Raw genomic sequence first — 287,691 nt, 5'->3', positions numbered from 1 at the left:
ACGCGGTTGATGATCCCTCGCGCAGCTCCGTGTGCCGACTCGTTGAGGTTGGGCGGGGCACCCTCGACCTGTCCCATGTGGGCTGGAAACCAGATCAATGTGTGTGGCTTGATCTCCTTGCTTCCTAGTATCCTCAGCTCGGATATGGTTCCTTTGGCAAATGCCCTAACAGCTGATATGGAGTCACTGTAGATTGATGTCCTCTTGTTGTCCAATAAGGCCATCGCTATTGCAGCCTGCTCTGCAATCTCAGAGGACGTCGTCCGAATCGAGATTGCGTTCGTTATCTGCCTTTCATGATCTACGCTAACTACAGCGAAGGCCTGTCCGTCGGCGTAGCGCGCTGCGTCTACGAAACTGTTCTCCGAAGCCCGTTCACGAGCTTTGTCCAGGAGAGCCTTCGCGCGCGCCCGACGTCTTCCCACGTTGTGCTCTGGATGGACGTTTCGTGGGATCGGGGCGACAATGATGCGGTCCCGCTGCTCTCGAGGGATGCTACAGAACTTTGTTTTGATTACTGAAGGGGGAACGCCCAGCTCCTGTAAAATGTGTCTTCCAGCTTGTGTGGTAGATAGCCTGATGAACTGGGCCCTCTCCTGTGCTTCCGCTATTTCCTCTAGCGTGTTATGCATGCCAAGTTGAAGTAAGCGTTCCGTGTGAGTGTATATGGGGAGGCCGAGAGCTCTCTTGATTGCCTTCCTGATTAATGCGTTGAGCTTATCCCGCTCCGATCTTTGCCAGTTGTGCATAGCCGCGACGTAAGTGAAATGACACATTACGAACGCATGTACCAATCTCACGAGGTTATCTTCTCCGAGGCCTTGCTGCCGGTTGGCCACTCTTCTGATTAGTCTGATGGCATTGTCCGTATTCTTAGTGAGTCGCAGCACTGTCTGGTTGTTTGAACCATTCGACTCTACCATCATGCCGAGAATCCGGATAGTATCCACCCTCGGAATATATCCTCCGTCGTTTGTGCGCAGTTTTATGTCGCATTCGGCGAGTGGTTTCCACCCCTTTGGTTTCGGGCCTCTGCGCTTAGGTCGATAAAGTAGCAGTTCCGACTTGTGCGGTGAGCACCGAAGGCCCGTGGACTCAAGGTATCTCTCGGTAACATCAATGGCCTCTTGCAGGGCCGTCTCTACCTGTCCGTCACTACCTCCCGTACACCAGATGGTAACGTCGTCTGCGTATATGGTATGACTGATACCGTCGATAGCAGAGAGTGTCCTGGATAGTCCAATCATGACGAGGTTAAAGAGGGTTGGGGATATGACTGCCCCTTGTGGCGTACCCTTAGACCCCAGCTTGATCATGTCTGAAGTCAGGTCCCCGATCTTAAGGGTGGCTTCTCTGTTTGACAGGAAAGATCTCGTGTAGGAATGAAAGTGTTTCCCCAGGTTGAGAGTCGAGATGGTGTTCAAAACGAACGAGTGAAGAACGTTATCGAAGGCCTTTTCCAGATCTAGACCTAGTATGGCTCTCGTGTCCCGCGTGGCTGACAAAGAAGCTTGAGAACAAGTTAAGGACCGCGCAAAGAGCGATGGGACGAATATTGCTAGGCATAACGTTAAGAGACAGAAAGAGAGCGGTTTGGATTAGAGAGCAAACGGCTATAGCCGATATTCTTATTGACATCAAGAGAAAAACATTGGGCGGGACAGGTCATGTAATGCGCCGGTTAGATAACCGCTGGACCATTGGGGTTACAGAATGGGTACCAAGAGAAGGGAAACGCAGTCGAGGACGGCAGAAGACTAGGTGGAGCGATGAAATTAGGAAATTCGCGGGCGCTAGTTGGAATCGGTTGGCGCAGGACAGAGGCAATAGGAGATCGCAGGGAGAGGCCTTCGTCCTGCAGTGCACATAAAACAGGATGATGATGATGATGGGCAGTGAAACCGTCTGTTTCCTAAGACTGGATGCGCGAAAAATGCAACAACATAGCAAGGTGTGTTTCACAATATGGCACCCTTTCATGTGCACTTCTGGCGAGCTGCCGCATTCACTGATACATAAACATGAACAGGGATAAGAAGCAAAGTTACTCTGCGACCCACGTGACGCTTTTGAGAAAATGTGTCTGTAAACCTTCCTGTTTTCATAGGGGATCAAAATTTGTTTTGTGCAAGTTGGTTAATCATAATCACATTGCGGCAACAACACAAGAAGCGAGGACAGAAAACAGCAAGTAGGCAGATTGAGAAGACGAGGTAGACCAGTGAAAAAGGCTTGAATGAGATGGAAGAGGTGAGCCCTGCAGTTTATAGGAGTTGGTGCTTTCAATGAGATGGGTTAATGAATATGTGTAAAGAGGACTTTCTGAAAGAAAACTTGGAAACACAAATGCTAAAATAAAAGGACAGAAATAAGAGTAAGCGCAAACAAGCATGGAAGCAGGCACATATTCACACACAAACGCGAAAACTAAGAAAATCTCAAATATAAAGAAATGGGGGAAATGAAGAATTAGACAAAAGCAAGAACACACACACACGCGCGCACGCACACACGCACGCACACACTATTTACAAACAGACGCGAGTGCAGGTATTAGGAGCGGGTTTACAAGCTGCTGTGGCTACCTTCTCGTACGTTGTTTTTTTTTAACCGTTCCCTTAGCACTGTCTTAGGAATTTTGAATACCAACATATCATGAGAATCGAAAAGCAGTGCGGCGCTGTGTAGTGGGAAAGCATATCGAGCGCTGGCAGCACATCTTATGTGTGGTTGTGTCACATCACGCATTCTACAGCTTGCGCGTGCAGTGAACACTGGTGGACAGCAATCAATCGACGGTGCTGCGCAACGGTCGAACACCGCCGCTAGACGCTCGGCTATCTCACTGCTGACAACTATCGTTCACGCTAAGTTGACGGCAACAAATATTTGCGTTGGAGGCTACTTTTGCAACTATTTTCTGTTGAGACACTTGTAGGTTTGTTTCATGCGCGCACGCTTTCCTCATTTCTACTGAAAATGGTTTTGCTCCATCACTTCACCCCGTCCGACGAAAAACGTAGCAACACAGTACACGAACACACCCGCCGCTAACAGTAGGTACCAGACTTTGGCAAACTTTCCTCGTCGTAACTTCACTCAGGAGCGAAACAAAACAACACGGAACAAACATGCAGGATGTGTGTTTGTAGCGGTGTGTCGCCGCGGATCCTGTTTTCAGGCAAAGTGTATAGCGCAGCGTCAGCAATGCTCGCTGCAATGTTTCTTCGCCGGATCACGGCTCAGAATAAAGGCACGCGGCACAAATGATGCATCGTAAGCTCGCAGTAATATTTCCGGCATGATAGACTATCACAAACAGTTCGGGAATCCACTCTGACTAGGGGCTGACGCACACTGCTGACGCGACTTGGCTGTTCGAAGTGCGAGCGGTCATCTTCTCCGTCGGCGGGGTCACCGGCTGTCCGGCTTATGACGTCAGTCCAGAGTGCGCGCCCACTGGTGGATGTTCCTGTGCATCCGCCTCGGAGGAGTAAACGCTCCTTTTTTTCTAAAATTGCACCTAGTGACAGAATTTAACTGAGGAGTGCTTTCGTCATCGGACAAGTACTTGAATGTCCCGGAGGAGTCTCTAACCATGTCCTGCATTTACCCCAATTTCTCGATTATTAGGGTTCTGTTCGCGATAATATTGTTACGCGAAGAACGAGTCAGTAAGACGACCTACTATTTACAGGTTATATTTACAACAGCGGTTGCAGCGCTGACCGGTTAGATTCACAGCGCGAGCCCCGTTCGTTATTCCTCCTCTTTTCTCGAGTGATGGCGCCCGCGCGTCTCTTTCAAACAATCAAATATCACACGCGTGTAGCATAATCCCCCTGCGGCAGAAGCTACGTCCCGGATCGTCTAAATGTCATCACTGGGAGGATGATACTGCTTCAGTTGTGTGACGTGCACGAAATCACTGCACTGGGAAGGGGCGATCTCGTAGGTGACTGGAGTCACGGCACGATGCATTCGGTATGGGCCTGTGTATCGAGACAGCATGCAGTTTTTCTGACAGGCCGACATCACGCGACGAAGACCATAGAAGCACCAAAGAACCAGGCGGGAAGTGCACGCGTCTCGGTGTCGCCGGTCGTACAAGCGCCTTTGACTCTCTTGGGATTTCAGAAGGCAGTCACGGGCTATTTCCCTTGCGTGGGCACAGCGGGCGATGACGTCAAGTGCATATTCACTGGTCGGTGCCGCGTGAACAGGGAAGGTTGGGTCGAGGGGCAGTGCTGGTTCTCGGCCGAACAGAAGGAAAAATGGGGAATAACCGGTGGTGTCGTGCCACGCGGAGTTATAAGCAAATGCCACAAACGGTAGAGGAAGGTCCCGGCCAGTCTGAGTCAGTGTGGTCTGAAGAGACATATTTCGCGAGCATGTCTGTGAGAGTGCGATTGAGACGCTCCGTGAGGCCATTTGTTTGCGGATGGTATGACGTGGCTAGCTTGTGCCTCGTGGCACAGGACTACAGGATGTGCGTGATAACTTTTGATAGGAATGTCCGGCCACGGTCCGTGAGAAGTTGTCGCGGAGCTCCATGTAATAAAATCACGTCGCGTAGAAGAAAATCGGCGACATCTGTTGCGCAGCTTGTAGGAAGCGCTCGGGTGATGGTGTAGCGCGTGGCGTAATCCGTGGCCACAGCGATCCACCTGTTCCCAGAGGTAAAAAAAGAGGAAAAGGGCCAAGTAAGTGCAAACCAACCCGAAAGAATGGTTCCGCGGGAATGGCGAGTGGTTGAAGGCACCCAGCAGGGAGCATCGATGGTGTCTTGCGTCGCTGGCATTTCTCACACGCTGCGACGTATATTCGAACGTAGCGAGCAAGCCCTGTCCAAAAGAAGCGTCGGCGGATCCGATGGTAGGTACTGTAAGATTTCTTTGGACGAAGGTTCATCCCTAGCGCTGCCACCAGTTGTTGGATCTGGATGACAATCCCAATTGCTGGTCCCCAGATATTGCGACCTTGGCGCTGGGTGCGGGAGTTGGCCGAGGTTGAGGAGGACTTTGAGATGAAAACTGGAGGTTTATTTACATTATTTACAGTGAGAGTACAAAGAGTACAAATTAACACTCATAAAGTCATTACGGGCCGGCAGCAACTCGGACGCTGCGGCCCGTGGCAAGAAGCTCGAAAGAGATGAATCAAGGAATACTCTCTTGCTGCTCCCGGTCTGTATCCCTTTAAGCCCTTCGGTGTCTCGAAGTCACGTCACGTTCGGCCAATCGGCGAGCCCGCTCAGGTGACGCCATTTTTGGCCAATCGGCGAGCCCGCTCAGGTGTCATTTTCGGCCAATGGTAGGCGCCCGTACCATTGTGTCACACCCGGCGCACAGGGTCGCTCCTTGGGCCCCAGTTGTCCGAGGGCTTACTTCTCTCTGCGGTATTGCCATCCTGATTTCCAAGCGCCGTCACAATAGGCGGAAGGGGGGCGACCAAACCAGCTTTGCTCGGGCCCTGCGTTACCCGTGCCAGGCTCCCGCTACACTTTCGGGAAGAGTCAAACAGTGAATAGCTCCACCTGCGGCGCACGAGGTGGGGGACGCCAACTCGTTTGCACGTACCGCGCCTCGGGAACGGGGTAGATGTGCTTCTGCGCTTCTTAATTAGCTGTGACGCGATTCGATGTGGTCTGGTGAACTCGAAGCAGGCTCAGGAAACGGTCCCGTATCTAACAGTACGTGACACACCCAGGTGACCGGCAGTGGGGAGGTCGTGAAGTTCGTGGAGAACAGTTGAGCGAAGGTGTTTAGGGATTACAAGGCGTAATGCAGGGCCGTCGAGGTGAACGTTGTGGCGGTATAGAGTACGCCATCTTGAAGTGTGTATAAGCGAAGGGAACTGTCAGCAAGTGACGATTCCAGGCGGTCAATGATGATACGCAAGGACGGGTCACGGCGCTGCTCGTCGGTGACATGGAGCAGTGGAAACACAGAAAGAACACAGGCGTCGGTGTCAGTATCAGACGAGAGGTCGCATCTTCGACTGGGTAGCGAGAGAGGCAATCTGCGTCCGGGTGTTGGCGTCCCGACTTGGAAGTCACTGTGTAGGGTGTAATGGTTGGAGTCGGGCATGAAATGGATGGCAGCTGTCCCATGCCGTCGTCCACCTTATCCACGCTGAGGACGTTGTTAAAGGGAGAGACTTGTTCTCAACGAGAACGAGGAATATGGGATTTATTTACAGTATCTACATGGAGAACGTTACAGTTCATTAGTCTAACATGACTGAAAGAGGAATGCACACTGAGGAGCCGCCAACGACTCCTCAAATACACTCTGTCCTCCCTAGATCCCTAGGTGAGGGGAAACGGCAGTTCACCGCCGACCAATTCGGAGCGTCCAAAGTCATCCTAGCCGACCCGCCTTTGAGGGGGAGGGTTTACGCACTCACTTCCGCACAGACTGCACTGACCACGCCGAGGTGAGTGGGTTCTCGCAGACACGGTGCTGCCCCGAGCAGGCGCCTCTTTATCCCAGAGTCAACTCCGCAAACAATGGCCGCCGCGTCTGTCCATTGACTGACGACTTCTAAGCTGTGTGAGATGGCACCACCAAAATATTTTCCAGGAGTTCCCCTGCTCCAAACAGACCTTGACGGTGATGGCGTACACACTCACAATACTTGCTCCGCCGACTGCGTCTAGCCATCTCGGCGCCCTTCCGTTGGGGAAGCGACGCATTGTTCTTACAAAACGATCGAGTTGCCGCCGCAGCCATGGTGGCGCCGATGGGCTGGGGACTGACGTTTTGCCGTCCTTTCAAAGCGAGTCGTCGCAGCAGACATGGTGGCGTCTTTCCGTCGGTCGCTTCCCCGATGATCGCCAGCCCCCGCCGGTCGAACGTAGCAGCTCCTCCATGGCCCGGAAAATCTCGACTGGCCCGTGCTGATAACCGCTGGGCAGGAAGAGAATGGCTGGTGGCAAGAGGGGGATGCCTTGGCTTGCAGCGACCAGCGGTGAAATGATGACACCGTCCCAAAACATCCAACAAGGACAGGCAACTGCAAAACGAACCCCACAACACTGCTCTGCGCCGAGATGACGTATCTTGGATCTCTCACTTTAGACCCGCTAGGCTTCAAAGAAAACATAAGTGCAGAAACAAAAAAACAAGAAATGCTGCATTTCACTACTCCAATCTTTTGAAGAAATTTCGTGCTGACAAATTGAGCAATCATGGATGGAGTCCTGCTGAATGAGAGGGGATCTTCTCGGCGTAACAAAATTAACTATAACAACCCCAAAATTTAGGCGGGATCCCTAAACGCAGAATGCAAATTAGCCTGCTCAAACCATCCGGATTGCTATGCAACTTGACCTTCTTGTATCTAACGGAGAATTTGTACACTTGGAGTGTGAGGCTCCATTGGAGCAAGCGGCCATTTTTTGTGAGGCACTTGATTGAGCCACGTCAGAGGACAGTGGTCGGGCTCGAAGATGAACCTCGCTCCGTACAAGTAACACGATAACTTCCGGGCTGCCCAAACTAAACAAGCACATTCCTTCTCCGAAGCGCTGTAGGCTTCCTCTCTTACAGTTAGTTTACGGCTGGCATTGAGGATAGGATGGTCCTCGTTATCGTCGCCGACCTGACTAAGTAGCACGCCCATACCCATGTCGCTTGCGTCACACTGAACTATGAATTCCGTGGCGTAGTCTGGCGCGCTAAGTACAGGACGAGAAACCATTAGCGTTTTCAAACTTTGGAAAGCGTTCTCTTTGTCCTTATCCCAGTGCACGCTATTCGGTGCTCCCTTTCAGAGGGCATCCGTTAGAGGTCTTGCCATTTGTGAGTAATTCGGAATGTACCGTTGATAGCACCCCACAAGTCCCAAAAATGAACGAATGTCTGTTTTCGTGCGTGTCTGTGAAAATTTTCCAATCGCAGCTGTTTTCAGGTCGGCCGGCCGTCTCGTGCCCTGACCGACAACATGGCCCAGATAAGTAACCTGCGAGCACCCAAACCTACACTTTTCCGCTTTCATCGTTAAGCCGGCTTCCCTCAACCGTGAGAACTCCTGTTTGAGGTGCGATACGTGCTCTTCCCAGCTGTCCGAAAAAAATTGCTACATCATCAATATATGGCAAGGCGAACTCCTGCAAGTCTTTAGGACAATATCCGTTAACTATGAGAAGCTAAACGGCGCGTTCTTCAGCCCGAAGCTGAGGGCGAGAGGGCGAAAAGTGCCTACAGGTGAGATAAATGCGTCATAGCGGCTGACACTTTCTGAAAGGGGCACTTGCCAGTATCCCCGCACGAGATATATATGGTTGAAATGTATTTAGTAACGCTAACTCTTTCGATTCGTTCCTCAATGTTGGGTATCGGGTACAGCTGATCCTTAGTGATGGTATTTAACTTCCTGTAGTCAACACACAGACGAGGGTCCTTGTTAGGGGTTTCTACCAATATCAGCGGTGACGTGTAGTCGCTCTCAGCGAGCTCAATAACTCCGAACTCTAGCGTGCGCTGTATCTCTGCCTCCATAATTTCCCTCTGTCTTGGAGACACCCTTTAAGGCTTTGATCTTCCGGGTTCGGTTGATGTCAGCCCTATTTCATGCGTTATCAATTTGGTTCTACCTGGCCGATCGCTGAATCTGTCGAGATATTCCCCTAACATCCCTTTCAGCTCATCTAGCTGCTCATGTCTAAGAGCGTGCGAGCTTACCGAATGTTTTACTACGTCTTCTAGGCTAATTTCAGAGTTAGAGGTCGCCTAATACTCATTAAACTTGGTACTAGTGTCATCCTGCTCTTTGATGGTATATTTAACGACTCCGCTCCGCTCTACGTACGGCTTCATCAAATTGCAGTGGTACATCCTCACCTCCTTCCTGCGACCGGGCATTTTCAGAGCATAGTTAGTATCTGAAAGTTTCTGCAACACTTTAACGGGCCCGTCCCAGTGAACTTCAAGCTCGTTCTTTCTTGAAGGTTTGAGGATCATTACCTGGTCTCCGGTGTTAAACGTACGAAGCCTCGCATTCTTGTCGTAATAGAACTTGGCGTTCTTTTGAGCTACTCCCATGTTCTTTTCGACTAGTTCTTGGGTAGCACTTAGCCGCTCCAGCAGATTTAGTACGTATTCTACCACTGTTGGACTCTCTTCTCTTTCCTCTCTTAACATTCTCTGTGGAGAACGGAGTGTCCTCCCATACACTAATTTTGCTGGTGAGAACCCTGTCGCTTCATGTGGAACCGTTCGCAAAGCAAACAAAGTTGCCGGCAGACAGTTCTCCCAGTCCTCCTTATGCTCGTAACAGAGCGCACGCAAAACTCGCTTAAGCACCGAATGCCACCTCTCTACACTGTTTGACTGAGGGTGATACATAGAGCTGTGTATTAACTTTACCCCGCACTTTTGTAAGAATGTGGAAGTCAGTGCGCCGGTGAATACTGACCCTTGATCCACCTGAATTTCGGCTGGAAACTCAACTCGTGCGAATACTGTCAAAAGCGCGTCTAATACGTCGTTGGAGGTGAGCTCTTTCAGAGGGATTACTTCTGGAAACTTTGTAGCCGGACACAGCATGGTAAGCAAGTACCTGTAACCCGACTTTGTCTTTGGTAGAGGCCCTACTGTGTCTATCACAAGTCTTCTGAAAGGTTCCATTAAGGGCACTACCTTTAGTGGAGCTTTCCATGTTTCTCCTGGTTTACCCGAGCGCTGGCAGGCGTCGCATGATCTTACAAAATTTTCTACGTCTTTGAAACAGCCAGGCCAGTAGCATTCCATAAGCAATCTTTCCTTTGATTTGTTTATGCCTAGGTGGCCAGACCACCCATTTCCATGATAGAGACTCAAAAGGTCCTCCCTGTAGTTAGTAGGTACCACTAACTGATCTAGAATCCTACCCTTTCGGTCTCTGTAGTCCCGATACAACAATCCTCCTCTCTCTTGTATCGTCACGTTGCCCCTAGCAATGCCTTCTTTAGCTGTGTGATGTAGTTTAGCTAAGCTGTCATGCTTCTTTTGCCCGGCTGCCAGTGACTCTCTGTCCACACGTAAGAGCTGATCAAAGTTTTTTGAGTACGGTGATAATAACGACTCTGTCTCGCTTGCGATTGCGTCAGCTTGCTCTTCCTGCAGGCTTGAACTTTGACACCCTAGTGATACGCTCTCATTGAGCTGGTCAGCTAGCAGTGTTTCCTCAACCGTTTTTTCGTCCCTCGAGCCTAGCTCGGATTCGGTTACTGAAGTTACCTCTTTTGCTACTTCCGCTGGAGCAGCTTTTGCACTTTCAGCCGAAAGCGACGCGATTTTACGAGCTTGGCCTCGCGTCAACGCTTGTACTACGCGCTCTCCCAGTTTAAGCCCCTTGTCCCGCAGTAACTGATCCGACCGATTCGAAAAAAATTAAGGGTACTGCAGCGACAAGAATTTGGAAACTGCAGCCTTGGTCACGAGCTCCCCGAACGGTCCTGTTTAATCCATGTTACTTCTTGAGTGAAGTCATCTACCGTCACGTAAGACGGATGGACAATGTCCATTGTGGCGGCACTGTCTCTCAGCACCCGGCATGGTTTGCCATTAACTTGCAGGTCTAGAAGATATGGGCTTAAATGTTCCATATTCTCGTCTTTTTCACCCACGTAGGAGAAAACTACGCTAGGCTTCCCGCAGTTTACAGCGATATGTCCGAGTTTGTGGCACTTATAGCAGCGTATTGGTCTAAAAGATCCGAATTTTCTTTTCTGCATGCTCTTTTTGTACGGTTTCCCCGTTTGATTTCTCCTCGCTCTTTTCTGAGGGTTTTTTCTCCACGTCTACAGGCTCCAGTCATCTTTTTGAACGGAAGTGGTTTCCGTGGTCTATTTCGGCCGCCCCAATTTCCGTCCTCGGCGTTCATCTTTCTACGCGTTGCGTACTGTTCGGCTAATTCAGCCGCCCTTTCCACAGTGTTTACATTTCCTTGGTCTTGCACCCACAGCTTCAGAGATTGTGGATGCTTCTGTAAAACTGCTCTAGACACATGCAGTCCATAATCGTGTCTCTGCTTTCGTACGCTTCCGCGCTTTTCAACCACTCGACTAGGTTGGCCTTCAAGCTATTTGCAAACTCCGGATATCCCTCGCTATCCTTCTTGCCTGTGCTTCTAAACCTCTGCAGAAAAGCTTCGGCTGAAAGGCGGTACTTTTTCAAAAGACTAGCTTTAACTTTCGCATAATCATAAGCATTCTGCGCACCGAGTCTGGCGATTATACTTCCGCAGCTTCACACGGCAACATAGACAACAACCGCTGTGGCCATATACTCGGGCCGAATTTAATCTTCTCTCAACTCCTTTCAAAATTTCCCAGGAACAAGCCTATGTCGTTCCCGATCTCAAATGGCTTTAACAGCCTGTCCATGCGGTATGATTCTGCCTCACTTGATCGTCCCAGAGCCCCTTCACTTCCTTGAGACAACTCCAAACGTTTGTTTTCAAGTTCAAGTTGCATTTTTCTTTACTCGCGATCTTTATCGCGTTCCTCTGTGTCCGGTTTCTCTCTTTTCCTAAAAAGTTTTAACCCAATTTCAATGTCCTCCTCACTGGCCTGTTCGGAAATCAGCCGCAATAATTCCGATTTTAGGATTTCCTTGCGTACCTCTAGGCCCTCACCAACTATCAACAATTCGTCTCTCAGTAGTGTCCTTAACTCCATGATTGCTGCTTTACTGCATTGGTCCTGCTCGCTAAACCTACCTAGGAAAACACAACCTAGCTAACAATCAACAATCCAGCTTCCCTACTGTTCTAAACAGAATAACCACAAAATGAAGCCTACAGAGTCAAAGCAAGAACCAAGCACTCACCGCAGACACAGCACCACGTCGCAAAGTCCGTCTCACCACTGACAGCCAGTTGTAATGGTTGGGGTCGGGCATGAAATAGATGGTAGCTAGCCCATAACGTCGTCCAACTTATCCACGCTGAGGACGTTGTCGAAGGGAGAGACTTGTTCTCACCGAGAACGAGGAATATCGGATTTATTTACGGTATCTACATGGGGAACGTTACAGTTCATCAGTCTAGCATGACTGAAAGAGGAATGCACACGTACTGAGGAGCCGCCATCAGCTCCTAAGTACACTCTGTCCTCCCTAGATCCTATATGTGAGGAAAAAACGGCCGTTCGACCAAACGGAGCGTCCAAAGTCATCGTAGCCGACCCGCCTTGGGGGGGGGGGGGGGGAGGGCTTATGCACTCACTTCCGCACCACAGGTTGCACTGACCACACCAAGGTGAGAGGGTTCTCGCAGACAGAGCAGGCGCCTCTTTATCCGAGAGTTGACCCTGCAGTCAGTGGCCGCCGCGTCTGTCCATTGACTGACGACTTCTAAGCTGCGCGAGACGGCGCCGCCAAAATATCTTCCAGGAGTTCCCCTGCTCCAAACAGACCTTGACGGTGACGGCGTACACACTAACAATACTTGCTCCGCCGACTGCGTCTAGCCATCTCGGCGCCCTTCCGTTGGGGACGCGGCGCATTGTTCTTACAAAACGATCGCGTTGCCGCCGCAGCCATGGTAGCGCCGATGGGCTGGGGACTGACGTATTGCCGTCCTTTCAAAGCGAGTCGTCGCAGAGACATGGTGGCGTCTTTCCGTCGGTCGGTGTGTGTGTGTGTGTGTGTGTGTGTGTGTGTGTGTGTGTGTGTGTGTGTGTGTGTGTGTGTGTGTGTGTGTGTGTGTGTGTGTGTGTGTGTGTGTGTGTGTGTGTGTGTGTGTGTGTGTGTGAGTGTGTGTGTGTGTGTGTGTGTTTCCAGACTGCATATTCGAGTTTCATATTGCGATCCCGATCGCGGCAGCCGCATTTCGACAGGGGCGAAGTAAAAAACGCTCGCGCACTTTGGTTTAGGAACACGTTAAAGAAACCCAGGGGGTCAAAATTAATGCGTGGTCTGCCACTACGGCGTGCCTCATAATCTGATCTCGGTTTTTGCACGTACAGCCCCATAATTCAATTAATGTTTGACACTTATGCCACGATGCGATGTGCCGTGTGAGGCAGTGACAGTGTTTACCTTGTCAGAGGTTAGGAACAATGGCGTGCAACAACGCTTCCAGAAAATGCCTCTCTCTGTGCGTTCTGTGTGCTACGTAGACAAACAGCTGTGATGCACGTGCAAAGCAACGTTTGATATCAACTGATCACTCGCGTATTGGACTAAACGCTCAACAAATTAAACATTCCCCGTCAACATCACCGCTAATTATCGTCGATCAAAGTAAACAGCGCACAAAGCTTCGCTTAATTACTTCCATTCACAGAGCGCGTGGGATCCGCATAACTGCATAACTTTTCCATTCTCCATTCCTCCGAGTCCGTTTGAGGTCACCACTTTTGTCTGGTCTTGTGTCCAAACACTGGCGCACGCTCACTATGGGGGATTTGCCAGGAAGCAAGCACGATTTCCAGTATTTTTAGAATTAAAACCGAACTAAATTTGAATAGTGTATCGTTGGAGTGAAGAAATGGTATTTAGAAATTGAAAAAATAAAGATTGTTAAGGATTTAGAGATAAAGTAATTTAACGTAAAGAAGTAAAATAATAGAAATAATTGATAATTTTAGAAATTCAACACGATGCCCTTTTTGTCTCTATAATAAAACTGTAAACTACAGCGAGAAAAGCATCCCTGTGGCTGGATACCAGTGAAGTCGCCCCAAAAAAAAGAATGGTTGGCCGGGTTAGCGATAGCCCAAGTTGTCGAAACGAGTTTTCTAAGATTTTTCTTTGTCTAAAATATCGGCGTCACGAAAGAAAGTAATGCTCAATAGATTCGGGTGCATTGCAAAGGGAACATGGCGGGGACGCAGCGAGACCAGACCCGAGTAAGTAAAAATTTACAGACGGTATACGACACCTCAATTTTGTAAAGGAAACTTCCAATTGCCTTCAGGCACACCAATTATTATTCCGTGGGAAACAAAGATGGTGGAATTCAGAAGACGATATTAGCATGGATATTGCAGAATTTTGCGATATAGATAAATGTCTGTCCCTAGCCGCGGTGACATAAGCTAATGTCGAAAAACTGTTCTGATACACATAAACCACGCATTTTTCTTCTTCGCCTCACGTTCATGTGTACGATGCGGGGTAGTATGCGCCTGAGGCTCTGTGGGCCGAACCTTGCACTTTATTTTGATTCGCTCGATTTTTCGGTCGTGGCGTCACACAGGACAGTAACAATCTTTAAGTCTGGGGCTTTAGGTGCCAGAACCACGATACGGTTATTAGGCACGCCGTAGTGAGGTACTTCGGTTTACTTTTGACCACCTGTGGTTCTTTAACGTGCACCCAATGCACGGATGGATGGATGGACGGACGGACGGACGGACGGACGGACGGATGTATGGGTGGATTGATGGATGTATGGGCCCCCGAAGAGGTCGTGAGGCACACTAAGAATCGCAATAATAGCATTAATAGTACCTAACGGGAAAACAGACTAGTGCTACGCAGGTTGCACCTGCGTCATCGCATTAATGAAATTACTCTTAACACTGATAAACTATGTTATCGCTTATCTTCCGTAATTAACTAAATAGTGAACATACTCCGGAATCGCATGTATTTTTTTTTCTGCAGGCAATAATAAAAACACCCTGTAGATGTGTGAAATTTATCCCACGTTGTCATTCTTATTCACAAGCAAGAATTAATAATTCCACGTAATGTGGAGCCGGGACTCTCTCTCGGTTTGGACTGGCAGAGCCAAAGCTCAAGCACAGATTTTGGATGGCATACGCCCAGGTACTTTACGTACTTATTGCTCCTGCCTACGAGACCTTCGCCTGCCCTGCATTCTTTTTACATGCGCTGTCGCATTGCCAGCTCTCCACCGCCCGGCCGGCCGAGACGCCGTCGACGAGGAGCTGCTTCATAAAACTAATGTTGCCCGTCTTAACAGATTAGATTATAACAAATACGTTTAAAACCTTCCCCGCATGCGGTTATTGAAGAACAATAATGCACCTCGAAAGTGAAATTTATTTTCAATCGTTGGCCTAAATGGACACAGGCTCAGGTTTCTTCGTTGCGGGAACGACGCCTATACCGATTTCTCGATCTTCGATGGGCAGCGAAGGCTGTGCGAAGCCCAGGTGCGAATGTTAAGTGATTCTGGGCCACTTTCCTGATCGCCGAGATCGCTTTACTTGCGCTTGCCACCCTTCGTAGCCTTGTCTGCGCTCGTCCGCTTGGCACGCCGAGATCTGGACGAGGATCTGCTCGCAGTCTTCCTCGGTTTGACCCGCCTACGGCTCGACGACGAGCGGCTACTACGGGCGTGACGGCGCCGTTTTCTGCCAGTCAAGGTGCTCTTGCTCGTGGCAGAGGAGCCGCTCGTGGAGCGGCGGCTCTTGGTGCGTCCCCTGTTTCTTCCGCCGCTGCTCTCCGAAGTGGTGGTGGACTTTGTTCGGCGACTGGCGTTGTGCTTGTGGCGACCGTGGCCGCTGAGGGACGAGCGCCTCGATCTCCGGCTGCTCCTTCCCCTCCTGGCCTTGTGACTGCCGCTGCCGGATGAGTGACTCCGAGAGCGGTGCTGGCGCTTCGGTGCTTTGGCAGCGGCAGAGAAAGCATCGCTCGGGGAGGTGCTCCGTGATTGTGCCTTGCGGCTCACCCTCGGCGCCTTCCGTGAAACTCCCTTGCTGGTAGACGGCACGTTCACATCGGCGTCGGGTGCCGATTCATCTGAGGCCTTTCTTGTCTTGGCAGAAGCACTGGTGGTGGTGGCTTTCGGCACTGCCGGCTTCGCTGACCGGGCCCTCGTCGTCGGCGAAGACTGGTCCTTCTTGGCAGGCCTTCCACGCGGCCGTTTGACGAAGGTGGCCTCTGGAGATGGACTGCCGCCACCATCGGCAGCAGCCGGCTTACGCTTCGCCCGGGTCTTCTTGGGCGGAGCGGCTTCCTTCTTGGCTGGGTCTTCCTCCTCCGTCATGGCGGCAGGAGCTCGGCGCTGTCCCTGGGCCTCTGTCCTCCGCCGACACTCGCTCCCGCGGTCTCCCTGCCGTCGTCGTCAGCCTTCGGGCTCACTGGGAATGCGGCGAAGGCCGAGCGTCGGGAGGAGCCGCGGCCGCAGTGGGAGGACGCCCGCCTGCCGTGATCCAAGCCGAGGCCGCCCTGGCTCTGGCCGCTCGAGCGTTCTCGAGGCCCGTCGAATGGCGCGTGGAGTGCTGTGCGCTTCTTTTTTCTCCGTCGTGCGAACGGTCTCGCGGGCAGAGCTACATCTTTTATAGCATCCCAATTCTTGACGTATACATGTTCGCGATGTAAATACAAGTACTATAATCAATACGTCGTATTTATACTGCTTGAAAGTCTGTTTTTACGCACAATATTGTGTATTACGGTATTCTTCGGAACAGAAGAGAAAAGATAATCATACTCGTGGATTGCGTAAGTACATGTGCGTGTTGCTGTGAGAACCTGCGCAATGCGGTTTTGACGGAAGACTGTACATATTTATTTGTTTGAAGCTGAAGATGTGGGCGTGTACTATTACAATTATAAATCGTTTGTGACCAATACGTGTGAAATTATTGGTTCCTTCAACTCTTGCAATGTGAGATAATATGGATATACACACTCCTATTAATGTTGTATGGTAACGGACAGGCATATAGCCCTTACTGCAATCATTGCATCGCCACACGGCTATGCTTCTCATCAAATTATAAAGACATTTGCCGATGTTGATGGCGAGTGAACAGGACGTCTGCCTGTTCCTCGAAACGGGATCACCTTTAATCAATTTTCTACATATACATTACTGAGAGATTCAGATGAGATGGAACAAATGCTGGCTGGTCAACCGTTTTGATTCCCTCAATAAATTTACTTTTCTTTCTTGATGACTGTAATTGCAATATCAGACCGCTAGTATTTCCGCCAAGAAAAAAAAAATTGTTTGAATTCTACAATAAGAACTTAAAGTGAGAAAAGTTGGCGTGTAGCGTTTGCGCATTGCGTCGCTGTAGCTAAGTTTGTCAGCCGATAGATTCAATATTATCGCGCCAATATATTTAGGAATTTGTGCATAATGAATATACGCGTAATGCACTGGAACAAAATAAAGGTACTGTTTGTTCTTTCGGCGTTTTTAGAAAAATGTCAAATTAATCTGACAGACATTTTTCTGCCAACGTTGCGCTCTATCTTCTGACGCAAACAAGCGAGCTCTAGGACATTGAAACTTGTCCCGTATATATTCCAGTTAGGGCATAATTTGCATGCCGCATGTATGGTGCATCAGTAGTTAGTATGGTGCGTACTACATAGCCGTTCCACGGAAATGGGAAAAGTCTCATGAACCCTCTTTTTTGTGCCTTGGAGGTTCATTTACTTTTCTCGTACACCTCCTTCGGCCAGTCAGTGGTCAGTGACGCTTGAATCCTGTAAATGAAATAAAGAATATTTATTTGTGGTGTTCTTACATGCATGTTAAAAGACACACAGGTCAACTGTAACATCATGCGGCTTTGGTAAGTACAAACAACAACAGTGACATGCTTTTTGTTTATGGGCAGCAAAGAAACTTTAAGATCGGCATGCCTCTGGCTAGAAATTCTGGCTCTCCTCAGCCATAATAATAATAATTAATATTATTAATTACCCAGACCTTTTTGTGTGGTTTTAAGTAACAACTTGCAAGCGCCAAAAAACCAACATGTTACAGTTTGGTTGGGCCTTGGGATTTTAATATAACACGACAAAAAAGCTCGACGCTGACGATTCAGCTTCTCACATACAGAGTTCAATATCAGGCCGGCTTTTCTGTCTCTGCTAATTTCAAGCTACTTTGTGGGAGACGCCGCTCCCTTCACTACGGCGATGGACGTGGAGTCACCTGGAGGGGTGCCGGGTCCTTCCACGTCAACAGCGGCCCCTCCGAGAAAGCGGTCTAGTCGCCCGAGTGACACCGACAGCGAGGACACTGTGATCTATTCAACGACCAGTGATGAAACCTCGGATGACAGTGACTTCGTGCCCGTAGCAAAGCGCAAAGCAAAGAGAAGACTCGTCGGGACATCTCCTTCCACAAGTAAGACAACTGTGGTCCCGAGATGAAAGTCATCGGACCACACAATTTTATTCGTGCCTGTGGCTCCTAGCGACAATCTAAACCGGCTCAACCGCCAAGCTACATCTCTATCGCTCGAGGCGCTTGTTCCGGGTCAGATCAAAGATATAAGGATCAACGCCCGAAAGAACATTCTCGCTATAGATGTCGCAAACCGCAGCGCACTAGACGTTCTGAGTAACGTTAAGGTGCTGGATAGGGTCAACGTACGCTGCTACAAACAAGACGATCGTGATTCTACGGCCGGTGTGGTGTATGACGTCGACAATTCCATTAGCGATGCTGACCTGCATATACTCATTAAGCCAGTAACACAGGGAATTGCCATATTGCAAGCCCGTCGCCTGGGGAGTTCGCACTGTGTGAAGCTAACATTTAAAGGTGACAGCCTACCGTCACATGTCAAGGTCGGGCACTTCAGACACGTAGTACAGCCTTTTGTTCCAAGGCCGCTTCAGTGCCGGAAGTGTCAAAAGATAGGGCACGTTAGTGCTGTTTGCACAAATGGTGCCGTGTGCTCACGATGCTCTGGGTCGCACAGCTCTGATGCATGTCGTGCAGGAAACCAAAAGTGCGCCAATTGTCAAGGCTCTCATGATGCATCTTCAAAGATTTGCCCACGTGTGAAAAATGTGCTTAAAGTCTTGAGGCAAATGGTCAGAGATGGTTCGTCACACAGGGAGGCTGCCGCTAAAGTGCGACGTCGGCGTTCACATCGCCAGAGGTCTAGGAAACCCACTGCTATTGCTAAGGATGCACCGCGTCCACTGACAGTCCACAAACTTCCACAGAAAACTAGCAATACTAGCAACGAGGTTCCTAAACAGAAAGTCCCGAATAACATTGCCTCATACGAGGAGTGGCCGCCGTTGCCAAGGCTAGACGAACCAGCGGAGCAGCAAGATGTAGCACGCTCGCCGAATTATCCTTCAGCTTCTGGCAGCAGCGCAGAAGACGACAAACAAGTCGTCACCATGATACAGGTCCTCGTGAACACGCTACGAGTACTACTGACCGGCATACACACTCCGGCGGCTCGAGGTGCACTTGAAATACTGAATGCTCTGAATCCGGTACTGTCCGGTCTTGAGAAGCACCATGGCTGCTCCTCAGCACTACTTCCTTAAAGAAGTCAAGGAAGCGTTCCTCTTCAAGTGGAATGCCAGAGGCCTTAAATCCCGCATTTTGGACTTTCGTCCGTTTGTTTTTAAGCACAAATTTCCAATCATTGTAATTTGTGAGCCAAACATTGAGAGCGCCTTCCGCCTATCAGGATATGAAGCTTTCATGTCTGCCACCTATACCGACCGCAGCAAAGTCATCGTCTACGTCAGATGCGATTTCACTTATCTTTTACACCCAGTGGCACCTGATGACGACAATCAGTACGTATGTTTGACTATAAAATGCAAGAACGTTTCACTCACGCTGGTAGGTGCCTACGTTTCACCTTCGAGTCGATTTGACAACGCAAGACTAAGTACAATTATAGCAGCGACACCTGGACCATGGATTCTTACCGGCGATTTCAATGCGCATCACCCGCTATGGGGAAGCTTGAAGATGGACTGTCGAGGAAGACGTGTACTATCCTTCGCGTCGGACCATGAACTCTGCTGCCTAAATGATGGCAGTCCCACTTTTCTGCGGGGATTGACATACAGTAGCTGCCTGGACTTAACTTTTGTTTCAAGATGCCTCAGTGCCAGTGTGAAATGGTTTCCGGACAACGAAACACATGGTAGTGACCACGTTCCAACGTACGTTAAAATCGATGGCATACGCAAGTCACACTCTACCACAGTTCTTCAACGCATCGACTGGCCTAAATACAAGTTACTCATGGAGAAGAATTGCCAAAATATCCAACAATGTCCGCCTGGCAACATTGAGGAGCTCATTAACGACGCTGCTCGAGAAGCCACAAGAGTTTTTAGGCCTAATCCTAAATTTTCTGAATTCGAAGCAGAATTGGAGCGGCTTCGAGCAATTCGCCGTCGCGCGGAACGGAGGTACAGGCGCACCAAGTCCATCTACGACCTAAGGGAGGCGAGACGCATACAGAAGAAGATTCAACGTCGGATCAACTCCCTGCAGTCTTTAAGATTGAAGACTTTTTGTGATTCCCTTGATCCACATAAACCCCTATCACATATATGGAGAACGGTGCGCGGTCTTCGAACATCACCACAACAACGCCACCCTTTCAAATGCCTGGCTCTCAGTCAAGGTCGCCGAGAGATCGACGTAGCGGAGGATTTCTGTTGAAGGGTAGCGGGTCTACCATCCTCGTTTCCCGTACATGACCCACTTGACGTTCCGATCTCGCGGGATTCTCGTATGGACAATCTGTTTTCCATCGAAGAGTTACAAGCGGCGTTGGCAGCGTGTAGACGTTGCTCATCACCTGGGCCTGACGGGGTGACCTACGCAGCTCTTGGCAACCTCGGTCAAACAGCCCGGCATGCTCTTCTAGAGGTGTACAACAATTCATGGCGGGAAGGAGTGGTTCCAGCTGCATGGAAGTCCAGCCGCCTCGTGCTTCTGCTCAAACCAGGTAAATCACCCCTAGATGTGGCGTCTTACCGTCCCATTGCTCTGGCCAGTTATCTAGGAAAAGTGATGGAGAGGATGGTGCTGACACGTCTAGAGTGGTATCTAGAACACTACAACATATACCCTGACGCTATGGCAGGCTTCCGACGCGGACGCTCTTCAGTAGACAACGTCATAGATCTTGTCTCGTCTGTTCAACACGAAAAAAGCCTAAGGAGACTGTCAGCGGCGATGTTCCTGGACGTTAAAGGCGCTTATGACAACGTAACACATCGAGCCATCCTGGACGCCTTGGGCGATGTCGGCCTAGGGGGACTTGTGTTTCGATGGATATTCAGCTACTTGACAGACAGGTCATTCTTTGTGCAAACAGAGGATGGTGCATCATCACAACACAACACCTACCGCGGAGTACCACAAGGCGGAGTCTTGAGTCCCACTCTATTTAACCTCGTGCTCATCGACCTGGTTCACACCGTTCCACAATCCGTCCATGTGTCGATATATGCAGACGATATATGCATTTGGTCATCAGGAGTGACGCGTCCGCAGGTGCGCGCCAAACTGCAAAAAGCGGCCACACTAACATCCAGCTATCTTCGAGCACGAGGTTTGGAGGTGTCCTCCCAGAAGTGCTCTATGGTCGCTTTCACGCGCAAAGCAATGAGACAATACGTTGTTAGAATTAATGGACAGCCAATTGCCTACGAGAAGACGCACCGTTTTCTAGGAGTAATAATAGATCGAAACCTCTCCTGGAGTCCTCACGTCTCTTACCTAAAAAGGAAACTAGTGATGATAACAGACGTGCTCAGATTTCTTGCAGGAAAGTCATGGGGTGCGTCTGTGAGTGCAATGCTCCAACTCTATAATGCACTGTTCTTGGGTCTCCTACGCTACAGCTTACCTGTACTAGGTGGGACCGGTAAGACCAACCTGCGAGCCCTCCAATCTGTACAAGCTCAAGCTCTGAGAATTTGTCTTGGCCTTCCGAGGTGTGCATCAGCGGCAGCAACAATAGCCATCGCGCATGACCACCCTATCAATACGTATATTCATATCGACTCCTTACGGGGCACATCAGGCACTTTGCCCGACTTCCATCGCATCATCTCGCCTCCCTTCCTGCCGCTCGACCTCGTTCAGCGTTTAGCAGAATTATTGCCGCCGACCACGGAAGTTTACCGTCAAACTTCACACATGCAGCACGGCCATCTCTACCGCTGTGGTGCCTGCACCAGGCCACTCCAGGCCCTTCTTGTTATTCCCGGCATCAAAAAGAAAACGGAAATGTCATCTATCGCCCTCAAACAAGCCGTCCTTTCATTCTTACGTGAAAAACACAACGAACGCACACACGTTTACACGGACGGTTCTGTCTCCTGTAATAGTTCAGCTGGAGCCGTGGTACTTCCCGCTCAATCTGTCACTATCAAATTCAAGACGTCTCACGTTACATCATCGACGGCTGCAGAACTCGCAGCTATCCGTGCTGCTCTGGAGTTTATAGGTCCCAATTCACCACATTCATGGTCCATCTTTTGTGATTCAAAGGCAGCTCTCCAGTGTCTGCTGTCCCCTTTCAACCAAGGACCAAATGTACAATTAGTCGCAGACATCCGACTACTCCACCATTACGCAATCGACAAGGGACACAACATCATCTACCAGTGGATACCGGGTCACTGCGGAATTTCGGGGAATGACAGTGCGGATGACGCTGCCCGGCCGGCCCATGATGGTGCCCAAATTGTACCCATACCGCTGTCAAGAACAGATGCAGCCACAAGTCTTCGCTCCCTCGCACGCGAGCTTACGCTAACTCTGTGGAACACCAGCGAATTCACGAACACACGTCTTCACAGATTGGATCCAAGTTTGCAACTCCGTCTTCCACCAGGGTTGCCACCAGCGGAAGCAACACTTCTGTGCCGCCTATGGCTCGGCGTGGCATTCACGAACTCGTATTCCTTCCGTATTGGAATGGCCGACAGCCCTGCTTGCGACACCTGCGGCTGCGAAGAGACGATCGCGCACCTCCTCTGTGACTGTCCACGTTACAATGTGCAAAGAAAAGTGCTCGTGACCGTGCTCGAAAAACTGGACAATCGCCCCTTCACAGAAGAGAAAGTTCTAGGACACTGGTCCAGACGGGTTTCGGCACTCAAGGCCTTAAGGGCCTTGCTCAAGTTCTTAAGGACATGTGAATTGTGCGAACGACTTTGACTATTGTTGCGCGTAACATCGCGTTACTGTGTGCATTTTTCTTGTTTTTTTTTTTCTTCTCCCTTCTCCTTTTATTCCCTTTACCCCTTTCCCCAGCACAGGGTAGCCAGCCGGTATTTACACTGGCTAACCTCCCTGTCTTTCCTTCTCTTTTGTCTCTCTCTCTCTCTCTCAATATCAGGCCCATGCCTTGTAGCAGGACCTCGGATGGCGCACACGGCCGTGTCACGACATGGAGTACAGCTATGGTGGCCGTTCTAGTCACCATAGTACAGCCCCACCGAAATTCGTGTCTCGTGTTGCGCACGATTGCTTTCTCAGTATTAAAAAAAAAAGCGCAGATGCATACAAAACAAACGCCCAAGCGCAGCTCTGTCTTGAATTCAAAGCAAATATGTAAAGAGCACAGGGGAAGACTTTTTCATTTTTTTGTAGTCATGGTTACCTTGCATGCGCGGTTGTAATCATGACTGAAACCGAAAAATAACAGTTCAGTTATTTTTACATTTATCAGAATTTCTGAAGATCCGGTCATGTCGCGGTAACCAGAACAATACCCCACTCAAACCGAATTAAATTGGGGCTAGGGGAACTCTTAACCGGTAACCAGAACAATATATAACCCGATATTCAATAAAGCGAATCAAGATTAATCAATTGTCTAGTGTTGCGCACTAACCACAACTGAAAGCAAGTCGTTCTGCCAGGTTGAGTCCCTGGTTAGAATTACTACTGCGTTTTACAATGATAAATCAACACGCAGAGCGAAACATTAAGAAGCAGTCGATACATCCTTACATTTAGACGGCTTGTTCAGGTCTCTTGATGTCCGCATAGCATACCTCTCGTTGACGGCAGCCAAGGACCTCTCAAAAAGCTCATCGTCTGACTTCAGGTAGCCATGGGAGAGAGGCTCGCTTATCATTGCATTCCGCGCATTCACAAGCGAAACAAAACGCGCGCCGCGAATATGATACGCGCGCCGACTTTTCGCTCACGTGGAGTGAGCTGATCCGAACTGATGCGCCGCACACCGACCGCGCCGCCAAACAGAGAAAAAAAAGAAAAAAGAAAATGGTGATACGTCATCGAGGCGAGGCTCCACCCCTGCACGGATTTGTTGTGAAAACAGTCGCACCCGCGCCGCGCGCGCAGCGCACGATTTTGCGCGCTGTGCACAAGGAAACATGACTAGCGGTTTAATTCAGTGCTACACGATTACTGAGGCAGAACAAGCGGATCGCAGAGCGTGATCACGCGCTGGAACACGGTAGGAAATGGCATAGTTTCAGTACCTGCGCACGTGACCGCACGACCGTGGGAACAAGCAGACGAAGCGGATGTACATCTCTCTTGCTTCTGTGCGATGTAAAACAAAAAAACCCGCAGACATTCCGTTTTTGTGTTTTATTATTTCTCTAAACTTCAATTCGTCAATTCAAGCAACATATCGCACAGATAACAGATGTCTTGAATAATTCTCGAAATCTCGTGTCACCACGAGCGACGTCACACTGCGGACAAGATTACGTCACCGTCCGGGCAATGATATTACTCTTAACACTGATAAACTATGTTATCGTTTATCTTCAGTAATTAACTAAATAGTGAACATACTCCGGAATTGCATTTATTTTTTATGCAGGCAATAATAAGACACCCTGTAGATGTGTGAAATATATCCCAGGTTGTCATTCTTATTCACAAGCAAGAATAATTCCACATATGTGGTGCCGGGACTCACTCTCGGTTTGGACTGGCAGAGCCAAAGCTCAAGCACAGATTTTGGATGGCATACGCCCAGGTACTTTACGTACTTATTGCTCCTACCTACGAGACCTTGGCCTGCCCTGCATTCTTTTTACATGCGCTGTCGCATTGCCAGCTCTCCACCGCCCGGCCGGCCGAGACGCCGTCGACGAGGAGCTGCTTCATAAAACTAATGTTGCCCGTCTTAACAGATTAGATTATAACAAATACGCTTAAAACCTTCCCCACACGCAGTTATTGAAGAACAATAAAGCACCTCGAAAGCGAAATTTATTTTCAATCGTTGGTCTAAATGGACACAGGCTCAGGTTTCTTCGTTGCGGGAACGGCGCCTATACCGATTTCTCGATCTTCGACGGGCAGCGAAGGCTGTGCGAAGCCCAGGTGCGAATGTTAAGTGATTCTGGGCCACTTTCCTGATCGCCGAGATCGTTTTACTTGCGCTTGCCACCCTTCGTAGCCTTGCCTGCGCTCGTCCGCTTGGCACGCCGAGATCTGGACGAGGATCTGCTCGCAGTCTTCCTCGGTTTGACCCGCCTACGGCTCGACGACGAGCGGCTACTACGGGCGTGACGGCGCCGTTTTCTGCCAGTCAAGGTGCTCTTGCTCGTGGCAGAGGAGCCGCTCGTGGAGCGGCGGCTCTTGGTGCGTCCCCTGTTTCTTCCGTCGCTGCTTTCCGAAGTGGTGGTGGACTTTGTTCGGCGACTGGCGTTGTGCTTGTGGCGACCGTGGCCGCTGAGGGACGAGCGCCTCGATCTCCGGCTGCTCCTTCCCCTCCTGGCCTTGTGACTGCCGCTGCCGGATGAGTGACTCCGAGAGCGGTGCTGGCGCTTCGGTGCTTTGGCAGCGGCAGAGAAAGCATCGCTCGGGGAGGTGTTCCGTGATTGTGCCTTGCGGCTCACCCTCGGCGCCTTCCGTGAAACTCCCTTGCTGGTAGACGGGGCGTTCACATCTGCGTCGGGTGCCGATTCATCTGAAGCCTTTCTTGTCTTGGCAGAAGCCCTGCTGGTGATGGCTTTCGGCACTGCCGGCTTCGCTGACCGGGCCCTCGTCGTTGGTGAAGACTGATCCTTTTGGGCAGGCCTTGCACGCGGCCGCTTAACGGCGGTGGCCTCTGGAGATGGACTGCCGCCACCATCGGCAGCAGCCGGCTTACGCTTCGCCCGGGTCTTCTTGGGCGGAGCGGCTTCCTTCTTGGCTGGGTCTTCCTCCTCCGTCATGGCGGCAGGAGCTCGGCGCTGTCCCTGGGCCTCTGTCCTCCGCCGACACTCGCTCCCGCGGTCTCCCTGCCGTCGTCGTCAGCCTTCGGGCTCACTGGGAATGCGGCGAAGGCCGAGCGTCGGGAGGAGCCGCGGCCGCAGTGGGAGGACGCCCGCCTGCCGTGATCCAAGCCGAGGCCGCCCTGGCTCTGGCCGCTCGAGCGTTCTCGAGGCCCGTCGAATGGCGCGTGGAGTGCTGGGCGCTTCTTTTTTCTCCGTCGTGCGAACGGTCTCGCGAGCAGAGCTACATCTTTTATAGCATCCCAATTCTTGACGTATACATGTTCGCGATGTAAATACAAGTACTATAAACAATACGTCGTATTTGTACTGCTTGAAAGTCTGTTTTTACGCACAATATTGTGTATTACGGTATTCTTCGGAACAGGAGAGAAAAGATAATCATACTCGTGGATTGCGTAAGTACATGTGCGTGTTGCTGTGAGAACCTGCGCAGTGCGGTTTTGACGCAAGATTGTACATATTTATTTGTTTGAAGCTCAAGAAGTGGGCGTGTACTATTACAATTATAAATCGTTTGTGACCAATACGTGTGAAATTATTGGTTCCTTCAACTCTTGCAATGTGAGATAATATGGATATACACACTACTATTAATGTTGTATGGTAACGGACAGGCATATAGCCCTTTGTTCAATCATTGCATCGCCACACGGCTATGCTTCTCATCAAATTATAAAGACATTTGCCGGTGTTGATGGCGAGTGAACAGGACGTCTGCCTGTTCCTCGAAACGAGATCACCTTTAATCAATTTTCTACATATATATTACTGAGAGATTCAGATGAGATGGAACAAATGCTGGCTGGTCAACCGTTTTGATTCCCTCAATAAATTTACTTTTCTTTCTTGATGACTGTAATTGCAATATCAGACCGCTAGTATTTCCGCCAAGAAAAAAAATTGTTTGAATTCTACAACAAGAACTTAAAGTGAGAAAAGTTGGCGTGTAGCGTTTGCGCGTTGCGTCGCTGTAGCCAAGTTTGTCAGCCGATAGATTCAATATTATCGCGCCAATATATTTAGGAACTTGTGCATAATGACTATACGCGTAATGCACTGGAACAAAATAAAGGTGCTGTTTGTTCTTTCGGCCTTTTTAGAAAAATGTCAAATTAATCTGACAGACATTTTTCTGCCAACGTTGCGCTCTATCTTCTGACGCAAACAAGCAAGCTCTAGGACATTGAAACTTGTCCCGCATATATTCCAGTTAGGGCATAATTTACATGGCGCATGTATGGTGCATCAGTCATTAGTATGGTGCGTACTACATAGCCGTTCCACGGAAAGGGGAAAAGTCTCATGAAACCTCTTTTTTGTGCCTTGGAGGTTCATTCACTTTTTCTCGTACACCTCCTTCGGCCAGTCAGTGGTCAGTGGTGCTTGAATACTGTAAATGAAATAAAGAATATTTATTTCTGGTGTTCTTACATGCATGTTAAAAGACAGACAGGTCAACTGTAACATCATGCGGCTTTGGTAAGTACAAACAACAACAGTGGCATGCTTTTTGTTTATGGGCAGCAAAGAAACTTTAAGATCTGCATGCCTCTGGCTAGAAATTCTGGCTCTCCTCAGCCATAATAATAATAATTAATATTATTAATTACCCATACTTTTTTGTGTGGTTTTAAGTAACAACTTGCAAGCAGCGCCAAAAAACCAACATGTTACAGTTTGGTTGGGCCTTGGGATTTTAATATAACACGACAAAAAAGCTCGACGCTGACGATTCAGCTTCTCACATACAGAGTTCAATATCAGGCCCATGCCTTGTAGCAGGACCACGGATGGCGCACACGGCCGTGTCACGACATGGAGTACAGCTATGGTGGCCGTTCTAGTCACCATAGTACAGCCCCACCGAAATTCGGGTCTCGTGTTGCGCACGATTGCTTTCTCAGTATTAAAAAAAAAAAGCGCAGATGCATACAAAACAAACGCCCAAGCGCAGCTCTGTCTTGAATTCAAAGCAAATATGTAAAGAGCACAGGGGAAGACTTTTTCATTTTTTGTAGTCATGGTTACCTTGCATGCGCGGTTGTAATCATGACTGAAACCGAAAAATAACAGTTCAGTTATTTTTACATTTATCAGAAATTGTGAAGATCGGGTCATGCCGCGTTAATCAGAACAATACCCCACTCAAACTGAATTAAATTGGGGCTAGGGGAACTCTTAACCGGTAACCAGAACAATATATAACCCGATATTCAAAAAAGCGAATCAAGATGAATCGATTGTCTAGTGTTGCGCACTAACCGCAACTCAAAACAAGTCGTTCTGCCAGGTTGAGTCCCTGGTTAGAATTACTACTGCGTTTTACAATGATAAATCAACACGCAGAGCGAAACATTAAGAAGCAGTCGATACATCCTTACATTTAGACGGCTTGTTCAGGTCTCTTGATGTCCGCACAGCACACCTATCGTTGACGGCAGCCAAGGACCTCTCAAAAAGCTCATCGTCTGACTTCAGGTAGCCATGGGAGAGAGGCTCGCTTATCGTTGCATTCCGCGCATTCACAAGCGAAACAAAACGCGCGTCGACTTTACGCTCACGTGGAGTGAGCTGATCTAAAGCCCCTAGCTGATCCGAACTGATGCGCCGCACACCGACCGCGCCGCCTAACAGAGGGAAAAAAAAGAAAATGGTGATCCGTCATCGAGGCGAGGCTCCGCCCCTGCACAGATTTGTTGTGAAAACAGTCGCACCCGCGCCGCGCGCGAGCTATTGTCTCGTTCGCGCAGCGCGCGGTTTTGCGCGCTGTGCACAAGGAAACATGACTAGCGGTAGAATTCAGTGCTACACGATTACTGAGGCAGAACAAGCGGATCGCAGAGCGTGATCACGCGCTGGAACACAGTAGAATGTGGCATAGTTTCGGTACCTGCGCACGTGACCGCACGGCCGTGGGAACAAGCAGACGAAGCGGATGTACCTCTTGCTTCTGTGCGATGTAAAACAAAAAACCCGCAGAAATTCCGTTTTTAATTGTGTTTTATTATTTCTCTAAACTTCAATTCGTCAATTCAAGCAACATATCGTACAGATAAGAGATGTCTTGAATAATTCTCGAAATCACGTGTCACCACGAGCGACGTCACACTGCGGACACGATTACGTCACCGTCCGGCTTGGAGCGCGGCGGCCGCGAGTGAAGAGGGAAACGGCGTTCGGATTGAAATTTCAGATCTTTCCGCGGCGCGTAGCGATGTTATACTTTGTAGACACGATTGTTATCGCGAAATGTATGCTGTGCGCTTGTCAGCTCAAAATGGGTAGACCTGGTGAGGGGCCCTTTAAGGTCATCAATCAATGGTTGTAACTAATCTGCAGTATTGCTGAATAGAACAATGTCATCGGCAAACCGAAGGTTGCTGAGATATTCGCCGTAGATCCTTACTCCTAAGCCTTCCCAGTTTAGTAGCTTGTATACTTCTTCCAAGCACGCGGTGAATAGCACTGGGGAGATCGTGTCTCCTTGTCTGACCCCTTTCTTTATAGATATCTTCCTACTTGTGCAGAATTAAGGTAGCTGTGGAATCTCTGTAGATAATTACAAGATGTTTACGTAGGTGGTCTGTACTCCTGTACGTAATACCTCTATGGCTGCTGGCATCTCTACTGAACCAAATGCCTTTTCGTAATCTATGAAAGCCATATAGAGAGGCTGATTGTACTTTGCGGATTTCTCAATTACCTGATTAATGATATGGATGTGATCCGTTGTAGAGTATCCCTTCCTGAAGCCAGCATGTTCACTTTTTTGGCTGAAGTCCAGTGTTGCCCTTATTCTATTGGATATTATCTTTGGGAATATTTTACATATTACTGGGAGTAAGCTAATGGGCCTATACATTTTCGATTCTTTAACGTCTCCCTCTTTGTGGATTAGTATAATGTTTGCATTCTTCCAGTTTACTGGGACCCTTGGAATCAATAGACACTTCATATAGAGAGCCGCCAGTTTTCAAAAGCATTGTCTTCTACATCTTTGATTAAATCGACTGTTAATCCATCTTTCCCTGCCCCTCTTCCCCGTTTCGTGTCTTGCAAGGACCTTCTGACCTCGTCGCCAATTATAGGAGGAGTTTCTCTATCCTGTTCATTACTGCTTCGAATGGAGTCATTCTGACTCCTCTGAGTACTGTACAGGTTAGTATAGAATTCTTCCACTGCTGCTACTATACCTTCTATATTGCTGATGATATTACCCTGCTTATCTTTCAGTGCATACATTTTGGTTTGTCCTATGCCAAGCTTCCTTCTCACTGATTGCAGGCTGCATCAATTTTTTACGGCTTCTTCAGTCTTTCTCACGTTATAATTTCAAGTATCACTTATTTTCGCCTTGTTGATCAGTTTTGACAGTTCCGCAAATTCTATCTTATCTCTTGAGTTGGACACTTTCATTCTTTGTCGCTTCTTTATTAGGTCCTTCGTTAGTTGGGAGAGCTTGCCTATGGGTTGCCTTTGTGCCTTGCCTCCCACTTAAATTGCTGCCTCTGAAGCCAGCCTAGTTACGGTTTCATTCATTACATCTATGTCATCTTCATCTCTCTGTTCTAAGGCTGCATATTTGTTTGCAAGTACCAGCCTGAATTTGTCTCCTTTTGCCCTTAGTGCCTCTAGGTTGACCTGCTTCTTCTTGATCAATTTTACCCTTTCTCTCTTCAAATTGAGGTGAATTGTTGCCCTCATTAATCTATGATAACTGCACTTTACCCTACTTATCACTTCTACATCCTCCACTATGCTGGGATCAGCAGAAAGTATGAAGTCAATTTCATTTCTTGTTTCACCATTAGGGCTTTTCCAGGTCCACTTTCTCTTGCTACGCTTCCTGAAAAAGGTGTTCATTATTCTCAGCTTATTCCTTTCTGCGAATTCTACCAGCATCTCTCCTCGAGCGTTCCTAGAATCGATGCCGTAGTTGCCCATTGCTTGTTTACCAGCCTGTTTGCCCCCACTTTTGCATTGAAGTCGTCCATTAATACAGTATACTGAGTCTGCACTTTTACTCCTCGATAATTCAACATCTTTATAAAACTGATCTACTTCATCATCATCGTGAGTGGATGTTGCAGCATAGGCTTGTACTACATTTAATCTGTACCTCTTATTAATTTTGATTACGACTATTGCTACCCTCTCATTAATGCTGTAGAATTCGTCAATATTGCCCGCTATGTCCTTATGGATTAGAAATCCTACCCCGTATTGCTTCTTATCTGGAACACATCTATAGCAGAGGACATGGCCGTTAGTCAGCACTGTATAATACCCGTGTCACACGGGCGTTTGGAAGGCCTTCCAACCGATAGTCAGTTGACTCAAAGGTCAAGTTCGAGCTGCTACACGGGCGGTTTCGAAGGCCGCCGAGTCAATAGTCTATCGAGTCAACGGAGCACCCTGCAACTCTATCGAAATCTCGATGGCCTTTGAGCAACGGAAGCGGAAACCGCGCGAACATGCCCTCTCGTTCACAGTGTGCTCGTACTCACGGTTAGAAAGAACAAATCAAACCAAATGCTCTAAAAATACTATATATGAGTGTCATTCATTATTCAATAAAGTGTTTTTGCCACTTGACATGTGCGAACACACCCCAAAACGGCAGCCGCATCGAGCGGTGCAAACGTTGCCGCAGTTTCGCTACTCAACAACTTAAAAACTAAACATATATGTATGGCAATGTTTAAACAAACATAAAATAAATTATAGTATATTTAAATTGTTTCAATGTTGTTTACCTTTTCGTGACATGAAAACGAAAATAAAGATCCACAGCGCCACACAATTTTGCGAGAAACGCCTGAACCACTCAACGGTCTTTCAAAAGTGCCGTGTAGCAGCGCGACAACTCCTTTGAGTCGATAGAGTTGTGGCGTTTCAAAGGTCGTTGACTGGAAGGCCTTCCAAATATGCCCGTGTGACACAGGTATAAGCTTCGCCACTTCCAATCTCACTAAGGCCAATGATATCCCAAACAATGTGTGATAGTTCCTCAAAGAGTCCTGCTAAGCTAGCCTCACTCGACAGAGTTCGGGTGTTAAAGGCTGCCAGGGTCAGTTTCCATTGGCGGACTGTCCGGGTCCAGAGATTCTTAGCACCCCCTGCTGCGTAGCAGGTTTGACCGCCGCCTTGGTCAGATGCTCCGCAGCTGCTCGGGACTGAGGGCCATGGGTTAACTGTTGGAATCAGGAGGGAGTGACCGACCGAATACTGCACCAGGGAGGCCAATTCCTGTTCTGGTGAGGGAGTGTCTTTGTTGAAGCTTAGTGGGCCTTCCTAATATGGTTGTGCCTGGATTAGTAGAGCCCCGTCGTTCTCGGCATCTTTTGCCGGTGTCAGGCGTCACTCCAAGCTTGCAGTTGCAGCCAAGACTGCGGCGACTGCTATTTAGGGGGAGCGATCAATTGGGGTGAGTGTTCGTTCCTGCCCGTGGAACCAGGGAAGAATGGGTGCAACGTGCGGTGACAAGTTGCGGACGTCGCTGCTCGTTCTCCTGTACGCTGGACAAAGGGAGCAAGGGTTCAGCGCCCGGCGACAAATTATTGGCATGGTTGGCCCGTGAATAGCGCGAGCCGGATCATTTTCTTGAGGGTGCCTGTCCTTTCTGAGAAACCACAATTGGTCACGGCTGTCAGTCATTCCTAAACGTAGCAAATGAGGCATGCGCGTCCTTACAATTGGCATTCTTTACGGTCTACCGCCGCATTCTTGTTGTAACCACGAATACAGAAGGCACGTTTTTATTTTTTACTCATCTTTTTTTCCTGCTATTTCATTGTCGAACGCTTTAAATACAGATTAGAAAGCAATAGCTGTTTTGTGTATGTTTTAAAGGAAATTGCAAATATTTATATTCAGCAACAATCAACCACACCTCTATTTCTTGTTTTTGCTCGTTTACCTCGTTAAACTGCAGTCTTTGATCCGATCACAACACTCCTCTTCTTTTCTGTATTTTACTTGCACAGGCGGTGCCGCCCACGGCGGATTACTTAGGGACCTCCTTCTATGTGTTCACGTATCTGTATTTGTGATGTGTACATACTCTTTGAATAAATTTGTATTTGAACGGAAAGAAATCGCTGCGTGCTGCCGTGTGTGGACCAGCTACGACTCCTTACTGCATGGCACAACATATACTCACCGTTCTATTTGTCTGCTTTATCAACGGTGTGAACGTCCCCGGCTCTCACGCATGCTTGGGCACGGAACCAGTCGACCAACAACTTGGAAGGCTGTTTGTCCTTGTCGCGGAATCTTGTGTTGCAACGCAATGTCAGCGCCGCGATGCGTTGAATATTAGCGAGCCAGAGCACTGGCTGCTTTCCCTGTCCGTCACTGCGTATTTCTTGAGCAGTGGAGGCGTCTCCGCTTTGGTTTGTCTCGAGGACTTTCTCTTCGAAGCCTCGTCGCGGCTACTCAGCGTCTTTTCAAGGACTCCAGTCGCGTACACGATTCATTGGTGGGCCAGTAGCTGGTCAGTTTGACATATGCAGTCGAACCTGGTGATAACGAATAGGCCTATTTGCTAGAAGTATTTCGATATATTCAGGCAATTCGATAAAAAAAGAGAAAAAAAAACTCGCTTATAACGAACATTAACTTCTGCGGCGCGTTCGTGATACACGGATTTGTTATCTCCGATGGAGAACACAAGCGAATAAGAAATCATTTTCTTGAAAAGAAAACTACGCGTAGAAGGCAGTATTTTTTTTTTTTCCTGCACCTCGAGATGTTTCTAAGCTTCATCAAGAATGGCCTTCTCTGTGAGCGAGATTGCGTAAGCGCCTCGAGAGAAGATCCCTTCGATACGTTTCTGGCGCACTGAGCATTGTCGCACGACCTGCTCAGAAAAAAAGAAAAGGAAACGAAGAAAAAGCGTCGTAAAACGAATAAAAATTACTCCCCCAAACCCAGCGTTCGCGGTAAGCAAGCAGCTTTGTGGAGCTGGCAACGCGCGCCGCGAGTTCGATACCATAAATCCAATGTCCAGTTCGCTATGAGAGAGCTGTTCGATATAAAAAAAATTCGCTTCATCCGAGTTCCTTATAATCGGGTTAGACTTGATGTTTTTGATGGCCGATTTTCAACTGCCGCTTGCCGTTCGGCCAGCAAGGAGCCTACCACGAAGACCCCGGGTGTTTCACCCAAGAGGCGGGATGCTCACCTCGGTTTTCGTCGGGATGTCGTGTTCGGTAAGGTCGGTGGTGCAAATCACTGGAAGCGCGAAGCTGGGGAGCATTACACTGCACGTTCATGTGTCTGTATTTATGTTGCATATTGTTTAAAATAAACTTGAGTTTGGTAAGAAACGGAGGCGCGGTGTACACTGCCGTTTGTAAACAAAACTACGATTCCTTGCTGCATGGCGCAAAGGGTGCTCGCTATTCTATTGACCCGTATTATCAATGGTGAATACGGACAGCTATAGAGCAATTCATAGACTGCCAAGTATACACAATTTCATCGCAGCGTCCCCCGTGCGCTTTCGCCGGGCTGACGTGCGCGCACATTCCGCGCTCGCTTCGAAAACCGGATTGTGCTGAGCACTGGATCTTGGACCGGGACACCGCAGACCCTCGATCAAGCTCCAGTTAAGCGACAGAAACGGATATTTCGAGAGACCCGTGAGTCACGCAGCCGTGTACATGCGCGCTCGTCTATTCTCTCTGGCTTCCCGATACAACGGGGACATACTCGTGTATAGCCCTATTCTGCAGCCTATTCTGCAGTTTCTTTTAATCAGCGCAGAGATTATGTGGAAAGAGCAAGCTTAGCAAGCTTTTCCCGAAATAACGCCAATGGCATTTGCTGCCAAAGCTTTAATTAATTTTTAATAATTCCTAAATAACTGCTATCTTATGCTGATCTGTATTGACACAAACGAAATATGCTTTCATATCACTTTCTTTCCGTCATTTTTTTTAAAGTGGCCTGCATGTCCACGTCTGGCTATTCCATTTAATCATCACCTTTGTTTGTTTGATTTGCGGCGTGTTCTTGCTGCTAATCTGCGTCCATTTGCAAAAAAAAAAAAAGGAAATAAAGGTAGAACAGGGTAGGTATGTCCTTTTATTATTATTATAATTATTATTAGGCGGTTGACTGGCCCGTACACGTTGACTGGCCCATGTCATTTTCACATGTTATTGAACAGTTTGTCATTTCTGTCCAACCATATAGCACCTTTGTCTGCACTACAAGTGTCTTCTATCCTACATGGGCATATGTTGTCATTATGTATACACATGTACTGTATTACGGCGAAGCTATTGAGGGGAGTTCCACAAATGTTTTCTTGCGGTGACAGGATGATGACGTTTTTAAGATGGCGAAGTGTTTGAAAAGGCTCGCGTATGGCGAAGAAATTACGCGTGCACAGTCTCGGATAGGTTTCGGGCCGTGGCAAAACCATACCCCTGTATCACTTCCGAAGCGTGTTGGAACTGCCTTTGACGTAGGAGTTCCCCGGACTTGCGTACATATCCGAAGGTCTTATTATCGTTATTTTTTTCAACGGTTTGCCGAACCACAAGTAAAAATCACTCTTAACGATACCTCAACTCCTATACTTGAGTTCGGGGATCCCATCTGCATGCATGTATATGTGCCTACCATGAAAGAATCAACCATAAGGAAACGTCTTATCGTTGAGAACAGCCCGGTGACATAATAGTAGTCATATTTCTTCAGGCGTCATCGCTGAGTGAACGCCGCTCCTGTGTACGCGCCAGATTATGACTCGTAGAGACACACACACAGACACACAATAACGTTGTATGCTGCAATGTGCGACAAGTAAAACTATTTTATCTCTCAGCTATTTGTCATGTTTCTTTTAAGCATGAAGTAGTCCTTCAAACAGTTACAGATGTTCGGCTTGGTAAACATTACGCAGGGGAGGAAAACCCTTCATCGATGTTCGTAGTAATCTTTATTATCTGAACAATCAATATTTCACATACTTAATTTTTCCACAGTTCCACTCGGAGCAAATGTATTGCAACGCACGCGAAATGTGACTAATATGTGTTAAAGATTAAAAAAAGAAGAAAAGACCCTAGTGTATTGGAAGACATATTGCTTCGAGTTCTTTGCGAGGTCATTAGTAAAAAACTCCTTTTCGCCGTAATTCATGTAGCTTTTCAATGCCACATAAATTAGAACGCGTTGAGCATATGATAACATATATAAGCCTAGACAATAAGTGTACTACAAAACCTTTATTGGCTTAATATGACAGCCGAAAGTCATACAACAGGAGCGCCGAAAAAAAAAATATCGCCGTGTCCAAGCACTCCGTACAGATGGTTAACCAGCGAAGCTGAAACGTGCGGCCCCAATGTTTATCACTGGGTTAATCCCGACAGTTCATTCAAGTCTTCCTCTATTATTGGTTACGTCTTTGTGCTTCTTAATGAGGTTACACACACGTTCTGGTGCGACGGAGAGAGCGAGGTCAGTGACAGAATTCCGGCAGTCCGCCGTTGTCGCTTGCGTTCGATGTCTCGAGTTTGCTCGGTGGCGTGGTTAGCAGCATCCGCCCGGCATTGACGCTCGCGATTCTTCAAAATTAAATTGCTTCAAAACTAAATCTGTTCGTCACGTAAGACAATGAATGCCTCATACCCCCTTAATTAAGCAGTGGTTCATACCTAGAGAGAGAAAGGGAGAGATCACGTTTATTTACATAGCCGGCCTGTAATCGCGCTCTCGCTGCTCTTTGGAGGAATGGGGGCTACAATTACGTTCAGTGTAGCGCCCGTGTAGTAGGTTTTTGTTGTATGCTGAAATACCTTTGACATTCTCGCATTGTTTGTTATTGTGGGATCACTTAATGTTATAAAGAGATCAAATCTTGGGAACTTGAAGGTGACAGACAGCGCTTTAAAATAAAAAAAGACAGAACCAAGATGAGAGTAAATAAGCAGCCGTTTGTTTACTGTGATCTTGGTTCTGTTTTTTAGCGTTATTACCTCCCAGTTCCTAAATCTTTTCAACCAGCCCAATTACCACACGCTTCTGTAAATCTTGGGGTGCAACGTCCCAAGGCAACGCACGGGCTATGTATGACAGACTGCCGTGGTGGGGAGTTCCGGATTAATTTCGACCGCGCGAAGTTCTTTGTGACGTGCATCTAAATCTGAGTACACGAGCGTGTTTGCATTCCGCCCCCGCCGGAATACAGCCGCTGGGAACTCGAACTCGCGACCTCGTGTTCAGCACCAATAGCACACCATAGCCTCTGAACCACCGCGGCGGCTCCCAATGCGACCACAATAAGGATTATAGGTTCACAATGGAAGGCTGTCTCGACGGTCGCAACGTTCATACTTAGGGACGTAAAATTTCATGAAATTTTGAAGGGCGTGAAAAAAAAAACTGGTTTCTTTCATGTTCCTTTTTCTAGTAAAATAGGAAAAAAATTGACAAAAAGACGGTGGTGCACAGAGCTATGAAAAACCCGACACATTTATTTCTCTAAAACTGAAAAGAATGTAATTGTTACATTATTGCATCTCAAAATCCCGAGCAGAGCTTCCGGATTCAAAAGCTGGGCATGATTTCGCGTCAAGGCATTGATTTCACATGAAAGCGTCAAGACCGACATTTGTATCAATCTGTCTGATTAATTTCCGCTTGACGCGTCAACGCTGCCCTGCGCAGCGGACGAAGCCTTCCGGACATTGAGGTTCGAGTGCACGTGCACAACTTTTTGGACGCGGTCCCCTGCAAGCCTGTTGGGTAGCTTGGTGTGCACCTTTCCAAACTCGGACCAGTTTCTTTCACATCCCACAGAAGAATGGTTGGAATCTGCAGTACGCGACAGGCGAGGGGGCTCAAGGCTTGGTTGAAGCAAAGTCCTTGCCCACCACGTGGATGGATTCAGGTACTTCACAAACTGCCAAACTCCTTCTTTTGACCAAACATTTAGAAGCGTCGAAAAGCGTCGCTTCGCAACAGACGAATTCTGCGGGTAAGCTCTATTTCTTTTTCTTTCGATTTTATCCTGGTAGAAACAGACGAAAAAAAAAAAAATCCTGTATTCTGCCCTACACTTTAATTTTTTTTTTTTTCAATCGCTTACGCCTCTACTCATACACCCGTAAACGCGGCCTCCTCATTTCGACGACAGAAGAGAAGTGAAATTGTACGCTGGAATGATGAGCGGCAACGGAGCCAGCTGTGGAAGCAGACGACGACCCTTGAACCATTGCTGATGACGATAGTTTTCTGTACACAGGCGCGGACAGACGGATTTTCGTTTCGCATAGCCATGTAACGCTTCGCTCTAAAAAGAACAGTAAAAGTAGTGTAGGCCCAGCCCGCGCGCGCGCGTGCCTTTCTTTACATTTTCTGTCCAGTTCGCGCTTTTTTATTCTTAAAGGCAGCGCCCGCTGCCCCTTCCCGGAATGGCACATAATCCGCCTTATCGGTGGGGTCACAAGCTTGCCTATTCATAGCCTCAGCATTCATCCTTTCTCCGCGGATTTTGCCGGAAAGGAGGAAACTTGTGGAAAACTGGGTTTCTCTAGTGGGTCACGCAGCACGTGCGTTTACTACTGCATTTCTTGACCATCGTACGCGCGAAAGAGGTAAACAAAAGCACGTACCTGCTCGGCAGGTGTTGGCACCGCCCGGACTAGGCTAGCCATGCACGTGAAAACGGAGCCGTAGCGCGTTGTCGTCTGCTTATCCTCCTCGAGGTGATCCTCTCCCTGATAGCTACAGGGCGTTACCGTCTACGGGCATTACGAATGCGTTTACACCAGACACGTGCCCAGGATTTTTTTTTTCTTGGGGACCCAAGCCGAAGTAACTTTCCTACGAAAATAGGGGGGGGGGGGGGGGGGGGTACTTTTACTAGTATAAAAAACTTATGGGGTTTTACGTGCCAAAACCACTTTCTGATTATGAGGCACACCGTAGTGAGGGACTCCGGAAATTTCGACCACCTGGGGTTCTTTAGCGTGCACCTAAATCTAAGTACACGTGTGTTTTCGCATTTCGCCCCCATCGAAATGCACTAGTATAAACGCGTAAACCCGCAAAAGAGAAATGAAATAAGGTGTAGCTCATAAGTACGCATGTGAGATACACGTCTCGTTTAGTTGACAAACAAGGAACAGCATCAAATGGACTCGCGCAGTAAGAAGTGCGGGAAGAACACTGCCAAGAACAAGTAAACAAGCGAAAGTCCAAAATAAATATTTCTAGTAGCGTTTTTTGAATTAGGTCTGGAAGAGTTATAGAGTAATATATATTTGCGGTACAGTCACAGTTCTTTTGAATCCCTCGTTTACTGCTCTACCAAGTGCCAAAACCGACTCGTGTCGTTAATTGGGAAGTTGCGTAACGATGCGAGGACGCCGGTCCCGTACAACCGCGTAGAGCGCCGAACGCTGAGGTTCTAGGCGTACTGCGCCCACCGCGAAAGGTTAGAAAAACACCCACATAAGCACAGCAGAGAAGTGGCTACGTCGGGCGGCTCGATTGATAACTGTAGAAGCGCCATTCAAAACACACAGAATCATTCTCCACTACCGGCGGCGTTTTTTCAACTTCCTTTTTAAACGAAAAGATGTTGATCCATAAATATTTTCACGAACAACGGTTAAATTTATTAATTTTCGCTTTTCCTTCCCTTTTGGCTGTTGTCTCGGCTCTCTCCCTTGGTAGATCGCGTAATTTCTAAACTCCTTGTGACTCTTGTTTCTAGTTGCCAATTTGCGCGAAAAGTGCCGTACGATTAGGGAAGAACCAGACGAGGTAACGGGTGACATTCATATTGCTTCTGGGTTTAACGGTTATTGCAAGGTTTGATGACGGACGCTGTTTTGCATGATCTTATTTTCCACCTTTCTAATCCATATCGCGGGTGTATGGTTCCGAGGATCTGCCAGCGTCGCGGCAAGCCGTCACTCGAGGAAGTAATGAGGCAAAAGGAAAAGTTGGCGGGGAACACAGCTGGCGTTTTCCCCGGCCGCCACTCGTTCTAAGAGCACACAGACCAGCTCACTACGAACCGAATCTCTTTCCTGATCACTGGATCAGTGTAAACAAAGGAGGTTGAACTAACGAAGCAACAACGACGCGCGTGAACGTTGCAATAGATGGTGACAACTGAACGCATCTCGAGTTAATCGCGCGGGCACCGAATCGATGAGAAAACTAGCCTTCACAACCCAGGAGATGCCGGTAACTACCACCATCCAAAAGGAGTGAAAGAGGCAGCAAAATGTTGACCCCCGAATAGCTGTCAAGTCTCAAGATTGATTTGGCAGTGCTGTAGGAATGTGTGTGACAAGTGGTGGCGTGGGCAGGGGGTGGGGGGCGCCCCCCCCCCCCCTGGGTACGGGCCTGGTTTACACATTTATATTCTGCTATACATCTTGGTGTACATTGAAGGTACAAGCAAAGTTGCCTTATGGGATCCTTGTTTTGCCTTAGCTTAGTTGCTAATTCCTTGCGATGCTTCATGTTTACTTGAATGTCCATTTGTGACGTGCGAAATGCTTTCGTCCTGAAGTCATGAATAAATTAATAAAATGTGCAGTAGATAACAAACAAAGTTAAGACGCCGATCGACAAAAACGCTGGTAATTGTGTTCGATTTCTTTTTACAACATATGTACATTATTTCGTGAATTTTACATTTCTTTGCGCGCAGAATTACCATTTTCATCGATCGGGAAATTAAGCGGCCGCTGCGCTTTGTCTGTCGAACAATAACTTTATTTTTCTATATCGAAATCATTTTATCAAACTTGCTGTTCTGTGTTGGGACATTTTTTTTATTCGGAAGAAGACGCGTGTTCTCTATCTTTTTCTTTTTTGTGGGCGGCCTCCAAGAGCCATATACGACCTCTGCTGCGACGACTACTGGCAAAGCTTCGTTCAGCATTTGAGCAGCGCACGCTCGTGGTTCTGAAACAGGAGTTTCTGTGGTATTGGTCCCCCCCCCCCCCCCCCCCCCAACGCGCTTCTAGAAACAATCGCATTTCATAGCCGCGCACTGTAGTATGTATACATAGTTTTCACGTGACGTCACGTCTACCGTTCCGTCCCTTCGGTCGGCATTGCTGCATGGGTAGCATGCTTGGATCTCTCGTTCGTTCACTGTGGACTACAACGCGTCTGGGACTGGCTTGTACTGCAGTTTAGGCCTGCTTGCGATGGTTTTTTGGGTCCAACGCGGGCAAGTTACGAGCAAGTGTAACCTGCGACGGCGTGTACACTTACAGAAGCAACGAATCGACGCAGATGCTACTGCAGATGCGGAGCTGCTGCCAGCAGCAACGCAAGTGAATATATTTAATTATCTGGCTGAGTGGAGAACATTGTAGCAGGGCGGCTACAGTCGGAGCATGCCATTGCATGTCCTCGGCGAGGTGAGTCAACAGTGAATGAATTCTTGCACACCAGGAAGAGAACGGCTAGATTATCTAGCTGTTTTTTTTTTTTATTTTACTCTACAGCTCCGTTCAGGCGCAGCCGACTTTCCATGCGAGCGGGAGTAGCGTGCTCAGTTGATATTGTGTCACAATGAGCTCGGGCACTGAGCAACAAATCTAAACTCGGTGAAACATTTCTCACGTACCCTATTTTTGGCACTTGATCCACAAGTAAACCCAAATCTGATCCAAAAGACATTAAGTTTATAGGTAGTACCTTCGCACAAATAATTGCACGTTGAGGTGTCAGTATGTCACAACCGTTATACAGCCTCGCACTAAAGTCATCAAAGCAGCGCAACTTTGGAAAACGTGACTCCGAGCAACATCTAATTTTCCTTTTCAGGTACACAGTAGAGTTACAAAAGGAGACGATACTCGGAAAGAGTGAGCATTACTCGAGAACTCGGGCACTGAAATCGACGGCGCTCCTTGCCGATATCGGCTAGTAATGCATGCTTTTCCACGTTGTGGTGATGTGCTTTAACCTCACCTGTGGTGATCTGGCGACCGCAGACGCAAAGTTCTTCAGGCCATTTCTATGGAGACGGGGAAGCCAGAGGCTAGAGAAGAGCTAGAGAATCCACCTTCTTTCAGATTCTCGACTTATTATACTTTAGGTAAACTGTGCAGCGTTTCTTTGCAGCTGGGCCACTTAGCAGTGTTGCTTTTTGTGCGGCGACCAAATATTGCTCATATAGGCATTAATGCGCACCAAACAAGAAATACGAAGCAACACGTACACTGTAGTCCGTAGGGCTTCGTTTCGCTGCCGGATCGCATAGTACCCAGCAATAGCGGTGGACTCTTAATTATTTTGTGTACGATTACGCTTGTTTTCGTAATATTTTTGCACTTGTGTGTTTGCGAACGTTAGGCAGTGTGTTGTCAGCAAATCTTTCGGAGCAGTCTTTTTTTTCTGTTTTCTTTGTTTCACTTCTTCCGGTGCCGCAGAGTAGGGGGTCAATTCTTTTATTTCTTTACCTCTGCGCGTTACCTTAGTGCTTGATGTTCTCTTATATATATATATATATATATATATATATATATATATATATATATATATATATATATATATATATATATATATATATATATATATATATATATATATATTGTCAGGATTGGGGGCTCAATCCCGTCGCTCGTGATCCGTTGTCAAGATTGGAGTCGGGCATGAATTAGAAGGTAGCTGGCCCATGCCGTCGTCCAACTTATCCACGCTGAGGACGTTGATGAAGGGAAGGACTGCTTCTCATCGAGAACGAGGAACATGGGTTTATTTACAATATTTATATCAGTCTAACATGACTGTTTGAGAAAGTACATTAGTCTAACATGACTGCTCAAGAGAAATGTGTCGAGCATCCGCACAACAGCAGTTTTTAAACACTCGGTCCTCCCGCGATACAAGGCGACGCGAACGTTCGTTTAGTCATCACAAACTAGCCGCCTCTCGCAGGACGGTCTACGCACACAAAAGCACACACGTTCGAAGGTCCGGAACCGACGTCAGAGGGCCCCGTAGAACTCGGAGCCGTTCCGAGTAGCGCGTTGGGGAGTTTGGGAACAATAGTTAGCCCGCCGAACTCATTCCTTCACAAAGTCGATTTAGTCACACTGTGGCTAGAAGTTGGCGGCGAAGCTCCCGGTATGTTGGCCGTCATAGTCGTAAGCGGATGGCAATCTTGCACTGCAGCTGGCCATTCTTAACAATATATATGAAGAACGAGAAAAAAAAAACGAGCGTCCGATTTTTGATTAGTCATATAACAAGCCAACAATTCAATGATATCAAGGACAGCAGAGGGGAAATCTGCAGTTCTTAATTGAATTAAAGAACTTACAAATAAATGTAATGAAATTGGATGAAAAAAAAAACAACAAGTGGCTGCCGGTGGGTTACGAACCCACATTGTGTGAAGTAGTTTTTTGTGACTTCAACAAAAAGCAAGAAAAAGAAAGTTTCGATCCAGACTAGTAAAGTTGATAACTGACGAGAAGAGAGAGACGGTATTCAAGTCAAAGAGGAGGAATAAAAAGGAAATGCTTCGTTCCCTAACAATAAAGCATGAACGAGTGCGGGAAGAGGCTTGCCGGACACCCCTTTAGAGCCGCGGAAAATGAGGTCTCCATTACAGCGGAGTGACGCAAGCCTCGATACACATCTACAGAGTGCGCGTGGTCTACTATATTTGTGAATACCGGTTCGCAAGGTGCGTCGTAAAAGAAAGAGCAAAGTACGACGCCTCATAATAGCCTCACAGTAGTTGGCGGCGGGAAGGGCGCAGCCAGAGTCGAGAAGGACACGCGCGGAGACCTTGTCCCGATGCTTGCCGTTAATCCTCCGCAACGACCTTACTAACAAACGTCCGTCGTTACGAAAGGAAGCCTTGGTGGTTATGCGCCGTCTCTTACTGCTCTCCCCGACACGTCGTTTCCCTTGCCAGAACCCGCTTGGCGAATAATTTCCTGTGGATAAAACCGAAAAGATTGACGCGAGCGGAAAAGCGAAACTTTCTTTTCACTCGCTTTCTTTACGTCACAGCGTCGCCATTCGAGGTGGAATCGAGCGCAAAGATAAGCTACCGTGTAGTTTTCACTGCACTGGAGTTTCCTAAATTTTTGCAGGCAACTGTATACGGTGACAAGTATACTGTTTGGCCAAGTCGCACAAAAAACGATATGCCGGGGTGAGCGAGCATCATATAAGTTAGTTTATTCCTTTCAAAGGATAAAAAAAGAAGGCTTGCACTGATAACGAAACAGCTTCCCATCCTTTGAAAAGGACTTGGCAGCTGCGTACTGATTGATTGGTTAATTAATTAATTAGTTGATGAATTGATTCATCGATCGATCGATCGATTGATTGATTGATTGATTGATTGATTAAAAATGAACACGGGGAATATGCCGAATATGCTCGACCTGGCCGCAGTGGCGCTGTCGCTTTCGGGAGCGCTGGCGCCGCGATACGAGGTGCACGAGGCACGTACGCTCTTGTGAAACAGCAGTAACATATCCGGTTAGGCATGAATTAACATCTCAGTTGTTCTGTCGGATACTGCGGAGTCAAAATTATTCTTTCTCCTTCCGATCGATCCGTAGCCTGCGCCTAAATGTAATTTCTGGCTGTCACGATGTATCGGACAACAGTCTATCGGTCAAAGCATTAATGCTAACAAGAACCTTTTTTTTTTTTTTTTCGAAAATATGCAATCTTTACCCATCGGCCTTAACTCGCGAGGAATTGAAAGCTGACGCGCAGTCTGTGAAAAAGTCAAATGGGATTTAGATTATACATTTAATGTACTCTAAAACCGTTTTCTACTGCAATTCGAGTTTAATTTCTCTAGGCTGATTTGTGTGACGAGCTGAACGAGAAGTCAGTTAGCCGCATGGTTATCGGTGCAGGTATATTTGGGCTTCTAGCTCAATTTTACCTCTTGTTTCAGCTAAGGCAGAGACATGGAAATGTTCATTTAAAAGAAAGTCCTTTAGTATTGGCTTTAATTTTATGTTATCATGCGCTATTCCAACCTCGCTCATGAAACTTTGTTCTTCTTCATCTTTAAATGGATGAAGCGCCCCCCTCCCACAACCCTCGTGGGTATGTGCCTTATGTTAAAGACAACAACAAGGCTTACTCCAGCGCTGGTCCAGCAGCGGTCGGAGCCCATGCAGAACGGGCGAAAATTTTCGTCGGCCTTCAATGCGGCTGCCAGGTGAGCGCTAACATCCGCTCCAACCGTGTTCGCACTGGTCGCCCAACATTCAAGATGAAAGATTTTAATAGACTCCAATTGAAAATTTGCAAAGCATTTATTGCCCTATATACTAACCTTTTCGGAGGTTATGAACAATGGCGCACAACAACGCCTCAAACAAACACGTCTCGCTGTGTGTTCTGTGTACTACGCAAACAAAAAGCAGTGGTGCACGCAAGGTAATACCGGTGTCACACGACCACTTTTGATCGCTATTAAGCCCGATCCGGATCGAAATTGTCGACTGTGATTGGGTCCCTCATGCAGCTTGCGCAAAGGTGCCAATCACGACCTAGGAATTCGATCAGGATCAGGCTTGATCGCGATCAAAAGTGCACCGTGTGACACCCGTGTCACATTTACCATCAACTTACCCCTCTCGTATTGCACTAAACGCTAACGAAATAAAAAAATCACTTTCACCATCACCGCTAATTATCGTCAATCAAAGTAAACAGCACCAAAAGTTTCGCTTACGTCGATTCCCACAGTGCGTGGGATCCGCATAATCTTTTATTATAGGTAACTGTTCCAGCATACTCCAAATTATTTCTTCTAGTGTCAAGTGCATTACGTCTTTTTTTTCTTGCAAATTGTGTACTTTATCTTTTTAAAGTTTGTAAGTAATTTGGTTATGCTTTATACCAATTACACTGCTGCTTCTGTAGCGCTATATATTTCCTGCATTAATACGCTTTAACCTATACAATATATACATTACTGTTTCTTTTGTGCTGCATATATTCTGTATTATATACATTTTCTGATAGGAGGTCCCCTTTAAGCTGTATGCCCTCGAGCCTCCTTGTATGTATGTTTATTTATAAATCGAACTAAAAATGAAGTGGCAGGGCTGTTGTTGGGGATTCTGAGCTCTGAGTCACACACTCAGTCTTGCTAAGTAACTTTCTGACGATGACAATAATGCGGTATCTGCGAAGCAACCGCTCAGCGGGTTCGTTTTATTGCTTCGTCTACGATGACAATCGCGTTTCGCCACTTAACACGTTCAAAATAAGCGCTGCGCCGGTCGCGCCATCTCTCCGGCGCAACCAAAAACGGTCTTACTGCTCCCAATGGTGGCGCCCCCACTGGAGCAATGCGGAAAGCCTCCAGATGTCGCAGGCGTAGGGAGGGGCGCTACCATCGGCAACTGCGCCACGTGATGCGAGGTGGCCGTGTTTCTCCCCTGCGATGAAGGAGGAAAAACGCATCCAATGTGTCCCAGGAAACTGTGACGACCGGGTTACATTTAGTGGCGAGCCTGCTCCCTCGCACATCAGAGTCGGGCAGTTCGTAGTATGCTCAAGCAGGCCGGGCTCTTGGGAACATTTAGCGTGCTCTCGCTCGGCTCACTGTGCTCTGTCTGGATGGCTGGATTCATCACTTTCTTCCTCTACGTTATCACAGGGGGATGGAGATTCCTCCGGATAGTCTTCTACACGGCACACCGGGACTTGACGTGAGTACACCTGCCACATTTTCTACTCTTCCCGAAGTTTAGTCTCTTTGCTCATGCTGGGAATTCACGCCGAGCGGTGGCTTACGCTACGGTGGACGGCCGGTTGCCGTCCACCGAGCTGAGAGCACTGTTCGCTTGATTCCAACCAGCAGTTCGCTTATTGTTTTACAAACGTCACCTGCTGTTTTTGTCACCTGCTGCGATGCTTCCTACAGGGAAATCCCGAACAGCAGCCCCAACTCGGCCTTCCGCAGATCACACTGCGGCGGTGTTGTGCGCGGACACGTCTGAATGAACTCTGCAGCTGCAGGCCGCTGTATTTTATTGCACCTGTCACAGCGTTCATCGTATGTTTTTCTGCTGACCCATCGAACTCTCAGCGACTGCTATGATATGTTCTGTGCTGCGACAGTTATGATTACGTGCGTGAAGCACCGCTCGTAAAAATGTACCGGCCAGGATAACATTTATTTGCCGTAATTTAATCTCGAGGACCGATGTGTACAAGTTACTGATGTACGAACCTGATGGATTCCTCAGCTTGCATTCAGGTCGTTGATACGAAATCATTAGCATCATGAAGTTCACCGCGTTTATCCGCTGTCGTTTACACTATCACTGTCAGCGTGTTTTGCCGCACGCCGGTTCTTATATTATTTTGTTATTTTATCTTTTTCTGTCCCTTGGTGTAGCGGCACGCGTCCGAAACAATGTCAAGGATTTCGTTTTGCCGAGAAGTTTGTTTTCAAGCGGTAGGTTTAATGCGAAACGCAACAAAAGCGGCAAACTGTCCTCCGCGTGCAGAGTATGTGCCCCGAAGGTCGCCCGTCTGTGTGTGCTTGCACTCGCCGTGAAAAAAAGCGATGGCGCGAAGTCTAGCTTGAAGGCTACACGTTCCTGCAAGTGACTCGCAAGTGACTCGCGACCGCACTGTATTCAGTGTTTACTATCAAAAGGCAGTAAAATACATTTGGCTGACCTACATCCTCGGCTCACTGTACTTGTGATCCGGGCGATTCTCATAGAAGATATCCAACTGCCCCCGTAAATTCTCTCGCGACAAATCGGCCGAGGAGTCCACAAACACTAGTTCTCGTCGTTGCCTGCTCTCCCCCCCCAATCTGACAACGATGGCCGGCTATCGCTTGTGCCTACGAATATCAGTTTGAAACGAACAACTCGCGATTCGCAGGGCCCGCTTGTGATGACAGGGCCTGGAGAAAATTCTGGTCTTGCGAACAGCGTCTGGAGGATTACGCTCCGCGTTCGTTTGGCTCACTGTGCAGTGTCGTCCGCAGCGTGTTTTGTGCGGGAGCAGATGGGGGTTTACGGTTGCTCCTGCTTCTAGGGCGTCGTTCTTAGTTGTAAGTTGCGACGGTAACGTCAAAACTTTGGTTGAGAAGCCTCTTTTGAGTGAACTGTTCCGATCGCGATCATCAGACGTTTTCTAAGGTTAAATTCCTGCAGGGGGTGCAGGTTCATTGGTGGGCTTAACGTCCCAATGTTGCATGTTGCACCCAGGTTATGAGGGACGGTGCAGTGGACGGCTACATATGTATTTACAGTCTTAACGCGTTCACTGAGGGTTTGTTACGCGTATGATTGCATTCCGTTTCCATAACTTAGTGAGGCCGTCGCGTCCGGAGTTCTTACCCGCTTCGTCGTGTTTAGTTAGCACCAGATTTATGTGCGTGTAAACCGTGCAAGATCTCACTGCACACTCACGAGTGACACTGCAAGATATCCGTGGCTTGGTCATGAAGCCAGAAAATGGCTAAAAAAATGCAGCATTGTGTACTTTTAGATTTTAAAAATTTAATTCTAGGTTTTTTACGTGCCAAAACCACGATCGGATTCCGGAGCACGCCGTAGTGCGGGTCTCCGAATTAATTTTGACCACATGTTCTTTTTTTTTTGTTGCTGTTGTTCTTCTTTCTGTTAACGTGCTTCCAATGCACGGTACACGAGCGTTCTTTTTTTTCTTCTCCATTGCGTCACCATCTAAATGCGGTCGCCGTGACGGGGAGTTGAACCCGCGACCACTTGTACGACAACTCGCATTGTGATGTTAACTAATTAACAATTTTTATTAATTATCTGTGTGATTATTCTCTTTATGTACATGTACGAATTGCGCGATTCGAGCAAATACCGGTCTTAGCACCGGTTTCGATAAACATGACCTGATAATTTCGACGGGGAGGACTGCAAGAATGGAGTTTTAGTTAGATTTATACCCCTGTCACAGGGCAACTCTAATGTCATTGCCATCGAATGTCATTAAGTGAACTTAATGTAATTTTCCCTGCGTGCTGTCACACGGCGACAACAATCATTTGAAAATGATGACCATGACCTTGGGTAAAAAAAAGAAGCCAACAAAACCTTGCATTTAATACGTGTATATCTTTCAAATAACACTTGTTAATAGTATAGGTTTGGCCTTTTTCGACCATTTGTCACAGCTGCACAAGTCAAATCACGCTTAGCCAAGCCGAACGAAAAACATTGCCGACGACATAGGTCTCTTAAATGGCCTTTGCTGTACATTTATCAAAACGTACCTTTCTGATTCGATAGAATTTCCTACAATAATTACCAGAGGGAACTGCGGCGCTGCGATCGTGCAGCCATCATAGGAATAATGGGTAATACATGGATCACATGATCTTTGTGCTTGGGGCTTCAGACGTTCCCCTGGATTCGTTTATTACGCTTCGTCTAGGCCTATATTGTCCTAACTTTCGTAGCAATTTATACTTTTTTATTATAGAGGTTAATAAGATTCTGCAAGCACGCATAATCGCTGCTAATTGCTGCGGTTCCGCTTGTCCGTGCGTCCGCGCCGTAATGGTTTCAATATCGGCCTGGTGTGCTGTAGAGGTCCTGTGTTCGAATATTGCCGTCGGACAATTTTAATAATGCGTACTGAAGTATTTATAACGTAGTTATTTCTTTTAAAAAATGATCGCTTTGCAAAGTCGCGAAGCCATCTTAAAGCCAGAAGGACGAAGTTTAGTCAAATCCACCTACTGCCCATCATTCCCATGCTGGCTGAAGTACCCCGCTTGCAGCTCCCGTAGACACTAGCGCCTTAGTTGCATCTGGAAATTGTATACAAACTCTGTCTGCTTCGGTCCACTGTGCTCAACGTTTTAGCTCTGCGAACCCGGGGAACGACCGAACTGCCGGGACTAAACAAACATGGCTGACACCCGCGTCCAGCCGCTCAAGTAAGAGTAGGTTTTCGTCAAAAAAGAAATTGTGATGAGTACGTTAATAAACTGGCACTTACGCAGTAAAACCAACTAAACAAAAACTTAATTACAAAGATAATTACAAAGAGGGTCATTGGCGATGCTTTTTAGAACGTGTCCTGGCGTCGAGACTACACATTCGGTCCGAAATCGAATGCGATCGTGAACTCGTGCAGTTGAAAGTGTCGTTCTGAACGAATGTCATTACGTTTTCTCGTGGGACAGCAAACAAATGACATTACGAACGAATGTCAGTCGTTGTAAAATCGATCCTGCGCCCGCCACCACAGCGTGCCTCATGATCAGGTCGTGGCTTTGACACGCAAGACCCCATAATTTAATGTAGAAACACGTCCTCTGTATACTGTGGCGAAATTCATTGATGTTCCAGTTGACATGGTGGGCAGCGCATGTTGCCACAATATTTAGAGGACGTACCTCTCGAAACCGATGCTAAGCGCGGGATTCGTGCTATCTGGTTACGACTTCATTATTCCACGGCTTCAAATCGAACTTGTACCTAAAGAGAATAATTACAATTATATTAGTGATACTTTGTTAATTAGCATCACACTGCCGTTTGTCGTACAAGTTGTGCCCGCCTCTTCAAGTACTACAGCTTATGTGGCAGAATTACGTTATCTGCATGCCATGGCATTTTTTTTAACGAGTCTGTTAAAAGAACAAAAAATTCTTGCGGCAACCGCTACAGGGTTTCGTTTTTTTTTTCCCCTTCTTCAGGCTACTCCTCACGAACACTGCTCACCATAAGTGTGTCGTGTCTAGTCTTACGGGCGACATCGATCGCGCCGCAGTGCTAAAGTGACACCAGATCGTTAGTAGTTTCACCTCGGGTGTTCCATGCTTTGGCCGTACGCTGGCTCGCGTTGCAGTGCCCCCGGTAAATGTGGGCGACAGTAGTGAACAGCGGCCGTGCGGTGCGCCGAAAGTGTTTCACGCGATCACCTATCTTGAGGACATGGTTCGCTGTAACCCTGTGACCGCTCTTTTAAAAGTAGTGTTGATGCACACGCGAGCTGGCAACAAGACGCACGCATCATTTCCCTCTCTCTCTCGCAAGTCGCTGACTCAGGTTTACTTGGCTATATTTTACGTCTCACGACGTAAAATATAGCCGAGTAAACCTGAGTCAGTGACTGCATATATATTAATGTCATTGAAGGTTAAAAAGAAAGTTTGAACTGGCGACATGTAACATTTCAAGCTGTTTTTTTTTTCTCCTCATAATAAAGCTTGCGCATATATTATTGCGCGTGACAGAATAAGTTATATCGCGTAGAATTCCTTGTGCTCGTTAAGGTTAGTGCCAAAGGTGGAGCTGTCGTACCCTGGAAGTGTCCTCGGTGTAACATCATTTCATATTTTCTGCGAACTTGCGAATATGTGCAAATTTCTTCAAACATCCAACTTTCCTATCCGAAAGACGCGTGCTCCGTACAACCTCTGCACGTCTAGTCGACGTCCCGTGCACATACATTTCGTGTTGTCCGAGAAAAGGTTAGCGTTCGTCCGTGCAAATAAATAAATAAATAAATAAATAAATAAATAAATAAACCGACATATCAACAAGGCGTGTGCCCATCTGGAGAAAGTGGATAGGATGAAAAGACGCTACACTAATCATTTATTCAAGCCGTCACTTCGCGGCTCTACTGTGCGTGGACGGCACGAAGCTACGGCAGGGTTTCTTCTCAAGTAGTGTTAGCGGACTGCAACTCTGTACCCGCCGTTATTGCTTTCTTTTTTCGCTCGTTTGGCACTCATTGTTCCGCGTAATGTGCTACTTGCGTGCCCAGCAATGGTGGTCGCCCTATCTCGTTTCGTAAGCGTACTCTGCAGCCACTACACCCATCGTATCTCCAACGTTCCTGCAGTCGCTGATAATGGCGGTGTGTCGCGCGCTGGTCCCAATCTGTCGCCCTTACTTTCTGTTCGCTCATTGTCGGTCACTGAGAACAATGCGAATCGCAGACGGGCGCTCTATCGAGATCGCATTGCAGCGCGTGTTTCGGTAGGCTGTTGGCTATCGTGACGATGGCGTTCCCGGCTGGGCCCGTGTGAAATCCGTTGCAACCCGAGCCCGTTTCTCACGCCATTGCGCCTAGTCGGACGTTCTGACGCGCTGGCGGCACCGGCTGTCCTGCTGCTGCTGTCGTCAAGCGGCAGGAGCCGCATCGTTCGTCGGGGATTTCTGTCAAGGAACTGTGCCGGGTTAGGGAGAAACATCCCCCCTTTCCAAGTGTTGAGGTGCCGCAGTGGCCGAGCACCAGACCGGGAGCGCGCTTGTGCCTATTCTACTTGTAGGTACCCGGCGGCAGCTCGTGTACTTGTATTTCGGTGGACGCTAAAAGAACCCCAGCTGGTCAAAATAAACCCGGAGCCCTCCACCACTGCGTCCCTCGTGAGTCGTAACCCACTGGGCAGTTTCAGGATGTTAAACCCTACATATTGAAACACAGGGGTGCCTTGGACGCATGAAAAAGGTGGTATCCGAACACTATGATGTACTTGTTGCACACTCTCACATTGGCGTCACGGCAAGCGCATATGTGGAAGGTGTGCGAAGAGGTCTTCGGAGAGCCGTCGCCTGTGGCGAGGGGGAGGGGGGAGGGTTGCGATGCGTAAGGCGCAGTGGCACAAAATTCGAGCAAATGGAGAAGCAACATGCGTGCGAGCAATTTTTCATTGCGTGGTGCGAGGAAGAGAGTGGGGTAGAGAGAGAAAGAGAACAAACGTATAATAATCTGAATCAATGAGAAAGCTCTTTCTTCACCCAAGGCAGGTGACCTCCTCAGTCCACGTAGTCATTGCCCTTTGCTGCATCCCTGGCCTGGTTCACCGGCTTCTCCAAGTCCGGGGGCGCAAGCGCAGTAAACGAATGTTGCATATCTCGCTGTCATTTCTGCAATCGTGGAGGGGAACACGAACTTTGGTGTGAACGCAATCGCACATGAACGCAATCGCCGAGCACTCTGCCGACCGTCGGCAGATTGTCGGCATCGGTGCAATGTGACAGAGGCGCCGACACGAAGGTAAAAAGCGCTGTCGCCGACTGTCGGCAGACCGAAATCGGTGTCGCGTCGGTCTAGTGTGAGCGAGCCTTAAGTGGTACCTCGACGCGACAGTGTCCGATTCCGACCTGGCGAAGCAATGCCTATGCGTGCTGCAGCGCATCATCTTAGGCTCACGGCGGCACGTTGTTCTTTTTTTTTTCGTTTTCCTTTTTTTTTCGCCGCCGAAAGGGTTAAGACCGAAGCCGTGGTTCACTGGCCGCTGAATGACTGCAAACACGCGTTTTATGGACTCTCCGCGCAATTTTTTTTTTTCGCTTTTCCTTCAAAGCAGCGACTGTATGTGTGTGTGTGTGTGTGTGCAAAGTATTCACACGTCGTAAGGCCTGCCTGCCATGGGGTCGCTCTTGCGGCGCGGTATATTTAGCTCTCGGTCGCTATATCCATCCGCGCTAAGCTGCCCTTATTTGAAGAATGGGGGGGGGGGGGGGGGGGGGTACCATTCTGTTTATTTATCTTTTGACACGCTTCTCTTTCCCCTGGATCAGCGGCAATCGTGGATGCAGCTACGGAGGAGGAAAGGAAAAAAAAATATGTGCATACTTAAGTGCGCCCCGTTTTCTTTTCATTTATTTTCCAGGAAGAATAAACGGAAAAGAATCGCGAAGGGCCCAGCGCGCGCGAGATGCCCCCCAAACGACGGTCGTCTTTTCCTTTCCCTCACCGCTCCTTCTCATCGCCCGTGGGCTGTCAGTCACGCTACCTTGCGCACGCCGTGGTGCGTAGGTAGCACACCGTCGCGTGTTTTTTGGTGCGCTTCTCGCTGCAAAACCGTTGCGCGCGCGCCTGCGTTAACTTCTTCCGGTTGCGCGCGGCCTAATGGTGGCCGGCCGAGCGCAGCCCGGGAACGCGGTCGTGGTGTGCGCGCGCTCGCCGGCGTCGACTTGCGCCGCACCTCTCTCCGAGCTCTGGGAATGCCTCCCAATAACGCAAGGCCTGTATACGCTACCCCGCATCCGGGACGTCACTCTGGTTATGGGACGGCGGCCGTACGATCTGAAGGGGACGAACGATCAGCGATTAATCAATGTGCGCGATTATCGCCACGCCGCGCACGACGCCACGGAAGCGAAGAAGCGTGCACTGCCTTACTTTTGCTTCTCAGAAGCTGCGCTGGCTGTCGCGCTCGGCATATGACCTGCGATGGGTGAGCTGCGGCTTGAACTTGTAGCCGCAGAAAATGATTTCTTACTAAATAATAAGGGAAATGAAGGGACGTAAAGGAAATTTCTGCTAATCGCACTGTAACGGTCTAGCGCTGTCTGTTATCTGAACGGCGGTCAGCAGCCGGATGGTGGAGGTAGGGAAGTTAAAAGACAGGGAGACAAGATATAGGAGATAGGAGGAAGCTATTTTCGTAGATATACAATATAGTGACTGGCTAAAAGTACACGCCGGCGAACGACGATCAACGCATGCGCGACGCCACAGCTCAAGGCTTCCCGACGCTGTTACCGTTCTCGTGGTGGTTACATGGCGGCATATGACGCTGCTGCCGTCGCTTCGGTCACGCTGAGCGCGATAGAGTATGCGGCATGTCTGTGACGTGGGTGGCGCGCGCAACAGCTGGGCGCGTGTGTTCTGCGTTACACGCCTTTATTGTAACGTCGGTGTGGCGCGGAATTTCGCGACAAGTTGAAGATAAGCGCCCGTCTGCGTTCGACTTTGCCAAGGTCAGATAGGGGGTGTATTTACGGACACTCTCATATAGTGTACTCTTCGGTAGGAGGGGCCACAACTGCGCATAACTGGGATTAAAATCCAGTATATTAATTACGCGTGCACAATTTCTTTTTCCCGCAAATTTTCGTCGCTGTCACTCGTAACCAGTATCACTTGCGAGTAACAAGGCGTTGAATTGAACATGTACAGTTGTCTCCTGCTACCCAAATTTATTCTTGTCATTCCCCCCCCCCCCCCCCTTCTCTCTCTCTCTCTCTCTCTTTGCTTTGTAAGTCTCAACGCCCCGAGCACTGTTACATTCATCTGAGTTACGGTTCTCTCTCTCTCTATCGGAAAGTGTGTGGCCCGCTTTCATTTTCCTTCCTGCGCGCGCTGATCAGAAAACAACAGAGAACCTCGTTTGTCGGCTGTGGCGCGGGTGGAGCAAGGCGGCGAAAAAAATAAATAAAAAGAAGAGAAATGAAAAATATATTTAGGGCCTCGGTTTGGTCTCGCACCAGTTCGCGTCCCAGGCCTCGCATTTAAGGCGCCGCTTAGTTCACGCGGCGCAGCCTCGGATGGCCACGTCACTAGAGGCGGGGAAAGAAAACGGCGTCGCGTTTTTTCATTGATAATTAGGTTATGCACGTCTTGGGTGTGCAGATGATTGAACGACCACAGCCTTCAACTCGCGGCGTAAGCGTCGCTCTTTCGAGCGCGCTAAGTTAACTCGTAACCATAACTGGTCTCCCTCGTGCCCGTCGGCGCTTCCGTAAACTTACCGCAACCCCTTTCCGCTACGCCACGCAAATGAGCGAGGCGCGCATTTACTCCAACAGTACGCGAGTATGTCGGACCGGCGCCGTACGATTAGACGCATCTCGCGTTTTTCTCTTGGGTGAATGGCAACTTGCCGTGATCAGGCAATGGCTACAGCGACCGTCGAACTTAAAAATGAATGCAAAGAAGGAAAAAAACAAACAACGCTCGTATGGTTAAGATGCGCGTTCAAGAAACCCAGGTGTGTTCAAAAATTAATCCGTATCCCTTCCCTACTACGTCTCTTATAAGACCACACGTTGATTTGGGACCCGTAAACCCGATCAAGCAACCAAGTGTTCAATTGCTCGGTAATCATTATCAGCGCCATTTCACGTATACTGCGCCCATAACTGCGTTCGCGCACCGTACTGTGGCAGAGGGTTTTTGGCGTGCCACCGATCTTTGAGCGTGTGTCCGCTTGTGTGTGCACGATGTGTTGGCTGGCTGGCGGAGGACGCTCGTTTGGTCGCGGTACTTGTCGGTCCCTAGCGGCATTGCATCACGGGCCCTGCTGCGAAGCATCCTTATTAGCGCCGCCGCGCGTGGGCACGCGGTTTCCTCTTTCAGCCTTTGCCACGTTACGTCGATCGCGAGCGTGTGGTCGTCGAAGGGAGAGCGGGGTGGGGGCCACGCTTGGTGAAGGCCGGTTATTGAATACGCAATGATCATCTTTCTCCGCCAGGTTGCCATCCTTCGCACGATGCCCCGGAGCGGGGCCCCCCTGTTGGGATGGAATGGAAAAAAAAAAAAGGAAACTATCGAGCGTATACATTTTGCGGACCCGTCGCGTGCGTCTACCCTTGACGCTCGCCGCTGTGACCTTTATACGTACTTTCCTGATTATGTTGTTGCTGATCCACGAAAGACATCGTTGGTTTGTTTCGTTTTCTCTCTCCCTCTCTCGCTGCCCTCCTTGGCCTGACTTGTTATATTGGTCCTTCGTGGGCGTCTTGCGGTTGCAGCAAAGGGTGTTGGTGCACGTTTCCTAGCTGAAAAAAAAAAAAGACAGAAAAAGAAATCTGCGAGGCAGGGGAAAAAAGAAATATCGGCACTTTTCCAGTAATAGTCGAGCCTTCATAGCACCCTTTAACGGCACGAAAGAGCGCGGAGGACGAGTGCGTGTTCAACTCAGGGCTGCGATGTAACCTTCATGAAATTACCGTTGCGGCGCCTGCTCCGTTCGAGGCATGCCATCGTAAGTGGCCCGCGCCTACGCTTTACGTTTCATTCGAGTTGTAGTGAACGCGCGGGAAGAAAATAAGGGGAAACCGAGTAACCGCTTCTTTTTTTCTTGTTCTTTCTTTTTTCGTTACGACTACACGAAGGCAACAGACAATGAAAGCCAGGGAAAGCGTAGGGGTGGTTAACTGTTGTTATCGGTTTAAGTGCAGAAATAATAAGAAAAATGCACATGAAAGTCGAGGAAAATGTCAGCTTGTCGGCCGATGAGAGCCGAACCCACACCTTACGCATTACGCCTGCGATGCTCTGCTAATTCATCTGCGGCGGCGTCCGTGCTGGAGAACTGGACCTGGCACCGTCAGCTCGTGCCAATCGCCGGCCGTGGCGACGGTTCGTCCTTTCAGCCGCGGGCGTCACGTATGTAGTATACGCGAGCTTCAGCCGTATCGTACGCTGCTGCCTCGTGGCGCACCAAGGCCGCCGAAGTCCGACGCCCGTGTTGTGCAGTGGGCGCGATTGCTTATGCCGATGCATTCGGTTCGTGCTTCGCTCGTGTTTACTTGTTTCACGGTTGCTTTACTAATGCGCAGGGGGCGAGAGGGAATGGGGGGGGGGGCGCATAGCCGATTCTCTCCAGTCGTCGCCCGATGTATCGTTAGACGCAGGAAGGGTGCATCTTATACCTGTGCCAGACGGGCGAGGTTAATGCCATTAAAAGTTTAAGACCTTAAGTTTCTTAATGCCATTATATTTCGATCGCTGCTACACGCGCATACTTAATGACATTAAGCGTTGCGATAGCTGCAGTGAAACGGATAAGTTTGCTTGCCAATCGTAATACAATAAAAAACAGTTATCTAGGGAGCAGATGTTTAAGAAATGGCATGCGAAACATTAATCGGCGTATTGTACGTAGTTTACTTCAGGAATGTCATTGTTGCACCCAGCCGTAAACTGTTTGAAGCCAAAGCTAGCTCAACAGTCAATCCATAGCGTAGCCAAAGCATTGAAATTGGAAAAATAGTGCTCACAGCTTCCAAGCTCTCAAGCAGCGATCCTGAAGAATTTGACTGTGTGCTCCAGTTTGTTCTGGCGTATGTGCTTCTTCGAGTCAAGCATCGTCGAGAAAGTCGAAGGCTTCACTATGAGGCCAACAAGGCAAGGAGCCGCCGCCGTGCAATCCAACAGCTTCTCCTGGCTAACGCGCTCACGATTAGTGCTCTAGCCGTGAGTAGCGGCAAGATCGCCTGCTGATCTCTATACGAAAATAAAGAGCTCCTTTTAAAGAAGTGAAGAGTATATTAGTTGTTTTTATCTACAAGTTTGTTTAATATCGCGAGAATATGGTCACTGCGGTCACGGCGGGGACATTGTAAACGAGAGTACGCATTCGACGGCCAAGTGAGTTGTAATAATTGTAAGAACGCACTACGCCGCAAGAAAGAGCAATTTTTCAAAGAAAGTGAAGAATATGTTAATTCTTCACTAATAATCCGCTTAGTCTCGTCAGAATGTGGAGACATTGGACCGATAGTACGCATTTGACGGCTAAATGAGTTACGAGAACGCGCTACGTCCCGAATGGCATTAAGCTTTAATGCCATTAAGCGTGTCCGTGTGGCACCCCGCGAATGACATTAAAGCTTAAGGCATTAGCCAGTTAATGTCATTTTCTGTGCCCGTGTGGCAGGGGTATTAGCTTCTAAAATTGTGTCAGCGTGGATGACCGAACGAAAAAAAAAAAAAAAAAAAAGCGGAACACGTACGTATGAACACGTAACGACATGAACCGCCGCATGGTCGGAATGTGATAGAAAGAAAGGGGTTGCGGAAATAGCTGAAGACCTGTACCAAGCATTTCTTAATTTTTTTGAAATGCCGATATAATTGGTGGTTTGTCGCTGACGTCATTTTATGCGCTTTACGGGACAAGGGAGAGGCGGCCGTCGTCTTCGCTGCGTGAGCGCCTTACTTTGACTTCTCGATGTAATGAACTGTTTATTCCATAAAAGACCTTTTTTTTTTTTTTTTTCGTCATACGCGTGTATACTTAATATCCGCCAGTACTGAATTGGAAACTTCGCTCTTCTGTGCGATAGAAGCAAGCTCGCACCGTTGAATTGAATTCTTGGGTTTTTACATGCCAGAACCACGATTTCATTATGGAGGCACGCCGTAGTAGGGGACTTCCGGATTAATTTTGACCACCCGAGGATCTTTAATGTGCCCCCAATGCACGGTAGTATATACAATAGAACTTTGTTCGAATCATTGAAAGGTTGTGGACATAATTTCCAGGCCCGTGATGTGCGGTATAGAAATGAACAAAAACATGCGAGCAACCTTTGGATTTGGGTACGCGCTCGAGGATGAGGACGGTTGCAGGGGGCGGGGCGGGAGGGGGAGGAGGGTCGTACCTGCCTCCATTTTTGATTCGCGGTTTCGTCCAGTGATGGAGGACTTCAGGTCTTTCATTTTTTTCCCTTTTTTTCTGCATTCGCCGGGCGACTAGCGCGCGCCTGTCCCGTGTGGTGGACCCCAGCCGTCGTCCACAGCGTACCTCGCGAACTCTCGCGCACGGGCAACTTCCGGGAAAAAAGGAAAATAATTTCGAGGTGCTTAAACACGTTCGCTGTGTGGGTCAGGGCCGAAGGTGCCGCCGCCGTCGGGTGTCATATATGCTCATGGCATTCACGGGTCTCGAAGGATCTTTCCTTTTTCTTTTTTTTTTCTTTTTCTTTTTTTTTTTTTGCCTCCGCGCTCGGTTCCAACATTGTATGCGAAAACTTGTGGTTGGTTCCTGCACCGTGTCTGCGCCTGTTCTCCTCAGACGCGGCTACTACAATAACGCCTTGTGTTAACGCCTGCACAAAGAGGATAAGATAAAAGAAAGGAGGAAGCGGACTTTCGACAATGAAGTCTCGGGTGATTCCCGCCGCAGTCACGAGCGTGCGATGGCGCGGTCCTCTGAAAGAAAGGAGAGAAAATAAATTAGGCGCGTTTTTTTCCTTCCCCCTTTTTTTTTCTTTCCTACTCTTGAGAGAAAGTACAATAGAGTTGAGAAAAACCAGCCTTGTTGTACTCGCTTGCCTTCGCCCGAATCGTAGCGCAAGGAACCCGTTTCACTGTTTTCTATGGGAAGGAACCTTGCCGCGAAAATTAAGAGCGTGGCTTTAACCAGAATTAGGGTCGTGGTTGCTTATTCTGAATTCGAAGAGGAATGGTGGCGGTACACTTAGCTGTTTCGGCTCATAGTAAGGCTTTGTGTTGTTGAATACGTTGCTTAAAGGGACACTAAAGCGAAACAATAAATTAGTTTAGACGAATGAAGCATTGTTTGAGGACCCTGCAGGCATTTGAAAAAAAAAAATAGTTTGATTATTAGATGAGAAAATGAAGGTCCAAGTATTAGTATTTGAACTTCGCGCCGAAACCCCAGCGCCGGTACGTCATCGTGACGTGAGGTATTCCAAAGTATGTTTTCGCATTTGGGCCGCGCTGGCTGAATAAAAGTTCCCGAAACTAGCCATGTTTAATATTTAGTTCCTTTGTAACACAATGCAGTCAATCTGTACCGCTATATATATTTAGTAGGATTTTGATGGCGTCTTCTAGGGCCAAGACGTCACAGCCCCCAGGTGCGAGAACTTAAGTAGGCGTCGCCACCCGTATTTCATTCTTGCGCTTTTTCTGGTTTGCCAAACGTCTTATCGTTGCAAGAGTGGTGTTTTTGGTGTTGTAGAACGGTAATTTACTGATGCAGAAGAAATCATTTTTCACTTTAGTGTCCCTTTAAGCTTACTTGTTGCCCATGCACGTTGTCTCCGTGGGTTAAAGACACGCACCGCTGGTTGTTCAGCGCAAAACCGTTGAGTGAACTTCGCTGCAGCCTCGCCTTTCGGGCAGTCGAAAGTGGTGCCCCCCATACCTTCCTAACGATCTTTCCTCTCAAACTGGTTGAGGTGGGAGAAAACCCGTCGCCTCCATATCTCGTACGGAATAACGTAAGCAGTGTTAGTAGTCTGATATTTTATAAAATAAAAATGGGAAATGAAGATCTTGCTGACCGCACCGCTACTGTCCAGCGTATCCGCTGACGCCTGAACGGTGGTCAATAGAATAGAGTGGAGAATTGTAACAAATAGATTGTTTGTTCGAATATCAGCGCTCTATTCCTCCATGGCCAAAGATTGTCAGCGTAGCTGCTTTCTCCAAGTCTGTCGCATGAGGGGAGGAAAATTAGGTATAAACTTGCTGTCAACACACTGACACACCTGGCAACTATCCCGGATTTTCCCCAATGTTAACGAATTTGGGCTCGTTTACGATTTAACTAATGTTGCATCAAGTATTACGAAAAAAAAAAAAGGCATTCCGTTGGAAGTCTTCTCGTAGTGATAGGATGCAAGAGGGATACTTGCTTCGAACAAGTTTATGCAGGCGGTTTCCAGAAGCAGGCGAAATGAGCAACTGCAAAGTCGCCGAGAAAGTCGCTGTGATCTGAAAAGCAATGCGTTTCTTCTCAGTGCCTGTTGTGCCACGTTCGTTCCCGGGGGCAACTGGGAAACAACAGCAAAGTGCATTAGCATCTTGGCACCGGGCATTTGCGCCCACTTGAAGCCACGGTTGAACGGGGAGCGCTCGATAACAGGAAGCGCAGCAGAGGAGGTACGACAGATGCGCGAAGCTATGCGCACTTTGCGCGGCGCTGCGTGCACGTTGTGCGCTCCGAACGCCGTTCGGATAAGGCGCCGTGAAGCAGCGAGAACTCTCCGCCAGCGCGTCAAGTTGTATCCGTGCTCGGGCCCGACGCACTTGTCGCGGCTCCTTCCCAAGGAGTTTTTCTATTTGAACAGCTGCGCGCTCTTCGTCCAGGACGCGTCTTCGATTGTACGCTCGGCCCGGCCTCATCGGGCGACATCTTCTTCGGCCGTGGTTCGAGGAAGCTAGCGCGGCCCCTGATGCTCGAGCAGCTTCGCCTTTTCAGTATTTTTCTTTTTCATTCTGGCGACGAGCTGGAGGCGCACGTACGCCCCTGGCGACTCTCGGACAGTGTTTGTTTTCGCCGGCGCCAATGAATAACCTCTGGCGCGGTCGTGTGGTTGCCGGAGAGACACAGCGACCTTGCGATGGGTGACGCGTGTGCTCGCTCTGCAGTCAAGGACGGCGTTGCCGTGTACGTCTGAGAGCCGCGCCGCCAGCTCCCGTGCGCGTGGCCTCGTTCGGGTGGCCCCCCCGTGAGGTCCGAATCCGGAATGCGGCTTATTTGCGGCGGCTGTGGTCTCTCGCAGTGCGAGCCATTCGCATGCGCTGTGTGTTTGGTTGGGGAACGTCATAGGGCTTCCGTCGTTGCCGCCGGAAGTGGGAAGGCCCGTTGCGTCGCATTGTCTGCGCAGGCATTGATTTCTTGTTCGAGAACTCCCATTTAGGGTATGCAAGCCGCTTGGGTCGCAGCGAAACCTGAGGAGACGTAGGGCTCTTGGGTACGCTAACCGCTTGCGTCCCCTAATCAACAGTCCAAACAAACCGCTTGAGATCAGGCAGGAGGACAGCTTGTCCCCTCTTAGGTAAGGGTTCCCCCCCCCCTTTTTTTTTCTTGTGCGCGCGTTATGGTGACGACTGTGAAATAGACTTACTCCGACGGCAGAGATCATTACTACTGCAGTAGATTATCGTGCAATTGTTTGCATTGTGAATGTAGGCTTTGACGTTGTCGCCCAAGTACTCCTTGGTATGTGCTGCTTGAATCACATGATATTGAATTGTGACTCCACCATCGGCTGCAGCCACGCTGATGACTACTAGATTCATAGTACACAGGTGTAGCTCAACATTAGAACGCACAGGTGGGCCGTCGAGAGCGGCTGCGTCAGCAGAGAGATTTAGATTAGGGGACGCAAGCGGCTTGCGTATGCAAGAAGTAAGGGCCACGGTACTGCGCATGCGCAGAGCCCTACGTCTGTATCTGCGCATGCGCTGTACCGTCGCCCTTAGTTATTGCGTACGCAAGCCGCTTGCGTCCCCTAATCTAAAACTCTCCAATGTGCTCCTGCTCCTGGGGGATTACTGATAGCGTGGTTTGCCGGATCCTGAAATAGACATTTCCCGCGACGTGGGGGTGGCTCCACGGGCTCGTACGCGTATAAAAGAAAAAACAAATCAAGAACTAAAAGTGCGCAGAATTCAAACGTTCGGTGACGTCATCGCACGTCGTCGTACGTAGCGCTGAAGAGGGACATTCGTGTACAAAACGTTCGCCGGATGCCGACCGGCCTTTACTTTTTATTATAGACCTGAGAACGAGCTCCTCATTTCTTCGGCGCACTGTCGTTTCCGACGAACGCGCCGATCTGCAGTCGTCGAGGTGTCGCGTTGCGTCAAGCGAGCACGTTTGAAAGGAAAAGCGTCTCTCCCAAGGTTGTCGGCCGCGCCACTGGGAGCTGCGATGGGACGGCCGGATTGCATTGCGTCTCGCCGTGCGAGGTGTCTGGTTCTCGCGGACGCTGAACCGCCGCCGTCCCGCACGGGACGCTGTGCTGCCGCTGTGCCCAGTGCACGAGAATGCGGAACGGTGCGGGCGTAGCGAGCTTTTCAACCAATGCCTGCCGTGAAGAGTACGTAGTCTCGACTGTAACGAGCATTTCTTTTGTTCATCAGACACGTACGCGGCCTTGCTTCCACGAAAGGGAAAGTAAAATGTAGCCCTGCCAAGTTTGCTGCAGAGCCATTCGTTGCCGACTGTGCGGCAATCGGTTAGCTCCCAACACCCGCCCTTCCGTTCCTTGTGAGCGGCGTGGCAGCGCAGAGCCCGTAGTGGGGCTTATTTTCACGGGTTGTTAGTTAGGGCCATCTTCTGCGAGAGAGACAAGAAAAAGGTCGCCGGAAAGCCTTGCGCCGCGGCCGTGTTAATAATGCTTTCGATACGCGTGCCTCGATCCGATACGCTCAACCCTTTTCTTTCCCTGTCGTTTTTTCCGCCCCACGCGAACGTTCAGGACGGTATTTTTGAAGTGCGTCCCGAACAAACGCCCCTGCTTTTGTGACCTTGGTGGGGAGTCGGCAATTTTGTGTAGCTGTCCCGTTCGAGGAAGCTTACGCGCGATGCCGCGGAGGCGCTATGGCGGGATTTCCCCGAACGCGGACGACGTCCCAGCACCAGAATGAGGAGGAAAGATCTGTTCGCGTGCCGCGACTTTACCTGCATGGGCAGCGTTTATTGGTCATTACCTTTTCTTCTTCTTTTCTTGTTGCTCTCTCTCAATCCCCCGGTCAACTAGTCTTTCCTTTACGGGTGATTGCGGATGACAGCTGCACCGCGCTTGAAATTTGTACCTCTCACGTTGAGAAGCAGTTTCAGCAGAACGTGATCTGCTCCGCGCGCGCATACGCCCGCTCTGCCGTAGCGGCTGAACAGAAAAAGAATCGGTTTTCGATGAGCGTTGACGCATTCGGCGGCCGTGCGCATACTGTGCCATCTGGTCGTAGAAGATGAGACTACAGCAAAAAGTGTACCGGGTGTTTCAGCGAACACTCCAAAATAATAATAATAATTGCCTGTGGCAGATAGCACACACAATTCTAGTCCATGGGCTGGTCTACTCGAAGAGGCAGACATACAGAAAAAAATTTAATGCATGATCGACCAATTACCAAATCCACTAATGAAGTTTCTAGCTAATTATATTATGATACATATTGCAATTTACAAATTCTAGCCGCAGTGTTCGCAAGGCACTGTTGCACTTGGAACGAATTCTCAGGATGACGCCAGTTTCGAGATATTCATTCCGAAACTTGTGGCGTTCCATTTACTTTTGTGCTTCAATGCCTAAAACGACGTTTTCTTCAGAAAGTAAGTAGAACGACAGTGCATTCTTACCGCAAGCTTGACTGCGCATATCTCGTAAATTGTGTCATCCACACAAATATTTTCAAGCGGATGTACCATGCAGTCTCACCCGCTAGGATTTGTGAATTGCAATATGTGCCATAGGGTAATTACTTGAAACTTAATTACGGGAATTTTGTTAATTTGTCCATTATGAATTTCAAATTTTTGTGCATGCCCGCCTCTTCGAGTAGACGAGTTCGTGGGCTAAAATGGCAACTTTAAAAAATTGAAAGTGTTGCGATCGTTGCAATTTTTTAACGATTGATGGCGTGTGTTTTCTGCTTGCAAACGCGGGCGGGTGCATTGTCACGTAGCTGTGACCCGCGAGGCTGCGCCGAGTCGAAGGCGCTTGACATGCTGCTTTGTGTGCTCAACAAATCGTCAACAAAAATTTGCTGTTGCTCTTCTTTCGTGGCAAACGACTGTAAACGGCTTTCGCTAAGTCTCAGGCCGCTTCTTGTCGAGTTTCCCGATCGCTTCTCGTTTCGAATGTGTCGAATCCTAACGAGATAAACTCCCTAGAGTTACTGTATAAGCCTATACAGTAACTCTAAATGGATGGATGGATGGATGGATGGATGTTATGAGCGTCCCCTTTGAAACGGGGCGGTGGGTTGCGCCACAAAGCTCTTGCTATTATATTGCCTAATGACCTACCTAGGTTTAAAAAAAAATAAACACGATCAACTCCCACAACCAAATTTCCTGACCCCCTATTGTGTACTTTGCCTTTGTACGTCTCCGTTTTTTGTCGTTTCCCTACTTTTCTTCCATTAATCTTCCACCAATCTTCCAATCGCCTCTTACTAATCTCTATTGCGGACATGTTTATTTTCCCCCCTACTCTCGTTGAACGCAAGGGTTTCAAGGCGTCCAGTTGTGCCTAAATCGACCGTTGGGCAGATATCTTTACATTCTAATAAAACATGCTCCATCGTTTCCCTCGCTTTACCGCAGCAAGCACATGCCTCTTCTCTTTTGTTGTATCTCGCTTTATAAGTGCGCGTTCTAAGACATTTTGATCTCGCTTCGAAAAGTAATGAGCTTCCCTTTGAGTGATCATAAATTGTTTCTTTCCTGATTTCGTTTTTTCCTCCTAAGTAATTACTCATGGCAGGTTTCCTTTCCATTGCCGCCACCCATGAGATTATTTCAGCCTCTCTGACTTTCCGCTCGACGTTCTTTGTTGCTGTGTTGCCCACCTTACAGCCGCATACATGTTGGTAAGCTTCCTAGTTCTTTTCCACCACTGTGAATCAATGTTTTTCCTGTACAGATACCTCAACACTCTCCCAGCCCATTTACTTTCTTCCATATTCCTCTGTCGTTCTTCATACTGCATTTTACTGCGAGCTTCCCTCACTTCAAAACTAGTCCAGCCCATATCACCCTGCACAGCTTCATTTGTAGTCTTCCCGTGAGCGCCCAATGCGAGGCGTTCCACTGACCTTTGGTTCCCATCGAGTCCTGATTGTACCCCTGATTTAAAGCAAACATGGATGGATGGATGGATGGATGGATGGAAGGTAGTAGCGACCCCTTTGAAACGGGGTGATGGCAGTTGCCACCATGCTCAGCTTTTTATTTTTGTTTACCTGTGTTGTGTGTTATTAAAATTCGCCATTTTCTTTAAATACGTCTTCCTACCCTTTTAACCTTATGCCAGCTCTCTTCGTTTGAGCCACCAATCCTCCAATCGCCTTTTCTGAATTTGTCTGAAGTTTGTCCGAATTTTGTCGGTCATTCGGGCGCTGGCCTGCCTACTTTTTACTAACACTGGACGACGTCGCGTGCCTGTCCAGCATTTGCGACGCTGTGACGCGAAATGAGCGCAAATATGTTATATTTGTTACCTCCACGATGTTTGATTTTGTTCTGCATTCTTCCTTCCGACTTTTCTCGTGCTTTGGAACGCGTAATTGACTGCGTGCTCTTTTATGTTCAACTCGTACTTTTTCTTTTCATTCGCCCAATTGAATGGAGAGGGTTGAGTAGGAAGCCGCATTGAACGGCTCCAGTGAGGAATTCTCAACATCATTAACGCCTACTAAACGTCAGGAATGTGCCTATATATATATATATATATATATATATATATATATATATATATATATATATATATATATATATATATATATATATTGTTACGCCCACAAAAGGCGTTACTTTGAAGCCGGGTAGAGTTAGAAGCGATGGCCTTGGTCAACTGAGCGCCTGTCGAGATTCAGCGAGCCAGCCACACGTCGTCGTCCTCGTTCACCACCCTTCGGTGCCCCCGCATAGTGTTTGTTGAGGCGTGAACCCACTATGCACCTAAGCGCGTCACATTTCCCTCCGCGCAGACGAAGCCCGCCGGGCAAGTCAAACAGGCTGTCGAGAAATAAAGGGTTTTAAACGGGCGACATGCGAAAGTTCAGTCTTTGCTGACCGTCGGCCATTTGATGTGAGACGTGCTATGCGGTAGGTTAATTCGCTGATGCGCTCCGTAATAACATAGGGTCCAACATAGTGGGCCAGCAGTTTTTCACATAGTCCACGTTTCCTGGTTGGTTTCCAGAGCAACACTAAATCACCAGGGTCATATATCACGTGTCGGCGTCGGCGGTCGCAGCGTGCCTTCGAGCGGTCTTGTGAAACAAGAGTGCGTAACGAAGCAAGTCGTCGGGCTTCTTCAGCAAGACAGACTGTCTCTGATATACAAAGATTATCGTGGCTGGAAAACGGGAAGATAGTGTCTAGTGTATAACGAGGCGGACGAGCGTAGAGAAGAAAGAAGGGACTGTAGCCCGTAACTTCATGCCTTGAGGTGTTAAATGCGTACGTAATGAAAGGTAGCACGCTGTCCCAGTTCTTATGATCTGACTCGACATACATGGACAGCATGTTAGTAAGAGTTCTGTTCGTGCGTTCCGTAAGGCCATTTGTTTGGGGATGATACGGGGTGGAATGTCGAAACCTTGAAGCACATAGACGAAGCATCTCTTCGACCACGTCTGCAGTGAACTGCCGCCCACGATCGCTGATGATGACTCTGGGAGGTCCATGTCGGAGAATGACAAAACGCAGCAGAAAAATACACACTTCGGTTGCAGTAGCCGATGGTATTGCAGCTGTCTCACAGTGGCGTGTCAAGTGATCGGCACACACGATAATCCAGCGATTCCCATCGGATGAACGCGGGAAAGGACCGAGGAGGTCGATGCCAACTTGCTCAAAGGGAGAGCTGGGGGGTGGCACTGGATGGAGTTGACCAGGAGGAGCACTCGTCGGACGCTTATAACGTTGACACTCGCTGCAGCTGGACACATACTGGGCGGTCGTCTGGCGCATTTTAGGCCAGTAGAACCTTTCTTGGAGGCGGTAGAGAGTTCGCGCAGAACCCAAATGTCCAGATGTTGGATCGTCATGCATAGCGCGCAAGACGGAGACACGGAGACTCTCCGGGACCACCAGAAGATATCGTGGGCCTGTAGTAGAATAGTTCTTTTTGTAAAGAACCCCATCACGAACACAGAAACGAGTGGATGGTGCTGATCGCCTTGCAGTATTGAGCAGTGGTTCTAAAGTTCTGTCTTTTTGTTGCTCGACCTTGAAGGTATTTATATCAGGAAATCCCGGCTCCAGTGATGCGATACAGCAGTCGAAGTTGTCCGCGTCGCAGTCCGTCGTTGGAAGCGGCATGCGCGAGAGGCAGTCAGCGTCGGCGTGTCGGCGGCCGCTTTTATAAGAAACGGTAAAGTTATATTCCTGTAAACGGAGTGTCCAACGCGCAAGCCGGCCCGACGGATCACGGAGATTAACCAGCCAGCAGAGAGAATGATGGTCTGTCACCACAGTGAAGGGGCGCCCGTACAGGTACGACCGGAAGCGCTGTACTGCGAAAATAACTGCAAGACATTCTTGCTCTGTAACGGTGTAGTTACGCTCGGACTTACTTAAAGAACGACTCGCATAGGCGACGACGTGTTCTTTGGTGTCGACGCGTTGAATAAGGACGGCGCCGATGCCAATACCGCTAGCGTCCGTATGAACTTCTGTGGGAGCCGCATGGTCGAAGTGTCGGAGAATGGGATGAGACGTCAGACGAGACTTCAGCTCACGAAAACTAGCTTCACATTCAGGAGTCCATTCAAAGGGAACGCCCTTCTGGAGGAGGCATGTCAGCGGATACGCGATGTTGGCAAATCCACGAATAAAACGGCGGAAGTACGAGCAAAGCCCTAGGAAACTGCGTAGCTCTTTTACATGGCGAGGTTGCTTGAAGGCTTCCACCGTAGCAGTCTTCGCTGGATCAGGCCGTATACCGTCCTTATCCACTAGGTGTCCCAGAACGAGTGTTTGGCGCTCTCCAAAATGACACTTCTTCGAGTTGAGCACCAAACCCGCTTTGTCCAAGCAGTCTAGCACAAGATCGAGACGTGCGTTGTGCTCACTGAACGTGCGCCCGAAAATCACTACATCATCTAGATAGCACATGCATACTTCCCACTTCAAACCACGCAGGATGTTGTCCATGAAGCGCTCGAAAGTTGCAGGCGCATTACAGAGCCCGAACGGCATCACATTAAATTCAAAAAGTCCATCTGGTGTTACAAATGCCGTTTTCTCCTTGTCTGCCTCGTGCATAGGAATCTGCCAGTACCCCGACCTCAAGTCAACAGACGAAAAGTAAGACGCTGATGAGAGGCAGTCGATAGCATCATCAATACGCGGAAGAGGATATACGTCCTTTTTAGTGATGGTGTTGAGGCGGCGGTAGTCAACACAAAATCGCCATGTACCGTCTTTCTTTCTAACCAAGATCACTGGCGCTGCCCACGGACTACAGGATTCTTGGATCACATTCTTATTTAGCATTTCGTGGACTTGGTCATTGATCGCCTTGCGTTCCGACGGTGAGACTCTGTATGGTTTCTGTCGCAGCGGTTGGGCAGATCCCGTATCGATGCGATGGTGTATACGAGAAGGAGGAAACAATGGTGGTCCCTCTTGCTGGAAGAAGTCAAACAGTCGGGCATGTTTTAGCAGAATATTCGCCACTTCGTGACGCTGCTTAGTGCTGAGCGACTTGTTTACCATAGTCAGAAATGAGGAGTGCGCCGCAGGGCAGACATTAGCGAAATGGCGCTCATCCGCAGAATCAAGGGCCTCTGTAAGAATGGCGAGCGATAGCACGTGATCTTCATGGTAGGCGGCAAGTTTCAGACCCTGTGGTAGTATTGCAGGTTCACTCGAACAGTTTACGGCCCATAAGTTGGTGCGTCCCTGAACAACTGACAGCGTGCAATACGGTATCAGTACATTCCTCTTGATGCAACTCAGGTGAACGGGCTCCACGGTAGCGTCAAACGTTCCGTCGGTGGTGGGAAAACAGGCGACTGAAACACACGTTGCGGATAACGGAGGCACAACTGTATCCCGGGATACACAAAGCACACTTTCACGATACGGTGGGGCTTCCATAAACGCCGCAGCAAAGCTCGTATCTACACTGATTTCACCCGTTTTGCAGTCGACGGTGGCACCACACAGTTTCAAAAAATCAAGACCCAGGATTACGTCATGCGTAGAATGAGGTAGAACAGCGAACTCCGCGTTAAATATTTGACCACCCAAGGTAACGTCTACATTACACACGCCCACAGGATACAACAACTCCCCACTCACTCCGCGAAACGTATCGGCACGGTCCCAGCGAAACATCACCTTTCGTCCTAGGAGGCTTTTAAACGCAAGACTCATCACTGAAACGGTTGCTCCCGTGTCCACTAAGGCCATGGATGAAACCCCGTCAATTAGTACAAACACCTTATTCTTAAACATACAAATGGTTGGAGGTATCTCTGTCGATATCGAAGATTGTCCAGCGACCTCACCTCCAACGGCCGCGCTGGCTAGTTTTCCGGAGGTGGCGACGGGTATCGACGCCGCGGAGAGGGCGACCGGCTTACACGAGGAGCGGGTGGTGGTGTCAAGCTGCGATCGGATGCTGGAGAACGGTTCCGTAGCGGCTCCGGGTGCTGGTGAGGCAAGCTTCTTAAATATGTGTGCGAGGGCGAATATGTTTCGCCCAGAGGAGCGCGGTACCGCCTAGACATCGTCGATCGGTCGAACCTCGGTGGTTGGCGGCGATTGCAGTACCTGGCAATGTGACCCAAGTCGCCACAGCTATAGCACACAGGTAAACGACGATCGATGAACTGCCCTTCGAAGCGCTCAGCCGTGGGGGGTCGTGTAGCAGAGCGGAGCGGCTGAGCCTGCTGCACAGGAGGAACGGTCGGTCTGCGTGCAAACCTGCTGGGGCGAGGGTGTTCTGCTGGTCGGTGTTCGGGCGTAAATGTGTCCTCACGTGGCCATGGAGCACCTCTGTGGTTGACGTCTGTGACACATACCGCCGGTTGCCAGGAAGCGCAGGGTGCGGCAGGCGCCATGTGTTGCGGGTAATAAGCGTCAGGTTGTCGTATGACGTCGCGCGCAAGTTCCTGGTGCCGCAGCAGTTCTTCACGCACGATCTGCCGTATAGTAGACGAAAGATCGGCAGACGGGCTCTCATCGACGCTGGCAATGGTTGTCACATTCGCCAGGCGCCCAAACTTTGGCACAATGCGACGTGTTTTCAACGTCTCAAACGTACGGCAATGACGCACGACATCTGAGACGGAATCAACGTGTTCCCGACTTATGAGGAAATTGTACACATCTTCTGCAATTCCTTTGAGGAGATGTCCGACTCGGTCTTCCTCGGACATCTGCGGATTTACGATTTTGCACAGCTTGAGGATTTCCTCTATGTATATAGTGCATGTTTCTCCAGGAGCTTGAGCTCTTTGAGCAAGTGTTCTCTCGGCGCGTTTCTGTTTGGCGTGGGTGTCGCCAAAACACTTCTTAATTTCCTCGACAAAGTGCTCCCACGTTGTTAGGGAGTCTTCGTGGTTTTCATACCACATCAGCGCTGTCTCACTCAGAAAGAGTGCAACATATTCAAGCTGAGTGATAGAATCCCAACGGTTGTAGCGGCTCACCCTTGCGTAGTGCATCAGCCACTCGTCGACGTCTTCGCCCACTTTTCCCGCGAACGAGCGTGGTTCCATGTAGTGCCGCAAAGGTCCGACTGGCGCTGACCTTTGAGAAGGTGAAACTATAGCTGGCATTTGTCCACCTCCGTCCTGAGCCATAGGGAAGGTCGTTGGCAAGAGACCGGCAAGACGACGGCTCCGGCGAAGTTCTAGATGTTGCGACTCCGTGGTACGTTCTGTCGTACCCAGCACCTCCACCACTCTGTTACGCCCACAAAAGGCGTTACTTTGAAGCCGGGTAGAGTTAGAAGCGATGGCCTTGGTCAACTGAGCGCCTGTCGAGATTCAGCGAGCCAGCCACACGTCGTCGTCCTCGTTCACCACCCTTCGGTGCCCCCGCATAGTGTTTGTTGAGGCGTGAACCCACTATGCACCTAAGCGCGTCACAATATATATAATGAATGATGAGAACGTGCAGGTTGTACACTTCGATTCGGTGCGTGTTGTACAGTGTTACCAGGTGCGGCTGCCTCTTCCGTTCGACGACAAGGCAACGACCCCGCCGCGACATATTTTAAAAGGTAGTCTATAAATAGAACGGCCAAATGACTGGTTGACTTTTATTATCGGAACTCTGATTCGCTTACCTTTGGCTGAAAGAAAGGGGGGGGGGGGGGAGTTATTGTGAGCGCAGAAAAAGAAGCAATGTAACTCTTCCTGTTTTAATTTCCGGCCTGAATTTATGGATTCATTTACACCTATGTCACCAATTAACTGTTTGGAGTATCCAGAAAGCAGTTTGAGAGCTGCCGTCATGGGCCGTTGGAACGGTCTGTTTTTTTGTCTTTTTTTCTTTAACTGCAGTGACAAACGGGCGGTATTTCAGTTCAATTGTAAGCGTCAAAGCAAGTCTTGTGGCCGGGCTTGGCGTGTCAACATGCAGCGAGGAAGTGAGACGGGCGTTTCGAGGCTTCTCGGTGTGCGACTTATAGCAGAAAGTCTGTACGATACTGCGTCACGCATTTATGAAATGACCTATCTCTTTTTTTTTTTTTTCCTTGGACGACATACAAGCATATCTTTACTTGCTAATAGTGCCCTCCAAAGGGCAATCTTTTTTTAATATAGGCGTATGGATACATTGAAGTCTCGAACTGACACGGAATGGTGCTAGACCATAAACATGGTCATGGCGCTTCTTGGCCAGCGCTGCCCCTGCGCGATTAAGAGCTGTCGATCATCAATGCGCGACCGGGAGAAACGTTTCGGTTGCGGCTGCGCCGCATGCCAACCGCGGGGAACCCGCCGTGGTAGCTGCCGAGCGCAAGGCGCCCCCCCATTCCGAAGGGGGCGGAATGCAAGAAACGCTCGTCTACCGGGCACTGGGTGTGCGTTAAGAGGAACCCCGGGTGGTTAAAATTAATCCGGAGTCCCACACTATATACTGCGTGCCTCATAATCAGATCATGGTTTTGGCATGCAAAAGCTCCAGATTTTTTTTTTTTTTTTTGGGGGGGGGAGCATACTGGGGGGGCTTTATTAGTTCAGGAATATAGCGCAGGCTTCGCAGTTTTTCTTTTTCTCTCTCTCTCCCTCTTTCCCATCGCTTAATCGTGGCGCAACGAATCAAGGCCGCTTCGCCCCCCCCCCCCCCTACGCACACACCTTATTTAACGTCGTCAGGTAATATGAAATAGCTTGAAACAAGAACTTCTGTGCGTGGGCACGGTTTTGCGTGCGCTTTGCGTCTTGTTTTTTACACTGCAAGAAGCGAACAGGTTCTTTCTTTTTCTCCTGCAGCGCTTGCATGGCGCGTGTGCAGCCGAGTCGTCCTTCACTGGCTGTGTGAATGAGTCCGCGTAAGCGGACTTCAGTCTCGCTCTCTCTTCGCTATCGTACGCACGCGTAATGCGAACACGTGGGATCGTTCCCCACCTGCGTCAAGTTTTTTCATCCACTTTCAGTGCCATTAATTTACCATTTCATTAATTCGTAAGTACAAGTAATTTCGCCTATGTTGTCCTTGGTGTCTTTGTGTTGGCTTTTCATGATACGATTAGTAAAAATCGGGCCCCTCGGTTAACCCCCCTACCCGCCGTGGTTGCTCAGTGTCTATGGTGTTAGGCTGCTGAGCACGAGGTCGCGGGATCGAATCCCGGCCACGGCGGCCGCATTTCGATGGGGGCGAAATGCGAAAACACCCGTGTACTTAGATTTAGGTGCACGTTAAAGAACCCCAGGTGGTCGAAATTTCCGGAGTCCTCCACTACGGCGTGCCTCATAATCAGAAAGTGGTTTTGGCACGTAAAACCCCATAATTTTTTTTTCGGTTAACCCCCTTTCTCCTCGTTCTCTTCGGTAATGTAACGCCTGCCCCCCTCCCATATTATTTCTTTGAATGACTCTGTCGTCCACGTGTGCTGCAAGGGTCGACGCTTCGCGTTGCCGTTCGGAGAAGCGAGTGCGCGCATGAGTGGCGGGACAGTGACGCCCTTCCGCCGCGCACAACCGAGGCGGTCTCTGCTGGTTGATACGAACGACGACAGTCTGGCCAGTCGCAGACCCCCGGTAGGGTGCGAGGTTGCCCTGCGTATCGCCTTCTTTCGCCGGCGCCATGGTGTGTACGGGCTAGGTGGTGTCGTTGGTACGGGCCCTCTGAGAAACGCGCTATTTCCTGCCACGTCCCGCTTTTGCCCCAATGTAGCGATTCTGACCGGCTTCGCCGTCTTTCGTGCGACATCTGCTTGAAAGGAAAGTTGAGAAATGCGTTCTGCGAGGATCGTACGCGGCGAATATGAAAGCTGGAACTGGTTTTAAGGAATACCCGATTTCTCTGTTCGTATGGCCGGTGAACAGGTGTGTTCGGGGCTTTAGGAAACGATCAATAAGTATAGGACGCGAAGCTTCGATGCTCGGTCGCTCGTGTCTGGAGGCCAACTCTACGACAACGCGTCCCTCAGGTATCGCCCGTATCGGTAAACATTAATCAGCTAGGATACGTTGCTTCGTAGACGCCACAGGTGATGTCGTCCTTGTTTCTCGAGGAGACATCGATATTCCTCTTCCCACAGATCGTGAATACAAAGTCTGTTAGAAAAGTTTCCGAGCCTTTTTTTTTTTTCGAAAATCTTATGGATATGAAGCAAGCGCGCTTGCATCAGCCGACCTTGAACCTTCGTGCGAATGCGCCAATTTTTTCCCGCTTGCCGATAGCGTCAGTCGCGGGACGGAGCGTTTGAGTGAGGTAGTGCGCAGTGCTCTCGTCGGTTTTTTTATTGCAAGGAAAATGCCGGAGCGACTACAGCAGCGCTACTGCATCAAATTTTGCCAGAAACTGGGTGACATCCAAGTGGAAACCATTCGGAAGATTCAGACGGCTTTCGGTGACGATGCTATGAGCAGCTCACAGATTAAAGGGTTATACAACCGGTTTAGAGACGGCCGCACGTGCCGAAATGACCAGGCCATTGCCGAAGTGAACGCTGTGGTGATGCGGGACCGTCGTGTGACTATCCGAGAAATTGCGGAAGAGGTGGGCGTCTGCACTTTTTCTGCACATTCCATTATGACCGAAGATTTGGCCATGAAGAGAGTTGCGGCGAAATTCGTGCCGAAGCTGCTCACGTTTGAGCAAAAGCAACTTCGTGTTGAAGTGTCACAGGACGTGCTGGATTCCGCATACAGTGACCCCGACTTCATGAACACCATAATCACTGGTGACGAGTCTTGGGTGTACGGGTACGACCCAGAAACTAAATCCCAGTCGTCACAGTGGAAGCATTCCACGTCAGCAAGACCAAAGAAGGCCCGCCAAGTGCGCATCAACGTCAAAGTGATGCTCACTGCTTTCTTTGACTCCCGCGGTGTGGCACACCACGAGTACGCACCACAGGGTCAAACAATCACCAAAGAGTACTGCAGGGATGTCCTTCGTCGCCTACGTGATGCTGTGCGGCGCAAGAGACCGGAGTTGTGGTCAACCGAAAATTGGCGCATCCATCACGACAATGCTCCTGCACATTCCACGCTCTGATTCAGACCTTTTTTGGCGAAAAACCAGACTCCTGTAGTTCAACAGTCTCCTTACTCTCCTGGTATGGCCCCCTGCAAATTCAGGCTATTTCCCAATGTTGTGTATAGGGGGCGCTGTCAATTATATCAGTTGTATATAAGCGATTGCCATGAGAATAAAGTTCAGTTCCGTGGTTCCCCGTCAATGCATAGTCTTGTCTTGTCATTCGGCGCTTCGCGTCACTACACCCAAAATCAGGAGGCCATTGAAAGGAGCGCGATTTCAGACAAGAGAGGGCATTATGGCTGCAACGACAGCTGAGCTAAACTCCATTCCGAAAGAGGCCTTCTCGGAATGCTTCCGACAATGGCAGCGCCGCTGGGAGAAGTGTGTAGAGTCCCAAGGAGACTGCTTTGAGGGTGATTAGGTTTCCAACGCTCCAGTTGTGCGAGTTTTTTTCCTTCGGCCAAAAGTCGGATATTTTTCTAACAGACCTCGTGTGCACGTGACATTTCGAAGCGACAGCACAAAGGACGAACTGCGACGAGAACGTATCGGTCAGAGAAGAAGCTTACTAGCTAAATCGTACGACCAATCCGCCGCGGTGGCACACGCAATGGCTGCGGCGTTCTGTTGCCAAGCCACAGGCTCGCGGGTTCGGACTTCCAGAGTCGGCTTCGGATGCACGCTTAAGAGCCCCGGGGGTGGCTACTACGGCGTCCCTCATATATGTGCAGCTTCGAGACTCAAAAGAAACAGTCAGTTCAGACTGATCACCTATTATTTGGAAACTGTGTTTTCGTTTATTTCGCGCTAATATGGTGATTATCAGAATAGAAAAATAAAGACCAAATTTTATTTCTATATTTTTCTTTTTCCGGCATTCCACGTCGAAACCCCAGGAACGGTATACGGCACGTCAGTGTGACGTCACAAATTTCAATTTTTTCCCCTATTGGGGCTGCTTTGGCGCTCTAAAAGTTCTCGAAACTTGGCAAGTTCAGTTTGTGGCTCCTTCACCATCACAATGTAGTCAACCTTTACAAAAAAAAAAAAAAGAAAGATAGCTAGATCTCGAGACGTCGTCAACCTCCATGACGTCACGTTGAGCTGGTGTGGTGCGGAAATTTCCAAGGGACGTTGCCATCCGTATTTAGCTATCGCGTTATCTTTTTTTCTTTTTTTTTTACTGCTTACCACGCCTCTCGTCACAGTAAGAGGGACTTTTTTTTCTTTGTTGTAGAAGGTAATTTACTAATACTGCTCAGATAAATTTTTTCTCGTTAGTGGCCGCCATAACCTAATTCGTATGGCCACACATTGAAAGCAGAGGGAAAGACGATTCGTGTTTCGGGCCGTTTTCAAATATAATCTCACGTACAAAAGGAGCCAACTTGCTTAATAGTTTGCCCGTGTACTGAACCCCTAACTCACTCCCGATCGTCGAAAAGCTCGTCACCCACGAGCCCGACGTCTTTGCTAGTACTACGAAACTGCATGCAGGGACGTACCGCGGTCGGGGGTCATGTGACGTTTCGGTGTCGGATCATCGTCAACACCCTCCGCTTCTCATCCCGAAAACCTTATTGGTTGGTCTCTCGGAGGACGCGAAATGAATTGCTCGGCGTCCAGTTATACCCGAAGGAAAGTCGTTACGGCTCGCGTTCGGATTATCTCTCTAGGGTCAGCCGAGCGCCGTGTATACAGTGGCTCGACGCGGCGGAAAGAGCCATAGCGCACAGAGACAAAACATTAAAAAAAATAGGCGTCCAGTAGTCGCTCCTTCTATATATACACCCTCGAGGGTATTTGCGGCTCGCAAGTGGGCAGAGCCTGTATCTGCGACGTGTCTGCAGTCTAGCATATATATCTGTAGGCCCACGACACTGCAGAGCTTCCGTCGCACCACATACCAGATTGCAGAGGCGTCCACGATGTGCTCTCGTGTCAGCGCTTGATAATGAACAGCTCTCTCTCTCTCTTTTTTTTTTTAATGCGTATAGTGGCGGGTTCATCTGATGAAGTGCAGCAGTGTAATCTTCGGTGAAAGACGCGTGTATGTTGTGTGCAGTCTCCTCCGCGTATCGCTTCCATTGCTCGCCCGCCCATCGACCCTGTGTAATCGCGTTTGCGCGACTCTGGTTCGAGTGGCACGTTCCCGGGGGGTTGCGCCATGTCGGACGGTGGTTGGCCAAGAAGTAATGATATGCGTCCAAGACTAGTTGAGTAGGGTGTCGTCCGCGATCTATACCGCTGCACTTCTGCGCTGCTTCGCGCTTCGTATTTCTTCCACCCGGCGAAAAAAAAAAAAAGCAAGTTTCATCAGCAGGTACCCCGTTTTTCTGTAAAGCTTAGCAGATTTAGTTTGGACGTTTGGCTACACACAGCCGCGATGTTTGAAGAGAAAAAAAAATGTCAGCAGAATTTTCTAAAAAGAATGTTCACCTTCCGGTGAAGAATACGAAATTAAAGCTCCGATAGGTCATGCGTGCAAGTACGTTTCTTTCTCCACGGGACTTTGATCAACGCGGGACTTGGCGTCGCCGTGATTTCCGGTCCTTGTGCATCGTGCGTGTCGGAGGCCACCTGTGGTTGAATTTATATCTCGACATTGCTTTATTTCCTTTCTGTCTCTTTGCTCGAGGTTTGATGTGTTTCGATTTCTTCCGCTACACTGCTTCTGGTCGCGAAGTGGGACCTGCATCGGCGCGAGGGGATTGAACTGTGCTGCAGCGGCAGCAGTGCTTCCTGCTCCACCGACCTCGGCGCGTGGCCGTGCCCACGAGGCGCGACTAATGCCAGCTTATCGGTGTTGCGGCCGTTGTTTCTCGGAGCTCTGCTCGTGATGGTACTCCGGGATTTCAGAACCTCTTTTTTCTTTTTTTGCCGGCGGCGGCGAACTGCGACTAGGCCGCATTTTCTCCTTTTTCGTGGGAAGCATAGACGATATTCTTGCCCCTTTGCGTACAATTTCCCTCTATCTGTGTTTTTCTTTGCGTTTCGTTGATCGCCTAGCCGGCTCCTGAGTGAGCGACTTCTTTTATTATTATGTATCTAACGCGTTGCGAGTCTATGCAGGTGCGAAATTCAACGGTGAAGAAGAAAAAGAGTGATAATATATTCTGGCATTTTACGTGCCACAACCGCGATCTGACACGCCGTAGTGGAGGAGTGGGACTCCGCATTAATTTTGGTCACCTGGGCCGATTTAACGGGCTTCGCATTTAACGTGCCGCGATCCGCCACCATCGGAATGCGGCCGGCATCGAACCCGGGACCTCGTGTTGAGCAGCGCGCATTGCCGTAGCCGCCGAGCTATAACATAGCGCGGCGAGTTGGCGGCGCTGAAAGCGCTGCCGTTCATTTAATTATGTCCAGGTGGCGCTCGTGTTCCGTGTGCCTGGGAAACTAATCGGACGGGCCGAGGAATTTCCTTGTAGCAGAAGTTGTTGGGGCGTTGAGTAACTCGCGCGTTGCACCTCTTGCTCACAAGAAGCGGACAACTTGGTCATTCTGAGCGCTAGCATGGACGGCATGCCGCGTTCATTAAAAAAAATATAAATAAAACATATGACGAGTGTTCGTACCCTTCCGCAACATTTCGCAACGTCGACTGTTCGGAAAACGCATGAATGGTGTCCTATAACTGGCGTTGGTTCTGGGCTCTGTTCGTAGTCTTCCTTCCTTTCGTGTGCATATTTTCCGTGAACCCTGGTTAGGGTTGCGCGCGCGCGATCTCTTTCCAAGTGCGCGAACCGCCGGCATAAACGAATGGTTAGCGATCAGTGAAACGGGCGAACGTTTTGTGAGGTCAATATATACGCCGAAATTAATCAATCGGTGTGGGTCGCCGTGTCAATGAGGAAGAACTAGCGCATGGATCTTGCCGGCCGCGGATGCGCGTAACGTTCTCTCGCCCCCACACGTCTAATAGCGCATCTCGTGGTTCATTTGATTTCGGAACCAATTCGCGCCTCGGCACTTCTGCGTGCTCCTTTTTTTTTTTTTTTCTCCCGAAGAGCGATGGCATTGTCCTGTAATAAGGACGTCCGTCATTTCGCTTGGGCCCGCCGTTTTCTTCCACTCCAGCTTCGACCTGGTACACTTTCTGCCCCATTGTTGTAAACGCTCCCCCCTCCCCCTTTCCGTCGTCATTAGCGATCTTTGGAATCTCTTAATCCTAATTGTCTCCGCAACGACATCGCGCATTGCAGGCTCCGGGTGCCCTGTCGCAGCTGCGGCTGCCAGTTCAGTGAGGTTGGCTCTATACTGGAACACGAATGTGAAATAATCGAATCGTTCGTCGGTGCAAGTCTGTGTTGGTGGGCCGCCTTCGAGAGAGGAAAAAAAAAAAAAAAACGCGCAGCCGCAGACACGCTTGCAGACGGCTGTATGGTGGTGCGGCTGAGGTACCTGCTGGTGTGCGCTGGCGCGCGTTACGCAAGCGCGTGGGACGTTTTGTGTGCGTGCAACCTAGATCTTGGCCGCGTCTGCGCGCGCACAGGCCGGCGCTTTGTTGAGCGAGCGCGGCTGCGCGGTTGGGGTTTGTGGAGTAGCGTGCCGCGGGCGGCGGAAGTGTAATGGCCGCGAGATGGGGTGGCCTCCTTGTGCGGGAATCCCTTTCCCTTCCAAGTCGACCGCGGCGGACGCGGCTGCGCGCGCGGAGGCGCCCGGGTCAACGCACTGCGACTCGCCGCCGCGTCCTGGACAAGTCCACGCGCCTCCACTGACCGGCGACGCTGCCACCGGTCGTCGATACGCGACCGTTGTCCAGACGGGGCTCGTCACCCGCGACTGCAGTGGCCGCCGGATCTGAAGAGTCGCTTATATCGTGACAGCCGTGTACGGAAGGCGCTTTCAGTCCGAGTTGAAAGCGAGAGCTCCAGCCTCTGCGGCGTGAAAAAGATACTATACACGCAGTGGCGTAGCAATAGGGGGGGCCGGGGGTCCCGGGTGCAAGGGGCCTGTGGAGGAGGGGGGTGTCATATACGTCTCAAGACACCCCTCTTTCCGCCGGCTACACCCCGGGGGGGGGGGGGGGGGGTGACAGAAGACCTATGGGCCCCGGGTGCCAGACGACCTAGCTACGCCACTGTATACACGAGTAGAAAGTTATGACCTACTGAAGCGACGAGACGTTGCTCGGTTGCGGGAAGCGCGGGCACGAACGTGCTACCTTCCGCTGGTCCTCGAGCAGAGTACGGGCTGTGCCCTTGCGATGACACCACTTGATGCGAATGCTCTGGTGGGTAATGGCGCCCCGTGTGATGGTCCTGGTTCGACTCCGTTGAAGCCAAGGTGCGCCTCTCCGTAACACTCACATGTGTCCTACTGGCTTCGAGCGCTTTGCCTCGCCGCATGTACAGGGTGTTTCAGCTAACTTGGGCGAAGTATTAAGAAAAAAAAATCATAGGGGCGCTACGCGTGTCGAATTAATATTGTTGCAATATTGTTCTGTGCATTATGAAGCGCGTCATGATATTTTTTCCCATCATCCAAACTGGCTAATTAAAAAGAATTGCCGAATTAACTATTTAAATAGTAACTCTAGCGAAAAGTCTTCAATACAAAAGTTGTGGCATCATGGTTTTTATCTCCGTCCTTCATCACACTATCAGCCTCGGCCCCTCCATCGTGTTTCTTCATTGATCCGGAAAGAAAGAAAAATAAACTGCCGGCTCTGCGTCAAATGCTGCTTCCGGTACCATATCGCATTCGCACGTGGCAGCCGCTTTTTCGTTGTAGAATTTTTTTTCTTAAAACTGTACGCCCCTTTCGTCCGTCGCAGTCACCGAGAGCCTGTTCAATCGATCTCTGTACGCGGAGCAGTAGCCTTTGCTGATTCGTTGAACACACAATTGAGGGCATTAAAAGCGCGGCGCGTTAGCCGGCATTTTAAGTTTCGCGCACTTTCAAGAAAGGCTGCGAAAAAAAATTAAAAAATTAAAGGGGGCAGTTAACATCGGTGAAATATTCCGATGTTTCTGAACAAGCGCTACAAACTTCGTATTGCAGATTTTTAGCTAGAGTTACCATTTAAAAAACCAATTAAGCAATGTTTGTTAATTAGCCAGCTTGGCGGATTGGAAAAAGATATCACGACGCGCTCCATATGGCGCAGAACAATACTGCGCCAATTCGACACGCGCAACGCCTATGTTTTTTTTTTTAAATACTTGGCCCAAGTTAGCTGAGACACCCTGTACGTATACGCTCTCGGCGATTCCGCTTCGGCATGCGACAGAATGCGACCTTCGATTGCGCTCTGTGCGCGCCTCCCCTTCTGATCGTCTGGCCGAGGCCAGGGGGCCGCAAGGTGCGACGCGCGGGCTCCTTCTTCTATGGCGTCCTTCCCGCCGCGCTTCTGGGCGGCCGAGTGTGACGTTGAAGCCGTCACTTTTCGAAACCGGGATTTTGTGCCGCCGCCGTGGACTGCTGCTCTCTCCTTCGGCTAGCCTCTTCGGCGCTCCCCTTGCTTCCCTCCCCAGTGCTGCCGTCTCGGCCGAGTCTCCCACCGGGGCGGAAGGTTCGCGACAGGTTAGGCCACGTGCGGCTGCCGCCTCGTACTTGCACAGCGGGGCGCGCCGGCAGCTCCCATTGTCGTCGGAGCGAGAGATATGTGATCGAGGCCCCCGTCTGCTTCCGTCATTCTTTCATGCGATGACGAAGCGGGGCGCCGAAGGCGCGTTCGGCAGCGACGACGGGCGGCCACGGACGAAGGCTTGTCACCTCGGGCCGCTTGCTCGCCTGGCGGTGTGGCGCGCGTCGCTGTGCGGGGGCTGCGCGTGTGCAGCCGCCCGCGCCGAGTCGTGGGCCCTGCGTGGTGTGGTGGGGGGGGGGGGCGGACGCGATGCCTAGTAACGCGCGACGTGCTCCCGCGCGTGGCGCTCGTGGCGCACAACTTGGCCGTGGTCGACGGCTAGCGTACGCATGACTATTGTCCACTTAAAAGCAAGGGCAGACTAGCGCAGAAATATTATTCCAAACGTGACTGTTTGGCTGCGAGTTCCGACATGTTCTCCTGCATAGAGATTTCTCTTTCACACACGAACAAACAGACAACGCGTTAAAACGAACACTGTTCGCAACAGTACGGGAGCCAAAGGAGAGCTTACGTGCTCTCTCTCTCTCACACTCACTCACACTCACTCACACGCACACACGCACACGCACGCACACACACACACACACACACACACACACGCGCACACACACACACACACACACACACACACACACACACACACACACACACACACACACACACACACACACACACACACACACACACACACACACACATATTTCGTGAACTTTTCTGATGCGCAGACTCGAGGCTGTTCTATTTGTTCTTAAACGCACAATTGCCATCGTGTCGGCGTTTTGTGTTGTTCTGGCGACCCCTGTTTTGCCCGCCCGCCTCATCTCCTCACCATTAATGCTCCGTTTTCGGTGCTCGTTTCGGCGAGGATATAAAGTGTACTCGTTTCTATCCTGCGAAGTCATCCGTTTTAAAGAGGAAAGTGAAAGTTTAACCTGGTTTCTATACTTTCGAGCAAGAAGGCCACCAAAGAGAGAGCGGGAGGGGGCAGGGGGGAGCGATTGGAATACAATGCCAGTTTGCGAAAGAGTCACCTTGTATTTTCGTAGTGCGTGCGGGCGCATTGGCTCAACGCGTAGGCCGCCCCTTGATCGAGCTCTGTGATATGTGCCCCGAGGAGCAGCTGCTACGTGTGCTCTGACTGAAGCTCTTTCCGCCGCTTGACTAAGCGCGGCCGCGTCGCTCCCCCCCCCCCCCCCCCCCCCGCGAGCAGCGCAAGGGTCTAAAAGTGAAGCAGACTCGTCCAAAAGAGTGATGCGTCATATGCGACTCGTCAGACTGCGGCGCTTACGTGGTGAAGGGACACTCGCGCAGTGCGTGCTTGTATACTTTGCACTGTTGCGTAAGTTATACTATACATTCTCGAAATGTTTCCGGCCTGACTCGCCTTTATGAAACTTCCCCGTTTCGCTTCTTCCGCGCTGTAATTCCGGTAGCGGCTTTCTTTGGCCGTGCGTTTGATTATTATTATTAGTATTATTGATGGTATTGGCGTAACTCCGTGGTGTGCCTCTATTTAATCATGCACGGAAGCGCCAGTCAGATATAAATGCGGGATGTGGTTTTTCAGATATCTCGAGTTCGCGAGATCACTAAAAAAAACGAAAAAAAAGAAAAGAAAACGGATATTGTGCACGAAGTGAGGCGTTAAGTTAAATAGTTAAGTGACTGGCTTTCAGAACTGTTGGCGATCTGGTTATGTTTGTTGAAATGATTGGTCACGTGTTCCTTGTTCTTTGCACTCTGCGTATTTCGCGGCATGATAGCAAGAAACTGGGCAATAAAATTCGGTGTTATAGCGGCATGTCATATCATTTTTTTTTCTTTCGAGCGTGAAAGAAGCCCGCGAATACGCGCTAGTGCCTCGAGCGGCCACTCGCGCGGCGATTTTGCGTGTATTCGTTGGCTTCTTTCGCGCTCGGAAAAACACTTATGTAGCACGTATTGAGCAACAGAAAGCTGTATCGGGAGCTTTTTCGTGTTGCTCTACAATTTTCTCATTGACACTTTTTCATCTAATTATAATATTTATTAGGCGGAATGCAGAAACCAAACTGAGTATCTCCTAGCGACGACAAACAATGTTACCTTGGTTCTGTCCAGCTACGTGGCGTTTGCATATTTTTAAATCTTGGTGCATGATATTTGGGACACCCTGTGTAGTATCGTTTTACGCGCTAGTCGCATGCCATCGGTGAACAGATCACGCGTGCTACTCTGACGCCATCTCGTAGCCATCGTCGCCGCACTACGCTTTTCTTCTCACGCCTTCGCCATACCACCCTCCTCCTGCACTTTCCGCCTCATTCTTTCTCTCTAGCCTCTTCCTCCGCTTTCCTCCTCGCGATCTCCTCGTTTTTCATCCCCCGCTGCGCTCAGCGTTCGCTATTTCATCCTTCACTCAGTTACGCTGCCGACGCCGATGCACGTTGACGCTCAACGCAGGAACGGGCGCTTAAGAACTGCGCTCTAACAAATAAAAATGATTAAAAAATGCCTACGATCAGCGCAGCCCGTCTGCTTGCAAAGGCTAACCCCGCTAGGCAGAAGGCACTTCGTTTTTTACCCCCTTGCTTCCGGTTCGCGTTTGGTGCGATGTCCCCGCAGATGTCACTCGCGACTTCGCGATACTTGCTTATTGTGAACAGATATCTTCATCGTATACGCTTGGCGGGTTTTGTTGCCATTGGCATGGTCCGCAAACTTGGAGACTGTCAATTTATGCTCGCGGCGCGCCAACTTGGCACCCAGCGATGGCCTCTATTCTTCGAGGTTGTATAGCGTTGCGATAGCGTTTCTGGAGCCTGGCTGATACTGTTTCTCGGCTCTGCGATGCCCGATAACGTCTCTCTCTCTCTCTCTCTCTCTCTCTCTCTCTCTCTCTCTCTCTGTGCCCGTCTCAGGACGCAAAAACTGCGCGTGAACCGTTGCGCTTCGATGGCAGTGTGTTCGTGTCCGTCAGCTCGCGCTGCGCTTGCAAAAGGGGTGCACAACTTCTGTTATTGATCTGACTTAAATTCATTGACCTCTCGGTCTCGTGCCAAAGAACGTGGCCAAAAGAAGTGCGATATGTTCCGACTGCAGCGTCGTAGGAATTGTGCGTTTAATAATAGGTGTGCTGCGTTCATGCACTTCGTTTTGGTGACGCTTCACTGTTTTGTTTGTTTGCTGCGCTGGGGTAGTTGAGACCATGGCCTCAATACATTTCGCGCGGAAGGATGTGATCGTCGTGCCCCCAAGGTTTTTTATTTTTCTACTAAAAGTGAACGGAGATGACGCGTTGTTCTTTGGTTCACTCGTTTACTTTATTTTCTTTTGGGTGTTTATATATATATATATATATATATATATATATATATATATATATATATATATATATATATATATATATATAGTAAGGCGTGCTGTTTGCCATCACTTCAGAGTCTGACGAAAGACTGTAGCGCACATTGTTGGTGCGCACGAAAAATGCATAACGTATTTAACGCGCGATTTAGAATGCGATGCTGCGTCATCTAGCTTAACGTGTATAGGGTGTTCCAAAATTCACGCAAGATTTGAATTTTGTGCCATTTATGCGCTAAAGTGTTGCCAACGTTTCAGTGTTGTTAAAACTGGAGCGCTACACGAAAGAACGCGTTTTTATTGTTGAGGAATATTTTAAAAAATAATCAAGGTTTGGTTTTGGTGATCAAATCTGGCCGCCCAGATCATGTGATTTGACGCCGTTCGACCAGCCACGCCTTGAAGGGGGAAATTGAGCGCTGTATCAATAAAATTCAGCCACACTTATGCTAAACGGTCATGGAACTTTTCAACAACAATACCACTGCACAACCGTTCCGTCACGTAGTTTTTTTTTTTCCTTATTTCGCGAGCTTTCATTGCAACCCAAAAAAAAAAAGGACTACGTGAGACGTGTCGTACAGGTAATAACTCGATCGGTCGTTTCTGAAGTTGCTCTACAAATTTGCGTATCCTACTTGGCGTCCTCAGCCAATAGTCAAGAAAGTTTGGTAATTAAACTTAATTAATTGGTGAGTTACGGGGAAAACAAAATATTACCTGAGTTACTATAGGCTAGTGCGAATAGTGTGCGTTCGGTTCAATTCGCTTCCGACGCGCCTTTCATTTTAAAATCTTGGCTCAAGTTACGTGGGACAACTCTGTATAGCGTTTGGACATACGAGCCTCTTGAGCGAGAGCCACGCGCATTTGGATACAATCGGAGACGTCGATTTTGTACGCGTGTGTGTTCGTGAAGGGTCGTGTTCGCATCTGTTGCAACGATAACGGCAGGGGCGTCGCCCGTATCTGCGCGTCGATGTGGTGTAAGCTCCGACGCATGTGCGGCAGCTGATAACCGGCCGTCATCGTTGGTGGGGAGTATACTCGTTCACCACGGAGAGCTGTTCACGGAAATTGATTGTTTACGCGCACTTTCCAGACCGCATTATTCGAGAAAGCCTCGAATGTCTGAGCAGCTTATGAGCGTAGCCAGCAAAACCGTGCAACACTACGTTGTTCGCATGCACTAGTGGTACGCAATCTGGAAATATCCGAATGCTCGGCTTCGTGCTCGGCCTTCGAAAATATTCATCTTCTTCTCTGACCCCGTGGTCCGTGAACTTGCGACGCTGCCTTTACGTACAGATGCAGTGGCTCATGAGTGTCTGGATGATCGTCGAGTTAATTGAGCGCCTGAATGATAATTCCAATGTTCGCACTCTCGCGCGATGCATTTTGTGTGTGTTTGTGTTCTGCGTTTCTGTGAAATCGTTTATTTTCCATTCTGGGACTACTGTGTATCAAAATGTTTTGTGGCCTGCATCGTTCAGAATTCTCCGTGCAGAATTGTTTTTGACATCGTTGGTACTGCCGGTGATTATTTAACCTACTGCGTTGATAACAGTAACGGGGCCGTTTCTTTTTATTTCTTTATATATCGATTCTGCCATGACAACTTTTGTGAACATGCGCTTTATTTCTATCGTCCGAGCCGACTTGAAAGCTGTAATCACCCCCCCCCCCTTCTGCCTCTCTCCCTAGTTGTAGTGCATAATTAGTGGTTAGGCAGAGGTGGGACTCCAGCGCCAAGCCAAGAAAATTGACCGAAATTGCGCCACGCTGGGGCCAGAACGGCTTCGGCATGCGTGCTCCGGCAGTGGCCGCGAACAGCGAGCTGATTCGTTCTCCGAAAAGGAGTGTAGCCGTTCACATTCCGCGTATACCATGTGACGGCGCCTCCCGCACAGTTTCTCGTAATTTTCGAGCTTATAGCGCTGCACTTTTCGGCGCTTCCGGCAAGTAGCCGGCGCGCGCGCGGCCACTTCCGGCTGTTGTCGCTCCTGTCGGAACGGCCAGGGCGGCTTTATATAAGTTTGCTAGAATACGGTTAAGCGGGCCGAGCTGCGCGGCGCTCCCTAGCTTAGGCGCAAAACAACGAAAAGTAGGCCGAGGGCGCTGCGAGCGAACTGGATATTAGGGAGGCGCGCGCTGCAGCGGGTTCGGAGGGTGGGCGTCTTTGTCCCCAAGGCCGGCATAACGTAAAACTATTCCAATCTGTATTTATGCCCATATATATGGGTGACGTATGAGCCGTTTTGACCCATCACGAAAGGTTATGATGGCGGATTTGGAATGAAAAGTTGCAGTTTCGCCCGAATGGTGAACCATCGATTGCGATAGCGAATTAGTAGACAGCTATACGATGCACGGATAGTAGCTTTATCGACGGTATTAACTTGTAAACATAGGCATACTAAGTAAAATAACAAGCATGGTGTCGCGCACACACGAACAAACGTGAAGAAATCTGACTCGATGACCGTGGAAACTCGCTGTCAAAACGCTGGAGTGAGGAAGCGCGGCAGCGGCAGCGAGCGAAATGACCTTCGTGCTGCCTCTGGCATCAACGTGAACTAAGCGGCGAAAACACAGCACACACGAAGCTATCATCACTCGCACTCTATCCCTATCGCAGATCGCTTTCAAGATAGGGCCCGCAAGGCCGCGCCATACACAGCTCCAGCCGCGGAGAACGCCCCCCCTCCCCCCGCTTTCCTCCCTTGCGCGCGCGAGATTGAACCGCCGCCGTCGTCGGCTCACCCTCGCGCGCTTTCATTCGCGTATACAGCATACAGGGCGCGGCGACGATGTGTTCGCCCCTGGTCTTTATGCGGAATATGAAGGCGACGGCGGAAACGCGCCTAGAGTGCCCAAATAGTTGCTATGGCAATAGAAACAGATTGGACTAGTTCTAAGTTATATCCAACCCAGGGCCAATTGCGTCTCTCTGGGTCTGCGATGACATGGTGACCCAGAAATTATGTTACCGCGTCAATTGGACTGCATAATTTCAGAACATTTCCCGATATCATCATGAACGTCGGCGCGGGAATATATAGTTTGATCGTAGCGCCACCGATGCTTGCGGCTTTACAGGAAAGCCTGCACCGTGCCGCCGCTCGACCCACTCTTCCAGATTCTATAATACACTACATATCTACAAAGGAAGCTTCCACTACACGATTCGTGCTGGTTTATTTTGTTTTGTCGTTGTTTCAAGGTGCGATGCCATATTCTATTATTTCATCAAAATTAAGATTGGCCTGCTCCAAATTGTTCCAAAATGAAATTAGTCTGATCCAAGCTGCTCCAGAATAAAGTTTAATCTGCTGCACGCTACTCCAAAATTCAATTTTGTCTGCTCCAGACTGCTCCAAAAATTGCTCCAAAATGAATTTGGGCCCCTGGTCCCACCCCTAGTTAGGGCTTACTTGACCCATTATCTGTGTTGCACACGCCTAATAGTTAGTCCGTCCATGCCGAATTCTCAGGCCCTTTTCGTTCACTCTATAGTTTGTCACAGGAACGTTTTCTGCGATACGGGTTCGTCCTATCTCTTGGCATAACCATGTCATATGAGATTTCTCGGTGTCAAGAGATATGATTTAGGGGTCGAACACTTGACTGTAACCTTCTCGACCTCCGTGATAATCCCTCTACTTCCTTGTCTTGTTCGTGTTGGCGCTTTTCTGACGCGGTGTCGTCAGTTTTATCTCCACGGGTCGTTGCAGGGAAAAGCGGTTTCGCGTTGAAGGCGCACTGAAGAAACACATTCAGTTGAGCTGTATATAATCTGCCTAATACGAGCTACATGTAATCCTGCCGCCCGGTGTTGGCCAAATAAAGGCCATTTCGCAACCATGATTGGCTTATATTGCTGGCGCTTCTTGACAACGAGGCTCTTGGTTAACGCCAGCCTTGTCTCATTATTTCTTCATCTCTCTCGCTCGGTCGCGTAGTTTCATTTGGAGCAACCCCGCCCGCTGTCCTGCTGCTGCTGCTCGGTGTGCCGTCTTCCCTTCAGAGAGGCGTCGTCCTTGGCAGAGCGTGTGGCACACAGCGCGCTTGTCACGTGACGCGAAAGCGAGAATGGTCGCGAAGGTTACGCGCCCATATGCGCTTAAACCAACCATCACAAAACAGCCGACGCCGCAAACGAGACGCGCTAGGGGACGAAATGCGCGGCTCTGCTTTTTTATTATTATTATTATTATTTTCATTGTTTGCAGCCTCCGAGAGCAGCGGTGAGAATTGTCTGTGGCCTTCGCGCGGGTTTCCCAACGTGTGCTTGTCGCGCAGCGCTCGGTACGCGGCTGGAGACGCGTGCATACGACTACGGTGTATATACTACAACGCAGCAAGGACAGTATTAAAGTTACGCACGCACGCACGCACACGCACACGCACGCACACGCACACACACGCACGCGCACACACGCGCACGCACGCACACACACGCACGCGCACACACGCGCACACACGCACGCACACGCACGCACACGCACGCGCACACACGCGCACACACGCACGCACGCGCACACACACACGCGCACACACGCACACACACGCACACACACGCACACACACGCACACACACGCACACACACACACTAACAATAATAATTTGAGCTATATTGATAAATCATACGGCCCTCTTACCGCGAGAGGAAGCTTGGTAAGCCAGAAAGCACACAACAAGAACGACACCGCCATGGAAGTTCCCGCGCCAACGCCAGGAAAAAAATTGGGTTTGCAGCAGGCACTGTTGTCCCCGCCTATTGTTCCATGTCGAGCCTGCGAGCACTTGCCGGACGACTTTCCTCCACATTGTCGCGCATTCATGCATGCATTCTTCTTTATCCTTTCTTTGGCGCCCACGTTAGGATTGCTTCGGTTTGCGCCGCTTTGTCTTCGCATGCCCCGAGACACCCGTGAGTGGTTCTCCAGCGGTTGTGCAAGATACAGAGAGAGGCGTTTAACGCGGTTCTCATTGTTTGCATGCACTTGCCGCAAAGGCATGCTGCGAAGCCTGGTTGAGGAAAGGTCGCTGCGGGAGGGCAGGCGCGCGGGCACATCTAAGATTCTTCGGAGTGTTGCGACCACTTGAATTTTTTTTTAACCGAGTTCCTCGAAGTTTCCTTCGCGTGTATTACAGGGACGTTTGCTACTGGGGCAAATTGCTCGGACAGCAGTGCAGTAGAGATATGCAGATGTGGTTTTCTCTTTTCCTTTGACAAGACGTTTTCGCCGCGGCGGAACTTTTGCGACAATCGCATAGCACACTAGTCCGCTTAGAATTTCGACAATTCCTCAGTGGCTTCATGGCAAACGGTGTCATTTCGAAATAGCAGCTGCAGCCCACGCTCGGGGCTAAGAGTCCCGGCGTTCCTGTTCGAGAAATATATCCCCAAAAACGTGCGGCGAAATGCCTCGACGTTTGTTGACGTTGTCTCGAAAAGCCTTCCTCACGCGATTCGGGACAATGCTATGGGTATCAACGCTATAGTGTATGTGTCTGATCATGACTCATGGTTATTTATGGATCATGTTTAGACCTGGAGTGTGCTCAAGGAACTTGTCATGTTTCCGCGTTCACTCGGAAACAGTGTCACCGTCACTGTTCTAACATTTGCGAATGGCATTCAAACATTGTTTAAATAAGTTCAGGAATTTCGCAACAATATTACTCCCGTGCAAAGAGCACCATCAGACCTGATCTTGGCACAAAAGTCTTTAAATAAGTGCTAACAGAACACTTTCGTTTCGTTTTTATTGCTTCATTGGATAGCCGCGGACACAGTAATTACGCTGTGAAGCCTCAGTTCCCCGTGACCGCTACGAATAATGAATTACGTTACCTTTTAATGCGACCATTTCAAAACGCGCGCAAAGAGCAGCGCACCTTCGGACCTGATAAGACACACACACACAACACACGCACACACTGTGGTCATATATAGTGCCGAAAGCCATGTCCTCCATTCAGTACTCTTGCCCCGTCGAGCTGACTGACGTTAGCTCACACGCCACCTCCCATTTTGGCGGCGTGCGAGTCTACCCCCCCCCCCCCCCCTTTTTCTTTTTTTTTTACGTCAGAAGCCGCGCTGCGCTCGACGCGCGTTTTTGAATGGGTCGTTTAAAAGGTGCTGTAAGTAAATATATGTGGGGCTCTCGAGGAATTAAGGCTTCGTACCGTTATTATGGAGTCCACAGCTATATCTAAACAAGCTAAGGAAGCGGAACACATTTCCGTGTCGCTACTCCTTTAACTTCGATGTTGTCTAAGCTAGTGTTCCATGCCATGTAATACTAAGTGAGTATGTGCTGCGCTATTACGCGGTGACTGCAGTATATGCGACAGACGCGTAAAAGAAATCGAACAGAAAGCCAATTAATTTGTGGCCTGTTGTGGCTTTCTTTTTCGTTCGAAGTCGCTGTTCTAGTCGGCGGAAGCCCGAGCGACGAATCGAATTGCACGAAGTAGCGCTGTTATACTATACATAGTGACATGATTCCACGCGAATTTCGGGAAACGCGAAGGCTACAAGAAAAGAACGGGGCACGGGGGACGCGACCGTGTGCCTCCGACTTTGAGCTCGAGCGTTTCCGCTCGCTCGAGCTCATGCTACTAAATGTTTAGCGCGGTGTAATTTTGGGACTGTTGTTTGACAAGTTTCCTCGCTTCCATTGTTTCTGCGCCTTCCAATGCTTGTCTTTATCTCGCTCCACCGTTGCGCACTCCCCCTCTCTTACGCGACTTACACGCACACTCGCACACTCGCACACACGCACACTCGCACACTCGCACACTCGCACACACGCACACTCGCACACTCGCACACACGCACACGCACACACGCACACACACACACGCACGCGCACGCACGCACGCACCTTTCTTGAGTCTGATCCGACCGTTCGTGCGACTTACGCCCAAGCGTTGACGAAACAGCGAGAGGTGGCTGCTGCTGTCGTCGTCACTATGACGTCAGCGCTGCGCGTGGTCGACCTTGGCGCGAACCGCCAAACATGCTAGCGAGCACTGCTGTTGACCGCTGTTTGGCTACCATAGGGGAGGGGGGGGGAGCAAACAAGACCCGCGCGCCGCGGCCGTGATGGTCTTGTTTGCTGGCTTGGCTTCTTAGTTCGTCGTGGTGGGATTGAGAGCCGGCAAACTAAAGTTGTCCAAGGGCGATAGTACATGTTTTCGTTGTTCTCACAGTCCCTTTCCTAATTGCGCTCCACTACAACCTGCTTACGCGATGTTCTTTCCCCGCGCTGGTATGACTAGACACTGTTGTGTTAGCGCCAGAAGCGAGATCCTTATCGCTGGGTATTCAGGAGCCGATCGCCTAGGGGGATTGGGAATTCCTCGGGTGATGGAGTTTCTTTTCGAGCAGCCGACTCGATGCACCGCACTTTTGTACGGGCTGTCTCGAACGCTGTCTCTAAAGCACCCATTCATCGTTAGGCAGTCGTCTGTCTCGAAGTTGCAGCCTGTGGCGTTCCCGTGGCTCGAACTACTTGCACTGTCAGATAATGCGCGAGCAACACGCATGTGGCGGTCTTAGGTGTAGACTCGCATTTTCCTAGCAAGTCCGCGCCAGTTAAAAAAAAAAAAGATACATTTTGAGGTTTCATGTGCCATAACCACCATCTGCAGTAACGCACTCAGATTTAGACGCACCTTAAAGAGAACCCTAGGTAGTAGAAATTGCTCCGTAGCCCCATCGCTACGGCATCTCTCATAACCCGTCTATTGCTAGTTTCGGTGTCGTTACCCATGAGGTCTCTGCGTCTTGACGTCACGACGCAGTAGGTGGTCACATGGGATCAGGACATAGCGGCGTTTCGGCATTCGCTCCGGCTTGTTCGATCAAGCGAGCCGCAGCGAAAGCCAAAGCCGTACATTTTTCTCGGCTAAAATAGCAACACAGCTGATCCGACTTCGGCTGTGTTCTGTTTTCTCTTCCTCGATCAGCTGACTCTTGTCGCGGTGGAAGAAAAAAACTGGTTCTGGCTGTGCAATACTCCTCCGCGACTGGCATGGAAGCACGGCGCAACTCTCGTGACCGCTCAGTGGTCTTCTCGAATAGCGACGAGCCTCGTCCGAGAATTCAGCTTGCACCATTCGAACGCAACACAAGCGATCGGCGTAACACGTCGTGCACTGTAAAGAGTTTAGAGAAGGATTGCATGGCATCGCAGCCAAGCGCGCTGGAAGCAGCTGAACTCATCGCTGAAGAGCTTCAGCGATGAGTTCGTGTCGCCTGTGTGCTGAATTCACGAAGGTTCTGTGCCCGATGGAGGTCGTTATGGGGAAACGTCGCGCGCAACTGACGTTTTGCGGAGCGCTACATTGACTCGCGTATGGGATATTGAAAAGTTTCCTCGCACGAGTCATGCTTGCATAATGCGCATAAACGATCGCTCCGTGTGGCATAGGTTCGCCTCATAAGGGAAAGTAAATGGCATCTTTGGGGCCAGAGCGAGGAATGTGGATACGTACTACAGAGGTTCGTTTATGTGCACTTTGCGTCTCTTTATACCTCTCTATAGTCACTGAGCACAGTTAGAGCTTCTTTTCCTGTTTCTTCTTCCCTTTTTTTTTTTTTTTTTGTCATGTTTGAGCAGGCCCGAAGCTTCGCACACTGCTAGTATAGTTGTAATGTGAACTGCTTATTTCGTATCACAGGCATCTGCGCTGCTTACGTTGTTACAGCGACTGTATGATAAGGGAAATGTCTTTTCCCCCTATTTTATTCCCGAGCCTCCAGAAAGGTGCGCCTATACACGAATAACGTGAATACGGGCGCGCAGTAGAGACGTGGCGCATTCTCAGCGATCGGCGGTTGCGCCAATGGTTGCGCTCGGCGGAGCCGTTTTCTCATTTCTTTTCCTTCCCCCGCTGGCCGGCCAAGCAGGAAGGAAGGAAGGAAGCTGGTAGCCGCCGTGGCGCGCGAATTCTGTCCGTTGGCGGCGCGAACCGTTTTCTGCGCTCGGCCGATTCACCACCGGTGCGCGCGGCCCAGGACTTCCCCGTCGCCTGACCCGAATAGCGCGCGAGCAGTTCACGCTCGCTCGTGTGTATGCGAAGTCTCTCTCTCATCCCCTCGCAGTCCCGGAGACGCCGGGGCCAGCCGGGCCGCGGCGAGGAGAGGCGGCCTTCGCAACTCACTGCTGCTGCTGGCCTCCCGCTAAAAAAAAAAAACCTGGAGCGTGCAACCTGCCGAACGTCACTAATGATCTGACGTGTCTGCATGACAGCGTCCACCGCGGGCGCATGGGAAAACGGCAGGGCTAAATTAGAAAGTGACAGCGAATGCGCTCCACTCGCGCTGAAGGGCAGTAGGGAAGGATTGCGGAAAGCGAAAGCGAGGCGCCCTTTCCTTTTTTTGGCACTGACCGGTGCCTGGGAGTGAATGTCTCTCGTGAGGTTCATCTGACCATGTCGCTTGTCCTGACCACGGCAAGATGAGTGCCTCGCCCATCTTCTCTTCCTACCCACCCATACCCATCCTCGCCATGGAGCAGTGGAGCCCTTCGCAGTGGGACTCCTGAGGCACGCCGGGCGATCATTCACCGGGCCAAGGCCATCTCCAAAGACATCACAGGGGCCCTGGACTAAGGGCTCCTCCCCTGTACCCCATTCCCCAAAGTTAGTTTTCATCATCCTGTTTCGCTGAGGGATGCGACGCGCGAACGTGCTGCAACGCAGTAGCATGAATGCCCCGAACTTCTTTTCTGTTTCGTCCGCCTTGTGTGCGGCCAGGAGGAGGCCTGGGGCGATGGTATGGCTCGCAGTTGCGGGATAAAACAATGTTGAAGTCCTCTCTTCAGAGATCAGGAATTGAGGTGGTTTCGTTCGCTTCCGCCGCTTTACGCTGTTGGTCTGATATTTCAGACAACCCATCTAAGAACCAGGTTTCCAGCTGGCTAGGAATAATGCATTAAGTTAAGGCCAGGTTGAAAGTACCCCGAAAATAAATTTCTGGTTGTGGTTACTGGCTGAGAGGTGGGCGGACATGGGAAGCCTCAGCCCGCAGCCAACGTTTGGACTACAAGACTTGTCTTCGTGAGGGAAACATCGGCTTCCCTTGTCCGCCCAGCGCCAATCAACTCTCCATCTTCGTGTGGCCGCATTAACGTGTTCGGTTACGGATCTGTTGCTGAGTACATGAAAGGGACGCTCTTTGCGCGGCTTTCGATACATTCTGTAACGTCGCTTTTCAGCTGTCGGTCACGGCAGAGCGGCTTTGTCCAGGAAAAAAAAACAAAACAATTCGGCGCGCTTATGGTTTGTGGCCCGTATGCAGGTTGTTATATCCACGGGGGCAAAAAAAAAACGAACGTTCAATTCTGGGTTTTCACGTGCGAAAACCACGATCTGAATATGAGGGCCACGCCGTAGTGTGGGACTCCGGTGCACGAGTGTTCTTGCATTCCGCCCCCATCGGAATCTGGCCACCGCGGCCGGGCATCGAACTCGCAACTTCGTGCTCAGCAGCGCCATGCCATACATAGCCACTGACCTACCGCGGCGGGTAAAACAAACACAAGGACTACAGGCTGTTCGCATAAACCTGCCACGGAAAGGACTCGGTGTAGCAAGTTCTGGTCTCTCTTATACGCATGATGCCGCTGACGTGCGCGATGTTGCTCATCAGTCGGCGCTTCAGGGTAACAAGACGTAGATAACACGCGCCTCTGAGTCTTCTGCTGCGCAATACTTTGGCGCCGTCGAGCACGCACGTGGCGAATGAGGGCTGCTGCCACCGAGATTTCGGTGCACAACTTTGCGTCTTTCTTTTTTCCGCCTTTGTTCTTGCACGATTAGACGTGACACGCAAGAAGCTTCAGACAAAAATGGCATGTGAACCATGTGAAACATAAGCGTGTGAAGTATAGATTTGCGTGATCGCACATCTCAGAGGCTCGTGTGACACGCGAGCGACTTCAGAAAAAGGGCCTCACGAACAAGTGCGAGCACTTATGCGGAAATGGCTCTCGCAAGTAAAATCAAATACACCAAAATAGCCTGCATTTGGTTCCGCTGTAGCGATCGTGCCGCCGGTTTCACGCGTTCACTGCGCTGCGTGTTTTCTACGTACCTTTCGAAATTCCACAGTGGTCTCTGGTATATTGGTCATGGCGGGGTAGCCTTGACCGATTTGCAAGCCAGTCCTCAAAGCCGCGCGTGTCTGTGGCGCTTGACGTGCTATGGAGGGACAGTAACATTCGACATTGATTGCTCCCTCTTGACCGGTAATCAGCGACGCGTGTACAAATCTCTGCAACTGGCGTAAACATTGGCCCCAGTGTCAGCTTAGGACGTAATAGTGCAAGGCGTTGTTTATCTCGTGGCGCACAAGATCTTGCCAATTTCGCGATGTGAAACTCGTTATATAGTTCAGGGCACGCGAAAGTTAGGGGCCAAGCAAATAAGAAAGAAAAGAGAAAGGCAGTCGACGAACACAACAGTTGTTCGCGTCGTTCAGCAGATCGTTGGTGTTAAACGATACGTGTGCCAAGCCGTGGCAAAACAGCGAATTGATCAATTGCAGAGTTAAGCGAGTTAGCCTCGCTCGGGGAATATTTTGCAGTCGAGTATCTTGTCGGTACACGCGTGCAGTCTGTGCCGGTTCGAAAGGGAACTACTTAATCTTTCTTCTTCGCACGTTTGAACTAGAACCTAACTGCTGTTCGCTATGTAGTGGTAGTGTTGATGAATAACAATTATGGGACTTCTCTATTTAAGTGCAAGAACAAGCAAAATTGCCGGCTTTGAATGCAAATGTGGTGTTCCTTTTCATGTCGGCGCGCAGTCACTTCTGTTTAGCAGACAACCTGTACATTCTAAACCGACGTTATTCACACTGCACGCGTGAATTTCCAACAGGAATGAATCCGCATGACTGCAACGCGCCACGCACGATGCTCTGTGTGCCTTTTTCCACAGGCCTGGGAGACGGACTCTTAATCGCCACTTATGTACGCGACGATCCGGTTTTACGGAATATTTGGCCCAGAAATTATGAGGTTTAGTTTTATTTCTGCCGTGGGAGCCGAACTGAATGCGTGCTGAAATGTCTTTTTTCGGCGTGGCAACCTCCCCCCCCCCCTTTTTTTTTCTTTCCTGTGGAAAACAATTTCGATTTCGTCTTGAATTGTGCATGCCTGTTGTGTTTTCATTGATTTTATGTTCGCTACATTAAAACGTCTGTCGAGACGCAATTGGATGGCACGCATTAGTTTTTCTCAGGTGGTTCGCCACTTTTTCGAGACCTGCCATTTATGTCTTTTCTACATTCAAGAACGAACTACAGTCTCTAGAGCATCACTCACGAGGAAACCTTCAGTGCGTGTAAGACGCTGGGTTGCGCTGGATGCTTTATGAGATTACGTTCGACCATCTTGTTGAAACAGTACGCGAACCCGTTCGTTCTTTTTTTCCGTACCTCGCTCTAAAAGTTCGTTCTATTTTTTTCGTATACCTCGCTCTAATATGAGCGCAAGCCACATATCCAGCAGGAGCTAATTCATTTGCCTGTTAGCAGGAAGTCGGCGAGAATACCCTACATTTATTTTTATTTTCTCCACGCGGAAACAGCTGCTAGCTAATCGAGCGTTTTAGCCGTATCGCTTTCTGTATAATGAGCACTGGATGTGCCGCGACAGGTGCGCCTGGTTAACCGCATCGCAGCGCCAGTGTTACGGAAGCGCGGGCGTGATTAAACGCGCTAGCTTTCTCGATGTTGTCAAGCCTTTCAATCGTCGACTTCCATCGTTCCTTCAGCTACGGAACCTTCTGTAATCCGGCTGCAATCTGTATGTTCCCGGAGGTTGTGAGAGATAGGGAGGCGGGCTGCCCTAGAAGGTTTACCGCGCACGACAGCGATAATGTCGACGCAAGGATTTTGCAATCGCCAGGGCAATCTCGATGCCCTCGTATTAGCTTGCCCTGTAACAGATCGTCGAGTGCCAGCGGGTTGCGTTTATGCGCTTCCTCTGTTCCTTCTTTTTTTTGTATTTTTTTTATCGTTTCGTATTTGTAAAAGTTGCTTATCGTCCAGTCGCGGGCGCCAGGGCTGTATACGTTTTTGGCACTGCGCACGTCTCCCCACTCGCCTGACCGACCCGCTGACCTCGGCGCGGCGAGCCAAAGTGAGCATTTCTTTTTTGTAGTGCCGAAATATGGCGACCTTTATTTTTTAGATTAGATTAGATTATGTGGTTTTACTTGCCAAAACCACTTTCTGATTACGATGCACGCCGTAGTGGATCGGCGGTCCTGCACGCTACTAACCCTGAGCGCACAGCAGTGCGGCCAAGCGCGATACGTAATATCTCGCGCGAGCTTCTGTCCACGCTAACCTCGCTCGCCATCGGAGATTCTGTCTCCCTGCTTGGTCCTTGGCCGTGCGCCCGCCGCCGCCGGGCATCTCTTCGACGGCGTGCGCCCCCGGTTGGAGTCGATTCTGATCGGCCCCCGCGTTTAGTTCTCATCCACGCGGCCTTCCGTCGACCGCGACGCGCTTTTATTAGTTTTCCGCGAGCGGCGGGTGACGCGACCGAGGGGGATCCGCCATCGATGCCGCAAGGTAAGAAACTGCGTGCGTGCGTGCGCGCGCTGCCTTCAGTCCGGCCGTGGCGCGAGCGCGCCTTTCTCGCGCCCTGCGCACAGGGGCGCGGCGGTCGCGTCAGGTGACGCCATCGTGATTCCATCAGCCACCGACCGTGGCGTCATTGCGAACAGTGCACCGCAATGTTGCTTATCGTCGCAGTGCTATTTTCTCTTCTGCGTTACGCGATGTGTGTGTGTGTGTGTGTGTGTGTGTGTGTGTGTGTGTGTGTGTGTGTGTGTGTGTGTGTGTGTGTGTGTGTGTGTGTGTGTGTGTGTGTGTGTGTGTGTGTGTGTGTGTGTGTGTGTGTGCGTGTGTGTGTGTGTGTGTGTGTGTGTGTGTGTGTGTGTGTGTGTGTGTGTGTGTGCGTGTGTGCGTGTGTGTGCGTGCGCGCGCGCGCTCGCGCCTTAGGCACTCGAACGGATATTGTCGATCTGTATCAGAGTGGACTGGTCGGACTCTTAAGAAAAACCCGATGCGTCGAAGCCGATCAACGCTTCCATTGTGTCCGCGAGTGCGAAATCTGAGCGTTGAGTAAGCGCTTCTTATCGCTTTCCTTTAATCGCGTCTGCCGGTCGATGCCGTGCAGCAGCGTGGTCGAGAGGCGGTCACTATAGTGCGCCCAGGCATTCGGCGTTTTCTTTTAGTTTCTCGCGTTATCTAAAGGCCGCGCAAAAAAAAAAGAGAAATCTGATCGGTGCTCGTCAGGGACAAGGCGTTCTCACACCTTCACAGAGCTCCCTCCCGTGCGTATACGTAACCTGCAGCGTGTTCTATACGCATGTCGCCCTTATCGTTCATCAGCGCAGCGCCAGCCTGCGTTTAATGAGATATCGATCTTTCCCCGGCCATGCATTGTAATTAATCCTCGGCTTTGCAACGCGGCGCTCATTTACCTTCGTTCGCGTCCTCGACAATTGCTCGCGTATGTATGCTCTGCGTGAGCGTTCCGCGACGAGGCCGTCGTGTGTGCGCGCCGGCGCGTGTCTCATCCTGCGCAATTCATTACGTCCGCGCATGCATATATATATATATATATATATATATATATATATATATATATATATATATATATATATATATATATATATATATATATATATATATATATATATATATGCACTCCGGTCGCGGGTATTTCCGTCGTAACGTTTGTCGCTTCCACGTGGCGTATTCGTTATGCTTGACTGTGACGTGCTTGTTTTCTTTCGTCCTCCGGTTTGTCAACATGTATGCACCAGCGCTGTGGCGGCAGTGGTTGCCAGCATAGTTTCCTGCAATCGCTGGAGGGAAGTCTGGCGCTGCAGTCGGTCAGCAACCACGAGAATGATGGGTAGTTCGTGGATCGTCTGACCTTCGTCCTTGAGGTTTCAGACGCTCTTGCGGCTTCGTTTATAACGTTTTATCTGGGCATCAGTTGGCCTAAATTTCAAAGCTATTTATACTTTTTTTTTTAATGAATAGGGTAATAAGACTGCACGCACGCGTAATCACTGCTGATTGCAGTGTTTCCGCTTGTCCATGCGTCCGTGGCGTAACGCTTTCAGTATCTGGCTTCTGTGCTAGAGGTCCTGAGTTCGAATTCTGGCGTCGGACAATTTTAGTGTCTAATTATTTATAACGCAGTACATTCTCAAATTATCAATTTGCAAAGTCACGTAGCTATTTAAAGCCAGGAAGATGAAGTTTAGGCACATCCATGTACGAGGGACATTCCGAAAGTAAACTGCGGCTTTTTTTTTTTTTTTTTTTTTGAAAGAGATGGTACACCAGGTGAAACAAACAATCGCCATAAGGAGCCACGCCCGTTGCTGGTTCAACGACGGAAGGAGCGTCAGCAGAGGAGGAATGACGCATGCGCAGAGCGCCGAAGAAGAGAGTAGCAGCAGACCGGCGTGCGCGAGGTTATTCGAGTATAAATCACAATGGCAGACAGACGTGTGCTGACAACGTGGTCGCCAATGGAAGTGCGTGCTCTTGTCCGGTGTGAATGGGGATGTGGTACTAGTGTGTCCGTCCTCAATGCACGCCTACAGATCGTTCATGGTGAAGAGGTCCTGCCTCAGGTCTTGCATCGCAGGGCACCGAGTTTTACCAGAGGGGCTTCTTCAAACTGATTGCACGCTACAAATATCTCAATGCCGGTGGCGACTATGTGGAAAGAAAGTGCAAGGTGTATAGCTCATGATGCCGTGGTGTATTTTCCTTTTTCAATAAAGTTTCCGTGCGAAAATAAATGACGAAACTTACTTTCGGAACGTCCCTCGTACTACGTATTGTTAGGAATGGCCGTGCGGGGTGGCAACGTGCCAGCTATTTCAGCCCGCTGCACGTGTTCCAATCCAACCAGACGGGGTGCACTTCAGAGAACTGCGGATAACCGGCAGCCACGTGGCGCGGGGTCAGCTCAGGAATGTGGTACCCGGCCGCGCCACCCGGGAGGGAGCAGAGTTCTACGAAGCCCCTCTGACGTCGGCTCCGGACCTTTACACCTGTGTGTATGTGCAACACGAGTATGTGAGCACACCTCCTCCAAAAGGGCGGGTCATCTTCGGTGACGTCGAACGGTGACGTCGAACGATGACTGGACGAACGTTTCCGTTCGCTTGGAATCAAGGGGGGGACAAGTGCTTATAAGCAGCGTTTGCCGGCTGCTAGGGTGTGCTCGTCGTAGTGAGCTGTGTGCTCGTTGTCATGCTCGAAATGTACTAGTGAGCTGTGTGCTCGTAAGCTGTTTGCTGTATGCGTCGTCTTGCGGGCCCCATTTGGGAGTCACGCTAGACTGTCGATGTATGTCTTGTTTTAAATGTAAATCCTGCAAATAAATCCTGCTCTCCTAAGTCCCGACGAAGAGTCAAGCTCCTTCATACAGCTACGACCGCCAAATCTAATAGTATCCATCATTCCCATGCTGGCTGAACTGCCCTGCTTGCAGCTCCCGTAGACACTAGCGCCACAGTTCCCTCTAGTAATTGTATGGAACTCTATGGTTGCCAGTGTCGAGCTTTCTGTACTATATGGACCTTACGATATTGCGTGCTGGCCGCGCTACGTACCGTTCTTCCTATGAAGCGAAACTTTCTTCGCCTACCTTCCCGTGGTTTAGCTTTCCGCGTGTCTCGCCAAGTGGGCCGATCCCGGATACTGCGACATAGACAGTGATGACTTGGTGGGCCTTTCATATACCAGTGCACGATGTGTGCCATCGAAAGAGCTTAAATGTGGTTTGTTTGCCGGTCCTGTCCTGGAGGCAGTGCAATCATAGGCGTAGGTGGACCGAACCTGATAATGCTATCCTATTACAGTGCATTGGCGTTCCAGTTAATTTGTTAACAAAACGTCGTTTCATGCATTGAAGCGCACAAGTAACTAGAACGCCAATGCATTTCTCCGCCAAGTTCGGGAATTTAAATCTCGAAACTGGTGTCGTCCTCAGTATTCGTTTCAAGTGGATCCGCCTTGCGAAGTCCACTGATAGAATTTGTGAATTGCAATATGGGTCATAAGATCATTAGCTAAAAGTTAATTAGTGAATTCTTGTTAATTAGTCGATTTTGCATTTCTTTTTTTTCTGCAAGTAGTGTCCGCCGCTTCGAGTAGACTGGCTCATAAGCTAGAATTGAGCTATCTGCCACAGGAAATTTTTAAAAATTTTGAAAGTGTTCGCTGAAAGATCCGGTATACTTGTTATTGACGTTTTTCCCCCTGTAAGTCTCCTCTTATTTTGCGTGGTATCTTTCAGCGGATAGTATCATTCCAGATTGCGTTGTTTAATGCGGTCATCGGCCGTTTTTATCGTTCCGATAGCATTCGAGCCTTCTGTATGCAGGGCGCCTAGCTGAGAATATGTGGCACATGCTTGTGAGTAAAAGGGCAGCCTACTATCGGGACCAAAGGTGAACAGAGGATCGCGCTTGTCTGCTGCGTTCGCATGCCACCGCGAGTGCCGATGCATGGATGCTGGAGGCGCTAACGGCACTTTGCGCATGTATAGACTTCAAGTCACGATTCTTCAATGTGAATGAATTGAGATCTGTAGCGTGAACCACATCCAAAGTCGCCGAGTAGCTTCCCTGCACAATGATATTCCTTCCTTAGCTGCCGCGGTGGAAGAATCGAGGCAAAATTTCGGCTGCATTTGGTGTGATGCAGACGCATACAACCCTCCTCAAAGCGATAACCACATGGAGTGCATTTGTGACGTTTTTTTTCTACGTGACGTGGCACCGCCTGACGTTGGCGCGTCGGTTCCGCGCCGCTCTGTGGGGCCTAAAAAAACGCGGAAAAAGTTTGTCTGCTTTAAACGGTAACATCGTGGAGCACACTCCGGCTGACGTTTAAAGCACAGCCAATGCTGCACGTGAGATGGACGCGACGACGCCGGGAAACAAGCCGCCAAAATGCGTCATAAATGCGCTCCGTGTGGTTGTTACTTCAGAAGGTATACTGAATGACTAAGCTATATAATGTCAGGTTTGAAGTCACGCGCTGTTACACTCGTTCACGACGCCGCGGTCGGGGCACGAAATTCGAAAAGGGGGAAGTTCTGCCTTCATTTACTCCCCTGATAAGCATGTATTTTACAGCGAGGCTGTATATGGCTAGCCGATTCGTCCGTCCGTCCGTCTAGCTGTCGCCTGCACGCCGAAAACTCCTCCGGCGCAACCTCATGTGCATGCGCGAAAAAAAAAAAAAAAAAAAACGGCGAGGCGCGCGATTGGCTGCGCCAGTGACGTCGTTGTTCTCCGTCGCAGCCGAGCGCGCGCGCAGCAGTTTCTCGGTTTTTCTCCGGTTCCGAAATGGGTATGCCTTGCGTCGTACGTACTCCTGAGGAGCAGGCAGCTTTCGATCAGCAACGCCGCGAGCAGAACCGGGAACGAGCTCGTCTACGCCGTGCCGATGCCGCAGCCTGGGCGCAAGAACAGGCTCGTGCAGCCGAGCGCAAGCAGCAACTGCGTACCGGCAGCCTACCAAGCCGTCGTTTAGTGAACCGTTGGAATTATTATTACTATTTATTATTTACAGCATACTGCAGATCATAAATGGGTCCTGGCAGGAGGGGCAAAATAAAGACAACAACAAAAAGTGCAGCAAATTCCGTTGCAGTAAACAGAATATGTAAAGAATGACACAGTAGGAACAGGAAACCATAAATCTGAAACTGTCAATGAGCAATATCTCTGTGATAAACACGGGGGCCGCACGTATCAGCTTCGCTGGTTAACCATCTGTACGGAGTGCTTGGGCGGCGATTTTTTTCTTCTTTCTTGTTTCCTTTTTTCGCTTGTGTGTTTTTTTTTTTTACTTTGAGAAGATGCAGAGACAGTTACAATATCGAGAAGTCTAGCTTCATTTTCTTTTGAAGCGGCAACCACACGCACGCGATATTCAAACGACGTGACGGTACGTGACAGGCACACCCTGTTGCACAGTCGCGTCGCGGCATGGAGCAAACACATGAACGCCAGATTGCGAAAAAATAGCGTCAGATTTACATTGTTGTCTGAATAAATGCTATCGTGCGCTCGTAATCTCAAATGTACCACGAGGTCAACGTTTTAACATAGATCTAGCTTTAATTAATATGCTATCACCCCAGTGGAAATCTGTCCCACGCCGCCTGCGTGAAATGTCGTGGCGCCATCTGGTGAGCAAAATTTAACACTTCCGCGTCTCCGGCCTAACAGCGTGGAAACAAACAACCGACCTCAATAATAGCAAGAGAGCGCCGATACTTTGTCCTCGGCTTGAGATGAGGCGAAGCGATGGTTGATTTTACTGTTAATTTTTTTTTCCGTCACGGCAGAGAGCAAGTTGCAAGAGTGAATTCAGATCGAAGCGGGCGGTTCCTGTGAGAGCTGGTTGCTGCCATGTTGATCACGCTGTGACCTCAGCGGATGTCGCCGCGCGGTCTTCCGGGCGACAAGCGACAGCGACGGCAAAAGCTGTCGCTCGTCGCCGTCGCTCGAAAATCGCATGCATGCGGTTGCGCATGCAAAGATAGTTCCCACAATCAAGCAGTCTAGCTTCATTTTTTTTTAAAAGTATCTCTTTGAGATCGTCTGTACGAAATGCGAGAAGAGGAGGCCGAAAAGCTTCGTCGAGCTGTATCATCCAGGCAACCGAAGTGTCGAGAAGTGAATGCGTGTTGTGAGCCACGGCTCCCACAAAGGTTTTGCGCTCTGCTTGTGGTCTCAGTGGCGCATTACGTCGTCAGTGCCTAGACTTAAGGTTTTGCTGCACTAATTCAAGGGATACGTAAACAACAATGTACAGCGATCATTTAAAACGCGGCACACGTTTGTCATGGCACGCTGGTCTTTCTGGCTTTGGCATAGGAAAGACAAAGGCACTTGTATTTCATTTTACCTCCCTCTATGTGCGCGCGCGTGCCCCTTTGCGAAATCAGGGGTCCGATCAGCCACTGAGTCTTCCAGGCTTGTGCCGTGCCGGGTGCCAGGCGAAAGGAGAAGTCCGGAGGAACGAGAAATTAGCTTTATATGCAGTAATTTGCATAAGGAGGACCAGAAGAGAAAAGCGGTAGCGTCGAACAACTCTGTTCCCCAGGTCCCCTACTCTTTCCCAAGTGTTCCTGCTCCGCCTTCTTTGTCAGCAGCAGGACCGGAGAAGTCCCGTTGACCAGCTCGCCGTTGTCGAGGCCGGGCGCTTGACCCGTGGGGTTTACGGTGTCCGGAATGTGGGTTAGCAGCCGCTGTGCGCTGAGCTTCTGGGGACGCTCGCCCTTCATCAATCTTGATTTCAGTGCTTGCACCTTTGCCTGTTCTCATGTTTCGGACAAGCCTTGAGGCGAGGACGTAATTCAAAGCAGCACGCTAGCCGGAGAAGCACTTTTTTTAACGCTTTCATCTCTCTCCTCTTTCTAACCCCTATCTCCCATCCCCAGTGTAGGGTAGCAAACCAGAGACTGATATCTGGTTAACCTCCCTGCCTTTCCTGTTCATCTCTCTCTCTCTCTCTCTCTTGTTCATGGGGGAGTGCCGGCCGTGACAACGTGCGTGCGTGTATGTGAACTGTGATTCCTTCGAAGAGGCGCTGCTTCGGTGAAGGTGGATTCTTGTCTAGAATTTCGTGCGAGTGTAATTAATTTCTTGATTGAATGCCGTGATTATCTCGTATTTATTAGCGCGTCTGAAGGGAGTGGCCGTGCTCGCTCAGGGTGAATCGCCCCAGAGGAGAGAAAGCCCGAGCGGTCCTTGCTCAGAAATTAGTCGCGAGTCCTAGACCCGAATTCAGCGACGTTTTCCTTTTTGCTCCTAATGGCGATCCGCTCTCCCGCGCTGTCATTATCGGCTCTATTAAATTGTGTGTGCGAACGTTCTTGTCCCTGTCGCGAAGGTCCTACTCGACATCGCGCTTCAATTAGTGCCCGCTTAATTGAATTCGACTGCCTCCAGTATTGATTGATGTACGATAGTTACCTGTAGCGCGTGCTTTGCGGTTGTTCCGCAGTCGATTCCGTATCGACGGCCTTGAGCTCGGTAAATAATGTTCCGCAGGATAAATCGTCTCGCGCGTGTGTGGTTCGTGCTCATTGACTGCTTTCACGGAATCTGTGAAACAACAACAACACAAAGAAAAAGTAAGTCGGTTGTCGGCTTCAAGGTAAGTTATGGCCATCGCGCTGCGCTGGAATGTTCGACTTAGAGGGGAAAAAAAACTGTCCGGATATTGTGGTGCGTTATTTAACATTCTTGGCTACATCCATTTGTAGCTGAAAGGATGTGTAGCCCCTTCGAACTGAACGATGAGTGCGTACTTCCTCGTGTGGCCGCCTGTCGCTTACCGTAGAGTGGTAATTTATGACCAGGAAAATCAGCGGCGCCCGTTCGCAATAGAGGACAATACTTGACGCGCTTGGCGCAACGTCAATGTCGGTCTACGTCTCTGCAGCTGAGCCGTGAAACGCTTCACGTTGGCGGCTTGGAATCGCGGTCCAAATGTCCCACCAACGCGGTGCCTACGAGTCGCAGTAGTGCGCGGACGCGCGCCTCTCGAGTGTGCCAGCCATGAGAGAGTTCCTTTCTGCGCCAGCAGGTAAAGCGGTGTTCTGACTATGGGGCCTCTCCGAAGCTTCCGCCCTCGGTTTCCTCTTGGTGCGGTAATTGGTGGCCTTTTGGGCGGGAAAACAGCTTCGGGCTTGTTTCGTTGGTCTCTTTCTTTCTTTCTGCGTCAAGTTTCGACGGTGGTGGTGGTGGCAGGGCTCTAGTCTCGCCAGCCCGAAGTCCTTCTGCCCTGCACGTCCGCCGCGCACACTTTAATTCGTCCTTGGTTGCACAACGTCTTTCTTGGAAATCGCGCTGGGAAAAACGAGCGATATAGAGACAAAATGAAAAAAAAAAAAAGAGACCTCTCCTGGCGGACAGAAGAATAGCCGCGCAAAGTTGGCTCTGCCACCCCCTTTGTCCTTTCGTGCTCTTAATTCACCCACCTCTTCTGTTGCGAGGCTTTTGTTTGTTAGCTCGTTTTCCTTTTTTCCTTCTCCAATACCAGGCGGAGGCGTCGTCCGCGAGTCGTTGCAGATGGGCGCCTCTGAGCGCGGCCGCTGTGTGTTTTTTTCCTTCCGCCTTTGGTGGCAGCTAAAGGGGTGCCTCTCTCTCTCTGAACGCTGGAGTAGTTCGGAATGCGAACGGCGGCCGATGCCGCGCACCAAGCTTCCTCGTGCGGCCGCCGCTACACACACGCGCACACCTGCGCACGCGCGCGCGCGGAAGAGAGATGAATCGCGCTATGGCGACGCCACACTTTTTTCCTGGCCCTTTCAGTGTTTGCACTTTCCGAACGTCGCCTTGACTGGTTCCATGTATATACTGCCAAAGCGGCGTGTATGTATGCGTTCGCCGCGCATTCTGAGAGGACCGGCTGCACGAAAGAAGCATTTCTTTCGAGCACGGAACGTATGTACCGTATTTTCCGGACTATATGGTCCGCCCGTGGGGACAAACATCGGTCGCAAATTTGTTTGTTTGTGGGCGGGGGGGGGGGGGTACTGGCCGCAACCACTCTACAGCCGATAAGCAAGAAAATTATCGAGTGGTAAGACCCTAGGTCCTTTATTAGACTACATATTACTCCACTTTCTTAGCTGAATTGACTGGTTTAGCACGGTAACAAGTTTGATGCGCAGCTCGGCCTCTTTCTCTCTCTCTCTCTCTCTCTCTCTCAAGCGTGCCTACGATGTCTAGAAAAATAATCTTTAGTCCGCCTACGATTATAGGCGCGAAAATACAGTAATTCTTGCTGACCGACGGTTCTCAAGATCTGCGCCGAATTAACGTATCACTATACTATTACGCGTGCGCTACTATTCTTGCGAAAGCACTTGCGGACAGGTGAAGTAAATGAACTTGTTTCAGACACCGATATTGCTCTGGTGGCCGAGTGAAGATGGAGTGAAAATGGTACGTAATAGCTGGAGACGCTTTAGCTCGTGAACAAATAAGAGAGCGCAAGCTTTTGCGTCAGTGAGAGGCATACTACAAGGATCATTGCGCGTCAGAGATATTGGCGGCACGTTGTACGTCTCTTCATTTTCGTCGAATAGATGACCCTTCGTTTGTTGCATTCTTCTTTTTGTTCGAAATAGCGCCCACACATTATTTCGAAGTTATAGAAACGATACAACACGCTTCTCGCACGCAAAAGGATGACAGTTAGCAAGTATGAAAGTCAGCAAACACTTATAACTTAATTTTATGCTTAAGTTGCCCTCAAAATTCCGGACCCTGCGTCGTCTAAATTATCGTAGCATCGTAACACCAAGCAATATTTGCTGACGTTAGCAGTCGGGCTAGGCTAGGCTTGACGTTGTTTGACTTTTTTTTTTTTAAATGGAAGAAACTCGTAGAACTCATTTACGATCAGTTCGCATACTCATCCTGGTATGTATGTAACACGTCATGTATCATGCGCCTAGAACGTGAGGTTCATTGCATTCTACTATAAATTAAAAGTGGCTGTTGGTATCGTTTACAAAACTGACTAACCCGCTGTGGTGGCTTTGTGGCTACGGCGTTACGCTTCTAAGCCCGAGGTACTGGGTTCGATTCCCGGCCGCGGCGACCGTGTTTCGGTGCGGGTGAACTGCAAAAAAACGCTCATCTACCGTGCATTGGGTGCGCACGAAAGAACCCCGTGGTATTCGAAATTAATCCGGAGTCTCATAATCAGATCGTGGTTTTGGCACGCAAAATCACCAGAACTGAAAAAGAAAACGGACTAAATATAACTGCAGTGATATAAACGACGTTCAGTGCCGAGCGCGTGGCAAGCGCCAGTATAAAACATCAATGCGTAAGCATTCTTCGGCAAGTACCCCAGCCCCGTCACGTGAAAAGTGTAATGCCTTGTAGCTGCAGAAAAAAATTTCGTAATTTGCAAGGTTAAGGCATTTCATCGTTAAAATAGTGAAATGTAGATGTTTGGTAGCTTTATAAGCGATAAGGAAAAAATGAAACAAAAAATAGTGAGAACATCCATAGAGATATAATGGGGCTCCTTAGAAAATGCATGAGAAAGCTTATGTCTTTCCAACTCCTTTATCCCCCACCCCCTGCAGTACAGGGTAGGAAACCGGAAACTCGCCTTTGCTTAACCTCCCTGCCCTCCCCCCCTCTCTCTCTATAGGAATTTGCGGGTGGGTCAACTTGAAATTTGGGGGTGGGCCAAATTGAATTTTGGCGGTGGACCAACTTGAATTTTGGGGTATGCTTACGCATAACTTCCAATGGAATTTCTGCATTCTTTTTCTGAATTTGTTGGTGCGCGCGAAACCGACCGCGAGCGAAATTACGAGAACAAAAATGGCCCGTTTTACTAAATTCGCTGCACATGTAGGTCGGGGCGCTTTGCATTGCGGGTGTTCTTCAGCCACTAGTATGTGTACGCCACGTGCTGGTTGACGTCATCTAGGATGCACGCGTGTTGGCTGATGACACCATTCGGATAAGGCTATCGGGGTCGAATATACGGAACGTCGCCTACTGAGCGGTTCAGCATCTGTGGAACGCGGATATCCGCTTACGCAGAACACTTATCGATCCGATAAACTGGAGAATAGAAATCTTAGTGGAGACGGCTTTCTACCGCTAGACGTGCGCGCCACTTTTGTAGCGCATCCATCTCGGAATCTCTTTTGCCTCTTTGTGCTCGGCTTCTGACCGCGCCGACAAATCGTCTTGACAGATAAGATAGCACCCCTCGTTCGGTTTCCACTTTTGTCTTCGTTCCCGGGCGCGGGCTTGAGAAGCCTGGGCGCCTCGGATTTTTTTTTTTTCTGCACTGTTCACCTTCGCGTGACTGACTACCTTCGAGCTACGGAATCAGTGTACGCAGAAGAGCAGCGTCTCTGTGGACAAGGCGCCGTGGGAACGCTCGCGGTGTTATCGTTTATGTGACTTGTGAGACGATTCCGGGATCATTGGTGTTTTGCATGCGGCGCTGGTAGCGCAAGAGCGTACAATGGGAACGACGCTGCGGTGGTGGTGGTAACAACTTTATTGAGACTCTGCTCAGTTATGATCTGGCAGGCCCGAGTCCTGGGATGGCCCCTCACGAGGAGCGACCCTTTCGTTCTTGCAGTTTGGCTGGAATGACTATTTCGTTTGACGTAACTCTCAGCATCAATTGGAAAAGCGCTTTAATCATTGTAAAGGACAGGTTGTGGTGATTTTAACGCGAAAGCATTATACCGGGTGTTTCATCGAACACTTCTAAAATTTTTTGAAGTTTGCCTGTGGCAGATAGCACAATTCTAGTTCATGAGCTGGTCTACTCGAAGAAGTGGACACCACTTCCACAAAAAAAAAAAAAAGAAATGCGCAATCGACAAAGTAACAAAATTCACTAATTAAGCATTTGCCTAATTACCCTATGGCCCATATTGCAATTTACAACTTCTAGCCGTCGAGTTCGCAAGGCGAATCCACTTGGTACGAATTCTCAGGATGACACCAGTCTCGAGATATTAATTGCCGAACTTTGCGGAGAAATGCATTGACGTCCCAGTTACTTTCGTAAAGCGTCGTTGTATGCATTCTATCAAGCTATCGAATTTTGGCAGCGTTCGAAACCGCCGAAAACCGCGCAGCCCTTGTTCGGTACCGTCGCGAGTTTCGGTAGTTCCTTGTGCCCGGCGCGCTTCGTAGCACGCAGGCGGCGAGAACGTGTCGGCCGCCTCGGGAAACGAGTTCTTTATCATTATTGACGTTCTCTTCCGTGGCGGTAGGGGGGTTCGGTGTGTACGCTCTCTGGGGCGGCAAATCGCCAATCTTATCAGGAGTGCGGCAGTGTTACGCCGTTTTCGGCGCGATATACCGACAGTTTCGCGATCTTGCGGCAGATCCATCGAAGACCGAGCAGCAGTGCGAAGTGGCACGACCGTTCAAGGTTGCGACAGTTTCGCGCGGCGAACTCGGTCGCCCCGGAAGCGAGCGTGGTTGCGTGTTGCCTCCCTTATTGAAGTTTGTTGCGCGCCGTTTGTCCGTGAACGAGGCGAAATATGGCAGCGATCTCCGATTGCACGTGCTTCGGTTGCGCGCGCATACATTATACGCGCGAGAACGAAGGCGTATCGTCGACTGCCTATCGACGCCTCCATCAATTTGTAACCGTCCAAAAGCAGTTCGTGGCTTCTCAGGGATGCTGGCAAGGTTACGCGAAATAGCAAGAGCGTAATGCGCTGCCTTGACGTGTATACATTCGATTACGCTTGATTTCAGGCGCTGAGCCGTGCTCCCGAAAGGGTTGCAGAAAATAGCGCCTCTTTCTCTTCCCATCACTCTTCCTGCGCGCGCGCGTGCGTGCGCGTGTGTGTGTAGGTTGAAGCGCTAATGCCCATGGATGGCACCAAGGTATGCCAATCGTGTCCCCGAAGAAAGGCGCGCCCCGGTCCTCTCTCTGTGGGGATCGTTATCACCTCGCTTTGGCTTCCACGTAATGATAATTGTCCGAACGCGGCAGTAGAGCTTCGCCGAAGCCCATGCAGGGTCGCCAAAGATGAAGATAGTGCCTGTATCCGGTAATAGATTGCGGAAAGGCTGTGCATAATGGGCCCCCACGTTCGCAATCATTATAGCAATTCACTGCAAAGTCCTTGGACATATCTTTTGTTTTCGTCCGCCGTATATGCTCCAAGGGCCGATACCGTCTTTTGTGGCACGTTTGCAGATTTCTCTGCGATAATGTGCGTACAGCTATCAGAAATAGAACTTTGTTCTTGCAAGGTTTCTGTGACTGTGCGATATATCTTATCTACTTTGGTTTGCGCGTACATGGTCAACACAGTACTTTTCATTGGCGTTAGAATTGTCCTCTCTCGACGCGTATAACGTATGCAGAGACCATAACCGTTCTTGAAGGACCGCGTAGCACGCGACGCCTTTAAATAGACGCCGAGTCGACAGCCTTCGTGGTTCTCAAGTTTTACCGATCTACGATATACCTGCTATTAGATCGATGGGGTGGTTTCAGAACTAAATGAGGAGTGCAATGGCCTCTATGTGGTTATACAGTCTAGGCCATCTATAGGTGACGGTACCTTCAGTTCTCTATCCTTGCGGGATCGAGGTTTTTCTGCTAGGGATAGTCGGCGATACTATGACCCAGGCTGTAACGTTTATATGCAAGCGTGAAAAACGCGTTGAATGTTTCAGCAACTTCACTGCATAGCATTTATACGCCGTAATTGCGTTCGTGCACGTTCACAGTACTTGAGATCTGATTTCCTGCGGGGCTTCAGCAAATGTGAAACTGCTGTGGTGGTGTGTTTGGCTAGCGCGACTGTACGTTATTTTTATGGGCTATAAATATAATCTTGTTGCCATCATCAACGACGGGAAATTGTGAACGCAGCACCGCGCTCGAGATTGCGAGCTTCCTCTGCTTGGAGGCAGGGGTAATCCATATTTCTACTCTCGTTCGCTACTAGCTGCATTTGCATGAACGCAATAAAGCTGGGCCGAGTCCTCGATTTGTCGGGCCGAAAACCATTCGCCGCGTTCATGTCGAGCCGAGCGAGCGTCGAGCCGATTTCAGTCAACCCGACTACAAGGATGCGGGTTGCCTCGCGCAAACCGGTTGGCAAGATGCGCGTGAACGCGGTCGGGTCGGGCGGGGTCAGCTCGACTTCTGATTCGACCCGTTCGCGTCGAGCTCGCGTAAACGGAAGACATTATTGGCTATAGACGACTAAGGAAACGGAAGCACTCGGCTGTCCGCAGCTGAGTCGTTCAGAGTGTCGGTAGCAGCGCTTTCGTTCAAGTTAGTCGACAAACATTTTCCGAGGCATGCTGCAATGTCCACGCAGGTTTATATGGTTTATATGGCAATGTACGCGCAGGTTTATACGGCATATGGCTACAAAACACGCAGCCATATGCCGCGTGTTCTGGCGACGACTGTGTAAAATTAATAAAGAAATACTGGATTTGAAACAGAATTAATAAATTTTGATGACCAAGCTTCGTGGCAGCGTCGGACATAAGAATTTGCGCGATAGTCGCCGATACGGTTATTCGTGAACAGAAATTCACTGATTAGTCGCTTAATTAGTTATTTCAGGGGACACATTGTAACGGAAGTCTGTCAGTACTCACAGCAATGGCCTTTTTACTGTAGAAACTCTTTACCTTGCACCAATTCCGAGACATACGGACTCCATGTGCGCCGTGAAATGCCTTGCTGTTCCAGTTAAACTTTCCGTACTCCACGCGAAATCATGTCACCTAGCAGAGCAACGTAGTTTGCTGCAGATTTTGAGTACTTATTTCTCGAACTGGTACGAGGCGCAGAGTTTTCTAGTAAGAGGTTGTACTTTGAGTACTGACTGACTTCAAAGGGATTCAGCAATTACAACATGCCCCTAAAGTAAGCAAAAATTGAACGCGAAGTAGTTCAAATTGGTTGAGCTGGTGATTAATGCGCATATCCTGATGTTCGCCGAAGCCATAAAGCGTGGTCAGTAAATGTTAGCATTGTGTCTCAAATGCCCTAGATGAACGTGCAGACAGTAGGCGGCAAAAAAATAAAATAATAATAACAATAAAGATAAACATTCCGTCTAGAGCACACCGTACACCTACCGGCGGTTTGAATGCACTGTGTTTTGTGACCACAAGTGCGCAACAGTACAACGCCCTCGCACCAGTATAAACGAGAACACAGCTTGTGGCACTGTCCGCAGTCGGCACGGCTGGGCTAGGCACGGTGTGGGAAAGCTTTGTTCTATAGTATTTGAATAGCGCTCGCTCTGAATTCGAATACGAGTAACCTGCATGTACTTCTAGTACTATACACATCACAGGTGTCGGTTACCACGCAGTTTCGTAATATACGGCTACGGGCAACGTCCGAGGAAGGAAAGCATCTGCATGTTGCTACTGGCGGTCGCATCCTTATTTCTTCTCAACCGCTCTATATCTGACGCCGTCCACATACACTCCCTCAGCTGTAGTCGTTAGTGCGCGAACATCCATCGCGGCTGCCTGCTATGCAGCTGCGGCGTCGTTTGCCAGACAGCTGCGAGCTTGAAAAACTTCAACGCGGGCACCAACGCCATTATGGCCTTTATTCCCCTCTCCTCCACCCCTTTTACACACCCACGCACACTTTTTTTGCAGTTTACGCCGCTGTTAGTGATCATTGCATGGTTCGTTGCACAGTTCCGTATTGCGGATTAAGTCTAGGATGAAGGGGCCACCACGCAATGTGCGACGGGGCTTGGAATTACGAGTATATTGCTCATCCCAAAACTGTGTGTGTGTGTTTTTTTTTTTTTTTTTTTTTTTTTTTTTTTTGCGAACGCAGCACCGACACTAACAGGTGTGGTGTCTGTGGCATACTTGCAACATAACATTAAACTTTTCTTGTTGTTGGACTTCGTATAGAGCAACTTGTTCTGCAGAGACGCGTGAAGCATTCAGTACCCTCGTATACCACGAGTAAATTAATGCATATCAATTCAGTTTTGTTGCTAAATCACATGAGCAAACATATCATAAGAAGCCAACAAACGCTGACACCAAGGTCAGCATAGGGTAAATTACGTGTGCTTAATAAATGAGATAAGCAAACGGTGGAAATAATGGAAATGAAAGTGGATGAAAAAACTTCCCGCAGGTGGGGAACGATCCCACAACCTTCGCATTTCGCGTGCGATGCTCTACCAATTGAGCTACCGCGGCGCCGTTTCCCCATCCACTTTCTTGGGTATTTATGTCTCCTAGTAGAACCCTGGGAGTGTTAGCCAGCGCCACCAGTCACAAACCTTGGCGGCGGACAAACCTCCGCCGCCAAGCGAACTAAGGTCATGTATGCAAGAAGTTTAGTAGACGGGTTGGCAGAGTGCAAGTTACGTTTAATAAATCCTACTGCTTTTGAAACCTTATTGGTTACTACATCAACAAGCGCATTCCATGAGAGGTTACAAGAAAGATGGATGCCTAAGTATTTTAGTGTAGATATATTTTCGACTGCTACATTGTTAATTATGTAAGGGTGCCGCTCGGGGTTACTAGATCTTGTAAATATTATATACTTCGTTTTTGAGACATTTCCATCTGCCATTGTTGGCACCAGTGCGCTGTCTGATGTCAGATTGCAGTGTACTCACATCGCCACTATTAGCGATCTGCTTGTATACTACGCAATCGTCTGCGAAATAGTCTGATTGGTGATGACAAGTGGTTACTAATATCGTTAACATAAATAAGAAATAAGATTGGCCCCAACACGGCACCTTGCGAAACGCCTAATTTTACCTTTATCGATGGGGGATAAAGTATCATTAACAAAGACAGACTGATAACGATTGGACAGAAAACTAGCAATAAAACTAGCAATCAAATTAGAAATCTTAGTCTTAATGTTTAGGGGAGGTAAGTTTCATACTTGGACGGTTATAGGGAACCTTATCGAATGCTTTCGCAAAATCTGTGAATATAGCATCGGTATTTATGTTATTGTGAATTGCTTCAAGAATCTGTAATTAGTTCAAATAACTGAGTTTCGCCAGAACGGCCTCGCTGGAAACCATGCTGATTTGGTAAGAAGTTATTACGTGTTAGATATTTCATAATTGCAGATGAGGTACTAAAGACGTTTACATGGTATGCTTGTTAGTGAGATTGGCCGGTAATGAGAAATAACAGAGGGATCACCTGATTTAAGTTGGTGGGGGGAGAGGGCAGAGGGGGAGAGTCGGAGATTCGGCGAGAAGGGCGCTGCGTTGGAGGGAAGGGAGGATCGGTCGCGGGCAGGCCGTGCTGCCGTCTTGTTTCCGCGCTTGATGATAACCTCGAGACGGAGTCGGCTACCCTTGACGTCATTCGCGGCCGTCACTGACGCCATCGCCGCGGCAACAGGCGGAAAGCGCCGACAACGCAGGTGAATTCAAATGACGTACAAGGCGAGCGGGGTATTAAGGCTTAGCGCAGCTCCCGGGCTGCGAGGTCTGGCATTCGATTCTAAAAGGCTCTTCTACGCGTTGAGGTGCGCGCTTCGTGTGTCGCGTTTATAGAGTGCGCCGAATTCGGGAACGCGCGCGCGGGTTTCACAGCTTCGCTTATAGCTATTCTTGCCGGCTCACGACACGTCGTTACAGTTGCCCGATGCCTGCAGTGTGAATTCATTAATATTATTTATTTATTTCCTAATTTGTCTAAACTTGATTTGCACCTTACGTCTGGGATGCAGGATTACAGTTCAATTATTGAAACTGATAGGAAGTTCGTTTATTCCGCGTACCAACATCGACTTTGCATGGATGCAGCGCGGAAAATGGGAAGTCGCCAAAACAAGCTACGTTTCGCTCTTTGATTCCGCGATCGGCTGTAAACATCCGCGTCCATTGGTAAGCTGTCGCGCTTGCGTGGCTTGGGACAAATTGCCCGCATCGCGTCCTGCCTCCCGTCGACAACGGGAGTCGTTCGTTCGGCTCAATCGACTCGACTCGCGTGTCTGGGTGCGATTCGCTGGCTGGCCGGACGAAGGCCGCGCCGTTTCTCTCCTTCATGGTGCGGACAAAATGAAGGAAAACGCCTGCACGGGCTTGACTGTGGGGGGTGTTCCGCTTTGCTGGGCCGCGAGCCTTCTCCTCCAGCTCCTCGTTGCCTCGGGCACGTTTTCCATTGGCCCCTTCCACAAGCGACGCCACGAGGGGAAAAAAAAAAAATCCGAGGAGGAAATCTGTTTTTACGACGAATTTCGCATTATGGTCCACCGTGCTCCAACCGCTCTTCAAACATGCCTTAAGCACTTGCCGATCTACACCCGGCCACAAAAGTTTATGGACCGCAGGATATCAGAAAACGTTCAATACCCGAGCAGCCTTTGGAAGTAGACAGTAAAACTGTGTGCGACAATGTTGCTAGCATATTCTAGTCGAGGCCCCAAATGCAAATAACAGACTGTCTTGTGAGGTTGCGCAGATATTCAGCTTTTTTCTCAGATTTCATGGTCCGTAATATTTTGTGACCGGGTGTACATCAAGAGTTAGTGGGGCGCGACATCTGTGAAGAACCCGGGCCGCAATCCCCCCAAAAATGTTCTTGCGCTGAAGCTATTCGTAAGAACAGATTACAGCCGATCATGATGTTGGACGTGTTACTAGCGAAGGTGGCCGCCCTGTGGCAAACTGCACTTACGAATGGTAAACTTAGCCAATTCGGCCCCCGAACATTTCCGCAGCATGGTGTTACGACGTTGGGGTGCTCAGGACTGTTGCTTGGGATACAACTTCACGACACGGTAGGTGGTCGACGGAGAGGCTGGCCTTGGGCGTCTGTAGACTGGGAGACCGGGCAGTGATGACACGCAGATTTGCGAAAACTTTATTTATTTGCATCGTGAAAGCCAGAACGAGAGTAATGGCGGGGGGGGGGGGGGGGGGGGGGGGAGTTGTTATGTTATGTATACAATTGAGGCCCTCGAAATGTCCCTAGTTCCCCAGAAGCGAAGAGCAGGGAGAAAGTTCTGGTTGCCGAGTGGCACGTAACATCCGACTGTGGTGGGTAGGGTCCATTCCCTAGTTCCCCTGCGGGTACCTTGAGGCAAGTCGTCAACCAGTATCTCAATTCACACCAATTTCGTTTTTTGACGTAAAACGTCTTTCAGTCCAGTCAGCATAGGGGGCTCTTAGTACTATTATCGCCGATATCTTTCCAACCGTGGCTGTGATGTCACGGCTTCTCCCGTGGATATCTACCCGTCTGAACGCTGAATCGTGGACTAGCCGCGAGGAGAGGTGGGGGGGGGGGGGGGGGGGGGAAGAGGAGTTCAGGGCGCCCGTAGCTCTCGCCGGCTGCTGGTTTGCAAAGGACGCCCCGTGGCGCGCGGCACTGTCCGAGCTTCGGTGCGCGTGTTCGGAACTACGAGCTGTGAGAGCTGGCCTGGTTTCGTGGGAAGAAGGTTAAGCCTTAGCCGTTCGTGGTCCTTTCTTAGGAGCCACGGATGAGTCTGAGAACCCAGGTCCTCGCACATTATTGTGACATGTGTGTAGTGCACGTATATAACCATTGCACGAGATGACACGCTGCATAAAAAAAAAAATCTACACGTCGCATTTATAGCTGTATACATAGCTGTTAATTAACTGCTTCTGCGATGGCTTTGCTTCACGTAGATTCCAACATGCGCGTTAAATCTGAACCCGCAATTTTTGGTTTTACATATAATGTTCTTCAAAACGAACAGAGGAGGTCACTTGCTAAAACCGCATGTACCGAGAACATGTGATAGCATAATCGCTTATATCTTTGCAACCGGACGTGCTACCACGTGTGCGTACATGGCGTCGATATCGCGCCGCGCATGGCACAATCGGAGCTAAACTTAGCCTCTCGCTCGGCGTTCAGAGAGGCATAATTCGGCAGTACGTTTGTGGACCCGAGCGTGAGTGGTCGCGTTTGAGAGAGCTCACTCACCCATAGTAGATCTAATCCATAGAACACAAACATGTACTCATCAGGAGTTATAAGGCCTACAAGTGGGCCATTTGTTGCAGAAATACTACGGTTGATCGGCTATGGCTCCCCCGCGTTCGACGCGTAGCGTCCAGAAATGACGTGAAGAAGCTCGGGCAGCAAGGCAGAGCGATGCCAGATCGCGCACGCCATGGGCATTTGACCATGGCTACTACGAATGGGGAGCGAGCACGATTGCAAGATTAGACCGTAGGACCCCCACTAGGTGATAACTTACGCATGTAGGATTTGTAATGCGTGAATGAATGTAACTTCGAATGTAACGAATGTGTTCGGTTACGTCATTTCTGTACTTTAGTGCCCGCACACCTTCGGCAGCACGCGCAAGACGTTTCACGCATCGCACTGCGGCTGCGTCCCCGGTACAGCCTACCAGATCTTTTTTTTTTTTCTGAACGCCCGTCAAATTTTGAATCATTTCAACGCGCGAGCGTCAGTGGACAGTACACCATGCTGGCTGAATCGCGAATCGCAGAGCGCTTCCTGGAAGCGCAGCTCCGTAGATCGCAGTCGCTCGAATCCAAATGCCCAGCGCACGTTCGGGCCGCGGAGGGTCGTCGACTCGTTGTAGCGCGGCCTCTGCGACCCGTTCGGGCCTCGTTGGCCAGAGTACTGGGCGTGCGGGGTGCTGGTATTTCGCCAGTGGTAATGGATGCGTCTGCTGACCGACGTCTAGGCGGCTCTTTCGGTCACGCAGCGTCGGTGCACTCACAACCGCGGAGCGCGTCGAGAGCCTAGTTGCAGGCTTTACCGCAAGACGATTCCCCACGTACTTTCCCGTATGCTTTCCACTTGTGTGGTTTACCAGTGTCGCCGATTAGCGGCCTTGCCTTGACTTTGGAATAATTTCCCGATGTACACGTCGTGCTGATGATGTATGCCGTCACCTCGCTGTTTCGGTTTTTGCAAAACTTTCAGCGTGCGCCCTGTAGCGCCGGCTATAGCACAACTTCAGTCTTTATGCATATTGCCTAAGTTGTTTGTGTAGTTGCATGGGGGTAAAGTGCGAGGTGCTAAAGTGCAGTAGGCATGCTTTAGGCAGACGGTTTCGCTTCCGTGCGGCTTTCATACAAGTGCTGGGCGCAAATAGGCGCGTTGCTCAGCGTGATGTATTCGCGTCCACCCCCCCCCCCCACCCCCCTTGGAATTATTAACGCGATAACGTTAAGGGCCCCGTGTCGCATAAAATCCGGCGCCGGCGGCGATGTCCGTATGAGGAAAAATCATCCCTAACCACGCATCCTGACCAACGCAAGCCCTCCGCGTGACGCATGGGCGTTACTGAACTAATTGAATTTCTCAGAGTAAAATAAATGCGTCAGAAAATTCGTAAAGTACGACTTACACGCAACCTACAGACATGACGGCGTCGGATTGTAATCTGAATATGCGAGAATCTACGTTCACGAGCGTTGTTGCATTTCACCACCATCGAAATGCGGCCGTCGCGGCCGGGGTTCTAACCCGCGACCTCTAGCTCAGCAGCGCAACGCCATATATCCACTGGGCTACCGCTGCGAGTAGCCGGGGAGTCGTTTCTAGAAGATGACTGTACGTGGGAGTGACACGGAGAAAGGATTTGCTGGATGGCGACATGACAGCAAGGCTGACACGGGCGAAAAAAAGAGGCCACGGCACAGAAATACCGCGACACGAAATGGAAAGAACCTCTCCTTCGTGAGACGAAAAAAGGGAGCAGTCTTTGGTGAACCGGCATGTGTGTCCATTTATCGGTGGCGTTCGTGTGCGTTTCCCTCGCCCATATAACTGAGCACACGAGCGCCTAAAAAGGAGCAGCGCGAAGTGTGTTGGGAGGATTTTTTTTTTTTTTTTTTGTGTGTGGATTTTCGACGGATTCGGTACTCGCTTTCTATCTTTTTCGAGAGCACCTTTCTCTTTAGCTTAATGCCTTGTAAATGTGTAAAACAAACCCGAGTTATCAATTGCTTCCTGGAGCGTCAGTACTCCTTTGGCGCCCAAGAATGACTCCATAGCTGGGAGAGCGTTTGAAGAGTCCGGGTTCCGCCCTTATAGGGAGACGTGCAAGGCGTCCAGGAGGAAAATTCGAATCTCTGAGTCCTGACGCCGTTTAGTGATTTTTTTTTTTAATCGCGTACACGTAGTGCTCGCGAAAGCGATTGAATAGCTGAGCGGGGCCGGTGGCGCTGCTATAGCGCGCGTTTGTAGGCTCGACACCTTGGCGCGATGGATGTTAATACGTGATTGTAAGCGTTGAGATGCTCCGTATTCAAATGGATTGGTGTTAGGCTGCTGAGCACGAGGTCGCGGGATCGAATCCCAGCCACGGCGGCCGCATTTCGATGGGGGCGAAATGCGAAAACGCCCGTGTACTTAGATTTAGGTGCACGTTAAAGAGCCCCAGGTGGTCGAAATTTCCGGAGTCCTCCACTACGGCGTGCCTCATAATCAGAAAGTGGTTTTGGCACGTAAAACTCCATAATTTAATTTTTTTTTTTTCAAATGGAAAAGACTAGGTGCACCAACTTGTCCTCGGGGCGCAACATCCAAATCAACGTCGAATCTTTATAGACTCTTCCGCGGAACACCCGCACGGGCGCAAGACTTCTGCAGCGTGACTTTTGTTAAACCATGTTCTGTTTTAGCAGCGAACGCTCCGTCAGTCGACGAGAACAGCAGGTTCAGCAAGACAGCTTGTCGGATCGTAGTTTCCTCTCGTTGCGGTCGTAACTACGGGCCACATAAATATCAGTATCCTATCTGCAGTTATCCAGCTATCTTTCAGTGGCAGTCAGCTATAGGCGAGCGCCCCTTCCTAAAGCGCGTTGCTTTATCTCGCTCTAGTACAATGTCAAGGGGACGCGTGGCGGCGTTTGGCAAGCTGCGCCTGCAATCTCTCTAAAGGTGAGAGTGACTCGCACGCGCCTGCTATAAAACATGTATCTTGGTCGTTCAGGTGCGAGAGTGTACGCGCGCAGCTAGGGAAGGGTCGGACGCGTCCCCAGAATAATCGAGCCCGTGACCCGAGGAGGTGCATGCTCCGCCGCTCTCCAGAGACGTTTCGTGCTCCGACCTCGGTCTCTTCTGCTCCCCTTGAGCCCGCTGCCGCCGCCGCCACGCGCCGCGTTTTGCGACACACGGATGCCTGCAGGCTGCTGCTGCTGCTGCTTTGTTTGGCAGCATCCGCATCCCCCTCCACTTCCCCGCTCCGATCGCCTCGTTTCGTCGCGTTGCCTCCTCGGGTGGCGGCGGCTCGCGAGGGAGTTGCAAATCGTCGGTTTGCCTCTGACCTACTTCTGTCACTCGACGGTCGCTGAGCCCTCGCTATACCGCGGCGGTCCCCGCAGAAGCGCCCGATATATAGGTATGTGTATGCACACATGACGGAAGCCGAGTTCACCCAGTATAGGTCCGGCAGTCGTCCACTGCTGGCCTCTCCTAACAACGTTTGTCTGCGCGGCATTTACTTTCTCTTTTTCTCTTCCGTCATCCGCATTCCGTGGCTGTTTGACGAAACGGGCTGTTTCCATCTCGAATTTCATTGAATTGTTTCGCCATGCTACTGAATTGCCGGCCATAGTTTTTTCTTCGTACACTGCGTAACGGCATTGTGCAATGGTAATGCGGCTACTCTTTTTTTTTTTTTTCTGAGGAATTGTATACTTCTTCGAGGTGTCGTTTTCGGCATAATTTACCACTACGTTCTGGATTAGTGTACTTAATTGTTTCGCGATGTTGAATAGGTCCTAGATACACCAACCTTCTGCGGGTGTTTTATTTCTCTTTTTTTTTCTTTCTTAGCAGCAGTTGCTAAAGTTTTTCGACCGTGGCTATGCTGTTTGGCGCGTAAGTGGGACGTTCCTGCCGCAGCGTTGTCAGAGCGGTTCACCTCTTTTCTCTCGTTATAGATGCGACATTTGATTCCGTAGGAGAGGGAACAAGACGCGGACGTACTATTTGATCTACTTTCTTTTTTCTCTGTGGTTGACGTCCCGAGGCAACACTGGAGACAATGAAAGGAAATAAAATTACAATGCATACAGGGTGGTAGCGAGCACGAGCAGAAAAAAAAAAACGTATACGTGTAACAGCGACAAAGAACATGTTCACAATCGATCAAGACAGTTGGACTCTAGTGCTTTAGTAAAGATGTATACAGTAATAATGTACAATAAACTCACTGATATAACAAGGAAATGTAAATTAGTACTCGACAAAAGCTTACGGTATACCAACAGCTATAAACACAAATAAATCACGCGAAAGAGCCTAATAAATGCAGTAGGGATCACAGGGAGCAGCACGAATGCTCAATGACTAAAATTCAGAATTATCTGACAAGTGCAAAAGAAAAAAGATTTCATTAGACCGTGTAATTAGAGAGTTAAAGCTCAGCGGGCCAGCGTAAACGCCACTGCGCATGTTGTACCGCGCATGCGGTACAACATGCACGGTACAAAGAAAGAAAGAAGGAACGCTACGTCTCGTGGGTTTATTTTACCTTGTTGCGGGCGTCTGCGCATTGTACGCGCCTCCTCCTCCATAGCGGTTATTGCGCCGCTTTCGTCTTGCGAAAAAGGCACGCTGTACCACGAGTTGAGACCAACGACCGTAGCGTTACATGAGTGCGCACTTAAACTGCTTAAAAAAAAATTATGGGGTTTTACGTGCCAAAACCACTTTCTGATTATGAGGCACGCCGTAGTGGAGGACTCCGGAAATTTCGACCACCTGGGGTTCTTTAACGTGCACCTAAATCTAAGCACACGGGTGTTTTCGCATTTCGCCCCCATCGAAATGCGGCCGCCGTGGCCGGGATTCGATCCCGCGACCTCGTGCTCAGCAGCCCAACACCATAGCCACTGAGCAACCACGGCGGGTCTTAAACTGCTTGCTGCCGCTGTTGCAACTGTACCATGGCCAATTATTGTTAGAGGGGGGAAAACGAAAAGTTGACAGTCGCTTTAGCATATACGCTAAAGAGTATGAAGGCGAAAGCCTGCGTGCTCGCGAGGCAGTAATTAAATTACTCTGACATTCTAATTCGATTGCATTGTTACTTCCCATTACTGGTTTTTCTCTTCACTTGTTCTTTTTTTTTTCTTTCGGTCGCCTAGACATCGTCACTGGTTGGCGGGGTTAATGACACGTTAAAACGATCGCGGCAAGTCTGTGAAGGCCATTAAGACACATACGCAGGTTCACTGAATCATATTTTTAATTATTTTTTTCTTACACTTCAACTGGCGAGGGTAACTACATGAGCTTATATATATGGTGCCTTCTACTTTCTTGTAGCGCAGGTAGAATGAGAGACACACGTAAAGGCAAATTAGACAAACACACAGCGCTAACTTTCAAGAACAGATTTATTTCCAGTTCTCGCACGCGTACTTACACTCCTCACCTGTACAGTGCTCACAGAATGAAGCGCGGCAGGGAGCATTTAGTAGAACCCTGCATATGTGCAAGGAACTCGAGAGTACCATGTCATGTCGCTAGGAATCTGGTCACCAAAGGTGACTCGGACTCCGATCTAAGTGTACGCGCCAAAATTACGTCGATGTGACACGAACTGCAGCCGGTGGAAACGAAAGTATGTGTATTAGTTAGCCCTAAATTGACGCGTTTCATTCCGTGAGAACTGTACATTGCTCGGCAAAGAACGAAACCGGGAAAACCACACGCAGACACTTTTATGGCCACACTGAGTATTTACAAAAGGTGACCATTCAACGTGAACAGAGATAATTGAGCTTTTTGTTATTATTATTGATAAAAAAAAATACCGGCGCATGCGCTTGAATTTGGTATCATAACCCCGGACGGTCCAGACATCTAAGGCTTTCGTCTTAAAGCCAAGAAGTCGGGGAATGCCTTAAAGTCAGGAACACAGTTGCGAGTTCGCGCTTGTCGTGTGGCTGCCTTAATTCCCGTCGAAGATGCGAAATTCTCCCGCACATGCCGCGTGCAACATCTCTCTTCTTTCCATCATCACAGGCAGCCTTTTTTGTGCTGACCCTATCTTTCTCTTGAGGCGACCACACAACGCCGTCCATTACACCCGTCGCCCTGGCTCGGGCGTCCCGTTGCTGAGCACGAGGTCGTGGGTTCGACTCGCCGCATACCGATGCGAGACCGCTCGTGTGCTTACGTTCGAGCGCACGTTATTTAATCGCAGGCGGCGAAAAAAAATATTATCCGGAGCCTTCCACTACGACATCTTGCATAGCCCCCAACTGTAGCTTCGGCACCTTAAACATCGTGAATCAATCCAATTGACGGGCGAAGACGCGTAGAGGAGGAGCTGCTTCGCATTCGAGTTTCGCCGTGGCCTGGCCTGTGTGCACCACCACGCACTGTACTTGGGTGACGTGAACAGGAGGAAGGAAGACGGAACGCAGAAAGCGGCCTTTCGCGGGCCTCCGCTGCCAAGGTGCGTGCGTGCGTGTGTCTGTGCGCGACGTGAACCTTGGAGCGAGTGCGTGGAAAGAACAAAAACAAACAAACAAACAAAAAACAGTGCGCCTGCCCGTCCCGCACCCGAGGGGCAGTCAGCCGGGCGCCTCGGTGTGGCTGGCCCCTCTAGTTTCCTCGAAGCGCCCGAAGACAAAGCAGGAAACGAATTTAAAGAGCGCGTATCGCAACAACGCCGAAGGTCTCGCGTTCTTCTTTTTCCTTTCTTCCTTTCCCCTCAGGCGGCGGCCACTTCTCTCTCTCTCTCCTTTCGAAGACTCCAACGTCACTAGTAGCTTTTAATCTTGTCTGCGCGCACGCACGTTGATGAGCCTGTCGTTTACTTTCCCTTCGAGGTGTATAGCTAGAGTAGGAAACATATATTTTCTTTCTTTCTCTCTACCAAGGTCTCTCTTTCTCTTTGTCCGTCGCACAAGATCGTAGCTCTTATATATCACTGTCCTTGCCCACTGCCTATCTGCACCAACAGCGATCTCGTGCGTGCAATGGAAACGTACCTATAGCGTCTTTTTTTTTTCCATCACCTTACGTAATAAAGTGACTTATCCGAACTATATGTAGCATGTAATATTTTAGTGTCATCATTCGAAAGGCAAAGGCCCCGGGCGTATCTTAACTGTCTCGCCTTTCGGTAAGCGAGAGAACTAACCGAGGGGCTTGATATTCATTAACACGAATAGGGTACCAACACACAATTAATTGTAAAAAAAAAAAAAACATAATTTATTTCATTGAACTGTATAATTCAGTCAAGTTAAAGGTTAAATGTACCATAACCTTCTTATTCGTAATAAAGGAAAGTAAAATTTTACCTGCCGGTGGGAGCCTAACCCTTATGCGACCGTTATTTCAGCGTATCATTCGAAACCGCGACCGTGGGATGAGGCATCTGTGCTCGTTAAATATTCCGGTAAATTCGCGAATGCAAGAAGCCGCTGGTTTCTCTTAAGCGCAATTGTGATACGGCGTTGTTGACTCATTATCGAATAAAAAGGTCTTTGAAGGCCCTACCTCCTTCCCGTAGATGGCTTTATTATGTGACGTCACGAATCGGGCGTGCCGCCCAATTCGCGCGTATTTACATTTGCCCGCCGTCAGCGCGTGCGTATACTCGGCGGCTTAATGAGCCTGATTACAGGCGGTGGCTTCGCCGAGTGGCACTCAGGCATTGCATGAAGATGTGCGCAGTGCAAGCGCCTAGTTTCAAGGACTGGGCCTTGAACGTCGTGCGTAACGAGGCGAATCCCTCCGCGCGCGTTTGTCACCGCATGGATCTTCTTAGCGGCCGCCTCTCGCGCAGTACGTGTTTCACATCTCCCGGTATAATATATATATATATATATATATATATATATATATATATATATATATATAATATGTGGTGCCTCTCACCCTGGTTGACTAATAAAAAAATCGGGCCCCTCGGTTTCCTTTCTTCTCGCCCGTGTTTGTCGCTTACAACGTGTCCGAGGAGGAGGCGCAGCGCGACCTTCTCGGTCCGGCGCCTGTAGTCGCGCTCTCGCTGCTCGTTGGAGGAATGGCGGCTACAATTACGTTCAGTGTAGCGCCTGTGTAGTAGCTTTTTGTTGTATGCTGAAATATCTTTGACATTCTCGCATTGTTTGTTATTGTGGGATCACTTAATGGGATAAAGAGATCAAATCTTGAAAACTTGAAAGTGACAAACAGCGCTTAAAAACAAAGAAACGTGACCAAAATGAGTGTAAACAAGCAGCCGTTTGTTTACTGTCGTCTTGGTTCGGTTTTTCAGCGTTATTACCTCCGAGTTCCTAAATATTTTCAACCAGCCCAATTACCACTCGCTTCTGCAAACCTTGGGGTATAACGTCCCAAGGCAACGCACGGGCTATGTATGACAGACTGCCGTGGTGGGGAGCTCCGGATTAATTTCGACCGCCCGCAGTTCTTTGTGACGTGCATGTAAATCTGAGTACACGAGCGTGTTTGCATTCTGCCCCCGCCGAAATACAGCCGCTGGGAAATCGAACCCGCGACCTCGTGTTCAGCACCAGTAGCACACCATAGCCTCTGAACCACCGCGGCGGCTCCCAATGGGACCACAATAAGGATTATAGGTTCACAATGGAAGGCTGTCTCGACGGTCGCAACGTTTGAGAGATGACGTCAGCGTGCACGCTGACGAATGAAAGCCGAGAGATTGTGGGCCGTTGTGTTCTCTACGCACACACTGGAGTAAAAGAAGAGGTTTGGCAGCAAACGTGGGCAAGAGCCTGTTACGTGGCTGCGAAGGGAAAAAAGAAACCGTGGTTATGATTTACAGTATATATAAATATATATATATATATATATATATATATATATATATATATATAATCAGGAGAGGGAAAGAGTGTGCGACGGTTTACTTGGTCTGGATCCGTGTCGAGATACTTACAGCATCATTTTGCCTCGAAGTTTCCTGCACCTGCTTGCGCGGCGACGTCTAATTTCAGCGCGGAACTTCATAATCTGCCGGAATGTTAGTTAATCTGGAAATTGAAGTCTGTTCCGTGAGTCCCTGTTTCGCCTGCAGCTGACAAACTCTGAAGAATGAAGCGAGTCTCTGCGGTAGCGTGTTTTTTTTAGGTGCGGACCCTCCCGAACTTTCCCCACTGATGCTTTAACCATTAGGCCACAGTCGCACGTATACTTCCGCGTGCCAACTCCGACTAGCTCTCTGCGATGATCGCCGCGTGTGTCGCACTGCGTAGCACGTGTGCTCGAGAGCACATGCGCGCGCACCCGAGCGCATGCGAAGGGGCATGTCCGTTTGGACAGCTTGTGACGTGGACGATGCGATTCGGCCGAGGGCCTTCGGTACGTCCTTGCGCTGGGATTACAATAACGCAGAAACTAACCCAGGTTTGAGCCCTCTTTATGCATTTAAAGCATATAAAGAGGGCTGAAGCATTTATGCATTTCTTTTCTCGTTTTCTTCCTTGTGTTGTTTTTGATCAGGCCAGGCTAAGACGGTGCGCAAGACTGCTGAATGCAGGAGCGCGAAGCGTTTACCTCTCTCTCTCTCGCTCTCTCTCTAAAGTACGCACGTGCGCGACAGGGAGCGCTGTGCAAAGCCGAGAGCCAGCGGAGGACATGGTCGGGTGCACAAAGCACACATCTCTAGGGCTCCGTCTCTTCGCTCATCGCACGGCGACGACATTCGCGATTTGTGACGCTGACCTGGCATACTCGGGGAAAGGTACCGAAGCGGAACCGCGGAGACTTGGCTGAAACCCGATTTTAAGAAACGGGGAAGTTCGACCTGGATTGCACCTTGGAGAGAAACAAAAACAGGGAACGAAACAAACAAGCAAACAAACAAATAAATAAATCCGCTACAAACAATAATATTGTAAACCCGAAACCTGGAAACAAACGTCTAGCCGAAAACAGGCCATAACCTGCAGCGCACGCCTGAGTCTAACCTGGCCTGTCGAGTTGCGGCAGCGTACGCAACTTTAAACAGCTCGCTATCGAGGTTCGTTGCGGTGCGGTCTGTGCTGCGTGACCTTGCCTCTCCACTATGCCCTTGGAAGCAGCAAGCTGGACTGCTTCGACATGACTACACTTATGAGCACCGTAGCACTGTAAACCTCTCTTCGCGCATCTTCCAGCTGCGGGGAAGGCGTGTCGCGTGATTGAAGATACAAGGAGGGGAGGGGACCACCTGAGGCAGAAGAAGCCAGGCAAACTCGCCACGGCGTTTCAATCATCCTTTCTCCGCCGCTTCCACTTGTCCTGTGCCTGTGTTCGCCGGTGTCTTGAGAACGGCGCTTTCTCTCCTCCCGACTCTGTGGCTGTAGCGGCAGTGGGTTGCGAAACCTGTCACTCACGTCGGTGACATCCGGGTGTCGCGGCTGGCGCGTGGCCAACGGTACGCCGCACGCACTACACGCGTTTCCTTCCCACTATTTCCATTCTTTGGTTTTTTTCTTTTCTATTCTCTCGTCACTTCATGACGTTCGAGGTGGAGGGGAGGGTGTGGGCGGGCATAAAAGCGAAGATTGCACATCTTAAGGGGAACTTAGGCGGACATGCTTGTACCTAGTGTCCCTTTTCCGCGTCTTCCAAAACACTCCCAATCTGATCGTCACTGATTCGGTACGTACTTTGAAAGAATATGTTGAAACAGAAACTATGCATCGCGGCGACAAATATTCACCTAGTCTGCTTGAGCTAATCGAGTTTTACTGTGCTCGAATCGTACAATGTAAGTACAATGCGGGAATTGGCGCCCTCTAGTTAAACACATGTGCACTACAGGTGTCAGAAGTGTTCCGCGAGCATCACTATCCCTCTACCCTCTCTGTCCAGTTTTTATTTATTTATTTATTACTGTTCCCGCTCGTTGCGCCCCTTAATGGTCGCAGGCTGTCTGTCGGTCGCGTGACATGTACTGCCTGTCCACCTACGTGCACACGCATGGGGCGTGATCGATCGTTCATTGCGTGTCGCGCTTCCTTGCACTTGCTTCGGTCGGCTGCAGCCGCGACGGTCGGTCTGGAAAGGCGAGCCGCCCTCGCACAGTGTCTTGTCTCCTCTGCCGCCTGATTGCGTGTCTGTGCGCAACTCTCGTGCTCGGCGCGGGCGCCTTCGAGGAGGAGGCCTCTCCTGTCACGGTTCCGTGCGTGTGTGCGTGTGTGCCTGTATATAGGGCTCCATTGCCCTCGAGTGCTGCGCGGCTCTGCATGCGGTTCCACTTGGGGAGAACCAGTGGACGACTGTGAAAAACGCTGTGTTATCGGGAAGAAGGGCAAAACCGACCGCGACGTTTCGCTGTGAGCAACTTGTGTCCACGTAGACGTATAATAATAGGTGCGCACGTGAAATACATACTGTCGAGCGCCTTTCACGCGAGCCTTCGCGCGTACGTTGCTCGCACCTTTGGAGGATGTTGACGGATTTTGTAGACCGCGTGGAAGGAGGGACACGATAGCTTCACGCATGCCGCAACTGTGGCAAGTGGGGGGAGGGGTGTTGTTTGAAAGGCGGCGACATCCGTGTTGTAATGCTCCCTACATTGCGCGTGTGTCCATGGCGTGATTCCCTCTATTTTTTTTTTCTCCGTCTGCTTGTTCTCTATGCTGGGGTTTAGTCCAGCACCCAGAAACAAAGTATTTTCTATGTGGCTGCGCCGGAATACCTGATATCGCGCTCTATGATAGCTTGCGCAATGTTTTGTAAATAAGCCCCGACTAAACTCGCCATGACAGAAGGAATCCGTTATGGGAGGTCGCCGTTCCCTCCGGCAGACAGGTGTACATTATACCGGCTCACCGCTCCACCCACCCACCAAACGAGGTCCCGGAGTGCGCGAAACTTAGCACCGAGAAAACTATCTCGAGCTGAGCGCCATTAGCAACGTAATGATGTGCCTCGTGCCAGTCTAGAGTGTGCCTCTTGTGGGTGGAATCCTTTGGCGAAAACAGCAGAGGCCCACTTACGCGACAATGGAGGACCGCTAAATGAAGAGATCTTAGCTGACTTCGTGTCGCGGAGCTGAGAAAAACAGACCTAGACACACCTTCTTATGTGTCGGAAGCTTAAAGGCCGGATTGCCAACCGTTCCGAATTTAGCGGGACAATCCTCACTTTTGAGTAAATGTCCCGAGTCTCGACTTGACCCAGCCGGTACGGCCAAGTGTCCCTAGTTTACCCCCCCCCCCCCCTTTTTTTTTTCTACCGAATAAACAGTAAACGAGAACACATTTTTATGATGCCTGACAGCTCGGTTGCACATTCTTCTCTTTTGTCTTCAGTTACGTTGTCGTCCACATAAAGGCGGTTTTGTTTTTCTCGCGATTCTAGTTCTGTTGTAGGCTGTTCACCAGCCTCTATCAGCATTGGTAGCCGTGTTAGCCAAGCAACTATCGCACCTTTCTTGTTGTAAATCGCTACCATGGTAGGGATAAATGAAATTTATGGAACATGGTTACACGTACAGAACCAGCGGCTCCTGGGTCGGTCGCCAGATTCCCTCGTTCCCGACTTCGCTTACTTGAACGTTGGCAACTGCGCGTCGTCACACAAATATTAGTATTGGTCTAACACTATGCGCAGCCTCTTCGGTCCGCTTCAGAGTTCCATAGAAACTCGGTACGATAGTTTTTCTTTCTTTTTTTTTTTTTTTTTTGCTTAGCCAGTTGTGGTCAAGCCAGTTGTCTGTTATCGCCCTTGCGGTTGCGTGTTCGAACGTTACAATTCGCTTTCGTATACTTAACGAAATTGTTTTGGTGCTCAACGACGGCTTTCTGTCGCGGACATTTTGCTTCCAACTACATCGTTTTCCTTATCGAGATTACTGTTTGATAACAGTCGCTTTAGTGCAACGGACAGACTAGCATGGCATAAATTTGTCGCACGCATGTAGCGTGCAAAGGCGCGGACGCTGCTTCAGGTATCAGTTATGCAAACACTTGCGTTCGTTAACCATTTATCTTTTCATGCGACAGTAGAAAGCAAAACCCTTTGCACTGCCGTCCGTGTACACGCAAGAGCTGTGTACGACAGATATAACCGGCGGCGTTTTTTACAAGTCCATCTACTTTAGGGAACCTAACGTGACGCTGTCTGTGGCAGCGCTCTGTTGTCTGCGAGAAGTTCTCAAAAAGAATCGGGGTAACCGAGTAGCTGATTACTATAACATGAAAATAAGGAAAACGTAGGAGAATATAGCGCATTTTAGCCGTGCCACATTTCCGTGTCGGCCGTGCATAGGCAAAATGGCAATCCTCTCTCTGCCTCAGACACAAGGCGGACTTTTTTACCGTACGCGCAGGCGCTTACAGGTGATGCGGCATGGCCAGACCTCTCTGTAATGACGCACTTTTCCCTGTTATTAAACTTGCCTTCTTTTTAGCGCCGGGCTGTTTTCGGACGAGGTCTCCCGCCAGCTTTCTGTCCAAATCTAAGTCGTTTGCGCCGCCACATACCGAGAAGTGAGGGGAAGAGACATAATAGCCTGATAAGGTTGGCCGCCACTGCCGTAACTCGATCACCAGATGGTAAATGTGAGAAGCATGGTCCGTGTTGCATGATTTTAGAGAACGACAGTTGAAATAATTGCGACCTCCCAGGCAGGCACAGTTCAGCGTCAAGCAACGTTTCATACCCTCTTCCATTTATGGACTATCATTATTCAACTCTGTACTATGCAAGTGTCAATATCGTGCCCCGGCCGGGCTCGTGTTAGGTAATATATACAGCATAGTTATCGTTCATTCATTCGTTGTTGTTCATTCACGTTCATTTCAGTTATGCAACTCGGTTATAGTGTACTACTACATGGTTGCTTGTTTATAGTGTAAATTTCGGTGTTACAGAAGCGCTTGCATTCTTCATGTTGTGGTACGTGATGGTACCGGAGCACTTCCTCGCTGTTCTGCCGTGCACGACGAAACAAGTTCGGCATCCACAAACTATTCGAAACTGTTCGAATTTTTTATCGGATTCGGTTACAGATAGCAGTATTCGCACGTTTATTAGTTCTTCTACCCCCAAGCACACATAATAAAGAGAGAGAGAGAAACCGCCCTGGGTTGCATTCGATTTTTTTTTTCCCGCAAATTTTTTGTTTAGCTGAAACGTGGCGGTATGTACATCTCTGCGGTTCAAGCATTCCGATGCCTCTCCCTCCTCCTACTCCTGCGGCGGTCATTCCTCGAAGCATTCGACCTTTTTCATTACTTTTCTCCAGGGCGGGTGAGGCGCCACGCATGTTCGAGAGCAGCAGAACGGCAAGAGTGAAAACTAGCTGCTGCTCGGCAAACTGGTTTTTCTCTTGTCGGAAGGAAAAGGAAACATTCGTGCTGCGGTGCGTCGTTCTCTCATCCTTGGCACCCGCTCTCCTGGCCTCGGGCGCGCGGCGGTGGTTCCCCGCGCGTCACTACGTCTGTCTGTCTGGCGCGCTGTTTTTACCGCCGCTCTCCTGGGGGCACGCGAGGTGCGCGTCCGCCCAGCGCCTAACTGGTCGAGGAAGTGCTGCTGTGCCAGTCAGCCAGTGTTTCCTCTGCAGTCGCCGCCGCTAGCATTTTCGTACGCTCCCTAACGTCGTCGCTGCGAACTACGGAAGAAGAGAGGGCGCAGATAGTAATCTGGTTGAAATAAATGTGCTGCGCTAATGTGGCAGACATGTGCGGAAGTTGTGCTGTGCGTCATACGTTGCGTGAAAACAAAATCGCCGTGTACTTTTGCCGACCGATGAATTGCAGCGAATTCTTACATACTGGACTTAATCTGTGGTCTCCTGGCGTATTTTTACAGGCCCTTAAGTTTTATAAGGGTATCACACGGCGCACCTTTGATCGCAATCGAGCCCCATCGGTATCAAATTTCTCAGTCGCGATTGGTTTCTTCGCGTAAGCTGCGCCAGGGAGCCAATCGCGGTCGGGTATTTCGATCCGGATCAGGCTTGATCGCGATCGAAAGTGGTCGTGTGACAACAGACGATCGTGTATGTCTGTTGCAAGCATAAAGCATAGTTAAAAAAATTAGCGGCAAGTGAAGACCCAGTGTGAGGAGCACAGTTCATTGACTGTACATTAGCTTAAGTTAAATTACAGCTTCATATGTTAACTTAGGTTGCCTTTATTGCCTTAATTTCCTGCTCATTTGTGCTTGCAAAACTTCTCCTGCAGTCGTCCAAACTCTCCAGTTCTTGTTTACCTAAATAATTAGTGCAAGATATCCTAGTGGCGAAAAAATTTGCGAAATGCTAGAGCTGTTGGAAGCAGCATTGAAAAGCAGTGCTTCAGCTTGTTAATCGCATGAACTGGCCATTCACAAACTGCGAGGTCCCTACTTATATTATTAGCTCTTGCTACTTTTGCAACATGAGATGTTGCACCATGCTGTGAGAAGAGTACATATTTATCAAACCGTCATACGTAGCCAAGCTTGGAAACGCTTGACTTGTGTAATAAATGACCCTGAATTATAATATTGCAATATATCTTGAAGGAAAAATGAGTCCAAGCATCTTGTACAAGCGATGTTATTACTAGGGTACAGCATTTTCGGTTTAAAAGGGGGGGGGGAAACAAAAGTCTGCCAAATTCATTTTGCTGAATTCGGTTTTAAGTGATAAAGGTAGGTTATTTCAACAACTGGGTGCATGAGTAACAGAGTGGCTCGAACGTTCCCAATCTTTCTCGTGGACACGTTGGAATGCCAGTGGATGGGTCATCTGTCTCCGTCATGGAACTTCCTTGCCACCAGCATCTAAGATGAAATTTGTTAGAGAAAAGTCAACCTCGATTTTTACAATCTCAGAAAAAGCTGGAATCGGAGGACATGCTTGTGTGCGATGCCTATTCCTTGCTTGCGATACAGTGTCATAAGGAACGTTTCGGGTATCATGGGGGACACCGCTGCACTGACATAATTCTAGTTTAATGGCCACATCAATGACCCAAATGTGAAGTCTGAAATGCCCCATATTTCTTGATCTATGAGAGCATCTTTACTGTTAGTAACTTGATGTTAGTGGCACTAACGCGATTCAAGCCGTGAAGCAAGAGCTGTGTGAATATCGGCAGTATGCTGTCCTCGAAAATGTGGTACTGGTTGTCTCCTGGCGATCACATTTGATTGATTGACCAATTTGATTGATTGACTGTGGCACTTCACCTCCTTAGCGTGCCTGTTTCAAGTGTAAACATTGAAAGTGGATTCCCTAAATTTAGGATGTTAAACAGAAAAGCAAGGGTGCATAGCAATGAAGAAAACCTGGGCAAATGCATTTGTATGTATTGTAATCAGATCGTGACTTGATTGGAAGTGAAATGTACAGTTGCTGTGTGGACTCAATATCTCACTCACTTGTACTTGCGTGTGCGTGTTTCTTTCTTCCTGTTCCAGTTTGACGTAAAATGACTAGCATAAAGATGGCATCTTCATTCATCATTTTATTTTAACAGCAATGCTAAAAACAGAAAACATAAATGTTTAGCTGTATAGATATTCGCCGGCAAAAAATGAAAATATGCATTCAAAATAAAAACCAAAAATGCTGAACCATAATTATAACCATTGTTGAGGTGTGTAGCATGCATCTTGTAGGATGAGGGCAAGAATCAAGAGTAACATGAGTTTCCAATTTTTCTTCATGCAGGGGCCTGATTCGGATCACTAAGACGGGCTTATACTTCAAATCATGCCTCAAAGCCAATCGGACGGTGCCTATGGTGTTTCAGTCCGTGGTCAACAAGAACATGGACAAGGTGTGTTTCATCATGGAGCACAACCGATGGACATTCAAACAGGTGAATGTGACTGTTATGTTTATTCATCACCATGCTTCACATTGGACACACGATAGCTGTGGTGTGACAATGAAAATGTTGTCTCATGGTGTTGTACATTTGATCTTGCTCAGGTGTGCTTTGCACTCGCATCTGCTGATCAGTTTCACACAAGTAGTTGAGAAGTATTGCAGAGTATGTGGAAAGTAAAAAGTCTCATGTAAATGTTGGGCTAATGAAATTTGCTTTAAAAAAAGGAAAAAAAATTCACAAGGAGTTCAGAAGGTGGTCATGAGCATCATCACCACCCCTTTACTGTATCCATAATGGTTTCCATGTTGAAAGAACTTAATTGTGCTACATACTTTGAAGATAATGAAAACAAGGGGCACAAGTGAGCATCTTGTCATGGAATAATGATGAGAGCTGAATACTGCCAATCCTATCCTCCAATCAAGAAATGATAATATACAGCATATAAAGGCAGCCTACTGAAAAGCAGCATCAGACAAAATGGTTTTGTTTTCTCCTTTACTTACCATGTGGTGGTATGGAGAACAAAATCAAGTAGGAGGTAAACTTGTTACTGTAAGAATTGGGTAATATATATCCATTCAATTTATGAAGGGCCTGATAGTAAAAGGGAGACACAATGTCATCATTGTAGTTGTATACATATTAGTACTTTTTTTTTTCTTTCTTAGACCACAATGTTTGTAAAATGGCCACAGAAGTACACACCAAGATTCTTTGCAGGCGAGTTCTTAAGCCTAGCAAAATATACAGTTCAGTGGTCCTTAGGAGCTTGAATTATTTGGTGCTTGAATAATCTCAAGTTGAGTATGATATGGTTGAAAACATAATTATGAGCTTTTACATGAATAAACACTGATGCCTGGTTGCATTTGAAATGTGTGTGCAGCTTCACTTCACATGTGAGACTGCTGTGCCATATGTTGCAGTGCTCATCAGTGTAAACAGTAGCTTGTAATATGTAATGTAATCTTTTCAGTATTCATGCCTTGTGAATATTCACTGGTTGGCTGGTTTTTTGCATGTTGCTCTTCTCCTTAGGAAGCCAAACAGTGAAATAATAAAATGTTTTTCTTTAGTTGAGCAGCTTCACAATGCAACAAAAATGCAACCAATATTTTGGAGTTATCAGACTGCACTAATTTTCTAGTGTAGATGTTGCACTCTGACAGAAAAATTATTTGGTAGTTCTTCACCACAGGAATTTGACTGCAATTTTCTCTGAAACTTTTCAAGAGCATTGAATGACTCTTATTGCTCATTCACAGGTGGATGACTTCACGAACAGGGTGGCCAACTGCTTTCTGCAGCAGGGACTGAGGCCTGGTGATGAAGTAGCCGTGTTTATGGACTCTCGGCCAGAGTTTGTCATGCTTTGGCTGGGAATGTCCAAAGTGGGCATTGTGGCTGCTCTGGTCAACACTAACCTCAAGTCTGATCCGCTTCTGCACTCCCTCACCTGCATCAGTGCCAAGGCCATTGTCTTCGGCAAGGAACAGGCCAATGGTGCGAATGAGCTTTTTACCATGCCTCCAGTCTAGTGGAAGATGTTGGAGCAGCTTTGCAGTTAGACAGGCACTCGATGACCACTGGTTCTTATTTAGCTGCTTGTATTGTTTTACATCCTATAAATTCAACCTTTTTACCATAGTTCATGAGCAATATGGTATGTAGCCAGAGAAATGCATGAGGCATCATTATCAGCCCAAAGTTTATTCTAGTACAGAGGCCTGTCCTAAAGATCTCAAATAACTAGAGGTGTGTGAACATTCGAAACTTTCGAATAACAAATCGTACAGTGTCCTGTTCCCTTTGGTCTTCGAACAGTCACTATTAATAAATGTTTATATCTTTTTGAATACTTCTAGAATTTTTCAAAACATCAACTGGGCCCAAGTAAACATAAAAAATTAAATTAAATTATGGGGTTTTACGTGCCAAAACCACTTTCTGATTATGAGGCACGCCGTAGTGGAGGACTCCGGAAATTTTGACCACCTGGGGTTCTTTAACGTGCACCTAAATCTAAGTACACGGGTGTTTTCGCATTTCGCCCCCATCGAAATGCGGCCGCCGTGGCCGGGATTCGATCCCGCGACCTCGTGCTCAGCAGCCCAACACCATAGCCACTGAGCAACCACGGCGGGTCCGAAGTAAACATTAAATTGGAACAAAAGTATGGTAAATTTTCACCCCCACGGGCATAGTATAGACATAAAACATCAGAACTTGCGTAGTGGAGCAGGCTATTTCACAGGCTGTACAGTGATCATTGACACTCTCTAAAGAGCCTTTTGCATGCGAAGAATCTACTTTTTTTGCTCCTAATGCTCTGTTTGTGCTGTTAATAAACAATGCTGTGTGACATACTATGTAGTGAGAGATACTTGCTAACTTTAAGAATATTAAGATGTGAACATAATTTTATATTAATTTATTAATGGCATGTCATTATTAGAAAAGTATTCAATATTTTATTTGATTTGCTTCTGGCACTATTCAGTTTGCATTTGATTCAGACTCAAAAATCACTATTCGCACACCCCTTGTCCTGTGTCACCTAAATGTGCTCCATATCCACAAGTTTCCAAGTCTCCTCTCTCTCTGATTCTCTTGTCACCTTCAACTGCGTCACTCTAACAGACCATTCATTTCATGGCCTGCCCAGCTCCACTTCTTTTCAATCTCAACTAGAACATCATATACACATGTTTGATCTATAATTATCTCAATGTTATGCATATTATCTTTGCACTGCACAGTTCTTTAAAGTTTCTCTAATGGTGTCCCTGTTCTTAGCGCTTGCAGAATATAGTGATTGTATGCTTCGCAACATTGTAAGAATACAAAATCATAATTTGCATTAAAGCCAGCATTCACTGTGATCAAAATAGTACGTATCATAGCTGCATAAGAGACAAGTTTGAGTGACACATTCTGCTGTCTGAAATGGCTGGTGAAGTGTGCTTGCTGTTACTGTGGCTCCACCTTTCTGTGAACCTAAATTCACAGAAGGGTGGAAACAGCATTCTGGTCTATATATTTGAAGCCAGGTAGAACATTGTGTGGACAAGGAAAAATAGATTGACTTGTGTAATATCTCAGGCATGTTTGTGCTGTTTCTGTGGACATTGTGTATGCCCTAGCAAACAGGAGTATTTTTCAGTATGCCCATTACATACAATTAATAATTGTATTTCAAGTTCTTCACAGTCACTGTCTTCTTGCCGGAAGTGTGCACATTTGTCACCTTGTACCCTCATTTTTAGAGTGTATATCTTCAAAAGTAATGGAGATGCCCTGTTTCTAGCTTCCATTGCAGTACTATAAAATCATGCGAGTGGTAACTTGCGACTGTATTGGCTAGAATTTGAACACTCATTTTTTTCTTCAATTCTAGAACCCTTGAATTAGTGTAGGGTGCATTGGCTTTTCTTCATAGTAAGCAACATGCCTTTTTACCCAAGTGTGGTTTTCAGAAGACTGCTTAGTGACTGTCTTTAGGCATTCTTTAGAATTGCAGAGTGCTGAATTTCAGCCTAATGGGGCAATATGCGTCTATGACTCTGAAACTGTATTCACATGATGGAGTGAATCACAATTTGAGTTTGCGGATTGCATATAACGCTATTATACATCACCCATTCATGCTGCGCTCACTCGATCCTCGTGAAGTGATTCACGATAAGGGCGAAAGAAGCATCACTTTTAGGATTTTTGGTGAGATACCAAAGTACCAAGCTACCCTGTGCAATCTATTCGACACTGCTCATTGCATTGAAACATGTTAAATAAATGCTTAGCTCATACGGTTAGCTTGATCGCCACGAGTGAGCACACACTGTGTTTTGATGTGTTTGCACTGTTGGCCATGCTTTGAAAAGCGAGAGCAGGGTTAAGCAGTGTGCATTGTCTGCTTTTCTTCGCAGCACGATTGCTAGCTGTGAAGCGATCCAATGTATGTCGTATATCACGCGATTGATTTGTCCACAAGCAGGCCTGTCATGTGAATCCAGCTTAAGTGTATGCTGTGAACCTTGATGGTGACATCTTTTTGTTCTTTCTTTGTGCAGCCATGAAGGATGTGGCCCCTTCCCTTATGGAGAAGGGTGACTACCAGTACTATGTGTATGGTGCTTGTGACACCCAGCCTCTGCCAGCAGTTGATCTGGAGGAACTTATCAAAAACAGCTCATCAGTTCCTGCAGATATTGACTACAAAGGCAGCATTCATGGTAGGTTGCAAGCAGCATGTATACACAGATTATGGTTTGGCTCTGTGTGCTGGGATGGTCTAGTCAGTATAGTTTTTCCCACAATAATTTTGTAATGTATACATTTTTCCAAGTAGTAGCACTTAATTGTCTTCTGAAATCATTCAGTTATGTTATTTGTTGTCTGTAAGAATTTCTTGGTGCAGCAGCTATGCTTGGCTGTAATGTGCCAATTCAGTGTTTATAATTTGCTGATACTTGAGTGAATGCTGTATTTGTTTATAATCAGTGTGGAATGTTAATAGCCATATAAATGCCAAAAAACATTTTCCTGCAGTTTTCATACAAAGAACATGATATTAACAAATGGTTTGCAGTTAAAACTGCTTTGCAGACAGGTTCTTCTCTCTCAAGGAAAAGATGCATGTGCGTTGAATGTGTCTGGCCAATTCCAAGTAGGCAAAATACAACTTCATAAAATCTTTTACCATTACAGTAACAGTACAGCTACAATAACCACATCTAATACTACTCAGATGGCTTGAAAGGCCTAGATTGTTTGGCCAGCAATAGCAGGAAGCAACCATGAATCATTAATGAGGCTACCCAGCAATGCCAGGATTTCCACAGAACTACAGGCAGTAATGAATGCCTTAGAATGGACAACACAGTACAACATTGAAAAAGCCATCATCTTCATGGGTTCACTAAGCACAATGAAAGCACTGGCTTCCGGGAAATAAAGTAAAAAACCAAATGGTCTGCAAAATACAAAACTATGCAGTGCAACAATGCAGATTTAGAGGTAACTTCCTGCTGGATTCCCAGCCACATTTGGATTACAGTGAATAAGAGAGCAGATGGGCACTGGCTGTAGCTGCTAAAGATGAACAATTTTCTGATGCCTGATTACAATACCAATATTTCAGATGTCACATAAGAAATTCAATAATGGCTGAATGACAGAAAGAATGGGATCAGCTGAGTAAAAACAAATTGCACTTGATTAAACTTATGCTGTGGGTCTGTTCGATTCACCTGTACTTTCTGAGCTAAATTAGAGGGCGCTGCACTTCTCTATTCGTTTCATCAGTTCAACATGCATGTCGCCATTTGTTTTAACCAGTGCAGGCTTCATGCAGGACGAGTTCGCAGCATTCTCTGCCCTCGGCAGAGAGGTAGTGCAGGGTTGGTGCCAGTGGGGCTGTGCCAGTTCTGCACAAGTAAGAACTGGTTCTGAAGTGGCCAGAACTAGTTCACAAAGTGCAGGGCGACAGGAATAGACCTTTTGAGATCTGCAAAGAAATTGTGAACAGTACGTAATAGATATTCAGGCATGTGAATATGACACCAAGCATTGCTGCCAGAGGGAACTCTTCCTTCATCGCATAGCAGCAATACTCAAGCTATACAGAAGCCTTGCACATGGACATGCCCTCACATGCAAGTCCATGGGGCCGCCACATTAAAAAAAAAAAAAAAAAAGCAAAGGCTTTGTAGGGAACTATGTCTAAACTTGAAAAATGCCATTTAGGTATGGCATTGTGATGAAATGTTAATTGTGGATCGTGGGGCTAATGTTTTCATCAACATTCTTCAGTGGAGTGTCAAACATTCTTCTGTGCTTGTATGTATATTCATGAAATTCCAACAAGAGATGTGAAAGGGAAGTAATGTTGCATAACTAGTTTTTGAGGTTGTGATTGATAAGTGCAATCAATCGCATTTTAGCCTAATAACTGTTCTTGTGGTCTGTTACTTTTTTTTTTCATAATGTGAGACAACGTTGGCACATTAATTAATTAAAATAATAAATAAATATGAACATTGTGATTAGTAAACTGAGCAAAGTAAGAAAATTATTGTACTTAGGAGTACTATACAGATAGCTGGACCTGTAACCAACTAGGCTGATGGAACTAGTGAAATAGGCTGTTTGTGCAAATATCTCTAATACCTTGAGCAGACTCACCGGGCTATGGCATTCTGCTTGCTGCTGTGTGTGAGATGGCAAGTTCGGCTGTCAGTTAAAGGGACACTAAAGGCAAATACGAAGTCGACGTGGACTGTTTAAATACCATTCCAGAAACCTCGGAACACTTGTCTTGTGCCAAGAAAAGACTTCATTTACGAGAAAACTGCATCTGAAGGGTCTGAATACCTTTATCACATTTCAAATCTGCTGCCACCGAACCAGGGGAGTGGTGACGTTGCATACGCCATCGCCACCCTTTGCTGCCCTCAGTGAGTAAAACTACGCCCAACAAACAGCGGTACTGAGCAAGGACAGAGCAGCGGATTCGCCGCTGCAGCTGCTTCGATGACTGAAAGTTCACAGAAAGTTCACTGAAAGATCACATGAAAGTTGAATTCTTTGCTTCTAGCAGCTTGTGCGAGTTTTGCAAGCCAGCAAAACCAGTGCAGCACTGTGTGATAGCTACAGAAACGCGAAAGTGTGGGTGGCGCGAAGTCAAGTGAAAATTAAACCCTTCGACTGCCCTCGTTGTTGTCAGGGTTATTTCAATGAGTACTTTCTTTTTCTAAAAGTGAAATAGAACTGGACAAGTGGTATTCTATTTTGTCTTATAATACAATACAAGGATTTTTGGGGAACGAGTGGTTGAGGACTAGTGACAGAATTTAACTGAGGAGTGCTTTTGTCATTGGGCAAGTACTTGATTGTCCCGGGGGAGTCTGTATTCATGTCTTGCATTTACCTCAATTTCTCTATTATTAAGGCCCTGTTCACAATAATATTGACGCCTTGGAGATTCTCAAGCACTACTATCCCTTTAGCCTGACTTAATATTTGCCTTTAGTGTCCCTTTAAGGCTATGATGATGTTATGATTGGAGCACAATGGATAAAAACTTTGATGTACTTAAATTTAAGTGCATGGTATTAAAGGCTTGTCAAAAATAACCTGGGGCCCCCTACTGTGGTGTCTTTCATAGCTCTTGTGTTGCTTTGTGACCTTGAACCTGTAAATTTGATTTAACTTTTTAGTTTCAGCTATATGTCCCAGTAAAGCTGTCAGTTTTCTTCTGAATGACAATTCATTATGGTGTATCCATAATTGATAAATTTTCCAAATCATCTGATACCTTCACCTGCTGCAAAAGTCTCATTTCACTCATATTTTGGCATGAAAAGTTGTCAGAAATCCCAGCAGGCTGCTTTCTTGAAATAAGGCCGATTGCATCCAAGCTCATGTGCTGTGATTTCAGTCTGCGTTGACATTAAATGAGTGCTTAATTTTAGCCTAGATTTGACTTTTTTTCTGATTGTGAGGCTAGAAATTGAATGCAGTTTCAGGTAAGCTTTCTTTTTTAATGCTTTGAGCATAATTTCTCACATTCTGAAATCTGCCTGCATATGTGCTTTGTGATCACTCCGTTCACTTTTGCCAACAGCAAGGGATGAAGTTGTGTTGAAAAATTTGCACTTTGTGCATACAGAATTGATAGTTGCACCCACTTGGGTAAATGCTCTTGTAAGGTGCATTATATGTGTATCTTATTACATGCACGGGATGAAAAACTGAGCTTGTCATACTCTCTAGTCTTTTGCTTACACTACTTTTGAATTGGGAATCGCATCCTTTTGTGTATGGCAGGTGATCCACACAAGACAAGGTCGATTTGTTAAAGCTCTGTTTGCATCTCTCTTTCTATAGATAAACTGGTATACATTTACACATCTGGAACCACTGGTCTTCCCAAGGCTGCTATCATAAAGCACAGCAGGTGAGCGCATACTGCATTATTGGTTCTGCCATGACAACTTGTGTATATGTTGCTGTGTAGAGAGTGGCAAATTCAACATGGCAAGTTTTGCAAAAAAAGAAGAACTTCGCCCTCTATGTTACACCTTGGATGGCACTTGTACCAAACAGATCATACAGATGTGCTGGTATATTCAGTGATTTGTCCGTTCATTACTTTTTAAATGTGCGAGGAACATAAGATGGTTAACTAAATTCATATTTGTGTGCTCATAATTATTTTTGACGTGTGTAAAAGTGAAACTAAGACTAATCTGCTGGTGTATCAATATCACTCTGATACTGAGATACAGCAGCTGAGCAAAAGTTATGCTGAACTAAACAAGTCTTCATGCTTATGTTGTAAAGCGGCACATTTTTGTCGCACCTTGCTGTATCCAATGCTCTTGTGCAGTGTACACGTACTCGGCAAAACTTGTTCAGATTGCACAAGTCTCATGTTTTCAAAGCTGCTTCCAACCTTCTGACTTGCTGTAGCCAGTACAATTGCTTCTACTTATTTGGTAGCAGTTTATGAATCTTTAATTCTTATAGGTGCTGAACTAAGAGATTTGCCATAGGACTGCGTGACACGGAATATTAGATAACGGTTCCAGCCAGATGGTGTAATTAATGGGCTGTGCAGCATTCAATAAGGTTGCAGTGCCAGCATGTCAAGTGCACCATTCTGTTGTAAGCAGCAAGTGCATAAGTGCTCATAAGCAATGTGAGAGGGAACACCATAGTTCGCTTTTGAGCAATGATCATTCGTGACACCATTAAAACTGGACGCTTATATATGTACCAAGTAGCTCGCCCGCTGAATGTTTTGTCTCATGGGTACACTTATTTTCCATAGATATATTGAGCTGCCATGCAAATTCAGGTGCTCCCTGTCATATTGCTGTTCTCATTAGGGTATGTTGTGTGCAACCATAGTTGCCAATGGCTATCATTAGCGTTTTGTACCTAGTAGTAGGCTGTCAATAGCTGTAGACAGCAAAGTGCCAGTCAACCACAGGTCTCAAACTAATGTTGGGAACTAGGGGTGTGCAAATATCAAAGTATTTGAATACAAATCAGATATCTTTGTTATGTTGGAACATCGCAATTGGATTGTCAGTGTTAAACTAGACCAGTAAGCCATTATACTAAAGCATTGTGTATTTGGCTCATGTTAACTAGGAAAATTGAGTGATTTCCACTGGCTGTTCTTGCCAGACTATGCCTTATTATACTTCATCAGATGCCCGTAAACTCGGAGGCATTTCACTCTGTGCCAGTCGTCGCTCACCGCACATGCTGTCGCAATAAGCTCAAAATTGGGGGTGGCACTGCCGACGATTACAATACTCCCTAATGTGAAATTTGAGCGCAGCTATATACGTGTTTTCATTTTGTGATATATTGAGGCAAAGAGTTTGAGAACGACATGTATCAGAGTCGGCAATCGTCGAAAATGAGATCTGCGGGTCAAGCGTGTCGGCCTTTATACATCACTCGTCGAGGGTTCCAGTGTAATCACTGGTGCCGCGTGGTTTCCAGAAAGTACTACACAATTCGCGTCGCGCATACAATCAGATTACAAAACAGTCGCAAACCATGACAATCGAAACAAGCGCAAACGAGATCAAACCAAACAAGCGTGAGTGAGAGCTGACGCGAGCAGACGATGGTACGAAACGAGCGGTCTGGCTGAGACCAGATACGAGTACGTATCGAGCGGTCGAGCGGGTCCACATGAAACCAGTTTCCCTGCCTCTCTGCATTCACCCTTTCATCTTTCGCAGTTATGGGCTCGATCGGTCGGTTACGCCACCGGCGATGCCGACGCTCACTGCAGGAACGGGCCATTAAGAGCTGAGCTCTAAAAAGTGCACCCTCGCTGCCCGCAAACCCATGCCCCTTGCTACTGAGAGGCTGGCTTTCCTGCAAGTTTAGACGTTTAGTGGCTAAGTGTGCTTTACAAACGAAATTTCGCTAGCAGCATGATCGCAAAATTCGGCGCGAAATCGCCCCAATATTCTTGGATTAGATATAAACAAATGTTAAGAACCGTGTTTGCTCCCGCACAGCCAGCAATGTATTCGATTTGGTTCGAATGTTCGTATCCAACCGAATATTCGAACATTTTCGAATATCTATTTTTTGAATTGTATACGAATACTAAAAATATAATATTCAATAATATTCGAACTTTTCTAATATTCGCACACCCTTAGTGGGAACCTTACCACATACATAACTTGTAGCTTCTCATGGGAGGCGCTGTGGTATATCAGGGGAGAGCAATAAAAGTTTAGTGAGCCAACGTTGAAAGGGGAGAGGGGTTGAAAGTTTGAGAGGATCATGTGGACTGCTAGAAGCACCTGCACTTTAAACACTCATGCTCTAAGCCTTTCGGACCTAAAAGTGCTCATTGTTTCATTAAAAACACCCCCTCCCCCCCTGCCAGGTTTCGTTTTGGCATGAACCAATTGACAATTTCTTCTGACATGGCTACATAGATGTTGAGGCTCTCCTATGTTTGCTGCACCTTGCACCTATTGTACTTGCTCATCTCACGAGTTCAGGCTTTAATTAAGTGCTTGCATACATACATTTTGTTGTGGACGCAGGTATTTGTCAATGGTGTCTGCTTCCAAGTACATGATGCCCATCAAGGCCGATGACATCCTGTACACTGCCCTGCCACTGTACCATACGGCAGGTGGTATCCTTGCTGTGGGGCAGGCTCTCCTTTTCGGAAACACAGTCGCCATCCGATCCAAGTTTTCTGCTTCCCGCTTCTGGGATGACTGCATCAAATATGACTGCACTGTAAGAAGAGAACTACAGTCTACCTTATTTAAAGTAGTCCCTGCAGAATTATTTAACATTGATATTCAGTGTACTCAAGTTTGCACAAGATTACATTGCAACATGATCAGCTGCTGCTCTTCTAGCTGGTTGTCACAATTTTGCAACATACAGATTGTAAGCTCTTAAATAAACTGTGGTAGGATGCTTAAGCAAGAGAAGATTGGATTTATGCGTATATAATTGGTAGTGTTACAGCAACAACACATTCATGTGTAACTATCTTTCATTTTGAGAATGAAGCTCTACAGAGGGAGTTTCCAATGCAGGTGAACACCCCATGGAAACTACGCTCACTTCATCCATTCTGGCCCACAAATTCTTAACTGCACTTCTCAAATAAAAGCCACTTTAGAAGTTTCCATACAGTGTGAAATGTTCCACTTTACAATAGAGAAGATGTTCAATGAGAAAAAGAAAAAATATCAATGCATTTTTAACAGTTCAAGCATGTTCTCAGTTTTTCGTAGACACACATTACACAATGATGCATCAGATCGGGTGAAAATGTCTATGGATGTTCCTGATAAACAACTCTAGGTGCTGTGCATGCATTTTTCAATGTAAGAAAAAAAAAAGTCATAAGCACTAAAACACTGCAAGCAAAAGCAGCGTGGCTTTCAGTCACAATTTAAAAGTACACAGGAAAAAACAAAAACATTTTTGGCATAACTGTTAGATTACACCATGCACATACCGAATTGGATGGCTGACAAATTGCCCAAGTTTGTTTTAGCCTTTACTCTGAACAGATTAAGAACATGGTTCCACTTTTCTAAACTGGCTACAGTGTTTCCTGCCTTGCAGTGCCTTGTTGATCTGCAAATATTTTGGTTGATTTGCTGAGATTCAGTCAAAAGGGTTTTTCAATATTAAGGTTTGACATGACTGCTGTACAGATAATTTTATTTCATTTTTATGTGGAACTGTATGTGCCCAATAAAGCCTTTTGGTCTTTTTTTGTCTCGTCTTGGCATGGCTCTTATGTTGTAGAACTGAAATAAATCTTTTGCCTTGTTGCTTCAGGTGACACAGTACATTGGTGAGATCTGCCGGTACCTACTGGCTCAGCCGGTGCGTCCACAGGAAAGGCAACACAAGATTCGCATGATGTTTGGAAATGGCCTGCGGCCCCAAATTTGGAGCCAGTTTCAAGAACGCTTCGCCATCAGGGACATTCGTGAGCTCTATGGATCCACAGAGGGAAACGCGCACGTCTGTGAGTATTAAGCAACAGCAATATTGTGCTGATAAATAATGGGGTGATAGACAAACATTATTTTAAAAGCCATTTGCTGCTTTTTACTGCAATTTTGCTAGAAAACATTTGAGATTTTGCCGATAACTATTACAGGCATACCAATGGTGCAGTTCCAGAATAAAAAAAATAAATATTGAATTGAAAGCTGAATGTATACTTATGTTTTTCATTTCTAAATAGTAGAAAATAGTATGGGAAAAATATTTTTAAAACTTATGGTTTGTGTCCTTTATGCCCTTTCCAGACGAATTCAGGTTGGAAGCTCCTCAGTAAAATTGAAGGGCCACTACAATTTGTGTGATCATCACCATCAAAATGATTAAGGAAACAGAAATAATGGAAGAAAGGAACATTCCCATGACTATTCTGTTTCAGTCACTTGTTTGTGAATGCCTTGTCAGTCACTGTCTAGGATGGTAATGCAAAAGCAGGCATCCTTTTTCATGCCCTAGGTTCCTAAGGAAGTGTTTTCATCTTTCTAAGTTAGGACAGTAATAGTTGGCATAGTCAAACAATGGAGAATAAGATCACAAGATCATATTTCAAAGGTTTCTTCATTATGCAAAGCCAGCATGTACCTCACTAAGTGAAGCAAAACGTACTTGCTCTTAGTGAATGCTAAATTTTCCGACCTGACTTGGACATGAGTTATATATTTTTCTCTTCAATTTCTAGCCTCTTCTACCTATTAGTTTACCCATACTTCTGCCGTAGTTCTTTTCAAATCCTTTGCAGCTTTAATGTGAAACAAGGTGGCAGTGTGGCACCGATTTAGTGGCTTGTGCATGTTTTAGCAATGCTTTTCAGGAGACAGTGACAATCAGCCAATTGTGAGCAAGCGAAATCCTTCCAGAAAAAATGTGCATTTACAGCATCAATACTAGGGTATTTTGGGAGGCAGCACAAACAGTTGTTTCAATTCTCATAGCTATGTATGTGACCTCACAACAGTAATGTCTCTCATTCCAATAATTAAAGCAGACAACATTGTTGCACAATTGTGGAAGCTGCCTCACTGTAAAGCACTGCAGAATGATCTGCTAACCTCTTGTTTAATGTGCAGTGAACATCGACAACAAGGTGGGGTCCGTTGGTTTTGTGTCTCGGATTGCTAGCAATGTCCATCCTGTCAAGCTAATTCGAGTAGACGAAGCCACTGGTGAGCCACTCAGGGACAAGAACGGGCTCTGCATCCCATGCGAACCTGGTGAGAAATGGATCCTTGTGATTTTCATTTCCTTCAAAACTTGCCGGAATAGTGAGAGGACCTTTTAATGCTGCTGTGTAAACCAGATGTGCTGTGTAAGCATGAAGAAAGTACTTGGCTTGCACGTACTATCCTATTACCTTGATGGCTAAAAAGAATGATTCAAAAGGTGGCTCAAAGAATGCTCCCCTACCCTTCCCTTATGTATGCTATCTTGGATCCACTCTTGACGTACAGTGTATGTTTACAATGAGTTACTGAAGTGCTTAAAGGGGCTCTGAATCACTTTTTGTAGAAGTGGAGAAAGGCATTTGAAGTGAAAATAGGCTATGTCAGAAATACTTTGCTGCAAAAAGTACTTAAATGCGTTCGGCAAAAGCGGAGTTATTGGCAATCAAGAACGGCATCCGCTGTGCTCCCGTTCCTTCTTCAGTGCCTTGCGCTGTGAAGGCTACAGCGCAGTGAGGCGTGTCCACAACGCTCCGCCTTCTAAATGTCACCATGGTTCGCAGTTCAGAATTTAATTTGGATGTTAACGTAGATGCCAGTTCTTCCGCCACTGGTCCCTATGACGTGCTAAACATAAGCCAAACGCGGTTGTCCTCAGCGAGCCGCAGTGCGCTTAGCCAGTGGACTTGTGGCAGCACCTTGCAGCGGCCGCGGTGTCTACGCCATGTAGCCGACTGCAACTTGATATCGGCTATTAGCCAATAGCAGCTGTCTAAGGGAATGACGAAATAGTGCGTCCGATGACGAAATAGTGCATTTAGAAGAGAGTGAGGACAGGGCCTTCTGTTGAAAGGAGAGCGTTCGAGAAAAAGGTGACTGCGTGGTCTGCTTTGCAAGCTCCACACACCATGTACGACAGCAAAACTTGGCTGAGATGTTCACAGCAGCGTATGCTACCTGCGAGCTATGTTGTTTCACCAAGTCTGAGGGGTGGTTCAGGGCCCCTTTAAATAGTTCGTTCATGCTTGACTGACACTGCAGCTACTTGCAGTGAGCCATTACTGTGGAGCTGTGGCCATAATGTTGTATGCACGCTAAGAATTCCTATGCTGATTTTGCTGTGCAAGGCACATGATTACCTCGCATGGAGAGGGAGCCTGAGTGCATACATTCAAGCACTGGTGGAAGATGAGCTTCCCTGTTAGTCGTGCTTCCCTGATAGCTTTGTGGCATTCGTTCATTCACTCATCTGCCACTCTTAAATTTTAAACCACTTCTGTAGCATGGCACTTCCAATGAAGAAAGTTCATTGTGCTTCTTATCGTGTGTGCGCGTGCATGCGTGTGCGCGTGCATGCGTGTGCGCGTGCATGCGTGTGCGCGTGCGTGCGTGTGCGCGTGCGTGCGTGCGTGGATGCGTGCATGCATGCATGCATGTAAAATATGAACAAGACAAATTTAACTAGCATGCATATATTTACATTTTCACTGTGTGAGATATCGTATGCAGTTCACTCTTTGATACGAAATACTAGGCTTCAGTTAAGTTTAGCAGTCGTGTGCTCAGCGATACGGCCTCACATCATGAATCACTGGCACACCAGATGTGTTCTAGTTCATATTTTCCTGTCGACGTCTCAAGATTTGTGTGGCTGTTATTCAGTTCAACTAAAATATTAAAATTTTTATGTTTTAAGGTAAAGGGCATGCTGAAGCAATTCTGCTAGCCATATTTGCCTGAACAATAGCCACACGAGTGTTTGTGGCAACATTTTTTTTCCGCTTGCTTCCAGCCTAATAAGGTGTCTGTGCTTGTCTCTCCCTCTCCTTTTGATTCAGATGAAGTTGGCGAACTTGTGGGACGCATTGTGCGTGATGACCACATTCACTCATTCGATGGCTATGCAAACAAGGCAGCCACCAGCAAGAAGGTCTATAAGGATGTCTTCAAGAAAGGCGACTTAGCCTTTGCATCAGGTGAGCTGGCACATGATTTGTCTTTGTCACCCGTCTGCATCGTTGCCTCATTGAAATGCAGAACAGTACTGATGTGTCCACAAATGTTGGATTTTTAGTCTTTTTAATAGTATTTTGTGGCGCAAAACATCTACAGAGTATAGGCAATTACCTAACAGATGTAAAAATTTGTTAGGGAGACTACTGAATTATAACCAGTCCTCCCGATTGTACGGACGTGGCCATAAATCAGAAAAACTGGCCAGACCCCACTGTGAAAAAAAAAAACAAGAAAAGAAGAGACCTCACGCAGCACAGTCTCATCATAATTTCCATTATGGACAAGGTAGCTAGCCAAAGTCAGATGTTTATCCAAGCCATTTTTGTGCAGGCAGTGTGGGCATAACTTCGTTTCAGATCAAGAAATGTGTTGAGGAGGGCGCATGTGGCAACGGTCTAATATTCGTTGCATAATGGCGGGTTTTCTTAGGTCAGCTTTGCCGCAGTACAGCAATGTTCATGCAGTGAAGCACATGTAAAATATTTAGGTGAAGTGTAGTTCTTTCAGGCACCAATCTGTTCTGTTGATTGAAAACTTACTGAAAATAAATTAAGAATTTTCACTTCTTTCATGAATTTTGTCAAGTTTGCAGAGTGTGAACTCCATGCAAGAACTCACTACAGGATCATCAGATACTAGAACATAAACTATTTCATGTCTAGCAGATTTGTAAAGCACCTATCCAGCCACTTGAAAATTTTTCCTGGTGCAACGCACTGTAAAAGAACAATGAAAAAAGTTAATCCGCTGCATACGACATACCCACACTGAGCAGAAATACCCAACCATCTACTTTCCCACTCATTTTAGTAAAATATTTTGCACACATTATTCAAAATCGCAGCACAATTGCAATTGGAAATGTTACAAAATGCATTCAACACATTTTATTTGTTGTTACTTTCGTCAATGCTTTTGCTGTCGATGCACAATCTTGGCATACACGATTATGTACATAGTGCCTGAAAGGGATACCAGAAGCAGAAAGGAGCCACTGTCATTGGATATAGTATTAGAACATTATAAAAAAAAAGCAGTGTGGGAAGTTTGTTTCTAACTTATTGTTTGCTAATGTATGTGTTTCACCTTTCAGGAGACCTGCTTGTCATGGACGAGTTTGGCTACTTGTTCTTCAAGGACAGAACAGGTGACACCTTCCGCTGGAAGGGAGAAAATGTGTCCACATCGGAGGTGGAAGGAGTTGTTGCGAGGATAGCAGGCCTTACAGACTGTGCTATCTATGGAGTTGAGATTCCAGGTCAGCTTGGATGCCACATTTTTTTTTTTTTTAGATGTGGGGGGAGAGGAAACAGGCATTTGTGATGTGGCAGTGGGGTGAAATGGCAAACACTGGGTGGGAACATCACAGTTCTGCTCTAGTTTGATTCAACTGGATAACTTTGCCGTTTGCCATGTTTTGCAATGATGCTGTGACTACAATGACTGATTGTGTAGTTGAAGTTTTTAGCAGACTGAATGGGAGCAAACAAGGCTGGGAAGGTGCACTTATTTGAGGGACAGATTTCCTGGTGTTTTCATTTTGTACAGTGCAGTCCAATCTTAGAGAGAATTAGTAGTCGAGCCAACGTAATTTATATATATTGTCAACTTCATTAGGAGTAATTGCTTGGTGATGCGTTATGTAGAGACATATTGATGGGAAAATATTTCTCCAGGGCTTTTATCAAAACTGAGCTGCAGTAAGGGCTGGAATAATTAAAGTGTTTCCTTTGAGAGTGGACTGTACTGTACATCCATATGTAATAAAAATACATTGATCCAAGAACACCAGTAACAACTGTTGCCACAATGGGGCTAACCTGGGCAATCTGTTGATGTTTCTTGCACCAAAGCATAGAAGTGAGGTGGCAGAGGCTATCGTCACTGTAAGCATGATGAAATCGGTTGAATTCTACCTAGCTTTTTGTCATTGGGTTGCATGCTACTCTGCCATTATCACCAGCACAATCCTCTGGTGGCGTGCATAGTGGAAGATAAGAAGTAACAGTGTCAAAACAAATGAATTAAATAATTGCGAAGCTCCGTAAGCTTTAGGGCTCAATGATTTGCCCCTGCTGATGACTGTATCTTGCCGCTGCTTCTATTATTCAATTATCGTGCTGGAAGGAACACTGTGTTCTTCATTCAGGTCTGATGAACTTATTGTCATATTAAGTGTTGCACCTTTTAAATGAATACACCAATTGTGTTTAAGGACTTTCCACTTAATAAGACAGGTTGTGTGCATTTCATTTCACCAGGATCTGAAGGCAAGGCTGGCATGGCTGCCATCTGCGATCCCGAAGGCAAACTTGACCTCAAGACTTTCTTGCGGGACGTACGAAATGCCCTCCCTGCTTACGCAATACCTCTCTTTATTCGTGTAGTGAAGGATCTGGAAGCAACAGGTGAGCATGGACACCATTCTTGGAACGAATGTAGGCAATATGGTATAGCGAAATGGTTTTTGCACTAGGAGACACAAAGAAAGGGGGTACAGGACACACGAAGTGCTCAACTTTTGTTAGCGCACTTCAAGCAGTGCATGTGACCTCTAAGCAGTGTTGTACACACTGGCTACGAATTTCTGAAATAGAATAGCTCGAAAGCCTTCTTTTCCTTGTGTAGATAGAATTTTCCATTTCCTCTTGTTTTGCACAAATTCTGCTTAGGGACTAGTCATACTGACTAAGCATAGTGACAGCAGCTATGGTGTTCTGCTGCTGAGCATAAAATTGTAAATTTGTTTTTTGGCTGCGGCACTTGCATTGTGATAGGATGGGAATGTAAAAACACTGAGAGACCCAGGTTGTCATATTAAAGATTCCCAACATAAAACCCCAAAAGTCATTAAACAAATGGCCTATTACCTTTAGGTCATTCGTAAAGTGTTGACTAAAGCTAAACCATTTCCATTAAGCATACCGTATTTACTCGCGTAATGATCGCACTTTTTTGTCAGAAAAATTGACGCAAATTCAGGGGTGCAATCATTACGCGGGTTAAATTTCCCGCGAGAAAAAAAATTGTTTTTTTCGTCCCGCGTTTGCTGCGAAATGCGGGTGCGGGACACCAAAACAAAAATGGCGGCCGGCGGAGCAAGCCGAACGCGCCGAACGCGATCTTTTTTTTTTTCTTCTCGTGAGTACATTACGTGCATTGAAACAGTTTCTTCCGTATCAGTGATGAATAATATCGTTAATATCGGCAAGTTTGCGGCAATAACGTAGCCATGTCCACTTTGAGGGGACAGAAACAGAGATGGGCATGCTTAGCTGCCAGTGACATCGAAACACATGGCCGGCGTGCTGCGGAAACTGCGGCATCTGTCTTCACTACTATCCTAACACGGCACGTTTCCGCTAAGGGTGGGCAAATATCTTAGCTGTGTTACAAGCGTCGGCGTATGAATAGGGTACACTTTTAACGTATCAGTGAAAACGTGGCTACTATCATTGCCGCACGCGAGTTGTTGCGTGCCCACAAGTGCAGACGAGAGGAATCGAAAGCTGCCTTTTTTGTTTTTGTTGACCACAACCATTATAAAGCCTACCCATAATAAAGGCAAGTTTGGTTGTACGTCTTTTTGCCATGGAAGTGCGGAAAGTGATGAAAGTAATGAAATGAGGCATCTACTTAAGAATGTTTGGTGCGTGCAGACGAGTCGGTCGCGTAGCATTCGACAGATGGTAAGCGCGATCATTATTAGCTAGACTTGGCACACAACATATCGCTGCGGCAAGTTCAGGGTGCGATCATTACACGGGAAATTAAAAAAATCGAATTTTGACGACAAAATTCAGGGGTGCGATCATTACGCGAGTGCGACCACTATGCGAGTAAATACGGTATTTACATTTGCCTATGCATTACGTGAGCGATTATGCTAATAATAATGTCAACCTGCCTGCCTGTAGAAATACTGATAGATAGAAATTATTGGAATTTAATGGAGCCTTAATCCGGAATTTTATTACAAATGAAGTTAAACCAAACTTTTTGCCAGCAATAAAGGACTTCTTATTGAATATTGAAATGCATGCTATATTGTGTGGCACGAAGTTCCTGTGTACTTTCTGAGTGAGAAATAAGGGAAACCGAGCTAGTTTTTTTGTTACAACCATATCAAGGAAACAAACAGTGCACTCAGGGAAAGCATAGGGGAAATCAAATGTTATTTTTCATTTAGATGTAAAAACAGTAGGGAAAGTGAAAAGACAACTTGCAGTAGGTGTGAGCCAAACTCGCATCTTCTGCATTACACGTGTGCTGCTTTGCCATTAAGCTAATGCAGCGGCCGTCCTCCCATCATCTTCCTTGTGTATTGTGTACGTGTTGTAAACATAGAACTATGGGTGTTAGCCAGCACCACTAACAACCATGGCAGCGGATGTGGAACATCCTTTCACCTGCAGTATGTGAACTTGGGAGCGGGCGGCTGGCTAATAAACCTTCGTACTACCTCATAGCATCAAGGCTGCCAAAGTTGCCCTCATTATGCAGTGAGCAAGAAGAATAAGGGGAACTGAGTGGCTCGATCTTTTTGTTAGTTGCAATGCTATGAAGCAAACAGACAAGGAATCCAGGAAATGCATTGGTGAAATTAACTGGTATTACTTAATTTATGGAAGAACAGTAAATCCCATATGCTTGTTAAGCTGTGCAAGAAATTGCATTTTGTTCCATAGACCAGGCACCAGCCGTGATAGCTATAGATTGCAACAGTGTTTTATGTTTGCATCATAGATTTTTGGTGAAAGACTAGACAACAAATAAATAAAAACCATGATCTAGATGGCTGCATGTGATGATGTGGTAGCCTACAAACTCATCCTAGCTTTATTTTGTGAAATTGTGCACGAAGCGAAGCATGGCTAATGCAGAATATTTGTGCAGTGTGGATTTCATGAACTGTTTCAAGACTATCCATTAGCTGTGCCGATTTGGCATTCTCCACTGTGCCAATATTGGCCATTTGCGAGCACTAGAAGCAAACCTGATGGTGTAATTTCTGCAGCGCAAGGCACTGAAGTGTGGAAGGAACGGTAAAAAGACAAAGGAATTGCATGAGAAGGGCAAACATGAGCGCTGACTACGAACTGAATTTATTGGTCACTAAGCACATACATATATACGCAAGGTGATATGGTTATCAAACACTGCATCAGGAACACTAGCCACATCGGTAGGTTAATAAACCAGCAGTGCAAGCCAAATGAGATTAGGGCTGGCTTAGACTCAAAAGCGCAAACTCCTTATCATGTTAAGCCACTGATGGTTGCGTGACGCATCTGTTGCTGTATTTCATAATGTAATAGCTGCTGAAATTTCTGGCGTACCCTTATCGGGATGGCGATCCAGCACACACCCTCCTTCAAACTGAGGCTGACAGCCACAGCCTTTGCAGTGCAATGCTAGGTTAGAAGTTCTTACTTTTGTTAATCCAGGGAAAAGACAGGGAATGCGGGAGATGGAAATTCGAGACTATGAGCAAAATGTGAAGAAGGTGAATGCAGGAGCCAATGTTTCAACAAGTGGACTTGTCTTCTTCAAGGCGAGGTACGCTTTCCTCGCCACAGTATATACTGTAGGTGGGGTTCTTCTAAAGGGCAGAGGGTGTGAGGCAAGAGAGTGTAGAAACAAGGGAAGGTGTGTTAGCGTGTCGAATTGAGAGTAAAGGAACATTGTGCACAAGGCCAAAGCCAGGGCCACCCCCCCCCCCCCCCACCCTGGTCTGTCAAGGCACGCAGGGTGTTAGCTGGTGTGTCAAGGGCATCTGACACGCCGGCTAAAAAAAAAAAAAAAAGAGGAATGGAAAGGAAAAAAAGAGAAAAAAAAGAAGGGGGGGGATACACCCAGAAATCAAACTAAGTGTTGTTGCCTATAGCTTGAAGTTTAGCATAGCAATAAAACCAGCAGACAAAGGCGGCAGTATCGTAATCTGGCCTATAGAAAAGTACAAGAATGAGGCCTCTAAACAACTGAGCAACCACACCCATTACAGAAAACTTGACTCTAACCCAACTTCAGATTACAGCAACAATAGCGGAGCTCCTGTCCAGGGAACTAATCACGCAATATGAATATCGCTTCATAAAAAAAAAATGTTATGCTAAACGTCAAGCTATAGGCAACAACACTTAGTTTGATTTCTTGGCATATCCCCCCCCCCCTTTTTTTTTTATTTTTTTCCTTTCCATTCCTCTTTTTTTTTTTTTTTTGCCAGCGTGTCAGATGCCCTTCATACACCAGCTAACACCCTGCGTGCGTTGACAGACCGGGGTGGGGGGGGGGGGGTGGCCCTGGCTTTGGCCTTGTGCACAATGTTCCTTTACTCTCAATTCGACACGCTAACACACCTTCCCTCGTTTCCGCACCCTCTCGCATCACACCCTCTCCCCTTTAGAAGAACCCCACCTATAGTATATACTGTGGCGAGGAAAGCGTACTTCGCCTTGAAGAAGACAAGTCCACTTGTTGAAACGTTGGCTCCTGCATTCACCTTGTTCACGTTTTGCTCATTGCTTTTGTTGAGTCACTTTTGCGTTCCCCTGGCCTTTTGTTTACACAGCGCCCTGTTTGCTCTATATAACTGGGGCAGCATGCTAATGGTATTCGATAGACAGCCCCCATGCAGCAATCCACAAATTTCTTTTCATGTTTAACTGCGTACATCCAGCTGTTTTTATTTGATGTTCCATTAAAGTGTTCATCCGTTATCCTGCAAATACATCCGATTTTGCATGGGGCTGATAAGACTACCTCGACACTGCATCGTGACCTGATTTTTTTCAGCCCATGAGAGATGTAGTGTAAATATGGGATAACTGCTACTGGTTTCTTTTTTCTTTGCCCTTCTGGTTTGCAGGACATTGTTTCAGTATGACAGACGAATGCCTTAGTGGGACATCAAATAAATATAGCTGGACATGCGCAGTTAAACATGAAAATAAATTTGTGGATTGCTGCGTGGGGTTTTTTTGTCGAATACCATTAACATGCAGCCTGTGTAAACAAACGGTTAGGGGAGCACAAAAATCACATAACAAAAGAAAGAACTTCTAACTTAGTGTCGTATTGCAAAGGCAGGGTGGCTGTCAGCCTCAGTTTGAAGGAGGGTGTGTGCTGGATTGCCACACTAAGGCAACGTGAGAAATTTCAGAGGCATATTATATTAAGAAATATGGCGACAGATGCGTCATTCAACTGTCAGTGGCTTTACATGGTAAGGAGTTCATGCTTTTGAGCCTATGCCAACCCTAATATTGTTTGGTTTTTGCTACTGGTTAATTAACCTAGCGACGTGATTAGTGTCTCCTGATGCAGTGTTTGATAACCATATCACCTTGTGTATATTTGTGCGTGCTTTGTGACCAATAAATTCAGTTGGTAGTCAGCGCTCATGTTTGTTCTTCTCTTGCTATTCCTTCATCCTTTTTACCTTTATTTCCACACTTCAGTGCTTTGTGCTGCATAATTACACCATAAACTTCAACCAACTAGGCCACATTGCTCTTCTTAAAGTTGGTGGCTGGCACGAATGCATCTGTCATTGCTCTGCAGAACAAACATTGGTCCTGCAGTAAATCAAGGCAGCCCTGCAATAAGTTTCACATTTGTGCCCATTCCTTATTAGTACTAGTACATGGTAGAAAGCACATGCTATGCCACTACATACTTTGGTTATTGCAAGAATTTCACTGTCTAGAAGCCAAATAACTTATGCTACAGGTGCATACCTGCCAACTATTTTGATTTTATCTTAGAATTCCCAGTCTTCAGTGCTTGTTTATGATTGTTGTAGTGAAAGCAATAATTTTGCTATATTTATTTTCATCCTGTTTCGGGGAGGGCTGATTTCGAGAAAATACAAAATCTGTTTTTCTTTTTTTCTCTTTATTTACCCTAAGGATTACAGAAAAGTGAAACGAACAAGGAGCTCAATACAAGCCTATGGCGAACAATTTGAAAAAAAAAATATTAACTGAAAGCATTTGCAGCATAAATAGCCCACTTGCAGGTATTATGTGGGTAACTGGTAGTTAAAATACCACATTTCAAAAGTAATTAACAAAAAAAATTGACCTCGTTATAACAAAGAACAATTTTAACAGACAACATTGTTTTAAACCTATGTTATAGCAAAAAGAAAAAAATATTTTTCAGACCCGTTGGATTATTTGGTCTACCTTCAGCAATGCCAGCTGCTTAGAACCAGTGTATAATAGTACCCAAAATTTTGACAGTCGGCATGAGTATTTGTGAGCAAACTTCATGAATATTTTATTCTATGATACAGATAATTCTAGCTATGACTATTGGGCAGAGTGCCTATTGACAGTGCTCCTGCAGAACAAATCCCGCACTTCTTTAAAGTAAACAGTCAGTGTCTGAGTAATAAAGCAATTTTTAGTGTTTAAAAAAAAATTGTGTTTTGTGGCTTCGGTTGTTGTATTCTTCAAATTATGAGTTTGGCATGTCTGAAGATGTACTTGAACCCAGCTTACAACCCAGTCACACTGTTTGGTTTCCTTTTCCCAAAACAAAGGTACCTACAAGATCAAGAAAGTGGATCTCCAGAAGCAGCAGTACGACATCGACACGATTGATGACCCGATGTATTTCCTCGACCTAACGGCTAATGAGTATGTGCCTCTAACCAGGGCTGTCTATGAGAAGATTCAAAAAGGCGAGGCAAGGGTCTGAAAGCTGCAGTCAATGCTAAGCTGCCCCCTTTGAGGACCAATGAAATTCTCAGCTTCATACATGTTATATGTACATGCAAAGAGCCTGGAGAAGCAGCTGTGCAACTAAGTCCTGTTGGCTGCTGCCGTAGTCGTGGCCTTTCCGTGACACTGGAGTCTCCCCATACTGCTTTTCATCTTTGACTGCCTTGTCTTGTGCTACTGGCTTTTTGATGGCTGGCCAGTTTGGGTCATGCGACTCAGTGAAGAGGAGCAGTACAAATAAAAAATCGCGACAAAATAAGACCTGTTCTGCAGAAATGGTAGTAGTACCTGTTGATGCTGCTGTCTTTAATTGTTATCTCTGAAGCCAAATAGCCTGCCATGTTGTGGCAGAGCACATTTAATATTGGTGCTGGGATATTGTGGAAAGAAGAGGGCAGGGCCACTTGTTTAGGAGGAAGGTTGCAGCTGCCTCTTGCATGTATTTTTTTTTTTTACATTATTCGTAAACTGTTTTCATAACATGCCATGTGATAGAATGTTGTCACTGTCGAAATGTTGCTCAGTTTGCAGGCACATTGCATAGAGAAGGAAGGCATGCCATTTCTCCTTTGTATTTGGAAAAAATCTGCATTCGACACTCCTGTGCTACTTATGCAGAGGCAAGAAGACGTGCTTGCTTGTGAAGTAGTGTGTGTTGTTCTTGCTTCGTGCTGCTCCCACATTCCATTATAACAGCGAAGCTTTTGTGATGAGGCTGTCTATTATCTTGCCACTGCTGCTTTGAGATTATGGAGATATGCTACTTTGTGTACTACAAGCCCTTCTGTAATGTTGCATGACAACTGTTGGTGCAGCCTTGCATTTGGATGCCTAAAAGTGTGCACCGTGTGTTCATTGCTATTTTAGGCCTATTGTCCGGCAGCTGTGTTTAGCAGGCTCCGAATGCAATGTAGACAGTTTTGATCTGTTCCAAACGAAGCGTCGCCAGTTTTTAGCACTGCAAATGGCAAGCAGTGTACACCCAAATTTGTCTAGTGGGTTCTATCCTAATTGAAAGCTAACGGGCGAATTGCAATTGGATTATATTGCATCCAGTTATGCACTAACATATCCTAACAGAGAAATCCAGTGAAGTGCTGGGCTATTGGTTTCACCAAGCTTGTGGTAGAAGCTCATCAGTAGCCTTGCACCTGCCTTATTTTAGGTGGCAAGAGGGAATTCCATGAGCACTTCCACACTTTGCCATGTGCTGCAGATTGAGATGCAGACATTATTATAAAGGCGCCCAGTGCATCAGTATACAAGGGCGCAGTTGTTCATGAGGCATTTAAGACCTGCTGTTGGTCGTCGCAGAATTTTATTTTGTTATTTGCAAAGACAAACTGTTGGTGCAATGTTTGGGGGAAAAAATGCATTTGCTATTATGAGAGCACTTTTTATCACTGTTGCCCGCAGTTTGGTGAGGGAGGCAGTTTTGCCATTTACATTTTTTTTTACTATAAAAGAGGGGGCAAGTTGAATGTTGTTTCTTGCTAAGCAAGAGGGTTTCCGTGTTGATATTGTACATATAGTGCTGAAAGAGAGAAATGTTTTTTTGTTAGGCTTCTGTGATAAAAACGACCAGACCAGCTGAAGCCATCCTGTTGTAATCAAACCTTTGTACTTAGGCAAAATAAAAATATTACAAATACCCATTTGTGAATGTTTCTTTTTTTCTTTATCAGCAGGATGTCAAGTTTGTGCAACTGTGTGAAGTAGGCAAGCTTATCAAATGCACACCTGATAACTGTACTGTAAATATACTGCATCAGAACGGCAAGTTTGGCCAGATGGTTGAGATTCATGGTAAGGTTTGTAACAGCACACCCAAGACAAGGACAACAGAAGGAATGAAACGACGACACGGCGCTGTGTCGTTCGTTTTATTCCTTCTGTTGTCCTTGTTTTGGGTGCGCTGTTACAAACTGTACTGTAAACAGAGCTTAAAGAGATAAGTTGAGCTGTATTAGTAATTTACTCTTCTACAATAACAAAAACGTCTCTTACAGTGTGAGGCGGCTTGATAAGCGAGAAAGCACGCAAGAATTAAAGATGGGTGAGCCTACAAGTTCACACACCAGCTTGCTGAGACTTGAATTTTGGTGGCTCTGTTCAGTCCTAGTTCTCTTTATCAGAAAAAAAAAAGGCATTTTAAAAGAGCCAAAGACTGAACTTAGCAAGTTCGAAGAACTTTTACAGAGCCACAATGGCCCAGGTAAAAAAAAAAAAATTTTACTACAAAGTTCGCAAGGACTTGCCAGCACTGGGGTTTCAGCACGAAATTCAAAAATTCTAACTTTGACCTGCATTTTCTCTTGTAATAATAGATCTATTACTGTGAACTCAATGAAAATAGAGTTTTGAAAGAATAGTTTATCAGATGTCATTGATTTAGTGCTTCACATTAGTGTCCCTTTAAGACACAAGTGTGATTTGTGATCGCTATTACAATGCATGATTGTCCTGCCAATATTTTTAAGGTGACCTTGAAACACTCTTGTACTAGTGCAGGTAATCTTGTATTAAAAATGAATGTGACGAGCATGCCTGCCCCAGGAAGTCTCTGCAATCATCTGCAGTTCCTGTTTGATAGCTTGCAGCAAGTAGACCAGCTGTAGTCAACAGAGAAATTGACCTACAAATAGATTATACTGAATACTCGGGCGAGCTCAGTATTTCAATGCAGAGCATGGTTCTTGCATGAATTTTATGGTGACGGCAGTATGAAGGATGCCTTGTGGTATGGTGGCTGGGTGTAACACATTGTCAGCTATTTGAAAAAAAAAAAGGAAAATGTGCTTGCTGTATTCGAATTTGAGTCCTGCAGTTCAGTATGGTAATATCCTTTAGCTCTAGATAGGAAGAAAAAACTTGTGTCAAGAGGTATGAAAACTGGAGCAAAGAAAGTAAAATAATCAAAAGTGATGGCTCTCTGGAGTTTAAGCCAGCCATCACTGTCGCCGCTTCCCATTTTGGGTGGCATTGCTTTGGCTTCAAATATGAGATAGATAAGATTGATGTTAATGCACATAGATTACGCAAAAGCATATGACACACTATACCATAAGCTGCTGCTTCAGCTTGGACTGCTTATTACTAATGCAAAGCTTTTACTTTGGCTAGCTACCCACCACTGTAGCTCAGTAGCTGTGGCGCTCTACTGCTTAGCACGAGGTCGCAGGTTCAATTTTCTGCCACAGCCACTGCATGCCGATAGACGACATGCAAAAAATGCGTATGTACTTATTAGGTGCATGTTAAAAACCTCTGGCAATCAGAATTAATCTGGAGCCTTCCACTGCAGCATCTCTCATAGCCCCTATGTTGCATTAGGATGTTGAACCCAACGAATCAATCAACGTTGGTGAACCAATTACTTGCTCTTAATGTCGCCGTTTGTAGCTTAACAATGTATGTACAGTCTTCTAAGGTAAGTGTTACTTCAACCCATTGCTCAATACTGAGGTCACACATATCATTTGCTGTGACATTACTGGGGCTACTGGAGGCCTTTCAGTTAGAAAACAGATTATGCCAACATTTGTGTACTCTGTATATCAAGCATTTAATTTATTAGTGGCACATGACTGAAATTTTTAAAAATCTGAGGACACCTAAGCACTTCTTACGAGTCGTGAATGCGAAAGCATTAATCTCCAATTGAACAGCGCTGAGTGGTCCTTCGAGTTTTGCACCAAAGTAATATAGCATAGTGGTACGTGCTGCCTGAGCCAGCAAGGAGCAGCAGCCTGTGGTGCCAATGCCACATGCCACTGATGCGGCGATGCCCTCTCCCCTCACACAACACCTGGAGCGCTAGGGCCACAGTAGGTGTTCCCTTTCGCCTGCTCTGTAAACGCCTGACTTTGCTCTGTCGAGGAGTGCTCGTGCCACGAGTGAAAGCAAGGGTGACGTGGCATCACAGCAATGCCCTCTCCCTTCATGCAACACCTTGCGCACTACTGTGGCAGCACGTGTTCCCTTCCGCCCGCTCTTCTTTGTCGAGGCACAGCTCATTGCATGGTGTCACAGCCAATGGGAACTCTGTTGAGACATGCTCATAACGAGGCTTCACAGCCAATGGCAATGTGAGTTTAGGTGCCATTTCGCTGCTACAGATGACAGGTACCAGCTTTCTTGCTCAATGGGCCATTTGATGCTTTTGCATTAAGAAAAAAAAAAAAACATGATGCGCCCGTCTTCTGTGTCTGCATGCTTCAGAAAACAGTGCGTCTTAAGTTGTCGGTGGCGAGATGAGGAAAATCCCCAGCTGTTCAGCAACATTGAGCACTCCATGGTCACACATCACACGCATAAGCAGCCAAAATCGCCAAGTGTGGGGAACAAAATGACATGTCCCAACATGGGTTGCTGGAATAGGAGACTTGGAGAAGTATTTCACTGGCCTCCTACATACACCTATTCACCAATATACCCCATCCCACTTTCGTGCGGGTGTGCATTCGAACAACCCACATTTGCACCAAATCTACCAAAAAGGCTCTTGCACCCAATTTAAAGTGATACCATCAGCACTGAAAGCAGTGTCAAACTGGGTTACTTGAGTTGCTTAAGATACATTAAAGGCCAAAATCAAATTTCTTTAGACAGCTAGGTATTCAGACATTCTTTCATATTCTTATTTTCGTCTGGAAGATAAAAAGGTTGAAAACTACTAGAGAAAGTGAAAGCTTTTAGTTCCTATGCCATGTGTCCCAGCTAACATTGGCCAAGCTGTTCAATGAGCCAAAAAGACTAAATGCTCCCTAATGTGAAATTTGAGCACAGCTGTGTACGTGTTTTCATTTCGCTGTATATTGGCTGGTGCGGACAATCTGTCTCGCGCGGCACGTTGCAAATGGAGTGAAGTGTGGCGCGACTGTCTCGCTAAACGGGAGATCGCGAGAGGCACCGCATGGGTGCGCATGGGCACGATTCACAGTAACCGGCGTAGACAGAAGACGGGCCTCCGCTCATGCAGCGCTTTGTTTCCATATATGTAATTGGTGGTGTCATCGGTGAACAGACGATACGTGCTATTCTGGCGCCATCTCGTAGTCATCATCGTCGCAAAGCCTGTCTTGCACGGCTCTACGCTTTTCTTGCCATGCTTTTGCCATACCCTCCTCCGCCGCTTTCCTCCTCACTCTCTCTTCGCTATCGCCGTCTTTCATCCATGTTCACTCTTTCATCCTTCGCCGTGCTTGTTCGCTCGGTTTTGAGGACACCGATGGACGACACCGATGCCAACACTCACAGCAGGAACAGGCGCCTAAAAGCTGCGCTCCATAAGACTTGGTGCAAGATACAATTATAAGACCTATGGTGTACGGTCGTCAGACCTCTCATGAGAGAACACCGTAGGCCTTAAGATCGTATTGTGCACTTTGTTTATTTAATCTTCATTATACATGTGGCTAATGTTAGCTGGGACACCCTATAGAAGCCAGTGTATTCCTTTACCAATAATTAAATAGACCCGAGCAGACGCTTTCAAAATCCAAGACGTCATAGCAAATTGGTGTGGGTACTTCAGGACAATGTCGCCACCCATCGTTCATTGTCACATGTTTTCTCGCTTGCAAAGCCTCCTCTCGTGGTAAGAGCAGCCATTTCACTATTGCAGAAGCATAGTTGACCACAGCCTAGTTAAACATTCCTCTATAGTGTTTGAACACTCTTGGGAACACACCAAAGGAATGAGTTGCTTATAGATCTCCAGTAGGACCTTTCCTTGAACACATTACCATTATGAATGTTCACTTCCTCATGTGTGTGATGTACAGAAACTTGAATTTCCACAAAAGAAAGCCATTAGATAAGCTTGTCACCATTATCACTGATTTCTTGTCTTTAACTTATATGACAGCAAGTTTTTCTCCCACCATAGCCTATAGAGGGCACATAGTGTAAAAGAATAATTTTTTTGCACAAGATTTTTTATAGAAATGATTCTATACAAGCATCCATATGCACACCTTTTAAATACGTATGACCCCTATTAAGTTATCTCTAGGTTGACTTTTCCCCCACACTAGAAATGTGAAATAATGGAGAAGGGTCACTCTGTAAACTACCTCTCCATGAATTTGTAAACCAATTGCCTAATCATGTCAGTTGGTTTGCTTTCCTTTTTTCATTTCTGGGCTGATTGTAGCTATAACCACGTATATTCCTCTGCTGTGTCTTCAATGCTGCACACACTCCTGCAAAGCCTTGCTAGGGAAAGTAGCAGTATTTGTAAATAAAGACAAATTAACCAACAAGTATAAAATATGGAGAGCCTTGGAATCTGGCATATTTGCTCAAATCTAACATGCCCTTGATTGTAGCACACACCTGAATTTTACAGCTAGAAATCATAAATGCAATGCCCTTGATTGTCCAGTCACCATTTTTTCATGGCAAGAGCGAAAGTAATGTTGATTTGTTCTGAATTATAAAAGGCAACTTTGTTGCATTCCAACTACGCTGGACAGGGTATCACTGATCATCACTGTCGGTTGCCTTCTTATCACTATCCACAGCCCAGAGAATTTCATATTCAGCGTTCTATGGCATTTGGGATTACTGTATTTGTTAAATGCTTTGCATATCATGGCAGCCCAGTCAACTTGGAAAGTGGTCACAAAGCTAACACAGTATATCAACACTTGTTGCTGGCATAGTTTGTTCATACTTATTATGGTGTAATACGATTACATGCAGCTCATACATACATACATACATGCAGTTCATAACAGACAGGTTCATATTTGGGAAAGGTCTTTCCTCACTTTGTTTCTCACCTAACACAGCATTTACAGGTACAGCAACATGTGGCTTGGGCAACTATAATTTTTAATGCCAACAGACTTTTTGTTGTACTGAAATCTGACATGCTTGTCACATTTTAGTAAATTTTTCCAGAAAGTGTGCATTAGAATAGAGTAAATGCAGTATGTGAAGCTAAGCTTTAGTGGAATTATTAATTAAATCCTATGCAACCAAATGCAATGTGTACAGTTGTGTTTGTTTTCATCCTATGCAACATGTAACCTCATATAATGTTTATGTGCATACACTGCACAGATAACAACTTTAATGTTGTGCAATGTTTATACATTCTGTAGTATAGAAGAGCTTCTTGTTGGGTGAGTCGGTGCATATTAGCAAACATTATTTTAGCTGCGTGAATAAACGATCACAAAGAGAGCGCACAAGGACGGGCGCAGATGTCTTCGTGTGCTGTGCCTGTCCTTGTGTACTCTCTCTGTGATCGTTTATTCGTGCACTTAAAAAAATTTTTGCTTTATGCATTTGATGCAGTGATGTCACGAGGATGAAAGTGATGTTTTTTGAGGGAAGAGTAGTGAGTGAGGAGAGGTGTATGCTGAGATAAATACAATATTCAAAAAGAATATTGTACTTATTATGCAGGTCCAACCCAAATGGTGGAATCCATGTGAAGCGGTTCATTAATGCTATCCAATTAACAATGCATACAGTTGTGTTTACTTTCCTATGCAATATGTAATCGCGTGCAATTTTTATCCGCCACAACTTTAATCTCATGTTATTATTATGTTCAAGCATTACACCACTCACAAGCTATGCCAGAATGCTGATTTTGGCATTATGACTGGCATCTGTATAGTATGTGTTTTTGTCATCTGTCTGCTGCATCATATTTAACCTTTTTGACTGCCATTTTTTATTCTTTTCTGGATCCATATTTTACACTGAAGCTGTTTATGCGGACCCTGTGCTGCCGCTGTCCGACTTCGCTAAAAAGGGGCCACGTGACCTAGTGGGAGAGGAAAAGAAGAACTCAACAGGGGGAAAGGGGTTCAAGTGACCCCTTTCCCCCTGTGAGAATGCTATCTTATATGCGAATCTTATACGGTTGTAACACGGTCCATTTTTGGCGATCGAGCCAGATTGGCATCAAATTTATCTACAATTGATTCCACCCTGCCATGAAAGAAACAAATGTTATGCTGACGGTTTGTGGTCAATGAACAGAGCCCAGCAATTGAAATGTGATACTAGGAGCGTGTGGCTGCCGGCACTTCTTGCGTCAGCAAGAAGTGCAGGCAGCCACATCAGTCGTCAAACGATTGCAGCACCCGCATCTCCAGTGGTAGGCCTTGCGCAGAACTTTGGATTAGTGGTTCCGCACATTCTATCCCAGCTACAACTATGGGAAGACCACGAGAAGTGCATACACCTGAGGAAGAAGCTGCCTATCGTGAGCGTCAGCAACACTGCTTGCAAAGTTTGACTTGCACGGTGCAACACTCGGTGTAACACAGCTTCGCTGTTCGACAATCTTCATGGACTGGAAAGAGCAGTGAACGCTTTTTGGAATGGAGTCTACTTTTATCCTTGGCAAACCATCCCATGATGGTAATGTCGGGGTTGTCCAAGAATAGGCACACTCCCAGTGGCAGGCACATACCCTCTAATTAAATAAAACAATCCATTTTAAGAGGTCAGTGTGCTTTGGAGGTACCTATGAGTGGGCACTACATGTACAGGTTTTATGTATGAATCCATCTTTTACTATGCAGAACAGAGGTGTGCTTACTGGCCCTATTTTGCCAGTCCACATACAGGGGTTATATAGGGTGGCCCAAGATAAACTGAACCTACAGCAAGTGAACAACACATTAACTGCTATGCGATACTAATACATGGAATGTTGTTCGTCTGGCATCAGTACCTGTACCATGGCGATCAAAATTTCTAACAGTACCTGTAGATATGGAGGAACCCACATATGTAGGCTTTTGTCTTTCATCTACTTGCATAATGCCACTTTACAGTTCATGCATTCTTATTTTTATCCTCTTTTTCTCCCACTCTCTTCTGGAATCTTTTAATCCCATTCCCCATCCCTATACAGAGTAGCATGCCAGCAGTTATACACACGCCGGCAAAATTCTGTTTTTCTAATAAAGAGCCCTCTCTCTCTCACTTGCTTTGAGTGTTTTATCTTGGGCCACCTAGTATAAGCTCTCTCTGTTCACTGGTATACTTGTATTCGGCACACGCGTAACCTTCAAATGTGTTTGTGTTTTGTATATATATATATATCCACCGAGGTACATACCTACCCAGCACCATAAAGCAGCCAGGAACAGCAGCCACACCAAAACCGGCGGGAGGGTAGACAAATAATTTTAATACATTTCAGGCGTCTTTCTATTCATCTTGCATGAGTGTCACATAACCGTTTTATGGTATTGGTCAAAAGGCACATAACCAGTGGCACTATCCTGTGGGTCAATTCGTTGCTATATAAGCTAGTTTGCTGGGTCTTAACATGCAAAATACTGGTCGACTGACCAACACGAAACCATGGTTAACTAGACAAAGAAAGCTTAGCTTTCAATATCTCCACGGTTGCCACTAGGCTTCCTGCAGCAAAAGGTAAACAGCTATATAACCTGCACTTCACGGTTACAACTGCTGCGCATCAACAGAATCCAGTAGCTATTCTTGATTGGACTGCATGGCAGCATAAACAGGTGTAATAGTTGTAAACATGCACATACTAAGTGGGCCCTGAAGCACCTCTGGATGATTTGTAGAGCACAGCTCTGAAGCTTCCATTACTGTTGCATGCATTGGTGTAACCGAGCGAACAAACACAGCGAAGGATGAAAGAGAGAACGTGGAGTGCAGCAGGGGATGAAAGATGCTAGGAAAGCGGAGGAGGAGGAGGGTAGAAGAAAAGTGCAGTGTGGCGACAATGGCTACGTGATGGTGCCAGAGTAGCACGCGCCTGGGAGGTCTGTCTGCGGTGGTTGCTGTGAATCGCGCCCACGTGTCACCCACGTGCTGGCTCTCGCAATCTCCAGATTAGCAAGGCAGTCGCACGAGAAAGATTGTCCGCACAAACTCATATATAGTGAAATGAAAACACGTATAGAGCAGTGCTAGGGAGCATCATAATTGTCGGTGTTTTACTCTTTGCAAACTTTTGCTGCTTGTATTATGTCAAGTGAAGATTAAAGCCCTCATTAGGCATTCTCCTTGTGCAATCAACAAGTTCAGTGAAATCACAAATGGCTAAGGTACGTGATTGGTTAGGCATTACACATACTCTAACCGTATCTGTACCAGCCATTGCACTCACTTTCACAAGACGAGGAAAAACCTAAACAGAGGAACTGCAAATTCAACAAGATGTTTGAGGGCTGCTTTAAAAGCATGCAACATGATAAATGGCTCGATAATGTGTTCAGAACACACGAAACAGAGCACACCTTCCCAACCACACACATCTTAAAGCTGAATGTGATGTGACACAGTAAATGGCATGTCGCAGAGCAACATTTTATTTTGCAACTTTGTCACCGTGCACCGTAATTGGAGACAATATAAAGTGACTCATAGGGCACTGCAATAACATTCGAGTGTCGTACACACGAGCAACACAAAACGCCTGTATTGGCGTGCAAGGCAAAACGGCCTGGGCAGAGCAGCGCACCTGCCCTTTCAAGCTATCGAACGAGTCCGGGAAACCAGTAGAGGTGCTCCTTAGGCGCTTGCGTGTCCAACCAAACCAGGCCCTCCTTTAGCAGATCTTCGAGAGCTTTCTGCGCACGGTCGTTGTCCCAGCCCAAATCCTGCACCAAAGAACCTACCGAAGCATAACCTGTAGTTCCGGCCTGCTTAATGACATTAGTATGGTCGAGGCTTAGTTCTGTAGGCACTGATTGAACTAAATAACGACAGCCGATAGAGATGAGTTGGAATCCCTTTCCCAGCGCCTTGAGCTTCTCGATGGCTCGCAGAAGATCGTCCTGTGTTATCTCTTCTTGCCTATGGGCGCTACTGCGAGATTTAGTCACCCTCTCCCTAAGCTCTTCGAGGCTCATTAGGCCACCGTTACGGTGCGATGTCGCAAGACACACTTCGATTATCTGGACGCCAAGCTCGTAGTAGAAGTCGCCGACTCCAAGCATGTCGGCCCAGAAGCCCTTACTTGATGCCAGCGGGTCAACTCCGGCCGTGGCGCACATTTCTTGGAACTGTCGCCGAAACTGCGGGTTCTTGCGGATGTCATTCTTATGCTTAGCAGCAAATCCCTGCAGCTTGGCCCGGAATGCCTCCATCTGCCGAGTCATTTGCTGCAGTTGTTCTTCAGCAAGCTCTGTGCCGCGGTCCTTGAACCGTGCCTGGGTTAGCTGCTGCTTTTGGATGGCTCCAACCCCGCCAACGCGACGCCGCATTCTGACGACCAGAAAACAGCTTCTGCTGCAGCCTTTTCGGTTACCTTATTGCGCTACGTCGATGTCAACATGTACTGAATCTAAACTGAGCAAGAAACTACCGGAGCGAACGGTCTAGATGTTGGTAAACGCCCTTTGGCGGCTTTGGCTAGTCTTAGCTTCACCATGGCTTCACAGCTAACTTCAAATTGGCGCTTCCAACAACGTTACTAAATTAATTTTTAAAAAAAATCTAATTTTAGCCCCAAAAATAGCGAACAGTGTATGTATAGAAATTCGTTTAGGCATATTGTTTAGGACACTTAGGAGTCGACTTTGGACAGTTTTTGACGTTCTGGACGATCCATACGGGTCTCACTTGTCTCAAGCGACGACACAGCATGGGCTCCGAGATCATGATGCGACACGCTAAGGGCATATATATATTTTTTTGCCTACACTGGTTACACGAGTGTAGCTAGTGTAGAAAGTCTCCATTCTTTTTACTTGACGTAGAAAAGTGTAGCTTTGCCCACCTACACGAAGCCATTTTTGTAGCTGTAGCTTAGCATGAAAACTACACTTTCTACACTGCGGTTTCGATGAGTGTAGGCAGCAGACGACAAACAAGCAGGCTGGCATTGCAAACGCGTGGTGCCATTTTGTCTGATACTGTCGGCGCTGATGTCGCGACGATAGCGAATATTTGCTGCAAAGACTGTTACGAAGTGCTGGCGTAACCATGTGTTACGGAAGAAGTTGAGCTAATCATCCTAGAAGATAAAATTATCTTACTCACGGATGGTGCGGGCTGTTTAGTAAGTGCAAAGTCAGACGAAGTGCGGAGACGGGCGGTTTTCGTCTGCTGAAGACGACGCGCTGTCTGCTCTCATTGGCTACAGCCCAGCGAGCCAAGTGCAGCACACAACGTCATAGCCTCTGCCTGGCACTACACTCGTCTACACGAGCCTGCACGAAGTGTGGCTAAAAAAAAATAATAATAAAGCTCCGCTGTTTAACCACGACCGGCTTTGTGCGTATTGAACGTCGCACTCTCGGAGTAGTGAAAATAAGCTGAGTCATGGCAGAGCTTGCAAAAGTGTAGCTAGATGTAGCTTCATCACATAACCCACAGCTGCTGATTGCAGTTAAAACTCAATTGACTGTTTGCGCTTGTCGTGTGTTCCTTGTTTTCCACTAACATCGTGCGTCACATCACTTTTTTTGCGCCTACTACGGCGCAAAAAAAACGATGAAATCAATCTCGGAGGCCATGTCGCACCCGAAGTGTAAAACTGGAACGCACCATTAGCATAATTTCCTAATCTATTCTATTACTGAGACCAAGTCATCGGATAATGCAGAGCCCTTTCTACACTTATTTGCCCTCATTTAGAAAACCATCCGATGATTATGCTGTGGCAGCATCACATTGTCCTATGATGTGGACCACCTGTCGACACATCCATGCGGGCGCTTTGTGGCACTGCAAAGGGAGTCAGTATGCTGCAATGCTGTGTCAGCAAATACTCCATGGGCTATGCAACTTTGTGCCTTAGATATTGATGCAGGCCACCAGAGGCAACTTCTCGTCAAGAAGCGATGTTAGATATTGAAACAATCCAGTAACAAGACCTAAGTTGTGACCGGGAGCACAATTTCTTTAAAATCTATGCAGCAGGACGTCCTGTGTAGGTTTTTCCACAAACTATTCCCGTTCTTGTGACCTGCTGTCAGTTGATTGCTCTATGGTGGTACTTGTAACACTGAAATTAATATTACCGCAGTGACGGTGGTGCATGAAACCTAGTCTCATATGCTCTGCAACAATTTATGTTGGACTTTATATTTTCTATAGAGTTTCTGGTTACTCATTTCCTAAAGGCACCAAGTGCACACTTACCTTAACCCTAGGTACAAATTCAATTTTATAGCACTAACCCAGAACAGTGACCTAAGTTACTTATGTCGTTTCTTTAATTTCTATATGTTGCATCATATCCCCATCTGAAAATAGCCATAAGTAACAGTTTACATGTTCACTGCTCAAAAAAATCCTGAGTTACCATTGCACGCTGTTTTTCTCTCGCACTCCTTGCTTACACGTAGGTGCAGCCTAGTGCTGGACAGGGCCGTATCACGTGACACAGGCTGTAAAGTTTGAAAAGGTTAGAACAAAGCATTTTTCAACTTGTGTGGAACTTTAATGTGGCAGTGTTATCAAGAGTGGGGGGGTATCTTTCTATCTACAGGCATCTATGTCCAGTCAGAATGAGCTTCGTTGTCCCGTGGCAGGGAAATGATGCTCTCATCAAATCAGAAATGGTGTAAATATGGTGAGTAGAGACCAAAACTGGTTAAAACTATGTTTTTTTTTCATATTTAGTTTCGCCTCATCTGCCTTCGAAGAACATTTAAGGAATAAAAAGAATGTAGCATCGGAAAATGGCAACAAAAATTGTACAGGTAGATTGTCTGCAGGGCTTTTGGCCCATTGGACTACAATATAGGCTAATTACTTGAGGTTTTCAATTTCCAAGCTAATGCAACAGGCCTTCTGTGAAGTCTTCATTGACACAGTCCGCCATAACCATAGTGATTATAGTATCAAGTCTGAACTCCGCAACTGGAGAAACTGGTTTTGCCATCATTCTTGCATAGAAAGCGACATCGCGCGACTCTGCACCTCGCTGCTGCAACAGCAAGCAGGGGCCAGATCTTGCTTCCATTTTCCCAGTGCTCTCTACACTCGTACGTTGTTTTTATGCCTCAAAACTGCAAGTAGCAATGGCTTGTTTGCTGAAACCTAGAGGATGGTTTATAGTGCAGCACCACTTAATACAGCTGTATCAAGCACATCCGACTGGACTTGGCGTGAACATTGATTGATTACCGTAGCACAGAGAAAGTGCAAGGTGCCTGTACGACGGGCAAGAAAACATTGCAAGAGTAAAGCAACTTGGGATAGTTGGATCCAATTCACGTTGAATACAAAGGGCCCCAAAAAACAAATTCGAGACAAGATAGACAAAAGCTCGAGCTTTCGTCTATCCTTTGCAGTCTTATTTTTCTGTGCTCTTTGTATTCCTACAGCTTGACTATAAACATGACAAGCATCTAAATGGCGGAGGAAGCGGCCCAAACCAACGCATACTATGTAATCAGCGATTCCCAGATGGCAGTACGCAACTTCACGAACGGCTGGATCTCAGCTGAGGCGCTAAACATACGCATAAAAGGCAAACCAACAAGGGAAGACAAGTGCGTCCAAATCCTACGGATACCAGCTGACACCACCGACTCAACGGGAGAGGACAACCCTAACGCGGCGGCACACAACGTAGCTCGAGGACTGACTTTCCGAGCTGCAATGAATGTAGACCCCTTGACAGGGCCCTCCGAAGTATGGGAATGGGAAGACAGATTGACCAGGTCCAGCGACATCACCAACCATTACAAGATGCAAAGATGCACTTATCCTCCACCCCATCCACAACTTACTAGATCGCAAGCTGTCCAGTGGTGACAATTACAAACCAAATCCTACAAGAGCCCGAAACTAATGCACGCTATTTATCCAGAAATATACACAACAGATAGATGCAAAGTGTGTGGCACCAGAGTCATGCTACAACACGTGCTATGGGAATGCCAGGAACTAATACAGGACAATGCGAGCGCAGCCTCCATCGACAGCCTCCGCGCGCGATGGCAGGCCGCGCTGCTATGCTCAAACCTAGAAGACCAACTCTGGGCAGTCCAGCGGGCCAAGGAAAGCCACCAAGAGGCAAGAACTCTTGGCCGTAACCTCGGCGGGTGCCCCAGCCCACTAACTCGCTGGACGCAAATCGTTCTGATTAGAAATAACGTTTTTTCACTCACTCACTCTTTGTATTCAACATGACCAAGAAAATACTGCATTCTTCATTGTCTAGTTTACAACATGTTTGCAAAGAAGCTCTTGCCTATGCTACTGTTGAAATATATCCAGTGGCACGCTTCATATTGCTTGCATAGCTTTGTCATACTACTCCCATTTGCCATGGTTCATTTGCTACAAGCTGGAAACTGCAGTGCCAGATGTGCCAGATTAGTGCCAACCTAAAACAATTCTATACGACTCTTGGGCCATGAAAAAATAGACTCAGCCATGCCATGAATGGGTGACAAAAATTTGTGATCAGTGTTAGGCTATGCAGCACTGGCAGAGCTTGTGTGTGTAATGCTGGACGATTAATAAATGTGTTTATGCTCGAGATTACCTAGCAGGAGCTCCTATGGAAGAAAGTGCTGCAGGTATATTGATGCATAAATTATGCAGAAGAAAACTGTGTTCATGGTGTGCACAAGCACTGTTGCGCGCTCACTTCTAATCTACAGGTTTGGCCGACGTGTATGCAGCTTTAAAATGCTGGAAAATTTGCCATGTGCAAAGAATGAAAGGGCCATGTCAAGACTTTTGCAAAAGTGCGGAGCCCGAATTGTCACGACTGCTAAATATTCAGCAGTAATGTATACCTGTGTCGAATCTTCGTGATTAGTGACACAGTTACACCGCCACCAAGAGTAGCAAGAAAAGGTTCAAAATATGAAACACTGACCTGGGACAACGGTCTGTTGCAAACGAGTTTATATGCAGCTGCTGTTGCTGCAAAAATTAGGCTTTGCAAAACACCCATTCAAAAAGAAAGCATCATGCTCTATTAAAATATCCTCCTGCGACATTTTTCTGAGGACTCATTTGCTTGATCTGCATTATTGTTTCTTGCGAAGAATAAATTTATTACGAGGGCACTCACATTAAACATAAGTAGCCATTTCTTGTGCACTATAGCATTCACAAAACTGAATGCATTAGCAGATGATGCTGGCGACACTGCAGCTTGTCTAAGCAAGAACCACCCGAGGCAACTACAATTAGTAGTACTACAACAATTTGCAATGATACACAGCACTCTATTATTCTCGTACACTGGTAGATGGTTCAGTTACTGTGCCTGCATAATCCACACTGCAATATTTAACAAAACATAAGACGCCTGTTGCAGGCCACGCTTTAAAGGGACTGTCTGCCACTCAAAACATGTACTTGGATTGTGGTGGGAATGAGAAGAGTGTTACATTGATGGAAATGAGCATGCTTTCATTCCATTAACATAGAATTATATTTTTAATTTAGCTTTGAAAGTGGTGCAAGAATGACACGTAGCGTCACTTGACAGCGAAACAGTGCAAACCAAGTTGTTCACTGTCGCACGACTTAAAACCCGTGCAGGGAGTTATTTTGCTTAGGTACATTAACACATTGCTTAGAATTGCAGTTTGTACACTTCTGCTCGCATTTCTACTTGCCAACGGAAACTGACCCTGGCATCAGAGAGTATCTTATTTAATTTGCACATGTAGAAAATGGCACTGCCTTTGTGCAGATGAATACCATAGAACGTTGTGCTAACGGGTCCTAAAGTGTGCCCTCTTGACATGATGTGCAACAGTACGAGTAGCGCTGTGGGAGTTGTGCAAAGTCATGGTTATTTTGAGGCTGTCTAAAATTTGCTGCGCTGTTTAAGGCATGCTGACATCGTCACAACACCAGTGTAGGCATTTCTTACCCTAATGTACCTTCTAGGCCATTTCAGAAAAAGCTTGGATTGTTGCAGCAGTGCCAACAGAAAGACACAAAGTGTGCCTGTAGGAAATATGTGAGATTATAGGCGACCAGGGGGGGTAATGACTAATGACTTCCTTAACTGATTACGTGCTGAGACCATTCCTACAGAAACTCCATGCATTTACAGTTCCTCACTTTTACCGGTACAGAATTGCCATCGCATACAGTAATCAGTGTTGCGGGCTTCTGTACACAGTTTTAACAAGAGACTACGTACATAAAAAATGTATGTTAAAGAAATGTCTACTTGCTTTCCAAAGAAACCACTGCAAGTTCTGACACTTTGAATGGTAAGCTTTGTATTGCTTTACAAAATAGAAGATTCTTGAAAAATTTTAGACAGTCCCTTTAGTCATTCATTACCAAACATACACTGTATCATCAAAAGATAGAAATCAACTGTTTTTATTTTATGAAAGCAGGCTTCAAGAACAATGGATTAGTAATTTTCTTGACAACAATCCTGAAGCTAGACCTTAAGGTCCACTGTTCTCATACCAGATCAGTCAACCTTGCCATCTCTCTCTTCAAAAGTTTTACTTTTTCATGTGTAAAACCTTGCAAGGGCAGTTGTTTAGTCCTAAGCAAAAATAGTTCAAGATCACGGTGACGGTGGATCACATAATTTGAATTTACAATCACAGGCAAAATCCTTTCTCCTTCTTTAGAGTGGCATTCAGGACCTGCACAGTAAAAACAAAAAGAACGTTAAAATGACTAATGAAATTTCCACCAATTCATGCAATTGGGAAAGTAATAACTCTTCCAAGTAACGAAACTGCAGTGACCAGCCTCATAGATAGGGGCAGCAAAAGAATAGTGGCCAGGTTAAAACTCTGCTTCCCATTCACCTCAACTTATAGCTTTATATTTAAGCCTTGGATTGCTGTCAATAAAAGCATGATCACATTCAACTTGAAACAACTGTTTGAGTCTTCAACAGTTTCATTTTAACCCATGCACTTTAGTTAAAGCTTGGCCAAACTCGAAGGCCTCCTTAAACTGCACCAACTGGAAAAGTGCAACCTCTACACCGCAGACTGTAAGAGAAAAACTGGTGCACAACTGGCCCACCACCAGTATGTTACAATTGTTTAAGTAATAGTTACAACTGCTAACTATAGCAGACCAATAATAAAAAACAACAAAGCAGCAGTCACTAATGTATACTCAATGATACCCCTGTCACATGAACACCCGCAAACTCCTTTTAGTTCTGTCGCCGCCTATTTCTCGAAGGAGATGCACTTGGTGTCACATGGTCGCCCTTTCGCTAAAGGAGTTTAATGGAGGCTTTTGGTCAAGGGAGATCAGTGAACTCCCTTGGCGGCTGAAAGGAGTACTCTCGTGCCCATACTTGTTGTTCTAAAGCTGATAATTCAATTATTGTGGCACGTGCAAAAAAAAAAAAAAAAAAAAAAAAAAAAAAAAAAAAAAAAAAAAGAGAGCGAGAGAGAGCTTATGAGGTCACCGTGCATGAAATGTTGCGTTTTCGTATAATTTGCAGCAGTTCGTGCAGCAGAACGCAGCGCCTACTCGCCATGCTATGGTGGCTAGGAAAACGCACATAAGCACAGGGTGGCTAGCATCGCCGTCAGCACTGCTATGTTTAGCGAGCGCACTTTGATTCTTAATGAGGTGCATGCCTTTGGCATCAAATATATTGAATAATATTCTTGTGGAGGGAGTGTTAATTATAATAGCTACAAGCATAATTACTTGTACTTGTACAAAAAAAAAAAAACACCACTGAATGTGCCTCTGGTGGCTACTTTTAAAAACTCGTTATTGGCTGTGTGACACGACCACAACTTCCTTATCCTAAAGGAGTTCGTGGGTGCCTATGCGACATGGGTATAAGGGTCTTATGGAAACGGCTTGATTGAATAGCCAATGTGGACAGTTTATTGGAAGCACTGGCCAGCGATGGCATTGGTAGGCATCGGTAGGCGCTGGAGTAGCAGGTGGACACGATTGTATAACAGTGTCATGTAAAGGCATGGCCACACTAGAAGAAAAACGTGCTCGGCACGCTGTGGAAGCTTTCTTGTACCACGCAAGGGATCAGTCATGGAGGCATTTCTTGTGGCATGCCGCACGCCATGAGTAGAGGAGACCAATGAGAGCGGCCCCTTCAGTGACGTGCGCATGGGAAACTGGTGTCATGCAGATCTGCTGGACAGCTCGATTCGCACTCATGCCCGGTGTCAGCCGCACACCTGTTTCGCGTCAGCTCTTGTTCACGCCTATTTTGGGCGACTTGGTTTGGTCTCATTCGTGCCTGTTTTGGTTGGCTTGGTTTGTGATTGTTTTTACAATGACGAGTCTAAACTGAGACATCCTGATGAAAAGTCTTTTGGAGATAGTGCACCAATATCAGATCCTGTATGACAAGACGGATGCTGAATAGAAGGACATGGAGATGACACCCAGTACGTCCTTCTCCTTGTCTTTTGAACACGGCACCGCCACAACAGAAGGGAGCATACCAGAATTATTATGCTCACAATGGCAACGAAATCATCACGTCGCATGACTCACGTTAAGAACGAAGGCCAAAGAATGTAAAAGCAACGCCAATCTGTCAGCAGATGCAGGTGAAACTGAGCGACACCTGGCACTTGCATGCAGAGTAAAAGAGAGGAGGCGAGATTTCCATGCTGTCGCATGACTGCAACTCCGGTGCACTGCCAGTCGGGGTGGCCGCATTGCCACAGCAGCGTTTTCCAACTGATGCAACAGCTGGTGAAACTCAAAGCTTGGGAGCGGCCTGACAGCTCGACAAGTTGTGTACGTAATGCAATGGAGTCGCGTTCAGGCAGTGCGTGGGTGTTAATGGGCAGCCTGTGAGTAGACATGAGGCGAGGAGACACGGTGCATGGTCGAATCATCCCGGTCAGCGCCGAAGGGGATCTGGTAAAGTTGGACATGTGGAAGACGCATAGTTCAAGTAAGAGGACAGTGGACACAGCAAGCCAACAGACAAGAGCTTCGTCTGTGTGGAGGCAGTGAGCCTACTCACAGGTACTATGTATGGGGCACATGTTAGTGGGTGCCATAATAAACGACCACGGTCTATCACAGGGAGCTTTAAAAAACCGGGTCAGGGGCCATACTTTGGATTGACCATGCCTGGGGATGTCATTTTAGGTGGATGCAGTCGAGCTAAACCCGTGGGCAAAATGCCTGTTGCTCCAGCTAGGCGTAAGGCTGGATGCCCCATGTCACGCAGAAAAGAAACTATCCCTGACACTGATCAACTGCAGTAATATTAGAGAAAGGGAAAGCATTCTGCGCTATTCATCTGTCCTGGGTGCAAGTAAACTCAATTTGAGGCATAAAGAATGGGTGGCACCATGTTTTCTGCAGTTTAGGTATTGCGTGCAGATGTTCTTTTCATATAAATTTAGGCTTGGGTCAGATGCAAACACAAATTGTAGTGTACATATTTCAGCGAACATCATAGATAAGGGAAAGAAAGAAAAACAACATTAATATCTTGAAAACAACCACGAAGCTTGGGACTATATCCAGAAGTACTCTTAGCACACATGCACTTTGGCTCCTACTGCTTCACCTGGAAATTAAAGTTGCTGCCAGGTATAGTACTGCTCACCCACCCAACACACCGCCCTTGTGGAGAAAGGGGTCATTTGTTCATGAACCAGGGCTGCCCGTCATGAGTGCGCCGGCGTGTCAGTATCTCACAGCCAGTGTCTGTCACAAGCAGTGTTTGCTCAAACTGGGCTGAGCGCTTGCCATCTGCCGTTACTGCCGTCCAGTTGTCAGGCCACACCTCATCGTGCCATGTCCCTGCATGCACAGATACAAGGATGTGGGCAGGTCAGTGCGAGAAAATGGGCAAAAGATGCATACTGCACTCGGTGTAGGCAAAATGGATTGATTAGAAGAAAAAAATAAGCAAGCAAGCTAATGGCCCAATGTTGACGTGAGAAGCCAATTTTCACATCAAAGCAAAAGGTCCCTAGTTCTGCCATGCTCATATATCAATCTGACTGAAACAGCATGTTAACTGGGACAAGAAGAAACGAGGGAAGCAGATAGACAGAGTTTCTCTCATTTCTTCTTGTCTCAGTTAACATGCTGTTTCAATAAGAATGCTTTACCAACAAGCCTAAATCTTAACTCTGCAGCTTCATATATCAAGCCCTGCATTTTATTTATTCAAAAGTCATGTAGTGAATAAACAGAAGATTGTAAAAGAGAGAGAGAAAGAAAACTTTTTAATATAAAGTACAACCACAAAGGAGTGTTCTTGCAGACGTCAGACCTTTACTGAAATACGGTTGAACCTTGACATAGGGACATAATTAAATCAAAATGCTTATCAACAACATCACCTTGTAACAAATATATGCTCATAGTGAATATCGGATTTAACAATGCTGTTTTCCCATTGAATGCAACTTATAACTAGGCAAGATTTATTTGGGGTTTTACATGCCAAAACTACGATATGATCATGAGGCCCGCCTAAGTGGGGGACTCCAGATTAATTTCGACCACCTGGGGTTACTTAAGTTCACCTGATGCATGGTACACAAGCGTTTTTGCATTTCACCCCTATCGAAATGTGTCCAGGGCAGCCAGGATTTTATTCTGAGTTTTCAGGCTTGGCAGCTCAGTGCCATAGCCATTTGCCTCACTACAGTTGGGTGAGTTGTAACTGTAAAGGGATAGTAAAAGAAAATTTGAAGTCGAGTTAATTTGATAGCTTATCTGCTAGAAGTCAATCATCGTTTTCTGGGCCCCAATATACGGCTTTGTTGCGTACAAAACTGCCACCAAACATTCTGCTGCCGCTCCTCAATTTGAATCCGCCACACCAAAACTGAGGTCATGACAATCTCCTTGTCACCACCTCCGCTGGTATCAACAAATCTACCACTTCTCTCTCAACTTGCGTTGGTGGCATTCTTCGAACTGCTTACCTCTTGCCTCAGCTTCGTCTCCCAGTGCTCTAATGTCACTATACACGTCACACGTGAGAGGTATCATATTCCACGACAGGTGGCACCAATCTGATTTTCCATTTTCATTATTTTCTTTCCTTTAGTGTCCCTTGTAAAGCCAGTCTTTTAGCTTGCAGTAAAGGGCCAGCTAGAGACACCCTATACATGTTTCCGCCAACCAGGTTCAGTACCACCGATCTACCCTCCTCCTCTATGCTCCTCTCTCTCAGTCATCCTCGCAGCCTCCGGTGTAAAGCACAACTTATCATATTTACTCACATAATGAAGCACTTTTCTTCCCGAAAAATATGCGCAAAGTTGGGGTGTGTCCATTACGCGGGGTAAAATTTAGAGCAATTTTTTTTCCCCCGCGGCCAGCTCTAAAAAAGTCAGTTTTGCCCGAAGTGCGAACCACCGATTGTGATAGCAAACGTGTAGGCAACTACAGGAAGTATAGACTGTAGTTTTGTTGGCCGTATAAACTTGCAAACATTCGCTTCAACGTAAAGTGAGCGGTGAGAACACAGCACGCACAAAGGTATGAGCCGCCACCAACTCAGCCCCGAAGCAGATTGCTTTGAAGATAGGGCGCACCACGGTTATGCAATGCGCCATTGCTGCCGGAGTAAAACCCGTAAAACGCAGTGCACCCCACTCTCTCCCCTCACTCCTGGTGCCATGCGCACGATGGAAGACGGCGCGTTTCCTTCCCACTTTACTCCCTTGTACGCGAGAGATTGAGCCTTAATTGTCGGCTTCCCTCGCCCCTACACCACGGCGCACGGCGATAACGACGGCAAAAATGCGCCTGGAACGTTCATATAATTGGACAAGGCGTCGGAGACAATCGTACCCACCGGACGCCATATCAGATGCCAAATTGTACAGTGTGTTTCCTACTTCATGGCAGCAAGTTCAGGGTGCGATCATTATGAGAGAAAAAGAAAAACAAACAAACACACTTCTTCATTGGAAAAGTACGTTCATTATGCAAATAAATACGGTACGTCATTTCAGCATCTGGTTCTGAGCAGAAGCGACGCCACCTGCTGCCTGCTACCACTGCATAGAGGTGCTAGTATGCTACAGCAGCAAAAGCAGAAATTCCAGAAGCAGAGCTGTTGGAGTTTGAAACCCCAGGAGCGGAACTGGTGTGAGTGATGAATCAAGGAACGGCGGCGCATTCAAAAGTTGGTGGTGCTTAGCAAAAGCAGCGGCGGCATTTGTATGGAGGGGTTTTAGGGCCGGCAGCCTCGCATTTATCAAACATTGCTGAAACAGACCATGAGCAATGTAACCTGCAGCCCCTTGTCAAGGTGGCTTGCAGCAATTTCGGCATGTTTCACACATGCTTGTACATGCCAGCCATAAAGGAAGGCAACTGATTCAGCAACACAATACTTCAGCTCCTAGACAAAATGAATTTGCACTCTGGGAAACCTAGAGAAGAGAAAGACTGCACTTAAACTGGAGCTGCACACACCTTCCGATATCATGGGTTCGATAGTGAAGCAGTGGCCAGCTTTCATCACACCAATGGCTTTGTTTTCTGCAAGACAAGGCATACAGTGAGAGAATAAATGCTAAGAATAATCGGCCAGCACATCACATCTGGATAAGATATAATGCCAAAACACTGCCAGATGCTTAAAACAACTCAAAGGGAAGGCCACGCACAGAGCTTGGCAGTTCACTTACTAGCATAGTGTGGGACACTAGGGGCTGTGTGAAATAATCTGGAAAAAGATGCAAAAGAGCATTGCTGTTATACAGAGATAGGAATGTGATGAGTAGGGACTTGGCACATAAAAAAAGCGTGCTCCAGCAGCAAAAAATTGACTCTAAACCATCAACCTTTTATCAGTTCAATAAACTTGCTTTAAAAAATGCGTGCTTTTAATACAGATGGCAAAATAACTTAGTACAGCAGAACCTTGATACGTTTTTCAAGGGACCAAGAAAAAAGAAGAGTAACAGCTTTGGATGGCTGCCAGCAAAATTATTAGACGATTTGGCACTTGTAATTGAGGGTTCATACAGAACATCCAACACAAAATTGAAGTACAATTGAAGGATAGTTCAAGGATGCCAAAGACCAAAATTCAAGTACAATGTACGTAGGAAAAAAGTGAAATCTCAGCGGCAATTTTTTGCAGCTAAGCAGCTGCTGAGTTGGAGACATGTCTAATACTCTTTAGGTAGCTTTTCAAATTTTACTGTCCCTTTGTAACAACGTCCATTGCCTGCATGATGGTTAGTAGTGTTTGGCTTCAGTCACAGAGACTCGCTGCATTAAAGCCAAATGGCTGAAACTATTTTCCACCAGGCATTTCTAGAACCTAAGGCTAAAAAATGAAGCCATGATGGCTGCGGTGTGAACCTACTAGCAAAACAACAAACATAGTGGTACAACTTAATCACCTGATCTGATTCCACGATGACAATAGTAATTTAAACAAAACTGTAATCAGTGCCTGCGGAAACGTCACCTTACATCTTTTAGCGAAACTCTCAAAAGAATATATTGGCTCGTTTCCAAACAGGCAGTGTTTACAGCATAACCCCATTGCGGAGTTTCCTACTATGAATGTTCAAATGTTGCCCCCAACCCCAATTTTCAAGGAATTCAAGGATCACATTTATTTTCAAGGAGTGTTAAGGGCCCTTGAATCTTTCTGCAAATTGAAAGGTTTTCAAGGATTTCAACGAGGTGTACAAACCCTGGTAATGTGACTGGGGATGGCACGTGCGCTCGAGTATAATTAAGAGACAAGTACAATGTTCTGCAACAGTGGCCCTTTTCAACTTTTGATATGCTTCACTGCATAACACAGCTCTTTTGTCGCAAAGCTGACTAAAGAGAAATGGCAATTATGCAACACAAATAAGACACTTGCCAGCCCCAAAATAAATGTAGTCCTGCGCTTGGTGGATACAGTCTAGTGTGCATGGTTCCCAGTAGCCAATGCACACTTCCTCGGGTGCTTTGCCAATTGCTCTGTGCAGCTTCAACCGCTTATTGCAAATTTGGGTTACTTATTGCAATGTGCCTTCTTGCAATGTGCTGGCTGGCTGCACCACTAAATTTACATGACTGCCGCATTCAAAAGCAATGTAAGATGTGGGAATATTACAGAATGGCAACTTACCAAAAGGGAACATAATAAAAACGTGACGTAGCAGCCGGGAAAACACAAGCGCGAGGAACATATCAACAGGGGTTTTACTGTAGAATACTAAAATATTGTATAAAAAAAGATAACACAACCCACAAAAGGAGGGTATTCCCAAGCCTGCATGCTACATGCCAGGTGCATAAAGAACCGCAACAGAATTTTCGTCTAAAATAGACGCATCAAATTTTACCATGTGACCAAAATACTTAATGTTAAATCCACAGAACTAGGCCACAATTTTATAGTGATGCCTTCGTCAATGCTAATCCTTTTCATACTTCATCAGTGGTCGGAGCGACCTCCTCCACTCGCATTATCAATGGGATTAGCTGGCCCAAGGATTATAGTGGCCATAGAATCAAGTGGAAAGCAACGCTACATCGCAGACCTGCAATGTCGAAGCAATTGTGCCACATCAAATGCTCTATGCCATCAAACTTGACTGCTATTCAGAAAACCGAATAGTAGATATTCAATTCGTGAATCTGAATGTTCCAGTATTTGCACATAGCTAAAAAAATTCACAGACGATTACGATACTCCAGAATGCGAAATTTGAGTGCACTGCTATATGTGTTCTCATTTTGCAACATATTGGCTGGTGTGGACAATCTGCCTCTTGCGGCACCTTGCAAACGGAGCAAAGCGTGGCGCAATTGCCTTGCTAATCGGGAGATCGCGAGAGGCAGCGCGTGGGTGACATGTGGGCATGATTCACAACAGCTGCTGCAGACAGACCTCCACTCATGCAGCCCTTTGTTTCCATATATGGTATCAGCGGACGCGCTCGCAGCATGCCTTATCGATGGCATCATCAGCGAACAGACGACATGTGCTACTTGCAGTGTTGTGTGCCTATCAGAAGGAAATGGTGCAGCAGCTGTAATGTTTCTTTGTAGCAGTGTGTGCGACTAAGTTCCCGCATTTTGTAGAAAGCTTTGCTTTCAACATTTCGTGGCTTGGAACTTCCATCCACTAGTCTCGAAGCCATTTCAGGAGGTGAAATCCTCTAAAACGAGTCTACGAAAATAGTGATGAGTGAAACTGCTACGAACTGCTGAAACTGCTAGAGCTAGCATGGACACACGGAGGAAGAAATGCAAAGCACACTGTTTATGGATGATGATACAGTCGAATCTCGATAATTTGAACTCGAAGGGACTCGAAATTTTGTTCGGATTAAAAGAAAAAAGAGGACTTGTTTTTCAAAAGTACTCGTGCACCATAGCACGATGCACGAACGATGCGAGTCAGAAATATTGTGGTGCACAAGCACACAGCCAGCGAGGAACACGAAACTGCCCACGCTGGCCAATGTTCGCTTCCCAATAACGGCAGAAAACTAAACTTCAGGGAGCAGGCTATGCTGACAACAGGCCTGTGCAGAGACCATTGAAGGTGAGGGAGTTGCGAGGGAGTTGAGAAGTAGGGCGAGGGGAGCGCAGTTGCGAGGAGCGGTGGGAGGGAAGCGGATTTGCTTTCCCACCAGCTTGATGGATGGCGCTAATTACCTCTGCCACTTACTGCCACTTAAGCCCCCTTACTGCCACATAAGACTGCGACAGCGGAGTTGCGGAGAGCGGGGTCGCCGAGAGCGGGACTGGGCCTCCACCGCTGCTTCCCTCTGCGTGCTTGCATGCGTTTTCCTTCGTCTGCTGATAGATCGGCGCTGCGTTTATGTTTTTCACTCTGCATTCTTAACGCATCATGTTTTATGAAGATGAAAAAGTCGTTACCACTGATCATAACCATGTAGGTATGCTTCCTTCTGTTGCGGCGTCGCCGCATGCAAAAGATAGGGAGAATGAGGTACTGGGTGTCGCCTTCGCGTCCTTGTATTCAAGGTCTGTCTTGTTGTACAGAATCGGATGTGGCACACTGCCTCTGACAACCTTTCCATCGGGACGTCTCAGTTTAGCCTCGTCATTGTAAAAAAGTCGTAGTTACACTCGAAAGGCCAAGCAAAGATTGCGATTGCAAATTAGTGGACAGCTATACGAAGCAAGGATAGTAGTTTTAACGGCCACATAAACTTGTCAACATAGGCATACTAACTAAATTGACAAGCATGGTGCCATGCGCGCACAAGCAAACATGAACACATCTCACTCAATCACCGTGGAAACAGGCTGTCAAAATGCTGGCGTGAGGAAACGCAGCAGCAGCAGCGAGCGAAGTGACATTCATGCTGTTTATCGCTTCAACGAAAAGTGAGCGCCCGGAACACACTGCACACACAAAGCTACGAGTCACCGCCGCACCTAGACTGCCCCCAACGCAGATCGCTCTCAAGATATGGCCGCGTGACCGCGCGCAGCCGCCACATGCGCAGTCGCGGCCGGAGTGGACCCCCCCAACCTTGCAACGTTGGGTGCCTCGCGTACGACGGAAAACGGCACGCTTCCTCCCAGCGACATCTTTTTCGCATGGGCGAGATTGAGCAGCGATTGTCGGCTCCCCTCGCACGTACAGTGTAGGGCACGTGGCGATGGTGTTATCGCCCTTGGACTTTATACGGAACCTCATGCGTGGCGTTCAAGGGTCGCTCCTAAGCTTTTCCTCTATGGCGGGGTCAGAGCAATGCTGGTCAGGGGCGCCGCCGCGTGATATGGCGTGCTGCTGAGAGCATTGTCGGAGTGCAGTATGTTCGAATTAACCGTCACAAATGCTTGCATAAATTCGCGTCATCATCATCATCAGCGTCAGTTCGAATAAACCGGAAGTTCAAATTAAGTATGTTCAAATTAACAAGTTTTGACTGTAATTCCCTCTTACTTGCAAAGGGGCATGGATGAGCCGCATGTTTGCTTCAACTGAAGCACAAATCATCATAAAGAAACTTAGATTTTTGTACTGCCAAGAATGTAGCCAACAATACATGAAAACTGCTAAAATACCTGCTGCCTGCAAGAAAAGTTTTCCTGCTAGGCATTGAAAAAAAAACAACAACCGCTAAATGGCAACACTGGTAATGGTAGGCTGTTGCAAATGCCATGAATGCAGTTTTTTTTTACATCCAACACTAACACACTGGCAATTTAAGACAAACTGGAAGAAAGATGCGCATTATATTTAACTGCAAACAGCAATACAGTCGCTTACTGATAAATCGAACACTGATAATCCGGACATGCTCGGTAATTCGGACAGCTGCCAGCTCTGCCAACTCTGTCCGTGGCTGTAGCGTACGCCAACTCTGCCGTCTTTATCTCCTCTGGCAACCTCGACGAGACATCAAGTATGGCCTCAGAGAGGCAAGGCATCAAGTATAGCCTCAGGGATTGCATGTTAGACGGTAATCTCTGAAGCCTTGCCTTGGTCGGAGCCCTATACCTCAGATAAGGTCTATTCGATTCAGCCAAGTTTCTCTGCACCTTGTGTACCTATTCACGGTGCTCTGCACCTAGGCCTTCAATTCTCCGAGGTGCAGCGGTGCACCCCGTACTCCTGTGCTTGATTGAATGGGGCGCAAGGCAAGGTGCCGCCGCGGTGCAGCGCACCCTTGAACCTTGCAGCGAGTGGGTGCAGCCCAGCACACCATAACTGGCACCCTCTGCACCCTTTCATTTGTGGTGCAGTGAACCTTGTTCTGAATCGAACAAACCTATATTTAACTGCAAATGCTGATCTTGGAGGCTTTGCCTGAATCATAGGTTGCATCAACATTGCGATCACATCTTCTTCCAGCTATTCCGGCAACCCCGCGCATGGCCTGGACACGTAGAAAATGGTGCTGATGGCCCCGTTTTGCTTTTGTAACATGACGCAAACTTGACGCTTTGCCTCAGAAACTGAAATGAAGGCACTGAACCTAAGGTTCTCAGTAAAGCAAAACAGTTTTCCTCCGCAGCTCAAAGCGCATGATTATTCCGTTGAAAACGCTTGTCACTTCCGTCATCTGCTGTGTACAAGCCGTCGTCTGCTTCATTAGCTAAGATGCCTGTCCCGGGTAACGGAATGAGTCATCGGATGTTGGCGCCAACGAGCTTGTTTTCTACCTTGATACAACATACGTGACCTACCAGTGGTGATGAGCGCACATTCTAGGCCATGTTATCGCTAGCTCGTCAAACGCAAGTGACTCAGCCCGACTCTGCTGGCTGAGAAACGGCCGAATATCACCGATAGCGTTGCGCGCACCAGAGGTGTCCACTTGAGCGACGTAAGCGCCGGCGCTGCCATCTCTTGTTCAGTTCGCTGGTTACTCGCACCGCTGAGAAACTTCAAGGCGCCACCTTACATACATTCCTTTTTATAAATTAAAAAGACGCCTTTGTCATAACTTCTGATTGTGCGAAAAGGCATTAAAGGGAAGCTGAAGAGTTTTCCAGAAAAAATGAGTGAAGAGCTGTACGTAATGGTTTTCAACCCTCCGAATTCGAATATCGCATCTAAATTGAGTGAAAGAAAGTGCAAACAGAGTTTATTTCGACGAAAAGTGCAGCAGCAGACTCGGGGCAGCTCGCGCGTCTCGTTTCCGCCTGTGATTGGTCGGGCGTCTCGTGACGTCAACAATGGTGTTCGTCCGAACCGACCGCTGCCGCCATGCATGAAGCACGGTGCAAAGTGGTTTGACGCTGTGGTTTGGTGAGACGGTAGGGTAGATTTCGAGAGCTTGCGTTTCTCTGAGTTCAGCGTTGCTCCCTACATGTACGTAGCTGGCCTCTCCAAGAAGCAAGAGATGCTGGTAGCAAGCAGTGCTTTCGACGCGAACGAAAGCGAAGTGTTAGCATCTCCTCGTGTTAGAAATGTTCTTTGGCGAGTATTTTTTTTGCAAAGCTAAATTCAGCGATCCAGTGAGTCAGTTTCTGGGCAAACAACTGTACTGTTATGTTCCTGCATGCTTCCTCGTGGAATGTAAGCAGGGATGCAATCGTCGGCATTTGTGCGCTGCCCCAAAGCTGTTGGCAATCTACACAGACGGTTTACATGCGGGAAAAGTTTCCCGGCTCTTGTAGCACGTGTACTGACCTTCATCAGAGCGCCATCCGCATGCTACTCGTAACCGGAGCAGCAAAGGCGGCGAATTCAGTCGGTTACGTGAGACAGCTGGTTTCTCTCTGTGCACGAGAGGGAGCACAGCGTCCTAGCGTACGCCGGCTTTCAAACACATACAAACATTACACTTGCACTACGTTGTGGTAGCTGCAAGTAGGCTGTTTCACAACACATGTGCGAATAGAAAATTAATGGCGGTTAGCGACGAAACCTGCGCCAAGGGTGGGAGATGAACATGTACCTTCCGTTCAGCGTGCTAACACGAAGGAGCTTGCAGTAAATCGTAATCCAGGTTTGGACGAGTTCGTAAGGTCTTCCAAGAACAGTTACTATCCGTCCGCCCGCACCCGTCCCGTCTTTGTGCGTTCGTTGCCCCGACCTTTTCGCGCTGCGTTTATAAATCCTGCTAGCAGCAAGTCGTACTCTCCCTCATTCACGCATTATTGATAAACTCTGGTACTAATCGTCGCCACGGAAGTGGTTAGAGCACAGTACTGTTGTTCTTGAGCGCTTGAAATTCTTTCGATTCACAGCAGCCTCCCACTTAGCTGCAAGCTTCTTGTCTAGCGGGAAGCAATGGAACATCGTTGCGGCTGCTGGTGTGCGTGCAACCGTAGGCTGCACAGAACGCCGGCATGATCGGCCCACCACTTCAATTGATGCGGCGCAAGTCAACTACCACTCTGCATACACACAAACAAAGGAATGCACGGTCGAGCGAAGCAGATTATGACTGCATGCACGCAGAAACAAGTGCCCGCGGAGACTGCGAAGGAACGGAACACCAGTGCTGACGTCACTACGTCGCGGTTTTCGGTCTCCGCTCACATCGTCAGCGTGAGCAGCAGCGCGCGGCGCTCGACAGGGGGCGGAGAAACAGCGCAATTTTAACTGGCGATTACGTCGCTCCTAAGTGAAAAATCCTGCCCAAACTTTTACCTGCATGGTTTATAAAGTTCCCGCATCCGTATATAAGCGTCTTATTGAATTCGACAGTCTCTTCAGCTTCCCTTTAATCTTGATTACAATACAAATGAAGCAGTGAAAAGTGGACAACCAGTATTATTTGATATAAACACATTCTTTTAAAAATGATGGCCCAAAACACACATGCCAACACCACCCGAGAGCGATGCAAATACTATGAGCACGCGTTATGAACAAATGATTTTCATAGCGTCAAACGACGGGAAAAATGTGGCGGTAAGCATTCCTCTCAGCCGCCATTGCATATGGCTGTTCATTTGCATAATTTGAGCAGCTCATCGCAGCACAAGTTATGGCGGAAAATCTCTGCAATGGAGGCCCAGCGCAACGTCGTACAACGTCAAATTGACGTTTATGAAACGGCCCTTCCTGTGACGCTCCCCACGGCATATTCCTTCAGCCAATCATCAAGCTGACATGGCGCCTATCTTGGATCGCCATCACATATTCACGAAATTGCAGATGCATTGCACTGGCTTCTGTACGCTACCGCTCACTTTCTTTTTGAAGCACTAACATTGCAATATAGAGGCCACGGACAAAAATAAAAAAAATGCATTAGTCGATAAAATTTGCAGCTCCATGTCACGTTTCGTCATCTTGATGAAAACGCAAAACTTCCATTTCCCTGCACAAATTCCAGGGCACGTGAGCTCTCGACAGCCAATCAGAGAGCCAATATGGCGGATAATGGCGGCCGTGCAGCCACCATGCATGTCGAGAATTGAACGTCTGCTCTCGCCATTCTGTGCTTGTTTGTTAAGTTTGCGTTCCAGACAGTGCTCTGCTGGCTCCAAGAAGTCTTTCTCGTGAACTTATAGACAGGCCGCATCAAATGGCACCAACGCAGGTGCCCTCGCAGTCCGAATGAGCCTGACTCCGCAACTGAAGAGCCTCAGCTGCCACCTACCACAAGAAGCTTAAATGTGGACATCATTGATGACCTGCTAGGCTGTGGCGTGCAGACTTTTGCCGCGGTTACAATTGAAGACTTTGCAGACGTTGACAGCATGGCGTTGTCGTGTGCCGAACTGAACGATGACGAAATAATTGAGCAAGTTTTCCCACCGCCAAACAGCGATTCTAATTCTGATGATGACGATGTACCGTGTGCTCCGGAGCCTTCACATGCGGATATGGCTCGAGCCTTTGCAGTCCTTGCACGGGCAAACAGCAACAGCACAAAACTGGCAGAAGTACAGGCTTACTTGGTTGCACATAAGCGGAAGTGCGTGCAGCAACAAATCGACCACTTATTTCCTTGCACAGGGATCTTACAACATAAATAAAATTATCTTTTCTTTGGATACATTCGTTCTTTCGGACATTCGATAGTTCAGACTTATTTACGTTCCCCGTGGACTCCAAATTATCGGTCGTCGACTGTAATTCATTGTGAGCTGCTATTTTCACTTTGCAATTTGCTAAAGGCAGGCTAAAGGCAGGCTGAAAGTCTGCATTTTCAGCGGGAGATAACATGTCTTTGATGCGTTCACTCTCCTAAGCTCCTCCAAGACAGATGCTACAGCCGTTGTGGTCACGACTGGGGATAATCAATGGGGTCAGGAGTGTGCATGTTCACCAGTAAGCTTGAATTATGCGGTGAGGGCCAATTTCAGGATCTAAATAATGAAAGATATGATCCATAGAAATAGATGGGTGCCAGCCAGCACCTTTGGCTAGGACTGAATTAACCAGAGTCTAACGGAAATTCGTTATATTGGATACAAGAAACGTATCTTTGTGCCGGAGGTGACTACATTATAACTAGGGTTCAGCGTTTTCAGTTCTCATTTCCATTGTAAGATAAAACTCCCTTAATTTTCCAATCACATATTTTTCCAGATGAGCTTTCAAGCCTTTTTCGGTGGATAAACTTTTGCATTGAGCTTACCAGTTTTTCTTCTACTGGCGAATGTCTGGTTCGTTAACTTTGTTGACGCTGTAATATGCTTATTGACTGCAGATCCTGCAATTTAACACTGTAGTTTCATCTAACACACAGAATAACAGTTTTTCAGAAGCAGTCTAGCAAGGGCACAATGCCATACAGTGCTGACACTATACAGGAACTAAGAGTGAGTATGTTTGATATTCAAACACAAATAGAATTACATTTTATTTGTAACATTGTGCGGGCACCGAACGCCAATGAATATTACAGAAAAAAATGACTATGTAGAATGACCCTGCGTTACCATCAATGAAATTGCCCGGTTCAACCACTGCAGCAGCCACGGTGCGAAGACTGCAAGGACCCAGTCCGGGGCTCCCGCGCCCCCTCTGTGTACTCCACCCCCTCCCCTTCAAACCTCCCTTTCAATTTCTGTTGTAACAGCAGGCTAAACAAACACACATAAGAAAAATAAGAAAAAAAGTAAAGATTGTTTGGACATGACTTTGGCCTTCCCAGGCTCCTTTTATCAGAGCACGTGCAGCTATTCACCTATTGCTGTCTTGTCAATTTGCTTTCACCGACCCATTTCGGGGGCATCTGGGGGCAATTTGGGGCAAGAATTGTTTTTTTTTTTAAATAGGGCAAACTTTCTAAAATTTTTCCCACGTTTAATAGAAAATGTTTAATCCTAATTATATTGCGGTTTGAATGTGCTATATTATGACCTATCATATTTCACATGTTTTTGCATTGCTGCAATGCGCAAGCTGTAGCTTTATGATAGAAAAAAAGGGGAGGGCGTTTACACTTGCAAGTGAAAGTGAGCCTTCACAACAAGAAGAGCTGCCTTTTTACCTGTGAATGCCATGACCACAATAACTGCGCACAACCGAAAAGCCATGAGACTGGGCATGCTTCTGGATGATGTTGCCAATCTCCCGGTACCGCATGCCTGGTTGAACTGCATTTAAAAATAATGACCATCCTCTAGTCAACATGACAAAAGTCGAGTGAAAATAATGAAACACGAACGGGTAACACAAGTAACACAAGCCTTTTCAACTTTAAAAAGTACTACTGCCAGAGCAGGGAATCCCTAACTTTCAGGCATTGAAAAACCCAGCCAGCTTTCTTATGCCCTCTACACTAAGGTACCCATCAAAGTATGGATACACCTGAATGCTGCTGGCATTTCTGAGACACACAAAAGCTTTTCTGAACTTTTACGCAATTCGAAATTCGTTTTGAGCACAACTTACTGACATGTTTCCTAACACTCTTTATTAATTTTAAAATAGGGCAGGCTAATTTGGCATATGCTATGTTGGTAGTAGAACAGTATAGGCAGCTGCAGTGAAATCCCAGTACAGTGGAATCTTGATAAATGGAAATCACTTAAACAGAACTGCCTCTTAAACGGAACAGCAACCTCATGGTTGGTTGGTTTTGTATTCATGCAATTGTATTCAGCTTTGCCTGTCAGTAAAAAACTCCCGATAAGTGGAACCCATTTAAAGAGAGTCCACTGTAATAATAAATATGTTAATTAAAGTGACAGGTAATTTGAACTGCTCGGTTGGCCCTGGCAGAGTCGCATGTGCTTTGACAGGGAAAAACTTCCATGAACGCAAACTCAAAAAACCACACAACCGTTCTTTTGACACTACATTTCAAACACGAGCAAAAGGTCAAGGTTCTCTGTTGCTATCCGCCATTACTTTGCATATCCCAGAAATTTAGCATTTTAGTTTTGCGCGATACGCAATACGTAAGGCCTGTGGCCTGCCTCCCCATAGAATCGAGGTATGATGCCACTTGATCAACATTTTAGCAAACTTTCATTATGTAGTGGATAAGTCAAATAATCAAGCAGTGAAGAATTAGGTTTTTAGGGTGTTCCGTGTCGCCAACACATGACCAGTGCTAGATGCCGTGGCACCAACTGATAGATACAAACCTAAACACTTTTGCAGCTTGTTGGTGTATTAAGTTGAAAAGTATCAAAACAGTTCACTTATATTAAGTCGAAAAGTACCTAAACAAACAGTTCATTTACATAATAATGACAAAATGTCCCTCGTATTTTCTCTCGGCGCGAGGTGAAACTAAGTAATAAATGATATTACCATTTATTCCTTGCTGTCACGTTAGAGGGCAAGTAGCAAGAGCAAATTCATATCAATTCAGTTCAAGCTCTTCTTTATTCAAACAATTTTTCAGTCCCTTTGGAGTTTGAATTAAGGAAGTTTCGCTGTATCACCAGAACAACAGTGTACTACTTAAATATGCAGCAGAAATTTACACAGACAATAAAAAGTCGGGAAGCAAAAGAGCAGATCATCAAACAACTTAATGAAGCATGTGCTCATCAAAAAATTGAACGAAATTTGATTGCGCACACTGTCAGGTGGAGCAAGATTCATTCATGGCACAGTGCCATGGTGATCTTTTACTATGATAAAAACACAAGACAAGAAGCTCACACTCCCAACAAAAAAGTGGGCTGCAGATGCCAGGCCACTGAATTGCGAGGCAAAGAAAACGATGTGGTCTGCCCTCAGCACTCGATGCAATTGCATGTCCAACATGCCACGCTTGCAGCTTTGGCACTGTACATGCCACTGCCTTGGCACCAAATGAACTGTTTCAGCACCGGTGCCATGAACCACATGTGAATTGAGTAAATAAACATGGAAAAATGTGCAGAAATTAGGTCTGAGGAGGGAGTGGGGCTGTAATGCATCTATTGGGACATTTATGGAGCTAAGAAACACCACTTGTGGAGCCCAGTTGGAGAGTTCTGGCAACCTATTGCACAGATGAATGCTTTTGTCAGACTAATAGTGATAAAGCAAAGCTTGACAGCTTTCTGCAAATTTAGAGCGGCTACTTCATGACGGGACCTCCATGACTGGTGCTTTATTTCACTACTCCTCAAATAACAATTAGATCTGGGGTAAATGATATATATTTTTTGTTCATGAAAGCACTATCTCAATGGTTCACTTATGACTGCATAATGGTTGCATCAATTAACTTTAAGGGGGGACGAGGCACTTCAAAAAACTAATTTTTTTTAACGATTTGAATAAAATTTGCAGAGTTAATGTATTTTTACTAGCTGGTCTCAAAAGTGAAATAATTTTTGTTATGATAAATATTTTTTTTGATACCCAAAACAGCATGTTCTTAGTTTAGGCCCTAATTAGCTAATTAACGCCAATGTACAGCACACAGAATCGATTATGAATGTTCATAGTGTGTCATAAGCTATAAATCATTGTTTTAGGCCATTTTGAAGCGAAGTATAGGTTGTCAAACTTAAGTCATAACAAATGCCCAATTTGATATGTTTCTATCATCAATGTGGGTATTTTTTATGACTAAGTTTGACAACATATAACTTCGCTCAAAAATGGTCTAAAACAATTCATAGCTTACAACACACTGAACATTCAGAATCGATTCAGTGTGCTGTACGTTACCATGCAAGTTGCTGTTAATTAGCTCATTAGGCCTTAAACAAAGGACATCCTCTTTTGGATAGCACGAAAAATATTTATCATAGGAAAAAAATAATTGCATTTCTGAAGTCAGCTGTAAAAATACATTAACTGTGCAAATTTCGTCAAAATTGTTTAAGAAAATAAAAAAGTAATTTAAAGTGCCTCGTCACCCCTTAAACATGGTATGATCAACCACCAATGGACAAGGCAACGACAAACAGCCTCACCATGGGCAAGCGCATCTACAGTATATCTACATAACTTCACAAGCTATGGTGCTGATGATGCAGCCCGCTTCACACAGATTTCAGCCAGATGGCAAGTTCGTCCTTGAATGTGAGAAAGCAGTGTGTGATATACAAGGGCTAAATACCTGCTTCAATAGCTTTGCTGAGGCACTCGTAGGTAACCTGAACCAGCTTGCGGCCGCTCTCATCCACATTGCCGATGAACACCGTTTCATTCAAATCCCCGTGGAAGCCCCGGTGGTACACTGTTATGTCCACTGCAAGCACAGTTGAAATGAAGGAGGGGCATGTGAGTTCTCGCATGTTGTCAAAGGTGACCCCTTCCAACACCAACACACAAGCGAACACTTACTGCAATAAAACAGAAACAGCGCGACACAGGACGAACGAGTAAAGAGCACAGGACAGAGCGCTTATTGCAGTTTTCATTCCATCACATTCTTGTATTAGAAGGCAACAAGAATACTAGTTAACACACTCTGAAAAGGGGGCAGAGGAAATGAGAATTTCACCATGATGAAAGAAAATTAATTAGGCAGATGCAGTGGTTTTGTTTCATTTATCATACACATCAATAACACAAAAGATCTGCACTGAACAAGGTGCATGACACTGCAAACTGACCATGCACATTTTGTCCTTTATTTTGTTCCTCAATACAGCGGAGTTTAAATCTCTTGGGACAACAGAGAAAATTGTATCACCCTAAATTCGCATCACCCAAACAGTAAAGAAATCTGGAAATACAGGGGGATGCGACAATGAAATGGTTGACTTGCTCAAAATTCCAGATTTTTCAAATTTTTTTTTCCACAATCCTAAAACCTCCCTTTACCTCTTGGCAAAATATGTGGAAGAAATGCGCAGCAGAGCGCAGTTCTTTAGTGCGTTGTCTTCAAAATCAGGAAATCATCGAGCTTCGAGAGGTGCTATTGTACCAATGAGTGCGTGGGCACGGCTTTTCATTGCCATAGCGCTGCCACCTTGGTATTGCCGTGAACATGAGATCGAAGATGGCCTCAGCACTATATTTCTCCATGCAGAAATAAAAACAACGAAAGTGAGCGCGAAAGGCAAAACTAGCGACGCGATTCATTAGTGCAGTCACGTGGTGCCCAGGGAGAGCTCCTAATGGCTGACATGAATTTGAATTACTGGCGCGCTTGTTTCAAGCACATTTTGACAGCAGTGAGCAGCGCACTTTGCGGGTTCCGAGGCCGACATTTCAAAACCTGTGGGGTTATCTTGAGTATATTTCGTTGCTGTGTCCTACCTGCTGCCCGACGGTGATAAGGATATGATTTGCATAAGATATGGGAATCTGTTTACTCTTCTTTGCAGTGGTAAAGCTACTTGTATAATGCAATCTGACAGGTGCAAAAGCAAAAAAGTTTCAAAGTGTTTTCGGGCACCTCAGACGATGGAAGGCGTGGAATACAGAGCTAAGGCTACCCATGGGAGCTAATTCCGTTGATTTTGCTGACGTGGCAAGACTGGGTCGTGTGCTATTGCTGTTTTCTCATTAAGTTACAAGGTGTTTGAAAACTGCCGACAAGTTGCATGATACTAACAATGCAAAAGCCATTTTTTGGATGGACAGACAGACACACGCACACAGACACGGGGGGGAGGGGGGAGTTAAGGCGGAGCGATGTAGGCCGCCCTGGCAACAAAAATGCGACTGGCGCATCGGCTTGACCACTCTGCTGGACAGAGGACTGCATGTCTCTGGTGCTACCGGGGATCAAATGGTGACTCGATTGTTCGTATCATCCACCGCAGCACAAAAAGCGGTCACAAGATTAGAAATTTAGCACGTTTTAAGCTAATGGACTTTTGAAAAATTCGTATACAGTCGAACCCGGCTATATCGAACTTGCAAAAAAAAAAAAAAAAAAAGCCTATCAGTTCGATATAGGGCATAATTCTATATAAGCCTGCTGAAGAATTGGCCGTAACAAAGGCACATACTGTTTATAAAATCACTTTATTGATGAAACTAGCTTAGTTCCGCATAAAATAGTCCTGTATTTTCTTCTGCATGGGCAATTTCACTGGCTGCGATGCAGTCACTTCTCCACGTTGTCTAAAGAGTTGGAGCAGCTGAGGCCGCAACCTTCCACATTCGTGCTGAAGCACCGGACTAGTGCGAGTGCACCAATCACCTCGGAGGATGTGGGCAAAGGACCATCGTTGCTTTCCTCATTGTGGCCACTTTCACTTGTGCTTGGTACGATATTGGCAATGTAGTCTTCGTTTTCAGGCTCTCCCGTGGTCATGACACCATCATCTGCACTCACAAACTCATCAACGACTTCCAGAAATTCCGGCAGTTCACTCCAAATTTCGGCAACACTGGCAACGACTTCGTCGCACTCATCAGAATTTACAGTCATCACCAGGCCCGCGGAAGCCATTTCTGAAGCAATTTCGGATGAACCACTTGCACATGGGCTTGTGTACGCGTCAGACGCCACGGGCACTGGGTTGCACGATTGTCCGCTTTAGCACTAATTTCCCCCTTATTCTTCAAGATTGTGCCCAGAGTGCTCCTCGGCATCTTGCACGCTATGGTGTCATCCAACTTCTCACCGCGTTTGACCCGATTTACGATTTCAAGCTTCACGGCGAAAAGCAAATTCTGCCGCTTCATCATAGCAACACTGCGGGAGAAGGCCCACAAGGCACAAACACAATGAACCAGAAAGGCAGCGAGACAACTCGCACTAGCACCATCTTGCATGATGAGGGCACAAGAGCCTCCGACTGGCTGTCTGAGCAAGTGCGGCGGGTGGGCCAGGATCATCTTTTGCAGGGGGGTGTCGACGGTTGGATGAAGCCACGCCGCCGGGTTTCACTGCCGCGAGGGAAAGCCAACTTCTGAGGGCACTTTTGAGTTGCTTGTCGTTTGATATATCGGGAGTCGCTGCTATTTTTGTTCGATGTAAGCGTAATTTTTGCTATATATACTCATTGTAACTACACTGTGTTCAGAAATTGTTTGATATACAGAATAATTCGATGTAAACGGGTTCGACTGTAATCCCGAAATTCATATCCGGCACGACTGTATCACCGCAGTTCTGCTGTAGTTGTTTCTTTATGTACTGCTCATCTTACCTGTGTTTCAAAAAGTTTTATGAAGGTTTTTTTTTCTTTCTGGAAGCATATGAAATTTCGGTTTCCATTATACATTGCTTCTAGGAGAAGGTGGCAGTGCTGTGGGGAAGTCCAATTATGCCGGTCAGAAAGATAAGGAGCCTAAATAATTTGTCGGCAACTGTATTTGACATTTCTGCTACCAAAAGATAATTACTGAGCCACATGCAAACACAATTGTGCTTCGTTATAACCGGCACCACGTTGAATCCCACATTTTCGGTTTCATTACATCAGGAGAATACTCTACTTAAATAAAGCATGACCAATCAAATTCTAGGTTACTTCACAATATTCATGTTAATTATATTGAGGTTTGACTGTATTCAAATAAATGTTGTAGGAAGGCATCAGATAAGTGGCCGTAGCTAACATTCACTCTGAGCTCAGCTATACTAATGCTATAATGAACGCAATCGCTAGGATGACCTTCTGCAGTATTCTTATGCCACACAGGAAATTCTTCCATCTAATTTAATATTTAACCTCAAGGCAGTCACCTACAAAGCTATAATATGAAGCCAAGGCAAAGAAGAAACTTCTTGTACAGTTAACATTTCTGCCGATGAAAGTAAGCAACAACTGCGCAACCTAACACTTGTGGAGCGTCATTTTAGACAAACGCAAACTTGCATTGGTCCAGAATGCAGCCCAACAGAAGATTACCGCTCCCTCACCATTCAAAAGGTCCCCATCTTGAAGAGGCCGCATGTCGGGGATGCCATGGCAGATCACTTCATTCACAGACCTGTACAAATGGAATGCAACATATGGTCACACAGGCATTTCACAGTTCTCCCCAAGAAAAGAAAGAACAGGCCTTTGAAAAGAATGATAAACACAACGTACACTCTGTAAGAAGGCGTAAGGACAAAACTGCACGTGTTGATATGTGTGCCAACACTGAAAAATATGCAAAACGTAGCACTTTCTCCAGCACTGGCGATGTGGCAGTGTGACCACCCTCTTAGCCTCAACTAGGTTCTCTATCGTTTGCAAAGCAGCTGGCCAAATTTATTTCGCACCACAATTAAACCCAGTTTTCCTAGGTGGATGTTTTTTGCTGTCATGCAGAGAGAAAGGGTGTGTGCACACATGTGTGACTAGTTTCTTAGACACAAGGTCAGGTTAACCACACTCTTTTATCTTTTTAACATTCCCCGTTGTTACTGTCTCTCTTCTTCTTTCTCTATGCATGTTAGTGCATGGGTGTGCATGGTGTGAACCATGCTCATTGTACTTTGGCATGCTAACCTTGGCTTTTTGTGCGTGTGTTGTGTGACCGTCGCTTGTTCACTGCTGTCCTCAAGGACTGGGGCAATTGTGCAAACTTGCCAACCTTTGAATTTAATGTAGTCGTGGAAAAAAAAAAAAAAAAAAAAAAAAAGAGAGAGAGAGAGAGAGAATACTGTAACTCTTATTTCACTACTCAAGGTTCATTAAAGATCTGCGCGCTTTGTTCTGTAGGGACGCTGTCAACAGGCACTCAGCTCTATAGTCAGAGTAAAATATCTGCGTCAAACAATGTTTAAGTGTACTGTGTATGTAAGTTATGTGTGTCTGTACATGTATGTAACGGCAGACGAAATTTCGATTGCCTTTACATTGGTTCTACAAACGTTGGTGTCACTCCTGCACGTGCAGGTTCATATAATTGATGGGTCCAAAAAATTGCCAAGTGGCTTTATCCCCTTGTATTTTGGACAAGCTCGGTTCGTCAACAGCAATAATTGCGTTTTCAAAGTGATTTGGACGAGCTCAGAATGTCCGCTTAGTTTTTCTTCTATACATAGATGGCTGAAGTGCCAGTGTTTGAAATCCGTGTTTATTTCGCTCATTTTTGTTTTACTACATAAATGTCTGCACTTTTTCAGTGCCTTGAAGGCCGCATTGATTCAGTCTTTGTTCTACAACATAAATGGCAGGCATTTTGTCGGTGTTGGTAGGGCGCACTTACTGCAGCCTTTTGCTTTCTAGTACTACATAAAGGCAGCAATTTGTAGGCACTCAAAGACCATGTTTTTGGGATCGAATGATTTTTGCGCCTTTTGGCAGATTTGGAACAATGGTATCTGTACCGTTTGCTGCACTGACGAGTACATATACCATATTTACTCGCATAATGATCGCACTTTTTTGTTAGCGAATTGACGCAAAATCAGGGGTGCGATCATTACGCGAGTTAAATCTCCCGCGAAAAGAAAAAATTTTTTTCGTCCCGCATTTGCTATGGGACACCAAAACAAAAATGGCGGTCGGTGGAGAAAGCCGAACACGATTTTTTTTCTTCTCGTGAGTACATTACGTGCACTGAAACAGTTTCTTCCGTATCAGTAATATAGTTAATCGGTATCAATAATATCGTTAATATCGGCCAGTTTGCAGCAATAACGTAGCCATGTCCACTTTGAGGGGACACAAACAGATGGGCACGCTTAGCTGCCAGTGACATAGAAACACATGGCCAGCATGCTGCGGAAACTGCGGCATCTGTCTTCACTACTATCCTAATACGGCACGCTTCCGCTAAGGGTGGGCGAATATCTTAGCTGTGTTACAAGCGTCGGCGTATGAATAGGGTACACTTATAATGTATCAGTGTAAACGTGGCTACTATTGCTGCCGCTCGCAATTTGTTGCGTGCCCGCGAGTGCAGACGAGAGGAATTGAAAGGTGCCTTCTTTTGTTGTTGTTGTTGACCACAACCATTACAAAGCCTACAAATAATAAAGCCAAGGCAAGTTTAGTTGCAGCTTTTCTTTTTTTCATGGACGTGCGGAAAGTGATGAAAGGAATGAAACGGGGCATCTGCTTAAGAATCTGTTTGGTGCGTGCAGACCATTTGGTATGTCTTAAGAGTCATTCGCGTAGCATTCGGCAGCATTCGACAGATGGTAAGCGTAATCATCATTAGCTAGACTTGGCACCCGACATATTGCTGCGGCAAGTTCGGGGTGCTATCATTACGCGGGAAAGAAAAAAAATTGTTTGACAACAAAATTCAGGGGTGCGACCATTATGCAAGTAAATAGGGTAGATGACAGCACATTCAAAACGTCCACTCTTGCCTCCTCTCGTTGTGCAACCTCTTCATTAGTGAGAGTTGGAGCTGAAATCCGCAGCTGAATATTTGATGCAAAAACTTCTGCTCTTGCACATGTCACGTTGCCATCGCGACCACACGCGGACGCACTGTCACCATCACACGCAGTCGCGCCGTCACCTTAACCCATTGTTGCGTTGTCACTATGGCCCACGGTCGCGTCAGCATAGCATGCAGACGCGTTCATTTGCGCTTCTGCTCATCCCGTGAAACGACACGATCAAATGATCAGACCCTGTCCCCTTGTACTTGCGTTTACCCTAAAACCAGACTCGCAAAACGCTATTGCGTTAGTAATCTTTCGGTGTAAAGTGACGGCCGTAAATGCCCAAATCCTGGCGCCGACCGGATAGCGGCAGTCCGATGCGCTGCAGCCAGTCCACTCGTCTGCTGCGTTGCAGAGAGACATGATGTTGCAGCTTGACGTATTGCCAGTCACTACGTTTGCAGTCCACAGCGCAACAAAGTTGAATCGTAGTGCTCGCGAAAAGACAGACTGACTATGACCGCGACTACGTTGGGAAAACACGGGGAAGGCAGGAGATGGAAATTCAAGACGATGAGCAAAACGAGAACAAGGTGAAAGCAAGAGCCAATGGTTCGACAAGTGGACTTGTCTTCTTTAAGGCGACGTATGCTTTCCTCGCCACAGTATATATAGGTGGGGTTCTTCAAAAGGAGAGAGGGTTAAAGGCGGGTGGGTGCCGCATTGAGTGAAGGTGCGTCAGCGTGTCGAATTGTGAATAAAGAAACGCTGTGCACAAGGCCAGTGACCCGGCCGAATGTCAAACATGTGTCAACGCCCGCGTGTTAGCCGGCGTCCGACACGCCAGCTGGAAAAAAAAAAGAAATGAAAAAACAAAAGGCTAAGAAACCAAACTAAGTGTTGTTGTCTATAGCTTGAAATTTAGAACAGCGACTACGTTGTAACACAAGCAGACGACCCCAGCTTTGTGACGGAAGTGCTCAATTGTAGTGAGAAATTGCTCTTGTGCATTCTCTTTCTGTTACTTTCTTATTATAAAAATAAATTAACTAACATTCCAACTATATTACGAACATCATTTGTTCACCATAAAGGTCGAAAAATGATCGATGATCTGCCCTGGGCAGCCAATCAGATAGCTCGCCCCACTGACATCGATTGGGCAATTTGCTATGGGTAGGGGTAGCTGACAATTCCGCCGAGCAGTGTGCTGCGATCGCAAGGGATGTACATTTTTAAAACTTTATAATAAATTATATGCTTTAAGCGCAGCGTTTAGATGCATCAATTAATGATCAGAAGGACCTAATCTAACGACTCAGTTCATTTGTACAAAATCGTGAAAATCGTTTCAAGGTTCCTTTAAAACATGAAGAAAATTGGTTGAAAAAGCTTTAAAAGGGTTTTCGATGGAGTGAAATTTGAGGACAAGTGCTTAAAAAAAGCAAAATATGGTCACTTTTGGCAAGATAATAAAAAAGTTAAGGGGTTATTTGTATTCTTTCAGAGTTTTGCTCTAGACTAGGTGGTGTCAATATGGCAATCGTAAGCAAGCTTTAAAAAATTGGGCATTTTACAATAAAATCTTAAATGTCGGCAGGATAGCGTGTGCACTCCAAAAGGCAAACATTTTACAGAATTTCAGTGGAAGGCGAAGCAGATGCATCTCTTTTGTGGGAGGAGCCTTTCTTGCAACCTTGAGCTGTCATTAGCTGGGGGTACAGCCGACCCAATTCTTTAAGAATGTCAAAGCCTTGCTGCGGGGCAGATGTGGTTGCAGCAAGTGGAACAACCTAGCAGACGACGCTGTGATTCGCATGCGCTTGAATGTGACCATGTCTGGCTCATCCACGCTGCCACTGTTAAAAAGTTGGGTGGCTGTACCATCGTCCTGCTTGAACATGTGATGCCCCCATGGTTCCCTCGCAAAATAGGTTTCACGTCCTGGATGACCAGAAGGTGAAACAGCCAAGATATGAGTATGACAGGGGAATACAGCCAGGTACCGCACAAAATGTAAAAGCACCATCTTACGTGCAACATGACTTGGGAAACTTGTAATAGTTAAGCGGAGATGGGTAGCAGTCACGCTCGATGCTTGCCTGAAACCAAGAAAAAACAATGCAGTGTAAGACTTTGATAATGCACACTTGTAAAAAATTGCACTGAATACAGTTTCCAATATGCCAAGAACCTGTATGGCAACACATGCAGACTAGTTACCTTCCAATAAGTGAAAACCAGGTTTGTTGGTGTTCACTGGAGAAGGTACCTAAGATGGCCTCCAAAGTGCACAAATGAAGTGAAAAAAAGCAAAGAAAGCAAGTTACACTTGCAATTTTATCAGCAAAGCTACCATATTAGGCTTTTGACTTTCCTGCATCTAATTTGCAGGAAAATTTAGCATTTAGTTGTGCTGCACAGCAAGAACCTCCAAAGCAGTGATTGCCTGCAGTTATTCTCAAATGGCAGAGAAGTGAAGCATTTTACCTTTTGCCTGGGCCTGCCAACATCTCCATGATGTGACTATGCTGAATTGAATTGAATTATCAGTTGAAATAAGAGTTGCACAAGACTGACATCTGGAGGGTAACTTTACTTGGCCAGCATGGTGCACTCACAACCACATTGCTAGCTGTGCATTTTTATTACATGCATTACCCCATCATGACATGAAACGAGCACAAAAACGGAGCGAAGAATGCAAACTGTGCTATTAGAGAGATTTAGCTTGTCCGGTACTCCGGTTAATGCAGACGGACTGGGCATTTAACTGGAAGGACGTAGGCGTAAATGTGAGCGGCCAGAGCAGTGCAGCCACCTGGTGGGGCAGAGCTCAAACAGACAAACAAAGAGCTAATAAAGTCGCTGACCAATATTCCGGACGTTGCGGGGTCGGAAAAATAGTCTGAAAACTCGAACAGTCCGAAAAACTCGATCACCCCCAAAATTAAAACTTATTAGTCTTAGAGTGGCTAAAAAAAAAATAATCTAATAATGCCCTGCCTCATACGCTTGGAGGTAATCAGATTTGCTGGGATTTGCACAAGAGTGTCGTCGTCTTCATACACAGTCGACAAGACAATCACCACGGAGATTGCCATGGAGATCGAAAAAACTAGCTACATTACTTTGCACCACATGGCTCTTGTGAAGGCACAAGAGGTGGTGCCGATCACTCAAATGCAAAGGTGCACAAACACACACAAAGATGCAACACCATCTCCAAGACACACCTGCTCTTTGGACACACCACATGCAAAATATTAACCAAAACTGATACCGCATTACATGAATATGACAATAGTGCTGACTGAAAAAAAGAAAGACCAAAGAAAAAATTCGCAGTTCCGCCCGAAAGGCGAAGCACTGATTGCAATCGCAAATTAGTAGATAGCTGTACGAAGTAAGGATAGTATGTAGTTTTATCGGCCGTATAGACTTGTAAACATTCACTTACTAACTAAATTAACAATGATAGAATAAGTAAGCGTCAGTCAATGAGGATGTAGAAAGAAACAGACACAAAGAGACAGCGCTGTGCTTCGTGTCTGCTTCTTTCTATGTCCTTGCTCAGTTGCGCTTAACCATTCAATCATGGATTCAAACCAACTAGCCCGTCAACGTGTTTTAACTAAATTAACCAGCAAGGTGTCACGCGCGCACAGGTAAACGAACACATCTCGCTCAATGACAGTGGAAACTGTGTGAAAACGGTGGAGTTAGGAATCACGGCGGGAGCCGAGAGCCAATTGACCTCCGTACTCTGTCGCTTCAACACGAACGAAACGTCGAAAGCACAGCGCATACGAAGCTACCAGCACTATGCAAACTCTGCAAACATAGCAGATCGTTTTGAATATGAGGCCCACACGGGCACGCACTTTTGCCACGTCGCGGATTGCTCTCAAGAAACAAGTGCCAGCCACGCGTCCCTACGGCGCCCGCGATTCACGTGGCCAACGACGTCATAGATGCCGCAATGTCTCCACTCTGTACGGAGCGGCAGGCGAGGAGAACATCGAGACACCCTGGCAGCCGCCCCTCCTTCCTCGCCTGACCCCCACTGCCTCACACACCACAGGTGAGGGCATGCATCCAAGCCGTGTTCCTTGCTCGCACACGTGAGATTGAACCGTGTTCACCGGCTCATCCTCACACGCTTTCACTCATACAGAACCTCACGACGACAGCAGAAATGCACCTGGAGTGTCCACATAACTGCTATAGCAATAAAAGTGCCGTCCCCTGAAGCATTTTGTCAGCTAAGAGCAGGCATGGCCTCTGAGACGAAAGGATGGCTGCACTCTCTATTGAGAGCGTGCACCTACAAATCTTGAGGCTATGAGTGGGCCACTGGAAGCCAAGCCTGGCCAAACCTGCAGGAAATCCAACATGGCGGCCTCCAAGGTCCCGTAGTGTGGCACAAAATGAGCAATTTAGTCTGCAAAATCCAACTTTTGGACCTAAATTCGTCCAAAAAATCGGTCGAGAAAATGCACTAGCTCTATGGGAATCCTGACGGTGCATTTATGAAGTCCAGAATATCAAGTTCCAATTTTTGGAGTCCGAAAAATCCGTCAGCTACCCTACTGTATTGCAGTAACCAAGTGTGTTCTTTTTTGCTGCTGGTCTAAATTTTCGCGTCACGATTCAGCGCTGCTGAAAATTTACATCAGCACTGAAGTAGAACATACTTGACGTAATAGTTCTGCAGAAACGCACAAGGTGGAGAGAAGTAATTAATAAAGAAAAAATGAGACATCCACCCAAACATACCTAAGTGCTACATCTACCCATTTAGCTATGTTTGGGTGGATGTCTCATTTTCCCATTATTAATTAGTTCTCTCCACCTTGTGGGTTTCTGCAGAACTATTATGTCAAATTCTTGCCTTTGCTTCTGAGTTGTTAAATTTGACATTGCCTGGCATCTGCTAGCCGCTTGGTTAGCTCAGATGGTAGAGCGGCTGCCCCAGAAAGGTGTTGGTCCCGGGTTCGAGTCCTGGACCAGGACGAATTTTCTTCAACTGCGAAGCTTCTTTTGAGGAAACCGTTTGGGTTTCCTTTGTAGCACTTAGCTACGTTTGGGTGGATGTCTCATTTTCACTTTATTATTTACTTCTCTCCACCTTGCGGGTTTCCGCAGAACTATTACGTCAAACTCTCGCCTTTGCTTCTGAGTTGTTAAATTCGACTTTGCCTGTCATATTGTGTATTACGCCTGGTTAGCTCAGATGGTAGAGCGGCTGCCCCGGAAAGGTGCTGGTCCCAGGTTCGAGCCCTGGACCAGGACGAATTTTTCTTCAACTGCGAAGGTTTTCTTTCGAGGCACCCGTATGGGTTTCCTTTGTAGCACTTAGCTAAATTTGGGTGGATGTCTCATTTTCCCTTTATTTAGAATATACTTGGTTGATGCAATGCTAGCTCTGTGTTTGTGTGGTTCAGCTCTGCACCACAAGGTGACAGCACCTGTCACGCCGATCATGTTTTCGCCTCCCGCCCATCCGGTAAAGCGCCCAGTCCACCTGCGTTTGCCGGAACGCCGAACAAGTTAAAGCTCTCTATTACAAAGTCGTAATACCAAGACACAAAGAATCTACAAAACGCATAAGAAATTACAGATAAGTATTAGAGCAGTAACTGTAATTTCAAAGCAATCAGAAATGGACGAGTTTGTGCTCATGTTAGTTAGGTGAAGCAAAATGAAAGCAATATTTCTCACTTAATATATTATATGCCCCACAAAATTTTACCTGCCTTTAAACAAACGACATAGGCAAAGCTAACCTTGTGCCCTTAGAGCTGCCACAAGAAGCATTACACAATCAAGAACCTCCTGTGCTGTTTTCTGGTTAATGGGGTACTGACAAAAATTCTAACTCTAAATAATTACATAGCTGTGAGCTCATAGGTATCATCTGTGAAGTATCAATAGCCAAAGGCAGATTAGAATACATTTTAATGTCATTGTGACGTTTGTGCGAGCAACGAATTGGAAAGTGCCACACACATCGATGTAGTCATCAGTGCAGGTCTTATTTGTAAACAATGTTATGTCATGAGTTTCGGCAATTGATTTCAGTGACGTGCAATGTTACTGGCTTGTCCCAATATTCGGAAGACGTTTCAGCGCCTTTTGCATTGGGTGCCTTGCACTGACCACACACAAAGCATTTGTACATGCAAACTTCTTACCATTTACGAATTACCAGGTTACTGGTGCTGTGGCCAGCAGTAGCAAAGCTGGTGGCGACAGCTTGTGACAATCTGCCCAACTACAATGCATTCAATTTTCTTTTTCGTCGGTACTATTGTCAAAGGGGATTATCGTAAAAGTACATTATGTTAATCATTATGCTGCTACCAGCGTTTTACACCCACAGTTACGTAGAATACATAAATTGCAGTATTGTGTGCTCTCTGGTTAGGCACTGCATCACCAGATGTTGCTACCAGTGTTATTCCTACTATACACCTCTTTAGTAATCAGTAAACTGCAAACAGTCAGAAGTTGGCAAAAATGCTAAAATGTGGCTAAAACTATCTAATGCCGGGATCATACTGAGTAGTGGACTTCTGCCCAAAAAAGCATTACAATAGTGTAGCAATGCACAGGTTTCCCACCAAACTAGCAGATGAAACAGGAGCACAGATGGCATAGTAGACAGTGCGCTAGAGTACATCACAGGTTTGCGCACTCGTACGATCATCGCTGTTTACAAGCATGCCTCTTACATCACGGGGCAGGAAGTGCTCTTCGAAATCGAAACCGGGACTGGCCGTGAGATATGAACATATAACTAAATGAAGATTGTTGTGCACTGGAGCAAACAAGTTTCGTTAGCATGATTACTGGATCAATAGCTGCTGGGTAAGTGCAAGAACAGAGCCCAAAGAATTTTCTGTCAGTACTCCCTTAAAGATGCCAAGTCAAACGCCTATTCATTGCGACTAAATGCAACATCCCATCAATTTGTCATCAGCATTCTTCATAAACTTAAATGCATTGCAAGTCAAGAAGTCATGCCATTGTTGTGGAAAAGCAAATCTTGAGCAATTACTTTGCAAGGCTTGAAAAGCATATGAAAAAGAAAACTGTCCAACTTCCTGTAAGTGCTGCACGAAGGCTTCAAAACAACACACTACTTGTATTGCACAGTCTGCCAAAAAAGCTTGTGGGAGATGTTATTTGCGAAAAAGTGGAATACCCATAAAGCGTGGGCAGATAGCCTCAGTATTAGTATTATCAGTATTTGTAGTTTTTATGACCTACATAATGATGAATTAAATTATAAGCTCCATGCATAAACAGTGCAGAAATTCATAACTGACATGGAACCTGTGTCTTGCAATCTTTTGAGCCTGACTGTGCCTCCTGGCCACCTACCTCATGCACAAGCCTGTCCAGCTCATCAGTGGTAACTCCAACCTCGGCGGCACCAAGTGCAACATCCAGCACTTCTCTGGCAAGCTGGAAAATGAATGCACACCTTTAATGCCACTTAGTTTCATAAAGCTGTCCATGACACGTGGTCAGTGTTGCCCATGATATACACTACAGTGAACTGTTAATGGGAACACTGAATTATTATCGAAATCAACATAACTTGAACAAATCATGAACCTCATTAGAAAAATGCTTGATGCAGCGAATCATATACATCTATAATAGTAAAAGATTATTACCGAAGCCTTTGTGTCAAAACTGAGTTGTCATTCCCAAAACAGTAATTTGGTGTCTCCTTTAAATGAGGGCTATACTGTGCACTCTAACGCAAAAAAGATAAAGGCCAGGAGGCCTGCTGGCCGCACCTTTTTTTGCGATAGCGTGTACACATTTCCTATAACCTAAATCCTGCTCCAACCTGAGCCTTGACTGAAGACCCCAAGACAGCATTTAAAGCCGGTTTTTTGGTGTCTGCCAAGAGGTCAAAGGCATCCACAACAGTATAACCCGTCATACACACATACATCATCGTGAGATCCCTCCCCCTAGTACATTATACTGCACATTGCTGTCAATCCATTTTAAAATTAATTTCAAAGTGATTACGCCAAATAGTCATCCTAGATATAACATCAGATATGTGGGGCTGTATGGATGTCGTTCAATTCTCACCATCAGCTATCGTGAAATTTCACACCAATTTGATTGAAATCGCTGTGTCATCGCAGATGAGGAAAAGTACCCATTAACCCTTTGACGGTCTATTTTTTTCGCCATATGCGAACGCCCAGGGTCGATTTTTTTTATTGCAGATTCCAATTCTTCTTAGGGACTTATTTCGAAAAAAATTTACCGTAATTTTTCTAGGGTGATCGTAACATGAGAAAAAAATATTTTGAGTTGGTATATATGTACTCTTCATTCATGAATAACAACAGTAAAAAAGAAAATAAACTCATAAGAATAAAAAATTTTATGTATTGTTATACACATAGTTCAAGGCTTTGAAAATGTGCACACAAGGATATTTCGCAAGACTCAAATGTTTCTGCTTTTACACTAATAGTATGTACATCCATAGCGTAATCGAACTGCGTAGGTGCGCGCACTCAAGAAAACTATGTGGTTGTGTGCCCATCAAAAAGCAAAACGTGTGACAAACTTCCGCTAATCTTTATCTTATCGCCAACCAGAAGCAATTAGTTTTCGCGTGTAAAAAAAAAAAAAAAAAAGCAATAGAAATGCATGCATGGCGGCATCCTTCCTATGCGCACCCCTGTGAGCACTAAACGAGCGAGAAACAAGCGGTCGCCCTTTGAGCAATTAGTAACGAGATAGCCATCAGTTTTGCAAGCGCAAGAAGCCGAAACCGCCAGCGGAACAAAAACCAAACCGCCGCCTGCCTGCCTGCGCGCCAATGTGCGAGCGGTAGTATATAGACGCGCGGGAGCAAACTAGCTTTAAAACAAACCATGCAACGAAAACTGAGAGAGGGAGGCGCGTGAAAAAAATTCCCTGTATTCCCACATAGTGGCAGCACATGACAGAAAAGAAAGAGTTAGCAAATTGGCGCGCTTTTTAAACGTACAGACGGCGCCGTAAATATACGGCATCGACCATTTTTGGATTTGTTTGCAGCGCCGTATATTTACGCCATTGACCCTCAAAGGGTCCAGCACATTTAGAATCCCCAAGAGTTGACACAAAAGTCCAGGATACAGCATCAGCATGCCAACCTTGCCACACAATGTTACACCTTCACCTCTGTGCTCAGGCAAAGAAAAGCAGTTTTTATGACAGGGTACATGCAAGATGGTTACTTCCTCTGTGCACGTGGAGATGCTGCCTTCAGCATCTAACTGTGGTATTTAAACAGAAAGCATGCAGATATAAGGCAGTGATGGAATCTAATTGACACAAAGCTTGTTTGAGTTAATGAGGCAGAAGTAGCAGCAGATGACACGAGCGCAGCCTCGTCGCCTGTAGCAGTTAGTTGCCTGTATCATGAGTACGAAGATAATGTATGATGCTTGTCGAGGGAAGAACGTTAATGAGAGGTCAATGGCAAAGGAAAACTTGACACATATCTACTTAAATACATTTAAGGCTTCATACTCCTTGAGTTACAGTGGCACATCCATTCTGGGGGATTGGCAAATAATGGCTACATGCCTAGTGACCCAAGTTGACTACTAGGCCAGACAGAAGCCAGCAACAAGTTATCTAGCTGTATCCACAAATACATCTGGCAAGGAAACAAGTACCAACACTAAACCCCGGGAAAGATGCACAGAAAGATCTGCTTTAAAAACGAGTTTTTTTTTTTTCACATTCTTAACACACTGGTTGGTGATAAGAACTAACTTAGCATAAAAACTAATTTGAGAAGTGACTACATCCCTCTGCTGTCTTTGGCTCTGAGAAGCATATACACATTAACATAGTGCATGCACATGCATACCATGTGCATGTACGTTAGATGCAGCCCAGCCTGCTCTCCTTGCAAAACATCAATTTCATAAAATACAGTAAGAGGTCACCAAACCCCCCCAAAAAACCTGCAAAACATAGCGAGAAAAATTGCTTGACCATGGGCTTTTGGGACAAATTGCTATGGCTCTAGGCAGTATGGTATTGTTGGCTTGTGTATGTTCTTCCCAAAAGCGTGTTTGCAAAAGACCTGTGGTAAATAGACCCCACTGGCAACCGTTCAGGAAACATGCTGGTTATAGGTCGCTTTTGGCAAGCCTTCATGCCCTACCTGTCCACTTTTTTTCAGCTTTTGCTCTGGGATATCATCCAGTCATAACATTAAATTCTGGCTGCCCCAGGAGTAGGCAATGACCTGTGATGTACAGTCGGCGTCGCCCTTGTGTAGAACATGGGAATGGCGGCCTCCGGGGCGCTCCATAGGCAGCCAGCAACTACTGTTAGACGTCGCTGACTGGCTCCCGAGTGCTCCGGAGGCCGCCGTTTCCACACAAGGGTGATGCCGACTGTACTAAGAAATAGGGCTATACATTGCAACAAGAAACCTGAGGCACGATTAGAAATTCTATGTTACAATCTATGTTCAGCAATCGTAAAATGTAAATAAGAAGCCTATGTCTTTATTCTATTCACGTTATTCGATGACATGGTTTTTCTGAAAAGGTAGGGGATACTAAATTAATAACTCACCAGTTAAAGGAAAATCTACGTACTATCTCTATCATTCTATGCCAAGCACAAGATTGACCCTCTAAGATTACTTTTCTTTCTTCTTTTTAACTGGTTATACAGTCGCTGACCGATTTTTCGGACTTCAAAAATTCGGACATGCTCGATTATTCGGTTTGCTTTGCAGCACCGCCATTCTCCCCATAGACCATAATGTATAACAACTGCTGAAAGTTCGGACACCTTGCAACCTCTCGTCTGATTTTTCGGACACTCCTTGAGCCAACTCAATCGGGAGCACTATGCACCGACTCTGACCAGTGCATAGTTCGACTTGCTGAACGCCATTTTTGTTTTGAATGGAGCCTCCTTGCTGCCCCACGAAGTGGCGCTAGTGCAAATCCCCGCTCATCATCGTTTCTGCCTGGTTCGTAGCTACAGCAGTTCCGGCCTCAGCTTAGTAAGCCATGTCAAGACAATCCAGCAGCTGATTTGTTTCTTTCTTCGTGCACGACACTGCGAGTAGGCCACCTTTTTCATTTGTGCGACTGGTGTCACCGTGACGGCGTGCTGATGTTTGCTTTGTGTGCTGTGTCGAGGTTGTGGTGATGCAACGCGGCATATGGAAACATCGCGTCAATTGTCTAATGGCGCCGACAGTGCCCATGCAGACTGCGCTGGGGAATGCCGGCAAGCGGGTGCCGGGAAGCCTAGAATTTGTCGCCTTCCGATGTGCTCCCTACTGACGCTGAAAATGTTCTGCCGAGACTTGCGCAGCGGTTGCATTGCGATTCCGGACACCGTCTCATTTGACAGTTTCACAGGTGCTGATACTGCCATAGTGACATGCGCAGAACTCGACGAAAGCGAGATCATTCGTCAGGTTTCTGCTGCGCCGCCGGATGACTCCAAGTCAAAAGATGATGGGCCATGTGCTACGCTGCCGTTGCATGCGGAGCGTGTACAAGCAGTGACTGTGCTTTCAGCCGCCTATAGTGACCGTACGACCCTCTCAGAGATTCAGGCTTATCTGATTGCACTTAAACGGCACAGCGTGCAACGGCGCATTCACGATTTCTTCAAGCCTACTGCCGACCCCGAATAAGTGCATGGAAATAAAGGATTTCTTTTTTCTTAATCTGCTTTTTCGGACACCTGTTTATTCGGACATTCCCACAGTCCCCGTGAGGTCCGAATAAATGGTCGGCAACTGTATACTCAGGAAAATGCATTTCCAAATGATTTTGTTACTCCCCCCCCACCCCCACACAAAGGAGTGCCATTCAAAACCTAACAGCAGAACTTGGCACGAAATAAGTTTTGTAAAGCACTGGTCATTTGTGCCTTACGTCTGTGAGGCACAACAACGCTTAACTGAATTGCACAAAACTTGCTCAGGGTACAAATATAAGTATATAGTAGGCTTACCTCCTCCAGATACTAGCCTGTTTACGCCTTTCATATAGCAGACTGTAGAAAAGGGGACTCAATAATATGAGCAAATTATGAGGTAAATGCTTACGATGTACAATATTTAATACAGTAGATGATACCAGACGCGTGCAATGCCTTTGACTTGCCTTCATTACATTAGCTTAGCTAGCTAGAGTTGCCCAAAATGGAATTAAAAGACTTGCACATAAACCATACGAGTCACCTTCCTTGAGGAACAATCTTTCCAGTGCACACAAGAGGCCAGTGCCACAGACGGAATGTTGTTCCAGCATGCTTGCAAATTATTTCAGTATGGTGCACAGAAATGCAAGCTACTATGCGCATTCCTCCAAGCTAGGGCGTTGTCCCATGGTTTTTAATTTACTTCCTGGCACAGAGTTGATGTGCTATCTAGGTTTCCAATGCTACACTACAGGACACTTTCTGAAGTGAGCAAGGGCAGAGTTTCAGATGGAGGCATTGATCAGCACCTGAGAGGACAGGTGCCACAGCTTGTTCATTCTCGCGTTTTGTTTCTTTAAGTCTCAGATTCAACTATAGCATAAGTATGCTTTCCATGCAAAATGAATGAAGCACAGTCGCACTGAATTTAGCTGCAGTCAACAGAAAGATAAAGATGTCAACAAACTATCCTTCAAGGATTAGATATCACCTGGAAAATTATATACATATATAAATATATGTATATATATATATAGTCATACCATAAGAAGCCAACAAACACTGACACCAAGGACAACATAGGGGAAATTACTTGTGCTTAATATATGAAAATAAAGAAATGATAAATTAATGGAAATTAAAGTGGACGAAAAAACAACTTGCCGCAGGTGGGAACCGAACCCACAACCTTCACATTTCGCATGCGATGCTCTACCAATTGTTGGCTTCTTGTGGTATAAATCGGGCCCCTCGGTTAACTCCCTTTCTTCTTGTTTATACACACAAACACACACACTCTCCCTGTGCTTTGACAAAGACTGGTCTACCAGCAGATAACGTTATGTAAACACGTCTTACTTCCAAAAAGTTTGCCGTTTCTTTCCTGCATATGTTACATTGGGTTCTGTAACATATGTAACATATGCAGGAAAGAAACAACTTTTTGGAAGTAAGACGTGTTTATGTAACGTTATCGGCTGGTAGACCAGTCTTTGTCAAAGCACAGGGAGTGTGTGTGTGTCTATATATATATATATATATATATATATATATATATAGACACACACACACTCCCTGTGCTTTGACAAAGACTGGTCTACCAGCCGATAACGTTACATAAACACGTCTTACTTCCAAAAAGTTCATCATCTATGGGATCTAATGCACGCGCTGTTGCTTTGTCTCTGCGTGTAGTCGTTAAGAGAGCCAGTTTAAGGGCGGAAAAGAAGGAAGGAAGGGAAAGTCTCTGAAGCAAAATTTCAGCGCTGTGGTTTTAAAGCGCAACCGTGGTAGAGAAACGGAAGGCGATATAAGCGTGCGTGACCATGATACGCACCCGACAAGCTGCCTTAAAATATTTAGACTTGAGGGAAAGCTTCGAGTACAAACTATAACACGGCAATCAGCACTCGAATACGACGAGAGAAATTATTGAGACGTGGAAAATTCCCTTGAAATAAATATGGTTTGCGAGACAAATGCTTGTAAGTATTGAACCTCTTAAAAGATGAGGGGGAAATATGCGCTCACCGAGAGGTCATCGTCTGCACGGGACCACCACCAGGCCCATATATATATATATATATATATATATCCACATAAATGTGCAGAATACACCAAAAATAAGCATCAACGAAAACAAAAAAATATTTTGCACAAGCTTTCTCTGCAATAGGGGGGCAACACCAGACACAAAACTACAAGTGGCTTGATCCCACTTCTAGTTTCGTCATTTGGAACTTACACAAACTCAGCTACACATTGCATTTGCATTACATTGCATGTGTGATACCACTGCAGCCGGAGATCTTGCATTGGTCTGTCTCCTCTTACCGTGCTTTCAAAAGAAAGTGAGTCACGTGCCAAACTTTTTTCTTCATCCTATGTACCTGCTCTAAACCAACAAATGACACTTGCTGCCTGTCATTCAGTGTTGGCCTAAGACATTTAGCCTGAAACTATACATTCAATAGTGAAACTAAGCAAGAATTTTTTTTCTTCTGGTGTGTTACTTGTAGGCAACACTTGTTCACAAAAGGCTCAATGGCTTGTGGGCTGGAGCTGTTCACACCTGTGCTGACAGAGTTGCCAGCTGTCTCTCCACTTCCCGAGTTCTAAGAATATTTAGATCAGAGCTCTGGATTCCAGAATGGTGCATTACTGGTCTATACAATACGGTCTACAATATACAACCAAAACTGAAATTCAATTTGATGTCCCTTCAAGTAAAACTCTCTTGAGCAACGGTTTCAAACACTGCTCAACATAGTACAGGAAAAACAGCAGACTATGTGCTATTTAAACAAATGCCAAAATTGATGTCGGCACACTTTCTACATCCGATATGCTGTCACTACAGAAATTCTGGATAATTTCTACGTCTATTTTAAATGCCACTTGCCTTAGAAGCCAGACGAACACCTTCAATCTCCTCTTCATCCAAGACCTTAATGGCTGACGAATGCTTAGCAGCTTGTTCACTCAGTGGGATGCCTAAGAAGATAAAAAGAAAAGACAAAAAATTAATTCTGGGGTTTTACGTGCCAGAATCACGATATGATTATGAGGCAAGCCATAGTGGGGGACTACAGATTAATTTTGAACACCTGGGGTTTTTTAACATGCACCCAATGCACGGTACACAGGTGTTTTTGCATTTCAGTCCCATAAAGGAAAAGACACAATCAAGCTGCTTATATTTCTACCATCTTAGTGGTTTGCTCTATGTGCAAGTTTCAGGCTCCTGTTGAATAAATTGGTGACTGTATGAGATAATTCAGTTTTTTTCTGCCTCTATCAAGGTCACACACACACGCACACAACCTATTAAAAATTATGGTGGGAAGTGGAATATGTACTATCTACAAGCAAATCATAAACACGTTTGTTGTAACATCTGAACACTTTCCTCAAAAGCTTGTGCATGCTAGGTCGACACCTAAAACAACATACTTTGAATTCCTGGGCATAGGTTTATCTAAATGTATGCAATTCTACAAGCAGCTACTGCTGCTTTTACCTTCCAGCCTTCATTGAAATTGGAAAATGTAAAACAAACTCTATGAAATTAAATTATGGGGTTTCCCATCGCAAAACAACCCAGGCTACGAGTGTTACCACAGCGGAAGGCTCTGGATTAATTTTGGTCACTTGGCACTTTCACATGCACTTAAATCTAAGTACATGAATGCTTTTGCATTTCGCCCTCATTGAAATGTGGCTGCCACAGTCAGGAATTGAACCTGCGACCTCGTGCTCAGCCGCACAAGACAGCCACGGAGCCACAACTTAGCACAAATTAGCATTCGAAGACATCTAAACTTCATCAATCACGTCTGGCTAAAATAAATGGGTAGCTTTGATGTTGCACTCCCCTACATGACCAACAGAGAAAGTACAAGGTGAAACTTTCTGTTCAGCATGCAAGTACAGGACTGACCGTCTGGATGATCTGCGTAGTCAGGGCGCATGATGTGCTCCGGAACCTCGCGCTTTTGGGACTGCACAGAAGATAATTTCAGATAGTGTATTAAGTTTGCCATACAGCATGCACACTTTAATAGCGATAAACCCATGCACACAAATGGCCAGTGGCGGCGACAAGCGACAACCTGTGGCGTGGTGAAGACTGACCAGTCATTATTATTCACCATGTCGATGGGTTCTGGCTGTCCAAAAATGTTCACTTACTGCCCAGAAGTCCTCACAGCAACAGAAAATGCAAGCCTTCAGTTCGCATCACTACTGGTTCAAACATGGCCCTGTCAACTTCATCACTGAGATATTTGTACTAGAGGTTCAAAAATTGAGCCAATTCTAGAGTTATTCAAACAGATTTTGAATATGTCTTTGTCTAGCTGCTATATTTCTTGAGTCATGTCCTACCCAACAACAAACTATAGTGATCTTTGCAGGCACTTTCTTGTGTATTAAATTTTCACAAAAAGCATCGTGCTGTAGCTTATTTAGCTCTTTGTAAACTGCAAAGTGCCAATATCTAAACAGCATGTACAAGTAGCGGAACTACGAAAAAAATTTTTACACTTCCACTAAATTTTTTTTAAATCCCATGAAAATAACCAAATGCACTTGAAATGACAAATGCACTTATATTTGTCCTATACTAACGAAATTTGGCATACATACACTTCAAGATATGTAGAGCGCCGATATCTACTTGAAACTGTAATATCTATCAGCTGTAGTTGCAAAAGTACAAGGTTATATTTCATGGGATTGTGAAAAAAAATTAAAATGTCTTTTTTTTTCATAGTTCCAGTAATTTTACATGCTGTTTGGATAGATATTGGCACTTTGAGGCTTACAATGAGCTAAAAAAGCTACAGCATGATGCTTTTTGTGGAAATTTAATACACAAGAAAGCGCCCGCAATGATCGCTATATTTTTTTCATTGTGTAGCGCATAACTAAAAAATTATAGCAGCTACAGAAAAACTAGATACGTCTGAAATCTAAATAAAAAACTCTATAAATGATAGTATTTTCAAACCTCTAGTAAAAATAAAACAGAAAATTAAAAAAACAAAAATGGTTTCGCGAAGCACCTTCCCTTAATAGGTGGTGTTGAAGCCCATACCCACAACAACAGTTCTCTCTGGGTAACAGTAACAGATCTCAAAGGCTATGCTTTTGCTGGATGCACATGCCAAAAGCAACTGCAGGGATCGGAAACACGTCGGACACCATGTTTAGGACATCACCTATTGCGTGCAAGTAAGAGACAAGGTTCACTGCTTTCTTTTTTATTTTCCAATGTTGTGTGGATGTGACAGCACCATTTCCGAGATATTACATGACACTGATTCTTAACAGTAAAGTGTCAGTGCAGTAAGATAGTGGCATAGATATTACAAATTGCTTTTAAAGTGCCCCTATAGGGATTTAAAACAGTGCCACCACAGTGTAACACGAGCACCCCAAAAAGCAGTGTGTTACTGCAATCCACTCTTTTCTTATCTACAGCCAAAATGTGAAAGCTGTGAATAGGGCATCATTATGCTATCCATGCCTCATGAAATGTTCCTATGCATTCTAACACAAACATACTTTTAAAGGAGGTTAATGGAGCACCGAGATTAAGGTAAAACTGATGTCACTGGTTACATAAGCTGTGTCAACACATTCCTAAGGAGCACAATCATGTTTGGCCATGGAACGAACTAGAGAAAGCAGTAATGAAAACACTGACAGACACAAAAAAAAAGCAGCTGCTTGTTTTTCATTCTCGTCTCAAATAGCAATTAACGTTATTTAGTGAAAACACTGTTTGAAAGGACATGCATGTCCTGAAGCAAAATTTGCTGTAGTTTTCAGACAAGCTACACAGACTCATTTTCAAGCAGACACTTGAATAACATGTCTAGTAAAGAATTTAGTAACAGTGATGCCAAGTAATAAAACATGCCGATGTGCTTTTACATTCAGAACTTATAAATGATTGGCTCAAAAAGTCGACAAGAAGATTGCACACTGATCTCACGAAGCAATCAGTTGAACACAGAGACGAAGAATGAGGGAAGGCCGCCAAGCTGCCACTGATCCTTCGTCCATGTTTTAGCGGTGATACCGTTTCCTCATATATATAAACAAAGCAAACCTCACCCCAATGTTTCATAACGGGCCATTATCAACAGCTGTAACCTTCTGCTCGAACAAAGCTCCACACGACAGTTCACAAGCCCGTGTTTTTTCACCCCAAAATAAAGAAAGAAAGAACGTGTGCTTACAAGAGGGAACGGCCTCAGTTTCCCGGTGAACGAAAAGGAAGGCCACGGATTGTACATGGCACTGGCAGCAGCCTTCGCATTTTCTGAAACGGTCAGGGGAAAAATGAGAAATCGGTTCCTTCAGACAGCTCGAACACCAATGCAACGTTATATCGCTGCTGTTTGCACATGTTCTACTCACTTACGACCCGATGCACTTGTTTGTGGGAATCCCAGTTTCCTTTGAAGCAATCCTACGGTAGAAAAAAAATTACATAAGATAAAGCGCGGCTATGGTACACACCAAATATAAGGCCATCGCGAGGAGGTTTAGCGATCATCAAGTTGGTAAACTAACCTACAATAAAAACATACTTCAGTGAAAGCAACAAGCTCTTTACCCAAGTTGTTAAGAAAGCCCCACTAAATGAATAAAGCGGTAATTTTCAGGGGCTCAAGGATGTTTTTAACACCGAGGTAGCCAGAAAAAGCAAGACTATTTCCGTGCCAGAGAACCATAATAAAAAAAGAAAGCTGATCGTGCGCGGGAGGAAACCGCAGAGATACATCTCGTACGCACGACAGCTTCTGAATATCAGCAGATCATGAGCAGTCTAAAAACGGCGCGACTGGCCGTAGTCTCCATGAATGGGCAGAAAGAACGTCGCGCGATGCACATGTGCCGGGAGGCTTTAGTTGCAGTAACACACCAGGAGCGATCTCACCTGTGAGCAGAAATACGAGCCCTTGATTCCCAGCTTTATGCATGTTGGACACTGAAGCTTAGCAGAGCTATTGCACCCTGCTGTACCACAGATATTCTGCAACACTTCACCTTGCGCACCTTCCATGTCTACAGCCGCCATGATGAGTGTCAGTGGACGAACGGCGCGTGTACGCGCCTCGCAACAGAGGTGTAGGTAGCGCCGTCTTGGTTGACTTCGTTTTAGTACAAACGTGAACCAACTTTACTAGGTTTAGGTAGCAACAAACATAATATCTGGAATTAAGAAGAGTGTCGAAAAAAAAAAAAGCTGCAAGTTCAGGTTAACTTAAATGAGAGATAGAAAAAATAAAAATAAAAAAAACCAATTCAATTGGATTTAGGCGGGAGATTTAACTCCGTGCCAAGATGACGTCCTGCAAAAACACGAATTGTTGGTGCCAGCATGATTTCACACACCCGCCCGTAGGCACTGAACAAACTGTTAGCGCCCTGTGTACAAATAGACAGCTCCAGCGGCCGATTAGAGTCCAGCTGGCATGCATAAGGAGATCGCTCCTGTCTGCGTGCGGACGGTTTCCTTTGCTTTCTTTCTTTAATCGACGTGTCCCCTCGTCGATCTGTGGTTCGCTTTTGGCTGGACGCATCGGGCTAAAGCAAATTTTGATACAGGCGTGCGCCTGTTATCGTTCATAATGCCATGACATTTCCGTGGCCTCTCTATCGGACGGCGGCAGCATATTTTAGATGCAAGCTAAAACTGTCGTAGCGCCTTCTGGCCGGCGCTGGTTCCCTGTAGGGAAAGGTTTTTCAACAAGCCTCTTCCTTCGTACATACATACATACATACATACATACATACATACATACATACATACATACATACATACATACATACATACATACATACATACATACATACATACATAATAAATATCGTTATCCTTATGAAGGGAACACCTGGGGAACACACGAGCGGAAGACAAGTAACCTCGTATAACATCGTCGGCCGGCCACATCAGTGGCGCAGCTAGGGGGTGCAACACCGGCCACGTGGAGAAAAGCAGTATTTATCGTTTTCGGTTTAAAAGACGGACGGACGCTGCAAGAAAACTCCGTACATTTGAGCTCTAGTGCACACTGTCTTGATGGAGTGGGCTGTTGTTTGAACGCGCGCGACTTCTTTCCCTGGACCCTATCCACGCGCCGCGCACAGACTTCGTGGTGGAGCCGCTAGATGGCGGAGAGTGTCCAGAGGGAAGCTGTTATTAAAAGATCGAGGAATACCAGACAGTTGGCGACAAAGTAGAATGAATTTAATTTATAAAAGTAAGGGGGAGAAGGATAGAATTCACTCGTATAGACCGTTGACCATTACATCGGTAATATACAGGCTAGCAATGCAGGCAATCAAATTAAAGCCTCAAGCATGGGCAGAGAATAATGGCATTTTGGGAGAACTTCAGAATGGCTTCAGAATAGGTAGGCGTCTAGATGATAACTTATTTGTTCTTACTCAGTGTATCGAAATATCAAAGGTAGAAAGCAGACCGTTATATGTGGCCTTTTTAGACATTACAGGATCCTATGACAACGTAGACCGCTACATTTTGTGGGATATTCTGGAATATCTGGAAGGGATATTCTGGATTGCTTCAATGCTTAATCGCATTAACGTCCACAGTCAACCTTAATTTCTTTCTGACGGAACTTTTTAAGCTATCCTCCTCCCAACTTTATAACTCCCTTTTCCCCCATCCAGTGCAGGGTATCAAAGCCAGAACTTGTATCTGGTTAACCTAACTATACCTAACTCTTTTGTTGTCTCTGTTCCTGCTATGGTGATTCCACTGAACGACTTTTGCGTCTTCCGAGTAGAGCGAATTACATAATAAAACACCATGCTTACCTTTTAGTGTATTTAAGCTGAGCAGTATTCTAAGCGCCTTTACGGCTCTCCGATTATACGGGGTGTCGCAGCTGACGTGCACAAAGCATTTTTAAAAAAGGTAAAGTCGGATGTGGATAAAGCCTACTGCATCTTTCTGCAGCTACCTAAAGAAGCCTGCAGAGCTTCGTGTTTTTCTGAGGTAATTATTCTGTAGTGAATAATGAATGATTAAAATTATGGCCAATTTAGAAATTTAGAACATTTAAAAAAACATTTAAAAACACCAAGGGCCGAATTAACAAGGCGTTTCATTCGTAAGTGCTGTTAACCATTGGCCAGCCACCTTCGCTAATAAATGTCCAACAACGTCACTGGCATCTGCTCTTACTAACAGTTCTAGCGTAAGAACGTTTTAACGAATGCGTACTTAGTTTCAGTGGTTTTCGTTGCACAATATACTGAATGTATAGCTCTTGATTTCTTGTTAGCTTCGAAAGGAATGGCCGCCATATTTTTAATGAGAAATTTTTGCAGACACAACGGGCATGTTGGAATCCATGATTATGTTTCCAGAGAACGCATGCGTATTCGAGATTAGGCTTGACGATAGTACAATAAGTCAAATGTTTGACGGGAGAGGGAGCTAACAGAAGACTGCGGCGGAAGTAATAGTTTCGTTTGTTATAAGGCCAACATGGGTAGACCGAGATAGATTGGAGCAGAGTCTGATCCCACTATACTTGTAGGTGCTAACGGAGCACATAACAGCTGCCAGAGATTACGTATTCGCGGATGGTATAGGATGGCCCGCGGTGAAAAGATAGAAGGGATGACTTGCTTTGATTAGGCCGATATCAGAGTGAAAAGCCAAACGTCGTTATTATTGTTAATTTGGCGATACAGCACGCAGCCATCAACGAATAACCGCATTTATGGAGAAATGTTAATCGGCAGGTCGACAATATACAGGCTGCCCCAGCTACCATGCACCGAGCCTTAAATAAATAAAAAAAAAAGAAGAAGAAGAAGACGGATAACCATACACGAATAAGACCAAGTGCATGTTGTTCAGAGTACAGTTTAGAAACAACCACTATTTTTTAAAATTCCCTGACCATCAAATAAGTTAATTAAAATAATTGCCATTTTTTACTATTATCCCAGTCGTCAATATGCGAATTAGGCAGTTGTAGGTAATCGTAAGAGACGTTAAAATGAGATGTTTTTCTCAAGGTCCATATCACCCTTTCTTTCTTTTTGTCAGTTTCTTTCTTTTTTTTTTCTTTACGGAGAAGAGCGAAAGCCCACGAATTATGAAAATGTCATGTGGCTATCATGTGGTTTTCCCTCTTCACTGGAAAGCTCGGTTTCTATATTGCCGAGATAGACTTTAAAATTTCACAAATAATATCTCTAATAAGGTGCGACTTTCAAGATTAAAAAAAAAGGGGGGGGGCATTAAAATGTGGCTGCCTACAAATTGACCATTTAGACAACTGCCCTGCCGCGTGCTTAATCAGGTAAATTGAACGAGTAATCTGACGCCAGTTATTTCGATCTACATGGTCATTCAGTGCTGCGCCATTTGTCCGCTGAATCCTATAAAAGTACGAGCCAACTAGTTCAGTCTAAAACAATTTCGAATTCGACGTGGTTAAGGGCCGATTTACGCTCGAGCCGCCCATCGCCGCAAGCCGCACCGCACGCGTGCGGTCGTGCGAGCGAAAGATTGCACGTATCAAACACTTGTGCACAAATTTCGGTTTACAATGTGTAAGGTATACACTGTGCACACAGTGTAAATGCTAATTTGCGCACAAGTGCTGAATACGTGCAATTTCTCGCGCGACCGCAAGCGTGCGGTGCGGCTTGCGGCGATGGGCGGCTCGAGCGTAAATCGGCGCGAATCGTATACGCGGAGAACTACTTCGACTATGTTTGAAAAACAGTTTTTTTTTTAATCGTGCGTCACGTTGTGCAGCTAACAAAACAAGAACACACAATTAGAATTCCTGATGCGGATTGATCCCAACGGTGGTCGACACATATCAAGGGGAAAATATTCACTCGTTAAGCAGACGTCAGCTTTGAATATCAGATCTTCGAGGAGTGGGGAGAGAGGGTGCAGCGACGGACGCGGCTAATTTTTGTCCAAACATGATTGGCCCAGAGTCGCACGGGCGAACTTCGTATCTACACGCACGCGCTCCTTGATCTATCCTGTTAAAAGCTCGCATTAAACAAACCGACGTCATCTCGTTTTCCTTGCTGGATACTTTTATTGCACGGGTGTACAACTACTTCAATTATATCAGAGCGCACCGGGCACTTCGTGAACGTCCCGGATAGCGGTCGGGTCGCACGGCGAAGCTCACGCGGAGCACCTCGTGCTCTGACGGCTCGCGCTACGAGCATACAGGGTGTCCCAGCTAACTTTAGCCAGAGTTCTAAAAAATATATATGCAAATGCCACGTAGTCGGACGGAACAAAGGTAAAGTTGTTTGCCGCCGCTTGGAGATACTCAAACACTTCTTTTTTCATTCCTCCTAGCTAGATAACTAGTCTTAATTATTCTACTTCTTAAATATTATAGTTAGATTAAAAGTGTTAAGGAGAAAATTGTAGAGCGACATGAAAAACTCCCGATACAGCTTTGTGTTGCTCAATACGTGCTACATAAAAGTGTTTTTCCGAGCGTCAACGAATTAAGGCCGCGAATACACGCAAAACTGCCGCGCGACTGGCCGCTCGAGGCACTCGGCTGCGGCGGCCGCGTTTCGATGGGGGGCGAAATGCAAAAAAGCTTGTGTGCCGTGCGTTTGGTGCACGTTAAAGAACCTCAGGTGGTCAAGATTAATCCTGACCGCACTACGGCGCGCCTCATAATCAGATGGTGGTTTTGGCACGTAAAACCACAATTTTTTTTCCCGTAAATTTCCAAGCGCTCATGCTTCTGTATACAGACTAAGGCAGTCAGTCTCTGTGCATGCACGTTCATAATCATTACGCATTGTTTCACTTATAACGCAGTATTTTGTCGAAAATTATGAATCTTGCAAAGTCGTAAACTCGCTTGAAGACCGAAGGACGAAGTTCAGGCAAATCCGTGTGCCAACCATCAGTGCCACGCTGGATGGACAATTGCCACGCTTGCAGCTCCCGCAGACACTAGTATGGTGTCTAGACACCATAACACTAGAGCCAGAGTTCCGTCTATACATAGTATGCACGTGACGTCACATCCGCTGCTGTCGTCTGCTTTTGCTACCTTCCGCCATCTTGGGGTACCTTATGAACAGGCGTGCGCATAGGCCTATAGGTTCCCCAACATGGCGCCGCCGTAAACCGGAAGTCGCAGAGTATCCCTGAATGACGTACGTGCATACTATGTATAGTAAATTTTGTAAAAAAAACCTAGTATAACCAGGTTCCTCCAATACTTTCGTATTACTGACAAACAAGCCCAAATTTCTACTCTCAGACTTCGTGCCTGGTATAGGCTTCGGTTTTATTGCCCATGCGCAGACGAGACAGCTGCGCGCATGCGCCGCACCACGGGGTCGCGCCTGTAACGCTTATCGTACTGGGTATCGCTATCTTAAAGAAGGCACAGCAATCTGCAGCCACTCGAGCCCTCAGTTAGCGCACAAAGCATTTACGTTTTGTGCACCGGCAGCATTGTAAAGGCTAGCAGTCGTCCGGTGTTTTCGAATTTGGCGCTCACCTCTTCCGACGAAGAGGAGGAAGAGCCTTCAACGTCGGCCGCCGCCATTGTCTCTTCAAGACGCGTCCGACCGCGGCAGCAGGGGCAAATGCCAATGCTTGTCTCGTCCTGTGTGCGCAGAGGGACGGCATCAGAGCCGGGAGATGCTTGTTGCAGTTGGCTCAGTGCGACTTACAACGAAGCTGAGTGACCCGTCCACGCCGCTGCTCCTTGCGGTGAGGACGACTATTTTTCTATCCTTGCTGGCACGCTGTCCTCCCTTGTGAGATGGCCCCACTGATCCACGCGACGATGGCGAAGCACGCGCAGCTCGTGTTTTCTGTGCCGTTCCTCCCGACATACGCGTGTTGCGTGCGCCTTCGTTTTCTTGGCTCGCCATGTGTGACAGAAAAAGAAGCGAAACCCTTGTGATGCCAGGGCCCGAATCCAAGGCCAGGAGAGTAAAATAAAGCGCCTGTGAAGGCGCGTCTAAATCTCAATCTGCCGCGCGCATCGATATTGTAACATTGAAGGACGGGTAGAAATGGCCGGGGCTGGGTTCACCGGTTTTCTTCCGGGACTGAATGGCAACGTACAGAGTTGGCGCACTGGCGGGGCTTTCCTGTGGGCTCCACGCGCGTGTCAGCCTGGCTTAGAGTGCTTCGATGTTCTCCTCGCCCGCCGCTGCGTGCCGAGTGGCGACAGCCTCTGAACGGGTCAGTGCCACGAGAGCTTCTTTCTAGCGTTCCCCCGACCCGAAAGTCCCCAGAGAGAAACCTGGGGAATTTTGGTGCGAACTTTTGCCTCTCGATATATCCCTTTGCCTAGTACAATACGGAGAACGACGCGCTTTGCTTCCCGTTGTTAGGATTGACGTTTAAGCACCATACCAAATCAGCGTAATCAAAGCTGACGGTCGAAACGAGCGCCCGCCTGCACGAGAGTTGACCCGACATAGACGTGACACGCCAACAAAGGCGCGCTCGTCGAGGCAACGTACAGAACAGCCGTCGTTCCTGCAATCTCAGCCACTCTACCGGACAACGTCTAGGACCTCTGCGGGAACGACTTCAAGCTGCACTTGCAGCTTTTCTTCCCTGTCTCCCCCAATCTGTTGGAAATAAAGATATATTCATATTCACATCGTGTTCCTAGCTTGCCATGTCACTGCCTCGTATGCGGGGCCGTGTACGAGGGAAAATGTGACGTCATGGGCGGGATTTTTCCAACGGATCAAGGATTGTGGTTGGCCGAGAAAAAGAACAGTGAATTTCCCCGACGAGAGCAAGGGGAAAAGGAAGGCATAAAAAGTGGATCTTGTTGTGGGAGGCTGCTCTGACATGTACGTGTGCTCCTGATCATGCTCGCACTCGTGCTAGTGCATGTAACTCTCAACATGTAAAAATGTAGATAAACCTTTTTTTCTCATTTCTTAGACGTCGCTCCGGACTTCTCGATCGCCCGGCACTTGACACATCACCAGCCACGGAACCGTAATGGCCACTCAGACACCGAGTCGCAACAACTGGCTGACAACGATGGGCTACGCCAACACCCTCTAGACTAGCCTGAGTCCCAACACCGTTTAACCACCGCCTAAACTTCCGCCCAAACGGGATAATAGCGGCCGATACAGAGCCCGTAACGGTGAAGAGGCAGTTCTTTTTTTTTTTTTTTTGTCGGCAGTGGTCGGCCCGTGTCATTGGGGCGCACGTATAACACAAGGCTTGCCGCTTCGCGGTGCACCTTCAGCGATCTCACTATTTTGCCAGCGCCACTGCTGCATGCAGTGCCAGGGTCGTCGGCGACGGGAGGCGATCTTTACAGGACGTGCCACATGGGCCCGCTCTGCGTATATATATGTGCTCCGCCCAGCCATGAACATGAATTTCAGTATAGCCTGCAAATGGATATTTTACAATAAAACGAATTCGAAGTAACGACGTGTCGTTATTCATTGGTGTACGGCCACTAAAGCGGCACCTACCATAGTTTGCATCTACATCTATAGTCTGCGTGCGACTTGAGAAGGCTTCGATGGCGGTATCGTCATAGCTGCGAAAGCAAGACCAGGGATTTTCCACCTGAAAAGTGTGTATACTTTTTGCGTTTACTCGCAAAGCGACGGCAGGATACCCCGTCGTACCCAGGTACCCGGCCAAATACTACCCAGCAGACGAACATACCTATTTCCAAGTGTAAATGAAAAAGCAACGTCCATCGCTGGAACGCTACAAGCGGGATCCCTACCAACCAAGTTACGCAAAACACTACACAAACACAAATGGCCCTCGCAAAACCAACAGAAAAATGTGTACCTGGACACGTGGGAGCATCCGGAAATTAACGGGCTGACGAGCTCGCTCTGGAAACGCTATTCCGAGCACCGCAAATCCCCGACCCAACCCAGATGCTGTTACAACTCGCGCACCTTATATTGAAGAAGTATCATGAAGGCAGATGAGCCTCCAAAAATATGCACAATACTACACCGCGGAGACAGGGCGCGCACATAAGACAGGGACAAACCAACACCCTATACCCAAGGCTGCTATAGGCTTCGCCATATCTGTGGCTCAGCAGACTCCCAACCTCCCGAATGCGAATACCGTAGCCAACACAGAACAAATACTCTGGATCGGCTATATATCACACCCCACCACTACTCTCGTCAGACACCCTTTCTGCGCTTCAACGCCGTGTGAAGACAATTTGGAGGCCGTAGTTTACACGTCCACGTTACGTGGGAGAGTTGGCCGCTCCCTGCACCAAGAACATGTATCTCCATAGAGTGCAAGGTGTATTACGGAGAAGTCTAAGGAAATCGAGTTGAAGCTATCTTCTGTCGTTACATCAACGTGAGAGCTTGGCGCACTTGCATGCGCTATAGTCAGGAGCCACCACAATAGTGGTCAGTTTACAAGGGAATCTAAGGCAGCCCTCTAAAGCATACAAAATGCAACGTGCCACGGACCCAATTAACAGCTGATCTGAAATATTTGACAACTTGCTGCTGCATCCACGACGAAGGACATAACGTACTTTCTCAATGGCGCCCGGGTCACTGCGTGGTATCAATGGGAAGGACCGCACCGACGAAGTTGCCCGATGAGAGCGGTCGGTGCGTTTTGCTTCCGCTTTCTCAAACTGGCATTGCAGCGGGGCTGCGCTCCATGCCCGGTGATTGTGCACTGCCCCCATGGAACTCGAATGATTTCACCATGTCTCATAGAAAATAAGCGCACACACCAACACACACACACAAGCACGCATGCCTCCCCCCCCCCCTCAAACACACACAGACACACACTTGAAAGAGGAGCTCGAAATCTGAAACAGGAAGAACATTTCGGGAGCGGGTGCTTCCCGGGGACGTTTATTAAAGTACCACGCGTTAACGAACTATTAGGAAGATGCAAATTACGGCTCTTGCGAAGACAGAAAATAAGATGTGTGAATTTTAGTACGTTTGTGAATGCAACGTAGTGCAGTGTGATCAGATATTTGAGAATAATTTATGTATACTGCACGCAAATATTTCGTCTCTTTATTGTGACCTAAATGAATTTTTTTTTTTACTTACGAGTCATTAGCTTAAGCTTTTAGCACGGCTATAAAAAGCCGCCCTCGGGGACGCATTTTGCGAAAAAAAGCCGACACTCTAAACGTTGAAGGAGAGAGCAGTACAGCGTTTCTATGCTCTGTTCTGACTGAAATTTCTATTTGTTGAAGCCTTGCGCGTCTACTCGGCAGCTATTTAACGCTGCAACAAACACAACATTAAAGAAAACATGGTCCTGAATATGAGAAAAATGGAACTTCTGCCGTGTGTTCTGCTGCAAATGGCCTATTGTTGGGGTCCATCTAAAAATATCAATAATAGTTCGCTAGACAGCAGGGCACATAGCTTGTTTGTGGAAGAATAATGAGAGTTTTTATTTACGCAAGAAAAATACTTTTAAAGTTGGGTCCCTGCGCTCCACCTGCTGTATTTTATCCGCAGTATACCTTCACTGCAATGCACGTCTTGTTCTGGAAGGTAATTCAAGTGCTGGACATGTAGGTTTCACCGCACTGCAACGTAGTTCTTCCTATTGAATTTCCGAAGTAGGCGCTGAGCACTTAGATTAGAAGTTTATGCTGTATGCGGGCGTTTCTTCAAGAGAATGGACGTTTTTAGCTGCGCAGCAGAAGCTCCCTTCATCGCGATAGATTTGGTTTATGCCACATAGCGACCTCATGCTACCATCCTTTGATCATCGATAAATTTATTGTTTGTAAAATGCTTCGAACGGCCAATTGGGCGGCATTTTTGCATGTATTCGTTGGCTTCTTTCACGCTCAGGAAAACGCTTTTATGTAGCACGTATTGAGCAACAGAAAGCTGAATCGGGAGTTTTTCATGTTGCCCTGCAATTTTATCATCCACACTTTTCATCTAATTATAATATTTGAGAAGTTAATTAATTAAGACTAGTTATGTAATTAGGCTGAATGCAAAAAAAAACACAACAATCTGAATATCTCCAAGCGACGGCAAACAACATTAACTTGGTTCTGTCCAGCTATGTTGCATTTGCATATTTTTAAATGTTGGTGCATGATGGTTGGGACACACTGTGTGAAAATTGTAGAGCAACATGAAAAAGTCCTTATACAGCTTTCTGTTGCTCAATACGCGTTACATAGAAGTGTTTTTTCCGGGCGTGAAAGAAGCCCGCGAATACACGCAAAGTGCCTTGAGCTGCCAGTCGCGCAGCAATTTTGCCTTGAATCAATACATTAGCAAAACGTATTGCCACAGTCGAAACGAGTTATGCATGTGGCGTGTACTGCAGCGGGACTGCGCTTTCACGCTCCCCTAAGCACACTCGGCGCCATCAAGCGCTGCCGCTGCGAAGCCTCCGAAATTCATGGCGCGGCGGTGCATGCGAACGCTGAGAAACACGTCATGCCGCAACCGCGGGCTCCTTTCTCGCGCTTCCTTCTGGACACGCTGCTCCCTCTAGTGGCACTGCCGAGAAGTCCGCGCGTGGTCTCCGAGACGAGAGGCGTGGCGCGCCGGCGCCCAGTGATCGATAGGCATCAAAGAAGTTCATCGAAGACCTGCACAGACCGAGCGTCACATACCCAGTGCTCCAAGTCGGCGTCAAAGAGTTTCACTGAAAAGCGCTACCTACTTAGTCCCGCACCTACAGTGGCACATGCCGGCGCAAAAGAACTTCGTTGAAGAATATATGGCACGTCTGTACACATTGCCACATACTCAGTGACCCAAGTTGGTCCGATCGTTGGTTTCTAACCCTGTTACCTCAGCAGAGCAGCCCGTTGCGTTACCCACTCGACCACTGACTACCCAGTGACCCAGGTAGGCGGGACAACGGTTAGAGACAAGCATAGGTACACAGCCCCCAGAAAGTGCGTGAAGTACTTTAAGAATGTTATTGCATTAATCACCGACAACCTTCTTGTTTATCGCAAACTCTTATTTTTAACGCGATTACCATCCTTTTGCCACTTTACCGACTTTGTGGTATGTTTGTGTATCCGTCCGCATATATAACCTCTTTCACATACCCAGTTACCCAAGTTGTCTGTACTAGCTTGGTCTTTACACGTGTCACTGGGTATGTACGCATATAGAGCAATTAAAGATAGTATGTCAATCTCCTTAATACACGCTCTGCACTTGTACATATCGCAACTCTGTCTGGTTACTTTCATCATCATCATGATGGCGGAAGTAATGGGAGGGGGCTGCGGCCCCGGTCCCTCCCCGTCCCGTAGTCTTGACTTAGGCGTGTACACCGTTTACGCAGCAAAGGCACGCTTTCGGCCAATAAGGGGATTAGTGAAAATAGCGACAATACTGGATGCACGGAGCCCCTCATACAAAAATAAATAAAGAAGAGCAAATGCGGGACCTGCCAAGCACGTACCTGCCACGTTTTCATTTCTTTGAGCTGTCTTCAGGCAATTGCCAGCGACGTTGCGCTCGCTGTGTGCACGCATTTACTTGCTCGATGTCCGAAAAAATGAAGCCGTTCGGCACGATCACGTAGCTTCTGAAGGCATTGCCTTGCTCACCGAACAAAGCTACGGTGTCTCGTGACATACCTCTATCAACTCCTGCTTCTAACTGAACGCACTGTCGGCATCACAGTCAAATGCGACAAGCAAGTTCAACTTGAGGCTTCCGCGAGAAATCAAACAAAACAAACATCGCTCTCTCGTCCCAGCACTGCTTGGCCGGGAAAAAGACGATGGTGTGAGTGCCAGAGCTTCAACTACGTCCTTTTCCGATGTCCACGTCGTTGCACAATTACTACGGAAACTCCACCACACACAGCACTCGGCCAGCCAAACGCGTTAGCGGAGAGAGAGGTGTTGCGGTTCGGACCGACTAAAACTCGATGGTGAACGAAACGAAAATTAAATTCTGCCGGACGTTTCTCAGGACTCATGCTGGGCTTCAAAGGCCGTTTAACACTGTAACTAAGCTTTATCACGACAATAAACACGTACCTATATTGCTAACAAATCCGGGATAATGCTACTAAAGTCATTTATTGCCGTAAAACAGTTTGTCGTATTACGCGACCGTCAAAGCGCTTTTTCAAAAGACCAGTTGAATACACCATAAATGTGAAACAAGCTGCATGCAGAAGTTACTTCGACAGAAACTAGTGTAACTTTTAACACTAGAGCATATGTAATGGTTTCTGGTTCTGGATAGACAGGATTTCCCCTTTCGAGCGTGCAACAGGCGGCGCACTACTTTATGTTGCGGACGTAGTCGGCCATGGCCACAGCCCATGGCCGCAGCCGTAGTGAAGCGTTCGAGGTTCGACAGCGGAGTAATCTTACGCCCGTCGACAACTTTCTGTGGCAGCGCAGCCAAAGCTATGGAGCCAAAGTACATATTTTTTTTACTGCGCATCTGCATGTAGTCCGCAAATGTAAGCAACTGGAAGCTACGTAGCGTAAAACAAGCCATACCAATTAATATTTTTAGTTTTTATTCAACATTTATGTCATAACAAATAAAAAACTTGCTTAAAAAGATTTCCGTTTCTTGCTGTTTCTGGTTTTCAGGATTTGAGACATCCATGTCTGGTTTTCCTGGCCCTGTAAACCCATGGAGGAAGGAAAAAGATAGGAGGGAGCACACCGCAACGCAATTGAAGCCAGACCTGGTGGCCCAACACGTGCAGCGCACGTCAAAGTGCGTGGTTGGTCTTATCCCACTTTGCAGGCGGAGCCGGCAGAGCCACGGCAGGGCAGCTGAACAAGCGTGCACCAAATAAAAACTACTGGTATAGCTACTGGGAACCAAAGGTCTCAGCAAATCTCAATTCTTGCTCCGTGATCTCGGCGCAAGAGGTCACGTGTTGGGCCACCAGTGTGGCTTCACGGAGCGTTCGCTTGCCAAGGCTGGCTACGTGACGTAATGCTTCCTCCATGTGCATATCGCAAGCAAAACGCCGGCACTACTTGGCGCAATAACAAAAGAGCAGAAGCTCCGCACGTGCGAGCGCGTGCGCGTAGCTTTGGCTATGCTGCCGCAGAAAGTTTTCTTTTTCTTTTGTTTTAGAGCGTTGGTAGCAACGTTCTAATAACGTTTGTTGGTGGTGTGCACCGTGTCACCGACGAGTTCGGAGAATGGAACATGGCAACGCTGAGTGTTCATCGTTGCGCGCGGCATCAAGTACGGTTACTCAAGGCGACCAAAGTGAGAGAATCGACCTGCCCCGAAATAGTTTGGCCAACGTGCCCAGCGTCTCCACCGAAACAATGCAAGGCAACAGAGGGACATCCAACGTTTTGTCCAACACGAGCGGCGTCAATTTCGAAGACGTCTGGCGCCTGCCTGGCGCCTGGATCCGACCGTTCGCAGGTAGCCGACGGCGAGGCGTCAGCTGGCCAGCACTCGGGCTCGGTCTGCAGCTACCATGGGCAGGCGGCGGTCAGGCCCTAAATCCGTGGAGACCGATCCTCAGGCGTCGTGCTGCACCACAGCAGCCTTCGTTCTCTTACGGTGGGGGACACAATGTTGCCACCTCTGTTGACGACAGAGCGCCCTACCACAGAGACAGGGGGCAGTATTCCAACGAGGCACCGTACCACGATCGCGAGTCGCCTTACCAGGTAACACCAGTGCGCGGTCAACGCCCGCTGCGGCCTCTGCCCGATGACCGCCAGCACGCTCCTGACAATAAAATATTCGCATCGGCTTCCTCGCACCGTGAGGTCGCGGCGGGCCGGGATACCAAGAGCGTTCCCACACTAGATGCGGCTGGAGACTATCCGGGAGCGGCGTCTGCGCGATGTGAGGCTACGACAGATTCTGCAGCCGCAGTGACTGGAACTGGTGACGTTCCTACCGCTGCTGCCAAATGGAGCATTACAGTTCGTGACAACAGCCAGCAACTTCCGGGGGATTTTGGCCCGTCCGACTCAACATTAGCGCCAAAGGACAGCGAAGACGTACCAAAAGAGTGTCTGTGCGTTTTCTCCTCTTCTACTGGGGACGACCGAAGCTGCGACCGGCAAGTTTTGAACGATCGTCCAGTGGAAAATGCCAAATGCGAAGGGGAGGATGACGTTTGCATTTCGCTGGAGATGGATTGTTACGAAGAGACTGCAACTTCTGATTCCCCACCGGATTGTCCAGTGGAAAAGATCAATCGCCAATGGGATTGCATTTCACTAGAGATGGGTTGTTACGAGGAGCCTACAATTTCCTATTCCATGCCCCGAAAGATCAATCGCCAATGGGATTGTATTTCACTTGAGATGAGTTGCTACGAGGAGCCTACAATTTCCTATTCCGTGCCCCTCCAGGTTCATGAAGACATCCTAGATTACGTGGTGATTTCTAGTGATGATGACGTGCTGTGACTGAGCCGCATCAGCAAATTCTAACGACGGTGGTAGTGGGCTTGTTCCGGTTGGTTTACGATCGACTTCCTAGAGGCTGGGGGTATAAACAGTGTGCTCAGGGAAACCGATGGGTGGACTTGCACGAGAAGCTGTGTTACTGATTGCGAATCTTAGCGACCTCTTTTTTTAGAGCCGTTTGCATCTAAGCGTAACACCTATGTGGGCCTGAATGAAGTAACCCAAGCTCATTATCACAGTCGCTAGATACTTTCATTCTACACTTGTTTAGTCTTTGTTTTACACTTGTTTAGCCTTTGTTTTACACTTGTTTATTAGTCCTTGTTTACATTTAGTACACTGTTTGCATTTTGGAATATTGCTACTAGTCTCAGTTTTGTCTACTCTCTGAAATGTTAATAAAGTGCATGTTCTCATTGCTTGCCGCCGAATGTGTTTATTTAGTTTAAATGGCAAACGTGCTTATGTTTTAGAGCGCAGCTCTTAAGCCCAGACCACACGTACGCTTGCGGTCGCGCAGAAGCTCGCGTTTACGCGTCTTGCGCCTGCCACGCCTCGCGAGGAATGGTTGTTTGCATCCACAAAGAAGCGCCTCCATGCGCGCGACAGCACTCGTTCACTGGGCTCACTCATAGACGCCTTGGAAGACGCCACTTCGTACTTTGTTATTGACAGTATTTCAAAATGCTTCGATACCTGTAAGCGTAATTGTTATACCTTTAGAGCTGTTAGATCAGCGCACAAAAGGAAATATTAAGCACTTTCTTGCACGATATAAATATGCTTCACTGAGAGTTGAGTGTACCGCGCCGTAGCTGCGTCGCCTGGCGCGCCCACGCGACGCAGCCGAAGCTCGCGATAACAGAGCAGCTGTTCACTGAGATCGTGCCGCGTTTCGACGCGTACGAGCCGTGCCGCACCGTCTGCGCATGCGTGGGCGCGTGGACGCGAGCATGTGCGCGTCCGCAAGCGTACGTGTGGTGTGGGCTTAACAGAGCTGCTCTGTTCACCGGGATCACGCCGCGTTTCGACGCGTACGAGCTGTGCCGCACTGTTTGTGCATGTGTGGGCGCGCGTAGGCACGCGTATACGTGTGGTGTGGGCTTTAAGGCCCAACCACCGGCACGCGTCGGCACGCTGCAGCACGCGCCAATGCGTCAAATGCGTCAAAAGCGTCGCTCGCGGACAGGGTGACGCGTGGCGACGCTTCGCCGGCATGCACCAATCAGAGGCTGCGACGCGTCGCCGGCGACCGTCAATCAGAGACTGCGAGGCCTCCGGCTGCTATGCCTATGATGGCCGCCGATACGAAGACGCCGACACCAACGATCGTCCGAGTTCTTCGGATACAAAACGTGCGCGATAGTGTTCCTGAAAGGCATTGTTGCGATACTAGGGCGACAACGACACGACCGACGACCGTGGGTTCTGGCAGTGCGACGTGGATGCGAGCCGAATTCGGACGCCGCCGACTAATCCAACCTGCCCACTGCGTTCCGCCGGTCTCAATGCGATCGTCTGCTAAAACAGCCAACCCAATCACAATTGCTACAACGTCTGTGCTTGGTGTATGTCTATATTGTCGTGCTCGAAACGAACGGGAACATGCTTCCGAGCTCCGAAGTCTGGATAATAGGAATTCGCCTGCCGCCGATGTTTACGTTAAGCGTAGGGCTAGCGCTTCCATCGAGTTCGTAACTGGCGAGTGAACGAGCTCGACTGAGAAACTCTGTCGAAGGAAATGAATTTTCAGTTCTGTTAGGCGCTGCAACGATTTAAAATATGACAGTCCTGACTTCGTGTAGTTTGTGACGTGGTGAATGAACCGTGTGGAACTTCGGGTGGTGAACCACGGCGTGTTTCGTGTGGCCTCAGGCGACTCAAGTTTAGCGGGCAAGCTCTGCGCTGTTTCTAGCGGTAAAGATAACTTTCGAAAGCGAAAGACACAAGTAGCCGAATAATGGGAAGTACGTACATCATCAGCCATGCCATCCGTTTCCGCTGACAGTGCACTCTTCTATTCAGCATGTGAATCCAGTTCGGTACAAGTTTACAGTACAAGTTCACAGTGCTCCTTCAGTCACTTTTTTCAAGTGCATGTGGCTTATGGGCTAGCTGGGGATAAATCGTTCGTATAGCGCTTAAGAACGCTGTCTCACGAAGGAAACATGACACAGCGCTGTCATGGTTGAGCCAGTGTGTCCTTATACCTGAACACTGCAAAAAGAAATGACCAGTTTGCAATATGTGCACCGTGTGCAATGCATAGGAGGACCCATAGGCGCCTACTATGGGGGGGGGGGGGGGGCTGAGTGCCCCCCCCCCGGGCGATGCCGAAGCCCCCTCCACCCCTACACACCTAAAGTGCCGTTACCAGATGTTTGTCACCCACATAATTTGAGGTTTCTTTTGACTTTCCTCGACCTTTTCACTTGAAATTTTACTGGGGCTAACAGCTTACTGCAACATTGTTGGCGCGGACATGCACGGCTTTTAATTCATTGTTTCGCTTAATTTGTGCCAATCCTCACAATAGGAGGACGTGCATTAGAAGCACTAGCTGCCAAAGGCGTAGCCAGGGGGGGGGGGGGGGGGGGCTTATGGGGCTTCAGCCCCCCCCAGAAATTTTTTCGTGCTGTCCATGCACCGCCGACGAAAGCAACCCCGGCGCCGGAAATCATTATGGATTTTGTCTAGAATGTCTTTTTGACGCTCGAAAAGACATTTAACCGCGAAGATAGCGAACTCGGTCTATCTTCTCGAACGGGCATGCACCGAGAGTCACATAACACCAAGCAGCCCCATCCGACCACAAAGTTTCAAGGGCGTTTTGATGGTGAGCGGGCTCGCCGCGGCATCTCGCTGAGGCCGCGGAATCTATGGAGCGCATGGATGTCAATTCCGAAAATTTATGGGTATAAATCTAATAAACTCTTGATGTGAAAGGTGCATTGACATTTCCAAAGTTGTGCTTTAGATATTCAATTGCGGAACTTTGTAGGTTTAATGTTGTTATAAACATTTGACGCCAAAGGTCCATTGACTTTTCTAAAGTCTTACATCAGAACACACAACGAGACAAGTCAAATCAACACACTAGCAGCGAGGTTCAATGAGACGAAGCGTTGTGGTGGCTAACTTGTGCCGCCATGTCACATAAAAAAAAATATCAACATTTTTTTTTTCCTACACCAAAACATCCACGTCAAAACACTAAAGCCAGCCAAGGTAACTGCGTTCTTATTTATTTTTTCTACTTTGACTTTTATTCGCGAGGACACATGGAGCCTCTTCAATTTTTTTGTTCTCGCTACCATATCCGCGGGCTGCCAGAGCCAGCCAGAGCGCATACGTTTTCCTCGCGTGGCTCCGACCACCGCGCGGCGCACTTTGGTGCGCGTTCGGTCTTCTCTGGCCGAGTGGATTTTAGCCTGGCCACTAGTTTTGGACACTTTCTGGCTAGCAGGCGAGAAATAGAAACAATGGTCGCTCGCCGCCATCACTGTGGGGACTGGACGGATTGCACCGCGTTCGCTTTTGCAGAACTTCTCCGGAAAGTCTTGTATCGCCGGTGTAGGATACCGAGCAGTATGCGTATGGTTGGTTCTCAGTGGACCACACGTCTCATGTTTTCTTCGATATTCCTTCCGTAGCCACATTAGGTGCCCAAAGTAGGCATTCGATTGTGGCCAACATACTTTCCTATGCGTTTTTTCATTTCGGTGACCCCGCCCCACAGAAGGAAAAAAAAATACATTGTTGCGGCGCAGCGAATTGTCGCATGGTGATTTTGTTACTTTTTCTTTTGTGCAAAGTAATGAGCCACGGGACGCTTGAGTTGCCAGATGCTCTTATTATATTATTGCGATAGCAATTATATGGACACTCCAGGCGCATTCCTGCCGTTGCCGTCGCCCTCATGTTCCGTATAAAGTCCAAGGGTGATAACATCGTGACCGCGTGCCGCATGCTGTATGTGCGAGTGAAAGCGTATGGGGGAGGGGGGTGGAATGGCTGAGCCGACGATGGTGGCTCAGTCGTGTGTGCGCAAAGGAGAAAAGCGGGGAGCAAGCGCGCCGCCTTCCGTCGCGCGCGATACATCGGGGGGAGTGGATGGAATTGAGGCGGAATCTAGGATTCTGTGAATCTGTGATCGCGCAACATGTTTATTTGCTATGTTTGACGCATTATATACAGCAACTTTTTCTTAGATACGTAGATTTATTGGAGACTTGTACGTATATTTAAATATCTTGTTGCGAGGCTTCGTGTATACGTGCAGTGAACTTTGTTTCCAGTCACACTTTTTGCCCTTTATCAAGCTGTATCTTGGCATTTGTATATCCCATTGTATCTTCGTATTTCTAATGCACGAATGCGAGTCGCAATATTGGTTCGGTTCATTATCTGCGAGGCATGCGCGTAGCAGAGTGGCATCTCTCATTTACAAAAGTGGTACGCATGTGTGAGGATAAATGTTCTTCAATGCTCTCATACACTGGGTTGAACATGGTTGCCTGACATAATGGACACCCCAAAAGCTGAACAGCATGGTGTCGCGAAGTTTCTGACAGCTAAAGGTGTTTCCCAAAAAGAAATTAATCGCCGTATGGCTGCCGTGTACGCTGAACACTGCATTTCATTGGCCACTGTAAAGCGTGAGAGCAAACGGTTCAAAGAAGAATAGGAAAGTTGCAAAGACATTACAAGACCGGGACAAAGCCATCGTGCAATCACATCCCGCCCAATTTCAAAGGTTGATGAGCTGATGGGACAAGAATGAAGGACAAGCATCGATGAACTGGCAGAGCGTGTGAAAATCAGTGACGGCTCGGTTCACGCCATAATTCATGAGCACCTCGGTTATCGGCTCTTGTGTGCGCAATTGATGCCCAAGATTTTGATCCACCGCCAGAAGACGGAGAAGTTTGGCATTGCTTTGACTAATCTGATCCGGTATCACAATGAGGATGACGATTTCTTGTTTGCTATTGTGATCGGGGACGAACCATGGTGCCACTACTACGAGTCTGAAACACGACGGCAAAGCTTACAGTGGAAACATTCGAATTTACCACGGCCAAAGAACGCTAAGGCCGTCATTTTCGCGGGAAAGGTGTTGTTGACTTTTTTTCGATCGTCAGGGGCCATTACTGATAGAATTTGCTCAATCTTGAGAGACTGTCAATTGTTTCCGATATTGTGAAACGCCGGAACCACTGCGTGTCGCAATCAAGAACAAACTACGTGGAAAATTGACGGATTGGGTCATCTTGTTCCACGACAATGCCCGTCCCTACGTCGCTGATGTAGTTAATCCAAAACTGCCAAAGTTCAAGTGGAAAACCCTGCAACATCCGTCATACAGCTCGGACCTGTCCCCTTGCGACTTCCACATTTTGGGGCAACCGAAAAACAGCTAAACAGAACTAGATTCGTGCCGGACGATGACGTGAAAGAGTCAGTTACAGACTTTTTGAAGCAGCAACCTAAGGAGTTTCATGAGACGGGAATCACGCGACTCGTTAGTCAATGGGGCAAATGTCTAAATTCTCATGAAGACTACTTTTTAATGAAGTACCCCGTTTGTCATATGTTCGCATTGGCTCACATTCATTTGACTCGCCCTCGTAAAGCTTGCAGAACTCCTGCTTTTTATACGTGCTCTCTGTTGCGACTATAATTTCGGTGCAATTACTCACTATTCACGACCGGTGACAGCTGCTCCTGCGTAATACATTGGAACAAATGACAGCGTCATGGAGGTTTTTCACTGGCCATTGCATATATACAAGAATGTAAACACGCTTCTTGAATGACTAAGCTTCATTAACATGTTTGTGCTCAACTTGTTCATTTCATGGCCTTTTCATTTTTCATATCAGCGGCATGCGCTGCTTTCCTGGTTTCGAACTGATATAGTTCTAAAGTTCGTGTGATATTTTCTTTACTTATTAAATAGACAAAAACATGGAATCATTGATATCAGTTACTTTGGGCACAATTTGTGGCACATACGAGAACATTCTTTTATGAAAAAATACACATTTTACTTGTTTGGACAGTGCGTAGCGTTCAAGAATTCGTTTACAGCATTTTTGACAATGGTAATGCAGTTATTATTCATGTATTTGATCCCTCGACAAATTGTTTAAGAGGAAGCTTTAGCTGGGGCCCAATCCGACGCGGCCTATTCAAATACATGTAAAACGCAGAAACGCTTTTCTGAGATAATCCTGCTAATCGATTTTAATGAAATTTGTTGCATTTGAGAGAGAAGGTAAATTATAGTGTCTGTTGGAAACGGAATTTCAGTTTACGGCCTGAATTTTGTATAAAATATTTCAAAAAATTTGAAATTTCGAAAAAATAGAAGCACGACGTTTACAAAATAATAGCTATGTACCAAGAACAGATATCTCGGTTCTGTAAACGGCAATTATTAGGAAAGTCAATGCGGACAAATTTGGTGTGTCAATTTGTATCTTGCGTGAATTGGTTACGTTGTGTACAAGGGTTCTGCAAAAGTCGTATTTCCATAATACTTAATTTCTTTAAGATTCATGTTTATCATATCTGTTTTGTCCGCTGTAGATGTACTATTAGATGCAATTCACAGAATTGTGCTATCATTTTTCATTGTTGAGTTACTGAGTTTTAAACTTGATAGTTCCGTTTTCTGAAAATTTGCAATTTTGGCCAAATTTTAATGAAAAATTGACCGCCTAAATGAAAAATTCGAAACCAACAGTCACTAGAATTTAGGTTTTTCTTTTAAATTCAACAAAGATCGTCAAATTTGGTGCAGTTGTTGCGAGGAAAAACAAATTACCCTTCTACATGTATTTAAATAGCAGCACCCGAGCTAAAGCTTCCTCTTAAGGAGGAGGCCGAGCTGCAACATGAGCCCCCCCCCGAACGAAATTTCTGGCTACGCCACTGCTAGCTGCAGCTGCCTCATCCGTATTTTTTCACTTCAGCATTGTTTTAAGTTTCCACTGTAAACAGCATGCACGCACACAATATATTTAAATATACACACAGGACAAAGTTTAATATAATTTTGAAAGAGATGGAGGTTGCCAATTAAAATTTCTTTGTAAGGGTAAGGATAGCCTATGCATAGAGAATGAGTATGTTGCTGTATGTTCACCACTATTCAAATTGCTTGGCGTGCTTTTTTTACCACGAAAAAAAGAAACCCAAAGACTTCAGTGACCCCTTCAGCAGTCTTTTTTTATCAATGGCGTGTGAAATGACTATGAATGTTGTGCCTCTGTATTACTTACCTTTCCAGTAGGCAATGCTAACGACTCAAGAAAAAAAATCTCTAATAAGTTACAACTTTTATTAGGGATGAAAACATCGTCAGTAGCATGCAAAGGTCATAAATATATACCAAGATAAAAAAAACGAGCAATGCGTTACTCGAAGAAAACCTAGTGCATATTGTTTACAGTACACTGAAGTAACTTCCAGCAATTTTTTCGTTACTTAGATTTAATTAGGTAATTGTAATGAATTAACTCGAGACATACTATCCTAATTATCAGTGTCAATGAGGCATTTGAATGTACAGCTAAGAGACATCTAACTGCGGTATTTTCAGCGACGTACTAATTGCGTACTTATTTCTTTTCCGACTGATAAATAAACCCCGCGAAATATGGAGAATACCACGTGACTGCCCTCCCACCCGGATCATAAAGCAGCGCCCTCGAACAGGCTCCTTCTGAGTTATCCAGAACGAAATCAAGGAAATAAAGGAAAACATCGTGATCGAGCTGGTGCCTTATCTGCCGCGCCCCGGCCGAAGTAACACGTCGCGTTTGGTGTCAGTCGGAAACAAGCTGTGATAGCTGTTGTCTTAGCGTAGACAAAGTGGACGGATGTTTTTTTTTTTCACAAAATATATCACCACAAAAGCGAATTGACAACGTCAGTGTAAGGGTTTAAAGGTGCGTTTTGTTTCGTTCTTGTCGCCATGTGTTTCTCTAATGAGGAGAAGGTAAACATGATCCTTGCCTTGGGATCTGCAAATGGCAACAAGAAGAAGGCCGCAAATATATATATCAGTCATGGAAGTGTGGCGGTAGACCAAACGCATCGACTATCATCAGAAATTATGAAAACCTAAGACAAACCAGCAGCTTCAAGAAACAGCGGCGGAGGAGTCCATCTTCGAGTTCTAGCCTGCGCACGGATGTTCTAGCATTTATGGCCTCAAACCCGCATGCTAGCGTGCGGGGACGTGGCCGCCTAGGTACCAATTTCCAAGTCATCAGTTTGGAGGATTCTAAATGACGGTCTTTCACCCGTAATACCTAATCAGCATCAATGCTTTGAAGATAGAGACCTGTAGAATCGTCTAGATTTCTCAAATGTGGTCCTCACAAAAGCCAATGAGTCACCGGACTTTTTGAGCAACATCATGTGCACAGACGAAGCCAATTTTCACAAAAACCCCTAGGTAAATTAGCACAACGCGCACTATTGAAGGGACTCCAATCTACACTGGGTAAAGCGCAATCGGCACAGTACCAGTGGTCGCTCAATGTGTGGTTCGGAATTTACGCTGGCGCTATAATCGGTCCCATGTTCTTAGATCCCACACTGAACTGGACAGCGTTACGTGGACGAAATCCTTGAATGAGTGGCTGATGAGTTTCTCAACGAAGTCCCGCGTTCACGTCTTCCACTTCTGTGGTATCAGCAAGATGGGGCGACAGCACACAGCAGCAGCCGAGCCCGAAACTGGCTGGATGCGACTTTTCATGCGCAATGGATTGGAAGGCACGGGCCTGTAAATTGGCCGGCTAGGTGACCTGACCTCTCTCCTCTCAATTTCTTTCTTTGGGGTTATGTGAAAGATCGTGCTTACACGATCGAGACGGACGTCAGATTAGCTGAAGGCAAGGATAACGGATGTTTACCGTAGAATTCCGGCGTCGGTCATCAAGAAAGCCACTGAAGATGTGATAAAACGGACACAGTATACTGCGTAGCTGCAAAAGGGGACCTATTCGAACACGTCCTGTAGGCTGGTGCTCGGCGTAGCGTACGAATTCATAGATAATAAGGGCACACTGAAATCTGATGGTTGTTTTTGTTGGTTTCTGTCTTTTTTTTTTGTGCAGACGTCCTGATTGCCAATTCGGCTCATTTAGAAGTGGTATATTTACTTTCTTGAATGCATCTGTTTTGCCTTTTCTCTACACGTTAGTTGCTTCCCGGTCTGGTTATATCGCTTTTATTTTTTGACACGAACCTGTTTTTGCAGCACGTATGCACTTTCATGAAAAATAAAACGGTCACTTTAATTTGGCTTTGGTCCGAAGCCAGTTTTCGACACGAAATATAGCTGCGCGCGCACTCTTTCGATGTGGTGCGAGCAATGCTCCGATTTTGAAACATTCTATGTCTATTACATGGCTTTTCGCGTTTCGTGTGTGGTCAGAGAGGCGCTTCGGCCGCGTTATCAAGGGGCTTTTGCTTTCAATGTGATCAGTCGGCCTTGAGAGCCGGATAATAAGTGGGACGTAGAAATGAGAGCAAGGAATAGCTGCGAAGCCGCGGAACATGCATGTTGGTGCTCCTTTCGTACCATTATCAAGGTGATGCGCCGTCGCTTCGGGTTTGCGACAGGCAACGCAGTTGCTTTCAATCAGCTTATCTGAGGGCCCTGCTTTATGATGCGGGTGGGAATTCACTCACATGGTATCTTTCATATTTCGTGAGGTTTTTTTGCCAGTCAGAAAAAATTGTACGCAATTACTACGTCGCTGAAAACAGAGCATTTAGAAGTCATTTTGGGGTGCCTACTGTTACGTTTCGCCTACAACGCGCGGTAATGCCGGCGCGGATGCAACGGACGCCGGGGCTTTGTTCAAAGCGGCGGACATTTTGGCCCGTCCGACGCCGCCGCGACGCCTACCCGCCAAGCGTGTCCAGGCGTGTTTCAGTGCCACGTGTCTTCGTGTGTGCGTGTGTGTGTGTGTGCCCTCGCTTGTCAAAGCGCGGCAGCCGGGGAGCGGAGTTCCCCGAATGAGGAGCCTGGACGTCTCTCGGCTCAACTGTTCACGCCGTCGTGTGGGTGAAGGTTGGCGATGCGTCACTACACTCGGTTCAGCAGGTCTCTCGGCCCGACAGTTCGCGCCGTCGTGGGCTCCTGCTGCGCCGTCCCGTGACCTTCATCCCGTGACCTTCCCTCCTTCCCTTTTGGACCGCGACGCCGGGAGTATAAGAGCAGCTGCCCCCGGACGCCAAGAGAGAGGCTCCGATTTGTACTGTTGAGTTACGTGCTCTCCCGTCTCTCCACTCCGGTCGACCTGACCGGCCGCTCTTTTGCTATGTTAGAATAAACAAGTTGTTCTGTTACCAGTCTTCTCATGCTTTGCCGGGACCTTCGGATGCTTCCAGTGCCCCAGGCCGCCAGGCCAACGCTACCCTTGGGGCTTGCGACCCATTGGCAATAACGGGCGTCAGCACCGAGACCCCAACAACTCGGGCCAGCGGTGCGATTCCAACATCTGGTTGCCAGCGGTGAGATCGCGACAACGGAGGCCAGCAGCGAAGAGATGCGGTCGACTGTATGCTGAGCAGCACAACGACCATCCGGGAGCAGCGCAACGAGCCCTGTGTGATGACTGGTTGCCTGCAGCGGAACGACTGCGCTGAAGTCTTGGCTGCGAGGTTTGGTGAGTGCGGGACTTTCTTCTTCTGAGTTTTGCCAGGCTTTTGTTAGTGTTAGAAACAGAGCTGGTAATTGGGGTTGTCGTTGCTGCCGGGTTAGTTTGCGGCAAGACAATAGTAGGCAGTAGAGAAAGCAGCATTCAGAGCAGCCATGGATTTGAAGTCGTTGCGCAAACCGAAATTGCTGGAGCTTGCGAGAGAGTTGGGTCTGGATGTCTCAGACAAACTCAGAAAACCAGAACTGCTAAGGGCTATTCTTGAGTTAGAAGCTGAGGATGACGAGCTGTCGGAATGCCTTGAGACCATTGAGGAGAGGGAGACGGCAAAAAGACAGGAGCGTGAACTTAAAGAACAGAAAGAGAAAGATGAGCGCGAACGTAAAGAACAGATAGAACGAGAGCAACAAGAGAAAGAAAGAGAGCGCGACCGTCAACACGCTTTGGAAATGAAGCGTCTCGAGTTAGAGATGGAACGCGCTCGTAATGGAAGTCAGGCACACGGTGCAGGAGAACGAGTATTGTTCAAAATGACTGACCTGATGCGGCCGTTTAAGCTTGGAGAGGACATTGGTTTGTTCCTGGTTAACTTTGAGCGAACGTGCGAGAAGCAGGGGTTCTCTCGGGAAACGTGGCCACAGCGCTTGCTCACTTTGCTACCCGGCGAGGCGGCCGACGTAGTCGCTCGCTTGGAGAGAGAGGAGGCAGAGGATTTCGACAAAGTGAAATCGAGTCTGCTAAAAAAGTACCGGCTGTCAGCGGAGGCGTTCCGTCGGAAGTTTCGGGAAAATGAGAAAGGCAAAAGTGAGTCATATACAGAGTTTGCGTACAGGCTTATGTCAAACATGCAGGAGTGGCTCAAAGAAGAGAAAGCGTTTGGTGACCACGAGAAAGTTCTGCAGTGTTTCGGGCTAGAACAGTTTTATAGTCGGTTACCTGAGAACGTGCGGTACTGGGTCTTGGATAGGCCAGACGTTAGTACGGTGGCTAGAGCCGCTGAGCTAGCCGAGGAGTTTGTGACGCGTCGGGCTCGTGGAGCTAAGGACGGTCAAAAGGGTGAATTTGGCTCCAAGTTTGAGAGGCCAAAGTTCACGCCCATGAGAGCAAAGGGGGATACACGTAGTTCGGATGCGAGTGAAAGCAGTCCGACCGAACGTAAGGAGACGGCGGCAACCGAAGCCGAACGCAGAAAGCGGTTCGAGATGAGGCAAGCGCGCGTTTGTTATACGTGCCAGAAGCCGGGTCACTTTTCGGCGCAGTGTCCGACCGAACGTAAGGAGACGGCGGCAGCCGAAGCCGAACGCAGAAAGCGGTTCGAGGCGAGGCAAGCGCGCCTGTGTTATACGTGCCAGAAGCCGGGTCACTTTTCGGCGCAGTGCCCAGAAACAAAACCAAAAGTCGTGTTTTTTTCATTAGGCAGCACTGACGAGAACATCAAGCTTCTCGAGCCTTACATGCGAGACCTCCTCGTGAACGGGAAAGAGTGCCGAGTGCTTCGCGATACCGCAGCTACGATGGATGTAGTTCATCCCTCTTACGTAGAACCCGATATGTTCACGGGCGAGTGCGCATGGATCAAGCAAGCAGTGGAAGCTCATAGCGTGTGTCTGCCGGTAGCAAAAGTGCTTATTGAAGGACCTTTCGGAGCACTTGAGACGGAGGCCGCAGTGTCATCTATGCTGCCCCCCCAGTACCCGTACCTATTTTCGAACAGGTCCGATCACCTCCTGCGCGAGAAGGGGCTTTTGTTTGGTGAGGCTAGCGTTCAGGCCTTAACCAGATCGAAGGTTCGGGAGCTCGCTGCAAAGGCGGTAGTTGCGGGGCCGACGTTGTTGAATGATGAGAAAGGGTCAGAGGCGCAGCAAGCTGGTATTCAGAGCACGCCCGAACGGGATAAAATTGAGCCTGTAGCGTTAAAGGCAGCAGATACTGGAGAGGAAATTCCCGACACGGGAAAGTTAGAAGAGCTTCCGGTCGAGCTTCCGGGACTAGGCTCAGTGACGAACAGGAAAGACACCGATCAAGTCATTAGTGACTTAATAAGTAAAGCATCGCTGTCGCCTGAGCAGAAAACCGAACTACACCAGCTCTTACAAGAGTTTCAAGGTCTGTTCTCTGAGAGGCCTGGTAGGACTTCTGTCCTTACTCATGACATAGAACTTACCTCCCCAGAGCCAGTACGATCCAAGGCGTACCGGGTGTCACCCCGCCAGAGCGATATTATGGAGGCTGAGGTAAAGAAAATGCTACAGCTCGGTGTTATTGAAGCGGGTGAGAGTGATTATACCTCCCCTTTGATTTTAGTTGAGGTACCGGGCAAGGAACCTCGTCCTTGCGTCGACTACCGCAGGCTTAATTCCATCACTAAGGATCAAATTTATCCGATCCCTAACATCGAGGAGCGCCTTGAGAGAGTGAGTAGCGCTCAGTTTATTTCCACCCTAGATCTTGTCAGGGGTTATTGGCAGGTTCCACTTACAGAAGAGGCTAGTAGGTATGCGGCGTTCATTTCACCAATGGGGACATTCCGTCCTAAAGTTTTGAGTTTTGGTTTGAAGAACGCGCCATACTGCTTTTCAAGCCTCATGGATAAAGTGTTGCGGGGACAGCAAGAATTCGCTTTACCGTATCTAGACGACGTAGCGATATTCTCCGCATCCTGGCCTGAGCATATGGCGCACTTGCGGGCAGTGCTAACCCGCCTGCGCGATGCGGGCTTGACAGTCAAGGCTCCCAAGTGCCAGTTAGCACAGGCCGAGGTTGTCTACCTCGGACACGTGATTGGTCGGGGTCGTCGCCGCCCCTCTGAAATAAAGGTGACCGCTGTGCGAGACTTCCCGCAACCGCGCACGAAGACCGATATTCGGTCGTTCTTAGGTGTCGCCGGCTACTATCAGAGGTACATCCCCAGGTACTCTGATATCGCGGCTCCCTTGACGGATGCTCTAAGAAAGACAGAGCGGCAAACAGTCGTCTGGGACGAGACGAAGGAAAGAGCTTTTAGCGCCCTAAAGAGCGCCCTAACAAGCCAGCCTGTGCTACGATCGCCCGACTACACAAAAGGGTTCGTTGTTCAGTGTGATGCTAGTGAGCGAGGCATGGGCGTTGTACTGTGCCAACGGGAAAATGGAGAAGTAGAACACCCCGTCCTGTATGCTAGTCGTAAGCTGACCAGTCGTGAGCAGGCGTATAGCGCCACCGAGAAAGAGTGTGCGTGTATCGTGTGGGCCGTTCAGAAATTGTCATGTTACCTAGCCGGCTCGAGGTTTATCATTGAGACGGATCACTGCCCTCTCCAATGGCTGCAGACCATCTCTCCCAAAAATGGCCGCCTCCTGCGCTGGAGCCTCGCTTTGCAACAATATTCCTTTGAGGTACGTTACAAAAAGGGGAGTCTCAACGGTAACGCCGATGGCTTAAGTCGAAGCCCCTAACGTGGGAATCAGCCTCAAAATTGCTTGTTACTGATGTTTTTCTTCCTGAGGCAGGATTTTTAACCTATTGCTTTTGTGTAGTGTTTCAAAGTGATGATGTGCTTTTTAGTGCAATTTTTTCGATTTGTGGACGCGTTCTGAGTGCTGCTAAACTACTGTAAGGAACTAGGCAGCAGTATAAAAGGGGAAAGAGCCTGGCAGGGCTTAGTGAGGGTTGTGCCGTGCTTGCTGACTGAGCGGTTGACTTTCAGGCGTGGTTCTAACGCTTGCCGGAAACGAGAACAAAAATGTCAACTCTCCCGAAGTCACTTTGCAGTGTCCTGTGTGCACCTGAACGGGAGAACGAGGCCTTCTCTGTGCGCTGCGCTCAAGAAACGCCAAAGGACGCCCGACTTCGGTTATGAGCATCATCGAGCGACATCCCTCCGGACAGCGGATGCAGTCCCCTGACCATCGGGATCTCCTTCCCCCGGCGGGGCGGTCTGTTACGTTTCGCCTACAACGCGCGGTAATGCCGGCGCGGATGCAACGGACGCCGGGGCTTTGTTCAAAGCGGCGGACATTTTGGCCCGTCCGACGCCGCCGCGACGCCTACCCGCCAAGCGTGTCCAGGCGTGTTTCAGTGCCACGTGTCTTCGTGTGTGCGTGTGTGTGTGTGTGCCCTCGCTTGTCAAAGCGCGGCAGCCGGGGAGCGGAGTTCCCCGAATGAGGAGCCTGGACGTCTCTCGGCTCAACTGTTCACGCCGTCGTGTGGGTGAAGGTTGGCGATGCGTCACTACACTCGGTTCAGCAGGTCTCTCGGCCCGACAGTTCGCGCCGTCGTGGGCTCCTGCTGCGCCGTCCCGTGACCTTCATCCCGTGACCTTCCCTCCTTCCCTTTTGGACCGCGACGCCGGGAGTATAAGAGCAGCTGCCCCCGGACGCCAAGAGAGAGGCTCCGATTTGTACTGTTGAGTTACGTGCTCTCCCGTCTCTCCACTCCGGTCGACCTGACCGGCCGCTCTTTTGCTATGTTAGAATAAACAAGTTGTTCTGTTACCAGTCTTCTCATGCTTTGCCGGGACCTTCGGATGCTTCCAGTGCCCCAGGCCGCCAGGCCAACGCTACCCTTGGGGCTTGCGACCCATTGGCAATAACGGGCGTCAGCACCGAGACCCCAACAACTCGGGCCAGCGGTGCGATTCCAACACTACAAATGCCTCATTGGCACTTTGAAAATTAGGACAGTACTTCTCGAGTTCTATACTTAATTGCAATTACTGAATCAAATCACAAATAACGAAATAATTACTGGCGGCTACTCCACTGTGCTGGAAACAATGTGCACTAGGTTTTCTTCGAGTGACGCAACTGCTCTTTCTTTAAGTGTTGGTGCATGATAATTGGGGAACACCGTATAATTAACTCAGTAACCGAAATGAGGCCAAGGCGGATTCACTTGAAATCAAATCAACAGCAGTCTTGCGCAGCAGCGCTTATACTTGGACTCACAGACAATGAAGAGAGAGAGAGAGGAGCTGCAGTTTCGCCGGAAAGGGGAAGCAGTATTAGTGATAGCCAAGTATGCGACAATTACCCGAAAGGAGCTTACACCACCGTGAGGATTCAGGCTGTGAAATTGAACTGTCTCCTACTATGGGCTCTTGTATATACTCATACAACGCCGTAACTTCAGCGCTCAATTCTTCGAGGAGGTTACACGAAGTTTCTTCAAGTGCAAGATATATATATATATATATATATATATATATATATATATATATATATATATATATATATATATATATATATATATATATATAGGGGAAGCAGCCCCCTCCGGAAAAATGAAAACTCTCCACCTATCGGAGGATCCGCATCATGCAAGACCTATGCATGCAGCCGTGAATACCAGGATTGCTTCGATACTTGCTTGAGAAGCCGCACGTACTGATTCAATGACACTAATTGGCTTTTGATCTCTTTTTTTTTTTTGTTTATTGAAAGAGCAGATGGTGTGGTTGCTTGCGGGGAAGGTGAAAAGGTGTCATCAGTGCTTTGTGCAGTCGGTATGCTTAAACTGCCCAAATCTCTTCAGTTTCCGCCAAAATGTTTCTCGCTGCGATGCTATAAACTGTAGTCGGGAACAAAATCAACTCAAAACCAAGTTCCTAATGCATTTCCGCAGAATATGTTTCATTAACAAGTTAACACTTCCACTGCAACATTATGCCGATATACAGCCTATGCGCTTGTATTAAATACTTTCTGTAAAGGTGATCGACTGGGTCTGCAACAACAAACTTTGTAGTAGCATTGAAAAAAGTGCTGCCATGCGCATCAGCCAAAACAAAACTGCTCCATGTCCAACCTACTTCCTCGGAGGCACCCGTATGAAGACTGTTCAGGCCCTACCCATTCGAGGTGTAATATTCAGCCCTTCTCTTGACTTTTCCACATACGTCACCAGCACTGTATCTAAGGCTCGTCGCATTCTTGGGTTTGTTTCCCATGTCACCCTTTCCTGTAGACCTGAGGTTTTCCGGGCACTCTACACTTTTATCATTCTACGACGGTTATAGTACTGCTCATCAGTATAGTCCCTGTACCAAACTTACCTCGCTCACAAACTTGAGCTTGTTCAGCCCAGGTCAACACGCACCCTCTACTCCCGTCTTTCTTGCCATCGTAAGCTCATGCCACCTTACGAGGATTGCCTCAAAGCCCTCAAGTGGCACACCCTGCAATACCAGCGCAACATTTAACTAGTCTGTCTATTCTGCAGGGTGCTTGACGGGTCTTTGGACAGCACTCCTCTTTCTTCTTCATTCCGTCTGAACAAACGGTCAGCACAGCCTGGGACCCGTCACACATGTACAGCCCGACACCACAACTCCATGCTTATATCTGATATACAGAGTTTTCTCTACACCCCCTGGCCATTCCGACTCCCTTTCCTTGTGACCGGACCTAATTGGCGCTTCTGCAGATTGTGCACCCGTAGTCTTAGTCTCTCTCTCTCTTTCTGTGTGTGTGTGCGTGTGTGCGTGCGTGTGTGCTTGCGTGTGTGTGTGCGTGTGTGCGTGCGTGTGTGCGTGCGTGTGTGCGTGCGTGCGTGCGTGCGTGTGTGTGTGTGTGCGTATGTGCGCGCCTGCGCGTGCGCGCGCGCGCGTGGCAATTCCCTGCAAATTCCTGCTCTACATGGCTGGCTATCAGACGTGCTAGTGTACAGGCCTCAGCCTTTTTTTAGCCTCGCGAGCTGAGTGCCATGTTGCCTCTAAGATTATTATTATTATTATTATTATTATTATTATTATTATTACGACCGCATTGAATGTGTTGAAGCCAGCATGACACGTAATTGAAAATATTTCTGGAGCTTTGTGCGCTCTCACTCTTTTAAAGAGAGCGCCGAAGATGTATGTCTTCTTGATGAAAATGGTGATGTCTCGAACACGGCTGATGCCTTTCCAGATCATTTATGTTGTGTATATGGTGCAAAAGATGCTTCAAGTAACCTTCCCTGTCATTCTGGACGATGTGTACGCCATCAGTCAATGAAGACCACCTCGTTTTCAAGTGTATGAAGCGCCTGAAACCTTCCCTTTCTTGTGCTGCTGATGGTATTACTTCCGCAGTGCGTAACCCTTTCAGACGCTGTCTGCACAATTGTGTACAGAAAGATAGTGCATCAACATATACCATTATACCATTTATGATAGGAATAGTAATTTTGACTTGCGTGTATTCGCGTTCAATTACAATTTAGAGGTTATCTTGTAACAGCAAACAACTAGTTGCGCTTAGTTTTCAGCAAACCAACTTTACGTGCCTTCACCAGCCAAGCTTAACCGTGTTAGACCTACGAGCCATAAAATCCACAATCGAATTCGGAATCAGCGGCGTCTAATGAATGAATCTTCATAACACACGCTTGTTGAGAGAAAGCGATAACCGCACTCACTTCTCCTAGCTTGCGAACTTCACGCGTTACCACGTATCGAACCCAGTTTGGTGCTAGGTTAGAGCCATCGCTTCGATGGGTGCCGCCATGTTTGCTGACGCAAAGCTTTTGGGGCCGCTATTTGGGCTCCCGTTAAATCGGTGGAATAGCGTTCCCAACGCAAACCCCAAGCGCAGTTTGCGTCTCGCGCATGCGCAGTGGCTTCGACGCTACTTCTTTGGGGCCCCAAAACGTTTGGGGCCCTTATTCTAAAACTAATGTTTAAGAATGTCTGAAATTTCGGACGCAAGAACCCTTCGCCGTCCGATTTTCCGAACTTTTTGCCGTGACCACAGGTCCGAAACGGCATTAATCAAGGCCACCACCACCGCCATTTCGATTATCTCGGCTCTCGTACGCCAGTTCGAGGCGTAGCCACCACCAGGGCAACGCTAGGCCTCGCTGCTTCGACATTCGCTATTAAGCTTCTTGCCATTCGGTCCCGTGATTTTCATTGAAAGAATTCGCCGCAGTCAGCAATGGCACCGACTCTGCTTTTATAATCCTCACGATTGGCTTCGAAGCTCGGAAAGCACAGCGCGTCGCATAATGCCAGTTCTTGAAAGTCAGCTTTGCCTCAATACAAAAATGTTACACGGTGCAGCATACGCAAAGTATTGCGGCGAAGCTTAACAAGCGTGGCAAGGGGCAATTGTCATGGGACCCAGTATATATTCCTTAATTATACACGCATGCACCCGCCGTATTCGGTCACAGTACGAGCACCGATATGCCTAATAAGTGTACTGGTAGGCCTTGAGAGCTTTATCGGACGTTCCTGTGGCGATTTGAGCCCTTAAGGTCAGTAAAAGGCATCCATTCCATTTTTCGGACTGCCCGATTTTCTTAACGTTTTCGCGGCCTACAGGGAGCCCGAAAAATCGGACGTTGACTGTGCAACTGACCAAGAGGAAGCTTCAAATCGCCCATCGGGCGAACGTGCGGCGAAAGGAGCACGAGAACAGAAAGGTCTGACGCATTGAGGAATTAATGGGAAAGCAAGTCGGGGGCCACATCTTCTTTGAAGGAGCTTGAGCTCTCAATAAACAGTGTTGGCTGACGCCGAAATGCAGATGACCCTCATCCGAACCAAACTCTTTAAAGCAGTGAAACGCAACACTGAGGCGTTGTGCTCGGGCTGAGAGTATGTCGGGACAGTTGAGGTTGACTTACCAGCTGTTGAGAGAGAGCCTCACTTGTGCCAAGGTTCGTAGCTCGTACCAATTAGCTTGCCATCAGTTGATAGAAATAGCTCATGTTCCAAAAGATTTGCTTCTGTATGCATCTCTTTTCATTCTTATTTGACCATGTTCGACTCGGTTTTGCAATGGGCTTTACCATTTTTTTTCGAAGATATTTTATTCGCAGTGCATTTTACTAACACATACTTCCTGTTTTCGTTTTAAATAATATAAACACTACTCCTTAATATTCAAACTGGGTTGTTTCTTTAACATGTTTACTAGAGAGTGACAGCATCGGGCAACATGGCGTCAGCCCGCCTTGTCATAAAACAATGTTCTCAGGGAATTTCGCAAAGGCACTCAGGGAAAATCTGGAAAACTCGGGAATTTGGAAATGTCAACTTGGTATAGACCTTGTATATATACACACTGGTAGTTGTATGCGGCCAGTAATAATGCCCAACGCTGTACACGTGCCACCGACATGGCAGGGATCGGCTTATCATGTCCTCCCATGCGGAGCAACGGTTGGTGCTCCGAATATATGGAAAACTTCCAGCCGAACAAGTATTTGTGGAATTTGCGTACTCCAAATACCACTGCAAGGGCCTCTTTATCTATGTGCGCTGTAGGAGTTGGGGTCGGGCTTGTCGAAAGGGGTAGCTGGCCCATGCCGTCGTCCGACTCACCCACTAAGGACGTTGTTGAAGGGAGGAACGTGTTATCATCGAGAACGATGAGTACTGGGATTTATTTACAATATGTACATGAAGAGTGGGGAATGTTACATTTCATCAGTCTAGCGTGACTGAAGTGAAGCACACGAGGAGCCGAAAAACGTCTGCTTAAACTCCCTCTGTCCTCCCTAGATACCTAGGCCAGGGAAAACTGCCGTTGAACCTTTGTCCAATCGGAGAGTTCAAAGTCATCGAAGGACCGACGTTGAGGGCGAGGGTTCACACACTTACTCCCGCAACTTTGTTCACTGAACACACCGAAAGGAGAGAGATAGAGCTTCTTGGTTGGGGGGGGGAGGAAAAATTGGGGTAAAGTGCAGCGCAGTAACTGTCTCTCAGATGAGGACACCTCAACCGCTCTGCACAAGAGGGAGAGGGAATTGAAAGAAGGGTGAAATAGACGCGGCGATGGCGGCCAAAACGGTGTGCGTGGGCAAGTTGGTGGCCTTCGCTTATGTGGCGCGCTGATGCGCCTAGTCGTGATGAAGCAGTGCTTCCTGCGCGGCGAGAGCCGCGTCACACATTTGACATACGTTGGCGTCGATGGCTGGGCATTGGACCAGCAGGGCACGGAGAGCAGCAGCGAGAGCGGCTATCAGCGCATCTCTGGGGTCGCTGCTCGGAGCAGTTGAAGGGCCGAGTGTCGGCTAAGCTGCGACTGTCTGGGTGCTGCGGCTGCGCAGGGCGTCTCTGTAAGATCGGCCCTGCGGGGTGCGAGCAGACGTAGACGGAGCGGCTGTATGCGGCTCGGTCGATGCGGTGCCGGCCAGCTCAAGCGCTTTTTTGCGCGAAAGGGGCCGCTCAGACGATGACAGCAACACGGCCGCCTTTCTCTCGCGCTGCCACTCGGGACACCTGGGCTCAGTCGACGGGTGGCGGCCACCGCAATTAACGCAGCGTGGCTTCTCTGCGGGGCAGTCTCTTGTGGCATGCGACTCACCGCAGCGGAGGCAGCGGGCGTCGCGGAAGCAGGTGGCGCCGGCGTGGCCGAAGACGCCGCAGCGGTCGCATTGAAGTGGTCGGGGCAGACGAGCACGAACGGCGCGCAGCTGTTTAAAGAGCCGCACGTTTGTAGGTACGACGCTCCCGACGAATGTGACGGTGATGCTTGTGCCACAACGTGAGCATGACAGCACCGCGACGGGGGCTTCGAGGTTTTCTCTCACTGTGCGGGCGTCGAAGGAAGGGTCGACCCCATAAATGACACCCACACAAGAGTTGCTGTGCAGTGCCTTCGAGCGCACCGCCACGTCACCGATGTCGCACACTTCGAGGAGGGGCTCTAAGTCGGCGCCGCGCGTCACATTCGCAGCCACCACGTTTCGACGAAAATTGACGCGAACGCGCCTCACGCCTGGCACAGAGCACAGCTGAGCGGCGATACTGTCCCGCGAGAGGGCCAGGAAAGTCGCTTTGCGCTCGATGGGCCGGTAGAGAACCGTGACGTTGTATCATGAGCGACACCGCCGTCAACGGGTGAGGTGTGCGGCTCGAAGTCGACGAACCGTCGGAAGCGGCGTCTCCTTCTTGCGGCATTTTTTGGCTGCACCGCTGGAGGCAGGCAGGCTTGGGCGTCCTCGGCAGCCGCGAGCGGCAGTGGAGAGTTGCTGATGTTGTGTTCCCCTGTTCCCTCAGGAGCTGCGGTAGGGGTGGGAGCACTCGGCCGGCCGTCGCAGGACGAGGGGCCGTCGGCTGGATCGTCGTCATCAACGGGAGCAGCCACCACCGCCGAGCGCGAGCTCTCCTCCGCCGCAGGTGCGGTGGCCTCGGCGTTGTTGTACGGAGGCGACGAGCAGGCCGCCGGCGACGAAAGCGAGGGGCTCTCCGGGCGGACAGGACTTGCCTCGGGCGAGGTGGTCACATCCGTGCGGGAGGACGTAGTGTCGGCACCAATCATGCTTGCAGTTGGCAAGAAAAAAGTGCCGGCACTCTCGTTGCTGTAGAGCCTCGTAGACAGGGGTTGGTAAGCTTGACTAAAGCTGGCGCGTCTTGGTTCCTGGGATGACCCAGTAGTTAGCTGGGGCGTTTGTCAAACGACCGCGGTGGTTACCAGGGTCCGTGAGGAAATGCCTTAGAATACCCATTTCCAGGACTGTTCTTGCTCCCATTGGTCCGCGAAGGCAACAGTGAACCAATAAACAATACTCGAGCCACCAAACGTGGCTCGCCTTACTGGCACCGCACGCCTGTCCGAAGGGACGCATTGTTGGCTTCACGAAGCGATTCGTCGCAGCGGGGCAGGAGAGGCTAGAAGGTCACTACCGCCGCTGGCCGATCGTAACAGCGCTTAGCTTTGTTCCGCCTTGCTGAGCGTTTTCGATGCGAATGCTATAGTATCGCTCCAACTCTGTAAGACGGTGCGAGACCAAGGTCATTTGTTGGGTCATAGAAAGACAGTACGGAATCCTGCGTCAGCCATTCCTTCGTCATCCGAAAACATCGCTCCGTTTGTTCTGTCCATTACCATCTTGCTTTTTCGCTTAGCAGATCATACAGTGCCTTAAGCTGTGTCGTCATGTTTGGTACAAACTTGCCGTAATAATTTAACAGCCCGAGATAGGACCGAAGCTTTTGCCTGTTTTTAGGTGTAGGCGCTTATTCCATAATCCATCGCAGCTTTTCATCAAAAGGCCTGACCCTCTTTGGTCAAGAACATGACCTAAGTAGGTTACAGATTTATCGAAAAACTAGCATTTTTCTTTGCGCAGTTTGATTCCTCGCTCCTTGAACTTCGTTAGCACGCATTCCACTTTCTCGTAACACTCTGTCACTGTTTTCCCCGTTATAATAACATCATCTAGATCGCATGACACCCTATCCAACTCCTTCAGCGATTCATACATGACCGCTAGAAAAATCGCTGGGGCACTGGTGATTCCGTACGGCAAGCACATGTATTTGAACAGTCCCATATGCGTGTTCGCTGTGACAAGAGATTGGGAAGCCTGATCTAGCTGTAGTTGCTGATAAGCTGTATAAAGATCCAATACAGTTAAGTATCTGCATCCGCGCAAGGTTACGAAGATGTCTTCCATGCCGGGTAACGGGTAATGGTCAGTCCGCAAACGAGGATTCAGTCACATTGCAATCGCCGTAAATGCCGACTTTGCCATTGGGTTTCGGGACTACTACCAGGGGCGTTGACCCCGTTGCTGAACTGGAGCTAGCACTCCGTTATTCACTGACCGCAATTCTTGTGCAACGGCGCCTCGCAACGCAAAAGCCACCGGTCTCACCTTGCAGAAAACCGGCACTGAGCTGTCATTCAAGATCAACTTTACTGGACTGCCACTTAATAATCCCAATGCTGGCTCAAACATCTCGGCAAATTTCTCTGTTAGTGTTGTTGCTTTATCGAGACTGATACCGCACACGCTCATCCAGTCTAGCTTTAACGCCTCCAACCAATCTCGGCTCAGCAACAGGGCTCCGCATATTTTTGTGTCGTTCGTACCACCACAAGTGGCAGATTCACTTTCTGGTTGTGATTCGCAACGAGCACATTAAATTTACCTAGTACTTTTAAGGAAACGCCACGATAAGTTTTCAACCGTAAAGTGCACGGGGCCAAAGGACAGTCAGGACAACATTTCTTATAAGCACTCTGCGATAGAAACAGACGCCCCTGTGTCAATTTGCATTCGCACATTCCGGCCCGACACTTTAACAGTCGCCGTGTAGCTATGACCTATACAGACACAGGAAAATATATTATGCAGTAGTACGTCGCCTTCACAGTGTATTTCTTCCATGTTTTCTGCGTTGTCTTTCACAATTTGTATTGCACGTAACGATGTTTGACAACACCTAGCTAGATGCCCCGTTCGGCGGTAAACACGGCACCGGTACTTCCAGAATGTACAAGTATTGGCGGCGTAGTCTATAGACCACATCGAAAACACCCTTGTACCTGGTGCTCCTGCCTTGCCCATGTGTCTTTTGCCGCCGTTTTACCAGGCATTCTTGGTTCAAACCTTTCATATTGAACATGCCCCGTTTGACCGTATTAATTTCTTCTGTTTCCCTAGACGAGTTCGGAGGTGTTTTCTTTATCTCAGCGTAGGCCAGCTGTATGCTCTTCGCGACATCGCATGCGTCTACGAACGATAATTTGCTCCTCTTCGGGAGTTCTGCTTGAGTGACCTGGTCTCTTAATCCAGCGACAAAGCGGTAAACTTTGTCTAGGAAGTCGCCGAATTCGCACGACGTGGCGAGCCGTTTCAATTCAATTGGAAATGTGGCCACGGACTCGCTTTCTTGCCGTACTCTGCGGTTAAACCTGAAACGTTCCGCGATAACTATCTTCTTTTGGGCGTAGTGAGCCTTTAGAACCTTAGCTAGGTCTTGATACTCCTTGTTTTCTGGTTTTTCTGGAGTCTGGAGGTTCTTCAGTGTTTGATATGCTTTCTTCCCCATGGCTGTTAAAAAACGATACTTTCAACTCGGCGCTCACCTGAGGCGCTATAACGTAAGACTATTCCAAACGTTTATATTCCAATTCTGCAAGCAGCCCTCCACGATTGGTGAAAAAAATTTCGGGCCACCCCCACTTCGCCTGTCTGTCACACGACGTAACCGAAACCACGAAAACGCCCCACCTGATATTATATATGCACACTGATTATGCGTGATTAGACCAAGCGAAAGAAAAATAATTATTTCTGGTTCGACGCCTTTTTCGCTATTACCCTCTGCAATTGGTCAAACGCTTTCGAGCTGCGCCGGCCATTTCGCCTGTATGTCACGCGACGTCATAAAACCGCAAAAACTAACTGCGTCAAAGTGAAGTGTACGCGTTAAAGACGCATTAATATGCCGAACAAAACTGAACTTTTTCCGAATAGCCGGGAACTGCTCCGTTCTGAAAGGAATACAAGATGGCTGCCTGTCAATAACTCTGGCACTGGCAACTCGCAGCTTCTGGATTTACGTGTGTGGATTCACGCAGCATGAATTTGCGTGTAATGAGACATTCTGCCTGGCAACTAGTATAACGTTATGGAGCCCTTTCGGCACATATGCGACATCGCTCTGTCAACTATTCTTTGCTGAGGATCCGTTTTAGCAGCATTTTTAACCTTCCGTAGCAGGCCGCCGTTATTTTCCGCCAGCCAGCGCAAGCTAAGTAAGGGGAAGTGGACCAATCGCAGACGCCTGCACCACCCTCCTCATCCGGTTATCTAGTTTCACTGTGTTGACTCGGCCCCATCGAATCCCTCTCCACTTGAGCATGCTTCTCAAATTTTGTCAGCCAATTAGATAAGAAATACTGCTCAATGTAGGCAATGCTAATCGTTTTGAAAGCAAAAGAGTGACCTCCTATAAATAAGGAACACGTTTGATTGGGCGTTTCAAACACCGCTGCTGGTTACCACCCGATGCTTGCGTCAGTGCTTACGTAAGTTTGACGTGAGGAGATTGGAATAAAAACAGATTGGAATAGCTTTACGTTATACGGCCTCTGCGTGGCTCGGAGGCAATGTTCGAAGCGCTCGACGTACAACTCGAAGTCTTCGTCCCCGTCTTCGACGAACTGTTCGTATCGACCATGCGCAGCCATGTCGCCGCCTTCCACTGAGGTACTGCAGGTGTGCCGGTAGCAGTGCTTCAATTTGACGGCAATCCCATACTCGTCGTCACTGTGATGTCCTCAGGAGACCGTGCGTAACGCCTGGGCTTACACATGTATAAGGGTTTATTGGCGGTAACAGTTACAGAAAGGAAAGTCAGTCTGAACATAGGTTGGCTGCCTTATATATCGGCGGTAATCCCGATAAAGGTGACGTCAAGTCCCGTCACACACACGTGCACTGATTGCACACACACGTGCACTCCACACACGCACACCGACGCACGCGCACTAACACCAGCGTATTCAGGACAGGGCTTGCGCGGCCGCGCCATACGCAGCAGCCGCCGGAGTAGAACGCCCCCTTGTAAACATTCGCTTACTAGCTAAAGTGCCTAGCATGGTGTCACGCGCACAAGCAAACATGAACACTTCACACTCGATGGCCGCGGACACTCGCTGCCAAAACGCTGGCGTGAGGAATCGCGGCAGCAGTAGCGAGCGAACTGACCTTCGTGCTGTCTATCGCTTCAACTCAAACTGAGCGGTGAGAACACAGCGCACGCAAAGCTACGAGCCGTCGGCCCACCTAGACTGTGCCCCAAAGCAGATCGTTTTCAAGATAAGGCCTGTGCGACCGCGCGCGGCCGAAGTACAACGTCCTCTTTCTCGCAAGGGGCGATAGTGAGCGGCTACGAGTAAGGCTCGACGCTCTATTGGGTGTTGCCGCCGCTGACACTGCAGGGTGGCACGACTTCCCCGCGACGAAGGGCCGCTCTCGTCGTTCGTTGAACGAAAGCGTGAGAAGAAGAGAGACGATGACTTCCATATGGCGCCAGAGTAGCGCGCGGCATCTCTATGGAAACAAAGCGCGCTACTCACAGCGTTAATTCTTTTCCTAATATAAACTGTGTACCTATATAATCATAATACAAAATATTGACACGCGAAATGAAAACACGTGTAGATCTGCGCTCAAATTTCGCCTTAGGGAGTATCGTAATCATGGGTGAATTTTTAGTGGCACGAGCATCGAGTGACACTCTTGTTTCTTGTGCAGCACTTCCGGTTCACCTCCTGAGATGACCGGGGAGGGAATTTAAAATAAACCAGAAGAAAATAGAGAAAAATTGTAAAACACAAAATTCATAGGTTTCATTATAGATATGATATCAGAGTATAAGTTTAGTTACGAGTTACTGAGGTGACTGGAATAATTGGAAATAATTAAATATAACTGATTACCGCACACCAAAGCACAGAATCGCAGACTTTAGAGACGCGCCACGCGAGCACGACTTTGGCAAAATTCCTGGAAACCCGGAAGTAGAAAGCGGAAGTAATGACATCACTAATGACGTCACGCACAAGAAGGTGGCATGATATTTAACCGGTTAATTAATGGAAAACAGTTGCCTCCGAGTTGGGTTCATGCGTTACGTTCGCCTAAAGTTAACCTAAAGAACACCAACGCCGAGGTGCGAATGCCACTAAAAGACACCTAAGTCAAAAATTAGGGTCGCCTAGCATTTTTTTTAAATTATTAAAAAAGTTATTGGAACAAACTATATCTCACGCCGCTGTAAACTGTTCCGCTCTGGAATCGTTCGTGAAATGTACAGAGAATTTGGGAGATTTCCAACCTTGTGCATTTTGTATAGTCTTGTGTTTACACTTGTTTCAAATTTTGCTGAAATTTAGTTTTGTGTTGCTGTTCGCGTACTGACTGTGTAGACCACCCCTGCAAGGGCTCGGAAAGGGCCTGCAGTACGCGCTAATAAAATCTATACAACTATTCGCATCGTGCATGCGCGATCTGATTAGACAAGATTCTGCTATATAGAATCAGCGAAAACATTCTAAAAATTTCCGATACACGAAGGTGCGTCTTTCGCCGAGCGCTGACATTGTAATAGTTGTCAGCCGGTGAAAAACAGTCACCGGAAAAAGAACAATGCATGCTTGGTAAGGCTCCTCTTAAAAAAAAAGAAAGAAAAGAAAAAGATAGTCTCGGCGTTGCAAACATGAAAGCAAAAAAAAAAAAAAATAGAAGTACGCGTAGAAAAGTAAAAATAACAAAACACATAAGAAATAAAGTCCCAAAGTTCGTTTAAGCATGCAGGATGGCTTAAGGCGCACTATATGAACGACTTCAGACCGTACGCTGCGTCGCTGTCGTAGTGTCGGAGCATATTGCATGGTCGCAAATAACTTCGAAGTAGTTTTTCACCGAGTCCATGCAGATGTATTGGTGTCCAAGCCCACAAAGGATCACCAGGCTGGTATTCCTCGTTAAAATGTGAATTAAATTTTGGGGTTTTACGTGCCAAGGCCACGATTTGATTATGACGCACGCCGTAGTGAGGGGCTCTGTATTAATTTTGACCACCTGGGGTTCTTTAAGGTATTCCTCGTAGTGTCGTCGAAGGCTGTAGTGTCGGCTGTCGGTCGTTTGCTGGTTTTTGATCTGCAGGCGCGCGAATTATCGTGCTTCTTCGGCGCGCTGGAGACAGGTGGGCACATCGAGCTTGCGTTCGTCGTCAGCGTTCGGCAGCGTCAAGCGTCTACGCCGGGTTTCTTCCGTAAGCTAGCTTGAACGGTTTCATGATGTAAGCGAATGTTGTGCAAGGAAGGACGGGGACCTGCGTCTTGTGTTCGACGTCGACGTAGATTGGTAACACGTCAACGATTGTTTTATTCAGCCGCTCCACAAGGCCATTCGTCTGCGGATGGTATAGGCGGTTGTCCTGCGGTGACTTGTTTGTATGTATTGCAGGATTTCTTGAGTAAGCAGCGCTGTAACAGCAGTGCCTATGAGGACTGCAAGGGCACCATAGGGTACCATATTGTAGCAGGATGTTCTCGACGAAGAATTTCACCAATTCAGCTTCACTACCTATGGGCAGGGCTTTTCGGGTAAGGTAGTCAGCAGCGGGCGTTTATCGAGGACTTTGGTTTTGGGAAGATGCCACGAAAACGTGGGGGTAGGAGAAGGTCGTGTATATATATAATGCAAAAGAGAGGTGAGGCGTCTTTTTTGCATTATGAATACTTACCAACTAGCTCAGCTTTCTGTCGTATATATATATATATATATATATATATATATATATATATATATATATATATATATATATATATAGTCATATAAGCCAACAGACAATGTAGTCAAGGAAAGCATAGGGAAAATTAACTGTGGCTTCAATCGAAATGTAGAAAATAATGATGAAAAAAAGAAATCCGAGCAAACCTACACTTCTTTGTGAATGCGAAAACATTAATGTCCACTTGAATGCCGCATAGCGGTCCTTCGAGTTACGATCTCCTCGCAGGCAAGTGAGCGCGTTGAGACGCTCAGCCAACGCCTCTATACATATAGCGCAAGGCCAGTGTACTTCTATCCATGACGTCATGCTACCTTGCCCGACTACCATAGAGTCAAATGGGGAGGCTCCCGAGTTGGCCGCGGTGATCCTGACGTCACCGCTTTCGTCACGCCGGACTTGGCAATGGAAATTGCGGTCCAAGCAGAATGATGTCGTAAAGCAGAGTGCACAGGCCTGGTATAAAAGAGGCGCTGGTTTGGTCTAACGGGCAAGGCATTCGGCTTCCTAGCGTGGGGCTGTAGGTTCGAAACTCACTACTGCCAACGTTTCTCCTTTCGAATTTATTCTGTATTTTTATACGTTCACTTCTTCATAGCGATTACCGAGGCGAAGTCAGAACGCACGCGAGAGCTTGTTCAGACTAGGAATGTGCGGATAACAGAGGCCTCCGAGATCGAGGGAGTAGTGGCGTCGCGGCGATGCCCTCTCATCTGACGCAATGCCTGGCGCGCCAGCAAGTGTTCACTTTCACCCGCCTTGCTCCGTCGAGGAGCGCACGTGACGTGGCGTGGCAGCCAATGGGAATTCAGGTGCCATTTCGCTCCTACAGACGCCGGCTTTTTCGCTCGATGGGTCATGTGATGCTTGCGCGTCATAATGAAAGTGGACGAAAAGATAAATTGCCCCCGGTGAGAGCCGAACCCACAACGTCCGCGTTACGCGTGCGTTACAATATACTCGCGGTCTCCCTAGGGGACTTCAGAAACACCGCGCGGCGGAGCCAGTGTGAGTGCAATTTGTACCCAGAAGACCTGTGCGTGTGACTGTACTTCCTTGTGGAAGACAGCGAGAGTAGAAGTGCATTCTCTACGCGTCCAGAGCTGCGCGCAAAAAAACACCGCGCAATGCACGACGACTCACTTACTTCTAAATATATCCGATCCTCCTTCTGAAAATCAAGCACTAAGACCCAGCCCAATATCATCAAGACACCACTAGATGGTGCAGTGGCGGCGCAAAGACTAACTATTGTAAGGCTAAGAAAATTAAGCAGCTGGGCACGCGCGATCCTGGGAGTGAAGGGCACGATGAGAATCTAATGTTATGAGCAGATTACGTAAGCTTCTCGTAGTTGGCAACTATGCCTTCTCTTGTGCATGCTTATTATCCCCAAATCTGCAGCTACGTCTGCTGCCCGTGATGCCCCAACACGAACAGATCACGTAACGTCTGTACGTGGTACCTTCCGCACGTGCAGTGTAGCATATACAAGAACTGCTTCTGGCTAACCTCGTGGCGCTTCTACACATCCTCTCGTTCTTTCTACGCCTTATCTAAAGGTCAGCGATCTGAACAGTCAAATACTTTTGGTAACGGCTACTGATTGCTCAAGTTCAAAATCTTCGTGCAGCTAAAGAAAAAATATAAGCAAAACATCCTCTAGAAGTAGCTTTTCAGCTAAGTACGTATAACTTAGTGTATATGTTATAGTCTCACTCGGTGTATTGTATCAGAAGAGAGGCTGAACACGCGAAAGTCAACAAAAGAGGTAATCAACGCCAGAAGAGTGAAGAATGCCCACGACAAAATATTGCGTTGATAATGCATACAAACACTTCAAAGAAATCGAGAGAAACAAATTCCAAGGCAAACTTCATCAACTCATGTAAAAAAGCCAGTATAGACACTAGCTTTGTATTCTGCATTCCTTTCTTTCAATTCTGAGGTTTTACGTGCCAAAACCATCATTTGATTATGAGGCATGCAGCAGTGGGGACTCCGAATTAATTTTGAGCACCAGGGGATCTTTAACGTGCCCCCATTGCACGGGACACCGGCGTTTCTTGCATTTCGCCGCCCATCCAAATGCGACCGCTGCGGCCGTCATTTGATCGATGCCGCGACCTTGTGCTTAGCAGTGCAACATTATTGCCGCTAAGCCATCGCGGCGGGTATCTGTCTTTCTTTGTGGGTGTATGGGCTTTAGTGTTTTTATTTTAAATTGTGTTTAGAAATGAAACAGCAAACGTGTGAAACATTAGATATGAATTAACGGAGGTAGCACTAATACCAATGACCAAGCAATGAAATTAAAGCCAGTTTAAATGAATTCGTGCAAGTGTACGAACGCGCGCAAGTTAAATGTGTGTCGGGCGGATTTAGTTATTCGTCTGCATTTATTAGCTTTTGGCACGCCACCACGGAAGTGGTGCTTTGTCGGTCCAGTAATGACATATAGCCAGTTGCGATTTTACCCACTAAGGCCGCTTGGACCTGATCAATACCGTCACCATAAATCTGGTAGTATTCTTGTGCAATGACTTCAATTTGTTAACGGGGCATGAGCGATGAAGGCTCGAGGTGAACGAACCTATTCAAACTTTGAGCGCGTCACTTAAAGAATCGTTGGGACACTCTTTCCCTAGAAATGACGAAATGAATGACTATATAATGAAACGAAGAGTCTTGTGCAGTATTAGATAATCTAGTCGATGCGCTACCTCGAGGAGAAACGACAATTACGATATTAAAGAAAATGACGGTTCAATGACCTGTACCCTCTGTATGAATTGTGCTTGACAGCCGCTGCGAGTCGCTTAGACTTGGTATTGTTAGTGTATGTAGGCCTTTCCGAAGACAATGGGGATTTATTGCGAAACAATTCTTTTAAACAGCAGCGATTGCGCAAATAATTGCCGCAATCTTTCGTTATGTTTTTTAAGAATAGTGAAGATCAATGAGTCCCAGCACAAAATGTTTTGTTATCGGGCGTCTTTTTGAGAGGGAGATCTACAATGTCTGTGGTTAGTGATTTCAGGACATTACTGTCAGCAATAATTTGCTTTAGTTTTCTTAGTTCAGGTAACGCTGCGTTTGACATGGGACCTTTAGATTAGACAGCATGACATAGGATTGCTAACGACTGCCTTGGATGCCCCGTAGAGTTTCAGATTGGTTGAGTTTATCCAAATAGAACGTATACATGGCGTTGCGGCTCGAGGTGGTGTTTGGGCAAAAAATCCGCCAAGCCTAATGAGTACGGCCGGTAGAAGGAATGAAGAAAAAAGGGTTCATTTTACATTATTTACACTGGCTCCAGAGAGAGAAGCCCCCACCATGTAGGAGCATATTAAACGTCTGAGTTCACATCAGGACACGTCAGCATGACCTTCACTGCATCAAGAGTCTCCCTTAGTCTTTAAAGAAGTCGTCTTCCCTAGGAGAATAGGCTAGGGAATCTGATGACTATATCTCGGCCAATCAAAATCGTCGAATCGGTCGCAAAATCTCTCCCATGATGTCGCACGGTTCCGCTGGACTCCCCCTCCTATGCAGCACCTTTGCCCCACGCATATGGCGCAAGCGTTTAGCAATCTGCGAATCCGAGGTCGACGCTGTTCGCACGGTAGCCTTCGACGTTGGCCCCGTTCATCAATTAGTCCAGCTTGTCAGGGTCAGGTTCACGTAGAGTGATCTCCACGGCAGCTGGCACCTGGAAGTGATTTCCTTTGTTTGCGTGTCACAGTCTATGTCGGGCCCCAGCTTCGTCTGTGTGAGCGCTGATGAAATAATTGCCTCGCGGAAGCGTCCAAGGAATGCTTATCGCCGTATTGCGACGTAACATTAGATAGTTTTAGAATAGGGGCCCCAAACGTTTTGGGGCCCTAAAGGAATAGTGTCGAAGCCACTGCGCATGCACGAGACACAAACTGCGTTTGGGTTTTGCTCCGGGCACGCTATTTAACTGATTCACCTGGAGCCCCAAAAGCTGCCACAAAAGCTTTGCGTCAACAAACATGGCAGCACACATCGAAGCGACGGCTCTAACTTAGCACCAAACGAGGTTCCACTCGTGGTAACGCGTGAAGTTCGCAAGCTAGGAGAAGTGACTGGTTATCGCTTTCTGTCAACTAGCGTGTGTTATGAAGATTGATTCATTAGACGCCGCTGATTCCGAATTCGATCGTCGATTTCATAGCTCGTAGGCCTAACACGGCTTAGCTTGACTGATGAAGGCATGTATAAAGTTGGTTACTCAAAACTAGGCGCAACAAATTGCTTGCTGTTAATAGAACAACCTCTAAAGCGTAACTTAACGCGGAAACTCTAATGCCAAAATTAGTCTTCTGATCATAAAATGGCATACTTTAGTTATTTATGATAGATTTTCTTTGACGCCGTAGTGGCGCTGCAAGCGCAAGACGCTATCCGCAAACGCATAGCCCTATTCTAAAACTCTTCACTCCTGCGTGCGCCAACGCTAACACCCGCAATGCTCTTTGGGACCCCAAATTTTTGGGGCCCCTATTCTAAAACTCTCTATTGAGTACGGGAAGTGGACCAGTCAAAGAGCTGCACTACTGAGCTTGAACTACTGCACTACTGAGCTACTGCACTGAGCTGAGCTCAGTGGAATTTTCCGTATTCAGTTGTCGATAGTGCCCGAGGACAAGCCACGCTGTTCCAAACAAGCGATGATCCAGAATAATAGTGTCGAACGACTCGGGCCATTTATCCGTGGAAGCAGGAGAAACGCGGCGGCCGTGTTACACTGAACACAATGTCATCTCCACCAGCGTAATACATAAGACACTGTAAGAAAAGCGCGAAGAGCCTGGCAAGTTACTACGGGTAACCTGTTTCCTCTGCTGCTCAGCAATAATCTTTCCAGGGATGAGGGTGACGCCTTCGTCCTCGTGACAACGCTGCGTATAAGTCTCACAGTGCGCATCCGCCTTGTTTGAAGTTTGTATTTTAGCATATATTGTGAGCGATGTAGTGCGTGTAAACATAATAATTGCATGACCACAAACAGTGACCTGTGGTGGGTAAACAAAACACAGTTCCTCGATTGCACGTTGCATAGCATGAAAGTAAACAAGATTGTACGCATCGGCGTTTGCTGTAAACAATTTGGTTGTCCGCTTCATTAAATCTTAGTTTCAGACATATCCTAACGCTTGCGTTGGATCCGTATATTCTTTATAATTTTTTTGTGTCTTCTTTTTCTTTTTCATGTGAATATTGTAGGCAACCTTACGGAATTCCGGATCGGTGTCCGCGCACATGAAATCGATTATTGCCCGAGCATTTTCTTCAACAAAAAAGGACTTTTCCGCCACCACGACGGAAGAGAAATCGTGAAGATCTCACGGGTTGTGGGAGTTGGTGTAAGCGAAGCTTTCGCGTCCACTTCACCGTCGTGGCCGACCAAGCACCGGTGCATCATACCATAGTTTCCAACTAAATTCACTAGATGGAACTCTGGTGCTGTGATCGTTCAGATATTATAGGAACGATGGTTAGTATACATGGATCTGTCTTCGCGTTTTTTTCAATATTGCCTGCATGGAGCATTGAAAGTTGACAATGAATATCTCGAATTAAGCATGGTTTCCGTGATTTTTTTTTAACATGAGGATGCGATAAAATGCGACAGCCTCCAACTTTGTATTATAAACAACTGCCCCAAGAATCTAATAAAAAGTAATTAACATGTTTCTTAATTAGCCTTCTGAAACTCACGTTATAAGCGCGAAGTATGTCCGCCTCACATATATAACCACTCCTTTAGGAAAACGCCGCGTTCGCTATGCTTATAGCCTTCTTTTATGAGAAATCTGTATGGTCTAAAACAACACCCTGTATAGTTAAATAAGCAGCATATAGCTGGCATACAGCTGGCCGACTAGTCGGTTTGAATTCATGATAGAATGTGTAAGCGCGACTGAACGAGGACATAGGAAGAAACAGACACACAGAGACAGCATTGTCTCTGTGTGTCTGTTTCTTTCTATGTCCTCGTTCAGTCACCCTTACACATTGCATCATTGTTAATTTAGTTAGCAAGCGAATGTTTACAAGTTTATACGGCCGATAAAGCTACTATCCTTACTTCGTATTGCTGTAGATTAATTTGCGATCGCAATCGGTGCTTCGCGTTTCGAGCGAAACTGCGACTTATTTCAGTCCATAGAACATGTTTAAAAATCGCCTGTAGCAGATAGCGTAATTGTAGTCATTGAGCTGGCTTACTCTAAGCGGCGGACCGGCTTAGTTCGCGTCGATGCGAGCGGCAGCACGAAGGTCAATTCGCTCGCTGCTGCTGCCGCGTTTTCTTACTGCAGCGTTCTGACAGCTAGTGTCCGCGCTCATGGAGTGTGATGTGTTCATGTTTGCTTGTGAGCAGTGACACCATGCTTCTTGATTCAGTTAGTAAGCGAACGTTTCTAAGTTTATACGGCCGATAAAACTACATTCCTTACTTCGTATAGCTGTCTACTATTTTGCTGTCGCAATCGATGCTTCGCCTTTTTGGGTGAAACTGCGACTTTTTTTGCTAACTGCGTCACAACGCAGCAGGTGAGGCGAGTGTGCCCCCAGGAGTGTCCGAAAAAGTAACGAAATTTATTACAATGTTGGCGGCCCAAGAAAGCGTCACGAACTTGACCCAATATGATTCAGTACACGCGAAACTAACTGCGTCACACGGCCGAGCTGCTCTTCGCTAACTGCGTCACAAAGTCGGGTGCGGCGAGTGTGCCGCAAAAACTATCCGAATAAGTTACAATAATGTTTAAGCCCATAGAAAGCGTCGCAAACATCTTCGAGTACAACTCATTAACTGAAATGAATTGAGCCATAACGACCAAGCTGTCTTTCGCTAACTGCGTCACAAGTCTCAGTTCCGTTCCGTGAAAGCCTAGATTGCTTGAAATGCGTCGCGGACTGTCGAACAAAATTGCCCACCTTACCGTAGTGCAATAGTGCAGTGGTGCCGTGTCGAGGTGCAGAAGGAACGCAAGAATACGCCGGGAGCCCAACAAACCAGCTTACATAATAAAAAAAGGGGAGAGAGAAAAAAAAGGACAAGAAAGGAAAAGAGACGGATCGCCGAACAGGCGGACTTCACATGCGCCGCCGGCCTCGCTCGCTTCGGCGGCCTGTCTGGCGCACGACGCATGCATCTGGCGCGTCTGGCGTGCCGTTAGCTTGTTGCTAGGTGACGGAAGAAAAATAAGTCGCGAAGTATAATTTCATTTATACACAAAAATTTTTACTTTTAGCGGGAAAGAATACAAAAATAAAACATTGTAAGTTCATTCCACATTCTTTTTTTCCGATGCTCGCGTCAGCTAACGGATGGGGCGAACATTAGGGGTGACGTGTTTCCTTTTGCCAGTTTTCGCTGAGTGTCCCCTCTTGTTGAATTTCTTTATGGCCTAACTGAAGCCTGGGACCCACGTAGTGTTGTTGGCTGGTCGGTGAAGGAAGAAGACGTGTGCCAGTGCTCGTGTGAGTTTGCCTGTGTGGTGTAGTTTGCCTGTGTGGCCATGTAAGTTACTATTCTTCGATTAAACCACCCTCTTCTGCAACAACGTGTGCCTGAGTCACTGACGGGAAGGCAAAATAAGTGCTTGTTTTGTGCTTGTAGACGCGGCTATGGCTGTTTTGGCCGCTAAGTAAGTACCTTACACACGTATGTTTTATATTCGTAATAAATACCATGAAAGAAAAGAAATGCTTGTGGCCTAGTGGTTAGAGCATGGGAATGCGCGCCATGGTTCGAATATCGCCGACGTAATTGCTTCACTTTTTTTCGTGAATGCGAATCTACTCGGCAAGAACCTGACCAGCAACCGACCGACCCAGGCGATACCATGGAATAGTAGGCAAAGAGAGGTTGGTCTTAAAAAAAGCTGTTAGATTTATTTATGGCCATTACGACCGTATGTTTTGACCGTCATCCCACGCACACGCTTTATCACTGGACCCATTGTCGTTTCGTCGCACGTGTGACCGCCTAATCCTGCTGCACAACATCGTACACGGATCGACTAACATTGAAGCGCCTATCTCGCTAACCACACCTACTGCGCGAGTAATCCGACGTACTCACCCATTAAACATAGATCCCTTCGTTCCAAAAATAGATTGCTACAAGTTTTCTTTTTTTCCACACACTGTTGAATTATGGAATAACTTAGATGGTTCTCTGCGTTCATTGCCGACTAATCAATTTCAGAAAGAACTGCCTAACCACGTTGGTTGACATGTTGTGTTCATAAGTTATGTAACCCACCTCTGCTATGCCTCTAAATGAGATAGCAGTATTTGTAAATAAAGAAATAAAATCTGCAATTCCTCGAGGAACGTCGCAGGCGGCTCAAAGAAGTGTGAAGATGCGCATGACCGGGCTTGGGCAGCCATATGCTGTGATGGAGGCAGCAGCTGTCCGTGTCCTGTATACAGAAGGCAGCCTGGACGAACGTAAGGCTCTTTCTTGGTTACGTAGTGTTGAAACCAAACATGAAAAAAAAAAGGCGCAGTATCGTCCGAGAAGCGAAGCATCGATTGCGACAGCAAATTAGTAGACAGCTATACCAAGTAAGGACAGTAGGTTTATCGGCCGTAGAAACTTGTAAACATTTCCTAACTAAATTAACAAGCCTGGTGTCACGTGCGCTCAAGCAAACATGAACACATCTCACTCGATGACAGCGGAAACTCGCTGTCAAAACGCCGGAGTGAGAAAGCGCAGTGAATTGACCTTCGTGCTGCCTCTCGCTTCAACGCGAACTAAGTGGCGGGAACACAACGCACACCAAGCTATCAGCACTCGGCACGCACTCTGTCCCATCTCAGATCGCTTTCAAGATAGGGCCCGCTCGGCTGCGCCATACGCAGCAGTCGCCAGAGTAGAACCCCCCCTCCCCCCTGTGCCTTGCGCGCGCGATATTGAGCCGCCATCGTAGGCTCATCCTCGCACGCTTTCACTCGCACATACAACCTACGGCGCGCGGCGACGACGTTATCGCCCTTGGACTTTACACAGAACATCATGGCGACGGCGACGGCAGAAATTCGCCTGGAGTGTCCATGTAATTGCGATCGTAATAGAAGAAAGCCATGACTGAGTAGACGCTTGAACAATATCAGTTCGACAATACATTTACTGATATATTTTCTGCTGGCGGGAGATTGAAATCTCAAGGTGACCGGATAACGAGTACGGTGGCAAGTGACCATCATCAGCCTCGCGCATAAGCGAGATCCTTAGTGCATATATATACTTGACTTAGCTGACAGTTTATTCTAAAAGCAGCCAATGAATTGTTTAAGGCAGTTGTTAAGCGTTTGAGAACCAGAGACCTCATTTAATCTCGATTCACCGATCCTTCGCCCTTGTCGGTCTCGTAGGCTCCTCTAGAAGATTCACTCCCGACTGTCCGCTGATTAGTCTCGCTCCTTTTCGCATCTCGCGTGCACGTGGTGTGCAGGCCAACTTCTGAGCCCCCGTGAGAAGACATCTTCATCCAGCCTGGACTCTCCGTGCGGGCGATAAACCTGCAAGCGCATATTCATGACGTCCACGGTCTTAGATGAAAGCGTGAGCTTGATTAATATCTCCTCGAAGAATAGTCGTGCCTCTCAAGGAAAGTTTGAGCTGACCAGATGCTCCTTTTCAAAGGAGCATCTGGGTTCGCAGACGCTCCAAATTATGCGCGACGTCGAAGACAAGAGTTGTGTTAAGGTGTATGCGTACGCTTTCGCCGAGCCGCTTTATCTTCTTTGTCCTTTCTTTATTTGTTCAAGCAAACGAAAAATGACCGGAGGGTTTGTGTTGACGTCTTTGTACGCACCGCGCGCTTTGAGTCTTTATTGTGCGAGAGGAGTCGGGGAACTCGATTAATCATTCGACGTGAAAGGAAAGATGGCGCGGTGTTAATGAAATAAGAGAAAATCTCCCCGGTGTACAGCGAAGCGAATGAAATTAACAAGGTGGTTTTAATCGATAATTCTTTAATAACGGAGATTAGCAGCGTCGTTAGCAAGTTCGCAAGTGTGCCTTCGGGCCCGAGAAAGCTGCTTTGTCGTGGCGCCGAGCCGAGCTGTCGTTTCCTAGCTAGTTACTTGATGGGGCGTTACGAAATGTGCGATAAAGAAATGAAACTACGGGGTGGGAGAAACGGCCATAACAAAACAAACTGCTGTCGTGATAAATTATACTGCGCACATCGCTCGGCCAGACATTCGATTCCGTTATTGACAAGCGTTATGAGAAGACCCGAAATGAATATTTGATGGCCAAAAGGTACTTTGCTCCTATCAAGAGTAGGTTATGGAAAAAACGCAAAAAAGAAATGAGGTGAAGAACACAAAATTTTAGACAATATGGCGCCGAGAACTTCGGTGTTCGTTCCTTACCTGCATTTTATCCTACTCTTTCATTAGACTCCACCGCCATATTTGGGAAGAAGTATATGTTTATTGCAACATTAAATAGTTGATAGTATTTTAGGTCTCAGAGTTAAGGGGGCGTCATACGAGGCGCCGAAATAGAGAGATTCCGAATAATTTTAATCAGATGGCATATCCAAACGTGTACCTGAATCTAAGCGCACAAGCGTTCTTTTCTCCTTGTTTTGCACTCTGCCGCCATCGGAATAGAGTCCCCATGGCCGGCAACCGAACCCGCGTCCGCATAGCCGCTGAGTCACCGCGCCCAGCGAGAGCAGAACTGATGCGTTGGATAAGCACCGGCGGTGACGGCCTTGTCCTTACGATCGTCTCCTTCAGTGCCGTTACACTTTGTCCGTGTTTGTCTTCGTCCTTCGTAGAGCATTTAGTCAACGTCATCCTGCAGGGAGGGCTTAACGTTGTCATTTGTTGCGCCAAAGGGGAAAACATGCATTATCACTTTAAACACTTGTTTCGTACCGTGCATTTGTCGTATTGCATTGCATATTTGTCATCGCATTGCCATGCCGAAACTGCCGCTTCCTAAGAAGGCGAATGAATAAGCCCTTTATTCATTGCAGATATGATACAGTTAACATATTTAGACGAGATTCTGCGTATAGTTCGGCGAAACAACGACGAGCCCGGCCGGAAGTAGTGCTCGTTGCTTTCGTTCATTTACAACGACAATACCCCCCCCGCCCAACCTTTCGTAAACGCAGGCGAAACAATTTCATCCGCCACACCAGCGGGCCTGATCGCTCCAATGAGCGCGCTGGCCTGGCTTGCGATTGATGATGGGCGGCGGGCCCGAGTGAGCGGCGCGATAACGAAACTCCGAGCAAAGGCTGCTGTGACACGCTTCTCCAAAATGATAAACGGGTTGCGTGTTGGAGGTGGAAGCCTTGACACAGACACATGCTGGCGTTTGGAAGCTGGCGTCGCAGCAAAAACGAAACGGCTCTGCCACGGCGCCTTATTCCAAACTTGTCCAATTATTTCATCCGGGTTAATATTGGCGTTTCTTCAGTGTTATAGACTGGCGCTCCAAAAGCCAGCCGCGACCTGCAGTAGGATGCCATTAAAAAAGACGTGTTGCTATCTTGACTTCTCCTCCCTCCCTCCTTTTTTTTTCATGAGTACATGGTATATCAGTAGCACACAGCGTAACGCCAATCACATGCAGAACCCAAATTATTGGACAGTAATTTTGGACAGTAGTTCATTTTGGATCATATTGAAGCCAGATGAAATTTAGCCTTCGTCAGAGTGCCGAGGTAAGAAAGCACGGTAATATATGACGCATGATTGGTGCACACACACAGGATAGAGTTTTGGATTCTTGGCCGGAATTCCTATCCTGCAGTGGACGTAATTTTGGTGGCTGCTGCTGTTGCTGAAGATAATGACGCACGCACGCACGCACGCACGCACGCACGCACGCACGCACGCACGCACGCACGCACGCACGCACGCACGCACGCACGCACGCACGCACGCACGCACGCACGCACGCGAGTCCTTCTTGAGTCCTGCATGCAATGATTTTTCTCCCCAAGTTTGGACAGAATTGCAACTGCACGTCAGCATTTCGTCAGGTAAGTGCTTCTAGCTAATATGTTGGCGGTCTTGATGGTTGTTCAAAAAGTGCATTATTATAATTCGAAATCCTTCAGTGTAAGCACGTCAGTGTAACAGCTCTGCCAGATCTGCACTTCCATGAACCAAAGGACCTGAAAAGTGACATAGAACCCGAGGCGCCCTTTCCCGTACAAGGATCTTTACCGTTCCTTCTTATGGACGACACCAACACCCGCAGTACCCCTGGCTAAATACGGTACATTACCGACGTCACACAACCTCGACGAGCCGGAAGCTCGAACTACAAGATGAACTGAACTACTGGGGTACTGTCGACTTCACTCTGGAATGGAAACATTCAGTTGTGCATTTCATTCTGAAAGCCAAACAGCATTGACAACCTCCGCCTAATATTGTTGACATGAACGCTATGTAAGCTGCTCGAGCGCATGGTGTTGATCCGTGTGACTTACCACCTCGAGGAAGAGAACCGTGTCTTTTTGGATGTGGCCCAGACAGACCTATGGCCGAGCCAGTGCACGCAGGGCAGCCTTTTGCTGCGCAGGCTGGCGGGCGCCGTGGCCGGCTCAGGACCCCTGATGATGTTCTGGCAGCGTCAGCCCTAAATAAGGCACGTTATACTGTCGAACATCCAGCGCTTCTGGCAGCTCCAGAGAATACCGACGCTAGCACAAGGATTATAAACTCCATACAGTTGTTCCGTGGCCGGCCGCACGTTTGAGATAAACTCCGGTGTGAAAGAATTGTTAACCCAAGAACTTTCCTAACGCCAAGGAGGTTCCGGAATAATCCATCCTGTCTCTGATACTCTTCAACTTTGTGATGAGAGGACTGGCAGTGAAATTAAAGAAAATTACACCTTTCTGCTGGTGTGAGGCTATGACCTTGAACAGGCGATTGTTCTCCTTACAATGACAGGTCGGCCCCTTCTGGCGACCAAGTGAGCGAAACGTTAGGATTCTGGGCGTTCGACTAACCTCCGTATTCAGAAATGCAACTTAACTTGAAGCTCATGCTTGACTTGATATAAATGACGCCTGGTGCAAACGCGCTTAAGACACTCATTGCGTTTCTTTGGTGGGTTGACGACAGTCGTCGTTTAAATCAAGTCAAGCGTAGGCTTGAAATTAGGATGCATTTCTGAATACGGGGGTAAGTCAACACGGCGGACCAATAGACTGAACCAACAGCCAAAAAGACACCAACAGTTTCACTTCATCTGGGGTACAAAAAGCGCTTCGGCGGGCCGGTGCGCAAACCACCAAGACAGCACCTGGTGACCCCCTGTTGTCAGCCTGCAAAGCCAGTTTCCCCCTAAATTGGATAAAACATTTCCGTAAATTTTCCTAGATTTGTGTTAAATGTGTTTTTTTTATTTGTGAGTGTGATTTCTCTAAAAATAAATTTAGGTTTGTTAAAGAAACACATTGCAAATTTTATGCTCCTAACTTATTTCTAAGCTCGTTTTAAAATACAAAAAAATTGAAGCCAGAATGTGTGCTACTTCTCGACACCTATGTAAAATATGTAATTTTTAACTCATTCTTTTTGCACGCCTTGTACTGACGCAGCACATCACACTTACGCACTTACACGTCATGAAGACATGACACGTCTAAAGACATGACTACTGGGACGCTGTCAAAGGTTGGTTCGCCAATGATCGGTTCACGGTAAATTTTATATATGCATACATAGCAGCACGACCACATTGTCATGTTCGGCAACGTATGTGCCTACTTACGCCTAGATTTCTCTGTGCTGCTTGGTTTGGTGGAACAGCATATGTTTATGTTCGTGGGGATATACATTTCATTCAGAGTGCATATCAATTGATAGCACAGCTAGACGTAAAAATGGCAAAATCGCAGTAGCAGTACTTAGTTGAAGAGCCCAGGGCATCCGCTTCTTCTCGTTTACTTGGGCGGGATGCGTTCCTTGTGATGCAGTATTCACGATCAAAAGTCATACTTCCCATGCCAATGCGAATGTAATTTGTGGAGACTGAAATAAAAAGACGGCATCACGTCAGCAGTTCCACTGTTTCAATGCCTTAGCGCAAAATTTCCTTCGATTTGAACAAAGTTACTGAATTCCCTAACCAAGACTTCAAATCCCTAAATACAGGGAAATTTTCCTAGAGTTGACAACACTGCGGTGACCCTAACGGGAGCGGTTCTTTTCAGCGAGGTCCGTGGGGTAACGTAAGGTAACAAGGCTTGCCGCTTCGTAGTGCCAGGACCGTTGGTGACGGGAGGAGCACGTGTCGCATAGGCACGCGCTGCGTATGCGCCGCCCAACCATGGACAAGAAGTGCAGTATACCCTGCAAATGAATATTTTAGAATAAAACAAATTCGCAGCAACAACATGTCCTTATTAACTGGTTTGCGACCGCTAACATCGCATCTGTCTAGCCCATCTCACGCCTGTGCTTCGCTCCCCTTGGCAGGAACCCTACGTGTTAGACCTGGTGGTGAAGCACAGGAAAAGAACACCTACTGCAGAAATCAAAGAGGAAAACGTAGTAATGTAATGTGTAATATGTAATATGTAATATGTAGTGTAATAATGCATAAATATTAAAAAAAATCACCGCCCAAGCACTCCGTACAGATGGTTAACCAGCGAAGCTGAAACGTGCGGCCCCCATGTTTATCACTGGGTTAATTCGGACGGTACATTAAACGACGGCTTGGTGTAGGCTGCCGGATCCTCGGTACGCAGTTGCTCGTTTGCGCTCGACTGCAAGAGCCTGTTCTTGTGCCCGGGATGCAAAACCGGCACGGCGTATACGACCTCGTTCCCTGTTCTGCTCGCGGCGTTGCTGATCGAAAGCTATCTGCCCCTCAGGAGTACGTATGACGCTGTTGTCCCTATCTGCTGTTGTGTAGTTCAGCTCGGCTAGGGACAAAAAGAGTAAAGCGCGTTCTCATGCATAGCAGTGTAGCACCAAGGCAAAAGCATATGTAGAAGCAGGATTTCCCACTAAATGTCCCCAGATTTCTCTCCCCGTACATACCTCACTGCAATAACCGCTCCCGAGCCTGATATCGAAAGCGCATTGCGGAGAGGCGTGCTTTGCGTGGAACAACCTAATTAAAAACAAGTGGAACCTTGAATGCAAGTTAACCTTGAATGCGTGAAAGCTCTTACCGGCCTGCCGGGGTATACTTGGGTTGAAGGACTTTATGGGCATTCGGGGTCTGCCATAAATGAAAACCATCATCGAAACGCGAATCAAGGGTCGCGAGCTTCACCAACCAAATACAGCGGCGAGAAGACTGTTCAGCCTCACACCCAACTTACCACGGCGATTCGCTCGGCGATTCTGGTCCGGATATGTTTGACTCAGAGAACGGTCTCGAGTCGAGTCGGTTTGAAGTTGCCTCGAGAGAGATGCGTTGTACGTCGTAAGCGAGGACAGGTACACAATGGCTACACCCGTCACTGGCACAAAAAGCGATTCGTGCACTAGTACACTACTTGAAGTGCACCAGTTTAAGAGACCACTTATAGTGTCCTTGAGCATCATCCCACGTGCACTCTGTGCTCACTCTCTCCCTTTTTCTGTTCCCGTTTCTCTTACCCCAGTGCAGGGCAGCAAACCGGACGCTCGTCTAGTTGACCTCCCTGCCTTTCCTCTCCTTGCTCTCTCTCTCTCTCTCTCTCTCTCAGCGATTCTGGCATCCGTAGGCCTGACGAGACGCTTCGGCATTTAGACGCCGTATTAAAAATAATGGATTGCGTTGTCTTGGACAGGTGTGACAACTGGTGTCAGACGGTTGAACGCCCGCTTATGTTTTCTTTACGTTTGCGTTCCGGTACGTTAAACTAGAATTGGTAAGCTTCGGTGGGGACCGATCTCGGTGCGGGAAGCTGGCGAAAGATAAAATGTGTGTATTTGAGCCTCAGAACCTTTTTTTAGTACAATAAGGAAAGTGGAAGCGCACGAATAGCCTCAGCTTTGTTATCGGTTTGATAATGTCAATCAGCGGTAGGCTTCGAGCTCGGGGTCCGTTCGAGCGCGTCTGAACGACTTCTGGATTTCATGTCCACTCCACAACACTGCGACAATGGCGACAATTCTCAGTCATAAATGTTACGTGTAAACTACTAAAGAACGTGGCGTCCTTAACGTGTGCGTGGTTTCGTTCAAGAGTTTAGCTTGGGCCCGCCCAGTCAAAAGGGAATATTCAAAAAAACGAAAGTGATCTTCTCTGTCAAATGTGCATGTATCTTTATTCCAAGCTACGACACGAAGTAGAGTTTTATGACCCCAAGATATAGCGTTATTTAGGAAAAGATACTAGTATCAAGCGACGAAATTCCATAAAGCATTTAATATTCAGCAGCGCTCGTCCTTGCGTACTGGAACCAGTGCGGCACAAACACAACCAGCGCAGTTTACAGTGCGAACCAGCGAGAACCAGCGCCTGTACAGCGCAAACCAGTGCGCTCCAGCGTCATGGCAGTGGAATCAGCGTCTCGTCCAGTGTGACCCAGCTCTTATCCAGCGTTCTCACTGGTCTCCCAGTGAGTCCCAGCGAGCGCCAGCGTTCCCAGTGCGATCCAGCGATCCAGTGTCAAAAAACGCGATGGTTTCAGTTTCAGACTGGAAGGCACTAGAAGGCGCTGGTTTTTGCAATAGGGATACGATCGTCCTGGTAGTCGTAAGTATATTCCGTTCGAGGAGGGCGATGACGCTATTCCTGCTCGTGACGCGACCATCCTGGCGCATTCTTCTATGGCCAGAAGAAAAGCTTGCGTTTTTCTGACTCCTTCTGGTTTCTTATTTAGCTCGGCAAAATCCAGGTCAATAACTTCAAAAGGCACGTTCTAGTGGCAAGGTACTATCATGGCGTCCGTCGGCTGCTTATATTTCACTCTGTTTACTTTAGAAATACGGGATGAACGAACATATTGTTGACTTCTTCCTTCATGTGAGACCACGTAAATCTCTTAAATAACTTGTTGTAGGTGCACCAAAATCCGTCCTGTCCTAAAGATTCTGGGCTATCGTTGTACAAGTAAAGCACCCTAGAAACCAGCGTTGGCAGGACTTGATACCGACCTTCAAAAAAAAAAAAAAAGTTGATCAGTGCCTTCCCACAGTTTACTTCATTGAACAGCAATGAATAGCGCGCAGCGGACGAAACAGTAAAATTCACACACACACGAACAGTACGAGCGCTCGTACAGTTCGCGTGTGTCTGAATTTTACTGTCTCGTTCTCTGCGTGCTATTCATTGCTATTCAAATCATGCACCAACAAGCCCAAAAAGCTACGCTGCTGAATTACGCCACTGATTTTTTCCGATTTCTAAAAAAATAGATTATGGAGTTTTACGTGGTGTTGGATCTGGAGGACAATCCCAATTGCTGTCCCCAAGATTTTGGACCTTGCCGTTGGGTGCGGGAGTTGGCCGAGGTTGAGGAGGACTTTGGGATGAAAACTGGAGGTTTATTTACATTATTTACAGTGAGAGTACAAAGAAATTAACAGTCATAAAGTCATTACGGGCCGGCAGCAACTCGGACGCTGCGGCCCGTGGCAAGAAGCTCGAAAGAGATGAATTAAGGAATGCTCTCTTGCTGCTCCCGGTCTCTGGCTTTTAAGCCCTTCGGTGTCTCGAAGTCACGTCACGTTCGGCCAATCGGCGAGCCCGCTCAGGTGACGCCATTTTCGGCCAATCGGCGAGCCCGCTCAGGTGTCGTCATTTTTGGCCAATGGTAGGCGCCCGTGCGATTGTGTCTCACCCGGCGCCGAGGGTCGCTCCTTGGGCCCCAATTGTCCGAGTGCTTACTTCTCTCTGCGGTATTGCCATCCTGACTTGCAAGTGCCGTCACAATAGGCGGAAGGGGGCGACGTTTCAGTGCTGCAAAGCAGCTTTGCTCGGGCTCTGCGTTACATGGAACCGTGCCAGGGTCCCGCTACACTTTCGGGAAGAGTCAAGCAGTGAATAGCTCCACCTGCGGCGCACGAGGTGGGGGACGCCAACTCGTTTGCACGTGCCGCGCCTCGGGCACGGGGCAGACGTGCTTTTGCGCTCCTTAATTAGCTGTGGCGCGATTCGATGTAGTCTGGTGAACTCGAAGTAGGCTCAGGAAAAGGTCCCGTATCTAACAGTGGCAAAGCCACTATCTGATTATGAGGTACGCCGTAGCGGGGGACTCCGGAAATTTGGACCAGCTGGGGTTCTTTAACATGCACCTAAATCTATCTACACGGGTGTTTTCGCATTTCGTACTCATCGAAATGCGTCTGCCGCGGCCGGAATTCGACCCCACGACCTCGTTCTTAGCAACCCAACATCATATCCACTAAGAAACCATGGCGGGTTTCTTCCGATTGTTCTTTGTTGCATTGTATCATCAGTATAGACAAAGCATCTGCATCAGTCAAAAGAGGTCCAGGTCGGTGGGAGATGGTGAAGTCAAACTGCTGCAACCAGTTGACCCATCTAGCGATACGTCCTTTAGGTTGGGTTATATTCAAGAGATGAGTAGAGGGCCTGGTAATCAATGAACAAAGTGTACTTCGTACCTTCTAGGTACGTACGAAAGCACTGAATTGCTTTAAGGACTGCAATATCATGAGAAGCCAACAAACACTGACACCAAGGACAACATAGGGGAAATTACTTGTGCTTAATAAATTAAATAAGGAAACGATAAATTAATGGAAATTAAAGTGGATGAAAAAACAACTTGCCGCAGGTGGGAACCGAACCCGCAACCTTCGCATTTCGAAGGTTGTGGGTTCTTTTCTTTGAAAAAAGGCACGTTTCTTAAAATTAACCTTGAGGTGTGCCAAGCGCAAGGCATTTAGTACCTGAGAGAGGTGTTCCTGATGCTCAGCCTCTCTTTTGGAGAAGACGATAATATCGGAGAAGACGATAATATCGGAGAATCGATAATATTATCGATAATATGGATAATATCGGATAATATCGATAATTTTGGAGAAGACGATAATATCGTCTATGTATACGTTACAAAAGACACCTAGGAAAGGCTTCAGGACTTCACTCATGATGTTCTGGAGCGATGCTGGCGAGTTCTTCCAGCCGAACGGAAGCCGGTTATAGTCGTACAGTTCGAAGGGCGTGATGAAAGCAGTGTACATTTTTGTTTCTTCGGTTAGCGGGATCTGCCAGAAACCTTTGCACAAGTCAAAATGTGAAGAGTGTCGGCAACCACCTGCCTCATCTCTAATCCTACCTTCGGCATGCGACGTGGTATAAGTTCTGTCTGACAATTGAGAGCTCGGTAGTGTGCGCATAGTCTGAAAGTTCCATCTTCCTTCGGCTCAATTTTTATGGTTTATGGGATAGGCGAAGGGGGATACCGCAGTTCGGGATATATTGGCGTCTAGCATCTCCTGCAATTCTTAAACCACACCTTTCGCTCTCTTGACATGTTATAAGGTGACTTGTGGTGACTTGTCAGTTAGTTCGAAAGGCATCTTGTGTGATTTCATCGCTTGTGAATAGCTTCCTATGCATACAAGTTCAGAGTAGGTCGTTGCGATATTCTTCGCACACTTGACAATTCATAGGTTATCTTGTCTACTCTGCTGTGTCACGTCCCTTGGTAGTCCTTCGACTAAAACCACATCGTCCCTGTATACGTTGATTCTCAGTTTCTTAATATCCGGTCTGGATAGCAGAAAGTCGTACGTCACACCATTCACGCTATTTCATCACCTTGGAACTCGATGTTTACTGAGGCCCATTGATTATGCAATGCCACTTTCCCATTATAACCTTGTACCCGTAGCACTCTTCCACTACGCAGGTTACTTGCATCCACCAGCTTGGCATTTATTACAGACAGAGAAGCACCGCTGTCAACCAAAGTCCTCATATGTCTGTTTCCCACTATGATGGGACTGTGAAGTAGGCTAGCTAGAGCAAGTTAGATAAACAGTCTCAGTTGTTGTCATCGGGTTGGACTGATCATCCTTGTTTATTAGTTTTTTGTCCTCGGAAACTCTTGAGCATCGTTGTCGAAATTATTCACGCCAATTATCACGTCAGCCCAAGTTCTCTGGGCTGCCTCGGTTCTCGCTGGTTACAACTTGACCGATCCGCACCTGTCTATCTGAAGAAATTGATTGAGTTAGTAATTATAGTGTCTTCTGAACTAGGTGGTATGCGCTGAATACAGTCGAGGGCCCTGTCTATAGCTTCAGCTGATCGTACTTGCACTTGCTTCAGGATTTTCGCATGCAGTCCGTGCATTATTAGGGATATTACTGCAGAAGATGGAAGCATAGGTTCGGCCAGCATTAAAAGGTGGCTTTTCTCGACTCGACGAGAGAGCATTGCTTGAATTTGAAATTAAGCGCGGTGTCCCATTTTTGTACTGGCTTGCTTCGGAATGTCATCAAGAATTTTTCCTGCCATTGGTTCCAAGAGTTGTCAGCTTCGTCAAAAATGGGCAGATCGCACCACTTGCGTGCAACACCTCTCAAGTAACTATGCATGTTAGTATAATCTTGTCGTCATGAGAGTGCCACTTGTTCTTATCAGCGGAATATTCATAGAATTCAAGCCAACTTTCTGGACTTAAAATATGCCGTCTAACGCTTCGGGTTCTATAAATTTAGTCACCGGATTCTCAACAATTAGAGAGCTTATAATGGATGTCATCGATTGGTTCTGGTGCAGAATCTGTTATTGCTGTATCTGAAGAGCTTTTAAAACGAGGCTCACCTCTTCCGTCGAAGACCGTGATCCAGAGTCCTTTCGACGCATCGGTTGAAGAACTAGTTCGTCGAAGGTCGCCAGGGGCAAGTTCACTTTCACAGAACCCTTCCGACATAGTTCAGCAGTGTCCACAGAAGCCTTCTCCAAAACCAGATTCACGAGTTTTGCCGAGTTGAGTTCACGAGGTAGTTCCACCGCTGGTGTATCTTGTGCTTGGAAACTCGAAAAGATTATCTCTGCGGAGGTATTCTCAAGGAAAAAATGTCATGTTGGAGTCGATTGCCGGCTGCGCTAAAATAATGTAGCGTTCCTAAGTAAAAGGATACAATAGACTTAAAACTTTGATGTGGAACTGGCATCCATCTTGTTGTTGTTGCCTCAAAACATGACTCGGTACCCACGAGGGGGATTGACCACACTGGCTGGAATGAAACGCACACCCAACAACATACAAAAAGGGGTAAAGGCGAACATTCAGAAGGGATCATTTGGGAAGTAACTAATAGAGCAGATTCTGAGGGGACCTATATGTAAACTGTATAAATAAAGAATAAAATAAAAATAAACTTAAAAACTAAAAAAAAATGTCCCACGGTCGGTATCCTAGCAGCGTAACCTTCCGGATGCTTCAATGGACTTATGCAGAGCAGTAATCATCGAACCATGGATTGGGCCTAATTGACAGGCACCAAAAGACAAAGTGTTTGGTTTTGTAAGTGCTAAACCCAGTTTACTAGTTGCAAATAGGAGAAATATTCTGCTGAGAGAGAAGTGGTGACAAGAATGAAAGAAATTGCCAATAATTTCTTGTTAATTACACAAGGAGCAGAGGTCGGTTACGGATAAACCAGATTTATGAAGGTAAAAATTTAGGCGGGGAACTCTACAGCGGAAGCTTGATAACGTCACCTCGCAATGGCGTGAAAGGCATTTGCTCATGTTCCACCGAAATTTTACATGTCGAAAATCATCTGCGGAAAGTATGGGTGATTCATTACAATTAAACAATAAAAGGCGTTTAAATCTAGCTCCTGTTATAAAGGAGAAATCAGGAAGAACATTTAAGGCAGGACCATTTAGTGATGACGATGCCAGCGAGTCAGCTGATTCATTTGAGAAGATTCCACTGTGTCCGGGGACTCAGACAAAGCGGAAGTCAGACAATTTGTCTGGGACAAGAGTAAAAAATATACCCAACAGGTGCGACAGGTTATTAAAGGTTAAATGTGTACAGACCGAAAGCGCGTCTGTAACAACTATTACTTGTCTGCATTTATTCCAACTTCATCCTCCCTTTCTTCTTTCCCCAGCTTCCTGCGCTTCTTCAACTTTTATCAGGCTCATACCGCGTTATATATATATATATATATATATATATATATATATATATATATATATATATATATATATATATATATATATATATATATATATATATATATATATATATTCTTTTTTCATAGTCATTGCAACATCACTAGTCCGTGTAGGTGACGCCTTTGCATAAACCAGGTGACTCATCTAGCACTTCTAATTACATACCTATCACTTTGACTAGTAGTCCGTGTAAGATTCTCGAACACTTTAACTATTCCAATCTAATCGCTTTTCTCGAAGAAAGTTACTTCTTTCACGACAGTCAGCATGGTTTTAGGAAACACTACTCAAGTACCTCTCTTTACTAACGACCTATTTTCGGCATCTAACAGTGGGTATATTATCGACTGCTTATTCCTTGATTTCCAAAAAGCCTTCGACACCGTTCCTCACCGTTTGCTTTTACTAAAACGAAGTATGCTACATATTGACTCGAATTTATTTCAGTGAATTAAATGCTTCTTATCTAACAGAACCCAGCGTGCAACTGATAATGGCCATGACTCGCGCAATTGTTCTGTCACATCCGGTGTACCGCATGGCTCCGTCCTCGGACCCCTATTGTTTCTAATTTGCATAAACGAACTTCCTACCTGCATTACCTCAATAATCAGGCTATTTGCCGATGATTGCGTCCTCTACCGCCTAATAACCAACCCTCCTCATTCTTCTCAACTTCAATCCGATATTAAGAGCATTACTTCTTGTGTTCACTCTGGTCCATGAAATTGAATGTTAACAAATGCAGAATAATGAGGATTTTTCGAAGAACTGCTGAATGTGCTATCCCTGTTTATTCCATTACTAATTTTCAGTTGTCATCTGTCAATACTTATAGATACCTAGATAACAACTTATCATGGAATACTTCATTAACAATG

The 287,691-nt window shown here is 47.2% G+C and overlaps 3 protein-coding genes and 1 long non-coding RNA gene across 5 annotated transcripts; 1 reads left to right on the top strand and 3 right to left on the bottom strand.

Annotated features, from left to right (window-relative positions):
* The first annotated feature begins 46,293 nt into the window (after positions 1-46,293).
* Positions 46,294-161,536, top strand: Fatp1 (Fatty acid transport protein 1). 2 transcript variants are annotated; one of them, XM_050195812.3, is made up of 12 exons: positions 46,294-46,630; positions 135,721-135,871; positions 137,152-137,389; positions 139,957-140,118; positions 143,774-143,843; positions 146,479-146,680; positions 147,746-147,938; positions 149,044-149,187; positions 150,975-151,112; positions 152,246-152,410; positions 153,414-153,560; positions 159,701-161,536. In XM_050195812.3, exons 1-12 carry the CDS (start codon positions 46,470-46,472, stop codon positions 159,856-159,858), a joined length of 1,929 nt encoding a protein of 642 aa, XP_050051769.1. In that variant the 5' UTR covers positions 46,294-46,469; the 3' UTR covers positions 159,859-161,536. The 2 variants fall into 2 exon arrangements, with proteins under 2 accessions (XP_050051769.1, XP_054919355.1); XM_055063380.2 differs by lacking the exon at positions 46,294-46,630 and adding an exon at positions 98,226-99,114.
* An 8,647-nt stretch (positions 161,537-170,183) lies between these two features.
* lsn (vacuolar-sorting protein SNF8) lies at positions 170,184-171,266 on the bottom strand. The gene has a single exon (XM_050195817.3). It carries the CDS (start codon positions 171,101-171,103, stop codon positions 170,372-170,374), a length of 732 nt encoding a protein of 243 aa, XP_050051774.1. The 5' UTR covers positions 171,104-171,266; the 3' UTR covers positions 170,184-170,371.
* Positions 171,267-177,142: 5,876 nt separating this feature from the next.
* Positions 177,143-221,981, bottom strand: LOC126547823 (methionine aminopeptidase 1). The gene is made up of 14 exons (XM_050195815.3): positions 221,463-221,981; positions 220,940-220,991; positions 220,759-220,841; positions 218,451-218,511; positions 217,413-217,504; positions 210,176-210,259; positions 204,821-204,888; positions 200,375-200,445; positions 196,664-196,795; positions 193,640-193,745; positions 183,425-183,462; positions 183,210-183,275; positions 180,374-180,566; positions 177,143-177,436 (listed from the first exon to the last, which is right to left on the bottom strand). Exons 1-13 carry the CDS (start codon positions 221,601-221,603, stop codon positions 180,403-180,405), a joined length of 1,158 nt encoding a protein of 385 aa, XP_050051772.1. The 5' UTR covers positions 221,604-221,981; the 3' UTR covers positions 177,143-177,436; positions 180,374-180,402.
* Positions 221,982-230,959: 8,978 nt separating this feature from the next.
* Positions 230,960-233,440, bottom strand: LOC129380879 (uncharacterized). The gene is made up of 2 exons (XR_008609082.1): positions 232,995-233,440; positions 230,960-232,161 (listed from the first exon to the last, which is right to left on the bottom strand). It is a non-coding gene; the product is annotated as an uncharacterized lncRNA (long non-coding RNA).
* Positions 233,441-287,691: the final 54,251 nt, after the last annotated feature.

The sequence above is a fragment of the Dermacentor andersoni genome, chromosome 1 (assembly GCF_023375885.2).
Source record: "Dermacentor andersoni chromosome 1, qqDerAnde1_hic_scaffold, whole genome shotgun sequence".
Classification (NCBI taxonomy): Eukaryota; Metazoa; Arthropoda; class Arachnida; order Ixodida; family Ixodidae; genus Dermacentor; species Dermacentor andersoni.
This window is presented reverse-complemented; position numbering and strand designations above follow the sequence as displayed.

Bases quoted from the DNA above. Each gene is read 5' to 3' on its own strand.
- LOC126547823 (XM_050195815.3), bottom strand. From the start codon at position 221,603: ATGGCGGCTGTAGACATGGAAGGTGCGCAAGGTGAAGTGTTGCAGAAT. The intron at 210,260-217,412 runs GCAAGTGGCATT...TTCATTTTCCAG, and splicing joins GTGTTCGTCTGGCTTCTAAG to CTTGCCAGAGAAGTGCTGGA. The intron at 193,746-196,663 runs GTATTTAGCCCT...TTTTAAATGCAG, and splicing joins CAGCAAAGCTATTGAAGCAG to TTCAACCAGGCATGCGGTAC.
- Fatp1 (XM_050195812.3), top strand. From the start codon at position 46,470: ATGCTCAAGCAGGCCGGGCTCTTGGGAACATTTAGCGTGCTCTCGCTC. The intron at 146,681-147,745 runs GTAAGAAGAGAA...TTGTTGCTTCAG, and splicing joins GCATCAAATATGACTGCACT to GTGACACAGTACATTGGTGA. The intron at 152,411-153,413 runs GTCAGCTTGGAT...TCATTTCACCAG, and splicing joins CTATGGAGTTGAGATTCCAG to GATCTGAAGGCAAGGCTGGC.
- lsn (XM_050195817.3), bottom strand. From the start codon at position 171,103: ATGCGGCGTCGCGTTGGCGGGGTTGGAGCCATCCAAAAGCAGCAGCTA.